General features: G+C 47.6%; 2 protein-coding genes and 1 long non-coding RNA gene across 7 annotated transcripts; 1 reads left to right on the plus strand and 2 right to left on the minus strand.

The window, feature by feature from the left end:
* Positions 1 to 4,829: 4,829 nt before the first annotated feature.
* etnk2 (ethanolamine kinase 2) lies at positions 4,830 to 79,520 on the plus strand. 5 transcript variants are annotated; one of them, XR_004415612.1, is made up of 9 exons: positions 4,831 to 5,226; positions 23,634 to 23,893; positions 37,124 to 37,264; positions 37,912 to 38,054; positions 68,240 to 68,323; positions 70,208 to 70,368; positions 75,450 to 75,523; positions 76,127 to 76,259; positions 78,891 to 79,520. XR_004415612.1 is itself a non-coding variant. In XM_033042865.1 (9 exons), the coding sequence occupies exons 1-8, from the start codon at positions 5,080 to 5,082 to the stop codon at positions 76,197 to 76,199; spliced, it is 1,083 nt and encodes a 360-aa protein (XP_032898756.1). In that variant the 5' UTR covers positions 4,831 to 5,079; the 3' UTR covers positions 76,200 to 76,228; positions 78,891 to 79,520. The 5 variants fall into 5 exon arrangements, 3 of the variants coding, with proteins under 3 accessions (XP_032898757.1, XP_032898756.1, XP_032898755.1); XM_033042865.1 differs by having other exon boundaries at positions 76,127 to 76,228; XR_004415613.1 differs by lacking the exon at positions 75,450 to 75,523 and having other exon boundaries at positions 4,830 to 5,226; positions 76,127 to 76,228.
* Positions 79,521 to 109,401: 29,881 nt separating this feature from the next.
* Positions 109,402 to 226,114, minus strand: sox13 (SRY-box transcription factor 13). The gene is made up of 15 exons (XM_033042867.1): positions 225,843 to 226,114; positions 135,433 to 135,670; positions 129,884 to 129,986; positions 128,396 to 128,482; positions 126,878 to 127,050; positions 124,828 to 124,896; positions 122,353 to 122,470; positions 121,603 to 121,679; positions 120,611 to 120,764; positions 119,371 to 119,409; positions 116,576 to 116,688; positions 115,811 to 115,904; positions 114,401 to 114,565; positions 110,331 to 110,547; positions 109,402 to 109,825 (listed from the first exon to the last, which is right to left on the minus strand). The coding sequence occupies exons 2-15, from the start codon at positions 135,667 to 135,669 to the stop codon at positions 109,522 to 109,524; spliced, it is 1,950 nt and encodes a 649-aa protein (XP_032898758.1). The 5' UTR covers position 135,670; positions 225,843 to 226,114; the 3' UTR covers positions 109,402 to 109,521.
* On the minus strand, positions 194,818 to 208,740 carry LOC116986991. The gene is made up of 3 exons (XR_004415614.1): positions 208,353 to 208,740; positions 207,657 to 207,658; positions 194,818 to 194,830 (listed from the first exon to the last, which is right to left on the minus strand). It is a non-coding gene; the product is annotated as an uncharacterized LOC116986991 (long non-coding RNA).
* Positions 226,115 to 252,302: the final 26,188 nt, after the last annotated feature.

Consider the following 252,302-nt stretch of genomic DNA (forward strand, 5'->3'; position numbering starts at 1 on the left):
TAGGGCAATCCAGAACCAGAGCACAGAGGTTTAAGTGGCAGATTGGATTAAAATTGTCCTTGTCATGGTGCGTGGTGCTGTTATCAGGTACGTGTCACGACGCGCGCGTCGTGCATCGTGACGCGTAAATGATGTCGCGCAAATGACGCCCGTGGGACAGGCCCTTAACGGGTTGGTGGTTCGATGCCTGAGGTCTTTACTGACTCGTGAGTTCTCTGCTGGCAAGGAAAGACAAACTCAACGTGCAGTCACTGTGCCGCCCCTTCATAGTTGATCAGCAATTTGGGATTATCTGTAACTAACATTGTTAAAAACACCACAGGTGTGCTAATGGTTGACGTGTTAAATAGTTTCTAAAAACCCGTTTCCTCTGTTGATTTGTCACATGCCAGGCAGGCGTTTGGCGATCTTCATATAAGAACGAGATTTTCAGACTGATAGAGAGGACTTCATTTTGATCATGGATCCTGTTTTGTAATACAGGTAATGAATAAACCGACCATAATAACATGGCAACAGCACGACACCAACATTCTGTCCTGGGACTCCTCCACTGTCAGACTGAGGCCAAACGCAAACTGGAGGAGCAGGCACCTCACATTTAGCTTGGGCAACTTAGACCCCAGCGGAGGTAGACAAAAATGCTGGAGAAACTCAGCGGGTGAGGCAGCATCTATGGAGCTGAAGATGGGTCTCGACCCGAAACGTCGCCATAGATGCTGCCTCACCCGCTGAGTTTCTCCAGCATTTTTGTCTACCTTCGATTCTCCAGCATCTGCAATTCCTTCTTAAACATTAGACCCTAGCGGTGTGAACATTGATTTCTCTAACTTCAAGTAAACCTTGTTTTCTCTCTCTCTCTTTCTCCCCCCCCCCCCCCACAAGTCATAGTCTGTAACTCATTTACACCCAGCCCACAGCTAACAATGTTTCTTTATCATCGTAACTATTTTTTGCATATCTTTCATTTATTTGTTCGATACCTCTCTACATCAGTGTCTACAACTCTCGTTTCCTTCTCCCCGGACAAGAATAGAAAAGGGATAAGAATAATCGTAAGGAATCAAGGAATATTAGTCTGCAGAAGGGTCTCGACCTGAAACGTCAGATATTCCTTTTCTCCAGAGATGCTGCCTGACCCGCTGAGTTTACTCCAACTTTTTGTGTCTGTCTATCTTGGGTTTAAACCAGCATCTGCAGTTCCTTCCAATGCACCAATAATATTAACATAGAAAATAGGTGCAGGAGGAGGCCATTCGGCCCTTCGAGCCAGCACTGCCATTCATTGCGATCATGGCTGATCGTCCCCAATCAATAACCCGTGCCTGCCTTCTCCCCATATCCCTTGATTCCACCAGCCCTTAGAGCTCTATCTAACTCTCTCTTAAATCCATCCAGTGATTTGCCCTCCACTGCCCACTGTGGCAGGGAATTCCACAAATTCACAACTCTCTGGGTGAAAAAGTTTTTTCTCACTCCAGTCGCCCAAATATTCTTGTCGTCTTTAACGTAACAAACCCAAACCACTTCAGAAACTTCCAAAAGTCAAAGGAGACTTTAGGATGGGTGGCCGTGGGCACCTTGGTCTGTACAAAATGCACACACTGAAATAACTCTTCCTGCGGCACTATGAAAGCCTTCTGATGTGTACGGCTACATAAATGCATCTTTTTCCATTCATACCGTGATGGATTTTGCCGATTCTAAAGGGCTAAGTTTAATCAATAGGGGGTGGAGGTTAGTGCTGTGGACAATCGGTATTAATAGCATGGAGGTTTGTAAAAAGATCAATGAGAAGGAGAACAGAAAGATATATTGAGATAGAGAGATCTTCTTAAGATAAGATGAGATAAGATAACCTTTAATGTCATTCAGACCGAAGTCTGAACGAAATTGAAGCAGTCATACATACAATACAATACAATAAAAAACAACAATAAACACATATTAACATCCACCACAGTGAGTCCACCCAACATCTCCTCACTGTGATGGAGGCAAAAGTCTTAGGTCTCCAGTCTCTTCCCTCCTCTTCTCCCTCTGCGCTGAGGCGATACCCCTCGGGCGATGTTAAAACTGTCCCGCGGCTTAAACACCGCGGCCCGGGGTGGTCGAAGCTGCCGCCCACCAGTCCTGCTGACGCAGCGTATGGCGTGCACAGCCTAAAGTTGTAGGACAACTTGTTCTATTTGATCTTATTTGATAGTGCACGCCAGGCTGATTGCATTCGTTGAAACAGGGCGGACCACGTGAAGGTTGCAAACTCCCACCTCAGATAGGGAGATGAAGTAGCGGAGGTGATTTCAGTGGAACATGGAACTGCAGATACTGGTTTAGAAAAACAAATAACAGAATGCTGGAGTAACTCAGCGGGTCAGGCAGCATCGCTGGAGAACATGGATTGGTGATGTTTCGGGTTGAGGTCTGAAGAAATGTCCCGACTCGATGCGTCTCAAGGGCCTGTCCCACTTAGGCGATTTTTTAGGCGACTGCCGGTGACTTGGCTGTGGCCACATGGTCGCTGGGGTGTTGCCTGTATGGTTGTGAGTCGTCTCCTCAGTCGCCCGAAGAGTCGTAGCGTTTTTCTGGTCGCCGCTGGATTTTGAAATGTTCAAAAACTTTTCGGCGACAGCGGGCTTGTCGTAGCTTGTCTTCTCCTGACGTAGGTACTGTCGTAGGTTGTCGCCAGGATGACGTAGGTTGGCACCGGTGCTGACTTCGATGAACTCCATTGTCGTAGTCTCCGGCAGTCGCCTAAAACATCGCCTAAGTTAGGACTTTTTTTTAAAGCGGAACTTTTTTTCCCCGTCGAATGCCTCACCGTGAAAAGGGTCACGAGGCTTCTAACTTGTGAATCGCACTTCAATGTTAAAAGGGCGGCTAAATTTAAACCACAGGCTTTGAACCCAGCTCCAACAGTATACTGCAAGCCTTGTTTTTGGGCAAAGGGGAGGTAGTGCCCTTATTATGACGTGTGCTGCTGAGTTATGCCTCCACATCACAATGTGGCTGTCCATGAGTCAGATCCCATGCACGTCTCCTCCCTCCAATCTCCCCACCGCTTAATTGCTTTGTAATTTTACCTTTTGCAATTACGATATGATAAAACTTTATTCACCCCCGGAGGGAAATTGTTCTGCCGACAGTCACACCACACAAGGTACACGCAAACTTGACATTAAAATTGAAAACAAAAAAGAAAAAGACAAGTGACTGTTGGCTGGCTGAACCCCACCCCCCCCCCCCCCCCCCACCACACGGGGCCCCACTTTGTTCTCTCACCGTCCCTCACGATGGTCCCCCCCTTGCCGGGTCCCCATTGTCTTCCCCTCCCCCCCTTACGCGCATCGACCGAGAGGCCTCACCACCACCTAGGCTCTCGTTGCCACCGAGACCCACGCTGCACTGCTGAGGCTCCCATGGCCGCTGAGGCTCCTACTGCCGTCCAGGCTCCTGCTGCTGCCAAGGCTCGCGCTGCCGCATCCCCCACCGAGACCAACGCTGCACCGCCGAGGCTCCCGTGGCCGTTGAGGCTCCTGCTTCTGCCGAGGCTCCTACTGCTGCGTCCCCCCGCTGCCACTGCCGAGGCTCCCATCCCCACCACCGCTGAGGCTCCTTCAGCCCAGACATGCCTCTCTGCCCCTCTTCACCACAGTCCCCTGGGAGGCCTGTGGGGACGAGCCGGGCCTACCGGGGCGCGTTCCGGTCTTCGGTCGTCGGCGGCGGCGCGGTTGACCACGGGACACTCCCGTGCAATTCAAGTCGAATCTATTGTCATTCACACCAGTACGGGGAGGTACAGGTACAAGAAGACAGTCGCGTGTTTAATCATCAGGTGTACTGAGAATGGAACACAGTGGCGCAGCGGCAGAGTCGCTGCCTTGCTGAATTAATCTGTGCAATTCACCAGGGTGGTGAATCGGTGGAATTCTTTGCCACAGAAGACTGTGGAGGCAAAGTCGACAGATATTTTCACGGCAGAGATTAAATAGATTCTTGATTCATAAGGGTGTCAGAGGTTTTTGGGGAGAATGGGGTTAGGAGGGAGAGATAGATTAGCCGTGATTGAATGGCGGGGTAGACTTGATGGGCCGAATGGCCTGATTCTGCTCCTATGGCTGAGTTACTCCAATTTTTGAGGTCTATCTTTGCAGGCTGAGGGGCTGCAGCCTAACCTGTCCCCCCCTCCTCCCCCCCACCCCCCCCCCCACCCCCCCTCAGGCAAAAACAAAGCCACTGCACTGTGCCCCGCCACATGTGACAATAATTACCCCAACACAAAGTTGTTTTCAAGCTGCAAATGAAAGTTGGGGGCTGCGACCTCCCTGCAGCAGGGGGCGGCAGATCGGGAGGACCACGAGCGACCTCCGGGCGCTAGGGGGCGGGGGGGTGGGCAGTGCGGTGCTGCGTCCTCCGGGCATCAGGGGGAGCTGTGGTGTGGCGACCACCGGAGGGCGGTGGAGAAGCAATTAGAGCCGCGACCTCCCGACGCCCGGGGGCGATAGAGGGAGTGAGGGCGCCGCGACCTCCAGCCGCCGGGGGGGAGGGGGCAATAGAGGGAGAGCTGCGCCGCGACCTCCCGCCGCCGGGGGCGATAGAGAAGCAATTAGAGCCGCGACCTCCCGCCGCCGGGGGGCAATAGAGGGAGTGGGGCGCCGCGACCTCCCGCCGCCGGGGGCGATAGAGGGAGTGGGGGCGCCGCGACCTCCCGCCGCCGGGGGCGATAGAGGGAGTGGGGCGCCGCGACCTCCCGCCGCTGGGGAGGAGGGGGGCGCTAGACCTGGAGGACCAGCGGCTCCGCTCAGCCCGCGGCCGCAGTCCGCTCCCCCTCACGTCGCCGCCCGCCATCGCCATCGCCGCCGCCGCCGCCATCGCACCCTCCTTGTGGAGGCGGAGCCGCTCGGAGCCCCCGCCCCGGCCCCGGCCTCTCTCTCTCTCCTCCCTCTCCTCCCGCCCTCCCTCTCCTCCCCCTTCTCCCCTCCTTCTCTCTCTCCAGCGCATATAAGCGGCGGCCGGGCCTCTCGCCGCTTTCCCTCCCTCCCTCCATCCTCTCCCTCCCTCCCCGCCCGCCCGCCCGCCATGGAGACGGAGGTGCGCGTCCCCAGCGGCGCGCCCGCTCTGCTCAAGCTCGCCGTGTACGTGGACGAGAACGACGTGGTTCCCGGGGCGCTGCGGCTGGTGGCCGAGCTGCGGCCTCACTGGGACCGCCAGCGGGTCCGCACCAAGGTAATGGCGGCTCCTCACTCTCCGCCCCCCTCCCCCTCCCCCCATCACTCTTCCCCCCATCTCTCTTCCCCCCATCTCTCTTCCCCCCATCTCTCTTCCCCCCATCTCTCTTCCCCCCATCTCTCTTCCCCCCATCTCTCTTCCCCCATCTCTCTTCCCCCCATCTCTCTTCCCCCCATCTCTCTTCCCCCCATCTCTCTTCCCCCCATCTCTCTTCCCCCCATCTCTCTTCCCCCCATCTCTCTTCCCCCCATCTCTCTTTCCCCCATCTCTCTTCCCCCCATCTCTCTTCCCCCCATCTCCCTCTCTTCCCCCCATCTCCCTCTCTCCCCCCATCTCCCTCTCTCCCCCATCTCCCTCTCTCCCCCCATCTCCCTCTCTCCCCCATCTCCCTCCCTCTCCCCCATCTCCCTCTCCCCCCTCTCTCTCCCCCTCTCCCCCCTCTTCTTCTCTTGCCCCTCTTCTCTCCCCCTCTCCTCTCCTCTCTCCCCTCTCCACTTCTCTCTCATCCTCTCTCCCCCTCTCTTCTCTCCCTCCCCCCTCTCCTCTCCCCCCCCTCTACTCTCCCCCCCCCCTCTACTCTCCCCCCCTCTACTCTCCCCCCCCCTCTCTCCCTCCCTTCTCCTCTCTCCCCCGCCCTCCTCTCTCTTTCCCCCTCCCACCTCTCTCCCCCTCCCTCCTCCTCTCTCCCCCCTCCTCCTCTCTCCCCCTCCCTCCACTCTCCCTCCCTCCTCTCTTCCCCCCTCCTCTCTTCCCCCCTCCTCTCTTCCCCCCTCCTTTCTCCCCCTCTCCTCTCCCCCTCTCCTCTCCCCCTCTCCTCTCCCCCCCCCTCCTCTCCCCCCCCTCCTCTCTTCCCCCTCCTCTCTTCCCCCCCTCCTCTCTTCCCCCCCTCCTCTCTTCCCCCCTCCTCTCTTCCCCCCTCCTGTCTTCCCCCCTCCTCTATTCCCCCTCCTCTCCCCCCCCCTCCTCTCTTCCCCCCCTCCTCTCTTCCCCCCCTCCTCTCTTCCCCCCCCCTCCTCTCTTCCCCCCCCTCCTCTCTTCCCCCCCCCCCTCCTCTCTTCCCCCCTCTCCTCTCTCCCTCTCTCTCACCGCCACCCCCCAGTCTCTCACCTCCATCCCCCTCCCTCCTGGATTGAGGGACGGGTTGAGGGGGAGGGAGAGAGGAGGTTTGATTGAGGGAGAGGGACACGAATTGTGAGGGACACGGGGAGGGAGAGAGGGGGACAGGTTGAGAGGGATGGGGACGGGTTGAGAGAAAGAGGGGGACGGTTGACAGAGATGGGTTGAAGGGGAGGTGACGGGTTGAGGTGGGGAGAGGAACGGTAGGGGTCTTGGACTGGCTGGGTTTCTCCTCGGGCTGCAAGAGGAGATGGCGGTTGGGGAGATAGTGAGGCATCTTTCCCCTCTCATCTCGTCCCTGGGTTTAACGTCTCTATCCAAGATATCAGTCGCATTCCTGTCCTGCCCAATCTCGTCCCATCTCATCTCATACCTCCCATCTAGTCCCATTACTCCAAAATTGTTCCATTATATCCTCACCCCATCTCATTCCAACTTTCTGTCTCATCCCACCCCATATCTGCCATCCCAACCCATACCTCCCAATTTGTCCCATCCTATCTCATCCCAGAAGATGACTCAAAATGCTGGAGTAACTCAGCTGGACAGGCAGCATCTCTGGAGAGAAGGAATGGGTGACGTTTCGGGTCAAGACCCTTCATCACGTCGCATCCCATTCTATAACTCCCATTGCATCTCAATCCATACAGCTCATCCCTTGTCTTAAACCCATTCCTACTCATCAACCGCATTCCCATCTTATACCTGAGTTTAACTTGTGCTTCCCACCAGCACATTGTGTTCTACTTTTAACTTCCACTACTTCATTCTCTTCTACTACCCTCCTTCACCCCACGCGCCTCTTTCTTTCCCCCTGCCCCACCTGGACTATAATCCTATTTTTTTAACTCCCCTCCCCCCCCCCCCCCCCAACAATTCCTTCCTCTGGCTTCACAATATGCAACTCTTCAATCCTTTTGTCTCACAGCTTTTTCTCATCTCTGGCTTTTGTCCAACCATCAAAAATCCCCCTTGCCTATGTTCACCTACTACCTGCCATGCTTTGTCCTGCCCCTCCTTATTTCCAGCTTTCTCTTTCCTCCCTCCCTTCTCCACAATCAATCTGTGGAAGGGTCCTGTCCCGAACGTCACCTATCCATGTTCTCCAAGCATGTGTGTAGGTAGGAACTGCAGATGCTGGTTTACACCAAAGACAGACGTAAAATGCTGGAGTAACTCAGCGGGACAGGCAGCATCTGTGGAGGGAAGGAACGGGTGACGTTTCGGGTCGAGACTTGCTGATCCTGCCTGACCCGCTGTGTTACACCAGTACTTTTGTCTTCATTACTAGTCTTTGCTGCCTCTCACTTCATGGCTCCCCCAACACTGCACATTCCTTTCCACAACTAACCCAATGACAGCCTCATGTCTCTTAAGCTGCAATGTTGCGATTTTGAGCTTTGAAAGGAGCTGACATTAGGAGAACAGTCGGGAGAAAAAACACAATTCTTAACAAATTTGTTTCAAAACGACATTTCCTTTTAATTTTCTAACCATTATTCATAGAGACTATATAATGTTGTGATAAATCTGCTAAAGTGTATAATTATCCACAAAGTTTGGTTCATTGTTTAATATTTGGTCTCTGCATCGATTCTTATCTATTCTGTGTGACTCCTAAGTTCTTTTTTGACCACATGCTGTGAATTGTTTCGAGTAGGCTAATCTAGGTTACTGATCCTGCATGGTCATTTTTCGTCCAGAACAGATGCTTAAGGCATGCAGCTCCTTGTAGCTTGCTTAATTGTCCTTGGTGCTAGTTCTTGTTGGGACTGCTCTTGGAGAGCTTGTTTTACAGTCTCATCCCAAGGATTTTGCAATTAAATGGTCTCAAAACTCTGTGCCCTTAATTAGGTGTGTTGTTTTTTCTACCGGGATATATTTCAGTTGGAAGTCCATATTGTGCAGATTCTTTTAAAAAAAAATTCATGTCCAATATATAAATATCCTTGTAAATGACCCTTAATTTTCAGTCTCTTTTATCGCCTCAATTTCCTCTCTGGTATTTTTAGCCTTAATTGTATGTTTGTTCCCACTATTATTTGCTTATTCACCTGGGCACATGTGCACATTTATCGCATGTACGGGCTGGTTATGCAACATATTGCATATCTAGTTACAAAGTGGACATGCCTTCAGCTCAATCAGTAGTAGCTGTGGACTCGTGTGCTTTGAAGTGGAATGCAGATTGTCTTGGGAGGGATGGTGCAGGACTTTCAAAACTGGAGGTCAGTGGCAGAAGAGGAGGATGAAGCCAAGGAACAATTTTGGAAACACGCAGTTACGGAAGAACTGATTGACTGTTCAGAGAAGTTTGTTATAACCAAACTAGTGTTAATGTGGAGGAAGGAACTGGAACATGGTGCTGGTTTAAACTGAAGATAGACACAAAATGCTGGAGCAACTCAGCAGGACAGGCAGCATCTTTGGAGAGAAGGAAAATGGGTGACTTTTCGGGTCGAGACCCTTCTTCAGACTTGCTATGTCTCAACCCAAAATGTCACCCATTCCCTCTCTCCAGAGATGCTGCCTGTTCCGCTGAGTTACTCCAGCATTTTGTGTCTATCTCAAATTAATGTTGATTTATGTTAAGAAAATTATTTTTGATAAGTTTTCTAGATTGATATCCTCCAGAGAACCAGCTGAGGGAACAGAGGGGTGTCTAGCTGTAGTGCATTTGTATTTTCAAAAGACGTGTTCAAAGGTGCCACCTAAAAAGCCAGGGCACCTGGTAAGCATTTGTTTAAGAAAGAACTGCAGATGCTGGAAAAATCGAAGGTAGACAAAAAAGCTGGAGAAACTCAGCGGGTGCGGCAGCATCTATGGAGCTCTCTTTCAGACTGGATGGCTATAACTAATGACACTCATCTATCCATATTAATAACCCGAACATGGGCAGTGTGTTTGCTATCGTGTTTACTGATGACAGACTATTGTGGGAGGGCAGTCTGCAGAGGCGATATTTGGACTCTACAATTGGGTATTGATGAGTGAGCGGGCAAAGCCGTGGCGAATGGAGTTCAATGACGGAACATGTACGTTTATGCCTTTCAATGTGAGGATTTGGAAGATACAGTGCCCTCCATAATGTTTGTGACAAAGACCCATCATTTATTTATTTGACTCTACTCCTCAATTTGAGATTTGTAATAGAAAAAAAATCACATGAGGTTAAATTGCACCATGTCAGATTTTATTAAAGGCCCATTTTTTCAATTGTTTTCACCATGTAGAAATTACAGCTGTGTTTATACATAATCTCCCCCCCCCCCCTCCATTTCAGGGCACCGTAATGTTTGGGACACATGGGTTCAAAGGTATTTGTAGTTACTCAGGTGTGTTTAAATGCCTCCTTAATGCAGGTATAAGAGAGCTCTCAGCACCTAGTCTTTCCACCACCTTTGGACATTTTTATTGCTGTTTATCAACATGAGGACCAAAGTTGTGCCAATGAAAGTCAAAGAAGCCATTATGAGACTGAGAAACAAGAATACAACTGTTAGAGACATCAGCCAAACCTTAGGCTTACCAAAATCAACTGTTTGGAACATCATTAAGAAGAAAGAGATCACCGGTGAGCTTACTAATCGCAAAGGGACTGGCAGGCCAAGGAAGATCTCCACAGCTGATTACTGAGGAATTCTCTCTATAATAGAGTAAAATCCCCAAACACCTGTCCGATAAATCAGAAACATTTTTCAGGAGTCAGATGTGGATTTGTCAATGACCACTGTCTGCAGAAGACTCCATGAACAGAAATACAGAGGCTACACTGCAAGATGCAAACCACTGGTTAGCTGCAAAAATAGGACGGTCAGGTTACAGTTTGCCAAGAAGTACTTCAAAGAGCAACCACTGTTCTGGAAAAAGGTCTTGTGGACAGATGGGATGAAGATTAACTTATATCAGAGTGATGGCCAGAACAAAGTATCGAGGAGAAAAGGAACTGCCCAAGATCCAAAGCATACCACCTCATCTGTGAAACACGGTGGTGGGGGTGTAATGTCCTGGGCATGTATGGCTGCTGAAGGTACTGGCTCACTTATCTTCATTGATGATACAACTTCTGATGGTAGTAGCATAACAAATTCTGAAGTGTATAGACATATCCTATCTGCTCAAGTTCAAACAAATGCCTCAAAACTCATTGGCCAGCAGTTCATTCTACAGCAAGACAATGATCCCAAACATACTGCTAAAGCACCAAAAGAGATTTTCAAAGCTAAAAAATGGTAATTTCTTGAGTGGCCGAGTCACTCACCTGATCTGAACCCAATTGAGCATGCCTTTTATATGCTGAAGAGAAAACTGAAGGGGACTAGCCCCTAAGCATAAGCTAAAGATGGCTGCAATACAGGCCTGGCAGAGCATCACCAGAGAAGACACCCAGCAACTGGTGATGTCCATGAATCGCAGACTTCAAGCAGTCATTACATGCAAAGGATATGCAACAAAATACTAAATATGGCTACTTTCATTTACATGACATTGTTGTGTCCCAAACATTATGGTGCCCTGAAATGGGGATACTATGTATAAACACTGCTGTAATTTCTACATGGTGAAACCAAAATATATAAAAATGGTCTTTATTAAAATCTGACAATGTGCACTTTAACCACATGTGATTTTTTTTCTATTACAAATCTCAAATTGTGGAGTACAGAGGCAAATAAATAAATGATGGGTCTTTGTCCCAAACATTATGGAGGACACTGCAGTTCATCTAAATAAAGTGAGGCTGTAACTGAGTGAAATAAAGGGAGCCAGGTAATCTTATGAAAAAATAGTTGGCATTGCAGTTTATAGGATTATTGCGAGATGTTGACTGGGGCCACACCTAGAGTACTGTTTGGCCCACCTCTTTAAGAAAGAATGTGCTAACATTGATGTCGGTCCAGAAGAGATTCACAAGACTAATTCCTGAGATGAGATAGTTGTCCTGTGATGAATATGGCAGCGCCTGCAGGTGTAATATATGCAAAATGAATGTCATAGTGCAGTTACTCCACATGTGACAAGAAAGCACTATTGAATGACTAAACAAAAATAGATCTGAGGTATAGTTTGAAGCTTAAAATCTGAAAAGTATAAGATTCAATGAGGACATCAGATGTCATGGTGTTTCCACCGGTAAAAAAGGAAAGGAGGCCATAATTTATTTTTGTTGCGAGTGTGAATCTTTGGAATTCTGTACTGCAGAGGATTGCGGGGGCTAGATAATGACAGGTATTTAGAGAGGAGGTGATTATGTTTTTGAAAGATCATGGAATATGATGGGAAGGTGGCACAGAAGGTGAGCTGAGGCCTGGAGAAGATCAGCTGTGGCGATAATACATTTGTGGGGAGGCTCGAAGAGATGGTAGCCTGCTCCTCCTGTTTACTGAAGAAGGTTCTCGACCCGAAACGTCACGCATTCCTTCTCTGCAGAGATGCTGCCTGCCCTGCTGAGTTACTCTAACATTTTGTGTCTACCTTCGATTTAAACCAGCTTCAGTACACCTCATGTTTACGTGCTCTTAAGCACAAGTACGTGAAGCTCAGTGTGCAGAATGCTGACGGATGAATGAGATGGTGTGTTAGCTCGGGCAGTAGATCTCAAGTTTATAGAAGGGAGGAAGAATAACCTGGTCAGGAAGTATGGAGCGGCACAGAGGTTCAGCGGTAAAGTTGCTGCTTTACAGCACCAGTGACCCGGGTTCGATCCTGGCGACAGGTGCTGTCTGTGCAGAGTTGGTACATTCTCTCTGTGACCGCATGGGTTTCCCCCCGGTGCTCTGGTTTCCACCCACATCCCTAAAACATTCAGGTTTGTGGGTTAATTGGCTTGTGCAAATTGTCCCTAGCGTGTAGGATCTAATTAATGTATGAGTGATCGCTGGTCAATGTGAACTTGGTGGGCCAAAGGGCCTGTTTCCATGCTATATCTTTCTAAACTCTAGTCCGGATGTAGAGTGGCCTGCATGAGAAGCAGTTGGGGCACAGTTTGGTGATGGTTTAGGAGTAAAATGGACACTGAGTGCTGTTGTGCATGCAAAATTGGAAAACCATCTCTGTTTAAAGATGGTGGAAGTTTGCAAACAATCGAACAATCTGCTTGAGTTTCTGGTAGACACCTGGGAAGGTTTCACAAAGTTCAGAGAGCACAAAATTAATGTTAGTTATATTCAGCGGTGTTCTGTGTGGAAATTCAGCTCGCCCTGTCAGATGGTTGGTCTGACTTCCACCATATGGCTGCCTCTACATGGGTGAAGGCAAGGACAGGTTGGCTGATCATTTGCCGAGCACCAGAGCTGCTCAAGAGTGACGCTGAGCTTCTGGTTGTTTGCCTCTTTAATTGTCGGCCCCATTCCCGCTATCTTTTCTACCTGTGGCCTCTCGCACTTTTACACCAATGCCCGGTGTATGCTTCAGGAAAAACACTTCATCTTTTGTCTCGGCATGTTGCAGCCTACAGGACTTAATATCGAATTCTTCAACCTCTGATACCTTTCTCTGTGTATTAGAGTTAGTCACGTTCTTGCCATTCCACTGCATCATTTCTCAGCATACCCAGGAGGCGAGGCTACACAGCATCACGACTTAACAACATTAGCAACAAGTCACACTGACAAAGTAGCTCAGCTGCGCGTTCAATGGCTCCATTATTTCAACTTTTTACAGATGCTACCTTTGTTTCCCACCTCTCTGATCTCCTCAGATACTTAGACTAACCGGTTTTCACTGTTCAACAGGATGTTTCCAGTAGCGGGAGAGTGTAGGGCCTGAGGGCACAGCTTCAGAATAAAAGGACGTACTTGTATAATGGAGGAATATTTTTTAGCTGGACATCGGTGAATTTGTGGAATTCATTGCCACACTGGGGAAATTGGGAATTTTTTAGATTGATTGGTTCCCGTTTAGTGAGGGCATCAAAGATTCAGGGGAGAAGGCAGGGTTGAGGGAGAAAAATAGATAAGCCATGATCAAATGGTGGCGCTGATTCGATGGGCCCAATGCTCCACAATGTATTATGGTGAAGAGTATTTGTCCTGGAACGTTAATTGGTTCAATTTCAAGTTTACTGTCATTGCACGGGTATGGTACAATGTAAAATCTTGCTTGCCCCTGCATCCGGCACATGGAGTTGGACAAAAACACAAAACCAATTTATATATAAATTACACACAAAATTCCAAAATAAAGTGTATGCAAAAGCAAACCAAGATGTTAGTGCAAAATATAAAAATTTGAGTCCATTGCAGTGCAAGAGTGCATGGTAGCGTTCCATTGCTACGGTAGGATTGGGGTTATGTAGATTGGCTCAAGTACTTGATGGCTGTAGGAAAATAGTTGTGTCTGAACCTGGTGGTGTGTGACTTCAGGCTTTTGTACCTCCTGCCCAACAGTAGCAGTGAGGAGAGGATTTAGCCCAGATGATGGGGATCCTTGATGGTAGGTGCTTTTGATGGAGGGAGGGCCGTGGGAAAGCATATGGATGCTTTTGATGCAGAGAGGGCTGTGCCCGTGATGGACTGGGCTGAGTCCACCACACTCTGCTGCCTCTTGCATTGGTGTGATTTGGAATTGCCATGTCTGTGTGATGCGACCAGTCAGGATACATTCTACGGTACTTCTGCAAAACTTTGGAATATTTGGAGACGTATTGAATTTCTTTAGACTTCTAAGAAAGTAGAGGAACGTGTAGGAAGGCACTGCAGATGCTGGTTTAAACTACAGACAGACACACAAAGCCGGAGTAACTCAGCAGGACAGGCAGCATTTCTGGAGAGAAGGAATGGGTGACGTTTCGGGTCGAGACCCTTCGTCAGACTTCTAAAGAAGGATCTCGACCTGAAACATCTCCCATTCCTTCTCTCCAGGGATGCTGCCTCTCCTGCTGAGTTACTCCAGGTTGTGGTGTCTATCTTAAGAAAGCGGAGGCACTGGTGTGCCACCTTTGTGACTGCATCTGGCGCTGGGAAGTTCACCTGAGATGTGACTACCCAGAAATCCGAAGCCGTTAATTCTCTCCACCACCGGTCCATGAATTTTTTTAAATGGCATCTGGTCTCCTGACGTCCCTTTCATAAATCAGTTGCTTGGTCTTGTTGACATTGAGCGTGTGGTGGTTCATGTGGCACCACTCAACCATGAGTTCCATCTCTATTCTGTACTCTGACTCACCGCCACCCGTGATCGGCCAACCACAGTTTACAATTGCCATTGGAACTGTGCTAACCACACAGTCGTGGATGTAAAGAGAGTAGAGCAAGCGGCTAAGCATGCCACGCAGCCTTGACATGTACCTGTGTTGATAGTCAATGAGCAGGAGGTGTTGCCAATATGTACTGGGGTGCGCTGATGAGCAAGTCAAGGATCCAGTTGCAAAGGGAGGTTTGGAAGCCCAGGTTTTGGAGCTTGGTTGGTAAACACAAAAAGCTGGAGTAACTCAACGGGTCAGGCAGCACCTCTAGGAAAAAAGAATAGGTGATAGACAATAGGTGCAGGAATAGGCCATTCGGCCCTTCGAGCCAGCACCGCCATTCAATGTGATCATGGCTGATCATCCTCAATCTGTACCCCGTTCCTGCCTTCTCCCCATATCCCCTATCTTTAAGAGCCCTATCTAGCTCTCTCTTGAAAGCATCCAGAGAACCGGCCTCCACCGCCCTCTGAGGCAGAGAATTCCACAGACCAGAGACCACAGTGATGTTTCAGGTCGAGACCTTTCTTCAGACTGTGATGAGTTTGGAGGGAAGATGGTATTAAACACCAAGCTGCAGCTTGTGGATGGCAGTCTGACGCATGTGCGGGGAGTCAGTGAGAGATAGCATCTGCAGTTTACCTGTTGTGGCGATAGGCAAATTGAGGCAGATGCATGTTATTTCTGAGGCAGGAGTTAATATTCAATCTCTCGAAGCGCTTCATTAGAGTTGATGCAAGTGCTACTGGATGGGAGTAATTGAGGCAGGCCACCTACAGTACTCTTATGGGCACCGGTACTATAGACGGGCATTCTGTGGAAAAAATACTGTAACCATATTATGGCCCGGTTTGATCACTGATGTGGATTATTGTACCATTTGGATTCCATGATTGTGGATTAGGAAAATGTTGCCTGAAGGCTTGTAAATGGCAGTTAATCCTCTGGATCGGATCTTTTCTGCATGAGAGAAACAAAATGGAGGTTGTGTGACTTTTGTAGAACACCCTTCAGTCTTCAATGTGGACTGATTTTCCAGGTGCCTGTTACTTTAAAACTCAGTCACACTCTCACTCTACTGTATCTTCAGTCTCTTGTACTTTTAAATAAATCCTAATGCAAGCATGAGAAGCACCATCTCATTTGTCTTGTCACGTTGTTACCCTTGGGGCTCAATATTGAATTCGGCCATTTTGTATTCTGTCACAACTTGCCCGACTATGTTTGAAAGAGAATATGGAGGGAACTTGTCTAGTTGGGGTGGCAGGGCGAAGGGGGGGCTTTTTGGGTTAATGACCAATTTGGATATCATTGGCCTGAGCATTTAACACTGTTTCCCTTTCCGCAGATGCTGCTTGGCTCCAACTTTTACTGGTTTTGCTTTGGGATTCCAGTAGCTGCATGTTTTTGTTTTTGCTTTTCAGTCCTTGGCCAATTCTGATGTGCTCAAAGGGTTTCTCTTCCCCCTTTTCCTATCCTTTCGGACAATCTGGTTGCCATTGACAAGCCTTGATCACCTTTTAGTCGGTAACAATCTGTGTCTTCTTTCTTCTCTTCATTTCTACCCCATCACAGGTACTTGCTTTGTTTTGCCTGTCTCTACCACTTCTCTGTATATTTAATAGCTGAGTCATCACTGGAAACGTCAGAGATGCATGAGACTGCAAAAGCTGGATTCTTGAGCAAAAAGCATTGTGCTGGAGGAACTCGGTGGGTCAGGCAGCATCATTGAGGGAATGGACAGACAACATTTTGGGTAGAGACCCATCTTCAGACAGGACACAAGAAACTGCAGATGCTGGAGTCTTGAGCTATCTAAAGAAGGGTCCTGACCCAAAATATCATCTACCCATTTCCTTCACAAATGCTGTTGAGTCCCTCCAGCATTTTTTTTTAGTCTGAAATATTAACACTTTCTCTCTGCACAGATGTCCATTGACCTGAATAACTCCAGTATTTTCGATTTTTATTTGACTTGGTAAATTTGTAAATTGCCCCTAGTGTGTAGGATAGTGCTTGTGTGCGGGGATCGCTGGTTGGCATGGACTCGGTGGGCCGAATGGCCTGTTTCCGCGCTGTATCCCTAAACTAACCTAGAACCTCATACCAGCCTTGCTCTTGTCGTTTCCCTCTAATTTCTGACAGTAACAATCATTTTGAAGTAAGCTTCCACACGTTTGAAGATGCCTCCTCCGATGTGGCATCCTACCAATAACTGGAGGTACTTTGAGCAATCGTGCATTCAGAAATTGAGACTGGATTTGGTTCCCCAAGCCCCCCATTCAGTCTTCAACTGGGACTCTGTCCGGTTGAATCCTACTAATGCACTGAAACCACATCCTGAGAAAAATGAATGTCTAGTGAATGACTAATTCAGCCTTAAGTGACCTTCCACCAACTTTTGTAGTTCATGCGTGAATGCACAAGCTTAGACTCTTCCAGTTGAGCAGAAAATCATATTTTGTATTTATCATGGCAGCATGAACGCATTTTGAAATATTTATAAAGGCGGCACAACATCTTTGTTGTCGTTTTTCCCAAGAAGGGAACTTTAGTAGCCAAACTAAACGCGGTAAATTGTTTTAAAATCAAGTTCCTGGTGTACCATCAGTGGGTATCTTAGCATTGGGCAGAGGCCAGATGGGAGTTGTACACTGTAGACCATTTAAGGGTGCTCAACAATACTTTATTGCTATTATTTGCACATGACCCATTGGCACACAATAAGTTGTCAGCTCTGTCAGGTGGACCAAGTGCAGAATAATGTTTCCTGTGCACTGTCTCAACAATGTACCATCTTATTCTATGTCACTAAATGAATCTACTGCATCCCCTTCTTATCTGTGTAGGAAGGATCTGCAGATGCTGGTTTACATCGAAGATAGACACAAAATGCTGGAGGAACTCAGCGAGCCAGGCAGCATCTCTGGGGGGAAAGAATTCCTTCCATTCCTTCTCTCCAGAGATGCAGCATGCCCCGCTGAGTTGCTCCAGCATTTCGTGCCATTCTTATCTGTTATAGGTTTTTCCTAGTGGGGCCCATCTAGTTGCAATGGTTTCGCTGACCAGAGTGAAGCTAATTAGATCCCTTTCAGTCAAGATTCCTGATTGGTACAGGTGTCGGGGGGTTATGGGCAGATGGCAGGAGAATGGGGTTAGGAGGGAGAGATAGATCAGCCATTATTGATTGCGGGAGTAGACTTGATGGACAAAATGGCCGAATTCTGCTCCTATCACTTAAGACCTTATGAAGTTTCATCATAACTGATGCCGGTAACTGAGATGAATTTGTGAAGCACATGTTTATGTCGCAATGCATTCTCTTGGCAAAGTTACCCTTATTTTGTAGGGAGAGGTTGAAGTAGTTTATCTTCTCTATTCTATAAACTGTTCCTGAGTAAGTTGGCTTTTGCTTGCTGTACATGGACTCATACAAGTCATATGCACTTGGTTTGGCAGTTGGTGCAGTGTTGTCTATCTCCCTTCAATTGGTGTTATGGTATCACTGTCCAGTATGTCTGTTAACTTTCCAGTCAAGCAGGATGTTAGAGGGGTGAGACATAGCAGGTGGTTTCTTTGCACGTTGATGTCAGTGCGGTACTATAGACCAAGCCAGCTAGTTCCACGGAGATGGGAATTAAATTGAGGTTCCCTTTGATTTATTGGAGATAATTAAATGAAACTCTTGGATTTCATCCCTCTCGCAGAAATAGAGGAGGCCTCTCTTGATGGGCAAAGGAATTTAGAGGAATCTTGTTTTATATATAGTTCAGTTGTTTCAAGCATTCTTGGCTTCGCTTGGAGACAGTGCGGAAACGGGCCCTTTGTGTCCGAGTCCGCGCCGGACAGCGATCACCCCGTACACTAGTGCTATCCTGCACACTAGGGACAACTTCCAACTCTTACCAAAGCCAATTAACGTACAAACCTGCATGTCTTTGGGGTGTGGGAGGAAACTGGAGCACCAGAGAAATCCCACGCAAGTCAGGGGGATAATGTACAAGCTCTGTACAGACAGACCCCGTAGTCGGGATCGAACCCGGGTCTCTGGCGCAGTGAGGCAGCAACTCTACTGCTACGCCACTGTTCCACCATTGACATCTGTCTTTTGAAGAAATCAATCTTGCATGCTGGTCATAAGCTACATCTCTGTGGGTTAGAGTGAAAGATTAAAAGAATTGGAAACGTTGGGTGTGGAGGTTAAGCCCATTCGCAGCCAGATCCCCAAAGAGCAAGAGAAGCACTAGTCTTGTCTTTTAGATTGCAGGTAGAAAGGAAAGAATTCCCTCAAGTTTTTGGAAAGAGGTGGAGTGGCCCAGAGATAGACACAATGCTGGAGTAACTCAGTGGGACAGGCAGGATCTCTGAAGAGAAAGAATGGATGACATTTCAGATCGAGATGTCTAAAGAAGGGTCTCAACCTGAAATGTCACCCATTCCTTCTCTCCGGTTATGCCGCCTCTCCCACAGAGTTACTCCAGCATTTTGTGTCTATCTTTGGTTTAAACCAGCATCTGTAGTTCCTTCTTACACATTGAGTGTCCCAGAAATTGATTCTGTTATTTGTTGCCATGTTATGAGCAAAATGTCCCAAGCAATGTAATAAAATGTGGCATTGAACTGTCTTAAGTTTAAAAACAGAAGAGAAGTTTGCAGAGGGAATTATAGAGCTTGGTCTCAGCAGCTCATTGGTACCATATAGTCACTGGTAGTAATGACCATCAAATGATCCGATGTAAAGCTGGAGAGGATTAGATGAGTGTGTAGATGGTATCTTACACTGAAGATAGATACAAAACTTTGGAGTAGCTCAGGCAGCATTACTGGAGAAAAGGAATAGGTGACGATTCGAGTTGGGACCTTTCTTCAGCATCTGTAATTCCTTGTTTCTACTCGAGTCTGAATAAGGGTCCCGATCCAAAACATCACCTATCCGTGATCTCCAGCGATGCTGCCTGGCCTGCTAAGTCACTGACTGTGTCTTGTTTTGTAAACCAGCATCTGCAATTAATGAGTGCTTCCAAATGTTCCTCGTGTCACTTTGCTGCTTGATATCTCTGATCGGATTAGAAAGGTTGGTCATGTTCTCTGATATAATGCAAGGGATATTACAGACTATTCTTCCTTCCCTGTGGTGCTTAAGCAAAGGTCCATCAAATTGATAGGATATGGGGAAAGTTGGAACAGGAGTGGGAAATTCAGCCCCTCAAACCTGTTCCTAAATTAAATTAAATCATTATCGACCTGCATCTTGCATGAGAGGAATAGATCAAGTAGATGAACAGTCTCTTGCCCAGAGAAGGTGGATCAAGGACCAGAGGGCATAGGTTTAAGATGAGGGGGTAAAGATTTAGTAGGAATCTGAGGGGTAAATATTTCACACAAAGGGTGGTAGGTGTCTGGAGCAAGCTGCCATGAAGAGGTTGAGGCAGGGACTATCACAACGTTTAAGAAACAGTTAGACAGGTACATGGATAGGACAGGTTTGGAAGGTTGCTGGCCAAAAACGCGGGCAGGTGGGACTAGTGTAAATGGCACATGTTGGCCAGTGTGGGCAAGTTGGGCCGAAGGGCCTGTTTCCACGTCGGATCACTCTGACTCTTGACTCCTCTCCTCTGCCATCCCTGGTTCCATAATTCTCCATGCAAATAACACAAAGTACAGGTTTTGAAGTATGCTGATGATTGACACCGTTGACAACATTTTGGGTGGCGGAATGAATGTAGAGACCCCTTTGCAACGAGGTGCTTCCCAATATCTCAACTGAGTGCCAGCACTGCTTGAATTTTGGTTATGTACATACCCCATCCATTCCTCTGCTATTCCCCAAACAAAGAGTAATTTGTCCATACCTATCCTGTCAAAATTTCTTAATCACCTTAAACAGTATTAGATTGCCCTCTATTCCTCTATACTCTGCAATATTGCCTCATGATTTAACCCTTTGAACCCTGGAGTTATTTAACCGCATCTGTTTATTACATCTTTCTCCTCCAACTCCAAAATAATCCAACATTAATCGTCCATATTATCCCTGATGAGATGTGGTGTGCACAACTGAAATGGTTACCGTAGTTGGATTCCACCCAAGAATGTACATGAAAGATGGAAAAGTAGTAACCAAAGAGCAACAAATTAAAGATAAAACAGCAGAAAATTCTAAATATACCAAAGCAGGCCTGGCAGCATCTGTGAATCGAGAGAGAATCGGCTAATATTTTGGGTCAAACTCTTTTATCGAGAGTGTTGGTTGGGTGTTTCAAATTTCCACCATCTATAGATGCAAAGTGCGGGAGTAACTCGGAGGATCAGGCAGCATCTCTGGAGGAAAATGTTAGGTGAAGTTTTGGGGTGGTGCCCTGGTAGGTGTATTGTTGCCTGGGGAAGGGTTTGATACAATGTGGTGAACTATGGAACTGGTTAGACAAAAATGCAGGAGAAACTCAGCGGGTGAGGCAGCATCTATGGAACGAAAGAATAGGTGACGATTTAAATGACCAAGGTGGAGGAAGGGGAGGAGAGTGGTAGTAAAAACTCTCACTGTCTATTTGTTTAGTTTTTAGGGGAAAAAGTGAATCCAATCTTGCATGGTTCCTGTATTTAAATTGCTTTTCTGAACAAACCTTTGACCGTGAATAGATACAGCTTTATGATCTGGTCGTTGCTTTATTTGCAAACCTTTCTCACTCTTTTTTTGTCTTTGGCCAAGAGTATTTACAAAGATCAGGGTTGCATTTGTGCATTTTCTCCTCCTGAGGGGCATTGTAGTGTGCGGGACTACAATGTACGTTTGTGTTGCCTCCTTATAGCACTACTATTTATTTTACGTAGTGAACCCAAGCCCTTTAAAAAAAAAAAAACCCACCAAGTCTGTCAGTTTCTTTGTAGGTGTGTCACTTCAACGTGATAATGGAGGTCAATAAACTTCAGATGGGTGGCATGACCAGGAGTAGTAATTAGAATTGATATCCTAGTGCAATGCAGACTATTTATTAACCAGAAGTGGCACTATACAGTGCCCTCCATAATGTTTGGGACAAAGACCCATCATTTATTTATTTGCCTCTGTGCTCCACAATTTGAGATTTGTAATAGAAAAAAATCACATGTGGTTAAAGTGCACATTGACAGATTTTATTAAAGGGTATTTTTATACATTTTGGTTTCACCATGTGGAAATTGCAGTTGTGTTTATACATAGTCCCACACATTAGACGAGGTTTCTTTGGATTTTCTGGATCTTGTGTCCTAGATTTGGTCAATAATGACTGGAATTTCTCACACTGATTGAGCTGAAGGCTTGGCAACAGTCCATGGGTGTGTCAGCGCACATTGCCCGAGACCTTTAACTGCTGATTCACCTTGTAGCCAACTGTTGAGGCAGCCTTACTGACTCTCCATGTTCCTCCCATCTGCAGTATTTTCATACTTCATAGCGCCAAAGTTTTGAATTTGATCCCGACCTCTGGTGCTATTTGCGTGGTGTTTGCATGTTCTCCCTCTGATCGGGTGGGTTTCCCCAGTGTGCTCCAGTTTCCTCCCATGTCTCAATGACATACAGGCTTATAGGTTAATTAGCCTCTGTAAATTGCCCTGAATGTGTAGGGACTGGAAGCGAAAGTGGGATAGCAGAGAACTAGCGTGTGAACATGTGATCATTGGTTGGCATGTACCTGGTGGGCCAAAGGGCCTGTTTCAAAGCCGTATCTCTAAACTAAACTAGAGCATTTTAGTTGATGACAGGTTGGCAATAATTCCAGAAATCCTCAAGTTCCAGAATAGTTCCAGAGGTCTGGTGACTGCGGGTAATTGCTTTGCAAAGAGTCGCGGTGAATGATCTAATTTTATAAAAGGGGTAATTAACAACTTGATGCAGGGTTTTGAAAGCCATCCAGTTAGTCTGGATCTGGACTGACCAGGTATCCTGGACAAGATTGTACTTTGTTTTTAAAAGGTTGTTGGTGGTAAACCATATTTTTTGACACAATTGTTGGCCAGCTTTCATTCTCCCTTCCACCGCAGTCTACATAAGCTGCTTTCAAAGAAACCATATGATTATCAGCAGGGATCTTTAATACTCTCTGGTTTGTTTTATTTTGTTTGAAGTATTCAGTCACTCATTCAGTGCACTTTCACGGACTCAATATAACATTAATTGGGCGGCACGGTTACACAGCGGTAGAGTTGGTCCCTTACAGCGCCAGAGACCCAAGTTCGATCCTGACCGGGGGTGCTGTCTGTACGGAGTTTATATGTTCTCCTTGTGACCAATCCAACTGTGATTTCTACACGGTGAAACCAAAATGTATAAAAATACCCTTTAAAAATATCTGACAATGTGCACTTTAATCACATGTGGTTTTTTAAAATTTTTTTATTACAAATCTCAAATTGTGGCGTACAGAGGGAAATGAATAAATGATGGGTCTTTGTCCCAAACATTATGGAGGGCATTGTACCTTGCAAGGTTTTGGGTTTAAATGTCTTGTTAACACCCAAGGGACAGGCAAGTTGAATGGTGAGGTTTTACCAAGGAGCAAGTGACCAAGAAAGTAAATGTTGACCTTGAGTACTGTAGATCAAAGTCAGTGTCATGTGAATTACATTTGGAAAACAATGCGTGTCAACTTTAGACTTTCCTTTAGACTTTAGAGATAACAGCATGGAAACTGGCCCTTTGGCCTACCGAGTCCGCGCCAATGAGCAATCACCCCGTACACTAGTACTATCCTACACACTAGGGACAATTTACAATTTTGAGTAGCCAATTACAATCCTGCATGTCTTTGGAGTTTGGGAGGAAACCGCAGCACCCGAAGAAAACCCACGCGGTCGCAGGGAGGACGTGCAAACTCTGTACATGCAGCACCCGTAGTCGGGGTGAAATCCTGGTCTCTGCCCCTGTGAGGCAGCAACTCTACTGCAACTGAGTTGCTGCCTCAAGTAACTCAACCCAACGTAAAGTTTAGATTAAAAAGCTAAAACATTCTCCTCACATGAGCCAAATCTATGTTTGTTGTGAAATGTAGTTGCCATCCACCGAGCTGATGGTACAATGCTGCTCCGATGTATCTGTGACTGACAGCTGTTGCGTTTCTTGCAGTTATTTACAGATGGGATTACAAACAAACTGGTTGGCTGCTATGTGGGGAACAATATGGAAGATGTTGTCCTGGTCAGAGTTTACGGGAACAAGACTGAGCTGTTTGTGGATCGTGACAATGAACTGAAGAGTTTCCAGGTCCTGCATGCCAACGGCTGTGCTCCAAAGCTCTACTGCACATTCCAGAATGGGCTCTGCTACGAGTTCATGCATGGAATCGCCCTCGGTCCGCAGCATGTGCGGGAGACGGCCCTGTTCAGGTACCAAACCTTAATCCTATTGTTTCTTTTCAAGATTAATTAGCATTGCTTAGCGGACCACGCAAAGAGCCTTTGTCTGTACACTTTTTCATTTTGGTTGTTATCCTGATCAGGTAATATGACCGTATCATGGAGTCAGACAATCATGCAGCGTGGAAACAGGCCCTTCGGCATAACTTGCCCACCACGACCAATATGTTCCATCTTCTCTAGTCCCACCTGCTGCGTTTGGCCCATATCCCTCTAAACCTGTCCTACCCATGTACATGTGTAAGAAAGAACTGCAGGTGCTGGTGAAAATCGAAGGTAGACACAAAATGCTGGAGTAACTCAGCGGGTGAGGCAGCGTCTCTGGAGAGAAGGAATGGGCGTCGCCCATTCCTTCTCTCCAGAGATGCTGCCTCACCCGCTGAGTTACTCCAGCATTTTGTGTCTACTATCCATGTACATGTAGACAATAGACAATAGGTGCAGGAGCAGGCCATTTGGCCCTTCGAGCCAGCACCGCCATTCAATGTGATCATGGCTGATCATCCCCAATCAGTACCCCGTTCCTGCCTTCTCCCCATATCCCCAGACTCCGCTATTTTTAAGAGCCCTATCTAGCTCTCTCTTGAAAGCATCCAGAGAAATTGCCTCCACTGCATGTCTAGTTGTTTCTTCAACGTTGCAATAGTCCCAGCCTCAACTACCTACTGTGGCAACTCGTTCCACGCACCCACCATCCTTTGTGTGAAAACGTTACCCCTCGGATTCCTATTAAATCTTTCCCCTCCCTTCACCTTAAGCCCGTGGCCTCTGGTTCTCGATTCCCCTACTCTGGGCAAGGAACTCTGTGCGTCTACCCGACCTAACCCTCTCATGATTTTCTGCCCTTTCTGTTTTGGACGGAGGAGGAGGAACTGCGTGCTGGAAATCCCGAGTCGTGTTTGCAGGTTTTTAACTGATACATGGGCTGGAAAGGAAGACCAAACTGCACTTGACTGTAATCAGTAACGTTGTAGTGGGGAAGTGCAAAAGCAAACAAATCGTTGGCAAGTGAAGAACACATTGTGCAGGGATAGACCCAGCCGAATCTCATTCTCGCGTTAAACTTCAGTGCTCCAAAAATGTAGGATTCATTTCCTAGAGATTTGCCTTTGGGATTTGTTTCCACGTTGCTATCCATTATATTTAAACTGGAAGAGATATTTCAGAGCTAATTGAAGTGTTTAATGACGTTAGTGATTTACATCGGGACGGCGCAGCATTTGTGGTGCAGCGGTAGAGTTGCTGCCATGCAGCGCCGGAGACCCGGGTTCGATCCCGACTATGGGCGCTGGCTGCACAGTGTTTGCACGTTCTCCCCGTGACCTGCGTGGCTTTTCTCCAAGATCTTCGGTTTTCTCCCAGAACTTCGGTTTTCTCCCACACAGGTTTGTAGGTTAATTGGCTTGATGTAAATGTAAAAATTGTCCCTAGTGTGTGTAGGATAGTGTTAGTGTGCGGGGATCGCTGGTCGGCGTGCACCCGAAGGGCCTGTTTCCGTGCTGTATCTCCAAACTAAACATCCATCAAATTTAATTGGATTTGCAGGTTTAATTTTATTACTTAAGTGTGAATTTCAGTTTGGAAACCTCTTTCATGAGCACTGCTTAGTTTGAGTTTAGTTTATTGTCACGTATACCGATATACAGTGAAAAGCTTGGTAGCAGTTTCCGTTTGAACTTAAAATGTTAATGACTGGAAATAAATCTTGTGCCATTCACCTGCATTTCCAGTAGCTGTTACTCACAGAACTTCCCATTGGTAGCAGTCAAATGGTGTTGTGTTTAGCTTGTTCACATTGTCCGTGTTTTTAATTGGAAACGACCACCCATTCTGTTGGAAAGAATAGACATAAGATGCTGGAGCAACTCAGTGGGTCAAGCAGCATCTCTGGAGAAAATGGATAGCTGACGTTTTGGGTCGGGGCCCTTCTTCAGACTTATTACATTTAATTTTATTACATTGAATACATTCTATTAGCTTGCTTGTGATCCTGATTGTAATGGTAGATGTTTGTAACTTCCAATTGAAGATAGTAATGCAGTGCAAATACAACCCTTTTTGACCTGCTTTGTCCATGCGGGCCATCTATGCTACTTCTACTTCCAGCACGTGATCCATAACCCTTTCGTATTCTGGTGTTTTTGGCACTCATCTAAACAGCAAAATGTTTTGAGATTGCCTGCCTCCATTCCCCCCTCCCCTCCCCCCTATCAGGTAGTGCGTTCCAGATTCCAGTCATCTTCCAGTTGAAAATGATGCAAATCACATCCAAACCCCCTGTCGCTTGCCTTTTAAATCCATACCCATGGATGTAGACACTTTTTAAAGCGAAAAGTTGATGCCTCTTATAATTTTGTGTAGCTCATTATTAATCTTTGATATTTAAATATTAATTTGAATTGCATTTGGAGAGTCTGGTCAAAATATAGTCTTTGCATACTGGGGATGCGTTATATAATCTAATTTGTTTGGCATTTTGATATGATTCATTCTTTCCATGTGTATAACTTTTGTTGCTTTGGGTTATTTACTTGAACGGTAAATTGAATAACAGCTGGCGGGCTGCTTGTCACTAGGTGTTACTAACACGATGGAGGGTGGTCATAAAAAGTGTAACGGCCACTAAAGTGCCATTCTGAGTGGATGGTGTAACGAGTGTGACAAATTACAATAGATTTTCAAATGAATGTTATCATTTTATAAAGTAAAATGTTAATGTGAAAAATGTACAGCCATGTGATTTTTGTATTTTTAGGCCTGTATTTATAATACATGACGCCAGATATTGTCAGTTTGAGGAACTTGCATTTCTTTGTGCTCTGCTTTTCACTATCTCTACCGCACCACTGCTGACATGGCGCGCGCACACACACACACACACACACACACACACACACACACACACACACACACACACACACACACACACACACACACACACACACACACACACATCTTGTCTAATTTCCCACTTGGTATTAAACACTGGCACAGAAGGGCGACATGTGGTGGAGCGGTAGAATTGCTGCCCTAGAGTGCCCAGTTCCATCCTGACCACGGGTGCTTGTCTGTACGAAGTTTGCACGTTCTCCCCATGACCTGTGGGTTTTCTCCCGTTTCTTCCCACACTCTACAGACTTACAGGTTTGTAGGTTAATTGGCTTCTGTAAATTTGTAAATTGTCCCTAGTGTGTAGTAGCATGATGTTTAGTGTGCAGGGATCGCTGGTCAGCATGGTCTCTTTGGGCCAAAGGGCCTGTTTCTGAGCTGTATCTCCAAACTAAACTAAATTATACCCAAATGAGTTTTAGTAATGAGGAGGAAAACCGTTCAGATTGGACTTCTAGAACATAGTTTTGGAGAACAGTTCCATTATCTCCTGAAAGTGTTTCTCGGACATAAGAAAGTTTCTTGTACTTGTAGGTCATTGTCTCCTTAAACTGTTAGGATGAAAAAATGAGTCCCTGTTTCAAATAAAGCAAGGAAGGGAGGGAACGATCGTCAGGGAGAGAATTTTTCAAAGTGCAGAATAATCCTTGCAGTAGGATGCTTCTATGAAACCCCCCCTCCGTGGCACTGTAACTTGCTTGGAGAGGGAACACAGTGCCGCAGCTGATGGAGCTGATGCCTCACAGTGCCAGAGACTCGGGCTTGATCTTGCCCCTGGGTGCTGTTTGTGTGGAATTTGCATGTTCTCCCTGTGACCGTGTGTCTTTCCGCCGGGTGCTCTCGTTCCTTCCCACATCCCGGAGACTTGCGGATTTGTAAGTCAATTGGCCCCTGTAAATTGCCTCCAGAGTGTAGTGAGTGCATGTGACATGGGATAATATAGAGTTACCATGAACTGATTTGTCGATGGTCGGCCTTGACTTGGTTGAAGCATACGGCATGGAAACATGCCCTTCGGCCCACAACCCACTAATTCAATAATTTTCTTTGGATGACTGAACTGGCTTTTGCAAGCGTGACCAAATCTAAGAAGTCTCTAAACTTGTTCGCTCCCTTCTGAGTCATAATGTCAGTGCATTCTCCCATGGCCAGGGGAATGCTTTCCTTTCTACACCGAGCATTCCTTTGCCTTATCTTGTGGTGAGATGGTGTCCTCAAGGGTTTTCTATTTATTTCATCATTTAACCGCTTTACACTTCCATTAAAGGTTGGTGGTTCCACTTAGAGGTTTTGTCACAAGAGCGCTTGCCTCCAATGTCCATGTTCCATGAGTCTTTGCTCGTCTCCAATATTTTTATAATTAGGTCCAATGACTTTGAGACTTTAGACATCAGAGATGCAGCACGGAAACAGGCCTTTCTGCCCACCAACCAATGATCACCCCAGTGCACCAACACTATCCTACTCACCAGGGACAGTTTTTACAATATTACCAAAGCTAATTAACCATCAAACCCCTAGGTCTTTGGGAGGAAACCGGAGTCCCTGGGGAAAACTAGCGCTGTCGCAGGGAGAACGTACATACAACGCCCATGGTCAGGATTGTAATTAAAAGGCAGTAACTCTACTGCTGCGCCACTGTGCCACTCCTCCAATGTTAATAATTATCTTTTAATTAACATATCTCTCCCTAGCTAAATTGTCTGATCCCGGAAATAAACACTTGTACTTACACTTGCCCTCCATAATGTTTGGGACAAAGACCCATCATTTATTTATTTGCCTCTGTACTCCACATTTTGAGATTTGTAATAGAAAAAAAAATCACATGTGGTTAAAGTGCACATTCTCAGATTTTAACAAAGGCCATTTTTATACATTTTGGTTTAACCATGTAGAAATTACAGCAGTGTTTATACATAGTCCCCCCCATTTCAGGGCACCATAATGTTTAGGACACAGCAATGTCATGTAAATGAAAGTAGTCATGTTAAGTATTTTGTTGTATATCCTTTGCATGCAATGACTGCTTGAAGTCTGCGATTCATGGACATCACCAGTTGCTGGGTGTCTTCTCTGGTGATGCTCTGCCAGGCCTGTATTGCAGCCATCTTTAGCTTCTGCTTGTTTTGGGGGCTAGTCCCCTTCAGTTACTCTTCAGCATATAAAAGGCATGCGCTATTGGGTTCAGATCGGGTGATTGACTTGGCCACTCAAGAATTTACCTTTTTTTTTTTTTTAGCTTTGAAAAACGTCTTTGTTGCTTTAACAGTACACTTGGGATCATTCTCTTACTTTCTACATGGTGAAACCAAAATGTATAAAAATGGCCTTTATTAAAATCTGACAATGTGCACTTTAACCACATGTGATTTTTTTTTTTTTCTTTCACAAATCTCAAATTGTGGAACAGCACAGAGGCAAATAAATAAATGATGGGTCTTTGTCCCAAACATTCTGGAGGGCACTGTCGTGAACACTGGGTGTGAGTGAGCTGCACTGTGTGTGGCTTTGGAAGCCTACTTTCCCACAGTGCTTTGTGTTGTTGATGGTTTGCTGGCCAGAATGACAACAAAGCAGTATCGATTTCAATTCCTGCCACATCACTAAACTTGGGAGGGCTTGGCAGCGTTTGTTACATGCGGAATTAATGAAATCCAGAAACACTAGCAGGGGTTGAATCTCTGTGATCTAACATTGTTTTTTGCTTAACACAACTCGGCAAAGACATCCTGAATTCTCTACAGAAAAGTGTATTATCTTTTTTAAAGTTTCATTTACCACTTATCACCAGCCCATTGACCTTTTAAAGACACTCCTTTTACACAAAAAACCTACCTTTTCAAGCTATGTTTTGACTGGTGTTTAATGCTCTCGCTTTTTATCGTAACACTGCTTGCATGTGTAAAGATGTTGAATAGGTTGTAGTTTTGAGGCCAAATGGCGATCCCTACATTGCTGTCGGCTGGAACGATCACTAAGGAACAAGCAAACATTGCGGTTTTTGCTTCGCTCCTTACATAGAGCAATACAACACAGGAACAGACCCTTCGGTCCATTATGTCTGAGCCATACACGATGCCAAGACCATTGAAATTGTGAATGCAGCAGCTGACTTACAAGATGAGGTGCCAAAGAAGAATTTTCCTCTGCTTTCTGCAACTTTTCAAATTATGGTGGCAAAATAATGTGTTTTTTGTGGTGTAAGCATCTTTTGTGCAGCAGAAGTCTATTAGCTTATCTGGGAGCATAAGGTGGGCAAGTTTGTTAATAAAACAATGTATTCCTATAAGTGTGACCAGGTTGGCAGACCCATTGCCTCTGACGTTAATTGGAAAGGAGTTCCTACGGAGTGGGTGGATTTCTACTATTTCCAGGTCTCCCAACACGCTGTGCTGTATCACCGTGCAGTTCTAATGACTGTCTGTTTAACAGGTGTCCACAGCATGCGATGTTTATTTATTTTAACAGGTTCCCCGTCCGGAAGCCAGCCTGATTTGTGACAGGCTTGGCCCCCTGTCGGGCGGGGAACGCTCCAGCAGAGGCCGAGGTCCCTTGAAGGTAGGTTTTTTGCTGTTTCCGAGTCGAGATTGTGAGGTGGGAAGAGCTAGTGCAGTGTGGCTCGGAGCATTTCAAGATGGACTGCAATAGGTAGGCGTGTGGTCAGAGTGGGCTTTGAGTGGAGAGTTGGAGGGGTGGGAGGGGGGGGGGGTGTGGGGTGCATGGGGGTGCGGTTGGTGTCGGTGAACGGTGGGAGATGGGTCTGGTTAGGGGGTTTGGAAGGGACACAATTAATGATCTCTCTGTAGTTTAGCGAAGTAAGAATCACATAGGAAGAGATGCGTGTTTGCTGGATGTGTCTTTTAAGACACATTTCTGGGTCCACCCAATCCGTGACCAATGTTAGCAAGAAAAATGCCTGTTCCCAGCCTTGCCTGTCTTTAGCTGAGGGGCTCTCAAATTCAGACAATCTCTGCTGATCATCCTTAAAGCTAAAACTGAGGAAATCTGCCTCGGTGTTTCATGATCCATTGCCCAGGAGTGTATTAATTTAAAACTAGGAGTGGGCACTTTGAATATTAGAGTCACACAGTGTGGAAACAGGCCTTTCGGCCCAACTTGCCCAACTGACCACAGTGTCCCATCTACACTAGTCCCACCTGACTGCGTTTGGCCCATATCCCTCTAAACCTATCCTATCCGTGTACCTGTCTAAATGTTTCTTATACATTGCGATAGTACTGGCCTCCTCCGGTGATGCAACCTCTTCCAGAAGCTCGTTCCATACACCCACCACCCTTCGTGCAAACAAGGTACCCCTCGGGGTCCTATCTTTTCTCCCCTCACCTTCAACCTATGTCCTCTGGATCTCGATTCTGGGCTAAAAGACTTTGTGTGTGTTTATCCGATGTATCGCTCTCATGATTTTGTACACCTCTATAGGATCACCCCTCAGCCTCCTGCGCTCCAGGGTATAAAGTCCCAGCCTGCTCATCCTCTCCCTGCAGCTCAGGCCATCGAATCCTGGCAGCATCCTACTAAATCTTCTCTGCACCCTTTCCAGCTTGAAATCTTTCCTATAACATGGTACCCAAAACTGAACACAATACTCTAAATGTGACTTCACCAATGTCTTGTATAACTGCAACATGATCTTGCAACTTTTATACTCTGGTTTAGGTTTGGCTTCTATAGTTGCATTTGAGATTTTAAATATTTGGCCCCCCATGCTTAATTGTCTCTTACCCTTTTTATTGTGTATTTTCCTTTGCTGATTTTGGGAAGACTGGTTTGAATCCTTCGGCTGAACTCGTCTGGTCCTTAATTATTTGACTGCAGATGCACTTTCCGCTGGGTCCATAGCTGTTTCACCGTAGTTTATTACCGCGTACTGGCATTGTGCAAAATGCTCTTTAATAAAAAGTTTATTTGGGAAAAATAAAATCTTCCTTTTTTTCTCTTAGCACTTTGAAGCCGTTCTGTAAATCCTGTTGAAAAGTGTTTGGGTTGAAATCTTTAATTCTAATTGTCGCTCTTAAATGGAAAATTAAGGACTTGGTCCCCTCAGCCTGCTCTGCTTTTCAGTGAGATTATGGCCAATCTCTTTGCTTCCGTCTCCGCTGTTCCTTGCCCACCAGTCCTAGCAGCCAGCTCCTGACCTGTTTGAATAAGAGTCCGTCATTCCCTCATAGGTCCCCTCTTGAATCCACAATTGTGCGGCACAGTGGCCCGTCGGTAGAGTTGCTGCCTCACAGCGCTAGAGACCCTGGTTCAATCCCGACTACCCGTGATGTCTGTGTGGATTTTGCATGTTCTCCCTGTGACCGTGAAGGCTTTTTCCGGTTTCGCGCCACATTTCGGAGACGTGCGGGTTTGTAGGTTAATTGGCTTCTGCAAAATGTATCTATTGTGAAGAATAGAATATGTGTGTAAGGGTAATCGTTGGTCTGAAGGGCCCGTTTCCACAAAGTATCTCAAAACTAAACTAAGCTAGAGTAGAAGCATGTTATCCTCTTTCGCACGAGACTGCGTAAGAAAAATATATTTTCGTGAACTTAACTTCTAGTAGTAATGTATTTCTTGGGATTTTGTGTCAACGTTCACCCTGCAGGAAAAAACGCACAATTTGGAAAGCAAATGGCAAGTTAGCATTTTATTGTAAGGCGATAATGCCATTGTAGGGAGTGCTCAACACAATTACACAAATCAAAGATGCGACCCAACCTGTTCTCAAAGCAGTTTTTGTCTGCGTGATAAATGATGATATTTGATGGTGCTGTATAAATTCAGTACATTGATTCCTGGGGTGAGAGGATCGAATTGACAATCTGTGTCGCTAAAGTTGACGAGACTTCATTTGAGTGGACACAGTCTGAGTAGGATTGACAGGCGAGGTTGTCCAGAACTGCAGTGCAGTCATGGCATAATCATCGTAGGACATTGTCACGAATACCCCAGAGGGATGTGGAATTCTTAGTTGGTTAGTGCTTGAACAGTGGCTATTTGGGGATTGGGGCTCCTTTTATTGTATAGCGGCATCCATATCATTTTGTTGGTCTTGGCATGGCATGTCTAATGATTCTATAATCCACTTGGAACACAATCCTTTGGACTTTGACTGCCACTTAAATGATCATCCAATTTTTAAACCTCCACATACCCAGGCAGACTGTTCCTTTCTTTTGCCGGCTTTTACCTAACGCAACTGAACATAAACTGTCAATATAGTCATACATCATAGAAACATGGCAACCTTTGTTCCTGTCGACCATGATGCCCCATCTATGCTAGTCCCACCTGCATGTGTTTGGCCCAAACCCCTCTAAACTTTCCTTATCTGTGTATCAGTCCAAATGTCTTTGAAATGTTCCTCAACTACCTCCTCTGGCAGCTTGTTCCGTACACCCGTGCAGAAAAAGGTTGCCCTCCAGATTCCTATTAAATCTTTCCCTCTAACCTTAAACCTATGTCATCTGGTTCTATCCAGGTTCACTAGTTTCCCCGTACCTGTGCTATGAACACAATTGTTTAAAACCTTCTGTTTTTCTTCCTCTTGGGTTACTTTCTGTTGCTCCCTCTATTGCAGTACACTGTTGGCCTCAGTAAATTACCAAAGTTCATGATCGATTTTGTGTATTTAATAGTTCGGTATCATTTAATTTATAGGTTGAACAATTCTACAGGTTTGAAGGCCGCTATTTGGCCTAATATTTGGCTGCATGAACAAACTTCAATTTGGCTTTCACTTCTGCTGTTTTTCCTCATTAACCTTACAGAATGTTCTATTTTCTGAATCTTTATCCAGACACTTCTGACATTATTGTTAAATTGTTTTTTTTGGCAGGAAGGCATTCCAGATTGCAACAAAATTGCACTCCATGTCCAACGAAAATACCTTAATTTTTCTCCCTGTACCTCATATTTTTAATTATTATATTGAAGCAATTCTTTTATTTTTCATTTTATTCAGCAGGGTTTAAGAAGGATGCCGACCCAAAATGTAATCCGTCCGTTCCCTCCACAGATGCAGCCTGACCCACTGTGTTGTGCTAGCACTTTGTTTTAGCTCAGGATTTGGGCATCTGCAGTCTGCAAATATGTGTATGTATTATAGCAAGCCTGTCACTCAGACAACCTGCACAGCAGCTGTACATTTGTCCTGGGATGTCTCTTGCTGTTCTTCAGCATTATGAGCACACTATCATACAACACTCTGCCTCAGTGTGTGGTGGCACAGTATCATGCAATACTACCTCGATGTGTGGTGATACCTGTGCAACTTGGATGCCAAGAATCCACTCTGAGAGAACTCTGTTACTTCTGGCTGTTTGGGGACAGGAAGCTTTGCCAGGGATGTTTGAAGCGAATTTTTAAAAAAAACTTCCCAAACCATTGCGACTGCATAAAGGATCATTAGATGTAAATGTTGATCCAGCATTGAGCAGCAGGGTGGCACAGTGGTAGAGTTGCTGCCTTACAGCGCTAGAGACCCGGGTTGGATCCTGAATACGGGTGCTGTCTGTGCATAGTTTGAACATTCTCCCCGTAACCACATGGGTTTTCTCTGGTTTCCTCCCACACTTGAAAGACGTGCAGGTTTGTAGGTTAATTGGATCCGGTAAAGATTGAAAATTGTCCCTAGTGTGTGTGTAGGATAGAGCTAGTGTACAGGGTGATCGCTGGTCGGCACGGACTCAGTGGGCCAAAGGGACCGTTCCCATGCTGCATCTCTAAACTAACCTCAACCTTTTGTTGAAACTTATGGTTTGTTGGCTGTCATTCGTCTGTTTGAAATTGTTCTGATCATTTTACTTTTATCGACTGATCCCTTTGTTTTTGTCTAGAGTTGTCAGATGACCAACCCGTGATTTACAGGAATGTGCTGGAACATTAACTGAACTAAGATTAGCTGGTGCCCATTTCTGGCACCTCATTTCCTTTCTTTCTGCTAGGTTTAGATACATTGCAATGGTATTTTCTCACCTCCAATTGCTGCAATGCCCCCATCCATTGAATAACATTGTAATTTAAATTGTTCTCATTTTTCCAGGTTGGTCATCTATCACTTGTCTGAACAAGGGTCCCGAGCAGAAACATCGTCTGTCCATTTTCCTCCATCTATGCTGCCTGACCCGCTGATTTCCCCCAGAACTTTGATTTTTTTTTTAACCTTGTCGCTGGAGATTCTAGCATCTGCAGCCCGTTGTGTCTCGGTTATCTCTCTTAATTTGGTTCCCTATCGCTTTCCAGGTTCCTTGGGTTCAAACCGTACAAACTTTTGCCTGCAATGCAATGGCTAGAGATGTGCGCAGAAATTAATGTTAGCAACTTTATGAGGGACACACAAATAAGCTTTTCCAGTCTATAGGGTGAATGTGCATGTGTCCATTGCCTTGCTTGCACAGTTTCATCTATTAACTGTGCATTTGCTTACCCTTCATTGCTCTCAACTTGGCAACAATAAACCATTTTTTAGTTTACTAGTGCTTTTTTGGTTTATTTTCCTTTCCAATCACACCGGATCTCCCCATAACCCTGTTTTATTTCTTCTATTTAGTCCATTACATGCTCCTGTTCACATTGTGTGGAGCACTTTCAATTTTTTCAATTGTCCAATCTTCTCTCTTTCCCCCCCGACCCCATTCTTTTAGTTTGGGGAACTTTACTCCTTACAAATTATAACAGTGAGCACATTTCAAAATTGTATTATCCACGTATTGTTTTGTGTTGGTGAATTCTGCGCATAATTTAAAGCACTTCACCTTGGCTAAAATTGTTTCAGAACAGTTGAAAGCGGCTAAACAGTAAGAGCACAGAGGGAGAAATAACATGAAACAATGGGGAAAAAAATCACTGCAATGATTAGGAAAAAGGGTGATCAAAAGCAATATAGGCCCCTTTGACATCGATGATGGAATTACAAATGTCTGTACAAGGGCAATGGACGTGTTGAACAGTTGCATGTTTACAGTCATAGAATTGTTCAACAATTTTAGTTGGCCCAATTTGTCCGTGCCAACCAGTAAGCGCACTTCCATATTAACACTATCTCACGCCACTTGATCCATGGCCTTCTGGTGATTTTAAGTGCCCATCCGATACTTAAATGCTGTCGGCGACCCAGTTTCAATCACTACCTTGGGCAGTGCGTCCCGGGTTCTTGCCACTCACCAGGTGAAGACATTTCCCCTCGTATCTCTCTGTATGCTCGTCACCGACGTGGATCTGCAATCACGCATTACAGTCGCTCCACTCTTTTAAATCGCAACTCCTACAGTAATATTTCTTACTTTCTGTACACTGTGGGTGGCTCGATTGTAATGGTGTATTGTCTTTCCGCTGACTGGTTAGCACGCAACAAAGCTTTTCGCTGTACCTTGTACACGTGACAAAAACTAAACTGAACGCCCGAGAAACCTATCATTCATGGTGTATGTCCGAGCCTCATTACTACTCCCAAAATGCGTCACCTCACATTTGTCTTCTGTTTTTTTACCCCGATTTCACCAACACGTTTATATTTCCCTGCCGTCTGTGGCAAGCTTTAACATTATCAACAATTCCACCGATCTTCAAGTCATTGTGGACTTTATTGTTCATGATTCTTGCATCCACATCCAAATTCATTCACATCTAATACAAACAGCAAGGGTCCCAGCACCGATCCTTGTGGGACACCACGAGACTCAGACATCCAATTACAAAAATAACATGGAGAGAGTAAAGGGAATAGTGAGGAAGTGACATGGGATGAGGAGAGATGGGCATGGTGCGAGAAGGGATTTATAATTGTTCCTGTTTTAATTAATTAATGGAATTCTCCTCTTGATATGTAGAGCTCTGGGTGAGATGTGCACCATTTAATCGGTCTTTGAATAGTTGAGGGAAATATATGTATATATGTATAAATTGCAGATACTAGTAATCCTATAAAAACAAAAACATGCTGGAAACACTCAGCGGGACAGGCAGCATCTGAGAATGTTTCAGCCTCTAGACCCTTCATCAGATCGTGTTTTGTGCCCTTTCCCAGTTTAATATTTCCTATCTGAAAACTACAGTTCAGGCCAGGGAAGCTGTCAGTTTAAATGTGTGTTTGGTGGATTCTTGTGAATCAAAGGTAAGTAGAAGTGAATATGGAGTTAGTTTGCAAGTCGTCGAATGGCAGAATTGTTGTGAGAGCCAAAAAGGTCTTCTCACATTACTAATGTTTTTAACCAAAATTCACCGACACCTTTTTAAATGGGAGTGTTTCTCGAAACTATTGGGATAGATTTTTGAATAACACGTGCACTTTACACCTCTTTGCAGACTCATAGCGACAGAACTGGCAAGGATTCATTCTATTCATGCTCACAATGGTTGTATTCCAAAACCCAACCTCTGGGTGAAAATGCACAAGTACATGGCTCTCGTCTCCACCGAATTCACTCCAGAAGCCAAGAATACCAGGTATGTGGTCAGCCATAAAAGTTTATCGACGTCAACTGGTACTGCCGAAGATGCATTTACTGCATACAACAGGAGACATTTTGCTTGGTGATACCGTGACTTGTATAATTGCATGATGAGTACAATTTTTGCAGCGGAATAAGGGTTAGCATTAAATGGCGGCAAGCCTTTGCTGTTGTGGGTACAGCCACTTCGGGTGGCACAATAACACAGCAATGGAGTTGCTGCCTCACAGCGCCGGAGACCCAAGTTGGATCCCGACTACACATGTTATCTGTACAGAGTTTGTACAGTCACCCCCTAACTGCATGGGTTTTCTCTGGGGGCTCCGGTTTCCTCCCACATTCCAAGGACATTTGGGTTTGTAGGTTAATTGGCTTCTGCGAATTGTCCCTGGTTTGTAGGATAGTACTAGTGTACGATGATTGCTGGTCAGTGTGGACTTGGTGGGCCGAAGGGTCTGTTTCCACTCTGTGTCTCTAAATTAAACTAAACTTAATGGCAAGCCTTTTCTACTGATTCTATGAAACAATCTGTAATCCCACCAGGCAGATGTGGCATTTCAATGTAAGTAATTAATTATCGAGTATTTTAATTATCCAGAAATGTCGAAAATGAAACCTAAACCAGATCTTTCTTTGCTTTAGGATTCAGAAGGAAGTGCCGCCTTTGCAGACACTGGAGAAGGAAATGGCATGGATGAAGCAGTACCTGTCGGAGTTGAACTCTCCCACCGTACTTTGTCATAATGATCTCCTTTGCAAGAATATCATCTACAATGAAAAGGAAGGTGAGACCCTTCTCAGACAGCAAAGCAACAGGCCTGCTGTCTCAACATTTACATTGTAGCTTGGTGACATCTTATTCAAAAAGATTTTGTGAGCCATGTCAGTTTAAAAGTGTATGTGCTTCTTCTTGCGCATGGCGTGCACAGCCTAAAGTTGTAGGACAACTTGTTCTATTTGATTGTGCACGCCGGGTTGATTGCATTCGTCGATACAGGGCTTACTGAGTGAAGGTTGCAATCTCCTACCCCAGTGTATGTGCTTATCGCAGAACTAAAGAAAAACCGTAGCAGAAATCCAGGAGAGTCTTGAAGATGTAAACGGAGACGACAAACCAAGCTCTGAGTCTCTTTGCCATTGGCTTTTCTTTTGAGTTCAGGCATAGAACAGTATTGCATTGACACTGACAATTTGGCATGTGTCTGTGTGTGCTGACCACTATGCCAATTTAAACTGCACACCTTGGTTATAGGGAGAGGTAGAACAGTCCAGTGCTATATTCCATTGAGCACAGGAGGATGAGGGGGTGATATAATAAAGGTATCTAAGATCACGAGTGGAATAAATTGGGTGAATGTGCGGTCTCTTGCCCAGAGCAGGGGAATCGGGAACCGGGGACATGGATTTAAAGTGAGTGGGGAAAGATATTTAATAGGAACCTGGGGGGCAATTTTTTCACACAGAGGGCGGTGGGTCTATGGACAGAGGAGGTAGTTGAGGCAGGTACTATAACAACATTTAAAATATATTTGGACAGATACATGGGTGGGAAAGGTTCAGAGGGATATGGGCCAAACGCGGGCATGTTGGACTAGCGTAGATGGGGCAAGTTGGGCCGAAGGGCCTGTTTCTGTGCTGCATGGCTCTAATAAGAGCTCGAAATCACAGTGAGATCTGACTGGATGTGGTCTGACCTCTCGTTTGTCAGTTAACATCTGTTTGATTGTTGTACCTGTTTGAACCGAACATTGTCGTCAGCGTCACTAAGTTTTACTGCATCCTACTTGCTGCATGATGCCCTAAATTTTCTTCCCACTCGCAACATTTTTAATCTGATAACTGCCTTCTGGGCAGTAGTACCCTTCACACACTGCAAGCTTTGTGCAGCCTCTGCTTTATTCTTTTAACACACATTAAGTGTTGCAATCATGGGTATTGGCACCCAGCAGTCATCTGATCTGTTACTGTGTTTTAGTAAATAACCTCACATTACGCGAGCATGTGCTGAACTGAACTGAACTTAGAGCACTTTAAAAACAACCACTGTTGCAACAAAGTGCTGTACATGACTAATCATAAACAAAACAAAACAATAAAAACATTAAAAGACAGTAAAAACAATAAAAAACAATAATAGCAACACTAAAACAAGAGCAAAGTCTCATGCAGGGGCGAAAGCCAAGGAATAGAAAAGGGTTTTAAGATTAGTTTTGAAAATGGACAGTGAAGGGGCCTGTCTAATGTGCAAAGGTAGAGTGTTCCATAATGTCGGAGCAGCAACAGAGAAGGCTCTATCCCCTCTGAGCTTCCGCTTAGACCTCGGTACCTCCAGGAGCAGCTGATCAGCTGACCTGAGTCACCGAGCAGGAGCGTAGGGATGAAGCAGCTCAGAGAGGTAAGGCGGGGCGAGACCATTTAAAGATTTAAAAACAAATAAAAGAATCTTAAAATGAACTCTAAAGTACACAGGCAGCCAGTGGAGGGAGGCCAGAATAGGCGTTATGTGCTCCCTCTTACGTGTTCCAGTTAAAAGGCGAGCAGCAGCAATCTGAACCAACTGGAGACGTGCAAGGGAAGATTGGCTAACTCCAAAATAAAGTGCGTTACAGTAATCCAGCCGAGACGTGATGAAGGCATGGATTACTGTTTCAAAATGCTGCCGCTCAAGAATGGGCTTCGTGCTGCAATTCGTTCCCCAGCAGAAAAGTTTAGCAGATCACCGGTTAGAGCATTGTAGTTGGATCATGATACTTATTCGATTTTGTGATTAGGTGTTGTGCTGCGCTTTGATTGAGAGTCAATCCAGTCAGCGGAAAGACTGTGCGTGGTTACAATCGAGCTGTCCACCGTGTACAGATGCAAGATAAAGGCAATAACATATAGTGTAAGATGAAGTCCAGTAAAGTCTGAAGAAGGGGCTCGATCCAAAACTTCACCTATTTCTCCTGAGCCTTCTCCCCATAATCCCTGATACCCTTCCTAATCAAGAATCTGCCTTAAGATTCCTTTTCCCCTGAGATGCTGTCCGACCCGATGAGTTACTCCAGCTTTTTGTGTCCTATCTTCGGTTTAAACAAACATCTACAGTTCCTTCTTACACAAAAAGTCCAATTAAAGATAGTCTGAGGGTCTCCAATGAAGTAGATGGTAGCTCAGGCCTGCTCTCTAGTTGGTGATGGGATGGTTCAGTTGCCCGATGACAGTCGAGAAGAAACTGTCCACACATAATAGAAGCACCAAATTCAGTAGTGAACTAACACTCATAGAATCCAGTGTATACAGTGGAGGCATTCTGAAGAAAAGGTCTGTTTCCAAGACTTGTTTAGAATTGCTGAATGTGTGTGAATCGAACACAGATTGTGTGGGATGCTTTAAGAGAACAGTGTTGAAGCAGTCCAAAAGTGCTGAGGGTCCCCAGTAGGTATTAGACAGTGGGTTTGTATTTAATATTGGCCTAGTACCTCATTGCTGGAGTGTGGCAAGACGGGCTGAAAATAGTCACCGCAAAAGTGAGTCTTGGAAATCCCAGAAAGGAGAAGTCTGCGGAGATGTATTCAAGAGGGAGTTAGATATAGCTTTTAGGCCTAACGGAATCAAGGGATATGGGGAGAAAGCAGGGACAGGGTTACCGCTTTTGGATGATCAGCCATGATCATATTGGCGGTGCTGGCTCGAAGGGCCGAATGGCCTACTCCACCTGATTTCTATGTTTCTATGACTGGCTTGATGGGAGAGTGGAAGTCAACAAATGGCACTTAAGATACAAGATGGAGTAGAAACGCCGGCAAAGTGGCTCAGCAGGTTGAGCTGCTGCCTAACAACGTCAGAGACCCGAGTTCGATCCTGACCTCGGGTGCTGTCTGAGTGGAGTTTGCACATTCTCCCTGTGACTGCGTGGGCTTTCTCTGGGTGCTCCAGTTTTCTCCCATGTCATAAAGGGGTGTGGTTTATTGGCCTCGACAATAGTCCCCATTGTGTAGAGAGTGGATGAAAGAATGGGATAAGGTAGAACTAGTGTGAACAAGTCAGTCATTCAGTGATGCAGTGTGGAAACTGGACCTTCAGCCCCACTTGCCCATACTGGCCAACAATGTCCCAGCTACACTAGTCCCACTTGCCTGCGCTTGGTCCATATCCCTCCAAACCCGTCCTATCCATGTACCTGTTTCATCAGCAAACTGAGAGATGTGGTGTTATCAGTCATGAAACACGCTCAGAACTAAATGATCTATTCTTCTGTTTTCTTTAGTCACCTTCTTATCGAGTCCACATCACAAGATTAGAAGTTGCTCAGCCAGAGCTGAACACACTTCTCGGCATCTGCATACAATGGTGTCTGTCTTGTCGCTTCTTGTGCGTGGTGGTGGAAACGGGACCGCGACGTGAACGCTCTTTCATTGACCCTTTTTCTTTAGTTTCAGTTTTGATTCAGTAATGTTGCCCCTGTCGTCAATAGTAGGGGACACGAGCTTGCCTGAGCATTCAGTGACACAGTTAAACTACTGCTAATCAATTGGCCTGAAATATAACTTTGCATTTTTGTTTTGAAAATTACTCCTTAATATTGCCACCCTATCCACCTAGCTGAAATGTCACAGCCAACATTCATCTCTTCAGATAGACACTAAAAGCTTGAGAAACTCAGCTTGTCAGCCTGAAATCTCACCTATTCTTTTTCTTCAGAGATGCTGTCTGACCCGCTGAGTTCCTCCAGCTTTTTGAGTCTAACTTCAGTTTTATACCAGCATCTACAGTTCCTTCCCACACATTTAACCATATAACAATTACAGCACGGAAACTGGCCATCTCGGCCCTACAAGTCTGTGCCGAATACTTATTTTCCCCTAGTCCCATCTACCTGCACTCAGACCATAACCCTCCATTCCTTTCCCATCCATATACCTATCCAATTTATTTTTAAATGATAAAATCGAATCTGCCTCCACCACTTCCACTGGAAGCTCATTCCACACAGCTACCACTCTCTGAGTAAAGAAGTTCCCCCTCATGTTACCCCTAAACTTCTGTCCCTTAATTCTGAAGTCATGTCCTCTTGTTTGAATCTTCCCTACTCTCAATGGGAAAAGCTTATCCACGTCAACTCTGACTATCCCTCTCATTTATCTCACCACTCTGGTCATTTTCGTCAGTTCTTAAGTTATAGGAGCAGAATTGGGCCATTCAGCTCATCAAGTCCACTCCGCCCATCAGGTCCACTCCGCCATTCAAACATGGCTGATCCATCCTTCCCTCTCAACCCCATTCTCCTGCCATCTCCCCATAAACCTCTGACACTCGTACTAATCAGGTTTTAAGTAGGTTTTCACGTCAATTCATTCAGTAGCTCATTACTGTGTGCGGGACCTTGGCTGTGGGCAAATTAGCTACTGGTTTTTCCTGTTTCTGAACATTTCAAGAACGTGTTTGGGATGTCCTGTGGATACGTGTACAAGGCTGTGTTATTTGCTGCCATGTTACCCATTTAAGGCTGCCTAGCCTTGGAGATGTGCAGGAAGTAACAGCAGATGCTGGTTTACACTGAAGATAGACATAAAGTGCTGGAGTAACTGAGCGGGTCAGGCAGCTTCTCTGGAGAAAACGAATAAGTGGCATTTTGGGTCGAGACCCCTTCTCAGCCTCTAAGATGGTTACTTGAACTGGAGTGTTTCACGATCGACTTAATACTGAGTTACTATGAACCGCAGGAAATTATTCCAATCGCTACTAACCACGACCCAAGTGAGATCGATCTTGTGACCGCATTGGTGTTGTTCTGAGCCTCTAGCTGCTGGCAAATAAATTTTGTTAGCACCGCATGACTCTCATTTGTTCAATTTATCTATTTATTTATTGCCTGAAGCTCTGCATTTTTTATTTAGAAATGAAACAAAATGATTTATAATAATAATAACTTTATTTATAAAGCACTTTAAACAACTGCAGTTGCCACAAAGTGCTGTACATGAGAACTCATGGACAAAAAGTTATTACAAACCATTAAAAACCGTAAAATGAAGGACTAAAAAACAGTAAAAATTAAAAGACATTAAAAGCACTAAGAACAGGAGCAATGTCTCAGCCAGTGTCGAAAGCCAGAGAATAAAAATGAGTTTTTAAGGAGGATTTGAAGATGGACAGTGAGGGGGCCTGTCTGATGTGCAACGGCAAGGTGTTCCAGAGTGCCGGAGCAGCAACAGAAAAGGCTCTATCCCCTCTGAGCTTCCGTTTAGACCTTGGTACCTCAAGGAGCAGCTGATCAGCTGGCTAAGATGCACCAATTAACGTTGGAATCCAGGATAGATGTGTTTTGGGAAGAAACTGAAAATTAAATTAAGAGTCAATAGTGTTTATCATACGCACTGGATATGAACTGGGACAATGAAACTCTTGCTTGTTGCAGCGTTACATGCACATGAGACGGCAACAACAATCAATATATAAAAATTATCAGTTATTCTAGACCATAGTGTAGCAATGTTACAAAATTTTGAGATTTTAAAAATCAAGTCTGTAATTTATCCCATCAGATAAAGCATAAAAATAAGTTTAATTTGACATCTAATTCACTTTCATATCTCAAGTATTTAAAAAGTTATGGCCATTTTCATACTCGGAAATGAGCATCTTGTTCCCTATTGATTTTCTATGGACATAACAAAAAAGTTGTGATCGTGAACAGTCAAAAGCCCATAACTTTCTTAAAAATTAAGAGAACTGAATGAAATTTTCAGTTATCATAGATTGAAGCATTCTGAAACAAATATAAAATAATCTTACTTGGATGACCTGAAATTAAAGCATATAATTAGTTAGTTACCTAATTGTAGCTAATTTCAGACTTCAATTACTAGATCTAAACATCTATCCATTTCTTAATAAATGATTAACATTTTTAAATAGCCTAAATGTCCAAATAATATTCACAAATAATTCACAATAAAACATGATTTTAAAATCTCATTTACATTAATTTATAGGCCAAATGGAAGGAATTCAGTGTTCAATTGCTGTAAATAAATGCCCATTTAAATCAGCTTTCCAGTGGGTCCCTGTGGAACGCGCTGGTTTAGAACGTTCACATTGCGGTAGATTTGTGCCTCAAATGCCGAGAAAAATACTGCGCGATATAATGGGCCCAAATTGAGCTACTCGCAATATTAAATTTTGTATAAAAGGATCTTTAGAAGCCCTTTTGAATGTAAAAATATACAACCTACCTTCTGCTATTTTCTTTATGAGACCCTGCGGTTGCTGACGGTCGCGGGTTTAAAGATTGATTTTTAAACTACTATAACTATTATTCAAGGCCTTTAAACCTAATAATAGCTTTTGCGACGGGGTCTATCAGCGATTTTTCGTTAATAATTAACTAGGCTGAACATTTTCGATTGGAACAGCTTAGAGAAAATCGCGTTTTAAACCCGCCCCCTCTAAACGGCGCCAAAATCGCGCACAACCTCAGCGGCAGATATTCAGCGACGCTTCAGGTAGGCTTTGCAACATACCTACATAGTGCAAAAACTAGGGCATCCATGGTGGTGCACGGTCCGTACTGGTTTGCTGCTGATGCACGGTTGGGTTAGTGTTGTTCAGAGTGATTCAAGAACCAGAAAGTTCAAGGTAAGAAGGTGTTCTGAAGCTTGGAGGTAATGGTTCTCAGGCTCCTGTACGACCTTCCCGGTGGTAACAGCCAGAAGAGAGCGTGGCCAGGGTGGTGTGGGTCTTTGGCGACATTAGCTATCTTCTGGAGGCAACACTTCCTGTAGATCCCGCCGATCGACGGTGGGGAGGTCTGTACCCAGAATGGACCAGGCAGCTCCCGCGACTTTCTGCAGCCTCCATCGTCCTTGTGTGGGCGGCACAGTGGTGCAGCTGCTAGAGCTGCTGCTGCTGCTGCTTCTTCGCAGCGCCGGAGAGCCAGGTTCATTCCTGGTTTTTTGCCACTGAGCTGCCCAATCACGAACGTAAGAGGCTGGAGAAAATGGTGGACATTGGCTGGAGGAAGCTGCACGTTCTCCCCGTGACCACGTGGGTTTTCTCTGGGTGCTCTGGTTTCCTCCCACACTCCAAAGACGCGCAGGTTTGTTTGTCACTAGTATGTAGGATATAGATTGTCACTAGTATGTACGATAGTTACCTTGATTGGCTTTAGACTTTAGATATACAGCGTGGAAATACGCCTTTTTGCCCACTGAGTCCGCGCCGACTAGCAATCAACCCTGAAGGGGTTGATTGCTGGTCGGCGCAGACTCAGTGGGCAAAAAGGCCTGTTTCCACCCTCTATATCCAAAGTCTAAAGCCAATCAAGGCAGCTGCAAGGTTGCCATTGGTTTGCCTTGCTGAAGAGTGATCTTTGCAGTTTAATAACATGTCTGCTACAATTCCTGTAATACAGAAGCAACTGCGTTTCATTTGGGGGAAACAAACGCTTTCATGGGGAGGCAAGTGTATTCTAGTATCCCAAGTTATGAAATGTATTACGTATAAATACAAATTTGGAACAGCGGTGAAATTAGTGAATGCATCTGGAGTAGTGAGATACTTGCCTGGCTCTGATCCAGCAGACTACAGCTGTTTGGTTTTGAATCTAGAATATTGTCCGTTCCAACGTGGAAGGTGGAATCTCATGTAGATAGGGTGGTAAAGAAAGCTTTTGGTGTGCTGGCCTTTATAAATCAGAGCATTGAGTATAGAAGTTGGGATGTAATGTTAAAATTGTACAAGGCATTGGTGAGGCCAATTCTGGAGTATGGTGTACAATTTTGGTCGCCAAATTATAGGAAAGATGTCAACAAAATAGAGAGAGTACAGAGGAGATTTGCTAGAATGTTGCCTGGGTTTCGGCAACTAAGATATAGACAAAAGGTTGAACAAGTTAGGTCTTTATTCTTTGGAGCGCAGAAGGTTAAGGGGGAACTTGATAGAGGTCTTTAAAATGATGAGAATGGAATAACAGAGTGGACGTGGATAAGCTTTTTCCATTGAGAGTAGGGAAGATTCAAACAAGAGGACATGATTTGAGAATTAAGGGACAGGTTTAGGGGTAACATGAGGGGGAACTTCTTAACTCAGAGAGTGGTAGCTGTGTGGAATGAGCTTCCAGTGGAAGTGGTGGAGGCAGGTTCGATTTTATAATTTTAAAATATATTAGATAGGTATATGGACGGGAAAGGAATGGAGGGTTATGGTCTGAGTGCAGGTAGATGGGACTAGGGGAGAATAAGTGTTCGGCACGGACTAGAAGGGCCGAGATGGCCTGTTTCCGTGCTGTAATTGTTATATGGTTATAATGTGTTGCTATTTTTCATTTCACCCGTTCTTTACCGATTTGAGAGGCCTATCCCTGGGTGAGCTGCACACTTATTCCATTGCTCCAACACAGCTGGGCCCCAACGTTATCAGGTGTTGTAGGATGCGGATATGCCTTATTTTCCATGTCACTGTTGGAATTTGGGTTCCATTGGTCTCCATTCCATTTGAGATTCCTTAAATCTACATGAATGTTGAAGTTAATTGTTTGGCCACACAGCTAGCCAACCGAATGATTCGCTGGCCTTGATTTGTTCTTTTCATATCTTTCATTCTTTTGTTCTTTGTATCTTTTCATATGTCCAGTCTAGTTTCCCTCTCCTCTCGTACTTGATCTGAAGAGGGGGGTCCCGATCCGGGGCGTGAGTCTGAAGGAGGGTACTCGACCCAAAAAGTTGCCTCTTCATTTTCTCCAGAGACACTGCCTGAACCGCTGAGTTACTCCAGCATTTTGTGTCTATCTTCGGTACAAACCAACATCTGCAATTCCTTGCCTGAGAAAGAAGTGCAGATCCCTGGATAAAATCGAAGGTCGACACAAAGTGCTGGAGTAACTCAGCGGAGTGAGGCAGCATCTAGATTTTGCAGTGGAGTGGACTAAATGTGTGAGAAAGAACTCCAGGTGCCTCACCCACTGATATCTCCAGCATTTTGTCTATCTGCAATTCCTTCCTACGCAACATGATTCTGACTGTTTATTTAGAAGAAGTTGGTTCTTGATCAATCTTAGGAATCCTCAACTCCGTACCTGCGCGCACACACACACACACACACACACACACACACACACACACTCTGATGGAAGTCTGTCATGACACTTCTTCTTGTCGAGTCCACACAAGATTAGAAGTTGTTCAGCCACTTCTCGGCATCTGCATAGAATGATGTCTGTCTTGCGCTTCTTGTGTGCGGTGGTGGACAGATTGGTGGAAACAAGGTCGCGACGTGAATGCTCGTTCCTTGACCCCTGTAATTACACTGTCGAGAGTTTACATTTTCTGTAAGTAAGTAAGTTTATTTGCCAAGTATTCACATACAAGGAATTTGCCTTGGTGCTCCGCCCACAAGTATCAACATGACATACAGTGACAGTTACGAATGACTCTGAAAACACCAAACATTAATAATAATAAAACATTAATGATAAAACACCATTGATCAAGCATGTGAACCAACAAAATACCAGATCAAAGGGAGGCTACAGATTTTTGGCTGTTGAGTAGAGCTACTACTCGTGGATAAAAACAGTTTTTATGTCTGGCTGTGGCAGCTTTGACAGACCGGAGTCGCCTTTCAGAGGGAAGTGATTCAAAGAGTTTGTGGCCAGGGTGAGAGGGGTCAGAGTATTAAATATGTACAAAGAGTATTGCACATATTTAAAGATGGCGTGTAATAGAGCGAGCATGTCTGATTTTTCAGTTACCACTCTGCCTCCCATATTTCTCCATTACAGTGCTGGTCGCTAAAATTACTTTTCTTGTTCCATTGCCTAATTCGTGCACAAAGCTGGTTCTATATCAAAGAGTGAGGAAGTTTCCCAAACAAATTTCATTATCGTCTGAGCATAATGAAAAATAAAAATTTCCACTGACAATACTGATTTAGAAACGGCAGAGCTGATCAGGGCAGCATGTCTACCAGAATTGCAGCGATTCTTGATGGGTGCCCAAGTTGTGGCCAGAGACACAAACTAAGCCACCAGTCTGATAGTTGTTTAAAATTCTCCAATTCTGACCCAGATAATAATAATAATAATAAATTTTATTTATGGGCGCCTTTCAAGAGTCTCAAGGACACCTTACAAAAATTGAGCCTGTAGAGGAAAAACATGTAAGGGGAATGAAATAAATAGTAGAGACATGACTAGTACACAAAGTAAAGACAGAATTCAATACAAAACACAGTATGAGGCAATTAATGCACAGATGAAAAGGGACGGGGACGTGGGGCTAAGGATAGGCAGAGGTGAAGAGATGGGTCTTGAGGCGGGACTGGAAGATGGTGAGGGACACGGAATTGCGGATCAGTTGGGGGAGGGAGTTCCAGAGCCTGGGAGCTGCCCTGGAGAAGGCTCTGTCCCCAAAACTGCGGAGGTTGGACTTGTGGATGGAGAGGAGACCGGCTGATGTGGATCTGAGGGACCGTGAGGGTTGGTAGGGGGAGAGGAGGTCAGTGAGATATGGGGGGGCCAGATGGTGGAGGGCTTTGTAGGTGAGGACCAGGATTTTGTAGGTGATCCGGTGGGAGATGGGAAGCCAGTGAAGTTTTTTGAGGACTGGAGTGATGTGATGCCAGGATTTGGTGTGGGTGATGAGTCGGGCGGCTGCGTTCTGGACCAGTTGGAGTCGGTTGATGTAGGTGGAGCTGATGCCAAGGAGAAGTGAGTTGCAATAGTCCAGTCGGGAGGAGATGAAGGCATGGATGAGTCTTTCAGCAGCAGGCGGTGTGAGAGAGGGTCTGAGTTTGGCGATGTTGCGGAGATGAAAGAAGGAGGTTTTAATGACATGGCGGATGTGAGGCTCAAGGGAGAGGGTGGAATCAAAGATCACGCCAAGGTTGCGGGCCTGGGGAGATGGGGAGACAGTGGTGCCGTCGATGGTGAGAGTGGGGTTATTGATTTTGCTGAGTGTGGCTTTGGAGCCTATGAGGAGGAATTCTGTCTTATCGCTGTTGAGTTTGAGGAAATTATGTTGCATCCAGGTTTTTATAGCTGACAAACAGGAGTTGATATGGGAGAGGGGGGGGTTGTGGGGGGATTTGGTGCCAAGGTAAATCTGGGTGTCATCGGCGTAACAGTGGAAGTCCAGATTGAAGTGGCGGAGTATCTGACCAAGGGGGAGGATGTAGATGATGAAGAGGAGGGGGCCGAGTACGGAGCCTTGGGGAACGCCTTGAGTGACTGCGGCTGTAGCAGAGGTGTGGTTGTGGAGAGAGATGAAGTGGGATCTGTTGGAAAGGTAGGAACGGAGCCAGCTGAGTGCAGAGCCTTCAATGCCGAGGTCTTTGAGTCTGGTGAGCAGGATGTTATGGTTCACTGTATCGAAGGCTGCGCTCAGGTCGAGGAGGATGAGGATGTTGAGGGAACCAGTGTCAGCAGAGGTGAGGAGGTCGTTTAGTGAGATAGGGTTTAGTTCTAACAGATATCTGGCCACAGACACAGAAGGTAACTTGTTCTTAATTAGGTCAGCTTTACTTGTCAATAAGTGTAGGAAGGAACTGCAGATGCTGGTTTATACTGAAGATAACACAAAATGCAGGAGTAACTCAGCAGGTCAGGCAGCATCTCTGGAGAAAAGGAATAGGTGACATTTCGGGTTAAGACCCTTCTTCAGACTGAGATTCTGGGAGGGGGAAACTAGAAATATAGACGGTACAGAACAAAACTCTACCTTCTGATAGACAGATATGCTGCCTGACCCGCTGAGTTACTCCATCCCTTTGTGTCTATCTTCAGCGATGCTGATTGTCCCGCTGAGTTACTCCAGCATTTTCAAGAGAGAGTTAGATTTATCTCTTAGGGCTAGGGGAATCGAGGGATATGGGGGGGGGGAAAGCCAGAACACGGGGTACTGATTTTGGATGATCAGCCATGATCATATTGAATGGCGGTGCTGGCTCGAAGTGCCGAATGGCCTACACCTGCACCTGTTTTCTATGTGGCTATCTCTGCTTTGTCCTTTATCTTCTCTTACCTCTACTTACCCTCTCCCCTAAATCTCAGTCTGAAGGAGGGCCTCAACCCGAAACGTCACCTATTCCTTTTCACCAGAGATGCTGTCTGACCCGCTGAGTTACTCCAGCTTTTCGTGTCTGCCTTGTCAATAACACCAGCTGGATATCTGCCTTTCTGTGCAGGTAACGACAGCAGATAATTCCCGGTGTTTTTATTGCAAAAGCACTAAATGACGGTGAGATCTCACTGGGTGGACTCTAGTATTGAAACCGAGTTGACTTTCAGTCTGTTGGCAGCGTCATATCATTGGCTTAGTGCGTCCTACTTGCTGTAGAATGCTGTCAGTGTTTCTTCCCGCTTGCACCATGTTTAATCTGATGCTGGCTTTGTGGAGAACTGCACCCATGTGCACACTGCCAGCTTTGTGCTACCTCACCCTTTTTCCCCCCTTTTACCACAGTATCCCACATGTAGGGCTCATTCCTCTGCAGTCATCTGATTCTTCACTGTGTTACGACAATCTCGTGCAGTAATTGATTTGCTCCTGAAAATCGTAAAGTTTTGTTTAAATTAAGTCGAGGGTGTTTAATTGCCATGTGCCAAGAATGGAACAATGACATTCTTTCTGGCGGCAGCATAAAAGACCCGTAAATACGATACACATGACATTGTGGTATAAATATACAACACTTTAATAACCCCAATACAGGCATTTTATAAGGTCCTTTGTGCAGCCATAGTTAAGGTTACAAAATGTGCAGGAATGAACTGCAGAGGCAGATTTATACCAAAGATAGACACAAAGTGCTGGAGTAACTCATTGGGTCAGCAGCATCTCCAGGGGAAAAAAGGATAGGTGACATTTCGGGTCGGAACCCTTCTTCAGACTGAAGAAAAGGTTCGGACCCAAAATCTCACCCATCTAAAGATGCTGCCTGACCTGCTGAGTTACTCCAGCACTTTGTGTCTATCATAGTTGACGTTGGTGTTGTGCAGTGTTCTAGAGACTGATGGTTGTTGGGAAGAACCTGTTCTTTAACCTGGTGATCACGGCTTTCAGACTCCTATATCCACCTGATCGTAGGGGTAAAATGAGAAGGTGGTGTGGGTCTTTGATGCTGGCTGCCTTTTTGAGGCACCGTCTCCGATAGATCTCTTCCATGGTGGGTAGTTCCGTCCCCATGGTGGGCCAGGCGATGTCTGCCACTCTCTGTAATCTTCGTTCCTGAGCATTCAAGTTGAACCAGGCTGTGGTGCAACCAGTCAGTTTGAGCTCTGCCATATTCATGTCGAGCTCAAGACTATGCGTCGACTTACCAAACAAATCTCCTCAATCTTAGAAGGAAGTGGAGACATGATGAGCTTTTTTTTTATTGATTGCATCAATATGCTAGGCCCAGAACTGATCTTTGGAGCCTGATACTTTGATGCAAGGTATTCATTAATCAGTCTGAGAACAACGTTTTGGAATAAGGTGTTTTTAGTTTGGTTTAAAGATCCAGCATGGAAACAGGCCCACTAAGTCCACGCTGACCAACGATCCCTGCACTAGCACAATCCCACACACTGGGGATAATTAACAATTTTTACTGAAGCCAAATTTACATACAAACCTGTATGTCCTTGGAGTGTGGGAAGAATCCAGAGCACACAGTGTCACGGGGAGAACATTAAAAACTCTGCACGAACAGTACCTGCAATGGGGATCGAACCCGGGTCGCTGGTGCTGTAAGGCAGCAACTCTGCCTGTACGGTATTGACTCCGAACCCCCTTGCAAACTCCACTCCATCCCTTCGCAAATCAGCTATGTCCCCCAAACTCCCAAATGCTGTGCGGACAATCGTTGAGTGACCCTTTTAAAAGGGTTAGACACATTCCTCCTCCAGGGATGCTGCCTGTCTGTCCCACTCAGCTCCTCCAGCTTTTTGCATCTATCTTTGGTTTAAACCAGCATCTGCAGTTCCTACTTGCACCTTTTAAAAGGGTCATCTGGGCCATCAGCCAGCAAAATCTAAAGTAGTCAATGCTTAATGACATTGGTCATGCCTTTTTGTGCAGGTTGTTAAGTAACTAAGCGTGCAGTAAAATTATTGGCTGAAGCCATAACTACTGGAATGTGCAGCCTGCTTTGGTATGTAGGTCATTTTCAGTAACTGTTTCAGTTTTGAAGGGTGTTTGTACACCTGTATTCCAGTCGTGTACTGTGCACACCTTTAAATTAGGCAGCATTTAACAAAGGGCTGAGATAAAGTATTCCAAGGGAGGAGTGTGACTGTCACGCAAGAGCTAAACACCATCATTGAGTTGCTGTCATTTAGAAAACAAGTTAGTTGAAACCTTGTAAAATGAGTGGTTTAAAAAGTACATTGGATACGCTACAAGTTTCATATGCTACTTGCTTTTGTATACGTTTAACCTTTGTAAAACTGGACGGATCAGCTTTGCTTCCAATTCTGATGAAGAATTTGGATATGTGCGGGATGGATTTGCAAGAATGGCTCGATTGTAATCAGTATATTGTCTCTCTGCTGACTGGTGAGCTCGCAACAGAAGCCCTTCACTGTATCTCGGTACACGTGACTATGAACTAAACTGAGAATGGACCTCGTGATTTGGGACTGTGGCTACATGGCAAGACTAGAGATGCTGGCTGGTTCATTGCTCAGGAGAAGGGTAGGGGGTGAGTTTTTATGGAGTTGCATGAAATCATGATGGGTTTAGATTAGATAAATAGAGAAATGCTTCTAATCGGGGACACTTCGAGGATTGGGAGACACAGATGGGTAGAAGGGGAAATACTTTAATTCAGTTAATGATTATAATCTGGAGCTTGCTGCCTGTATGAATGAGGATGCAGAAGCAGGGGTACTGATTTTGGATGATCAGCCATGATCACATTAAATGGTGGTGCTGGCTCGATGGGCCAAATGGCCTGCTCCTGCACCTATTTTCAATGTTTCTATGAAAGAGGGGAAAAGCCTGTACTCGCTGGAGTTTAAGGGGGGATCATTGAAACTTGCCAAATAGTGAAAGGCCTGGATAGAATGAACGTGGAGAGGATGTTTCCCCTAGTGGGAGAGTCTAGGACCAGAGGCCATAGCATGAGAATGAAAGGACATACCTTTTAGAAAGGAGATGAGGAGGAGTTCCTTTAGTCAATGAATGGTGAATCTGTGGAATTCATTGCCACAGACGGCTGTGAAGGCCAAGTCAATGGATATTAGAAACATAGAAAATACGTGCAGGAGTAGGCCATTCGGCCCTGCGAGCCAGCACCGCCAATATGATCATGGCTGATCATCCAAAATCAGTGTCCTGCTTTCTCCCCATATTCCTTGATTCCGTTAAGCCTAAGAGCTATATCCTCCTCCCTCTTGAATACATATCCGCAGACTTCTCCTTTCTGGGCTTTTCAAGACTCACGTTTGCTGTGACTGTTTTCAGCCCGTCTTGCCACACTCAAGCAATGAGGTACTAGGCCGATATTACATCCAAACTCGCTGTCTAATACCTACTGGGGACCCTCAGCACTTTTGTACTGCTTCAACACTGTTCTCTTAAAGCATCCCACACAATCTGTGTTCGATTCACACACATTCAGCAATTCTAAGTCTTGGAAACAGCTTTTCTTCAGAATGCCTCCACTGTGTACACTGGATTCTATGAGTGTTAGTTCACTACTGCATTTGGTGCTTCTATTATGTGTGGACAGTTTCTTCTCGACTGTCATCGGGCAACTGAACCATCCCATCACCAACTAAAGAGCGGGCCTGAGCTACCGTCTACTTCATTGGAGACCCTCAGACTATCTTTAATTGGACTTTGTGTGTTGGAAGGAACTGTAGATGCTGGTTTAAACCGAAGATAGGACACAAAAACATGGAGTAACTCATCGGGTCGGACAGCATCTCAGGAGAAAAGGAATCTTAAGACAGATTCTTGATTAGGAAGGGTATCAGGGATTAAGGGGAGAAGGCAGAAGAATGGGGTTGAGAGTGGAAGATAGTTCAGCCATGGTGGAGTGGACTCGATAGGCCGAATGGTCTAATTCTGCTCCTATAAATTATGAACTTATCTTTGGTTCTATATGTTCCTTATGTAAGTTTTTATTTTCTGTTCTATTTTCCAAATCAAATCTGTAAAGGACCTCAGTAAATTTGAGAGCCACGTTTGTTGTTGAATTGAATAACAGGTCTCTGTAAAGTTTGTTTCCCTCTTTTGTACGGTGAGACAGATTATTTTTATATTTTAAAGGATCAAAGGGAGATTTAATACTCTAGTTAGGCGGTTTTTTGTACAACAGAACTGCAGAAAATGCTAATTTAAGGCAAAATGTTTTACTGGCAACTGGTGTTGGAATAATTTACACTAGACGTGAGTGACTATCAAAGTGTAGCTACTTTATTAGTAATAACTTGTCAGACAAGAACAGCCAAGCTAGAGACTGTCCTCATGATATAAAGCGTGCAGTATTTTTATATCATTTTTGATAGCATAGAAGACGGGTTAGTCACCATCTTAAAGGGTAAGAAGCGAATCAGTGATGCAGTGAAATCGTCAGCATCCACGGTCATCACGAAGAAAAGAGCTGGGCCAGTTGATGATATGGAGAGATAACTTGTTACGTGGATGGAAGACTAGATACAGAAGCGCTATGCGCTTTGCCTACTGACGATCCAGGCTAAGGCAAGACGTCTTTTCGATACGCTACGATGATCCTACGCATACGCAAGTGTTTACAGCAAGTTATGGACGGCTCCAACGCTTCAAAAAGCGTCATAATTTTCATAATGTGAAGGTCAGCAGTGGGGCAGCAAGTGCCGATACTGACGGTGCCGAAGCTTTTAAGGAAGAGCTGCAGAGGATATTGTGGATGAGAAATATTTGCCAGAACAAATATTCAATGTGGATGAAACGGGCTTGTTCTGGAAGCGTATGCTGGTGTGTACATACATCGATCAAGAGTCCAAGACAATGGCAGTATTCAAGGCATGCAAAGACCGTGTAATGCTGCTTTTGGGTGGAAATGTTGCAGGGTTCAAATTAAAGCCTTTACTAATCCACCACTTGGAGAACCCTAGAGCATTGAAGAATGTGAGCAAGCATACGCTTCCCGTTTATTATTGCCATAACAAGAAAGCCTGGATGACATTAGCATTGTTTGAAGATTGGTTTCTAAGCTTTTTTTATTCCGCAGGCAAGAAACTTGTAGGCAAAACAACATCTCATTCAAAATTCTTCTGATCTTGGATAATGCTCCAGGCCATCCGCAGCATATCGGCGACATGCATCCTGATGTAAAGGTTGTGTACTTGCCGCCGAACACAACTGTAACTGCACTCATTCAACCAATGGACCAACGCACAATAGCTGCGTTCAACGCCTACTGTTTACGCCAAACGCTAGCGCAGGTTGTTGAAGCGACTGAATCTGGCCGAACATTCTAAATGCTGTCCAGAACATCGCTGCAGCATTGGAAGAGGTCAAGTCAAGTCAAGTGAGTTTATTGTCATGTGTCCCTTTATAGGACAATGAAATTCTTGCTTTGCTTCAGCACAACAGAACATAGTAGGCATTTACTACAAAACAGATCAGTGTGTCCATATACCATGATATAAATATATACACACATGAATAAATAAACTGATAAAGTGCAAATTAACAGAAATGGGTTATTAATAATCCCTAATTAATAGTCACACTAATTAATAGTCACACAGCAATGTATGAACGGCGCTTGGAAGAAAGTTATGAAGACGTATGTGAACACATTCAAAGGCTTCAGCAAAGATTCTGCTGTTGGTGACATAGAAAGTAACAAGATATTCGTGCTTGGGGAATTTGCGAGGATTGGACATTGATAAAGAAGACATTCATGAGCTTGTTGGCATTGAGGCTGAAGAACTTTCCTATGAGGAGCTGATCGAACTGGAGGAAGAAAGAAATAAAGAAGCTGAGGCAGAGGAAGAAGTTATACCCGAGGCACCAAAAACGTTCACGACAAAGAAGCTGGCGGAGGCGTTTGCTACTGTCAGCAGTGGCTACGGATGTTGGAAGAAATGGACGTCAATTACGAGAGATTGGCAAACACTGCCAGGCAGATACAGGATGCTCTTGCCTGCTAGAGGGAAATATATAATGCAAATAAAAAACAAACTGTACAGTCAAAACTTGATATCTTCCTGAAGAACACTATGCCTGCTAAACAATCAACAAGTGTCGATGGCCCAGTGCCTTCTCCCACTATTCTCCAGCCTTCTATTCTATCAGAAGAGAGAATTAGGTGTATTAAATGTAAATCGAAAAAATTAGGTGTATTAAATGTAAATCGAAAAAATCGCAAGTCGAAAATACGATAGGCTTACGTAACCCCATCGTACGTTCAGCACTTGTACATATATGGTGACAACTGCGGCTAAAATAATAATAGCATATTTTAAAATTGGCTTAAAGAGCCCTCCAGCCCAGTTTCCTAGGTCAGGGAGCCACCCCCACCAGTCAAAGGGTTCAATTTCTGAGATTTTGTGCAAGGTGTGGATATGGTCTTGAATAATCCTTGCATCAGTATCAATTTATTTGTCTTGGTTAGAGAAGAAAAAACAGGATTCGTTGAGGAACACTTTACTGAGGCCATTAAAATTAAAATTAAATAAATAAAGGTTCCCATGGTTGGGGTTGCGAAGCGGGCTGTTCGCTGGGAGTTTTCCCCATGTTATGTTTTGGGCATGTGATACAATTAGCAGTAACTCTATCAGCAAAAGCAGCAACACCCGGCGCATAACAGGAACTCTATCAGCATAACCCAGTGTATACGAGGGTGCTTGAATAATACCATTCATCCTCCCTTTGACAGCATGTGTGAAGTGACAACACACATGTGCCAACCAGGGAGGAGTTGCCTCGGGGCAACTGTGTGGTTGTCGCAGGAGACTCAAAGATCAGTAGGCAATTGAAAACATTTGCCATCTAACCACAGTTGCCACTCAGAAACACCGGCAGCGGCTTGTATTGATTCTATTTCATTAATAGAGGGCCCTGGGGAATCACAGTTTTCCAGACACTGTATTAATTTTGAGGTTGGCTGCTGCTCGGGCTGCTATATCAGCTCGGGCATTGCCCAAGGAGATGCCACCCTGACCCTTGGTGTGTGCGCAACATTTCACTGCTGCGACAGCTGCGGGCAATTGAATAGCTTTCAATAGGTTTCGGATCATTATCTCGTGTCTTATAGGGGTACGGGAAGATGTTAAATATCCGCCTGCTTCCTATAATGGGGGTAGTGCTGGGTGTGTATGGAGGGCTGTCTCACAGCGTGATGCTCTGGCAGCTGTAATACTGTGGGATGTCCGAGCGTTAATGCTTGAGATGCAACAACAGCGTGAGATGCGGCGGCGACAGACTTCAGGCATTGTGGGAGGCTGCGTGACACAGGATCAAGTTGGACGCTGTGATAGGCGATAGGTCGAAGTCCGTTACCATGGTGTTGAGTTAGGACTGATTGCGAAATCACCCGGTTCTCAGTTGTGAAGAGGTGGAGTGGCTTTGTGTAATCCGGCAAGCCGAGTGCGGGAGCAGATGCTAACGTGGACTATTCTGGAATCTCACAATTGTCGATAAATCTCCAGGCATTTTTGTGTGGCTTTTTAACTGGTGAAATAGGAGTGTTGCAGGAGCTGACAGTTGGGACAATTATCCCTCGATCACTCAATTCTTCTGCTTTCGGGCTGAGTGGGTATTGAGATTTACGCGGCAGCGTTGTGTCTGCCTTGGCCGTAAAAGGTTTGGCTGAAAGTATGCGGCCAACTTCATTGGAATGCTTTACCCATAGGTGGGCGGGGACGAACCGTCAGATCTCCCTGCAATGTCATTTGAAGTGAATGTTTTGTTAGAGCATGGTGCTCAAAAACAATTTGCAGTCAATGGATCCAATATTTAATCTGAAAGTGTTTGTGTCCCGAGCAACTAGCTTCCCCCCCCCCCCCCCCCCCCCCCCCCCCCCCCATTACTTCATACTCCTTTATAACTAAGTTCTTGGAAAGTCGCAAATCCATAGGTCCCATATCTTTGATCTCGTATCCTTTGTTAACAAAAGGGGTAAAATGGGGTTCAGCGTTTCCATTTCCTTTATAGAACCACTGTTAATCCAAACGTAATTCTACTGCTGCTGCTACATCTACTGTCCCTCTGTATATAGGAGTGATTTTAAGCAGTTCACAGTTGTCACAGCACAAAGTTGCAGTTTTGGCATAAATGGCATCTTGTCCCGTAAGGTCTTAATAAGCAATGCGGAGTACGTTGGTGTGCCAGTATTGTGGATTTGTTCTATATCCGAAACTAGAGAGACCTTCAACCATATGGCGCAGGTGGCATAAAAGGTTATCAGTTGGTACTTTGGCTCCTTGCTCTCTTTCTGATACTAGAAGAGCCATAACGTGACTGTACTGTGATTCAGGAATTTGAAGAGTCATTCCAGTAGGGGAACATATAATGGTGCATCCTAGCTTGCAAAGTCAGCCTCTTCCCGGTACATCTTCTGCAATGAGGAACTGGTGCTCACCCTTTGTCTTGGGGGGTCATGAGGCTTTTTCTGATAGTGGCATGGAGAGAGGCTGTCCGGTGAGGCCGACAACATATAACATTGAATTTGATTTTGGCAAATGAGGGTAGTCTGACGGTTGTAATATGGAGTATATTGTTCCAGTGTCAATGAGGAACACTTTACTGAGGCCATTAATTATGAGAGCGGTTACGGGCTTGTTGGGAATTTGGGTCTGCGATAGCAATTGTGATAGATACACAATGCTGGAATAACTGGTCTCGACCCGAAACGTCGCCAATTCCTTCTCTCCATCGATGCTGCCTCACCCACTGAGTTACTCCAGCATTTTGTGTCCACCTTCGATTTACCAGCATCTGCAGTTCTTTCTTAAACATAGAATGGTGATGATATCTCAGGGTGGCATAGTTATTTAATAGACGGGCCTTGGTGCTGACTGGGTCTGAAAGGGTTACTCACGGTAATGGGGGCAGTCTGGATTACATTGTTAGTGTAAACAGTTGGATGGTGTCCCTGGTTAGTGTATGAAATGTCACGGTACACCGTTTTTAATCCAGTGTCCATTTGACCACAAAGAAAGCAAGTTATTCTTAGTGACCTGACTCTTCGGACTGGTTGCGGAGGCCACAAATAAGCCCCGACCTCGGGTGGACTATGAGGAGGAGGAGAATTTGACTTTTTGGTGCCTTCCCTCACAGTGTGAGATGTGTGAGAAATTAGATTTCCATACATCCATATAAAATAAAAAAGACACATGAATCGTCCTCTCACAGTTTGATGGTAAAGTAGTTTATGGACAGAAAAGAGCAACGGGAGGTAGCACGTTTAAGGGTCATGTTGATGCTTTGGCACCGACCGTGCAAGAGCTGGCTGCTCTTGAAATGGAGGCGCAGTCGTCTTCCTTACAGTTTGGCTTTCTTCCCAACCAATTGTTCAAGCGCTTTTGATTGCAACATGCGCCTTAATTTAGTTCAACAAAGAAACTGACAAGTTACTAAAGAACTAAATCTAATTTCTTCTCTGTAAAGCACTTTGGCTTCAACGTGATTTGATTTAAAAGTGCTATATAAATAAAAATTACTTACTTACTTACTTACCTCCCAACATTCCTCAGGGCTTTAGGACCCACAGGGTAAGATGTCTTGACGAGGATACTTCCTGGTTTCTCGTTAACTCTCTGCTGCTGTTGTTCATTCTGGTGCTGATGAGGCTGTAAAATAGACAGAACATCGTGCAGATATTTCCTTTCCCATTCTATGCAAGTTACACAGAACATTTGTTTTATACAAGATTGCCGAGTACAACAGTACCGACTAAAGCAGATTTGCCTCTTTCTGGTTCTAATCCCGAATATCTTACAAAGGCACTATGTAGCAATGTTACAAAATTTTGAGATTTTAAAAATCAAGTCTTTAATTTATCCCATCAGATAAAGCATAAAAATAAGTTTAATGACACCTAATTCACTTTCATATCTTCAGTATTAAAAAAGTTATGGCCATTTTCATACTCGGAAATTGGCATCTTGCTTTTTCATTGATTTAACACAAAAGCTGTGATTGAGAACATTTAAAGGCCGATAACTTTCTTAAAATTTAAGAGAACTGAAAGAAATTTTCAGTTATTATAGATTGAAGCATTCTGAAACAAATATGAAACAATCTTACTTAGATGACTTGAAATTAAAGCATATAATTAGTTAGTTACCTAATTGTAGCTAATTACAAAATTCAATTACTAGATCTAAACATCTATCCATTTCTTAAGAATAGATTAACATTTTTAAATAGCCTAAGTGTCCAAATAACATTCACACAATAATTCAGAATATAACATAATTTTTAAATCTCATTGTCATGGGTTTATAGGCCAAATGGAAGGAATTTAATGTTTAATACCTGTAAATTAATGGCCATTTAAATCAGCTTGCGAGTGGGTTTTACTGGAACGGGACCATTTAGAACGTTCAGGGAGCGGTGAATTTATACCCCCATATCTGCAGCAAATACACTGCCAGTTCTTCGGCGGGAAAAATCACCGTTTCGCAACGTAAAATGTGAATTTAATACATCTTAAGCAACACTTTTATACATAAAAATAAACTACTTTCTTTTACCTGGTCCTGCATAAAATCCGTCCCAGTTGTCGGCATTAACGGCTTCAGAAGCTGCTTTTAAAATAATTCCAGCGATTAACTTGTCTGGTGAAATTTTTTTTAAACACACAGAACGGCCGTAGGAACGATTCTTTAGCAAAATCTTGCACTCCAACAAATATAATTCAGGACCAGGTCGGGAAAAAACCCCGTTTTAACCCCTCCCCCCCCCCCCTCCTCAAACGCGCCAAAATCGCGCACACGACCAGTGGCAGATTTACAGCGCCGCTGAAGTTAAGTTTTGTAACATACCTACACTATGGACACAATCAATATAATTCCCAAAGTCCTCATCATGCTTCTGAACCATATGATAAATCTTTCCCCAGTCTATTACAACTAGATAATATTTACATAACGCTGTTTTCAAAAGAGTATAAAAATCTGCAACATCTTCCCAATTATTTGAATAGTTTTCCATTTAGTTGAATCAAGCATTGCATCGAGAGCCACATCAACATCACTTTTGGTTGGTGTATAACATTTGTCCAAGAAATCTAATTGATGAATGAATTCTTCAATATCATCTTTGGGTTTAGGCGTGCCTTGAACTAGGGCTATCAGCTCAATGAGTGTCCAGGGTCCGAGGACGGTAACAGGATCTTCTTGGGGACCTTGGAAAGGCTCGCATGTGTGCTTGTATATTAGGTGGAGCTAAGGCTTCATTACCACTCTCCCCTTGGATGAATCATTTTACTGCATGTAGTCGGCCCCTGTGAGGAACTGGAGGAATCTGGTACTGCACTGGTCGGGGCTGTAGCTTGTTGTGTGCTCTCTATAGGGGGGGGGGGGGGGTAGTAGTAGATGGAGGAGCACTTTCAGGTGGTGGTGGGTATATAGAACCCCAATTGTCACTGTCATTGTCCTCGTCACATGTTTTTATTTTTAGAAATCATCACCTGTTCTGTTGATGTCGGAGAATAAGGTGGTGGAATGTGACCATGGCCATGGGTGTGTGATTTTCCTCCAGATTCTGATTTTTCGCGATTTCTGTACGTACATATGTTTATAGCTGTTAAGGATTTGATTTGAGTATAGGAGCAGGGAGGTTCTACTGCAGTTGTACAGGGTCTTGGTGAGACCACACCTGGAGTATTGCGTACAGTTTTGGTCTCCTAATCTGAGGAAGGACATTCTTGCCATAGAGGGAGTACAGAGAAGGTTCACCAGACTGATTCCTGGGATGTCAGGACTTTCATATGAAGAAAGACTGGATAGACTCAGTTTGTACTCGCTAGAATTTAGAAGATTGAGGGGGGATCTTATAGAAACGTACAAAATTCTTAAGGGATTGGACAGGCTAGATGCAGGAAGATTGTTCCAGATGTTGGGGAAGTCCAGAACAAGGGGTCACGGTTTAAGGATAAGGGGGAAATCTTTTCGGACCGAGATGAGGAAAACATTTTCCACGCAGAGTGGTGAATCTCTGGAATTCTCTGCCACAGAAGGTAGTTGAGGCCAGTTCATTGGCTACATTTAAGAGGGAGTTAGATGTGGCCCTTGTGGCTAAAGGGATCAGTGGGTATGGAGAGAAGGCAGGTACAGGATACTGAGTTGGATGATCAGCCATGATCATATTGAATGGCGGTGCTGGCTCGAAGGGCCGAATGGCCTACTCCTGCACCTATTTTCTATGTTTCTAACCTGGGATCCCTTTATTTCACGTAGCTTACACAATGTATTCTTTCATATTTCTGCTTCTCATTGGACCACTCTGACCATTTCTCTATATCTCTGTTACACTCTGTTCCATAGTTGCTCTCACACTCTGAATCTGTTACACTCTCTGTTCCATAGTTACTCTTAGACTCTGAACTACATATATTTTATTAAATTTGTACTCACTAAAGCTTTTGAATCTGAACAACAAATCCTGGTGGGCACAAAATCCACGCAGGCAGGCGCAATGCAGAACAGCAACTCCTAGCGGTGATCAAATCCACGACGGTATGCACGTAACATACACAAATGCAAAATAACAAATCCAGGTGGGATGCAAATCCACGCAGAATTTGCACAACAAACCCGTGCGTTTATTCCAGCTTCGGCAGCGCTCTTTGCTCACCTGTACTACTGGCAGAGAAGACTCAATGTAAGGAAAACCCTTACCTTTTTTATATGCCGGCTGAGTCGTCTATCACTAGAGTTCTGTTCTCAAGAATCCAAGTCAGTTGAAGAGATTACCGATCTCGGTGGAACCTCCAAAACTGTTGCAATAATTTACACTAGACGTGAATGACTATCAAACTGTAGCTACTTTATTAGCAATAACTTGTCAGACAAGGAGAACAGTCAAGCAAGAAACTGTCCTCATGATGCAAAGCATGCAGTATTTTTATATCATTTTTGATAGCATAGAAGAAAGGTTAGTCACGTACACTTGTTTACAGGGTTAACCATTGTTATCCAGCATTCAGTGACTTTCCACGGAGAAACGGGCTTCCTTATCTATTTAGGAAGATTAGGGAGTCTCGGTGTACCCTTGAGTTCATAAGTTCTTTGTATTGATTGAACGTTTGACTCCTATGCCAGACAGGCCTGGACGAGGTGGCCCATAGAGTCAAAAGTTAGATTCCCACAGAGTGACGTGCTGGCCATGTTGAAAGGTAAAATGGAAGAACTCCTCAGTTCTTCCCACAATTCCAACACTGGGCAAGGCAAAGGGTGGAGCTGGATATCAATGGCTGCTGGAAAGGAGGGCAGAAGCTAAAGTTCATTCGTGTGATGAAGTGACTGATATTTATAAAGAGGTTCTTGTAACTGAAGTGCTACAATGTTTCGTGAAAGTGATATGGTTGCAAAGTCTCGCATTTTCTTCATGCAGCTTTCTGGATGTGGGCATCGGCATTGTGACAGTTCTTGCAACTCGGGTTTCTCCCCAGAGACTCTGGGGGGGAAAATCCAGGACAAGAGTCCAATTTAGCACTGACGGAGATGCAATCTCTTGTTTGAAATGTTGTCGGGACCTCGTCTGCCTTCCTTGCTGCTTAATAAGACTGAAGAACGGTCTCAGCCCGAAACGCCACCCATTCCTTCTCTCCGAGATGCTGCCTGTCCCACTGACTTACTCCAGCTTTTCGTGTCTATCTTCGGTTTAAACCAGCATCTGCAGTTTCTACCTACACATAATAACAAGCTGCAGCTTTGAAGAAGGACAGGAATTATCCCCGCTTTATTGATCAATAATTCATCTCTCAACTGATGCCGACATATCACGTTGTCTGGTTGTGATCACATTACTTGTCTGTCTAAATTAGCTTTGTACAAGAGTGACTCTGATGTGCCCACTGGCTGTGAAATGCTTTGGGGTCATTGTAAATGCACCGTGTAAATCCAGCTGCAGTCCCCTCCAGTTCTGGCTTCTTGATCATTCCGAATCTAATTGTTTCACTCTTGGCTTTCATCTATCTTCTTCCGAGGCACTAAGTTATGGCATTCCTCCTCGAGTCTCTCCAACTTTCTTACCACTTAATTCCGGTCGTCCAAACTTGTAACAGAGCTTGTCACCTAATGTATCTGTAGGAACGAACTGCAGATGCGTGTTTAAACAAAGATAGGCACAAAGGGATAGAGAGCAGTCTTGAACTGCTATCTACATATCTTTGGTGACCCTGGGACTATCTTTGATCGGACTTTACTGGCTTTACCTCGCACTGAACGTTATTTCCTTATGTATCTGTACACTGTAATTGGCTCGATTGTAATCATGTATTGTCTTTCCACTGACTGGATAGCACACAACAAAAGCTTTTCATTGTACCTCAGTACACATGACAATAAATGAAACTAAACGTTCTGGAGTAACTCGGGTCAAGCAACAACTCTGAAGAAAAAGAATAGGTGATATTTCAGGTCAGAAGCCTTCTGCAGACTACAGTGCCCTCCATAATGTTTGGGACAAAGACCCATCATTTATTTATTTGCCTCTGTACTCCACAATTTGAGATTTGTAATGGAAAAAAATCACATGTGGTTAAAGTGCACATTGTCAGATTTTAATAAAAGCCATTTTTATACATTTTGGTTTCACCATGTAGAAATTACAGCAGTGTTCATCCATAGTCTTCCTTCCCCCCCCCCCCCCCCATTTCAGGGCACCATAATGTTTGGGACACAGCAATGTCATGTAAATGAAAGTAGTCATGTTTAGTATTTTGTTGCATATCCTTTGCATGCAATGACTGCTTGAAGTCTGCGATTCATGGACATCACCAGTTGCTGGGTGTCTTCTCTGGTGATGCACTGCCAGGCCTGTATTGCTGCCATCTTTAGCTTATGCTTGTTTTGGGAGGGGGGGGGGGGGGTTAGACCCCTTCAGTTTTCTCTTCAGCATATAAAAGGCATGCTCAATTGGATTCGGATTGGGTGATTGACTTGGCCACAGGAATTGACAATTTTTTAGCTTTGATAAACTCCTTTGTTGATTTAACAGTATGTTTGGGATCATTGTCTTGCTGTAGAATGAAGAGCCAATGAGTTTTGAGGCTTGTTTGATATCTCTAACAGTTTTATTCTTGTTTCTCACTCATAAAGGCTTCTTTGATTTTCATTGGCACAATTTTGGCCGCCTTGTTGATAAACAGCGATAAAAGTTTCCAAATGTGATGGAAAGACTAGGTGCTGAGAGCTCTCTTATACCTGCATTAAGGAGGCAATTAAACACACCTGAACAATTACAAATGCCTGTGAAGCCATGTGTCCCAAACATTATGGTGCCCTGAAATGGGGGGGGGGACTATGTATAAACACAACTGTAATTTCTACATGGTGAAACCAAAATGTGTAAAAATACCCTTCAATAAAATCTGACAATGTGCACTTTAACCACATGTGATTTTTTCTATTACAAATCTCAAAATGTGGAGTACACAGGCAAATAAATAAATGATGGGTCTTTGTCCCAAACATTATGGATGGCACTGTATGTACTGCAAACAAGCTTTGTTAAAGGCTGCAACATACATAACTGGCTTTTGTTGCCCTAAGTGCATGTCTTCCGCTCTGTTGCATAGTCTGGTGCAGCTGGTAGAGCCGCTGCCTCACTGCGCTAAAGACGATCCTGGCCTCGGGTGCTGTGTATGTGGAGTTTGCACGATACACGACCATGTGGGTTTCTTCCGCATGCTCCGGTTTCCTCCTACATCCCAAAGACATGCGGGTTTTTGCAGCTTAATCAGCCTCTGTAATATAGTTTTGGTGCTAAAGTCAGTGAAATGTTGCAGGGAGACGGTTTGTTCTATTTGTGCGATTACTTTGTGCTTATACATTGGCAGCATATTTTGGCTGGCCACTTTCTGGAATATCCTGACTATTCTAATCTGCTTTCAGGAAAGGTCAGCACATTTTGTGAAAACAATAACAAGTTGCAGGGTGTTGGATGATGTGGTCTTGGATGAGTAGCTTTTATCTTCCGTATATAGTGAAAATGCTAGCATCATTGGTCCATTAATAAATGCTGACTTACAACACGTTCAATTTCTCAGAGATTCTTAATTTTGTTTGAAGTACCTGCCCAGTCTGATTCTTCTCCACATTAGGTGGTGGTGATTTCTGTCTTTTCATGCCTAAATGTCATTTCCTGTATATGTATTGATGCAGTTAATGCCAGCAGAGCTTTTAAACTTCTGGGCCGGAGCTATTTTTCCCCCCAAGAAGCCTTTTTTTGATATGGTAGTTTAGAGATACAGCGCGTAAACAGGCCCTTTGGTCGACCGGGTCCGCTGCGACCAGCGATCCCCGCACATTAAGACACACACACACACACGCACACACACACACACGCACACACACACACCTCAGAGAAAACCCACGCAGGTCACGGGGAGCACGTACAAACTCCGTACAGACGGTGCCCATTACCTGGATCGAACCCGGATCTCTGGCGTTGCATTTGCTCTAAGACAGCTACTCTACCGCTGTGCCACTGTTACCGTTTGACCCTTTTAATTATTCCCTATCACTCATTCTCTCTCTCTCCCCCTCTCTCTCCCCCTCTCTCTCCCCCTCTCTCTCCCCCTCTCTCTCCCCCTCTCTCTCCCCCTCTCTCTCCCCCTCTCTCTCCCCCTCTCCCTCTCTCTCTCTCCCTCTCTCTCCCCCTCTCTCCCCCCCCTCTCCCTCTCCCCCCCTCCCTCCCTCCCCCTCTCTTTCCCCCCCCTCCCCCTCTCTTTCCCCTCTCTCTCCCCCCCTCTCTTCTCTCTCCCCCTCCCTCCTCTCTCCCCCCTCCCCCTCTCTCCCCCTCCCCCTCCCCCTCTCTTTCCCCCTTTCCCCCTCTCCCCTCTCTTTCCCCCTCCCCCCTCTCTTTCCCCCCTCTCCCCTCTCTTTCCCCCTCTCCCCTCTCTTTCCCCCTCTCCCCTCTCTTTCCCCCTCTCCCCCTCCTTCCCTCTCTTTCCCCCTCCCCCCCTCTTTCCCCCTCTCCCCCCTCTCTTTCCCCCTCTCCCCCCCTGTGTGACCATGCCGCCCTCCTGCTGTGGTGACCTTTGTGTTGAGATTCACTGCTTCACAGACGATTCGTGACACTTATCGTACTCTTTGTAGCAACCTTGACGGACTGTTGTGGAAAAAGGGTTTAGATCTCAGTTTCTTGATTCATGCCAGAATTGAAAAATAATGCAGTACAAAGGCTTTATTGTGCGAGCGAATGCTCCAATAATTGGCGCTTGTACTGTGAGCCGATTTATTCTTGATATGCAAAAGCCATTGTCTGTGGCCGGTGGAAATATGTTACAACTGACTGTTCGTGGAGTTATTCTGGATTTATTCTTAATAAAACCCTCCTGTCCCTTTCCCGTGGTAGCAAGAAAATGAATACAATGTAGTACAGGTACAAGTTTAGTTTATTGTCAATTAACCTACAAACCTGTACGTCTTTGGCGTGTGGGAAGGAGACCGAAGATTTTGGTGAAAACCCATGCGGTCACGGGGAGAACGCACTAAATCCATACAGACAGCGCCCGTGGTTAGGATTGAACCCGGGTCTCCGGCGCTGTGAGGTAGCAACTCTATCGCTGCGCCACCATGGCGCCCCTTTTATTGCGTACTAACCAGTCCGTGGAAAGGCAATACATGATTACAATCGAGCCATCCACTGTGATAAGGGGAATAAATGAATGACATTTAGTGCAACGTTCATTGGGTGTAACTGAGTGAAACCCAAATGTTAAGACTTCTAAATGTGACCTCTGGCCACGTGATGGTCTGTCTGACTGTGGATGTAGACTGTCTTGATGATTATAATTTTGTGAAGATATTATTAATCCGGGTTACTTTTATTTGTAGGTTGGGTGAAGTTTATCGACTACGAGTATTCCAGCTATAATTACCAGGCCTTTGATATTGGAAACCACTTCAATGAATTTGCAGGTGAGTGTTTTAGAGTCTCTCGAGTTTTTTTATTCTGTCATTTGAAAATGTCCCAATCTGGATTGAATTGCTAGGCAGAGATGCCAAACACCAGAGAACCAAAGTGGGGAGATGGAGTTGCTATCTGATTGAGGGCTGAATGGTCCACATCGTGGGTGCAGCATTCTTAATGATGCTGCTGCTTTTTGCCTGTTCAGTTGCATTTATTGCCCATGCCGGCACGGTGGCTTAGCGGGAGAGCTTCTACTTTCTTCCCATAACCCCGGACACCCGTACTAAGGGCGGCACGGTGGCACAGCAGTGGAGTTGCTGCCTCACAACTAAACTAAATAGCCACTTTTTCCCACTGGTCCATGTGCACATTCCAAATAAGCCAATTCCCCCCATATTATGATGCCTTTTCTGTCAAAATGTCTTCTATTTCCATGATTTATTTCACCGGTTACCAAGCGGGAAGAAGATTGTTTGTGGGATTGAGATCGGACACGGGTGCTGTATATCCTTTCCGATGATTTATTTTATCTTCCAAAACAAATGCTGGTTGTCATGAGCTTTGAATTTTCCCTGCTCTTTGGGCAAAATGGGTTCTGCTTTGTGCCCTATTAATATGTTGGTAATTACTGTGCACTTATTGCCTCTGGTCTTGCCAGAAATCTGAACAGCCTTGTCATAATCGTAAAAACATTGCCCTTCCATCAACACACAAAGTGCTGGAATGACTCAGGAGGTCAGGCAGCATCTGTGGAGGGAATGGATAGGCGGCATTTTGGGTTGGGCCCTTTTTCAAACTCATTCTATTTATAAATTTGCCATTGTTCTCAAAGTAATCCTTGCCGCCCATCTTCACAATGCTGCCTGGTGGCCTCTGTACCTTATGTGTTGGCTGTGGTTCAGTCGTGCTGGGTCAGAAGACATTCAGATTCCATTCTAATGACTTAAGCACAATAATCTCGACTTCAATGCAGGAGAGTGTCGTGTCTTACCTGGCAGATATCATCTGTTGGATGGGACATGAAGTGAGGCCTTAATTCATTAAGGCGGCTCAGCAGCTAGAGCTGCTGCCTCACAGCGAGAGAGATCCAGGATCAATCCTGACCTTGGGTGCTGTTTGTGTGGAGTTCTCCCTGTGAACAGGTGCTCCGATTTCCTCCCACATTCCCAAGACGTGTGGATTTGTAGTCGGTAAATTGCCCCTAATGTGTATAGTGTGGATGAGAAACTGGGATAACAGAAGCATGTATGTGAACGGGTCATTTATGTTCTGGAAAAAAATAGACACAAATTGCTGGAGTAACTCAGCAGGACGGGGAGCATCTCTGGAGAGAAGGAGCAGGTGAGACGTTTCGGGTCGAGACCCTTCATGTTCTGCATGGACTGGTTGGGTTGAAGGCCCTGCCTCTATGCAGGATCTCCAAAACTAGGACTCACTTGGGTGATCGTAAAAGATCATGAGGAATGACTTCAAACAAACAATTTGGTTCTCAGGTCTTCCATTATTGGCAGTAACTGACTATACGTCAAAACCTGGACAAAAATGCTGTAGAAACTCAGCGGGTGAGGCAGCATCTATGGAGCGAAGGAATGGGTGATGTTTCTGGTCGAGACCCTTCTTCAGACTTGGCAATAGAATGCTATGCAACTTTCAAAAGGGACACAAGTCGAAAAATAAAATTCAGGTCGTTTCAATAGCCGCACCTTTTCATCTAGTAACACATATTCCCCCCCACCCCCCACATCTATCAAGAACATGTACTTGGGGTTTGTGTTTCAATTATTTCACATGTCTAAAATGAGATTTGGAAAGGTAATTCTGGCATGGATTGTTTTATTTCTGGTACGGGTGTAGAGCAAACATTACTGTAACGCTGTCTCTTTGTCTACTAGGGGTGAATGAGGTAGACTACTCTTTGTATCCAGACCAATCCTTGCAGATGGAATGGCTGAGAACCTACTTGGAAGCATGTAAGCAATTCACCAACAAGGGAGGCGAGGTAACGGACAGTGAAGTGCACACCCTGTATGTCCAAGTCAACAAGTTCTCCTTGGTAAGTACACGGTGTGAACCTGAACAGGAACACTTGAATCTCAACTCCTGGAAGCCATTCCCTCCACACCCCCACCCCCAACCATACAGCGTGGAAGCAGGTCCTTGGGGCCAACTTGCCCACACCACCCAACATGTCCCAGCTACACTAGTCCCACCTGCCTGCATTTGGCCCATATCCCTCTAAACCTGTCCTATCAATGTACCTGTCCAAATGTTTCTTAAACATTGTGGGAATAGCTGCCTCAACTACCTTCTCTGGCAGCTTGTTCCATACACCCATCACCCTTTGTATAATTTTTTTTAAGGGTACTCCTCTGGTTCCTATTAAATCTTTTCCCTCCTCACCTTAAATCTATGTCCTCTGGTTCTCGCTTCCTCTACTTTGGGCAAGAGACTCTGGGCATCTACCCAATCTATTCCTCTCATGATTTTTGTACACCGCTATAAGATCGCCCCTCATCCTCCTGCACTCCAAGGAATAGAGTCCTAGCCTGCTCAACCTCTCCCTATAGCTCAGGCCCTTGAGACCTGGCAACATCCTTGTAACATATCGTCGTGACAACATATTTCCTATGACATGGCGTCCAGAACTGGACACAATACTCTAAATGGGGCCTCTGCAACTCACCAGAGTGCTGCCCCTATGCAGATCCATGTTTAATGCCACGTGTACTATGATGCTAATGCATCACACAATGCAAATTTAAAATGCTCAGTTTGGCATTTAAAATGGAATGAAAACTGAAGTTGCGATGGAAGATTTGTAGTTGAAGGCATCTTCACTGCCTTGGACGCGCTGTTCCTGTAGCCCGTGTGCTCTGTTCAAAGTTGAGCAAACCTAATAAAGGCAGATCAACAACATTGTGCACAGACTGGGTGTGGACTGTACTCGCATCAGCCCTCACCCACAAAGCTGGAGCAGTTTGTTTGATGCAGAAGATTATATGGACTCTGGTGTGCCTATTGGTCACTAAGATGGCGACTGATGTAACGAATAGGAGTAGAATTAGGCCATTCGGCCCATCAACTCCGCCATTCAATCCCGGCTGATCTATCTCTCCCTCCTAACCCCATTCTCCTGCCTTCTCCCCCTAACCTCTGACACCTGTACTAATCAAGAATCTATTTATCTCTGCCTTAAAAATATTCACTGACTTGGCCTCCGCAGCCCTCTGTGGCAAAGAATTCCACAGATTCACCACCATTTGGTGGTTTTGTTTTTAAATTAGGGTGGGGTAGCTGGTAGAGCTGCTGCCTCACAACGCCAGAGACTCAGGATCGATTCTGACCTTTGGTGCTGCCTGCCGTGTGGAGTTTGTACGGTCTCCCTGTGACTGCATGGGGTTTCCCCAGGTGATCCAGTCTCCTCCCACATTCCACAACCGTGTGGGTTTGTAGGTTAATTGGTCTCTGAAAGTTGCCCCCAGTGTGTAGGGAGTGGATGAGAAGTGGGATAACATAGAACAAGTGTGAACAGGTAGTCGATGGTCAGCATGGACTCGGTGTGCCGAAGGGCCTGTTTCAGCTAAATGTTCGACTGGCAACCGGAAGGTAGCCGGTTCGAATCCCGCTTGGAGTGCATACTGTCGTTGTGTCCTTGGGCAAGACACTTCGCCCACCTTTGCATGTGTGTGAGTGATTGGTGGTGGTCGGAGGGGCCGTAGGCGCAGATTGGCAGCCACGCTTCCGTCAGTCTGCCCCAGGGCAGCTGTGGCTACAGAAGTAGCTTACCACCACCGAGTGTGACTGAGGAGTGAATGAATAATGCGATGTAAAGCGCCTTGAGTATTAGAAAGGCGCTATATAAATCCCATCCATTATTATTATTATTATTATTATTATCTCTAAACACTGCGAACCCCACGATGTGCCTGAGGCTTGGACAAAAGGTCCCGTTTGTCTCCTTTTCGTCTCCACCCTCTCACCATAAACACACGTACGCACATTTGCAATTGTTCCAAAAGCCAGATATGAATCACTTTTGGGTCTGGTATGTTGTGGGTGAGTGAGTCAAGATATGCAGGTTATGTAGTGGAGCAGTTTTTTTAATTTGTAATCTATTTAATATGATTGGTAACTTATCTTGCTATGGTAAAGGAAGTGTAGACTGGAACACAGACCTGGCCAAAGTTCAGAATGATCTCTTATGTTGGCATAAAATTTAGATCATAAGTAATAAAGTATCCTGGCGTACAGTACAGATAGTCACAGAGTCCGTCAGTGTGGAAACAAACCCATCGGATCAATATGCCCCGCCTGCGTTTGGCACATATCCCTCTAAACCTATCATACTCATGTACCTGTCTAAATGCTGCTTAAACGTTGCAATAATACTTGCCTCAACTACCTCCTCTGGCAGCACGTTCAAAAAAAAAAGTCGGCCCTCTCCTTCTTTCCCCCACCTTTCCCTCACCTTAAACCCATGTCTTCTGGTTCTCTATTCCCCTACTCTGGGCAAAAGACTATTCACCCAATCTCTTCCCCTCATGATTTTCTTATACCTCTATGAGATCACCCCTCATCCTCCTGCGCTCCAAGGAATGAAGTCCTAGTCTCCTCAACCTCTCCCTATAGCTTAGTCCCGGCAACATCCTCCTACATCTTCTCTGCACCTTTTCCAGCTTGACGAAATCTTTCCTGTAACATGGTGCCTGAAACTGAACACAATACTCTAAATGTGGCCTCACCCACGTCTTGTGTAACTGCAGAATGACCTCCCAACCTCTGCGCTCAATGCTCTTGTTTGTTTTATTGAACTAAATACGCAGCTATTAAACCTTGAGCTGGGTAGGTTTTGAAACGCTGGACACGTTCTGACCTTGGGTATTATTCCTTCTCACTGGAAATAAGAAGGGATTGACAAGAAGTGTCGAGCAGAACTCCCAAGAGCTGAGATTGGAAAAGAGAGAGACAAAAAGCTGGAGCAACCCAGCAGGTCAGGCAGCATCTCTGGGGGGGGAAAAAGGAATAGGTGAAGTTTCGTGTTGTGATCCTTCTTGCTCACCAACTGAGTTTAGAACTATGTGTTCTAATTAGGGTGGCATGGTGACGCAATGGTAGAGTTGCTGCCTTGTAACGCTTGCAGTACCGGTGACACGGGTTCAATCCCCACTATGGGTGCTGTTTGTACGTTCTCCCCGTGACCACGTGGGTATTCTCCGAGAACTTCGGTTTTCACCCACACTCCAAAGACGTACAGGTTTGTAGGTTAATTGGCTTGGTACAAGTGCAAATTGTCCCTAGTGTGTGTAGGATAGTGTAAGTGTGCGGGGACTGCTGGTCGGACTCGGTGGGCCAAAGGGGCCTGTTTCGGCGTTGTACCTCTAAACTAATCTAAAACTAAAGGAAGTTAAGCCCCTGTCCCACTGTACGAGGTAATTCAAGAGTTCTCCCGAGTTTTCCCCTGATTCGAACTCGGAGAATGTCCGTAGGAGTTCGTGAATGTCTCGTAGTGGCTCATACGAGTAAAAAGTAACACATTTTTTCATCATGAGTATTTTTTTTTACTAGTGGACATTTTTTTGCAGGGTTAAAAAACGTCACGAGTTTACTGGATGTCCCGAGTACCTACCGTTAGCATTACGAGCCGCGACGAGACATCCACGAACTCCTACGGACCCGCTACGGGCATTCTCCGAGTTCGAATCGGGGGAAAACTCGGGAGAATTGCAGTGGGACAGGGGCTTTAGGTGGCATATGAGATGGGCAGTTTAATAAATGCGTCAAGAACAGAATTATACACGGGTTATATGGAAGCGTGCAATCTTTTCTTTACCAAAATAAATTAATAACTTTGCACTAGATCCTCTCATCTCCTTAGACCTTGTATATGTGCAGCTCCTGCCACCCCAATACGCCATATCCCATGATTCTCTTAAGTCAAAGCTAACCTAACTTTGGAAGAACTCAACAAGTGAGCATTTACATCCCACTCAACACGCAGAATGTATCTGCATCTAACAAATGTGACACATGGCAAATGTCTTCCCAGCTGTTATCAGGCAATGGAATCATCCTCTCACAAACTGGAGAGCTACCATCTACTTCATTGGAGTTGCTCGGACTATCTTTAATCAGACCTTGCAGAACTTTATCTTGCACTAAACGTTGTTCCCTTTATCGTGTGTCTGTACACTGACTATGGGCGCTGTCTGTACGGAGTTTGCACGTTCTCCCTGTGGCAGCGTGGTTTTTCCCCGGGTGCTCCGTTTTCCTCCCACGTCCCAAAGACGTGCAGGTTTGCAGGACTATTGGCTTCGGTAAAGTTGTAAATTGTCCCTAGTGTGTATGAAACTGCTAGTGTGCGGGGGGGATCGCTGGTCGGCGCAGACTCGGTGGGCCGAAGGGCCTGTTTCCACGCTGTATCTCTAAACTCTTAACCCTCCAGTCCACCTTGGACAGATCAGATGATCCCTGTGTGACTAAACCACAGTTGCACCAACATTTTAAACAATTTGGCAGTCTTGCTTTTATCTGTAGGAGTTCATTTAATTACCTCCTGACATTATGTTTCTGGGGTTGCCAATTGAAAATTGATGATGGGTTATAGAAACATAGAAAATAGGTGCAGGAGTAGGCCATTCGGCCCTTCGAGCCTGCACCGCCATTCAATGTGATCATGGCTGATCATCCAACTCAGTATCCCATCCCTGCCTTCTCTCCATACCCCCTGATCCCTTTAGCCACAAGGGCCACATCTAACTCCCTCTTAAATATAGCCCATGAATTGGCCTCAACTACCTTCTGTGGCAGAGAATTCCAGAGATTCACCACTCTCTGTGTGAAAAATGTTTTTCTCATCTCAGTCCTAAAAGATTTCCCCTTTATCCTTAAATGATAGGATCCAGATACCCACCCATGGTAACTGGCAACGCCAACATATGCACCAGGATTAACCCTGGTTCGCATCACAAGCACATTTAACACAGCCATGCCCAACCACACAGTTCTCTGTGACCCTCACCCCTCCCCTCCTCTCGTAGGCCCCTGTGAAAGAAACACAAGACTGTGCTAGTAATAACTTAGATACATGATTGAAAATTAACTTAAAATAGTCCTTTTTGAAATTTTTGCTTTCAGGCATCTCATTTCTTCTGGGGGTTCTGGGCACTGATTCAAGCCAAGTATTCCACAATAGACTTCGATTTCTTAGGGTAAGTATCCAGGGGCTAACACCATCCATACCCTGCTCAACTCTCATCATGAGCCAGTATTCCCCACCCCCATTGTTAGATTCCATTCCACATACTTTTTATTTTAATTTCTGAGCCAAACAAAAATTCCAATCATCCACCTCCAGCTAACAATTTGTCCCCAACTATAACTACAGAACTATTCATGCCAGAAGCAACATTGCATAATCACTTGCAAAACACAAGGTGCGGGGGAAACTCAACGAGTCAGGCTGCCTCTACGGAGGGAATGGAAAACAATGTTTTGGGGTGAGACCCTTCTTCACCCTCTATCCAACCTATCCAGATGCTGCCTGACCCGCTGAGTTCCTCCAGTGCTTTGTGTTTTCTCAAGAGTCCAGCATCTGCGGTTCCTTGCGTCTCTGTGCATAATCACTAATCTCATTCTCAAGGAGACAATTCGAGCAAAGTGGATACTTTTTCATTGACATGGAGTTCCATAAAACCACCTCCTGAACCCTCTCCAACGCAACTCAAATGGCTTCACCTCCACCCTTGACTGGTGATAGCCGCGACTGTTGATGTTCTTTCCTCCCTCAATAATCGTCCCATTTTGTCTTGCAGGTATAGTGTGCTGCGGTTCAACCAGTACTTCAAGATGAAGCCTTGTGTCACCGCTCTCCAAAGCCCGGCGTGATCCAGGCAGAATGGCATTCCATCACCGTGGTACACAATGGGGCCCCTGGCGGTCCTATCAGTAAACAAACTCCCTTCCTCTTCGCCAACTCGTTGAGCCTAATCCCTGTGGTTTGAGAAGCAAACAAGGCCCCCTCCCCAATTATTGACCTCATGCTTGCTTGTGGCACAGCCATGGAGACACCGTGCCCCAGAGCATTGGCTTCATGTTTCACTTTTAGTTTGAATCCTATTTTGTGCCCGGGCTCATAGACGAAATAAGTGTTTCTTCTCCCCTCCATCCCCCCCCCCCCCCCCCCTTTGTTTCCCCCATCACCTTCCTTGTCATCGCCCTCGTGAAACGCAGGAACTGAACGGCATTCCAGATCTAGCTTGCACTCAATGGGGACCAGGTTGAGGAGCAAACCAAAACTGTGATGTGGGCGGGTGGGAGGGCGGGCGGAGGAGAAGCAGTGGGCTGTTTGTTGCACCGTTTACTGACTATTTGGAGGGGGATTTTGTTATTGAGCCCACGCTGCTCAGTCTGAAGTCAGACCCAGTCTGAAGAAGGGTCCCAGTCCAAACATCAGCATCTGCAAAGCTGGTAATCACCTTGGAACTCATGTCTGCAGTTGTTACTGAGCAATACCCGGATGTCCCAAACACGCCACCTCAGTGAATGCATGTGGTGGTTTGATGAATAAACTAAATGTGTGAGCACAAGCAGGAGTGGGATTTGAACCTGGGACAGCGTGTGTGCAATCCCATGCCTCAGGACATGCTCCCTCTCTGCCAGCACTGGGAGAGGTTGACGGGAGTGGGGGGGGGGGGGGGGGGGGGGGGGGCAAACGTGGCACTGACACTGACTCGTAATCCATAGATACAGACCACATAGGCAGGGTGCCCATGATACGGAGGTAGTGGTGGCTATAATGCCTGGCCCTGGTGGGTGGCTACTTGCTAGCTGCCAGGGTTACATGCCCGCAGCTAAAGGTGTGGGCACACTCTTGTGCCATGCATCAACCAGCCTGGAATCCTTTGCTCCCTCCGAGACGTCAACCCTTTAGACCACTGGCCCGCACAAAAGCTATGGTTTGTGGCCGAGATTTTGGCTTGGGAGCAGTAGTGGCAAAAATCCAATGAATGGCGATTTAAACTGTAGCATTTATTGTTTATTTCTCTCACCTGCACCTACATACGTGGGGGGCAATTGACCCTGGCCAGTTAAGCAACCAACGCAGAGTGGGAGGGAACTGATTACCCGTGTAGATCGTGCAAACTCCATGCAGGCAGCAGCCGAGGTCGGGAATGAAGCTGGGGCATCTGGCGTTGTGAAGTAGCCACTCTACCAGCTGCTCTAAAACACTTGCTTACTGACGGACCGAGTATATCCAGCATGCACTGTCATTAGATCATAAGTGATAGGAGAAGAGTTAGGCCATTCGGCCCATCAAGTCTACTCCGCCGTTCAATCATGGCTGATCTACCTCTCCCTCCTAACGCCATTCTCCTGCCTTCTCCCCATAACCTCTGCCGGCTACTTCAGTGGCGACACATTGTAGAACTGTCCTGACTGCCCTCAGCCCCCTGCAGCTTCCACCACCCCTCCTTTCCACGTGAAGTCTCACTTACTGATCCACCTCTCAGCTCCCAATTCATCTCAACTCCCAATTCATCTCTCTCCTTCAAAGGTGGCTTTGTAACATCTGAAGTAGGGCTTGGGTGCTTGCATGCGCTGGGCAGGGCAGTGCATGCATTGGGCAGTGCATGCAACAGCCAGGTTCCATCATCATTAACCAGCCGTGCAGTTTTGCAGTGAGGTCGCAGTTGGTTTCTAGTCGAGATCTTCACTGCTCTGGTTGTAAATAGTAATGAACAAAACTGGTCCCACTTTTTATAAAATGGAAAATCCCTTTTTCTTTCTGAAGCTGCGGAGTTGGTGAGGGAGTTGTTATCATCTAGACAGAATACCAGAGATTGTTCAACAAACCAGCCACCTCTCAGTGCCCTTGTGTTTTCCTCTATGGCTCACTTCTCCTTTCCAAACACAGCAGAGGCAGTGGGAAGGAACTGCAGATGCCGGTTTGAACCCAAGATAGATGCAAAAAAACTGGAACAACTCAGCATCGGGCAGCATCTCTAGAGAAAAGGAATAGGCGAAGAATATGTTTTGGGTCGAGAGTCCAGAAGAAGGGTCTCGACCCAAAATGTCCCCTGTTCCTTTTCTCCGGAGATGCTGACTGTCCCGCTGAGGAACTCCAGCCTTCTTGTGCTGAAACAACAGAGGATGAGGAGGGGGGGGGGGGGGGGGAGGGGGTCTGCTTTGGACAGCGCAAAATGAGGTCTAGAGGAGGAGTGGGAGCCGCGAATGGCTCTTGTCTATATTTCAGCTGCTGAAATGGTAACCATTTTAAACCTTCCCTCTTCCTATCCCCCTACCCCAACTCCCCTGCCTCTGATACCAGTCTTAACATCTCAACTACTGTCATCTCATCTGTGTCTAACCCCCTGTCCAAGTGTAGAGATGTATTTCAAACTGATTACTGGAATGCAGATCTTCTGTACATTTTGTAATTACGATGCTGCAATTTTTTTTCTCAATGCTTGTTTATAAACCAGTGAACGATGCTATTTATCTGTGTGTGTGTGTGTTTATACTTTGTCCAGTTTTAGACTGAGCAGACAATTTTTTTTTTCTTCCCTTTTTTTTTAGTATCTGATTAATGACGGGGGCACTTAACCTGAGAAGCACTGACTCTCCAAGATTCTCTTAAAACGATTCGATTTAAACCACAGTCCCGCAGACACTTGGTCGGTGACCTAGCCGTCCCTTTGTTCAGGAGGCTTGTGATAGCAAGTCACTGTTTTCTCAAAGCAAGCTGATTCCAGAGTAGATAGGGCCCGTCGCAGAGAGAAAGTGAAAAGCACTATCTCCGTTCTGTTTTGCCTTGCTTCATAAACCTTATGATGGTGAGGGACCTGTTAATCAAAATCGCAAAATGTTTCCGAATCTTAACTTAAGAAAACTTAGTCGCAGTGGACCTGGCTCGTGAGTTCCAACCCTCCTGTGATCAAACTAATTTCATTCATCTCCCTCGCACGTGGCATCTGTGTCGATTTGCATTTTTGTTGGATCAAATCTTTGCTCTCAGTTGCCGGTAACGATCGACGTGGCCACACGTGCGGGAGAACAAACAGTCTGCTATCTTGGGTGAAAGTGGTGGCAAATTGAGTTCAGGGACTGGATAAATTTGTCTACCTCCTGTGGAACTTGTAAACATTTTGAGGGTACTGCTAAATAACCTTGTAAATAAAGTAATCTCTGGAAGATTTTTTTTGTGCACTTTGCATGTTGTATTATTTTTGGATTTAATTTGGCGAGTATCTCGCAGAGAACCAAGCTGCAAACGAGACCAGCGGCAAAAATCTAAGACCATTGTTTCAGAGATACAGCACGGAAACAAGCCCTTCGGCCCACCGAGTCCCAGCGATCCCTGCACGCTAACACAAGCGACAATGTACATTTTTTTATACCAAGCAAATTAACCTACAAAACTGCACATCTTTGGTGGGGGAGGAAACTCATGCAGGTCACGAGGAGAACGTACAAACTCCGTACAGACAGCGCCCGTAGGCGGGATTGAACCAGGTGATGCAGTACGACAGTAGCTCTACTACTGCGCCACTCATTATTGCGGACATCTTTATAAAGGTTATAGCGAACTCTGAGAACGCTTTAAACCTTGCCCAGAGTAGGGGAATGGAGAAGCAGAGGACATCGGTTTAAGGTGAGGGGAGAAAGACTTCATAAGAATCTGAGGGGTTAGTTTTTCATACAAAGGGTGGTAGGCATATGAACCGAGCTGCCAGAGGAGGTGTTTAAGAAGGAACTGCAGATGCTGGAAAATCGAAGGTACACAAAAAAGCTGGAGAAACTCAGCAGGTGCAGCAGCATCTATGGAGCGAAGTAAATAGGCAATGTTTTGGGCGGAAACCCTTCTTCAGCCAGAGGAGGTAGTTGAGACTGGGACTATCGCAATGTGTAAAAAGCATTTAGACAGGGATATGGATAGGACAGGTTTGGAAGGATATAGGTCATAGCAAAATAGGTGTAGGAGTCGGCCCTTCGAGCCAGCACAGCTATTCATTATCATACCTCTTCCTGCTTCCCGTCAAACACAAGGAGGTGTGACTAATGTAGATGGGACATGGGGGCAAGTTGGGCCAAAGGACCTTTTTACCGATATGTCGATAACACAGGCTGCTGGTTACACTGGAAGCCATTATAACAAAGGTTTGTGTACTGCACACTGTGTACTAGCTCCCAACACAGGCAAGTTTAATGCACCTCGTGATGGCCCATGCACAGAGCACTTGTGGCTTCTTCTTGTGCACACCCTAAAGTTGTGGGACAACTTGTTCTATTGGGTTGATTGCATTCGTCGAAACAGGGCGGACCACGTGAAGGTTGCAATCTTCCACCCCAGCACTACTGGCAATCAATAATGTCGACACAATAAATCGTAGATTGTGTAATCTTGAGCAAAACGCCCAAGCGTCTGGACTATCTCAGTGGGTTGGGCAGCATCTGTGGAAGGAACGGACAGATAACATTTCTGCCATCATTACTGACAATCACAGATGGTGCGTCTGTGGTTTAAATAGAGTTACTAAGACCAAATTATGTCCACTGTCGAGGTTGGTAGGGAGACTGATTAGCGAAAGTGCCAACTTTGGTGAACAAAACTCCTTTTGGTGGCTCAGCACTTCAACTCCCCCTCCCATTCCGAATCTGACCTTTCTGTCCTGGGCCTCCCCCATTGCCAGAGTGAGTCCCACCGTAAATTGGAGGAGCAGCACCTCATATTTTGCTTGGGTAGTTTACACCCCAGCGGTATGAACACTGACTTCTCCAATTTCAGGTCGTCCTTGCTTTCTCCCTCCTTCCCTTCCCCTTCCCAGCTCTCCCACAGCCCGCTGTCTCTGCCTCTTCCTTTATTTTTCCCGCCCCCGACATCAGTCTGAAGAAGGGTCTCAACCCGAAACGTCGCCTAGTCCTTCTCTCCATAGATGCTGACTCACCCGCTGAGTTTCTCCAGCATTTTTGTCAACCTTCGATTTTTCCAGCATCTGCAGTTCCTTCTTAAACATTTGGTTCTCTCCACTGATGCTGTTTGGGCATTTCTATTATTTTAATTTAGAGAGACCATGTGGATAGAGGCTCTTCAGGTCCACGCTGACCATTTTATTCTCCCGTTCACACAAACTATGTTATTCCACTATCACATCCTACACAGTAGAGACAATTTACAGAAGCCAATTAACCTAATGAAGCCAAGGAAACCAGAGCACCTGGAGCAAACCCACAAGGTCCCAGGGAAGATGCACAAACTCCACACAGACAGTACCCGTAGTCAGGATCGAACCTGGGTCTCTGGTGATGTGAGGCAGCAGATCTATCCGCTGCGCTGAATCTGTTTCCGGTTCTGCAGATTACAATGATGTGCATAATGTACCCACGTAGTTAGAGCTTTGAACAACCGTTTACTGGTCACCTCGTACAGCAGCAGGCGACTATAAGGTATGTGGATCATGAGCAGACAATGCAAGCAAAGAAAATCACCCTACTGCAGAACACTGGAATGAGAATCAGCTACATGCCAACATGCTCCTCAGGCAACTTCTTAACGCTGTGGCTCCCTGTGAGATGTCCTTTATGCCTGGGACTTTAGCCTGGGGAGCTGGTGACATTTATAGTCACACTGCATGGAAACAGGCCCTTCAGCCCAACTTGCTCACACCAACCAACATGCCCCATCTACACTAAGTCCCACCTGCCTGCGTTTAATAATAATAATAATAAATTTTATTTATGGCCGCCTTTCAAGAGTCTCAAGGACACCGTACAAAAATTGAGCATGTAGAGGAAAAACATGTAAGGGGAATGAAATAAATAGTAGAGACATGACTAGTACACAAAGTAAAGACAGAATTCAATACAAAACACAATATGAGGCAATTAATGCACAGATGAAAAGGGGCGGGGACGTGGGGCTAAGGATAGGCAGAGGTGAAGAGATGGGTCTTGAGGCGGGACTGGAAGATGGTGAGGGACACGGAATTGCGGATCAGTTGGGGGAGGGAGTTCCAGAGCCTGGGAGCTGCCCTGGAGAAGGCTCTGTCCCCAAAACTGCGGAGGTTGGACTTGTGGATGGAGAGGAGACCGGCTGATGTGGATCTGAGGGACCGTGAGGGTTGGTAGGGGGAGACGAGGTCAGTGAGATATGGGGGGGCCAGATGGTGGAGGGCTTTGTAGGTGAGGACCAGGATTTTGTAGGTGATCCGATGGGAGATGGGAAGCCAGTGAAGTTTTTTGAGGACTGGAGTGATGTGATGCCAGGATTTGGTGTGGGTGGAGTCGGGCGGCTGCGTTCTGGACCAGTTAGAGTCGGTTGATGTAGGTGGAGCTGATGCCAAGGAGAAGTGAGTTGCAATAGTCCAGTCGGGAGGAGATGAAGGCATGGATGAGTCTTTCAGCAGCAGGCGGTGTGAGAGAGGGTCTGAGTTTGGCGATGTTGCGGAGATGAAAGAAGGAGGTTTTAATGACATGGCGGATGTGAGGCTCAAGGAAGAGGGTGGAATCAAAGATCACGCCAAGGTTGCAGGCCTGGGGAGATGGGGAGACAGTGGTGCCGTCGATGGTGAGAGTGGGGTTATTGATTTTGCTGAGTGTGGCTTTGGAGCCTATGAGGAGGAATTCTGTCTTATCGCTGTTGAGTTTGAGGAAATTATGTTGCATCCAGGTTTTTATAGCTGACAAACGAGTTGATATGGGAGAGGGGGGGGGGGTTGTGGGGGGATTTGGTGCCAAGGTAAATCTGGGTGTCATCAGCGTAACAGTGTTTGGTCCATATCCCTCCAAACCTGTCCTATCCATGTACCTGTCTAAATGTTTCTTAAACCGTACCTGCCTCAACTACTTCCTCGGTCAGCTCGTTCCATACACCCATCACCTTTTGTGTAAAAAAAAGTTGCCCCTCGGGTTCCTATTAAATCTTTCCTCCCCTCTCCCTTAACTTATATCCTCTCGATTCCTGTATTCTTGACAATGTGCATTTACCCGATCTATTCACCTCATGTTCTTGTACACCTCCATAGCATCACCCCTCATCCTCCTGCGCTCCAAGGAATAAAGTCCTAGCCTGCTCAATCTCTCCCTATAACTCAGGCGCTCGTGTCCTGCCAACATCCTCGTGAATCTTTTCTGCACACTTGCAGCTTAACATGACTTGCCCTGCACATCGTAAACTTTGCCCATCTCACCTCAAAGCTGTGCCATTTAGCATTTGATATTTCCATCCTGGGAAATAGTTTAGCCCATCTATGTCATTCATTGTTTTATATAATTACTAGACCAAGTGGGACCCGTTGGGTCCCGTCCCCTCAACGCGCAGTTGTGGCATCACACACACACTAACCACCACACACACACACACACACATACACACACACACACACACACACACACACACACACACACACACACACACACACACACACACACACACACACACACACACACACACACACACACAAACACACACACACACACACACGCACACACACACACTTACCCCCCCCCACACACACATTAACCACCCCACACACACACTAACCCCTCCCCACACACACACTAACCACCCCACACACACACACTCCCCCCCCCCCCCACACACACACATTAACCACCCCACACACACACTAACCACCCCACACACACACTAACCACCTCACACACACACTAACCACCTCACACACACACTAACCACCCCACACACACACTAACCACCTCACACACACACTAACCACCTCACACACACACTAACCACCTCACACACACACTAACCAACCCCCTCACACACACACTAACCACCTCACACACACACTAACCACCCCCCTTGATATTATATTAATATTATTAATTCGCTCCTTTTACCCCATCCCCGCCCTATCCACTCACGCATAGCCCCCAACTCGCAGGCGTGGCTAGAGAGGGAGGGCAGAGGCAGAGAGAGGCTTTATATAATTATATCAGGTCTCCCCACAACCTCTGGCAATCCAGAAAAAAACATCCAAGTCTGTCCAATTTCTTCCTGTAACTAAAACCCCCTGATAGACATAGAAAGTAGGTGCGAGAGTAGACCACCAGGTCCGTCGAGCCCGCACCGCCATTCGCTCATGGCTGAACACTAAACAGACACACTTACCCACAAACAGTAGACACAAGACACAGAACACAAGACACTACCCTCCCCTTTATACCGCTATCACCCCTCTCCACCCCAAGAACCTCGCGATCTCCTGGGGGAGGCAAAAAACCGGATAAAAACCCAGGTCCAATTCGGGAAAAAAATCCGGGAAATTCCTCTCCGACCCCAATCCAGGCGATCGACACTTGTCCAGGAGATCACTCAGGTCTTACTATACTAACCATACCTAGGTCCATATCCCTGCCCTCTCCCCGTAGCCCCTTATCCCCTTGGCAGCTAAAAAACCATCTATTTTAGTCTTAAATATATTTAAAGTTTCTGCTTCCACTGCTCCCTGGGGCAGTGAATTCCATAAATTAACCACCCTCTGGGTGAAGAAGTTCTTCCTCATCTCAGTTTTAAAAGAGCCCCCCCTTATTCTGCAACTATGTCCCCTAGTTCTAGTTTCCCCGATCATTGGGAACATCCTCGGTGCATCCACCCGATCAAGGCCCCTCACGATCTTATATGTTTCAATGAGATCGCCTCTCATTCTTCTAAACTCCAAAGAGTAGAGTTCCAGCCTACTTAACCTTTCCTCATATGTCAATCCCCTCATTGCAGGAATTAATCTTGTAAACCTTCGCTGCACTGCCTCCAGGGCTAGTACATCCTTTCTTAAGTATGGACCCCAGAACTGTACACAGTATTCCAAATGTGGTCTCACTAATACTGTGTACAGCTGCAGCAAGACCTCCGTGTTTTTATACTCAATCCCCCTAGCAATAAAGGCCAAAACTCCATTGGCCTTCCTGATTGCTTGCTGCACCTGCATACTAACTTTTAGTGATTCATGTACTAATACCCCTAGATCCCTTTGCGTTGCATTACAACGCAGCTCCTCCTCATTTAGAAAATAACTTGCCCTATCATTTTTTTTCCCAAAGTGAATGACTTCACATTTATTAGTATTAAACTTCATCTGCCAAGTTGTTGCCCACTCACCTAGCTTATCTATATCCTTTTGCAGACTCTTCCTATCCTCCTCATCCCCTACTTTTCCTCCCATTTTTGTATCGTCCGCAAATTTTGATATATTACACTTGGTTCCCTCCTCCAAATCATTTATATAAATTGTGAACAACTGGGGTCCCAGCACCGACCCTTGCGGAACCCCGCTAGTTACCGGTTGCCATCCCGAGTATGAACCATTTATCCCCACTCTCTGCTTCCTATTTGTTAGCCAATCCTCTACCCATGCTAATATATTACCCCCAATCCCATAATTTTTTATTTTTAGCAATAGTCTCTTATGTGGCACCTTGTCAAAAGCCTTTTGGAAGTCCAAGTATACCACATCCACCGGTTCCCCTTTATCCACCCGAGTTGTTACTTCCTCAAAGAATTCGAGCAGATTCGTTAAACAGGACTTCCCCTTCACAAAACCATGCTGGTTCTGTCCGATGAAGTCATGTTTATCCAAGTGCCCCGTTAGTGTTTCTTTAATAATTGTCTCTAACATTTTACCCACCACCGATGTTAGACTAACCGGTCTATAGTTACCCGCCTTCTGTTTACTTCCTTTTTTAAATATAGGTGTTACATTGGCCATTTTCCAATCCACTGGGACCGTTCCTGCCTCCAGGGAGTTTTGGAAAATTATCACCAATGCATCCACAATCCCCACCGCTATCTCCCTCAAGACCCTTGGATGTAATCCATCAGGCCCAGGGGATTTATCCTCCTTCAGTCTCATTAATTTCCCTAATACCACCTCCTTGGTGATCTTAATAGTATTTAGCTCCTCCATTCCTACCGCCCCCTGTTTATCCAGCGTTGGAATATTTTTTGTGTCTTCTATGGTGAAGACTGATACAAAATACTCGTTTAATGCCTTTGCCATTTCCATGTTCCCCACCAACAACTCTCCAGTCTCACCCTCCAATGGACCAACGTTCACCTTAGCCACCCTTTTTCTTTTTATATAGCTATAAAAACTCTTACTATTAGTTTTTATGTTGTTCGCTAAATTCCTTTCATAGTCTATTTTCCCCGTCTTAATTAATCTCTTAGTTATTTTTTGCTGACCTTTAAATGCTTCCCAATCCTCTACCCTCCCACTATCTCTGGCTACCTTATATGCCCTTGCCTTCAGCCGAATACTATCCTTTATAGTTTTACTGAGCCATGGCAGACTGTTCTTACCCTTACCCCTTTTTTTCTTCATAGGAATAAATTTTTCTTGAAGGTTATACAGTATACCCTTAAACGTACACCACTGCTCATGTACCGTCTTATTCTTGAGTCTGCTATCCCAGTCAACTTTGATCAGCTCAGTCCTCATACCTTCATAATCCCCCTTATTTAGACTAAGCACCCTAGCCTGAGTTTCAACCTGCTCCCCTTCTATTTGAATATGGAATTCGACCATATTGTGGTCACTTGTTCCCAACGAGTCCCTAACTATGACATTTTTAATTAATCCTGCTTCATTACACAGGACCAGATCCAAGATTGCCTCCCCCCTTGTCGGTTCGGTGACATACTGTTCTAGGAACCCGTCTCTAATACATTCTATAAACTCTTCCTCTAGTCTACCCTGCCCAGTTTGGTTTGCCCAATTAATATGAAAATTGAAGTCCCCCATGATTACAGCAGTTCCCTTTTTACATGCGTCAACTATTTGCAGATTTATGTTCTGACTAACAGCGTCACAGCTATTTGGAGGTCTATAAATTACACCCACTAGTGTTTTTTTCCCCTTATTATTCTCTATCTGTACCCAAGCTGTTTCACTATCCTGATCCTTCAACGCAATATCCTTCCTCTCTATTGCCATTATTCCCTCCCTTATTAAAAGGGCCACCCCTCCTCCCTTTCTTTCCTGTCTATCTTTCCTAATTGTCGAGTACCCCTCTATATTTAACTCCCAGTCCTGATCTCCTTGCAGCCATGTCTCCGTAATGGCCACGATATCATAACTATATATACTTAATTGCACCGTTAATTCATTTATCTTATTACGAATACTCCGTGCATTTAGATAAAGCACTTTCAGATGATTTTTACTACCCTTCCTTTCCGTTTTTGCCCCTTTTACATCTAGATCTTTATCTTCACAAATTCTGTCTCCTGTCACATTTTGAATTTCCGCTTCCCCACTGATACCCTGCTCTATTTCCTCTACCCCTGCCGTTATTACCCCCCTTGATACCTCCCCCCCGCTACTTAGTTTAAAGACCTCTCTACTGCCCTAGTTATATGATTTGCCAGGACCCCAGTCCCAGCACCGTTCAGGTGAAGTCCGTCCTTACAGAACAGATCCCCCCTGTCCCAGTACTGGTGCCAGTGGCCCAAGAAACCAAACCCATTATTCCCACACCAGTCTTTGAGCCACGCATTTAGCTTTTTAATTTTACGTACCCTCGCCGATTTGGCCCGTGGCTCAGGTAGCAATCCGGAGATCAGTACCCTCGAGGTTCTGCTTTTTAATTTATTCCCTAACTGCTCAAACTCCTTCAGCAGATCCTCCTTCCTCGTCCTTCCTATGTCATTGGTCCCCACATGGACCACGACCACTGGATCCTCCCCCTCCCACTGCAAATTTCTCTCCAGCATCGCAGAGATATCCTTAACCCTAGCACCGGGTAGGCAACACAGCCTTCGGGACATGTTCTGCTGGCCGCAGAGAACCTTATCTACCCCCCGAATAATACTATCCCCTATCACTACGGCATTTCTTCTAACTCCCCCCTCTTGAATGGCCTCCTGATCCACGGTGCTGCAGCCAGGTTGCTCATCCCTCCCACAGCCCCTGATCCCGTCCTTACATTGAGTAAGAGCCTCGGTCATGCTCGTCAGGGACAAGGGCTGTGGCTCCTGCCGCATCTCCTCCTGGTTCCCCCTACCTGCCTCGCTTATGGCCACACCTTCCTTTCCTTGCTCACTGCCTACTGAATTAGTTAAACTGGTCGGTGTGACCATCCCCTGGCACAAAACATCCAGGTAATACTCCCCCTCCCTGATGTACCGCAGCGTATGAAGTTGGGTCTCCAGCTCATCAATGCGGAGCTGGAGTTCCTCTAGCCTCAAACACTTACTGCAGCTGTAGGGATCTTCTACATCAATGGTGTCGACAAATTCCCACATCTCGCAGTATTGGCACATCTCCTGACCGCCCATCTTATATAGGTAATTAACTGGTCCTGTTTAAGAATCCCCTACTGTATTGATACACCCCTTATTTATATAATCCTACCTCCTATAAATGGGAAAGTACTCACCCCAGCCGTAAATTACCTACTGGTTTGGCTGTCTAGTGGTAATTCCGTCCGCTCTTCCTGTCTGGTCCACTGCTCCCTTGCAGTGCGAGGCAAACCTCTTTGCCTCTGTTAGTCTCTGTTAGTCTCTCGAGCCGCGGCTCCGTCCGTCCTCCCTCGGCGACAGCACCTGTGGCACCGCGGTCGTGACGTCCCTTCCGTTCCTGCAGAGCCTTCCTGTCCTGGGCGGAGTCTGCAGCTAACTGTGTGCTCACGTCCGTTAAATCAAACGAACCTTGCTACTGCACACCCCAGGCGAATGGTGAGAAAGGCCTCAATCAGGAAGTGGTGTGCCTCAATCAGTCTCTGCAAGTGGTGTGCCTCAATCAGTCTCTGCAAGTGGTGATCCGGACATCCTTTCCAAATCCTCCGTATCCTTTGTGTAATGGGGGACCAGAACTGCTCACAATGCTCCATATACAGTCTAATCAAACTCCTGTAAAGCTATATGATGACTTCCAGACTCCTATGCAATGCTCCACCCAATGAAGGCAAGCATACCATATGCCAATAGACAATAGGTGCAGGAGTAGGCCATTCGGCCCTTCGAGCCAGCACCGCCATTCAATGTGATCATGGCTGATCATCCCTAATCAGTACCCCGTTCCTGCCTTCTCCCCGTATCCCCTGACTCCGCTATCTTTAAGAGACCTATCTAGCTCTCTCTTGAAAGTGTTCAGAGAACCGGCCTCCACCGCCCTCTGAGGGAGAGAATTCCACAGACTCACAACTCTCTGTGTGAAGAAGTGTTTCCTCGTCTCCGTTCTAAATGGCTTACCCCTTATTCTTAAACTGTGACCCCTGGTTCTGGACTCCCCCAACATCTTCCTGAACAAGACGAGTCTCACCCCAGCCACCCCACTCCCATCGGGCAAAAGGTACAGAAGTGTGAAAACTCACACCTCCAGATTCGGGGTCATTTTCTTCCCAGCTGTATTCAGGCAACTGAACCATCCTACCAACAACTAGAGAACAATCCTGACCTACCATGTACCTCAGTGGAGACCCTCGGACTATCTTTAATCGGACTTCACCGGACTTTATCCTGCATATATATGTACATTGTGGACGGCTTGATGGTAATTATATATAGTTTTTCTGCTGACTGGGTGGCACGCGACAAACTCTACCTCGGTACACGTGACTATAAACTAAAGTGAAGCCTCATTCATGGCGGCACGGTGGCGCAGCGGTAGAGTTACAGCGAATGCAGCGCCAGAGACCCGGGTTCGATCCCAACTACGGGTTCTGTTTGGATGGAGTTTGTACCTTCTCCCCGTGACCTGCGTGGGTTTTCTCCGAGATCTTCGGTTACCTCCCCCACTCCAAAGACGTACAGGTTTGTAGGTTAATTGCCTTGGGTTTGTATACTTGGTATAAGTGTAAATTGCCCCTGGCATATGTAGGATAGTGTTAATGTGTGCGGGGATCGCTGGTCGGCACGGACTCGATGGGCCGAAGGGCCTGTTTCCGTGCCGAATCTCTAAACTAAACTGAAAACTAAACTTATGGAGTTGGGCCGCAAGATCCCTCTGTACATTAATGCTGGCTGTTAAAGGCCAGGCCATTCTTACTTGCAACAGTGTAGGAAAGAACTGCAGATGCTGGTTTAAATGGAAGGTGGACAGAAAATACTGGAGTAACTCAGCGGTACACCTCTCTCCAGAGATGCTGCCTGTCCTGCTGAGTTACTCCAACATTTTGTGTCTATCTTAGGTCTGTAAACATGGTATATAAAACAATGAAATGCAGATTCCGATGGAGGTGGCCGGTTCCCTGGATACTTTCAAGAGAGAGCTAGATAGGACTCTTAAAAATAGCGTCAAGTCTACTCCGCCATTCAATCAGGGCTTATCTATCTCTCCCTCCTAACCCCATTCTCCTGCCTTCTCCCCATAACCCCTGACACCCGCACTAATCAAGATTCTGTCTATCTCTGCTTTAAAAATATCCACTGACTTTGGCTTCCATAGTCATCTGTGGCAAAAAATTCCACAGATTCCACAGAATCCTCTAACTCTTAAAGATAGTGGAGTCAGGGGATATGGGGAGAAGGCAGGAGAATGGGGTTAGGAGGGAGAGATAGATAAGCCCTGATCGAATGGCGGAGTAGACCTGATGCTATTTTTAAGAGTCCTATCTAGCTCTCTCTATAAATTGTGGTGGGACCAATTTCCCTCTGGGGATGAATAAAGTTCTATCGTATCGTTATAATATCTACCAAAGAAAAACACAAAGTGCTGGAGTAACTCAACGGGTTTTAAAAATTTAACAAAAAAGCTGTAAATGTTAGTACAGGACCACATTGTAGCTTGATGTAGAATTAGGACCAGCAGCGTCACATTCACCGCTGAGTTTCTCCAGCATTTTTGTCTACCTTCGATTTTCCAGCATCTGCAGTTCCTTCTTAAACATTCAGGGATCAAATGGTAGGATTGTACTTCAAAGCAAAATAGACAATGTTCGATATTTCAAAGAAGCTTCCATGACTATGGTTTAATAACTGCGAAAAAACTTAAATTCTGGAAAAAGATAACAGTCCCTACAGTGAAGATGTGGATCACAGGAATGACCGAGACACTACATCTAGAAAAAATAAGGCTTGTCTTGACTGACCAACCTGTTTCATTTTCAAAAAATATGGTCTCCTTTTATCGAATTTCTTCAACAACATAATGGTTGAACACAAACTCAAAACCGACGCTATGGTCGGGTGAGCGGGCGGAGGGAATGGCCGTGGGATATATCTCCGCTTCTTTCACACCTTCGTTACTTCTGGGGTTTTCATTTTTTCTTTTTTCTTTTTTTCTTGAAATTCTTTCTTTGCTCTTTCTTTTCCTCTTTCTTTCCCTTTTTTTCCTTTTTCTTTTTTTCCGATCTAGTTATTAGTTTATAAAATGTTAAAGCTGAAGCAGTATGAAAATTGTATAACTGTTATGTCGATCATTGCCTCTTTGTACAATCCCTTCTAATAAAAATAAACTATTTAAAAAAGAGGGAAAAAACGACAATTTTCGGACATTCCCAGCTGTTTGGCCCTGTCTTTGCAGTTCCCAGTCCTGATCGTACTATCCAAGCTTCGAGCACCAGATAATACAGGAGGGACATTATTCACCAAGGCTGCAAATGCCTCTACTGATGCCAGCCCTGAAGCTTGAAAGACCATGCTCATTTAAACACCACGACTGCCTGCTCCCACTGTCATGTTTATACAAAGGCCCGTTGATGCTCCAGAAATAATCTGACACAAATTAAAAATGCCCTCATTTTATTTTGAAGTTTTAAATAAGTTCATTTGAAGTCAGGCATGAAATCCAAGTGTCAGAGGAGGAAAATGTGTTAATTTGGGGAAATAATTGATTACATCAATGGATCTGGATGGTTTTTAAATGTCTGTAAGAAACACATTTAAACTCTTAAAAAACCTTTGACAGTCACTCGCACTGTTCTAGGGTGGGCTTCTGATTCCTACAGCTCCGGTCCGCTGATGGATCGGACCCCCTTCTTCCCTGGAGGAACACGCTGATGGTCAGTTTTAAACTTTGCTTTTTAGACTTTAGAGATACAGCGCGGAAACAGGCCCTTCGGCCCATTGAGACCGCCCCGACCATTGGACAAAGTCAGCATGGATTTACAAAAGGTAAATCATGTCTGACGAATCTTATAGAATTTTTCGAGGATGTAACTAGTAGCGTGGATAGGGGAGAACCAGTGGATGTGGTGTATCTGGACTTCCAGAAGGCTTTCGGCAAGGTCCCACATAAGGGATTAGTTTACAAACTTAAAGCACATGACATTGGGGGTTCAGTATTGATGTGGATAGAGAACTGGCTGGCAAACAGGAAGCAAAGAGTAGGAGTAAACGGATCCTTTTCACAATGGCAGGCAGTGACTAGTGGGGTACCGCAAGGCTCAGTGCTGGGACCCCAGCTATTTACAATATATATTAATGATCTGGATGAGGGAATTGAAGGCAATATCTCCAAGTTTGCGGATGACACTAAGCTGGGGGGCAGTGTTAGCTGTGAGGAGGATGCTAGGAGACTGCAAGGTGACTTGGATAGGCTGGGTGAGTGGGCAAATGTTTGGCAGATGCAGTATAATGTGGATAAATGTGAGGTTATCCATTTTGGTGGCAAAAACAGGAAAGCAGACTATTATCTAAATGGTGGCCGACTAGGAAAAGGGGAGATGCAGCGAGACCTGGGTGTCATGGTACACCAGTCATTGAAAGTAGGCATGCAGGTGCAGCAGGCAGTGAAGAAAGCGAATGGTATGTTAGCTTTCATAGCAAAAGGATTCGAGTATAGGAGCAGGGAGGTTCTACTGCAGTTGTACAGGGTCTTGGTGAGACCACACCTGGAGTATTGCGTACAGTTTTGGTCTCCAAATCTGAGGAAGGACATTATTGCCATAGAGGGAGTGCAGAAAAGGTTCACCAGACTGATTCCTGGGATGTCAGGACTGTCTTATGAAGAAAGACTGGATAGACTTGGTTTATACTCTCTAGAATTTAGGAGATTGAGAGGGGATCTTATAGAAACTTACAAAATTCTTAAGGGGTTGGACAGGCTAGATGCAGGAAGATTGCTCCCGATGTTGGGGAAGTCCAGGACAAGGGGTCACAGCTTAAGGATAATGGGGAAATCCTTTAAAACCGAGATGAGAAGAACTTTTTTCACACAGAGAGTGGTGAATCTCTGGAACTCCCTGCCACAGAGGGTAGTCGAGGCCAGTTCATTGGCTATATTTAAGAGGGAGTTAGATGTGGCCCTTGTGGCTAAGGGGATCAGAGGGTATGGAGAGAAGGCAGGTACAGGATACTGAGTTGGATGATCAGCCATGATCATATTGAATGGCGGTGCAGGCTCGAAGGGCCGAATGGCCTACTCCTGCACCTAATTTCTATGTTTCTATGTTTCTAACCGGAGCACCCGGAGAAAACCCACGTGGTCCCGGGGAGAACGTGCATCTCCTTTAACCCTTGCTCCTCTCATCTTAAAGCGATGCCCCTTTAGTATTTGAATTTCTCATCCTGGGAAAAAAGGTTCTGACTTTCTTCTTTATTTATGCCTCTCATAATTTTAAATACTTCTGTCAGGTTTCCCCTCAACCTCCAGCAAGTTGGCACAGCTGGTAGAGCCCCTGCCTCACAGCGCCGGAGACCCGGGTTCGATCCAACCTCTCCCTGTAGCTAATACTCCCGAATCCTGGCATCATTCTGGTAAAGAAAGACACAAAATGCAGGAGTCACTCAGCAGATCAGGCAGCGTCTATGGAGAACAGGGATAGGTGATGTTTCGGCTTGGGACCCTTCTTTAGACCTGAGTGTAGGGGGAGTGGGAAAGAAAGCTGGAAGAGAGGAGAGGCTGGTCAGAGCATGTTTAGTACATCATAGAAACATAGAAACATAGAAATTAGGTGCAGGAGTAGGCCATTCGGCCCTTCGAGCCTGCACCGCCATTCAATATGATCATGGCTGATCATCCAACCCAGTATCCCGTACCTGCCTTCTCTCCTTACCCTCTGATCCCCTTAGCCACAAGGGCCACATCTAACTCCCTCTTAAATATAGCCAATGAACTGGCCTCGACTACCCTCTGTGGCAGAGAATTCCAGAGATTCACCACTCTCTGTGTGAAAAAAGTTCTTCTCATCTCGGTTTTAAAGGATTTCCCCCTTATCCTTAAGCTGTGACCCCTTGTCCTGGACTTCCCCAACATCGGGAGCAATCTTCCTGCATCTAGCCTGTCCAACCCCTTAAGAATTTTATAAGTTTCTATAAGATCCCCTCTCAATCTCCTAAATTCTAGAGAGTATAAACCAAGTCTATCCAGTCTTTCTTCATAAGACAGTCCTGACATCCCAGGAATCAGTCTGGTGAACCTTCTCTGCACTCCCTGGTAAACTTACTTATAGACATAAAACACTGGGATAGGGTCTTGACCCGAAACGTCACCTATCCCTGTTCTCCAAGGATGCTGCCTGACTTACAAACACGCACGTCTTTGGGATGTGGGAGGAAACCGGAGAACCTGGAGCAAACCCATGCGGGAGAACATGCAAACTCCAAATGGACTGCTCCCGAGGTCAGGATCGAATCTGCGTTCCTACAACAGGAAGGTAGATTATTATCTAGCACATGGCCCAGACTCACTAGCAGTCGGCATGGTGGCACAACTGGTAAAGCTGCTGCCTCACAGCGCTGGGGACCCGGGTTCGATCCTGACCTCGGGGACAGTCTACCTTATCATAAGATTATTGTCTGAATGGTGGTCAGATTAGCACAAGGGGGAGGTGCAACGAGACCTGGGTATGCTTACTAAAAATAAGCATGCAGGTGCAGCAGGCAGTGAAGAAAGCGAAAGTGAGTTGGCCTTCATTCATTGTAAGAGGATTTGACCAAGGAGGTCCTACTGCAGTTGTGCAGGGCCCTGGTGAGACTGCACCTGGAGTATTGTGTGCAATTTTGGTCTCCTAATTTGAGGAAGGACATTCTTGCTATTGAGGGAGTGCAGCATAGGTACACCAGGTTAATTCCTGGGATGGCAGGACTGACATATGATGAAATAATGGGTTGAATGGCCTTGTATTCCCTGGAATCTAGAAGGATGAGAGGGCATCTTACCGAAACATATAACATTCTTAGAAGATTGGCCAGGGTGCATGCAGGAAAAATGTTCCCAACGTTGGGGGAGTCCAGAACCAGGGGTCGCAGTTTAAGAATAAGGGGTCGGCCATTTAGGACTGAGATGAGAAAAAACTTTTTCACCCAGAGAGTTGTGAATCTGTGGAATTCTCTACCACAGAAGGGAGTGGAGGCCAATTGACTGGATTGACTTGACAAGAGAGAGTTAGATTTATCTCTTAGGGCTAAAGGAACCAAGGGATATGGGAGGAAAAAGCAGGAACGGGGCACTGATTTTGGATGATCAGCCATGACCACATTGAATGGTGGTGCTGGCTCGAAGGGCCGAATGGCCTACTCCTGCACCTATTGTCTATGTTTCTACCTCTCCTCAACTTTCGTCATTCAAGATAAAACAATCCATGTCTGCCCAACCTCTCCCTGTAGCTAATACCCCTAATCTCGGCATTACATGGCAACTCAACACTCTTGGCTGTTGATAGAGTCAAACATGCTGGAGTAACTCAGCGGGCCAGGCAGCATCTCTGGAGAAAAGGATTAGGTGACGTTTCGGGTCGGGACTCTTCCTCAGGCTCACTATAGATCACCTATCCATTTTCTCCAGAGATGCTGTCTGACCCGCTGAGTTACTCCAGCATCTTGTGTCTCCTTTCGGTATAAAGCAGCATCTGCAGTTCCTCCCTACACACTCTTGCACTGCACTGTGCTCTGTAGTTGATGGTGTTCAACACCAGGGGGCAGTAATGCCTCAGTTACCATCGCTGGAACGTTAGTGAGCTTGAAACCTCTTTGCTGGAATAGTGTAGTTCCTGCCCAAAGTCTCAAATAGAGAATATTTACACCACAGCCCTGACAGGTCTGTAAAGAGATCACAACAACGTATGAATTAGGAGCCAGGAGCCGGTTACACAGCGTTCAAGAAGGAACTGCAGATGCTGGAAAATCGAAGGTAGACAAAAGTGCTGGAGAAACTCAGCAGGTGAGGCAGCATCTATGGAGCGAAGGAAATAGGCAACGTTTCGGGCCGAAACGTTGCCTATTTCCTTCGCTCCATAGATGCTGCCTCACCCGCTGAGTTTCTCCAGCACTTTTGTCTACACAGCCCTCAAGCATCCTCGACAATTTAATAAGATCATGTCTGAAGAAGGGTCTCGACCCGAAACGTCACCCATTCCTTCTCTCCAGAGATGCTGCCCGTCCCGCTGAGCTACTCCAGCTTTTTGTGTCTATCTTGTTAAGGGCTTGGACACACTAGAGGCAGGAAACATGCTCCCGATGTTGGGGGAGTCCAGAACCAGGGGGCCACACAGTTTTAAGAATAAGGAGTAAGCCATTTAGAACGGAGATGGTATGTTTGTTTGAATATTGAATTATCTCCAGATAACTAATCAATGTAATGTTTTTTCATTTTTTAATTTGGTAAGTGAACCACACGGTCTTATTCCAATTTTTAAATTTATTTACTTCTTTTTTTTCCCCCTATTTACTTCTTTTTTTATTTTGATAGTTGTTTTTCTTACTTTGTTTTATTTATGGAGATGGTGTTGCACTGATTTGTAGATATCTCTTAAAAATCAATAAAAATGTAAGTGAAAAAAAAGAATGGAGATGAGGAAACACTTTTCCTCACAGAGAGTGGTGAGTCTGTGGAATTCTCTGCCTCAGAGGGCGGTGGAGGCCGGTTCTCTGGATGCTTTCAAGAGAGAGCTAGATGGGGCTCTTAAAGATAGCGGAGTCAGGGGATATGGGGAGAAGGCAGGAACGGGGTACTGATTGGGGATGATCAGCCATGATCGCATTGAATGGCGGTGCTGGCTCGAAGGGCCGAATGGCCTACTCCTGCACCTGTTGTCTATTGTCTATTATCTTCGGTTTAAACCAGCATCTGCAGTTCCTTCTGAGACATTCTGGTAAACATCCTCTGCACACTTTCCAAAGCCTGCATATCCTTCTTGTAAAGGGGTGACCAGAACTTCCTCATCCACTCTTTAAGGGGCAATTTTACAGATGCCAGAGTGTCCACTAGAGTGTAAAGATGCAGCATGGATACAGGCCATTCGGCCCACCGAGCCCATGCTGACCATCGATCACCTGGTCACACTAGTTCTACGTTGACCAACTTTTACGTCCACTCCCTACACACTAGAGGCAATTTACACAGGGCCAATTAACCAACAAACACGCACATCTTTGGGATGTGGGAGGAAACCGGAGCACCCGCAGGAAACCCACGCGGTCCACAGGGAGAACATGCAAACTCCACGCAGACAGCACCCGAGGTCAGGATCGAACCCGGGTCTCCGGCGCTGTGAGGCAGCAGCTCTACCAGCTGGGCCACCGTGCCGACTGGCAGTGAGCCTGGGCAAGTTGCTGTGTAAGCAAGAGCATTTGATGGTGTGGGCAACTGGGCAATATCTTGCCAGTGGCTCAACAACAAAACACCACAAGCCTGAAGAAGTGTCTCGACCCGAAACGTCACCCATTCCTTCTCTCCCGAGATGCTGCCTGTCCCGCTGAGCTACTCCAGCATTTTGTCCATTGAAGGGAGGTAGAAGCATAGAAAAATAGGTGCAGGAGTAGGCCATTCGGCCCTTCGAGCCAGCACCACCATTCAATATGATCACGGCTGATCATCCAAAATCAGTGCCCCATTCCTGCTTTTTCCCCCATATCCCTTGACTCCGTTAGCCCTAAGAGTTAAATCTAACTCTCTCTTGAAAACATCCAGTGAATTGGCCTCCACTGCCTTCTGCGGCCGAGAATTCCACAGATTCACAACTCTCTGGGTGAAAATGTTTTTCCTCATCTCAGTCCTAAATGGCCTACACCTTATTCTTGAACTGTGTGACCCCTGGTTCTGGACTCCCCCAACATGGGGAACATTTTTCCTGTATCTAGTCTGTCCAATCCTCTAAGAATTTTATATGTTTCGATAAGATGCCCTCTCATCCTTCTAAATTCCAGCCCAGTCGACCCATTCTTTCATCATATGTCAGTCCCGCCACCCGGGAGTTTTTGTTTGTTTGTTGGGGTTATCTGGTAGTGTTGTGTTGGGCCGGTCCCACTTACACGACTTTCTCGGCAACTGCCGGCACCCGTCATAGGTCGCCGAAAATGTTCAACACGTTGAAAATCCAGCGGCGACCAGAACAAGGTACGACTCTTTGGGCAACTACTCACGACCATACAGGCTTCACACCGCGACATGTCACCAGGGTGTCGCCTGTACGGTCGTGAGTCGTCTCCTCAGTCGCCCAAAGAGTCGTAGCGTCTTTCTGGTCGCCGCTGGAGTTTCAACATTTTCGGCAACTGCCGGCACCCGTCATAGGTCGCTGTAGGTCGGCGAAAATTGAAAATGTTCGGTGACCTGCAACGACCTATGAGGGGTGCTGGCAGTCGCCGAAAAAGTCGCGTAAGTGGGACAGGCCCATGGGTGTACGGGCCAGTTATGCTGCTGCAAGTAATGGGCCTGTCCCACGAGCATGCGACTCCATGCGGCAAGCGCGACCTAACCGGAAGCGGGGGCCGCGCGGAGGTGACATGGAGTGCGAGCGCAGTCCGCGGGAAGTTCGAGGCGGCTGCAGGCCGGAAGGACGTTGCCTCGCGGAATTTTTGGACACGGTCAGTTTCTCGGAGCCCCGCGCGATGTCAGTTTCTCGGAGCGCCGCACAACTCCATACGGCTCCAGCGATCGAAGTGGGACCGGCCCCGCGAGGCCGTACGGCTCAAGCGACCACATTAGGTAGCGCTTGCCGCATGGGGCCGCTTAGGTCACGCTTGCTGCATGGGGTCGCATGCACGTAGGACAGGCCCTTAAGTGTTTCATCGTTACGCTGTCGGCACCTAGAACAGTACAGCACAAGAACAGGCCCTTCAGCCCAAAATGTCTGTTCCGAACTTGATGCCGAGACTATCACTTATGTATCTGTACAGAAACAATATTTCTCTATTCCCTCCATATCCTCAAGCATATTCAAAATTCTTATGGATGCCACAATCATAGCTGCTACCACCACCACCCCAGCAGCACATTCAAACTTGATCGCATTGAATGGCTCAAAGGGCCGAATGGCCTACGCCTGCACCTATTGTCTATTGTCAGTTCCAGGCACTCACCACCCTCTGTGTAAAAAATGCTGCCCCGCACATCTCCTTGAAACTTTCCCCTCTCACCTTAAAGCTACCTATGCCCTCTAGTATCAGATCTTTCCATCCTGGGCAAACAGATTCTGAAGGGCCTGTCCCACTTATGTGATTATTGGGCGACGACTCACGACCATACAGGCGTCATCCCCGCGACATGTTCTTTCTGGTCGCCGCTGGATTTTCAACATGCTGGAAATTTTCGGCCACCCGCTTGCGACTATGACGGGTGCTGGCAAATTGCCGAAAAAAATCACGCGAGTGGGACAGGCCCTTGTCTTTGTTATGAGATCATAAGATCTTCATGATAGGAGCAGAATGAGGCCATTCGGCCCATCAAGTCGTCTCCGCCATTCAATCACGGCTGGTCCATCTCTCCCTCCGAACCCCATTCTCCTGCCTTCTCCCCATAACCTCTGATGCCCGTACTAATCAATAACCTATCTGTCTCTGCCTTACACATATCCATTGACTTGGCCTCCAAGGCATTCAGTGGCAAAGAATTCCACAGATTCACCACCCTCTGGCACTGAAGACATTTCTCCTCATCTCCTTCCTAAAAGAACGTCCTTTAATTCCGAGGCTGTGACCTCTAGTCCTAGACTCTCCCACTAGTGGAAACATCCTCTCCACATCCACTCTGTCCAGGCCTCTATCTTTGCCTCTCATCATTTTATACACTTCTATCATCTCCCCTCAACTTTTGCCGTTCCCCAGAAAACAATCCGTGTCTGCCCAACCTCTCCCAGTAGCCAATACCCCTAATAGAAACATAGAAACATAGACAATAGGTGCAGGAGTAGGCCATTCGGCCCTTCGAGCCTGCACTGCCATTCAATATGATCATGGCTGATCATCCAACTCAGTATCCCATCCCTGCCTTCTCTCCATACCCCCTGATCCCTTTAGCCACAAGGGCCACATCTAACTCCCTCTTAAATATAGCCAATGAACTGTGGCCTCAACTACCTTCCGTGGCAGAGAATTCCACAGATTCACCACTCTCTGTGTGAAAAATGTTTTTCTCATCTCGGTCCTAAAAGATTTCTCCCTTATCCTTAAACTGTGACCCCTTGTTCTGGACTTCCCCAACATCGGGAACAATCTTCCTGCATCTAGCCTGTCCAACCCCTTAAGGATTTTGTAAGTACAAATTGTAGTTAAGTTTAGGTTAGAGATATAGCACGGAAACAGGCCAGCGAGCATCCTGTACATTAACACAATCTTACAGACTAGGGACAATTTACATATAAGGGACTAGGGACAATATAATCTCGGCATTACATGGCAACTCCACACTCTTGGCTGTTGATAGAGTCAAACATGCTGGAGTAACTCAGCGGGCCAGGCAGCATCTCTGGAGAAAAGGATTAGGTGACGTTTCGGGTTGGGACTCTTCCTCAGGCTCACTATAGATCACCGATCCATTTTCTCCAGAGATGCTGTCTGACCCGCTGAGTTACTCCAGCATCTTGTGTCTCCATTCGGTATAAAGCAGCATCTGCAGTTCCTCCCTACACACTCTTGCACTGCACTGTGCTCTGTAGTTGATGGTGTTCAACACCAGAGGGCAGTAATGCCTCAGTTACCATCGCTGGAACGTTAGTGAGCTTGAAACCTCTTTGCTGGAATAGTGTAGTTCCTGCCCAAAGTCTCAAATAGAGAATATTTACACCACAGCCCTGACAGGTCTGTAAAGAGATCACAACAACGTATGAATTAGGAGCCAGGAGCCGGTTACACAACGTTCAAGAAGGAACTGCAGATGCTGGAAAATCGAAGGTAGACAAAAGTGCTGGAGAAACTCAGCAGGTGAGGCAGCATCTATGGAGCGAAGGAAATAGGCAACGTTTCGGCTCGAAACGTTGCCTATTTCCTTCGCTCCATAGATGCTGCCTCACCCGCTGAGTTTCTCCAGCACTTTTGTCCACACAGCTCTCAAGCATCCTCGACAATTTAATAAGACCATGTCTGAAGAAGGGTCTCGACCCGAAACGTCACCCATTCCTTCTCTCCAGAGATGCTGCCCGTGCCGCTGAGCTACTCCAGCTTTTTGTGTCTATCTTGTTAAGGGCTTGGACACACTAGAGGCAGGAAACATGCTCCCGATGTTGGGGGAGTCCAGAACCAGGGGGCCACACAGTTTTAAGAATAAGGAGTAAGCCATTTAGAACGGAGATGGTATGTTTGTTTGAATATTGAATTATCTCCAGATAACTAATCAATGTAATGTTTTTTCATTTTTTAATTTGGTAAGTGAACCACACGGTCTTATTCCAATTTTTAAATTTATTTACTTATTTTTTTTCCCCCTATTTACTTATTTTTTTTATTTTGATAGCTGTTTTTCTTACTTTGTTTTATTTATGGAGATGGTGTTGCACTGATTTGTAGATATCTCTTAAAAATCAATAAAAATGCAAGTGAAAAAAAAGAACGGAGACGAGGAAACACTTTTTCTCACAGAGAGTGGTGAGTCTGTGGAATTCTCTGCCTCAGAGGGCGGTGGAGGCCAGTTCTCTGGATGCTTTCAAGAGAGAGCTAGATGGGGCTCTTAAAGATAGCGGAGTCAGGGGATATGGGGAGAAGGCAGGAACGGGGTACTGATTGGGGATGATCAGCCATGATCACATTGAATGGCGGTGCTGGCTCGAAGGGCCGAATGGCCTACTCCTGCACCTGTTGTCTATTGTCTATTATCTTCGGTTTAAACCAGCATCTGCAGTTCCTTCTGAGACATTCTGGTAAACATCCTCTGCACACTTTCCAAAGCCTGCATATCCTTCTTGTAATGGGGTGACCAGAACTTCCTCATCCACTCTTTAAGGGGCAATTTTACAGATGCCAGAGTGTCCACTAGAGTGTAAAGATGCAGCATGGCAACAGGCCATTCGGCCCACCTAGCCCATGCCGACCATCGATCACCTGTTCACACTAGTTCTACGTTGACCAACTTTTACGTCCACTCCCTACACACTAGAGGCAATTTACACAGGGCCAATTAACCAACAAACACGCACGTCTTTGGGATGTGGGAGGAAACCGGAGCACCCGGAGGAAACCCACGCGGTCCACAGGGAGAACATGCAAACTCCACGCAGACAGCACCCGAGGTCAGGATCGAACCCGGGTCTACGGCGCTGTGAGGCAGCAGCTCTACCAGCTGGGCCACCGTGCCGACTGGCAGTGAGCCTGGGCAAGTTGCTGTGTAAGCAACAGCATTTGATGGTGTGGGAAACTGGGCAATATCTTGCCAGTGGCTCAACAACAAAACACCACAAGTCTGAAGAAGGGTCTCGACCCGAAACGTCGCCCATTCCTTCTCTCCCGAGATGCTGCCTGTCCCGCTGAGCTACTCCAGCATTTTGTCCATTGAAGGGAGGTAGAAGCATAGAAAAATAGGTGCAGGAGTAGGCCATTCGGCCCTTCGAGCCAGCACCACCATTCAATATGATCACGGCTGATCATCCAAAATCAGTGCCCCATTCCTGCTTTTTCCCCCATATCCCTTGACTCCGTTAGCCCTAAGAGTTAAATCTAACTCTCGCTTGAAAACATCCAGTGAATTGGCCTCCACTGCCTTCTGCGGCCGAGAATTCCACAGATTCACAACTCTCTGGGTGAAAAAGTTTTTCCTCATCTCAGTCCTAAATGGCCTACACCTTATTCTTGAACTGTGTGACCCCTGGTTCTGGACTCCCCCAACATGGGGAACATTTTTCCTGTATCTAGTCTGTCCAATCCTCTAAGAATTTTATATGTTTCGATAAGATGCCCTCTCATCCTTCTAAATTCCAGCCCAGTCGACCCATTCTTTCATCATATGTCAGTCCCGCCACCCGGGATTTTATTTTTGTTTGTTGGGGTTATCTGGTAGTGTTGTGTTGGGCCGGTCCCACTTACACGACTTTCTCGGCAACTGCCGGCACCCGTCATAGGTCGCCGAAAATGTTCAACATGTTGAAAATCCAGCGGCGACCAGAACAAGGTACGACTCTTTGGGCGACAACTCACGACCATTCAGGCTTCACCCCGCGACATGTTGCCAGGGTGTCGCCTGTACGGTCGTGAGTCGTCTCCTCAGTCGCCCAAAGAGTCGTAGCGTCTTTCTGGTCGCCGCTGGAGTTTCAACATTTTCCACGACTGCCGGCATCCGTCATAGGTCGTTGTAGGTCGTAGAAAATTGAAAATGTTCGGTGACCTGCAACGACCTATGACGGGTGCCGGCAGTCGCCGAAAAAGTCGCGTAAGTGGGACAGGCCCATGGGTGTACGGGCCAGTTATGCTGCTGCAAGTAATGGGCCTGTCCCACGAGCATGCGACTCCATGCGGCAAGCGCGACCTAACCGGAAGCGGGTGACATGGAGTGCGAGCGAAGTCCGCGGGAAGTTCGAGGCGGCTGCAGGCCGGCAGGCCGTTGCCGCGTGGAATTTTTGGACACGGTCAGTTTTTCGGAGCCCCGCGCGATGTCAGTTTCTCTGAGCGCCGCACAACTCCATACGGCTCCGGCGATCGAAGTGGGACCGGCCCCGCGAGGCCGTACGGCTCAAGCGACCACATTAGGTAGCGCTTGCCGCATGGGGCCGCTTAGGTCACGCTTGCCGCATGGGGTCGCATGCTCGTAGGACAGGCCCTTAAGAGTTTCATCGTTACGCTGTCGGCACCTAGAACAGTACAGCACAAGAACAGGCCCTTCAGCCCAAAATGCCTGTGCCGAACTTGATGCCGAGACTATCACTTATGTATCTGTACAGAAACAATATTTCTCTATTCCCTCCATATCCTCAAGCATATTCAAAATTCTTATGGATGCCACAATCATAGCTGCTACCACCACCACCCCAGCAGCACATTCAGACTTGATCGCATTGAATGGCCCAAAGGGCCGAATGGCCTACGCCTGCACCTATTGTCTATTGTCAGTTCCAGGCACTCACCACCCTCTGTGTAAAAAATGCTGCCCCGCACATCTCCTTGAAACTTTCCCCTCTCACCTTAAAGCTACCTATGCCCTCTAGTATCAGATCTTTCCATCCTGGGCAAACAGATTCTGAAGGGCCTGTCCCACTTATGTGATTTTTGGGCGACGATTCACGACCATACAGGCGTCATCCCCACGACATGTTCTTTCTGGTCGCCGCTGGATTTTCAACATGCTGGAAATTTTCGGCCACCCGCTTGCGACTATGACGGGTGCTGGCAAATCGCCGAAAAAAATCACGTAAGTGGGACAGGCCCTTGTCTTTGTTATGAGATCATAAGATCTTCATGATAGGAGCAGAATGAGGCCATTCGGCCCATCAAGTCGTCTCCGCCATTCAATCACGGCTGATCCATCTCTCCCTCCGGACCCCATTCTCCTGCCTTCTCCCCATAACCTCTGACGTCCGTACTAATCAATAACCTATCTGTCTCTGCCTTACACATATCCATTGACTTGGCCTCCAAGGCATTCAGTGGCAAAGAATTCCACAGATTCACCACCCTCTGGCACTGAAGACATTTCTCCTCATCTCCTTCCTAAAAGAACGTCATTTAATTCCGAGGCTATGACCTCTAGTCCTAGACTCTCCCACTAGTGGAAACATCCTCTCCACATCCACTCTGTCCAGGCCTCTATCTTTGCCTCTCATCATTTTATACACTTCTATCATCTCCCCTCAACTTTCGCCGTTCCCCAGAAAACAATCCGTGTCTGCCCAACCTCTCCCAGTAGCCAATACCCCTAATAGAAACATAGAAAATAGGTGCAGGAGTAGGCCATTCGGCCCTACGAGCCTGCACCGCCATTCAATATGATCTTGGCTGATCATCCAACTCAGTATCCTGTACCCGCCTTCTCTCCATAGCCACTTTAGCCACAAGGGCCACATCTAACTCCCTCTTAAATATAGCCAATGAACTGGCCTCAACTACCTTCCGTGGCAGAGAATTCCACAGATTCACCACTCACTGTGTGAAAAATGTTTTTCTCATCTCGGTCCTAAAAGATTTCTCCCTTATCCTTAAACTGTGACCCCTTGTTCTGGACTTCCCCAACATCGGGAACAATCTTCCTGCATCTAGCCTGTCCAACCCCTTAAGAATTTTGCAAGTACAAATTGTAGTTAAGTTTAGGTTAGAGATATAGCACGGAAACAGGCCACTGAGTCCGTACCGACCAGCGAGCATCCTCTACACTAACACAATCTTACAGAATAGGGACAATATAATCTCGGCATTACATGGCAACTCAACACTCTTGGCTCTTGATAGAGTCAAACATGCTGGAGTAACTCAGCGGGCCAGGCAGCATCTCTGGAGAAAAGGATTAGGTGACGTTTCGGGTCGGGACTCTTCCTCAGGCTCACTATAGATCACCTATCCATTTTCTCCAGAGATGCTGTCTGACCCGCTGAGTTACTCCAGCATCTTGTGTCTCCATTCGGTATAAAGCAGCATCTGCAGTTCCTCCCTACACACTCTTGCACTGCACTGTGCTCTGTAGTTGATGGTGTTCAACACCAGAGGGCAGTAATGCCTCAGTTACCATTGCTGGAACGTTAGTGAGCTTGAAACCTCTTTGCTGGAATAGTGTAGTTCCTGCCCAAAGTCTCAAATAGAGAATATTTACACCACAGCCCTGACAGGTCTGTAAAGAGATCACAACAACGTATGAATTAGGAGCCAGGAGCCGGTTACACAGCGTTCAAGAAGGAACTGCAGATGCTGGAAAATTGAAGGTAGACAAAAGTGCTGGAGAAACTCAGCAGGTGAGGCAGCATCTATGGAGTGAAGGAAATAGGCAACGTTTCGGCACGAAACGTTGCCTATTTACTTCGCTCCATAGATGCTGCCTCACCCGCTGAGTTTCTCCAGCACTTTTGTCCACACAGCCCTCAAGCATCCTCAACAATTTAATAAGATCGCAGCAGAAGAAGGGTCTCGACCCGAAACGTCACCCATTCCTTCTCTCCAGAGATGCTGCCCGTCCCGCTGAGCTACTCCAGCTTTTTGTGTCTATCTTCGGTTTAAACCAACATCTGCAGTTCCTTCTTACACTGAGTGTCAGAGGTTACGGGGAGAAGGCATGAGAATGGGGAATAGGAGGAGGGAGAGATAGATCAGACATGATTGTATGGCGCAGTAGACTTGATGGGCCGAATGGCCTCATTCTGCTCCTATCACTTACGATCTCTGCGGTCCCATCTCCCCACCAGATAGTGCTGGTGTACGGGGTAATCGATGGTCTGCACGGACTTGGTGGACCGAAGGGCCTGGGACTGAAGTCTGAAGTACAAGTGAATCATTGCCTCACCTGCCGTGAGTGGTGTCCGTGGATGGGGGAAAGGGAAGAGAGTCTACATCAGGCACGTGCCATCAGGGTGGGCAAGGTTGGCACTGCCGACCCCGACTAAAATTATAAAATGGTAATTATTAAATATAAATAGTACAGGCATGGGAGAATAATGCCTATCTAAGAATAATGCCAATCTTTAAGTCGAGACTAAAAACCCATCTGTACTCCCAAGCCTTTCTTGACATCCTCTGAGCGAGGACTATATGTATATAGTTTGTTTGTTTATACTATTCTTATAACAAATGTAAAGCACTTTGGCCAACGAGAGTTGTTTTTTAAATGTGCTATATAAATAAATGTGACTTAACTAAGAGATGATCTATTAGGTAGGGATAATTCTCCGTGCCTTTCATCCGTGGTGCATGTAACTCGCGAAGGTCTGTGTTCCCCACGTGCCATCGATGCTGCGTCAAGCCGTCAATTTCCAGGGGGCTGAAGGCAGCTGAAATTCTGCCTTTGCAGTACTGCGCATGTGCAGCAACATACAGCGTATGCACAGGCACAGCAACATACAGCGTATGCACAGCAACATACAACGCATGCGCAGTGCAAGTTTCTTGGCGGGGTTTTCAAACGTGGATTGCCATTATCTTAAGAACATCTTAAGAAACAGAGAGAGAAGAATGGAGCTTGTGTACAAATGATGTGGTAAGTACATTTCGTGGTGCTATGTTTTTAAATACCGTATTTCCCGGCAATAAGGCACGTAAATGCACATGTGTCTCGGAAGCCAAAGTTGGAAGGTTGTTAGCGAAGGCTATCCCTCAGTACAGCAACATCAAGAACGATCACCAAGTCTATCCCTCATTGCTGGGAGCTGGTGGGGAGCGGCTGTGAAAGGAAGACTAGTGTGGGGGGGGGGGGGGGGGGGGGAGGGGGGTGATGGGGGGGGGCGGGTGAGGGGGGGCAACCTACAATCCCGCACGTCTTTGTGGAGTGTGGGAGGAAACCGGAGCACGCGGAGAAAACCCACGCAGGTCACGGGGAGAACGTGCAGACTCCATACAGACAGCGCCCGTGGTCGGGATCGAACCCGTGTCTCTGGCGCTGCGAGGCAGCAGCTCAACCCACCGCACCGACACCTACCACCAACGTTGGACGGTTTCATTCCTGAGACCAAAAACGTGTTTTTATTTGCAACGAAGAGGCCGTGAAATAAAACCAAACAGCAACAAAATGGTCGTCATTTTCCACTTTATTTTGAAAGTACTAATAAATTTAAATGACCCCTAATGGGAGATCACCTCTCTTGTTAACAGGAACATGGTCATATATTACACTGTAGAAATCAAGGAAGATTCACATTGTCAAATTTTCTTTATTTTCCAATTCTCATCATAAACACAAAATAAATGCCGTCGTGCCGCACACACGATAATGAGTTCTGTACGATCTACGTACATGCAACCTTCTGGGCCAATGTGGACCAGGTCGTAGCAAAGGTACACTTAAATTAAAGCTTGACGTAACTGTAACAGAGATATCCTGATGCACTCATCCACACACAGCAACTCTGAACCAGCTCCTCACTCCAAGCTAAGGGAACAGTGTCTCTCACCCGCCTTCCTATTTCACCTCCCTCCTTAATCAGGAGAAACTAAAAACACTGGAAAAAAAGTTGATTTTAAAAAGGTATTACAAGTTTCGTCCGTGTGACATGAATCTGCAACGCCTTGCATTGGCTGGTCTGTACAACTGCACACAACTTGCCCCGCGGCAAGGAGAGCACACACACACACACGTGTACACGCACACACATGTACACGTAGAGACGCGCAGACACACACACATGTACACGCAGACGTGCAGACAAACACACACACGCACACACGTGTGCATGCAGACACACACACACACATGCAAACCGCAGAGACACACACACAGACGATACACAAAGCGCTGGAGTAACTCAGCACACAGACACACGCACTGACCCACACACACACACACACACATATACTGACGCAGATACACACACAGAGACACGCACGCTGACACACATGCACACACAAACTGAACCAGGCTCACACAAACACACAGACCTAGACACACACACAGATCCGACACACATACACACGTAGACACAAACGCACGCGCACACACACACCCAGACTGGCACAGATCCAGACACAAACAGACTCAGAGACAGAGACACACAGACATGCGCGCGCACACACACACACACACACACACACACACACACACACACACAGTAAACATACCGCTAAGCACCGCGCGCGGTAAACACAGTATTTGAGAGGTCTTTGGGAATAGATCACGTTTTGCCTCGACAGAGCCTTCTTGGGGTCTTGACCCGCATTGACACTCTCATTTCTTCTCTCCACAGATGCTGCCTGACCCGCTGAGTTACTCCAGCTCTTTGTGTGTCTATCTTTACTGTAAAAGTTCAGATTCGTAATGGGGACAGAGACACACACACACACACACGGGTGCACACGCACACACAGACTCAAGCACAGACTCACGCACACAGACTCACAGCCACACACACACAGACACACAGGCAGACACATGGACAGACAGTCACACACAGCCCCACACAGCCACAAACACACACACACAGACACACACACACACACACACACACACACACAGACAGACAGACACACACACACGCAGACACGTTAGTCAGTGAGGACCACGTTGTCACCGTCGCTGCGATACTCCACATCGGAATCCTCCTCTTCCACATACTCGTACATGTCCGCGCTGGAGTCCGTCAGCCGCAGCTCCTTGCCATGCGGCGGTGCCTCGTGCTGCTGCATCTCGTGCTGCAGGCTGCGGGTGTTGAGGATGACGGGCATGCTGGGGTCGGGGCTGCAGAGTGGGAACGTCTCTGCCGCGGCCTGCTGCACTGGCACAGAGCCCATGGCCAGCGAACCCCCATACAGCATGTCCGTGGGGTGCAGGTGGACTTGCTCTTGCTGGCTGCGGAGGGAGAGAGGGAGAGACAATCAATATCACACAGATGACCAGTGAAAGGCCTCGATGCTCCGCCCACGGTCTCCCCGTGAACCGCGTGGGTTTCCTCCGGGTGTTCTGGTTTCCTCCCACATGCCAAAGACGTGCAGGTGTCTAGGTTAATTGGCTTGTGTAGCGTGGATGTGGGGAGGATGCTTCCACTAGTTTAGTTTAGAGATACAGCGCGGAAGCAGGCGGAGTCCGGGCCGACCAGCGATCCCCGCACACTGACACTATCCTACACATGTTGGGGACAGTTCACAAATCATGCCAAGCCAATTAACCTGCAAACCTGTACGTCTTTGGAGTGCGGGAGGAAACTGGGGCACCCGGAGATAGCCCACGCAGGCCACGGGGAGAACGTACAAACTCCGTACAGGCAGCGCCCGTGGTCAGGATCGAACCCGGGTCTCCGGCGCGGTAAGGCAGCGACTCTACCAGTTGTGCCACCGTGGCTGTAGGGGCGACTCACCCGACAGAGTAGCACTGTTGTACCTCCTGGCGCCGGTACTTCATCAGCGCCTTGTACTCGCCCACCCTGAGCCGCTTGCCGTCCACGATGCAGGTGCGCTTGGGCCGCGGCTTGTACTTGTAGTCCGGGTACTTCTCCAGGTGCTGGCGGCTCAGCCGGGCCTGCTCCTCGTAGTACGGCTGCTTCTCCACGTTCGACATCGACTTCCACCGGGACCCTGATGGACAACGGACACAGTCACAAACCGTCAGCACACGCACACAAACGCACGCGCACGCACACACGCAGACACGCACACGCTCACACGCGCACACACACACCCACACTCACATGCGCACGCACGCGCACACACGCAGACGCTCACACACACACCCACACACACACATGTGCACGCACGCACACACACATACACGCACACATACACACACACACATACACGCACGCACATGCACACACGCGCACACACATACACACCCACACACGCGCACACACACACGCCCACACACACACATGCGCACGCACGCACACACACTCACATGCGCACGCACACACACATCCACACACACACGCACGCACACATACACACGCACACACCCACACACACGCACACACATACACACCCACACACGCGCACACACATACCCACACACACACGCACACACAAGCGCACACGCACATGCACGCACGCACACACGCACTGCCTTCAGTGCACGAGCGCGATAAATAGAAACATGGAAAAATAGGGGCAGTGGTACGTATTTTGGCCCTTTGAGCCAGCACCACCATTCATTATGATCATGGCTGATCATCCAAAATCAATACCCCGTTCCTGATTCCCCCCCATATCCCTTTAGCCCCAAGAGCTAAATCTACCTCTGGTGCCTTTACTGTAGGAAGGAACTGCAGATGCCGGTTTACACCGAATGTAGACACAAAAAGCTGGAGTAACTCAGCGGGACGGGAGTTCGAATCAGGGCAAACTCGGGAGAACTCTTGAATGAACTCGTACAGTGGGACAGGGGCTTTAAGTATAGCGGGAGAACTGGGAAGGGGGAGGGGATGAAGAGAGCAAGCAAGGGCTATCTGAAGTTATAGAGACAGAAAATGGAAGTTGGGAGGTGATCTTGCAGTTGGATAAGACGTTGGTGAGGCCACATTTAGATCCCAACGTTTAAGGTGATAGGTCAGGAAAATGCACAGTGCCTTTTGCCCAGAGTTGGCGAATTGAGAGTCAGCGGACATTGGTTTAAGGTGAGGGGGGAAAGATGGAATTAGAAGCATAGAAACATAGAAAATAGGTGCAGGAGGAGGCCAATATGTTTCTATAAGATACCCCCTCATCCTTCTAAACTCCAGTGAATACAAGCCTAGTCTTTTCAATCTTTCCTCATATGACAGTCCCGCCATCCCAGGTATCAATCCCTGAGGAGTAACTATTTTACACCAAAGGGCGGTGGGTGCATGGAACGAGCTGCCGGAGGAGGTAGTTGGGGCAGGGACTATCGCAATGTTTAAGAGGCATTTAGACAGGTACATGGATAGGACAGGTTTGGAGGGATATGGACTTATGCGGAGGCAGGTGGGACCAGTGTAGCTGGGACATGTTGGCCAGTGTGGGCGAGTTGGACCGGGGGGCTTGTGTCCACACTATATCACTCGATGACTATCCTTTCATGAGGTCTTTAAGAAAGAACTGCAAATGCGGGAAAAATCGAAGGTGAACAAAAATGCTGGAGAAACTCAGTGGGTGAGGCAGCATCGGGAACCGAAACGTCACCTATTTCCTTCGCTCCATAAATGCTGCCTCACCCGCTGAGTTTTTCCAGCATTTTTGTCTATCCTTTCATGAAATCTTTGAAACGTTGCGTTTGGTCCTCCCTGTTTGACCTGCCGATTATTTTTTGACATTTTCTGATTTTTATTTCAGATTTTCACCAACCACAAACGCTTTGGACCCCAGCGTTCATAGCCCTGTCCCACTGTACGAGTTCATTCCAAGAGCCCTCCCGAGTTTAAAAAAAAATCAAACTCGTGGTAAGCACGGAGAATGTACGTAGCGGGTACGTCGGAGCTCGGGGGACGTCTCTTAGTGGCTCGTAACGCTACACGGCAGGTACTCGGGAAGACTCGCTAACGGCAGGTAAGCACGGGAAGACTCGTGAAGATTTTTTTCAACGCGTTGAAAAACGTCCACGAGAGCCCCGAGTACCGACGAGCGGCCATTACCGTAAATCTCCGAGTTCGAATCAGGGCAAACTCGGGGAGAACTCTTGGAATGAACTCGTACCGTGGGACAGGGGCTTTCAGAATAACTCCCAGTGCAGGGCAGTATACATTCTCCAGATTATTCCCAACGGAAACGGCCTGGTGTGCAACCAGAATTAACAATGGGTCTCGCTCCCAAACTGGAGTGTGTGTTTCTGGAGATTATATTCTCAATGAAATCCATTGCTTTCTCTCGAAACTACTCCCCAGCTGAAATGAAACGTGTTCAAGTCGACCGATATAGCCAAGGGACTGGTCTGATGGCATTGAACAATGAGAATGCTCAAGGGAGGAAAATTAGGCTCCAGTACCTCGATAACATGACAATACACTAAGCGGAACTGATATCAATCTACTTCAGAACGTTTCATTTCAATCCGGGATCGGAGCTCATAAGGTTATAAGGGATAGGATAGCAGAATTAGGCCGTTCGGCCCATCAGGTCTACTCCGTCATGGCTGATCCATCGCTCCCTCCTAACCCCACTCTGACATTGCGCCCTAATTTAATGCATAGCTTTGGGCCAGACGGTAGGAATAACGCCAAGAAAGGTGACCCACGGATTCACCGAACAGTGGAGCGACACAAGGAACTGCAGGGGTGCAGGTTTACAACAACAACAAAAAACACAAAGTGCTGGAGTAGCTCAGCGGGTCAGGCAGCATCTCTGGAGATCACGGAGAGGTGGCGTTGTGGATTGGGGACCCCTAACATGGCCAAACTGTGATCTCCAGAGATGCTGCCTGACCTGCTGAGTTACATAGAAACATAGAAAATAGGTGCAGGAGTAGGCCATTCGGCCCTTCGAGCCAGCACCGCCATTCAATATGATCACGGCTGATCATCCAACTCAGTATCCTGTACCTGCCTTCTCTCCATACGTCCTGATCCCTTTAGCTACAAGGGCCACATCTAACTCCCTCTTAAATATAGCCAATGAACTGGCCTCAACTACCTTCTGTGGCAGAGAATTCCACAGATTCACCACTCTCTGTGTGAAAAATGTTTTTCTCATCTCGGTCCTAAAAGATTTCCCCTTTATCCTTAAACTGTGACCCCTTGTCCTGGACTTCCCCAACATCGGGAACAATCTTCCTGCATCTAGCCTGTCCAACCCCTTAAGAATTTTGTAAGTTTCTATAAGATCCCCCCTCAATCTTCTAAATTCTAGCGAGTACAAGCGAGTTACTCCAGCACTCTGTGTCCATGTTCTCCAAAGATGCTGCCTGACCCGCTGAGTTAATCCAGCACTCTGTGTCTCTGTTCTCCAGGGATGCTGCCTGACCCGCTGAGTTACTCCAGCACTCTGTGTCTCTGTTCTCCAGAGATGCTGCCTGACCCGCTGAGTTACTCCAGCACTCTGTGTCTATGTTTTCCAGGGATGCTGCCTGACCCGCTGAGTTACTCCAGCACTTTACCACAGAATGGTTTAGTTTAGTTTACAGTGGAAACAGGCCCTTTAGGTCCACGACAGCCAGCTATTCCCGGACTCTACCCAACATACCCGGGACAATTTACAATCTTATACCGAAGCCATTTAGCCTACACACACACCGGCACGTCTGTGGAGTGTGGGAGGAAACCGGAGCACCCGGGGAAAAAAAACCCATGCAGGTCACGGGGAGAACGTGCAAACTCCGCGCAGACAGCGCCCGTAGCCGAGATCGAACCCGGGTCTGCGGGGCAGCAACTCTACCCGCTGCGCCACCGTGCCGCCCCTGGTCTCTGGTGTTTTTTTTTTGCGTTTACGCCGGCTAACTTCACCGCGGGCTGTTGACGTGACCAAACCCAGCCGAGCTCCTCACCCAGTATCTTGCTGATGCTGGAGTTGTGCATGTCAGGGTAGGTCTGCAGGATCTTCCTCCGCTCATCCTTGGCCCAGACCATGAAGGCGTTCATCGGTCGCTTGATGTGCTCGTGATTGGCGCCTCTCGACTCGTAGGCCCTCGTCCCGGGAAGCGCCAAGTTTCCTGAGGTAAAACGACAAAAGCAACAGGGTTGGAATGCGAGGATGTGGTCGTTTCTGTAGTATATTTGTTATGACATTGTCTTGTGGTGGTGGTGGATTTTAGAAACATAGAAAATAGGTGCAGGAGGAGGCCATTCGGCCCTTCGAGCCAGCACCACCATTCATTGTGATCATGGCTGATCGTCCCGTATCAATACCTGCCTTCTCCCCATATCCCTTGACTCCACCAGCCCCTAGAGCTCTATCTAACTCTCTCTTAAATCCATCCAGTGACTTGGCCTCCACTGCCCTCTGTGGCAGGGAATTCCACAAATTCACAACTCTATGGGTGAAAAAGTTTTTTCTCACCTCAGTCTTAAATGGCCTCCCCTTTATTCTAAGACTGCGGCCCCTGGTTCTGGACTCGCCCAACATTGGGAACATTTTTCCTGCATCTAGCTTGTCCAGTCCTTTTATAATTTTATGTTTCTATAAGAGAACCCCTCATCCTTCTAAACTCCAGTGAATACAAGATGTTTTGTTTTGATTTATTTGGTACTGTAGATATAATAAGCGAGTTCGGTATTCCGACTGCGCACGCCCAGGTCATGGGTCACAAGTCTCGGCAACGGTTGTCCTTCATCTCGTTGCTGGCTGTGGGCTGGGGGCCGGTGCCCCGACGGACACCGGTTCGATCCTGGCCGCGGATGAGGCGCGGTTCTGTGTGCGTGCAGCTGCCGAGAGCCGGTCGGATCTCGTGTCCACCCCTGACAAATACAAACTTGAGAAAAGACAAAAAACCGGACCCAAACTATACTCGCTGAATCCACACACTATCCTACACACTAGAGACAATTTAGGAGTAAAACTAGGCCATTCGGCCCATCAAGTCTACTCCAGCATTCAATCATGGCTGATCTATCTCTCCCTCCTAATCCCATTCTCCTGCCTTCTCCCCATAACCCCTGACACCCGTACTAATCAAGAATCTATCTTATCTCTGCTTTAAAAAAATATCCACTGACTTGGCCTCCACAGCCTTCTATGGCAATGACTTCCACAGATTCACCACCCTCTGATTAAAGAAATTCCTCCTCATCCCTTTTCTAAAGGTACGTCCTTTTATTCTGAAGCTGTGGCCTCTGGTCCTAGACTCTCCCACGGGTGTAAACCTTCTGTCCACATTCGCTCTGGCCATGAAGTTTCGACGAGGTTACAGAGGGCATGTTTGCGCCACTCTGTGACAAAGGGATATCCTGCCACGTACCATCAGAGTCGTTGCCGATGAAGTCTTCGTTCCCACTTGCCGCCCTGCCATCCTCGCCTTGCTTTGTGTGCGGTGAATCCGTTACCCTCAGGTCCTGCGAGGAAGTGCAGGGTTAGAGCCAACACGTGCCGCATGGCGCGGCGTTAGAGCTGCCGCCTCACAGCGCCACAGACCCGGCTTCCCGATCCCGACTACCCGGTGCTGTCTGTACGGAGTTTGCGCGTTCTCCCCGTGACCTCGTGGGTTTACTCCGGGAGCTCCGGTTCCCCTCCCACACTCCAAAGACAGGTCTGTAGGTTAATCGGTTTCGGTAAAAATTGTAAATTGTCCCCCAGCGTGTGTAGGATAGGGCAAGGGTTACGGGGTGATCGTGCAAGCGTACGGCACGGACCCGGTGGGCCGAAGGGCCTGTTTCTCTAAACCTAAAGCAGATTTACTCCAGAATTTTGTGTCTATCTTCAATGTAAAACCAACATCTCCTGTTGCTTCTTACACATACCACATCTACACTTGTTCTACCTGCCCGCGTTTGGCCCGTATCCCTGTAAACCCTTCGTATCCATGTACCAAATGCTTTTTAAAAAAAAAAAGGTTTGTTGGTTAATTGGCTTTGGTGAAATTGTAAATTGTCCCCCAGTGCGTGTAGGATAGCGTTAGTGTACGGGGTGAACGACTCGATGGGCCGAAGGGCCAAAGTTTCCGCGCTGTATCTCTGGAGCCTAAAGGTGTGAGTCCGACACAGCCCCTCCGCTGGTCCGCACTGACCTTCTCCTTCCTGCCGTTGCTCAGAGCCGGACTTTCCATCGCCCGGCTCTTCCCGAGAAAGATCTTTGGGCTCTGTGTTGCCTTCCCGACCGGGTCCTGCTCCAGCGAGTAGCCTGCGGGGAACAAAGCAAGTTGGAGCTCACATGAGCCCACAGCTGGTGCCTCACGTTGCAGCATCTTGCACCAAGCTCCATGGAACCTGAAGCCAGATGGGAGGTCAACATCAGCCAAGGGAGGGGGTCATGTCATCATCGTCCGTGGCCCTGATCGCAACCCCTGTGTCTTTGGACAGCAACGCTCAATTGCAGCTGTTCCCCAGTTCCCCATTCCCAACTACTGATCAGGAGAACCATGATGTCACACAGAGAGAGGGAGAGAGGGAGAGAAGGGAGAGAGGGAGAGAGTGGAGAGAGGAGGAGAGAGAGAGAGAGGGAGAGGAGGGGGAGAGGGGAAGAGGGAGGAGAGGAGGGGGGAGAGGGGGAGAGAGGAGCAGAGAGACGGAGAGAGGGAGAGAGGAGAGAGGGGAAGAGGGAGAGAGGGGGAGAGGGGGAGAGGGGGAGAGGGGGAGAGGGGGAGACGGGAGGAGAGAGGCGAGAGGGGGAGGAGGGGAGAGGAGGGAGAGGGGGGAGAGGGGGAGAGGGAGAGAGGGAGAGAGAGGGAGAGAGGAGAGAGGAGAGAGAGGGAGAGAGAGAGAGAGGAGAGAGGGAGAGAGGGGGAGAGAGAGAGAGGGAGAGAGAGAAGGAGAGAGATAGAGGGAGAGAGAGAGGGAGAGGAATAGAGAAAGGGAGAGGGAACGAGAGGGAAGAGAGAGAGGAAGAGAGAGGATGAAAGAGAGAGGGAGAGGGAGAGAGAGAGAGAGGGGGAGAGAGAATTGGATTATTTCTCCTATTGCTGGGGCAGTGAGTGTGGAGACTTCTTTCAAAGAAATAAAGGCTTTAGAGAGTGAAGCAAGGAATCGCTTCCATAGGCTGAGGCCGTAGAACTTCGGAGACAGCAGGAGAATGGGGTTGAGAGGGAAAGATAGATCAGCCATGATTGAATGGTGTAGTGGACTAGATGGGCCGAATGGCCTAATTCTGCTCGCATGACGTATGATCTTATGAGCATAAACTTTGTGAATGTGTAGAATCTTGAGACGTGCAAATGTCACCTCTGTTCCTTGTCTCTTATCGTGCGATGTTCATAAGTTCACACTGTCGGTGATAGGAGCAGAATTCGGCCATTCGGCCCATCAAGTCTACTCCGCCATTGAATCACGGCTGATCTATCTCTCCCTCCTAACCCCATTCTCCTGCCTTCTCCCCATAACCCCTGACACCCGTATTAATCATGAGTCTATCTATCTCAGCCTTACAAATATCCACTGGCTCGGCCTCCACAGCCCTCTGTGGCAAAGAATTCCACAGATTCACCAAAAAAGACCAAAACTGACTAAAGACGAGACGAGGTGGTGATTTGGATCCAGGAGAGCAGAGATATTAAGGGACGAGGAGAAGAGGTGGTTGCTTGGATTCTAACTTTATTTTCACTGTGTCCAAGAGTCTGAGGTTCTGTGCGGAGACTGTGTCATATTTTAGACCAAACGGCCGCGGGGAGAACGTACAAACTCTGTACAGACAAGCGCCCGTAGTCAGGATCGAACCCTGGTCTCTGGCGCTGCGACCACTGGTTTGCCACCGACCACGCACCACGACAGACCTGGTCCTCGACCCGATAACAAACGAACGCCTCCAGCATCAGAACCATCAACCTCCCTGTGACCCAGCTTCATCTAAACCCTTTCCTCCCCACATTCCCGATGGTTCCGACCCTATTGCCCCTTTTCCGCTGCTCCAGTGGGAAGCGATCTGGCTCTGGGGTCACAATGGGGACGCGGCGGGTAGAGCTGCTGCTTCACGGCGCCAGAGACCCGCGGGTTCGATCCTGACCACGGGCGCTGTCTGTGTGGAGCTTGCACGTTAGATAGATCCGAGATCCGAGGATCCCGTGACCTGCGTGGGTTTTCTCCGGGATTCCTCCCGCACTCCAAAGGCCGACAGGTTTGTAGGCTAATTGGCTTGGTATAAGTGTAAATTAAACATAGAAACATTGAAAATAGGTGCAGGAGGAGGCCATTCGGCCCTTCGAGCCAGCACCGCCATTCATTGTGATCATGGCTGATCGTCCCCTATCAATAACCCATCCCTGCCTTCTCCCCATATCCCTTGACTCCACTAGCCCCTAGAGCTCTATCTAACTCTCTCTTAAATCCATCCAGTGATTTGGCCTCCACTGCCCTCTGTGGCAGGGAATTCCACAAATTCACAACTCTCTGGGTGAAAACGTTTTTTCTCACCTCAGTTTTAAACGGCCTCCCCTTTGTTCTAAGAATGATCCCTAGTGAGTGTAGGATAGTGTTAGTGTGCGGGGGATCGCTGGTCGGCACGGACTCGGTGGGCCGAAGGGCCTGTTTCCGTGCTGTATCTCTAAACTAAACTAAACAGACTATATAAGTTAGAATTTATTGATGTCTTAACTGCACTATTACGCTGCTCGGACCTGAGTGCAAATTTCGTTCATGATTTTTATCGAATGACAACAAATAAAATAAATAAATAGAAAAATAACTGGATGAAACAAACAAAACTAAACTGGAGTAAACGTTACTAGGAAGTGCGGGAGATCGGACTGAGGCCCCGACTCGATCCCTAAAGTGGTGCGTTACATCCCAAGTACATCACAAAACTACAAGCCTCCGCACGACCGGACTGGCTTGACACACAAGGCTAAAAGCGTAAAAATGAATGATTACTGACCCAATTGTTTCCTCCAGAAAACTTCTTTACTTATCATTTCTATTAGAGAAAGGCAGTTGAAAAGGAAAGTTAGTATCCTACCGAGCAAGGAGATCCGAGAACTACCTAACCCAATACAGGGGCCACTTCATCGGCCCGGAGCGTCGGTGTAACTCGGGCGGCATCTCCGGAGAACGGGGAAAAGGCCACGTTTCGGGTTCCAGACCTGAAGATGGGTCACGGACCAGAAACGTCACCCGTTCCATTTTCTCCAGAGATGCTGCCTGACCCGCTGAGTTACTCCGGCACTTTGTGTCTCTCTTCGGTGTAAAACCAGCACCTGCAGTTCCTTCCCACACAGGAGACCTTCAGCCAGTCTCTCCACTTCGGTTGGAGGCCCAGAGACGTGGTGTGAGAATTGAGACTCGGGCTAACGAGGACCGTGAGAGGCAGAGCATGTTCTCCCCGTGAACTGCGTGGGTTTTCTCTGGGGGCCCTGGTTTTCCTCCCACATACCAAAGACGTACAGGTTTGTAGGATCATTGGCTTTGGTAAAGATTGTAAGTGTGTGTAGTGCACAGGGATCGCTGCTAGTGTACGGGGAGCACTAGTCGGTGTGGAGTCAGTGGGCCGAAGGGCCTGTTCCTACTCTGTATCTCTAAACTAAACTAAACACTACTGTAGATGAGTCACTCTGGTGCAGGTGACAGATTGGATTGAAAGACCTCCGAGATCTTTGCCTTCCTCCCACACTCCAAAGGCGTACAGGTTTGCAGTTTAATCGGCTTAGTTGTCAGTTCGAATGTAAATTGCCCCTGGTGTGTGTTAGTGCGCGGGGATCGCTAGTCGGCGTGGACTCGGTGGGCCGAAGGGCCTGTTTCCACGCTGTATTTCTAAACTAAACTGCACACAACCTGCGGTGCTGGCTCGAAGGGCCGAATGGCCTCCTCCTGCACCTATTTTCTATGTTTCTACAACCGTAAACAGATCTGGAGTAACTCAGCGGGACGGGCAGCATCTCTGGACAGAAGGAATGGGTGATGTCTCGGGTCGAGACCCTTCTTCAGACACGACCCGAAACGTCACCTATTCCTTCTCTCCAGAGATGCTGCCCGTCCCCGCTGAGTTACTCCAGCTTTTTGTGTCTATCTTCGGTGTAAACCAGCATCTGCAGTTCCTTCCTAAACACACGCAACTTAGACGAGTCGATCTGTTCGACCTCCGCCCCCACTGTAGAACCACGGAGCCCGGCGTACGTTACCTCGGGTTAACAACGCCGCTGCCGTGCTGGACTGTAACTCTGCGGCGGTGGCCGGCGAGGGGCCTCTCCTGTGTTTAGCCTGTGGTGGCGACGGTGACTTGGAAATGTCGCCCTTGGTCTTGGCCGTCAGGTTCAATGGCTGCGACGCCTCCTCCTGGCGGAGCGGGGGATTGAAGAGGAACAGTCAGCCATTTCACCCGTGGCAGAGACCACCCCTCCCCCCACCACTGCTCCTGGACTATGGACTCCTCCCAGCCCCTTCCATGCAACTTGCCCATTTATGTTCACCCCTGATCTGTCCGTTAAGTCAAACTCGTGACTCCAAAGGGCCTGTCCCACTTGCGTGTCATTTGCGTGTCATTTGCGCGTCACGATGCACGCATGTTGCACGCATGACGTGCGGTTGCGCGCGGCGCCCCAGGATTTTGGGATGTACAAAATCTTCGCTCGCCACCTGCGTGACACGCAAATGACACACAAGTGGGACAGGCCCTTAAAGAGTCCGAGAGGCAAACAGCAGGAAAACAGGCCCTTCAGCCCAACTTGGGTACTTTATCTATACTCATTTTACAGCAACCGAACACTACTAACCTTCACTCCTGAGCTAATAAATTCTGATGAACAGCCTGCCGCACCGACCAACATGCCCCATCTGCACTAGTCCCACCTGCCCCCCGCGTTTGGCCCATATCCCTCCACACCTGTCCTATCCATGTACCTGTCTAGCAGTTTCTCAAAGCCTCATCTACATCCTCCGGCAGCTCGTTCCGTGCACTCACCACCCTTTGCTGAAAAGAATCGCCCCTCATATCCCAATGAAATCTCTCCCCCCCCCCCCCCCCCCCCCCCCCCCCCCCACAAACCCAGCTCCTCTGGTTCTCAGTTCCCTTACTCTGGGCAAGAGACCTCGTGCGTCTACAAATCCTCACAATGGAGGGCGAGCTGCTCACAACCCTGACATGGCCCCCACTGTTGCCAGTGGACTGACTGACCTGGGAGTGGGCAGGGCTGGGGCCCGACGTTCTCCTGGCTCCTGTGGGAGTTGGCAACAACTGGAGGGTGTATTCACCTGTGTAGAGGGGGGGGGGGGTTTGGAGCAAAGAGGGGAAAGACTCCAGTTAACAAAACACGTGTAAATAACCATGTGGTGGCGATCCCAGACAATCGTTGCTCGATCAACAAAGCCGCCCAGCATGGAAGCAGAAGCTGCGGCCCAAAGGAATCCTGAGGAAGGGTCTCGACCCGAAACGTCACCCATTCCTTCTCTCCAGTGATCTCTTCAAACCAACATCTCTTCAAACCAACATCCAAGGGCATGTGTAGGAAGGAACTGCAGATGCTGGTTTACACCGAAGAAAGACACAAAACGCTGGAGTAACTCAGCGGGTCAGGCAGCATCTCTGGACAGATGCAATGGGTGGCGTTTCATTGAAACTTACCAAAGAGTGAAAGGCCTGGATAGAGTGGATGTGGAGAGGATGTTTCCACGTGTGGGAGAGTCTAGGACCAGAGGGCACAGCCTCAGAATTAAAGGACGTACCTTTCGAAAGGAGATGAGGAGGAATTTCTTCAGTCAGAGGGTGGTGAATCTGTGGGATTCATTGCCACAGACGGCTGCGGAGGCCAAGTCAGTGGGTATTTTTAAGGTGGAGATTGGAGTGAAGGAGGCTCTCGACATGAAACATCACCCGTTGCTGCTCTCCAGAGATGCTGCCTATCGATGTCTATCGAGGTTTACATACCTGGTTTACAGGAAAGTCCTGGCTGTATTGAAAGGCCCAGCTGAGGGTCCCCACCGACTGGGAGAGGCTGTGGGCTGTGCGGAAAGGCTGGGATCATCACAAAGGGCATGTTAACTTGCTGAAAGACAAGATATTCCAGGTTTAATTAAGCTGCAATTATATCATCGCTGACAGTCATCGAGTGATACAGCGTGGAAACAGGCCCATCGGCCCAACTTGTCCCAGCTACACAAGTCCCACCTGCCTGCGTTTGGTCCCTATCCCTCTGTCCTATCCACGTCCCTGTCTAACTGTTTCTTACACGTTGGGATAGTCCCAGCCTCAACTACCTCCTCTGGCAGCTTGTTCCATACACCCACCACCCTTTGTGTGAACAAGTTACCCCTCAGATTCCTATTAAATCTTTTCCCCTTCACCTTGAACCTATGTCCTCTGGTCCTCGATTCACCCTACGCTGGGCAAGAGACTCTGTGCATCTACCCAATCTATTCCCCTCATGATTTTGTACACCTCTATAAGATCACCCCTCATCCTCCTGCGCTCCAGGGAATAGTCCCAGCCTACTCAACCTCTCCCTGTAGCTCAGGCCCCTCGAGTCCCGGCAACATCCTCGTAGATCTTCTCTGTACCCTTTCCAGCTTTGACAACAGTCGTACAATTATCAGCAGGGATAAAATACCACAGGAGATTCCTGCCGAGAGTTCTACGTTGCAAACGCCCGCAATCATTGTGATCATCTGGGTGCGACCAAGTGTTATATCATAATTAATCATAACCTTAGTCCAAATTTGTACCACCTCTCACAGACACACACCCTGCTGTGAACATAGCAATTAATTCCATCCCTCGAGCGCGGGCAATGCCAGATCATTTATGTTTACGCATGATCCCGCCCTTTAAGTCAAACTCCTGACTCCAAAGAGACATCGAGTCAAACAGCAGGAAAACTGGCCCTTCGGCCCAACTTGCCCGCACCGACCAACGTGCCCCATCTACACTAGTCCCAACTTGCCCACACCGACCAACGTGCCCCATCTACACTAGTCCCAACTTGCCCACACCGACCAACGTGCCCCATCTACACTAGTCCCAACTTGCCCACACCGACCAATGTGCCCCATCTACACTAGTCCCAACTTGCCCACACCGACCAACGTGCCCCATCTACACTAGTCCCAACTTGCCCACACCGACCAACGTGCCCCATCTACACTAGTCCCAACTTGCCCACACCGACCAACGTGCCCCATCTACACTGGTCCCAACTTGCCCACACCGACCAACGTGCCCCATCTACACTAGTCCCACCTGCCCGCGTTTGGCCCATATCCCTCCAAACCTGTCAATAGACAATAGGGTGCAGGAGGAGTAGGCCATTCAGCCCTTCGAGCCATCACCGCCATTCAATGTGATCATGGCTAATCATCCCCAATCAGTACCCCTTCTCCCCATATCCCCTGACTCCGCTATCTTTAAGAGCCCTATCTAGCTCTCTCTTGAAAGTATCCAGAGATGTCCTATCCATGTACCTGTCTGTGTGGCCCTTAGCCTGTTATGATAGTCCCTGCCTCAACTACTTCCTCCGGCAGCTTGTTCCATACAACCCACCACCATTTGTGTAAAAAGAAACATTTCCCTCAGGTTCCTAATAAATCTTACCCCCCCCTCACATTAAGCCGATGTCCTCTGCTCCTGGATTTGGGACAGTCACGCAGTCACGGTGTGGTGACTCTCAGTCTGAAGAAGGGTCTCGACTCGAAACATCACCCATTCCTTCTCTCCAGAGATGCTGCCTGTCCCGCTGAGTTACTCCAGCATTTTGTGTGTCTATCTTCGGTTTGAACCAGCATCTGCAGTGCCCTCCTACACACTCCCCTCCATTGGCTCCATCTACACCTCACGCTGCCTCGGCAAGGCCAGCAGCATCATCAAAGAAGAGCCGCACCCCGGCCACTCCCTCTTCTCCCCTCTCCCATCGGGCAAGAAGTACAGAAGTGTGAAAACGCACAAACCTCCAGATTCAGGGAGAGTTTCCTCCCAGCTGGTTGTCAGGCAACTGAACCAACCTACCACAACCAGGGAGCGGTCCTGAACTACTATCTACCTCATTGGTGACCCTCGGACTATCCTTGATCAAACTTTGAAACGTCACCAATTCCTTCGCTCCATAGATGCTGCCTCACCCGCTGAGTTCCTCCAGCATTTTTATCTGCCTCCAGATTCAGGGACAGTTTCTTCCCAGATGGTTATCAGGCAACTGAACCATCCTACCCCGACCAGAGAGCTGATATATACCATCTACCTCATTACTGGCTTGCCCTTCCATGCAATGTTCCTCCCTCACCCTGTATCCTTACACCGCAAATGGCTCGATTGTAATCGCGTATTGTCTTTCCGCTGGGCTGGTTAGCGCGCGCAAAAAGCCGCTCGGTACACGCGGCGATCGACAAATGTGACAAACGCTGGGCCTCGTACCTGAATCTGCTGCTGCAGGAGATTGATTTTGTGTTGCTGTTGAATGAGTTGCTGCTGTTGTCTGGCTATCTGCCGGCAGAACAGAACACCTGCGTTAATTGCCAGCCGCAAAACAGTGCGCGGGACGAGTCCACGAGTTCCAGGAGCAGAGGTACAGTGAAAAGCTTGGTTCCACGAGCAGTGGCTCTACTCAATAACAACTCCTTTTGTTCTGGCATTTCATTTCATTCACACGTTTAAACGATAATGTTTTATTATTAATGTTTATAGTTTTATGTGTCATTCTTAATGTGTCACTATGTGTCATGATGTCACTTGCGGGCGGAGCACCAAGGCAAATTCCTTGTGAATATACTTGGCCAATAAACGTATTCATTCATTCATTCATTCATAATTCTACACATAAATACATTCAAGTACAATAGACAGAGCAAAGGGGAAGATATATAGTTCATAAGATTATAAGCAATAGGAGTAGAATTAGGCCGTTTGGCCCATCAAGTCTTCTCCACCGTTCAGTCATGGCTGATCTATTTCTCCCTCCTAACCCCATTCTCTTGCCTTCTCCCCCATAACCCCTGACACCCGCACCATCCCAAATAAGGGACAAAAGGTCAAAATACGGGACAAATTCCCGACAGCAATTCGTTGACCGACTCGGCCGTGGCTGGGTGAATGATGAGTTGGCCCCGGGTGCTGGACTGTTCACAAAGCCCAGCCGGCGGGGGCCAGCTGAGGAGTTTTGGCCCGGGGGCCGCGCGGCATCGCGCGCAAAGTCCGGCGCCCTGTCCAACTCACATGATCGGGCGTGAGAAGGAGGGGTGGTGGTGTCGGCGGTAAGCGAAGGTCCGAAGGTCGAACAGCTGGCCGGGCTGCCGACCGACCGACGGGGCCACGGGCGAGGTGCTGCTGCTGCTGCTGCTGCTGCTGCTGCACTCCATGGGCTGCACTACATCGGGACGGGTGAGGCGGGGCCAGACGCAGCACTCCGACCCGACAGTCCCTGCGACCCGAGTAGTAGCGGTCAAATACGGGACAAGGGCGGTCCCGTACGGGACAAACCAATTTAGCCCAATATACGGGATGTCCCGGCTAATACGGGACAGTTGGCAACCCTATCCACAGCTGTTTGTGGCAATGGTTTCCGCAGATTCACCACTCTCTTGAGAGGGATACTTGGGAAGCCTCAAAACTCACCGTGGAACCACATTGGGACGTGCAGCAGGGGAGAGTGGACCATGCTCGTTCATAAGTGATAGGAGCAGAGTTGGGCCATTCGGCCCATCGAGTCTAGTCCGCCATTCAATCGTGGCTGATCTATGTCTCCCCACAATAGTGGATTACAGAATATGCAGAATCGGCAGAGACAAGAGTCATCATTCTTTGAAGGCCGTTGGTGAACGAGCTCCCTGTTCCCTTGGGAATAACAGTCCTCCCCCATCACCTCCCCGCAAATCTGTTCCCAAATTCCCAAATGCCATGTTTTTGGCTCTTTCAAGTTAAAGACTTTAGGCTTCAAGGATACAGCGCGGAAACAGGCCCTTCGGCCCACCGAGTCCGCGCCGACCAGCGATCCCCGCACACTAACGCTATCCTACACACACACGAGGGACAATTTACATTTATACCAACCCAATTAACCTACAAACCTGCACGTCTTTGGAGTTTGGGAGGAGACCGAAGATCTCGGAGAAAACTCACGAGGAGAACGTACAAACTCCATACAGACAGCACCCGTAGTCGGGATCGAACCCGGGTCTCCGACGTCGTAAGGGCTGTAAGGCAGCAACTCTACCGCTGCGCCACCGTGCTGCCCTTAGGTACAGACAGCACCCGAGGTCAGGATCGAACCCGGGTCTCTGGCGCTGCGAGAAGGTACCTCTACCAGCAGTCACTGGCTCCAAACGTTATTCCTTTATCATGTATCTGTACGCTGCGAATTGGCTCGATTGTAATCATGCATAGTCTTTCCGCTGGTTGGTTAGCACGCAACGAAAGCTTTTCACTCTACCTCGCTACACATGACAACAAACTAATAGGAGCAGCTTACCTGCTCTTGCTGCTGCCTGGCCAGCTCCATCTGTTGCTGCTGCTTCTCAAACAACATGGCCGCCATGTTCTTCTGCTCCGCGTGTGCTGTGAGGAGCTGCTCCCGGAGGCTGGACAGCTGGTTTATCATCAACAGCAGCTGCAGCTCCTTCTCCGCCAGACTCTCTGCTGTCCCTGAAACAGCCAGGCACTAAGTTAACCGCACCAGCGCCTCAACTTCATCGTAAAGGCTCAGTAGGCCGGCAACACCCCCTCTCTCCAAGATCAGGCACAAAATGGCGGAGCAACTCGGGCGGGACGGGCAGCATCTCTGGAGAGAAGGAATGGGTGACGCCTCAGACTCTGACGAAGGGTCTCGACCCAAAACGTCACCCATTCCTTCTCTCCAGAGATGCTGCCTGTCCCGCTGAGTCACTCCAGCTTGTTGTGTCTATCTTCGGATTAAACCAGCATCTGCAGTTCCTTCCCACACAACCCCTCTCCAATTTATACCGTTCCAAACCTGCCCAGGACGTTGGTTCATTCAGACTTGGAGCCATGATCACATCGAAGGGCCGAATGGCCTACTTCTGCACCTATTATCTATTGAGCCTTCAAATATGGACATTTTTACAATAAAACTGTTAATTTCATTCAGCACCCCTGATTTATTGCAATATATTCCTCAGATAAAGACTTTTAAGTGTCTGAGGAAGGGTCTCGCCCAGAAACGTCACCTATTCCTTTTCTCCAGGGATGCTGCCTGACCTGCTGAGTTACTCCAGCATTTTGTGTCTATCTTCAATGTAAACCAGCACCTGCAGTTCCTTCCTATGCTTTAACAAGTGTCTGTTTAGCTCAGCTCAGTGTTGAGATACATCACGGAAACAAGCCCTTCGGCCCACTGAGTCCACGCCGACCAGCGATCATCTTGTACACTAACACTACCCTACACACATTAGGGATAATTTGCAATGTTTTTCCAAGCCAATTAGTCTACAAACCTGTACGTCTTTTTCACACAGAGGGTTGTGAGTCTGTGGAATTTTCTGCCTCAGAGGGCAGTGGAGGCAGGTTCTCTGAATACTTTCAAGAGGGAGCTAGATGGGGCTCTTAAAGATAGCGGAGTCAGGGGATATGGGGAGAAGGCAGGAACGGGGTACTGATTGTGGATGATCAGCCACGATCACATTGAATGGCGGTGCTGGTTCGAAGGGCCGAATGGCCTATTCCTGCACCCTATTGTCTATTCAGTGCGGGAGAAAATCGGGAGCACCCGGAGAAAATCCACGCGAGAACGTACACAAACTCCGTACGGACAGCACCCGTAGTCGGGATTGAACCCGGGTCTCTGGCGCTGTGAGGCAGCAACTCTACCGCTGTGCCACCGTGCTGCGTGGTGCAGCAAGCGGGCATTGCCCTGCGTGGGGGCAACACAAGGCCAGGCGCGGGGCGGGCAGGGAAAGCAGGGCGTTACTTGACGGAGTGGGGAGAGAGGGGAGGCTGCTGCCACACGACTGATCGCCGAGACCGTACGTACCTTTGATGTCTTTGCTGCTGAACGAGCACCTTTCCAGCAACTTGTCCTTCCAATCGCTGGACAACAACTTCTCAATGTTTGGCATCACTGCAGGGGGAGAGAACGAGAGAAGATGAATCGCTGCGGACAGCAGCACGGAGACCCCGGTTCAATCCCAGCTCCCGCCGCTGTCGGTGTGGAGTTTGCACGATCTCTCGCCGAACCTGTGGGTTTCCTCCCGCACCCACGCACTGTGGCTCGGCGGCAGAGTTGCTGCCTCGCCGCGCCACAGACCCCTGGAGCCTTGGGTTCTGGCAATTCTGGCAATTCTACCGCTGCGTCGCCGATGATAGGAGGAGAATTAGGCCATTCGGCCCATCAAGTCAATTGAATATTGTCACAGTGAAATTCTTTGTTTGCAGGCCAAAGGTATGCAAATAGTCGCCCGTAAAGGGCACTTTACAAAGTCACAAATCCCCCTCCCTCTCCCATGGTGCCAGGTGCCCGCTTGTTCTTCCCTCTTTCCCCCCCCCCCCCCACGCCGGCTGTTCCAGCGGTCTCACTCCCACGTGGCTCTTCTTCGTCAGTCGGTTGGCGCCATCATCGACCAGCGCACCGACCTCTCTACTAACGCTGCCGGGTCATCTCCGGGTGCCTCCGTGGCCGATATATGGCAGATCTATCTCTCCCTCCGAACCCCATTCTCCTGCCTTCTCCCCAGTAACCACTGACACCCGTACTAATCAAGAATCTATCTATCTCTGCCTTAAAAACATCCACTGACTTTGCCTCCACAGCCTTCTGTGGCAAAGAATTCCACTGATTCACCACCCTCTGACTTAAAAAAATCCTCCCCATCCCCTTCCTAAAAGGACGTCCCTTTAATTCAGAGGCTGTGACCTCTAATCCTAGGCTCTCCCACTGGTGGAAACATCCTCTCCACATCATCCAGGCCTTTCGATGTTTCCACGTTTCAATGAGGTGCCCCCTCATCCTTCTGAACTCCAGCCAGTGCAGGCCCAGCGTGGTCAAACGCTCATCGTGTGTTAACCCACTCATTCCTGGGATCATTCTTGTAAACCTCCTCTGGACCTTCTCCAGGGCCAGCACATCCTTCCTCAGATACGGTGCCCAAAATTGCTCACAGTATTCCAAACGCGGCCTAACCAGCGTCTCAGAGCCTCAGCGTTACATCCCCGTGTCCACGTTGCCCAATTCAAATGCAGCGGCATATATTCGTTCAACTCAATAACCAAATGTCTGCAGCCTTCTTGTGCTCTGGTATTTAATTTCATTCACATGTTTTAACTATAATGTTTTATTCTTAACGATTTAATGTTTTATGTTTCGATCTTAAGTGTGCACTGTACGTGGTGTTGTTACTTGCGGGCGGAGCACCAAGGCAAGTTCCTTGTATGTGTACAAGGAAACTTGGCCAATAAACTTATTAATTAATTCATTCATTCATTCACAACGTGGGTCTGGGCCATGGTGTGTGGCCGGGCTCACCTTCGGTTAAGTTCTTGGTGAAATCCATCCGGTCCAGGTTGTTTAAGGCAATGGTGAACGTGCTGTGCTCCTGATGTTCTTCCGGCCTAGGTGAAGATGAAGCCTGAGGTGGCAAAGGGAAGAACTCGGTTAGTAAACCAGTCGCCAGGGCGCTGAATCCCACTGCGTAACACGAGTGCTATGCAAGGTCCCGAGGCTGAGGGACAAACGGGAAGAGAACTACCTCAAGGGCGGAGAATTCATTGCCACAGCCGGTCGACTTGTAACGTCGCCAATTCAAAGGATATTCTCCAGATCGCCATATTTTTGATTCGTTCAGTTTAGAGATACAGAGCGCAAACAGGCCCTTCGGCCCATCGAGTCCGCGCCGACCAGCGATCCCTGCACACTAACACTATCCTACACACACGAGGGACAATTTTATACTTTGATACCAAGCCAATTAGCCTACAAACATGTACGTCTTTGGAGCGTGGGAGGAAACCGGAAGTTCCCGGAGAAAACCCACGCGGACCACAGGGAGAACATGCAAACTCCGTACAGACAGCACCCGTAGTCAAGGGTGGTGGGAGCATGGAACGAGCTATCGGAGGTGGTAGTTGAGGCAGGTACTATCGCGATGTTTAAGAGGCATTTAGACAGGGACATGGATAGGACGGGTTTAGAGAGATATGGGCCAAACGCAGGCAGGTGGGACGAGTGTAGATGGGACATGTTGGCCCGGCCGGTGTGGGCAAGTTGGGCCGAAGGGCCTGTTTCCACGCAGTATGGCTCTAAAATGTTCCAGGAATATTCCACACATAGTCGTACAATCTACCCTCGTGCAGAGAAGAAAGTTGGATTGAATGGCGGCGTAGACTTGATGGTGGGGGGGGGGGGGGGGGGGGGAGAGAGAGAGAGAGAGAGAGGGAGAGAGAGAGAGAGAGAGAGAGAGAGAGAGAGAGAGAGAGAGAGAGAGAGAGAGAGAGAGACAGACAGACAGACAGACAGACAGACAGACAGAAAGAGAAAAAAAGTTAAAAGACCATGCAAATGGTAAAAGGGGGGAAAAAAAATAAAATCAAAAGGAAAAAAATAAGCATTAACTTTGCTTCAAAAACGTTCCATCGATAATAATACACCACAAAAAAAAAAATGGAGGTATTATTTCTGAGAACGTGGATCATTTGGTATTGATCCAAAAACGAAACAAAAAAAGAAAAATCTAGGTTCCAGAAATCCAAAATGAAAATCGATGGAAGTTGGAAGCACTCAGTAATCCATGCAGGGTGTGGGAAGGGGCTCTCCAGCACAGGAGAGGGTAATTGGGTCATTTGTGACGAGATTGATGTGCCTTTATTAATACAGAGGAGGGTGTGGGAAGCAGGCACTGTGGCACAGCAGTAGAGTTGAAGAAGGGTCTCGAGCCGAAACCTTGCCTATTCTTTTTCTCCAGGGATGCTGCCTGACCCGCTGAGTTACACCAGCGTTTGGGCAGTCGCAGCGGTAGAGTTGCTGCCTTGCAGCGCCGGTGACCCCCGGGTTCGATCCCGACTACGGGCGCTTGTCTGTACGGAGTTGGCACGTTCTTACAAAATTCTTAAGGGGTTGGACAGGCTAGATGCAGGAAGATTGTTCCCGATGTTGGGGAAGTCCAGAACAAGGGGTCACAGTTTAAGGATAAGGGGGAAATCTTTTAGGACCGAGATGAGAAAAACATTTTTCACACAGAGAGTGGTGAATCTCTGGAATTCTCTGCCACAGAAGGTAGTTGAGGCCAGTTCGTTGGCTATATTTAAGAGGGAGTTAGATGTGGCCCTTGTGGCTAAAGGGATCAGGGGGTATGGAGAGAAGGCAGGTACAGGATACTGAGTTGGATGATCAGCTATGATCATATATGAATGGTGGTGCAGGCTCGAAGGGCCGAATGGCCTACTCCTGCACCTATTTTCTATGTTTCTATGTTTCTCCCCGTGGGTTTTCTGCGAGATCTTCGGTTAGCTCCCACACTCCAAAGATAATAGACAGTAGACAATATGTTTTAGCCGACACCACCACCAAATCTCGCCTGCCCTCCACCATACCACAGACCTTCTGAGTATAGAAGTTAGGAGGTCATGTTGCACTTGTATAAGACGTTGGTGAGGCCGCATTTAGAATATTGTGTTCAGTTCTGGGTACCGTGTTATAGAAAAGATGTTGTCAAGCTGGAAAGGGTGTAGAGAAGATTTACAAGGATGTTGCCAGGACTCGAGGGTCTGAGATACAGGGTGGGATTGAATGCTCAAGAAGGAACTGCAGATGCTGGAAAATCGAAGGTAGACAAAAGCTCAGTCTGAAGAAGGGTTTCGGCCCGAAACGTTTCCTCTTTCCTTCACTCCATAGATGCTGCCGCATCCGCTGAGTTTCTCCAGCATTTTCGTCTACCAGGGAGAGATTGAGTAGGCTGGGACTCTATTATTTGGAGAGCAGGAGGATGAGGGGTGATCTTATAGAGGTGTATAAAATCATGAGAGGAATAGATCGGGTAGACGCACAGATTCTCTTGCCCAGAGTAGGTGAATCGAGGACCGGAGGACATAGGTTTAAGGTGAAGGGGAAAAGATGTAATAGGAATCTGAGGAGTAACTTTTTCACACATAGGGTGGTGGGTGCATGGAACAAGAAACAGTTAGACAGGTACATGGATAGGACAGACGATATCGCTAACAATGGCCTGTTTCCTTTATAGAATGACGGTGCTGGCTCGAAGGGCCGAATGGCCTACTCCTGCACCTATTGTCTATTACCTTTTATTCATTCATTCATTCATTATCTCTCCACATCATTGGCTATATCTCTCGTTTCCCTTATCCCTAACCAGTCTGAAGAAGGGTCTCGACCCGAAACGTCTCCCATTCCTCCTCTCCAGAGATGCTGCCTGTCCCGCTGAGTTACTCCAGCTCTTTGTGTCTCACATGGATAGGACAGGTTTGGAGGGATATGGACCAAATGTGGGCAGATGGGACTAGTGTAGCTGGGACATGTTGGTTGGCGTGGGCAAGTTGGGCCGAAGGGCCCGTTTCCACGCTGTATCACTCTAGGCCTCTAGGCTCTGTTCCTTGTTCCCTGCCCACTCTCCCCCTCATCTCCACAACTTAAAACTCTGTTCACTTTTAACTCTTCCCAGTTCCGACGAAAAGTCATCGACCTAAAACTTCATCGGCGATGATTATCGGAGTCGTTTCCAGCTTTTCCTGAAAATTCAATTCCATTCAACTCAACGTTACTTGTCAACTTTTCCCCTGTGACTAAAGACTAAAAATAAAATCGACCTGAAATTTAAAATTCCAAAAATAAGGGACAAAACACAAAAAAGACAGAAAAGTAAACTTTTCAAAGTTAAACCATATGCAAGATTTTCTTGCAAAGACAGCGAAAAGATTAGCAAGAGAATTCTCATCGTGCGGCTTGCAAAGACTGCCTCGTGCTTCTAAAAAAACCGCAGCAAATATCTTCGGAAAAAGATGGCGAGACTTCCAGAGTTTACCAAGAGTATAGAACGGTACAGCACGGGAACAGGCCCTTCGGCCCACAATGTCTGTGCTGGTCATGCTGCCAAGACAAGCTAAGATCTGCCTGCACATGATCCATATCCCTCTATTTCCTGCATATCTAAAAAAAAATCCCACTTGATATTATCAGGAGGGGCAGGGAATTGGCTCATGTGCAAGATTGGAGAAGATTTCATGGCGTGGACGGCTCGATGTAATCGCGTCTTGTCTTTCCGCTGACGTGTTAGCACGCAACAACAGCTTTTCACTCTACCTCGGGACACGGGGCCATCGTGTGTTTTCCCAATTATGGACAAATCAATTCATGGGCAGCAGTTAAAATGGAACCCATTCCTTACGCACATATTTATACATACGTGTGTGTGCATGTGCGTGTGCGTGTGTGTGTCTGCGCGTGTGTGTGGGTGCGCGTGTGTGTATGCGTGTATGTGCACGTATGTGTGTGTTTGTGTGTGCGTATGTGTATGTGTGTGTGCGTGTTTATGTGCACGCATGTGCGTGTGCATGTGTGTGTGTGTGTGCGTGAGTGTGTGTGTGTGCGTGTGTGTGTGCGTGTGTGGGTGTGTGTGTGAGCGCACGCGTGCGTGTGTGCGCGTGCGTGTGTGTGTGTGCGTGAGTGTGTGCGTGAGTGTGCGTGTGTGTGTGTGCGTGTGTGTAGGATGCATCAGTGGGATAACATGGAGCTAGCAGTGTGCCGGTGACCGATGGCCAGCGCGGACCCAGTGGGCCGAAGGGCCTGTTTCCACGCTGCATCTCTGAACCAAACTAAACTAAACTTTGGAAATATCATGATGCCCTGTGGACGGCAGTGAGGAAGGATGGGAGCAACTGGGTGGCTCCTTCATGAGTCAGAACCGAGGCGATGGGTGGAATAACTCCGCTGCACGTATATTAATTATGTGTAGTTTGCTTTGGTTCTCCAAGGTGCGGCAGGTCCCTCCCATGGAGAGACGGAATGGGGCAGTCATTCTGCACAGACAACTATTCTAATCATTTGGCTAATGGGTAAATTCCAAGTCGTTGATGCAGGGCTTTGAGTCCAGCTACAAAATGCTGACTCTGCATCAACTTACTTTGAACTCTTCCAGTCACTAATTATAGGCCAACGAGCAAAATTCAATTTCGGTGACTTTGCAACTCGTAGCAAACAGTCGCATCATCGACGTCTGAAGAATGGTCCCATCGCCAAGAGAAAGGAAATTGTCGACACAAGGAGCTGCAGATGCTAGTTTACCAACAACGGCACCAAGTGCTGGGCGGTAGAGACACAGGTTCGATCCTGACTACGGGTGCTGTCTGTATGGAGTTTGTGACATGGGGGGCACGGTGTGGTGGAGACGCCCCTCAAAATGAGGGAAGGTATCCCACGCCAGGGGGCCACATGAGTGGCACAGGTGGGGGGACAGATCCGTCAAATTTGAGCAATGTATATAGACTGTATTGAACAATTTGTATAGCCTCCGGAAATGTCGGATGAAATTTGAAATTAAAATTTTTTTTTAAATTCTGTGACCACGTGGGTTTTCTCCAGGTACTCTGGTTTCCGCCCACACTCCAAAGACGTACAGGTTTGTAGTTTTTATTGGCTTTGGTAACATTGTAAATTGTCCCCAGTGTGTGTAGGATAGTGCTAGTGTACGGGGATCGCTGGTCGGCGCGGACTAGGTGAGCCAAAGGGCACTGTATCTCTCGTGATTTTGTACACCTCAATAAGATCACCCCTCATCCTCCTGCGCTCCTGGGAGTCCCAGCCTGCTCAACCGCCCCCCACAGCTCAGGCCCTCGAGTCCTGGCAACATCCTTGTAAATCTTCTCCGCACCCTATCCTCCTCCTCCCCCCCTCCCTCCCTAAACCCATAGTCTTCTGGACCTTGCTGAGTATTTCCAGCATTTTCTGTTTGGAGCGACCGGTCTGCTTTGGGCAAAAGGATTGACTCCACGATGGTGGGCGGCCTTCCCGGGGTTGGGCAGAGTAGATTCAGCAGGGTTCGGCCTGTTTTTGAGCCGAGGACTTACGTGCTGCGCCTGTTTCGCGGCCCCCAGCCTCTCGAGGTCGTGGCCGTCTCTGGCCGCCGCTGCCATTGCCCCCGCCGCCGCATGCAGCCCCTCGGGGAGGGGCTTGTTGGGATACAGGGCCTTGTGGGTTCCGTAACACGAGCGCTCCTCCTCCACCTCCTCCTCTTTCACCTCGCTGTGGGCCAGCATCATGTCGCCATCCACGTCCATGCAACCAGCCTCCGGTCTGGCTGACATCCTGGAGGACAAGGGAAGGGGGAGGATGAGAGATGCTAATATTCCCAATGAGTGCAAACGCACAACAAAAGCCTTTTAGAAACATAGAAAATAGGTGCAGGAGTAGGCCATTCGGCCCATCGTGCCTGCACCGCCATTCAATATGTTCATGGCTGATCATCCAACTCAGTATTCTGTACCTGCCTTCTCTCCATACCCCCTGATCCCTTTAGCCACAAGGGCCACATCTAACTCCCTCTTAAATATAGCCAATGAACTGGCCTCAACCACTTTCTGTGGCAGAGAATTCCTTTCTTACATACAGTCTTCAGATGAGGGGGGATCTTATAGACACATATAAAATTATAAAAGGACTGGACAAGCTAGATGCAGGAAATATGTTCCCAATGTTGGGCGAGTCCAGATCCAGGGACCACAGTCTTAGAAAAAAGGGGAGGCCATTTAAGACTGAGGTTAAGAAAAAACGTTTTCATCCAGAGAGTTGTGAATTTGTGGAATTCGCTGCCACAGAGGGCGGTGGAGGCCAAATCACTGGATGGATTTAAGAGAGAGTTAGATAGAGCTCTAGGGGCTAGTGGAGTCAAGGGATATGGGGAGAAAGCAGGCACGGGTTATGGATTGGGGACGATCAGCCATGATCACAATGAATGGCGGTGCTGGCTTGAAGGGCCGAATGGCCTCCTCCTGCACCCATTTTCTATGTTTTTGTGACTTGAGAGACATCGTTGGGACATCTTAAAATACGCCTACAAGGTGCCTGAAGAATGCAAGTTTATTTGTTTAAGAAGGAACTGCAGATGCTGGAACAATCGAAGGTAGACAAAAATGCTGGAGTAACTCAGCGGGTGAGGCAGTATCGATGGAGCGAAGGAATGGGTGACGTTTCGGGTCGAGACCCTTCTTCAGATTTTTTCCCCTTCCTTTTACCTCTCCTTTTCTATCCTTCCCCGTGTCTTAGCTTGGAGATGCAGTGGGGAAACAGTCCCTTCGGCCCACCGCGTCCGTGCCGGCCAGCGATCCCCGCACACTTACACTATCCTACACGTACCAGGGGACAATTTACATTTACGCCAATTTAACCAACAAACCTTTGCGTCTTTGGCGTGTGGGAGGAAATTGGAGCACCCGGAGAAAACCCACGCGGTCACGGGGAGAACGTACAAACTCCGTACAGACAGCGCCCGTAGTCAGGATCGAACCCGGGTCTCCGGCGCTGCATTCGCTGTAAGGCAGCGACTCTACCGCTGCGCCACCGCGACCGCCCCTCTCCGGGTGCTCCGGTTTCCCCCCACATCCCAAAGACGTGCGGGTTTGTGGACTAATTGGCCCTCTGTCAATTGCCCCTGGTGTGTAAGGAGTTGGTGCGAAAGTGGGATGACGTAGAACTAGTGTGAACGGGTGATCGATGGTTGGTGCGGACCCGGTGGGCCGAAGGGCCAGTTCCCACGCAGTATCTCTAAACTAAACCAGTCTGAATAATGGTGAAGCATCACCCATCCTTTTTCTCCAGAGATGCTGCCTGACCCGCTGAGTTACTCCAGCACTTTGTGTCTATTCTTCAAGGAGTCCATTACACCTTGCGGTAATCAGGAAGGCCATTTTCAAACATGTGAAACACTGTGCCAAAATTTGAAAAACTGCAGATGCTGAAAATCTGAAATAAAAACAGAAAAAATGCTGGAAACACTCAGCAGGTCAGGCGGTATCTACGGAAAGAGAAAGATTTTACATTTTATGTAGAATACATTTCAAAAAGAAAAACCACCAAAAGATATAAGAATAAACCATTTTAGAGGAACAAGAAGCCTCACCCGAAACGTCACCTATCTATATCCCCCAGAGATGCTGCCTGACCCGCTGTGTTACTCCAGCACTTTTGTCTTTTAGACAGTAAACCACTTTGCACAAGTTTGCAGGTTTGCCTTCAACTCTTTAGACTTTAGACATACAGTGTGGAAACAGGCTCTTCGGCCCACCAAGTCCATGCTGACCAGCGACCACCCCGTATGCTAGCACTATCCCACACACTGGGAACACTTCTACAATTTACCGAAGCCAATTAACCTACAAACCTGCACGTCTTTGGAGTGTGGGAGGAAACCGGAGCACCCGGTGAAAACCCACACAGGTCGCGGGGAGAGCGTACAAACTCCGTGCGGACAGTGCCTGCAGTCAGGATCGAACCGGGGACCCTGGCGCTGCGAAGCGGCAGCTATACCACCGTGCCACCGCGACTCCATGGAGTTTGCCGCCTGGAGGGAAGCGCGGGAGTGACTTCTGCCGGGAGTGAACGAACCCCTCTCTGCTCGCTCTCCCCCAAAACACAGTATTGGTCTCCTCCCTTCCGCGCCCGCCCCCCGACGCTATGTGACTCCCGCCCGTGCCGGCAAAATTCCGCGTGGGCGGCGGAACGGTGCACGCAGCCGGCGAGAGAGAGAGAGAGAGAGAGAGAGAGAGACACAGAGAGAGAAAGGGGGAGAGAAGGAGAGAGAGAGAGAGAGGAGGATACGTGGCGATTCACAACAGCACAGTAAACAAAACTAACTCAAATAATTCAACCTGCAAGTCAAACAGTTTTCACGGGCAATGTGGCCGTGAGAGGAGAGGCTGTGGACAAAAGGGAGTCGCAGAAACCTCAGAATGTGCCTTGCAATGGAAAGGGAGATGGGAAAACAGGAGGGGGAGGAAGTGGAACAATGGGACTTCGGACAAAAGGAATCAAACAAAAGGAGAATGTGACAAGGGAACAATGGCTACAGCCGGCCCCGTCATTCCCTTTCTCATGATAGGTTATCTCTCTTTCCTTCCCTTTCCAAAGCCTCCTGTTTGCATTTCATCATATCTTGTTTCCCTTTCAACATGTTTCTTTGTCCACTGAAGCTGGGCCTGATCCGGCGATCAGGTTAATGCCAGTTTTAATTTGAGCTCTTGTGTGTGAGTCAACAGTAAGCACAGAATTGCATGCGACTGTTAACCCTTCAGCTGCTGCCATGGCCCTCGTCTTGTGCACGAGACCAGAGGGGTGTAGCAAAGGCAGCCTTAAGAAGGGTCTCGACCTGCAACGTCCACCCAATCTTTCCCCTCCAGAGATGCTGCCTGTCCCGCTGAGTTACTCCGGCATTTTGTGTCCATCTTCTGGACAAGCTAGATGCAGGAAGTCTGAAGTCAGGAAGTCTGAAGAAGGGTTTCGGCCCAAAACGTTGCCTATTTCCTTCGCTCCATAGATGCTGCTGCACCCGCTGAGTTTCTCCAGCAATTTTGTGTACCTTTGATTTTCCAGCATCTGCAGTTCCTTCTTAAACAATATGTTCCCAATGTTGGGCGAGTCCAGAACCAGGGGCCACAGTCTTAGAATAAATGGGAGGCCATATAAGACTGAGGTGAGACATTTTTTTTTCAACCAGAGAGTTGTGAATTTATGGAATTCCTTGCCACAGAGGGTGGTGGAGGCCGAGTTACTGGATGGATTTAAGAGAGAGTTAAATAGAGCTCTAGGGGCTAGTGGAGTCGAGGGGTATGGGAAGTGGCAGGCACGGGTTATTGATTGATAAGGGACGATCAGCCATGATCACAATGAATGGCGGTGCTGGCTCGAAGGGCCAAATGGCCTCCTCCTGCACCTATTTTCTATGTTCGAGAAGGAACTGCAGATGCTGGAAAGTCGAAGGTAGACAAAGGTGCTGGAGAAACTCAGCGGGTGCGGCAGCATCTATGGAGCGAAGGAAATAGGCAACGTTTCGGGACGAAAGCTAGGGCGAAGGAAATAGGAAATAGGTAACGTTTCGGGCCGAACCCCTTCGGGATTCGGCCAGAAACGTTGCCTATTTCCTTCGCTCCATAGATGCTGCCGCACCCTCTGAGTTTCTCCAGCACTTTTGCCTACCTATTTTCTATGTTTCTATAAAAAGCTGGAGTAACTCAGCGGGGTCAGCCAGCATCTCTGGACAAAAGGAAAGGAATGGGTGACGTTTCGGGCCGAAACCCTTCTTCCGACTGAGAGTCAGGGGAAGGGGAAACGCGAGATATAGATGGTGATGTGGAGAGATACCGAGCAAGTATATGAAAGATACACAAAAAAAGTAACGACGAGAAAGGAACAGGCCCTCGTTCGCTGTTCGTTAGGCGAGAACGAGTTACAGACAATGAGACTCACCAAGACGACTTTGAAGCTGGTATGACTTATGTGGGGGAGGGATGGAGAGAGAGAGAGAGGGGGGGTGCAAGGGTTACTTGAAGTTAGAGAAATCATCCTTCACAGCACTGGGGTGCAAGCTGCCCAAGCGAAATATGAGGTGCTGTTCCTGCAATTTGCACTTGGCCTCACTCTGACAATGGAGGAGGCCCAGGACAGAAAGGTCAGTGTGGGAATGGGAGTGGAAATTGAATTGTTGCCGCCTTTACCCAGCTAACAATGGTTTTCCTTGATCTCCATTCCCTTTGGCCTATTTTCACACCTTATACTTCCTTATCTATGTATCTCCCTCTCCCCCGACATCACTTAAGAAGGGTCTCGGCCTGCAACTTCACCCATTCCTTCTCTCCAGAGATGCCGCCTGTCCCGCTGAGCATACTCCAGCATTTTGTGTCTATCTTCGGTTTAAACCAGCACCTGCAGTTCCTTCCTGCACAAGGAACTGCAGGTGCTGGGTAACAACACAAGGCACAAAGTGCTGGAGTAACTCAGAGATGCTGCCTGGCCCGCTGTGTTACTCCAGCATTTTGTGCCTGTATCTGTACTGGTCAATGTTCCATGGTCTATGCCAGCTCTTCAAGGGATTCCACATCTGTCGGGCATTTGTACCTTTCACCATTTAGACGCGCCATTTATCATCTCCTTTTCACAAGTCCTAGAAGAATTAGGCCATTTGGCCAATCAAAAGGTGGCACGGTGGCACAGCGGTAGAGTTGCTGCCTTACAGCGCTTGCAGTGCCGGAGACCCGGGTTCGATCCCGACTGCGGGTGCTGCCTGTACGGAGTTCCTACGTTCTCCCCACATTCCAAATACGTGCAGGTTTGTAGGTTAATTGGCTTGGCACAAATGTAAACTCTCCCTAGTGTGTGTAGGATAGTGTTAGTGCGCGGAGATTGTCGGTCGGTGCGGACTCGATGGGCCGAAGGGTCTGTTTCAGCGCTGTATCTCTGAACTAAACTAAAGTCTACTCCGCCATTCAATCATGGCTGATCTATCTCCCTCTAAACCCCATTCTCCTGCCTTCTCCCCATAAACCCCGACACCCGTACTAATCAAGTAGCTATCTGTCTTGCTTTACGAAATTCCTCCCTAAAGCTGTTTCTCCAAAATCTTACAACCTCTTCACCCACTTTTCACCCCCATAAATACCCCTCTAGAGGCCAAACAAGGTTCCTCATCGATTCCATGTTGAGGTTTGATGTATTTAAGTACATTTAATTGTGAAATACAAAAGCTATTATTCTTGTGAATGTCAGACTTGCGGTACAAAACAATCATTGATTGATTAATTGATTGAAAGATACAGCATGGACACAGGCCCTTCAGCCCACCGGGTCCATGCCGACCACCCATTCACATTGGTCCCATGTTGTCGCACTTTTGCATCCTATCCCATTATCGAGCGAGGGCGGGCAAGAAACAGATAGAGAAAGCGTGGGCAAGAGAGAGTGAGACAGAGAGACAGAGAGACAGAGACAGAGAGACAGGCAGGCAGACAGAGACACAGACAGAGAGACACAGACAGAGAGACAGGCAGGCAGACAGAGAGACACAGACAGACAGAGAGACACAGACAGAGAGAGGCAGGCAGGCAGGCAGGCAGGCAGGCAGGCAGGCAGACAGAGACAGAGAGACAGAGACTTGTATTTATATTTATGCATTTTAAATATGTATGTTATGTTTTATACTTTGGCAATAAACAATGTATTTTATCATGCCAATAAAGTTTTTTTAATTGAAAATTGAATTGAGAGACAGAGAGAGAGTGTGTGTGTGAGTGTGAGTGAGTGAGTGAGTGAGTGAGTGAGTGAGTGAGTGTGTGTGTGTGTGTGTGTGTGTGTGTGTGTGTGTGTATGTGTGTGTGTATGTGTGTGAGTGTGTGAGTGAGTGTGTGTGTGTGAGTGTGTGTGTGAGTGTGTGTGAGAGTGTGCGAGTGTGTGTGCGTGTGTGTGCGTGTGTGTGCGTGTGTGTGCGCGTGTGTGAGCGTGTGTGTGTGTGTGTGTGTGTGTGTGTGTGTGTGTGTGTGTGTGTGTGTGTGTGTGTGTGTGTGTGTGTGTGTGTGTATAACTTGCACAGGTCCATGTTGTAGTCAGGAGTGATACTGGGGCATCCTCCACAGACTCGAGTGCAGTCTCTGGTGATTCTCACTACAATCCCAGAGGCAGCGGAACAGTTCCCCGGTTGCTCTAAATGTGGCCGCAGAATGGCAGCTGTGGTTACCCACATGACATGGATCTTGCGCACAAACAGTTTTGAGGAATGTGAAACCTGTATATTGCGGGCCCATGCTTTAAAATTGAGCTGGGTGGGAAGGAACTGCAGCTGTTGGTTTACACTGAAGACAGGCACAAAGTGCTGGAGTAACTCAGCGGGTCAGGCAGCGGGTGTAACTCAAATGGAGAAAGTTGGGGCGTAGAGTCAAGGCTTGGTGTTGGGACAGTGTGAGGGACAAGAATAAACAACTGTACAGCACAGGGAAAAGACCCTTCGGCCCACTATGTCTGTACTGAGCATGATGCCAACTTCAACTGATCGTATTCTCATTAAACAAATAGTGAAAGGCCTGGATAGAGTGGATGTGGAGAGGATGTTTCCACTAGTGGCAGAGTCTATGACCAGGGGGCACAGCCTCAGAATTAACGGATGCTCCTTTAGGTAGGAGATGAGGAGGTTTCTTTAGGTCACAAGCTCATAAGTAATAGGAGTAAAATGAGGCCATTCGGCCCATCAAGTCTACTCCGCCATTCAATCATGGCTGATCTATCTCTCCCTCCTAACCCCATTCTCCTGCCTTCTCCCTATAACCCATAAAGTACTAATAATCTATCAAGTACTTTAGTCAGAGGGTGGTGAATCTGTGGAATTCTTTGCCACAGACGGCTGTGGAGGCCAAGTCAATCGATATTTTTAAGGCAGAGATAGATAGATTCTTGATTAGTGCAGGTGTCAGGGGTTATGGGGAGAAAGCAGGAGAATGGGGTTAGGAGGGAAAGATAGATCAGCCATGATTGAATGGCGGAGTAGACATGATGGGCCGAATGGCCTAATCTTGATCCTATCACTAATGAGCTTACCTGCTGCACGTGATCCATATCCCTGCATCCCAGGCATATCCACAAGCCAATCTAAAAGCCTCTTAAACACCACTATCCTATCTGCCTCCCCCACCACCCTCCGTGGAAGCAATCTCCCCCCCCCCCCTGTAAACGTTGACCCCCCCTTCACAGTAAAGCAATGCCCTCTGACCTTTGACATTTCCACCCTGGGGGTAAAAAGCTTCCGAATGTCAACGCTATTTATGCCTCTCGTGATTTATACAAGAAGGAACTGCAGATGCTGGTTTAAACCGAAGACAGACGCAAAAAGCTGGAGTAACTCAGCGGGACAGGCAGCATCTCCGGAGAGAAGGAATGGGTGACGTTTTGCGTCGAGGTGGGTCTCACCCCATTCGTTCTATCCAGAGATGCTGCCTGGCCCGCTGAGTTACTCAGGACTGAAAAAACACTTTCAGGTCTGCAACTAAACCCTCGACGTTCCAGAGAAAACAATCCCAAGTTTGAAGTGTAAACACAAGAGACAAAAGAACCAGAGGTCTTCAGTTTACGGTGAGATGGGATAGATTTAATAAGAACCAGAGGGGCCACCTTTTCACACAGTAGGGGGTGGGTGATTTCCACAGGACGTAGTTGAGGCAGGAACTTGGACCGGTTTCAGTTTAGTTTATTGTCACGCGTACCGAGGTACAGTGAAAAGCTTTTGTTGCGTGCTAACCAGTCGGCGGAAAGACAACACAGGATTACAATGTATTCATTGTATATACATTGAATGCACAATGTATATGCAATGAATTGTACAGTTTCATTGTATGGTGAATGCACACATTTACAGTAGACAGATACACGATAAGGGAATAACGTTTAGTGCCAGGTAAAGCCAGCTAAGTCCGATCGAGGATAGTTCGAGTGTTTAAGAAGGAACTGCAGATGCTGGAAAAATCGATGGTAGACAAATAAATGCTGGAGAAACTCAGCGGGTGAGGCAGCATCTATGGAGCGAAGGAAATAGGCAACGTTTCGGGCCGAAACCCTCGGGTTTCGGCCCGAAACGTTGCCTATTTCCTTATTGTCATGTATCCCAGATAGGATAATGAAATTCTTGCTTGCTGAGTTTCTCCACCCGCTGAGTTTCTCCAGCTTTTTTGTGCACCTTGGAGAAAATAAGGTACTGGGTGAGCCTATTAGAGATAATACGGTCGCGGTGGCCAACATTGGAGTTTTGTAATGGAAGCTCAGAGTTGACAATATGCTATCAAGCCTTTGTGTGGCCCTGAACAAAACAAACAAAGAGAAGGAGAGGGGAATTTGGCAAGAAAGTACAATGGGGCCTCTCTCATTCCCAATGCTTCCATTCAACAGCTCAGGACAATCCGGCATTGTCGGATACGCAAGGAAAGATGGCCTGAAGAATTCGCTGAGAGAGTGGGTCTGTTCTCCTCGCTCATCAATACCCCGAAGGCCCTTCGTGAGGGGCAAGGGTCTAACCTTTTGGCAGAAGACGTTCTCAATTAACTAGCTTTGACACTAGTTTAACTAATGAGGGGGAACAAAAAAAAACAAAAACAAAAAATCTGGATTGTCGGAAGGAACTGGTTGAAACCGAAGACAGACACAAAAAAGCTGGAGTAAACTCAGCGGGAGAGGCAGCATCTCTGGAGAGAAGGAACGGGTGACGTTTCGGGTCACGGCGGCGCAGCAGTAGACTTACAGTGGCAGCCTTACAGCGGATGCAGTGCCGGAGACCCGGGTTCGATCCCGAACTGCGGGTGCTGCCCGTGCGTTCTCCCCGTGACCTGCGTGGGGTTTTCTCCGAGGCGACAGAAGCTTTTCACCGTACCTCGGTACACGCGGCATCAACCGTTATCCGGATGGACTGCGCCGGACACTGCCGGCTCGGTGGAAGAGTCTAGGACTAGAGGTCACGGCTTCAGAGTTAAAGGACGTTCTTTTTGGAATGGGATGAGGAGAAATTTCACTAGTCAGAGGGTGATGAATCTGTGGAATTCTTTGCCACAGAAGGGCTGTCGAGGTCAAGTCAGTGGATATTTTTTAAATTAAATTTTTTTTTTAAATTTCTTTATTTATATAGCACATTTTTAGTCAACTTGCATTGACCCCAAAGTGCTTCGCATAATTACATCCACACACACAGGCAAAGGTGGGTGAAGTGTCTTGCCCAAGGACACAACGACAGTATGCACTCCAAGCGGGATTCGAACCAGCTACCCACCGGTTGCCAGCCGAACACTTAGCCCATTGTGCCATCTGCAGAGATAGATAGATGCTTGATTAGTGCGGGTGTCAGAGGTTAGTGGGAGAAGGCAGGAGAATGGGGTTTGGAGGGAGACATGGATCAGCCATGATTGAATGTCTGAGTAGACTTGATGGGAATTAGCTTCTAAAAATTGTGCAGGGGGTGGATACAAATATTATCCACTGGCTAACATAGAACTAGCGTGGACGGGTGATCAATGATGGGCGGAAGGGCCTGCTTCGATGCTTTATCTCTAAACTAAACTGTCCACAATCCAACCTCAGACGACACTATGAACATCTATGGATTATATTAGGTAACACAAAGGGCTTGGGTTTCACACCAGTGATACAGTCATTAGTTTATTGAACTTTTTTTAACTCACTGGTATTTTCAGTTTAGTTTATTGTCACGTGCACGGAGGTACAGCGAAAAGATTTTGTGGCGTGCTAACCAGCCAGCGGGAAGTCAATGCATGATCGCAATCGATGACAGACACAAAATGCTGGAGTAACTCAGCGGGACAGGCAGTGTCTCTGGAGAGAAGGAATGGGACAATTGAGCTGATTAGCATCTCGAGATATTTGATAAGGGAATGTGTACCATAAGTCCGTACATAAAGTCTGTTCAAAGATAGTTCGAGGGTCACCAGTGAGGTAGATATCAAAGATCCTATAGCGGAGCAAGATAGACCACTCCTTCTAAATGCAATGGGCTGACGTGTAGTACGCAACGGAGTGGAACGTGGGCCTTTTTTACATCCATTTCAGTAACCCGACCCGACCTGACCCGACCCGACCCGACTCGCAGTGTAATCAACGTTGCGGGGGAACAGTTTGTGTCAATAAATTATAATTCTGAAAATGAGGGGATGATTTTTACCAAATAACTTTTATTTTTATGAGGATGTTTCCGTAACCGGCTTCCGTCTCCGCACTAGTTATCTTTGCTCCGCTACGGGGTCTTTGGTGCGGAGACGGAAGCCGGTTACGGAAATGGAGGCCGAAAATTACCCATGAATCTGCCCACGACCGTACTACGTCTTTTTCGTCGAGTGGTCGATCTTGCTCGCTATAGGATCTTTACATAGAAACATAGAAAATAGGTGCAGGAGTAGGCCATTCGGCCCCTCGAGCCTGCACCGCCATTCAATATGATCATGGCTGATCATCCAACTCAGTATCCTGTACCTGCCTTCTCTCCATACCCCCTGATCCCTTTAGCCACAAGGGCCACATCTAACGCCCTCTTAAATATAGCCAATGAACTGGCCTCAACTACCTTCCGTGGCAGAGAGTTCCACAGATTCACCACTCTCTGTGTGAAAAATGATATTCTCATCTCGGTCCTAAAAGACTTCCCCCTTAATTCTTAAACTGTGACCCTTAGTTCTGGACTTCCCCAACATCGGGAACAATCTTCCTGCATCTAGCCTGTCCAACCCCTTAATAATTTTGTAAGTTTCTACAAGATCCCCCCTCAATCTTCTAAATTCTAGCGTGTATCTTTGGTAGATAGTAGTTCAGGACTGCTCTCTAGTTGTGGTAGGATGGTCCAGTTGTCCACTATCTGTGTGCATTGTGTTTAAGGGGTGTTTAGCCACTGCAAACTAAAACAAAAATCATTCTTCTGCTGCCTGTACATATGGCGTGTTTAACTCTCTTGGGTCTCTATCACTCCCGTAATAAATTACAACGCATAGTTAACAAAGCATCCAAAATCATCAGCACTCCCCTTCCATCAATAGAATCACTCCATCACAAACGGTCTGTGTCAAGGGTGAAGAAAATCATCTCTGATCCCTCCCACCCAGCTCACCACATCTTCCACCTGCTGCCATCAGGAAGGCGCTACAGCTCACTGTCCGCCAAGACATCTCGATTTAAAAACAGTTTTTACCCACACGCAATCCGAATTCTGAACACACTATGATAACAGCACATATCCTCCCCATGCATGTACTGTATATTGTATGATGTTGTGTTTTATGGTATGTTTGACGGGAATCAGCCTACCTTGTAACATCCTGTACTGAACCTGAATTCCACCAGCTTGACTGTGTGGTCATTAAATAATCTAATCTAATCTAGATTTATTGACATCAAAAGTCTTTGTGTGTATCCAGCTGTTCCATGCTTTATCTCCACCAGATGTCATCATCACACTATCGGCAGTCAACGCCATCCCATTCTGAGAACAGACACAAAGTGCTGGAGTAAAGGGGCTGTCCCACTTGGTGATTTTTTCGGAGACTGCCGGTGTCATTGGCTGACGTACCAGGGTGGCCGAAAGACTTTGACCATTTCAAAATCCAGCGGGGACAAACAAAAATGTTGCGACTTTTTCGGTGACCTGAAACATCAGAGGGCGGTGGAGGCCGGTTCTCTGGATACCTTCAAGAGAGAGCTAGAGAGGGCTCTTGAAGATAGTGGAGTCAGGGGATATGGGGAGAAGTAGGAACAGAGGGGGTACTGATTGGCGATGATCAGCCATGATCACATTGAATGGTGGTGCTGGCTCGAAGGGCTGAATGGCCTACTCCTGCACCTATTGTCCATTGTCTTCACGCCATCCCACATACACTGGGGACACTTTACATTTATACCAAGACAATTAGCCTACACACCTGCACGTGTGGGGGGAAAGCAGAGATCCCGGAGAAAAAACGCACGCAGGTCACGGGGAGAACGCACAAACTCCGTAGAGACGGCACCCGTAGTCGAGATCGAACCCGGGTCTCTGGCACTGCAAGCGCTGTAAGGCAGCAACTCTACCGCTGCACCTCAGTGCTGCATCAGAGCCGATGACGTCCTGAATGGCCCTGAACTGAAAAGCAATCATGTTCTTTCCCCAGTTGCTGCATGGCTTGCCGAGAATCTCTCGCATTTCCTGGTTTAGAACATAGAAAAATAGATGCAGGAGTAGGCCATTCAGCCCTTCGAGCCAGCACCGCCACTCAATATGATCCTGGCCGATCATATAAAATCAGTATCCCGATCCTGCTTTCTCCCCATATCCATTGATTCCTTTAGCCCTTAGAGCTATATCTATCTCTTGAAAACATCCAGTGAATTGGCCTCCAATAGACAGTAGACAATAGGTGCAGGAGTAGGCCATTCGGTCCTTTGAGCCAGCACCGCCATTCAATGTGATCATGGCTGATCATCCACAATCAGTGGATGATCCCGTTCCTGCCTTCTCCCCATATCCCCTGACTCCGCTATCCTTAAGAGCCCTATCTAGCTCTCTCTTGAAAGTATCCAGACCTCCACTGCCTTCTGTGGCAGAGAATTCCACAGACTCACAGCTCTCTGTGTGAAAAAGTTTCTCCTTATCTCATTCCTACTCCCTTATTCTTAAACTGTGACCCCTGGTTCTGGACTCCCCTAACATCGGGAACATTTTTCCTGCATTTTTCCTAGCCTGTCCAATCCTTTAAGAATTTTAGATTTTTCTATAAGATCCCCATTGTCATGTAATACTGACGTTTGTTCCAGTCCAAGTGTATTTGCAACTGGTTTGAATTCCTCTCTGGTTTGTATTGTTAGGAGGAGCAATGATTAGAATTGTGTGCAGTTCTCTGCAGCTAGAGCGGCATAAAACAGGATTTAGTTTACACCTCACTATGGCCACATTGCAGAGATAACACAGTTCCTAAAATAACAAAGCAATCTTTTGGAGAACGATTCCTGGTTGGTACGGGTGTCGGGGGTTATGGGGAGAAGGCTGGACAATGGGGTTAGGAGGGAGAGATAGATCAGCCATGATTGAATGGCGGAGTAGGCTCGATGGGCCGAATGGCCTAATTCTGCTCCTATCACTTATGAAAAGAACCATTTAGACAATGCAAGAAGGGTCTCGACCCAAAACGTCACCCATTCCTTCTCTCCAGAGATGCTGCCTGAGTTACTCCAGCATTCTTTGTCTACCTTCGATTTAAACCAGCATCTGCAGTTCTTTCCTACACAATGCATTGCTTGGAAGTATCCAGGGAACATTTTGCATCAATTCCTAAGGAAATAAATATCGGGAGAAGGGTCTCGATCCGATATGTCACCTATACACAGCATCCAGAGATGCTGCCTGACCTGCTGAGTTACTCCAGCACTTTGTCTCTTTTTAAGTGAATGCAAACATACTGGTGAATGGGTGAAGCATGGGTGAAGCTCAACAGACTTGGTACTGGAGTTGGGCGTTTCAACGCCAGCGTGTGGAGATGGGGGCTCCCTCCGCCAGAGCCCAGCCTGTGAATGTGGAGCAGAACAACAGACAGCCAACCATGTCATCTCTGGGTGCCCGCTCTCCCACCCACCAAATGGAGCTGTGTCAGGGCCTGGCAGACATTGACGCCAACAGAGACAACAATCTGGCTGCTCAACACCCGGCATGAGATCTAACTATTCCTCTAATTCATGTCTCATTCGCAAGAATTCCTTTGGTTTATGTTTCTCCGCATCTTTCTCGTAGTATTGCAACGTTTGATCATTTAACTTATTTAGCAAAGATCTGCTTTAGAAAGATTCCTCGAATAATGCACCCATAAAGTTTCATTCAATGTCATCACACTTTTTTTAGATTAGAGATACAGCGCGGAAACAGGCCCTTCGGCCCACCGAGTCCACGCTGACTAGTGATCCCCGCACACTAATGCTAACCCACGCACGCCAGGGACAATTTTTTACAATTATACCAATTTTGTGAAGCATTTTTCCATCTACCCAAGGAAATAAGATAGAACCCTTCAGGAATTTAGACACCAGACTCGGAAGGTGCAGTTTCCTTAACAATCTCATATCAGCATTTGAATAAAACTTCCACACAGTTTGCAACCCTCACCCTGCTCGATCATCGAGGTACATGCCCAGTTCTTCTTCTTTAGACTTTACGCTTCAGAGATACAGCGTGGAAACAGGCCCTTCGGCCCACCGAGTCCGCGCCGACCAGCGATCCCCGCACATTAACACTATCCTCCACACACACAAGGGACAATTTACAATTTTTACCGAAGCCAATTAACCTGCAAACCCGCACGTCTTTGGAGCGTGGGAGGAAACCGGAGCACCCGGAGAAAACCCGCGCGGCCAAAGGGAGAACGTGCGAACTCCGTACAGACAAGCACCCGTAGTCGTGATCGAACCCGGGCCTCTGGCGCTGTGAGGCGGCAACTCTACCGCTGCGCCACACTGAGCCACCTCAGTCAGAGGGAGGTGAATCTGTGGAATTCATTGGCACAGGCGCCTGTGGAGGCCAAGTCGGTGGATATTTTTAAGGCAGAGGTCGACAGATTCTTGATTAGTGCGGACGTCAGGGGTTACGGGAGGAAGGCAGGAGAATGGGGTGACGAGGGAAAGATAGAACGAAGAAGACCTGATGGGCCAAATGGCCTAATTCCGCTCCTATCACTTATGACCATGAGTATGGACAAGAGAAAACCCTTCGGCCTAGCTGTACAAGGCTCCATTTCAGACTCACAATCGTTTCGAATTAAAATCCAATTTACCTGATGGCGTAGTACCGTAGTTTCTTCATGGTGCAGCCCAAAACGCGAATGAGAGAACTCCCTCTCGAGCTGCCTCGCTAAAGAGCTCATTGGCATTTGGGTTTGGGGAGGGAGGGGGGGGGGGGGGGGGGGGGGGGTGGGGTCGGGCGGTGCGAAAATGCACCGAAACGAACAAAAACAAAAAACAAACTCAATCTGTGAGATAATCTCCGAGATTGAGTGGAAGGAAAATGTAAGAATTTTTTTAAGAAACCAAGACTATGGCACAAAGATATCGGTACAAAGCTTGCGGTGACGATCTTTCCCCCTGCTGACGCACGACAATCAAGGTGACATTTTGTTTCAGCAAGCTCTCGACTCTTTCCTCTCCTCAACAATTCTGATTACCAGAAGATACTGGAACAGCGACAACCTAGACTTCTCTCCAAACACCTACACTGATTATGTATAATCCTCGCTGGCTCGAAGGGCCGAATGGCCTACTCCTGCACCTGTTGTCTATCACCTTCTGCAACACTATCTCCGGGACACAATCAACTCTCATAGAGCTAAGGTAGACACAAAAATGCCGAAGTAACTCAGCGGGCGAGGCAGCATCTGGGGGGGGGAGAAGGAATGGGCGACGTTTCGGGTCGGGACCCTTCATCAGACCCAGAGAGCTAGATTTTCCACAAGGAGTATACTTTCCAAACAATTCATGTACTAGACGGATATACACGCATAGGACAGGTTTAGATGGACCTGGGCTAAATGCAGACAGGTGGGACTAGTGGAGGTTGGTACATGTTGGCCGATGTTGGCAAGTTGGGCAGAGGGGCCTGTTTCCTCTCTGTGAGACTCCATGACTGCACAACACTAATATCAACTATGAACCATGGACTGTATCTGGTTGCACCAAACTGTTTGGGCTATTATTCCACAGGGGTTATTTATAGATTTTTTCTGTTTACTATAACATTAACTATGTATATTGTGTTTACAGCCGCCTTATGTCATTGTGAGTAAGAATTATGTTGTTCCTTTAGCGCTACATATCATATACGGAAGATAAACACAAAATGCTGGAGTAACTCAGCGGGACAGGCAGCATCTCTTGCAAGAAGGAATGGGTGACGTTTCGGGTTGAGACCCTTCTTCAGACTGATGTGGGGGTGGGTGGGGGCGGGAAAAAGAAAGGAAGAGGCGGAGACAGTCGGCTTGTGGGAGAGCTGGGAAGGGGAGGGGAAGGAGGGAGTAAGCAAGGACTACCTGAAATTGGAGAAGTCAATGTTCATACCGCTGGGGTGTAAACTAGCCAAGTGAAATATGAGGTGCTGCTCCTCCAATTTGCGGTGGGATTCACTCTGGCCTTGGAGGAGGCCCAGGACAGAAAGGTCGGATTCGGAATGGGAGGGGGAGTTGAAGTGCTGAGACACCGGGAGATCAGGTTGGTTAATGCGAACTGTGCTGAGGTGTTGGGCGAAGCGATCGCCAAGCCTGCGCTTGGTCTCACCGATGTAGAGCAGTTGACACCTAGAGCAGCGGATGCAATAGATGAGGTTGGAGGAGGTGCAGGTGAACCTCTGCCTCACCTGGAAAGACTGCTTAGGTCCTTGGATGGAGTCAAGGGGGGGAGGTAAAGCGACAAGTGTGGCATTTCCTGCGGTTGCCAGGGAAAGTACCAGGGGGAAGGGGGTGGTTTTTGGTGGGAAGGGACAAATTGACCATGGAGTTACGGAGGGAACGGTCTCTGCGGAAAGCCGAAGGGGGAGGAGATGGGATGAAGTGGCCAGTGGTGGGATCCCGTTGGAGGAGGCGAAAATGTCGGAGGATTATCTGTTGTATGCGACGGCTGATAGGGTGGAAGGTGAGGACAAGGGGGACTCCGTTAACCAGGGGGACAATGAAATCAGCTGGAGAACGAACTTGGATGGGGGAGGGATGGAGAGAGAGGGGCAAGCACGGGTTACTTGAAGTTAGAGAAATCGCGGGGTTGTAAGCTGCCCACGCGAAATATGAGGTGTTGTTCCTCTTGATATACTCTTGACGAAAGGCTCAATGGAAAGAAACATTGACTGAATATTTCAGACGAGGAGCTGGAATCTTTGCATCTGCCGCGTGGGTCTTGCGCACAAGTCAATTTCTTCCCAAACCGCAACTCCTTTCAGGGCCTGCCCGTCTTACGCGATTTTTTTCGGCAACTTGCCGGCGCCCGTTATAGCCGCAAGCAGGTCACAGATGCCACTTGCATCCATGTAATGCTTCCAATTTTGCTTCATAAGTTATAATTCAGTTTTAGAGGCACAGTGCAGAAACAGGCCCTTCAGCCCACCCAGTCCACACCGACCAGCTACCAGTTACATTTGCACCAAGCCAATTAACCTACTTTGGAGTGTGTGTGGAATCCTGAGTTCCTGGAGAAAACCCACGCAGGTCACGGGGAGAACGTACATACTCCGTGCAGACAGCACCCGTAGTCAGGATCGAACTTGGGTCTCTGGCGCTGTAAGCGCTTCAAGGCAGTTGCTCTATCGCTGCGCCACCGTAACGGCTTGCTCACGGACTTACAAAGAAGCCAGCGTGGAATATTTCCCCAATGGTGTTACCGCACAATGAATATAGTTCTGTGCTCCACCATGCCAGTAGCATGGACATAATGCTGAGCATAATTTACAGTTAAGAATATTCGTTGAAAACCAACAGGTCGGTAACAGAAATAGGTCACAAAGTGCTGGAGTGGCTCAGCAGGTCAGGCAGGCAGGCAGCATCTCTGGAGAAAGTGGCAAGGGATGTTCCGGGTCAAGACCTTTCTTCAGTCAGAATGGGCCGCGGACGTCGACTATGGGGATGGATCTGCCGGCTCAGGCCAGGCCAGAGTTACATAGAAACATAGAAAATAGGTGCAGGAGTAGGCCATTCGGCCCTTCGAGCCTGCACCGCCATTCAATATGATCATGGCTGATCATACAACTCAGTATCCCGTACCTGCCTTCTCTCCATACCCCCTGATCCCTTTAGCCACAAGAGCCACATCTAACTCCCTCCTAAATATAGCCAATGAACTGGCCTCAACTACCTTCTGTGGCAGAGAATTCCACAGATTCACCACTCTCTGTGTGAAAAATGTTTTTCTCATCTCAGTCCTAAAAGATTTCCCCTTTATCCTTAAACTGTGACCCCTTGTTCTGGACTTCCCCAACATCGGGAACAATCTTCCTGCATCTAGCCTGTCCAACCCCTTAAGAATTTTGTACGTTTCTGTAAGATCCCCCCTCAATCTCCTAAATTCTAGCGAGTTCCAGAGTCCCGGCAGCAGAGGGGCAAATTCGGCCCGCCGATCGGCCGCGGAAATCCCGATGAGGTCAAGATCGGCCGCCCGCCTCACCCGGCCCAGGCGCCACATTTTCGGGGGGGGGGGGGGGGGGGGGGGGGGGGGGGGGATGGATTTCCAGAGAGCTCTCGTAATTTTGTCCGGATTAAAGGAGGAGCCAGACCACCAGTTGCCGGAAAATCTTATTAACAAACATCAGCAGCTTTTTATGTGGGAATATAATATATCATTATGTGGGAAGTAACCGGAAAACCCGGAGAAAACCCACGCAGGTCACCGGGAGAACGTATAAACTCCGCACAGGCAGCGCCCGAGGTCAGGAGCGAATCCAGCCACGGTGTGGTTAGAAAAGCCCAATATATCGAACAGAAAATTATCATGTGTCGTAATGTCTGGTGATGTTGCTCGTGGTGCCAAATACCTCAGTGGAGCTCAGAAAGACGTACATCGTTCACCCAGCACTAGAGGCTCAGCATTGTTTGACCCAGTTTAGTTTTGTTTAAAGATAGACACAAAATGCTGGAGTAACTCAGCGGGACAAGCAGCATCTCGGGAGAGGAGGAAGGAATGGGTGACGTTTTGGATCGGCTCCCTTCTTTAAACTGAGTATTTCTTTAAAAGATACAGCGCGGAAACAGGCCCTTCGGCCCACCGTGTCCGCGCCGACCAGCGATCACCCCGCACACTAACACTACCCCACACATACGCGGGATGATGTACAATTATACCAAGCCAATTAACCTACAAACCTGTACGTCTTTGTAGCGTGGGAGGAATCCCACACAGGTCACATTAGACAATAAATAGGTGCAGGAGTAGGCCATTCGGCCCTTTGAGCCAGCACCGCATTTCAATGTGATCATGGCTGATCATCCCCAATCAGTACCCTGTTCCTGCCTTCTCCCCATATCCCCTGACTCCGCTATTTTTAAGAGCCCCATCTAGCTCTCTCTTGAAAGTATCCAGAGAACCGGCCTCTGAGGCAGAGAATTCCACAAACTCGCCACTCTCCGTGAGAAAAAGTGTTTCCTCGTCTCCGTTGTAAATGGCTTACACCTTATTCTTAAACTGTGGCCCCTGGTTCTGATCTCCCCCAACATTGGGAACATGTTTCCTGCCTCTAGCGTGTCCAAGCCCATAACAATCTCACGAGGAGAACGCACAAAACTCCGTACAGACAGCGCCCATAGTCTGGATCGAACCGGGGTCCCTGGCGCTGTTAGGCTGCAACTCTCCCGCTGCGCCACCCTGCTGTAGATGGGGGGCCACTGGGATAGTGATCAGTGCTACACGGGCTTTGTTATGCAATCCTTTCTCGCAGGCCTTTAGTAAACAAATCCTCTTACCAGCTAACATCCTGGAATTCTTTTGAATGCCCATTCCACCCAGGGTACCTCCCATCCTGTGCAGTCGGCACGTCAGACCGTATCATTCTTTACTCCAGAGAACAGCGCTGACCACTGCCAAGTGTGTTCACCTATTAATAGTTCCAGCCTCGTGCTGGGCAAGAGGCCAGGTAGCAACACCATGCCTTTGGAGACACTCTTGATACGGCTCTCAAGGCAACATGGTTGCTTCACAGATAACAAAACTCTTTCCTTCACGCCAAATGCTAGAGGCTACTGTCGTTTTAGAGATATTGCGTGGAAACAGGCCCTTCGGCCCACTGAGCCCGCATCGATCAGCGATCCCCACACATTAACACTATCCTACACCCACTAGGGACAGCTTACACTTATTACACCAAGCTAATTAGTCTTTGGAGCGTGGGAGGAAACCGAAGATCTCGGAGAAAACCCACGCAGGTTACGGTGAGAACGCACAAACTCCGTACAGACAGCGCCCGTAGTCGGGATCGGACCCGGGCCTCCGCCGCTGCATTCGCTGTAAGGCAGCAACTCTACCGCTGCGCCAACGTGACCGCAGGTGGCTCACAGTTGCAGGGACCTGGTTTTCGATCCCGACCTTGGATGCTGTCTATGTGGAGTTTTCCTTCTGACTGCACATGGGACCAGCGGATGCAAGTCTACCACTGCGCCACTGAGCTGGAGGTATTCCAGTCGGGCGAGGAGAGGAGAGGAGAGGGACTGTGTAGGAAGGAACTGCAGATGCCGGTTTAAACGAAAAGAAACACAAAATGCTGGAGTAACTCAACGGGGCGACCAGCACCTCTGGAGAGAAGGAAGGGGTGACGTTTCGGGTCGAGACCCTTCTTCAGACCATTCTCGAGCTGAAACGTCGCCCACTGCTTCTCTCCAGAAAACTGTAACGTCCAGGTTCAGGAACAGCTTCTTCCCTGCAGCCATCAGGCTATTAAACACTACAACATATTCACATATTCTGTTGTGCTGCAGCAAGTAAGAATTTCATAGAAACATAGAAAATAGGTGCAGGAGTAGGCCATTCGGCCCTTTGAGCCTGCACCGCCATTCGATATGATCATGGCTGATCATCCAACTCAGTATCCTGTACCTGCCTTCTCTCCATACCCCCTAATCCCTTTAGCCACAAGGGCCACATCTAACTCCCTCTTAAATATAGCCAATGAACTGGCCTCAACTACATTCTGTGGCAGAGAATTCCACAGATTCACCACTCTCTGTGTAAAAAATGTTTTTCTCATCTCAGTCCTAAAATATTTCCCCTTTATCCTTAAACTGTGACCCCTTGTTCTGGACTTCCCCAACATCGGGGACAATCTTCCTGCATCTAGCCTGTCCAACCCCTTAAGAATTTTGTAAGTTTCTATAAGATCCCCCCCTCAATCTTCTAAATTCTAGCGAGTACAAGCCGAGTCTATCCAGTCTTTCTTCATATGAAAGTCCTGACATCCCAGGAGTCAGTCTGATGAACCTTCTCTGTACTCCCTCTATGGCAAGAATGTCTTTCCTCAGATTAGGAGACCAAAACTGTACGCAATACTCCAGGTGTGGTCTCACCAAGACCCTGTACAACTGCAGTAGAACCTCCCTGCTCCTATACTCAAATCCTTTTGCTATGAATGCTAACATACCATTTGCTTTCTTCACTGCCTGCTACACCTGCATGCCTACTTTCAATGACTGGTGTACCATGACACCCAGGTCTCGGGACATCTATCTTCTATCTATATTTAAAACTGTGTGTGTGTGTTTCTGCCTGTCTGGTGGGTGCTAGCCTTTGATTTGTTGCTACGCCAACACCAGACGCAGAAACGCCGAGATTTTTTCCATTTCGGTAGAGATTTCACTTTTCATTCCAAGTATCCACTCCTGATTAAATTTCGTCGTGTTTATGTACACATTTTTAATAAAATCCTTCTCCCCCCCCCCCCCCCCCCCCCCCCCCCCCCTCCTCCCACTCACTCATTTTGTCGCCTCCTGCTGGCCAGCGATCATAACGGCTGCTGGCGCCCGCCTCTCGCCTCAAAGACGCCATTTAAAAACAGCCGCACTGCTGAGTGCTGCAATCTTATGTTCGGGAACGGCTTGTGTTGGAGGACCACGTCTCCCGTGGGGGCTACGGGTAAGGAACGGGTGCGTTTTGGGGAGCAGACCCAACGGGTCTGCACTTGGTCTAGTGTGACAATAAATCACTCTTGATTTGACAGAGATGCTGCCTGTCCTGCTGAGTTACGCCAGCATTTTGTGTCTATCTTCGGTTTAAACCAGCGTCTGCGTTTCCTCGCTGTGACATCTCAGAGGAGAAGGTCGCTGGGTGATGCAAAGTTAACGGGCCCGTCCCACTTGGGGCGTTATTTGCGCATCCCAAAATCCAGGGGCGACCGCGCTCGTTCCTGCCTACGTCACCACACACCATGCGCGCACCATGCGCACATCACGTGCACGTCACGACGCCCGCGTCGTGACGCGCACGTGATGCGCGCATGGTGTGTGGTGACGTAGGCAGTGACGAGCGCGTAAACGATGCCGCGCAAATTACACCCTTTACTCCCGCACTTTGTGTGTGTGTGTGTGTGTGTGTGTGTGTGTGTGTGTGTGTGTGTGTGTGTGTGTGTGTGTGTGTGTGTGTGTGCGTGCGTGCGTGTGTGTCTATCTGCAGCTCCTTCCCCATACGCGAGACCGAGCCAAGCCTCGTCACAATGCAAATGCTCTAGCTGGTGGAAGTGGTCGAGACACAGCAAACAGAGAGAGGTGAGAAGATGAGAAACTACGCATTGATTTCCACTGAATAATGACACTTAGGTGAGTCTAATCACAAGGCACAAGTTATTCATTTCCTCACAAAGTGCTGGAGTAATTCAGCGATTGAGGGAAGTTCACCAGGTTAATTCCCGGGATGGCGGGACTGTCATTTGCTGATAGAATTGAGCGGCTGGGCTTGTATACTCTGGAATTTAGAAGGATGAGAGGAGATCTTATTGAAACATATAAGATTGTTAAGGGCTTGGACACGCTAGAGGCAGGAAACATGTTCCCGATGTTGGGGGAGTCCAGAACCAGGGGCCACAGTTTAAGAATAAGGGGTAGGCCGTTTAGAATGGAGACGAGGAAAATCTTTTTCACACAGAGAGTTGTGAGTGTTTGGAATTCTCTGCCTCAGAGGGCGGTGGAGGCCGGTTCTCTGGATGCTTTCAAGAGAGAGCTGTATAGAAGGCAGGAACGGGGTACTGATTGGGGATGATCGCATTGAATGGCGGGGCTGGCTCGAAGAGCCAAATGGCCTTCTCCTGCACCTATTGTCTATTGTCAACCTACGTCCGCCCGCGACAAGCTACGACAATCAACGACCCTGTCGGCGACACTGAAGACAATTCAGTGGCCGGTTGATGCAGGCTGTCGCCAATGGGATTCACCGAAGTCAGCATCGGCGACAACCCACGACAGCACGGACGACAGGAAAGGACGAGCTACATCAAGCCCACAGTCGCCGAAAAGCTTTGAACATTTCAAAAGCCAGCGGCATCCAGAAAAACGTTACGACTCTTCAGGCGACTTGAGGAGACGACTCACGGCCATACGGGCGTCACCCCGCGACCTGTAGCCTGTAGTCGCCAAAAAAATCGTCTAAGTGGGACAGGCCCTCTCGAGCCTTACAGCATGGGATACAGGCCCTTCAGCCCAACTTGCCCTTGCCGGCCAACATGCCCCATCTACACTAGTCCCACTAGCTGGGCCAAACTCCGGACAGACAGCACCCGTAGTCATGGCTACGCCCTCTAGTCGAGCCCGGGCCTCTGGCGCTGTGAGGCAGCAACTCTACCGCTGCGCCATCGTGCCGCCATTATTCCAGTCCTGGTGCACAAGACAATCACACACAAGGACTAAGAGCCTGAAATCGTGTCCCGATCCAAAACGTCACCTATCCACATTCTCCAGAGATGCTGCCTCACCTGCTGAGTTACTCCAGCTCTTTGTGGGGTTTTTAAGTGAATGCAAACATATTCTATCTCGCACCATCTTGATCCCTCGGCATCTTGCCATGTTGGATATTTAACTTGTTTGGAAAATAGCTGCTCTAAGAAGATGACGACTAATACATCAATAAAGTTGTTGAAAGATGATTCTAAAACCAGGATTAATCTAATTATCAATGATTGAAATTCACTTTCTAAAATATTGGGAGACTATTTTCTATAGATATTGGGTTTAGTTTAGTTTAGAGATACTGTGTAAGAAACTGGCCCATCAGTCAAGCGATCCCCCCCCCCCCCCCACACCAACACTATCCCACACACACCAAGGACAATTTACAATTTTTTACCGAAAAGCCAATTAACCTACTGACCTGCACGTCTTTGGAATGTGGGAGGAAACCGGAGATCCTGGAGAAAACCCACGCAGGTCACGGGGAGACAATAGACAATAGGTGCAGGAGTAGGCCATTTGGCCCTTCGAGCCGGCACCGCCATTCAATGTGATCATGGCTGATCATCCCCGCTCATGCCTTCTCCCCATATCCCCTGACTCCGCTATCTTTAAGAGCCCTATCTAGCTCTCTCTTGAAAGTATCCACCGCTCTCTGAGGCAGAGAATTCCACAGACTCACAACTCTCTGTGTGAAAAAGTGTTTCCTCGTCTCCGTTCTAGATGGCTTACCCCTTACAAAGTCCGTACCGACAGCACCCGTGGTCAGGATCGAACCCGGGTCTCTGGCGCTGTGAGGCAGCAACTCTACTGCTTCGCCACCGTGCCACCGAAACTGAAGTCCGTTTCTTTGTTAATTAATAAAGGATTTAATTCATGGCCTTTGAAGCCTAACTGCTAGTTTTCTGCCCCCAAAAGTACAAAGTTAACTCTCGCACCATCTATAAGCCTATAAACACACACACTATTAGCACAGGTTGCCAATGGTATTTGTTCACGGAGGTGTGAATGGTTTGGGTATTAAGGTCCACTTCCAGCACAATGTTTTCACAAGTTATAGTCGAATTAGGCCATTCGGCCCATTGCGTCTACTCCACCATTTAATCACGGCTGATCTCTGCCTCCTAATCCCATTTTCCTGCCTTCTCCCCATAACCCTTGACACCCGTTCCAATCGAGAACTTGTTGTCTATCTCTGCCTTAAAAATATCCATTGACTTGGCCTCCACAGCCCTCTGTGGCAATGAATTCCACAGATCCACCACCCTCTGACTAAAGAAGTTCCTCCCCACCTCCTTTCTGACAGCGGGCCCTTTAATTCTGAGGCTGTGACCTCTGCTCCTAGACTCTCCCACCAGTGGAAGCATCCTCTCCACATCCACTCTATCTAGGCCTTTCATTTTTCTGTAAGTTTCAATGAGGTCTCCCCTCAACCTTCTAAACTCCAGAGAGTAGAGTTTTTAAAATGAAGGCAGAGATGAACAGATTCTTGATTAGTATTAGTAAGGATGTTCATTAATTACTCCAGCACTTTGTGTCTATGTTCATGTTCATAAATGATAGGAGCAGAATTGGGCCCATCGGCCTATAAAGTCTACTCCAACATTCAATCGCGGCTGATCTATCTCTCCCTCTTAACTCCATTCTCCTGCCTTCTCCCCAAAACCCCTGACACCCGTACTAATCAAGAATCTGTCTTTCCCTGCCGTCAGAATATCTATTGATGGCCTCCACAGCCTTCTGTGGCAAAGAATTCCACAGATTCACCGCTCTCTGACTAAGAAAATGTCACCTCATCTCCTTCCTAATGAAACATCCTTTAATTCAGAGGCTACGGCCTCTGGTCCTAGGGGTTACGGGTGTCAGGGGTTATGGGGAGAAGGCAAGAGAATTGGTTTGAGAGGGAAAGATAGATCAGCCATGATTGAAAGGCGGAGTAGACTAGATGGGCCGAATGGCCTAATTCTGCTCCTTGAACCCAAGATCGCAAAATGATTTACAAAGAATCGAACCATGCTATATGGACAATCTTAAATTATTTTGGCCAATACGAGGGTGTGTGTAGACAATAGACAATAGGTGCAGGAGTAGGCCATTCGGCCCTACAAGCCATTCAATGTGATCATGGCTCATCATCCACCCAGTGGAAGGGTGGGGAGTAGATGTATAGAGAAACGGCAAATAAAAGAATGATCATGAATTGAATAAAATACTCGATACTGGTTTTTGGTCTTACAGCGCTTGCAGTACTCCGGACTCATGGGTTCGACCCCGACTTCAAGGGCTGTCTGTACGGAGTTTGTACGTTCTCCCTGTGACCTGCGTGAGTTTTCTCTGAGGTCTTCGTTTCCCTCCCACACTCCAAACACATACAGGCATATAGGTTCATTGGCTTGGTACACGTGTAGATTGTCCTGTGTGTGTGTGTGTGTGTGTGTGTGTGTGTGTGTGTGTGTGTGTGAGCGTTAATGTGCGGGGATCGCTAGTCGCTGTGGACTCGGTGGGCCGAAGGGCCTGTGTCCACGCTGGTAGACACAAAATGCTGGAGCGTAACTCAGCGGGTGAGGCAGCATCTCTGGAGTGAAGGAATGGGCGATGTCTCAGACGAAGGGGTCTCGGCCCGAAACGTCGCCCATCCCTTCTCTCCAGAGATGCTGCCTCACCCGCTGAGTTACTCCAGTACTTTGTCTCTAACTTCGATTTAAACCAGCATCTGCAGTTCTTTCTTACACTCTATCTCTAAACTAAACTAAATTAAACCGGTAATTTGAATTTTTGTTTTGCAAAACAAACACTGGTTTTGAATTCAGAGCAGTTTCCGTTCTTTCAATTTTTGGTGCCATCTATAGCGATCGTGCTATGATATGTGTTAAGACCAAGGGAATGGAAATTACTTGTGGGTATGTGGGTAATTACTGACGATAGTCTTTAGAGCAGGGGTCAGCAACTTATGGCCCCCGGGCTGAATGCGGCCCATAATACAAAAACATCCGGCCCGCGGGCGGATTTTATTTCCCCGTCATCATCCGGCCCGCCGGGCGCCGAGCTCGGCTGTACCTTCCGTCAACACGTTTAAGAAAAAACTGCAGATGCTGGAAAAATCGAAGGTAGTTAAAATGCTGGAGAAACTCAGCGGGTGAGACATGCAAGGATTGCCCGATGAGGCTGCCTCACCCGCTGAGTTTCTCCAGCATTTGTGTCTACCTTCTGTGAGCATGTGATTTGATGCCTGCCGTCCGGGGCGGGATCCATGTGTACACGTGATAGATGTGGCCCGCCATCCGCTCACAGACATGCGGTCCCTATGCAGAACACGGTTGCCGACCCCTGCTTTAGAGATACAGCGCGGAAACAGGCCCATTGAGTGCGCCAAGCTACGATCATCCCGTACACTAGCGCTATCTGACACACGAGGGACGATTCCCAGAAACTAATGATCCTACATAACCTGCACGTCTTTGGAGTGTGGGGGGAGACCGGAGCACCCGGAGAAATCCCACGCAGTTCACAGGGAGAACGTGCAAACTCCGTACAGACAGCACCTGTGGTCAGGATGGAACCTGGGTCTCTGGCCTTGCAAGGCAGTAACTCTACCTCTGCGCCACCCTGCTGCTGTATTGCATTCATTTCATCTTCCAGTTTGGTTTTCGTGAGATCAAAGATCAAAACTAAGCCAATTTTAGTTCCTAAGCCAATTTCTGGCCAAAAGGACAAAAGTGACGGAGTAACTCGTCAGTTCTGGCGGCTTCTCTGGAGAACTTGGATAGGTGATGTTTCGGATCGAGACCCTTCTTTCAAAACTAGTCCGAAGAAGGGTCTTGGCTCGAAACGTCACCCATTCCTTCTCTCCAGAGATGCTGCCTGAGCCGCTGAGTTACTCCAGCATTTTGCGTCTACCTTCAAAACTACTTTCTAAAAAGATGTTCTTGTGGTGCGTTGCCCATGATATCATCAAACACTGGAAACAGGCAAGGGATACCATCCAACACAATCCAATGAGAGTCAGTAGGTGTTGGAAGGAACTGCAGATGCTGGTATTAACCGAAGATAGACACAAATAGCTGGAGTAACTCAGCGGGACAGGCAGCATCTCTGGAGAGAAGGAATGGGTGACGTTCTGGGGCATGGGTGACGTTTAGGGACTTCAAGACCGAAGAAGGGTCTCGATCCGAAACGCCACCCATTCCTTCTCTCTGGAGATGCTGCCCGTCCCGCTGAGTTACTCCAGCTATTTGTGTCTATCTTCGGTTAATACCAGCTTGTGCACAATCCGCAGGCATTGCCCCTTTCATTTCACTGCGCATCTTGTACGTGTATGTGACAAATAAACTTGCCTTGACTTGATGTTCCTCCAGATTTGTGCGTCTATCGAGAGTTAGTCGGTGGGTGCACTGTTAACTGAGACTTTCCGGGAACTCGCCCAGAAGATAGTCATCAAATGCCGTAACCAGTTGAAAGAACAAAGCTTCCTCAAGGGTGCAGAGACAGCACTTAGTTTATCAAACGGCAGGCAATGGAACGACGATATGTCTCACCAGTTGCACGCATGTAAGAGTCAGAGAGTGATAAGAGTCAAAGCTTAACTGAGCAGTTCCTGCAACCACTATCTTAGCCCCATGACACCCAACAAGTTACATTCAGATACCTCAAAGTCATGTGCAGGTGCATTTCGGATAAGGACCTTTGATAATGTGGATGTGGAGAGGATGTTTCAACTAGTGGGAGAGTCCAGGACAAAGGAAAAGATTTAATAGGAATCTGAAACATAGAAAATAGGTGCAGGAGTAGGCCATTCGGCCCTTTGAGCCTGCACCGCCATTCAATATGATCATGGCTGATCATCCAACTCAGTATCCTGCACCTGCCTTCTCTCCATACCCCCTGATACCTAAGCCACAAGGGCCACATCTAACTCCCTCTTAAATATAGCCAATGAACTGGCCTCAACTACCTTCTGTGGCAGAGAGTTCCAGAGATTCACCACTCTCTGTGTGAAAAATGTTTTTCGCATCTCGGTCCTAAAAGATTTCCCCCTTATCCTTAAACTGTGACCCCTTGCTCTGGACTTCCACAACATCGGGAACAATCTTCCTGCATCTAGCCTGTCCAACCCCTTAAGAATTTTGTAAGTTTCTATAAAGTTTCTATATGAAAGGTAATGTTTTCACACAAAGGGTGGTGGGTGTATGGAACGAGCTGCCAGAGGAGGTAGTTGAGGCTGGGACCATCCCAACGTTTAAGAAACAGTTAGACAGGCACATGGATAGGACAGGTTTGGAGGGATATGGACCAAGCGCAGGCAGGTGGGACATGTTGGCCGGTGTGGGCAAGTTGGGCCGAAGGGCCTGTTTCCACACTGTATCACTCTGTGACCAGAGGCCTTAGCCTCAGAATAACATGGAACTAGTGTGAACGGGTGATCGATGGTCGGCATGGACTCGGTGGGGTGAAGGGCCCATTTCCGCGCTGCATCTCGAAGGGAAACTGCCTGGTCCAGAACTGTTGACCACTTTGTGTACTTCTGCTCACCGCATTGAAACGTATCGATTAATGAAAGGCCTTGAGAGGGTGGATGAGAAGAGGATGTTTCCACTAATGGGAGAGTCCAGGACCAGAGGCCGTAGCCTCAGAATACAAGTATGTACCTTTAGAAAGGAGATGAGAAGGACCGACTTCAGCCAGAGGGTGGTGAATCTGTGGGATTCATTGCACAGTGGCCAAGTCAGTGGATAATTATAAGGTGGAGACTGGCAGATTATTGGTTAGTACGGGTGTCAGGCTTAATGGGGAGAAGGCAGGAGAATGGGGTTGAGAGGAAAGGATGGATCTGCCATGATTGAATGGCGGAGTAGACATGATGGGCCGAATGGCCTACTTCTGCTCCTAGAATTTATTCATGTTCACAATTCCATATCTTTAGACTGCTGAGAAGAGGCCCAACCCAAAATGTCATCTCCCCATGTTCTCCACGAATGCTGCCTGACCCGCTGAGTTACTCCAGCACTGTGTGCCTTTCTCATCTGGGATCCATTTCTACTTCAGTCATTTGAATTCTCTCTCCGTTAAATTACGATCTACATTTGGATGCCTCTTACGGCGAGTCCACCGCCTCGTATTTCACGCTTTCAATTTCCCCCCGTATTTGCCCACTCACTTAACCTTTCATCACCTCATCGCTGCCTGCCCTCCCACCTACTTTCATGTCGTGAATGAAGGAACGGCAAGGCACTCTCTCTACGTCTCGCCATTCATGCAAATCATCTTTGCGTTTGGTTGGCACTTCCACGCAACGCTCCCAAGCGATCGTTAATCGTGGCCAAAACAACTGCCTGAGAATCAAAGCAGGCTATAGTTTTCTTTGTGGGGCAGTAGTTTGAGTTCAGGAAGGGTCTCGACCCGAAACGTCGCCCGTTCCTTCTCTCCACAGATGCTGCCGGTCCCGCTGAGTTACTCCAGCTTTGTGTGTCTCTCTTCGTAGTTTTAGTTTAGTTTAGTTTAGAGATACGGCGCAGAAACACTAACACTATCCTACACACACTATATAACTATAACATGACATCCCACCAAAGAACTGAATGCCTTCTTGATCGTTGAAGTTTTTGAAAATATTTGATTTTTCACGGGCTAAGCATCGGCAACCTACGGCCCACGGGCCGAATCCGGCCCCTAACCCGAAACCATCCGGCCCGCAGGCGGATTCTTTTTCCCCCAATTAGTTTTCGCGACCTGGGAACTGCAGCCAGTCCCAAGGACGCGAGCTGCCCTGGGAACTGCAGCAAGTCCCAGGGAACGTGTGGGACCAGGGAACTGCAGCTAGTTCCAGGGAGCGTGTGGGACCAGGGAACTGCAGAAAACTAACTGAAAAACACGTGAAACTAATGCGAAAAACAACACCAAGTGTCACATTATGGCGAAAGATGTGGCCCGCCATCCGCTCATAGACGTGGGTCCTGGCCCCTATGCAGAACAAGGTTGCCAACTCCTGGGCTAGAGGGAGCAGTTGGTTAGGCACGGACTTTATTCCTGGAATTAATTCCTCGACTTCGGGAGAAGAATGGAGAGCAGGGGAGAGACAAGACTTTGCCTTCCATCACAGTGAGGAGGAGACTCACTGTGATGGATGTTTATGTGAATTGTGCTGGTGTGTGTCTTGGTTCTTTTCTTGTATGGCTGCAGAAACCAAATTTCGTTTGAACCTCATGTGAGGTTCAAATGACAAATAAAAGGTATTGTATTGTATTGTATTGTATGAATGAATACATTAGCCAAGTATGTATACATACAAGGAATTTGCCTTGGTGCTTTGCTCGCAAGTAACAGCGCGATATACTATTAGTAGACTATTAAAAATAAAACATTATAATTTAAATATGTGAAGAATGAAATATAAAAACCAGAGCACAAGGAGGCTACAGACTTTTTGCTGCGCAATGGCAAAGCGATAGTCTCCGGGAAAGCCTCAGTTAACAGCAGCAAAGATCCAGGTTCGATCCTGACCGCGGGTGCTGTCTGCACGTTCTCCCCATGACCTTGCGGGTTTTCTCCCGTTTCCCCTCATTTTCCAAAGACGTGCAGAGTTGCAGGTTAATTGGCTTCTGCATATTACCCCCAGTGTGTAGGATGGGAAACTAGGATAACATAGAACTATTGTACGGGCGACCGTTGGTTGGCGTGGACTTAAAGTGGGCTAAGAGCCTGTTTTCACCCTGTATCTCTAAACTAAAGTTGTTTATAGTGCATCTACGGGCTTGTCAAGCCACTGCCAGTAAGAATGTTATTGTTTTGTTGCCAGTAGATATGACACTTCACACATTCCTGACTCTCGACAATTATGGCTGCATCTTCAGCATTCTACACGGTGGCACAGCGGTAGAGTTGCTGCCTTACAGCGCCAGAGCCCCAGGTTCAATCCTGACTACAGGTGTGGCCTGTGCAGAGGTTGTACGTTCTCCCCGTGACCTGCGAGGGTTTCCTCCCACACTCCAAAGACGTACAGGTTTGTAGGGGTAATTGTCTTCGGTAAAATTGTAAATTGCCACTAGTGTGTGTAGGATAGTGCTAGTGTGCGGGGATCACTGGTCGGCATGGACTCGGCGGGCCGAAGGGCCTGTTTCCGCGCTGTATCTCTAATCTGAACTAAACTAGTGGCTGGACCATTACCCCTCTGCAGTTTTGTCTGTCTTGTCTGCAACTAAACCACTTTTTATAAAAGGTTTGTTGCACAATATGGATGAGCCTTAACTATTCCAAGGTTGTGTAAGAAGGAACTGCAGATGCTGGTTTACACTGAAGATAGACACAAAATGCTGGGGTAACTCAGCGGGACAGGCAGCATCCCTGGAGCGAAGGAATGGGTGACATTTCGGGTCGAGACCCTTCTTCAGACTGAGAGCCAGGGGAGAGGGAAAGGAGAAGGATAGACGGTGATGTAGAGAGATATAGATCAAATGAATGAATGATATGCAAAAAATTAACAATGATAATGTGGAAACATAGAAAATAGGTGCAGGAGTAGGCCATTCAGCCCTTCGAGCCAGCACCGCCATTCAATTAGATCATAGCTGATCATCCCAAAAACAGTACCCATTCCGTCTTTTTCCCCCATATCCCTCGATTCCCTTAGCCCCAAGAGTAGAATCTAATGCCCCTGTCCCACTTAAGAAACCTGAACGGAAACCTCTGGAGATTGCACCCCACCCAAGGTTTCCGTGCGGTTCCCGGAGGTTTTTGCCAGTCTCCCTACCTGCTTCCACTACCTGCAACCTCCGGCAACCACCTGCAACCTCCGGGAACCGCACGGAAACCTTGGGTGGGGCGCAAAGTCTCCAGAGGTTTCCGTTCAGGTTTCCTAAGTGGGACAGGGGCATAACTCTCTCTTGAAACAGGCCTTTGTTAGCTGTTCGCTTGGTGACAACGAGAAATCGAATCACTCCTCTACTCACTCCGACTTGCGCGAGATAACCACTTATGAGGTGTTTGCGCAGTAATCCACAAGAACCAGAAGCTAGGTGTGTACGGACTCCTTGATAGGATATGCAGACATGATATTAATCCATGTTTAAGAAGGAACTGCAGATGCTGGAAAAATCGAAGGTAGATAAAAATGCTGGAGAAACTCAGCGGGTGAGTCAGCATCTATGGAGCGAAGGAATAGGCGACATTTTGGCTCGAGACCCTTCTCCATCATTATTTACTTTGGGTAAGATTTGACTTTGGGTAAGATTTTTTTGGACGATTATATTTTTGGGGCAGGCTGGTGACGTAGGAGCTGTTGACCAACGATCCAATATTCGACCAAGAATAGGTTGACACTCGTTGCCTTGTTAGACAGTGTCATTTCACAGACATGTATTGGTGCCAACTAAAATTATTCACACACAATTACACCAAGGCATTAGCATCTCAAAGCCAAGTAAGATTGTAGGAAAGGGAAGCACGGTTTTGAGCTCTTGCTGAGACAATAGAAAGGGTTCAGGCATTATTTTCTAATAGGGGTTTCCTGGCCAGCTTAATTACAAAATGAAACTTTTGTAACATTATTGGCACTGAACCAGCGCAAGATTTACGTGACCCGGAGAGTCTCAAAACATTTAGCTTTAGAGATGCAGTGTGGAATCAGGCCCTTCGGCCCACCGAGTCCGTGCCGGCCAGCCATCACCCATGCACTAGGCCCGGCCTACAAACCAGGCACTATTTACAGAAGCCAATTAACCTACAAACCTGCACGTCTTTGGAAACCGGAGCACCTGGAGAAATTCTGTACATTGCCCCTTGGGATAGAACTAGTGTAGGAGTGATCGCTGGTCAGTGTGTTCACGGTTGTCCAAAGGGTGCGATGGCCTCCAAACTAAACTATGACTACACCCCCTACACTAGATACCCCAGTTTCATATCCTACACACTGGGGACACTATACAGAAGCCAATTCACCTGCAAACCTGCACGTCCTTGATAAGAACGAAAACCGGAGCACCCGGAGAAACTCCACGCGGTCACGGGGAGAATGTACAAACTGCGTACGGACAGCACCCATTATCAGGATCGAACCGAGGTCTGTGGCGCTGTGAGGCAGCAACTCTACCACTGCTCCACCATGCCGCCCCCGTATCTTTGGCCTTAGGTGTTCATTCTGTTTCTGCTGCTACAGGAAGCATCTGCAGACATGGAAATGGAATTCACTTCTCAGGTCACTGGGTCTGATGTGCCTACAGCAGGTTTTTTTGCTGTCATTCCCAAGTATGCAAAGGTGCCCCAGATAACGTTGGCTCCGACGCCGAAGTAGTTTGCATCAAGTTCGAGGCAGCAACAAGACCCAAGAATGATCCCTCATAACCCCGAGCCTGACACGTTTGGTTTAGTTGCGAGACACCTCATGGGAAGAAGCCCTTTGGCCCACCGAGCCTCTTGTGTTTGCATCAACCAGCATCTGCAATTGTCTGTGTCTGCTTCAGAATAACAGGATGTACCTTTAGAAAGGAGATGAGGAGGAATTTCTTCAGCCAGAGGGAGATGAATCTGCAGAATTCATTGCCACAGAGGCCAGGTCATTGGGTGTTTTTAAGGCAGAGATTGTCAGGTTCTTGATTAGTACAAGTGGCAGAGGTTTTGGGGTAGAAGGCAGGAGAATGGGGTTAGGAGGGAGAGATAGATCAGCCATGACTGAATGGCAGAATAGTCTCGATGGGCCGAATGGCCTAATTCTGCTCTTCTGACTTACAAAATGGCTTTCAGTTTAGTTTAGTTTAGAGATACAGTGCGGAAACAGGCCCTTTGGCCCACCGTGTCCGCGCCGACCAGCGATCCCCGCACACTTACACTATCCTACACCCACTAGGGACAACTTACAATGATCCCAAGCCAGTTAACCTACACACCTGCATGTCTTTGGAGTGTGGGAGGAAACCGGAGATCCCGGAGAAAACCCACGCAGGTCGCGGGGAGAACGTGCAAACACCGTACAGGCAGCGCCCGCTAATTGGGATCGCACCCGGGTCTCTGCCGCTGTAAGGCAGCAGCTCTAGTTGTGGATTTATGGAATTCCCTGTCACAGAGGGCAGTGGAGGCCAAGTCACTGGATGGATTTAAGAGAGAGTTAGATAGAACTCTAGGGGCTGGTGGAGTCAAGGGATATGGGGAGAAGGCAGGCACGGGTTATTGATAGGGGACGGATCAGCCATGATCACAATGAATGGCGGTGCTGGCTCGAAGGGCCGAATGGCCTCCTCCTGCACCTATTTTCTATGTTTCTACGTTTCTACCCACTGTGCCGTAACAGTTGTCTGCTGAGAGGGTGTAGATAAAGTATTATACTTGCAAATTTATGTCATTTTAAAAAAAAATTTGAAATTATGAATTCGTTTTGAAAGAAAATAATAGAACAAGGCGTTCAACTTTAGAACAAGATGCTGGGGATAAGAAAGATAGGAGCTAGAGTTTAAAAGATAGATACCACCTTCCGCTGACAATTTGACTTCTTTTTCACGCACACACACACACACACAACTGATGCACAAAAGGAAACAACAGCTAATCGTCCTCTCGGTCAGAGTTGGAATTATCTAGAATCGCATCTGAACAGCATCCTCCCGCGCGCACGCGTGCTCTGCCATCTACATACTCCGCTCCCACCGCACGATGGTATCTGCCTCGCTCACGATTATTCAGTCCTCGCGCAAAACAGACGCGGGAACCAAGGCAGAGGTCAGCCATGGTGCCCGCCAAGGGTTGCATTTCCATTGACGGTGGCAGCGAGCCGGTGGTCAAGGAGGCAAACGCCAGGCTGGCGTTTATTTCGAGAGGGTCAGCTTTCAAATAAAACACACAAGCGATGTAAGGCTGAGGAAGTAAGACTCGGCCCACACTGACCAGGAATCACATAGAAAACAGGTGCAGGAGTAGGCCATTCGGCCCTTCGAGCCTGCACCGCCATTCAATATGATCATGGCTGATCATCCAACTCAGTATCCTGTACCTGCCTTCTCTCCACACCCCCTGATCACCTTTAGCCACAAGGGCCACATCTAACTCCCTCTTAAATATAGCCAATGAACTGTGGCCTCAACTACCTTCTGTGGCAGAGAATTCCAGAGATTCACCACCCTCTGTGTGAAAAATCACCCACTCACACTGTTTGTTTAAGAAGGAACTGCAGATGCTGGAAAACCGAAGGTAGACAAAAATGCTGGAGAAACTCAGCGGGTGCAGCAGCATCTATGGAGCGAAGGAAATAGGCAACGTTTCGGGCCGAAACCCAGAAGGGTTTCGGGCCGAAACGTTGCCTATTTCCTTCGCTCCATAGATACAATACAATACAATACCTTTTATTTGTCATTTGAACCTCACATGAGGTTCAAACGAGATTTGGTTTCTGCAGCCAGCTCCACAGCGGTAGGTCCGCAGCTCCCCAGCTCCACAGGCTCCGTGACTTCAGCCCCCAGGTCGTTCCGGTTGGAGGCCGCTCCACGGCGCTAGGCCCCAACAGCAACGGAGACCCGACAGGGAAAAGGTCGGGTCTCCATGCAGGGAAGAGATTTAAAAGTTTCCCCCACCCCCCACACATACACATTTAAAAACCCACTACAAACTAAACCCTCAACAGGACAAAAAAATAAAAAATACACAGACAGACTGCAGAGGCCGCTGCGACAACTGCTGCACCCGCTGAGTTTCTCCAGCATTTTTATCTACCCATTCACACTAGTTCGAAGTCGACCCACGTTCTCATCCACTCCCTACATACTAGGGGGAATTATATGGAGGCCAATTAGCCTGCAAGTCCACGGGTGTTTGGGATGTGGGTGGAAAACGCGTGCAGTCACAGGGGGAAGAGCGCCCGAAGATAGCGTCGACCCTCGATGCAACATTAGACCCAAAAAGATACAACAGGAATGCAACGCTGAGGATGCACGAGGCCCCATTTGGAGCATTGTGAACAATTTTGAGCACCATAGCCGAGGAAGGAACGATAGACACAAAATGCTGGAGTAACTCAGCGTCTCTGGAGAGAAGGAATGGATGGCGTTTCGGGTCGAGACCCTGCCCCAGGAAGGATGCGCTGGCTCTGGAGATGGGTCCAGAGGAGAAAAATCACAAGAATGATCCCAGGAATGAGCGGGTTAACATCTGATGAGCATTGGGCTTGTACTCGCTGGGGTTTAGAAGAATGAGGGGGGAGGGGGGTACACCTCATTGAAACTTACCGAATAGTGAAAGGCTTGGATAGAGTGGATGTGGAGAGGTCGTTTCCACTAGTGGGAGAGTCTAGGACTAGAGGACACAGCCTCAGAATTAAAGGACGTTCCTTTAGGAAGGAGATGAAGAGGGATTTCTTTAGTCAGATGGAGGTGAACCTGTGGAATTCTTTGGAGGCCAAGTCAAAGGATATTTTTAAGGCAGAGATAGATAGATTCTTGATTAGTACGGGGCATCAGGGGTTATGAGGAGAAGGCAGGAGAATAGGGTTAGGAAGGAGAGATAGATCGGCCATGATTGAGTGGCGGAGTTGACTTGATGGGCTGAATTCCACAGATTCACCACCCGTTGACTAATGGGCCTGTCCCACTTGGCGACAGTAGCGAGAATTATTGCTGTCGCCAGGTGTCGTGGGTGAATTCCAATAAAAGTTGTCCCTGGCAGTCGCCTAAGTGGGATAGGCCCATAAAGAAATTCCTGCTCATCTCCTTCCTAAAGGAACGGCTTTTAATTCCTAACCCAAGGTAGCTCTCCAGCAGAGCTATGCAATGTCCTTAAACCTACACCACACTATTTGCTGCCTTCTTACAATTAATTGTTTCCCCAACAGGATGCTCGCTTAAGCGACGGCCTCAACTTTAAACATGTTGCTTATTGTGCAGCAGATCAGCGAATTACAACCAGCCCGGCCTTTATTTAATCCCAAATAGAGTTTATTTACACTGTGGGGCTGACGTTTCCCCGACTGTTATTTTTAGTGTGTTGGCTCTGGGGCCTGTGTAAAGTTCCCACGCTCGCTAGTTACTGAGAGATTTTGACCTCTTTCTAGGCCACTGTGATTTTATGCCAACACTGGGCCTTGTTCGAGGCACAATCACCAGAATCAGCAGACCTGCCTTCCAAAATCACACTTGAAGAAAAGAGCTAGAATATTTTTTTTAAAAACAGGGGTGGTAATGGGACAAGACGCTGGTCAGGCCGCATTTTGGAATATTGGGAGCAGTTTTGGGCCCCGCATGTGAGGAAGGGTGTGCTGGTGCTGGAGAGGGTCCAGAGGAGGTTTACGTGAATGATCCCAGGGAATGAGTGGGTTAACGCTAGGCCTGTGCCCACTGGAGTTTAGAAAGATGAGGGGGATTGGGGGGGGGGGGAGAAACTTCATTCAAACCTCATTGAATAGCGAAAGGCCTGGATCGAGTGGATGTGGGGAGGATGTTGGAGTGTTTAGCCAGAGGGTGGTGAATCTGTGGAATTCATTACGCCAGGCGGCTGTGGAGGCCAGCAACGTGTATTTGCAAGGCGGACATTGACAAAGGTTTGATTAGTGCGGGGGGGGGTCAGGGGTTATGGGGAGAAGGCGGGAGAATGTGGTTGAGAGGGAAAGATAGATCGGCCATGATTGAACGGTGGAGTAGACTTGATGGGCCCAATTCTGCTCCTAGAAATTAAAACTCGAACTTATAAGCCAAAATTATAATGTAAACTATGCAAAAGTATTTAGTCGGACTTCACCTTGGCACTAAACGTTATCCCCTTTGTCGTGTATCTGTACACTGTGGACGGCTCGATTGTAAACATGCAGGGTCTTTCTGTTGACTGGTTAGTATGGAACAAAAGCTTTTCACTGTACCTCAGTACAGGTGACAATAAACTAAGGGACACAAAAATGCTGGAGAAACTCAGCGGGTGCAGCAGCATCTATGGAGCGAAGGAAATAGGCAACGTTTCGGCCCGAAACCCTTCCGGGCTTCGGCCCAAAACGTTGCCTATTCCCTTCAGGGTTTCGGCCCGAAACGTTGCCTATTTCCTTCGCTCCATAGATGCTGCTGCACCTGCTGAGTTTCTCCAGCAATTTTGTCTACCTTCGATTTTTCAGCATCTGCAGTCCCTTCTTTAACACTTGACAATAAACTAAACTCATCCTATCAACGACTAGAGTGGTCCTGAGCTACTATCTACCTCATTGGAGACCAAATGGTTCATAGATACATAGATACATAGAAAATAGGTGCAGGAGTAGGCCATTCGGCCCTTCGAGCCTGCACCGCCATTCAATATGATCATGGCTGATCATCCAACTCAGTATCCCGTACCTGCCTTCTCTCCATACCCCCTGATCCCTTTAGCCACAAGGGCCACATCTAACTCCCTCTTAAATATAGCCAATGAACTAGCCTCAACTACCCTCTGTGGCAGAGAGTTCCAGAGATTCACCACTCTCTGTGTGAACATTTTTTTTTCTCATCTCGGTCTTAAAGGATTTCCCCCTTATTCTTAAACTGTCCTGGACTTCCTGCATCTAGCCTGTCCAACCCCTTAAGAATTTTGTAAGTTTCTATAAGGTCCCCCCTCAGTCTCCTAAATTCTAGCGGGTACAAGCCGAGTCTATCCAGTCTTTCTTCATATGAAAGTCCTGACATCCCAGGAATCAGTCTGGTGAACCTTCTCTGCACTCCCTCTATGGCAAGAATGTCCTTCCTCAGATTTGGAGACCAAAACTGTACGCAATACTCCAGGTGTGGTCTCACCAAGACCCTGTACAACTGCAGTAGAACCTCCCTGCTCCTATACTCAAATCCTCTTGCTATGAATGCCAACATACCGTTCGATTGTAATCACTTACAGCCTTTCCGCTGACTGGCTAGCACGCAACAAAAGTTTTTCACTGTACCTCGGTGCATGTGACCACAAAGTAAACCGGACTGCACCCAAGGTCAGGATCGAACCAGGGACTCTGGTGCTGTGAGGCATGGATGTTGGGATAAGATCAAAATGCGGGTCCCAGTTACGACCTGCGCCAAACCTTTCTGCTGTTATAAACCCCCCTGATTAGATGCAGGCCCAGGTCAAGGTGGCAACTATCACAGTTTCCATTGCAAGGGACACACTGTACAAAACCGCACTTCGAAGTTCAAATGTCGTTTGAAACGTTGGCACGTTTCCAGGTTAAAACTGCTCTAAATAGAATTAAGAGTGGATAGAGTGGATGTGGAGAGGGTGTTTCCACTAGTGGGTGAGTCTAGAACGAGAGGTCATAGCCTCAGAATTAAAGAATGTTCATTTAGGGAGGAGATGAGGAGGAATTTCTCTAGTCAGAGGGCGGTGAATCTGTGGAATTCTTTGCCACAGACGGCTGTGGAGGCCAAGTCAGTGGATATTTTTAACATAGAAACATAGAAAATAGGTGCAGGAGTAGGCCATTCGGCCCTTCGAGCCAGCACCGCCATTCAATATGATCATGGCTGATCATCCAAATCAATATCCCATACCTGCCTTCTCTAAGGCAGAGATTCTTGATTAGCACGGGTGTCAGGGGTTATGGGGAGAAGGCAGGAGAATGGGGTTAGGAGGGAGAGATAGATCAGCCATGATTGATTGGCAGAGTAGACTTGATGGGCCGAATGGCCTAATTCTACTCCTATTCCTTATAACCTTGTGACCTCATGTCACATCGTGCCTTTATAACATCAGGGGTGTTTTAAATTCTTGACGATAAAGCAGGCAGCTGAAGCACAGCACAGGTAGAGGCCGTTTTCAGCAGGATTTTGACAGAACCATCTACTTTACCCACCCCACCTTACTCACTTTGTGACAATTCCCATTTCAACTATCCATCCTATTTTCTATTGAATGCTTCCATTGCATTTGTCTCCAGCGCCCTCAGACAGCGAGATCCGAACACCATCCACTAATTAGTCTTTCCAGGTGAGGCAGAGGTTCACCAGCACCTCATCCAACCTCATCTATTGCATCCGCTGCTCTAGGTGCCAGCTGCTTGCTCTACATCGGTGAGACCAAGCGCAGGCTTGGCGATCGCTTCGCCCAACACCTACGCTCGATTCGCAATAACCAACCTGATCTCCCTTTAGCTCAGCACTTCAACTCACCCCTCCCATTCCGAATCCGATCTTTCTAACCTGGGCCTCTGCCATGGCCCCAATGAGTCCCACCGCAAATTGGAGGAGCAGCACCTCATATTTCGCTTGGGCAGTTTACACCCCAGCGGTATGAACGTTGACTTCTCCATTTTCAGGTAGTCCTTGCTTTCTCCCTCCTTCCCCTCCCCTTCCCAGCTCTCCCAGCCTACTGTCTCCGCCTCTTCCTTCCTCCCCAACCCCTACATCAGTCTGAAGAAGGGTCTCGACCCGAATCGCCAACCAATCCTTCTCTCCAGAGATCCTGCCTGTCTCACTGAGTTACTCCAGCATTTTGTGTCCATCGGAACGGAACTAAACACAGTTTGGAGTGAGTGAAAACGATCTTGTTGGCTGTGAAATTTGCACGCAAGCTGGTTAAATGGCAGACAATTTTATGGACATGTTTATGAGAAAACATGATGTAAGCTAGTTGTCGGTTCTTTCTGAAGGGGAAGATGGTTTAGATTTTGCTAAGGATACAGAGATACGCTTTCAAGCAAACTATCTTTAGATCTGGAAGTGAGGCGGAAGCTGGTCTCGGCCGTACAATTAAAAACAGCAAAATGATGCACAAAATAAAAAGGTTCATCTTCACAAATAATATTCCTCACACGGCAAAAACCGCCAGAGTCGTGCAAAACACGTGAAATATTTTTGCGATAAGCAACTGTCTATCCAGGCAACCAACTCTTCAGGCCCATCATTCAGTCACTTGCACTACGCAAACCAACCTCCCTACCATTGACTCCATCTACACCTCATGCTGCCTCGGCAAGGCCAGCAGATAGGGTTGCCAACTGTCCCGTAATAGCCGGGACATCCCGTATAATTGGGCTAAAATGGTTCGTCCCGTACAGGACCGCCCTTGTCCCGTATTTGACCGCTACTACTCGGGTCGAGGGGACTGTCGAGTCGGAGCGCCGCGTCCGGCCCCGTCTCACCCGTCCCGACGTAGTGCAGCCCATGGAGTGCAGCAGCAGCAGCAGCAGCAGCAGCACCAGCAGCAGCAGCAGCAGCAGCAGCGCCTCGCCCGTGGCCCCGTCGGTCGGTCGGCAGCCCGGCCAGCTGTCCGACCTTCGGACCTTCGCTTACCGCCGACACCCCCATCGCCCCTCCTTCTCACGGCCGATCATCGGTTCATGAGTTGGACGGGGCGCCGGACTTTGCGCGCGACATCGCGCGGCCCGGGCCAAAATTCCTCAGCTGGCCCCGCCGGCTGGGCTTTGTGTGCAGTCCAGCACCCGGGGCCAACTCATCATTCACCCAGCCACGGCCGAGTCGGTCAACGAATTGCCGGCGGGAATTTTTTCCCGTATTTTGACCATTTTGTCCCTTATTTGGGAGTGAGAATGTTGGCGACCCTCCCAGCAAACACCCCCTCTTCTCCCCTCTCCCATCGGGCAAAAGGTACAGAAGCGTGAAAACGCACACCTCCAGAATCAGGGACAGTATCTTCCTAGCTGTTATCAGGTGATCCTGGTGAACCATCCTATCAACAACTAGAGAGCGGTTTGTCCTGAGCTACAATCCACCACATTGGAGACCATCGGACTATCTTTAATTGGACTTTACTGGAGTTTAACTTGCAGTAAATGTTATTTCCTTTACCATGAATTTGTACACCGTGGACTGCTCTAATGTAATCGATTGTAATCACTTAGAGTCTGCCCGTTGACTGGTAGAGTTACTGCCTCACAGCTCCAGCGACCAGGGTTCAATCCTGACCACGGGTGCTGTCTGTACGGAGTTTGTACGTTCTCCCCGTGACCTGCGTGGGCTTCTCAGAGATCTGCGGTTTCCTCCCACACTCCGAAGACGTACAGGTTTGTAGGTTAATTGGCTTGGTGTAAATGTAAAATTGCCCCATATGTGTGCATAGGGTAGTGTTAATGTGCGGGGATCGCTGGACGGCACGGACTCAGTGAGCCGACTGGCCTGTTTCAACGCTGTATCTCTAAATCTAAAAAAAAATCTAAAATCAAACTTAAACTACAACTTAATCTGAGCCATTGGAGAATTTCTGGCTATCTAAAGTGGGATTGGAGGAGTGTAAAATGCATGATTGAACAAGAATATTAATTAAAACCTTTTGAAAAGAAACTAGAAACTAGAACTGAAGAAGGGTCTCGACCCAAAACGTCACCTATTCCTTCCCTGCTGCACCCGCTGAGTTTCTCCAGCATTTTTATCTCCCTTCGATTTTTCCAGCATCTGCAGTTCCTTCTTAAACAGTTTATTTAACCGATCGATTCCTCCAGACAGTGACGCTTAGAGCATCATCTACCTGGTGCAGACTACAGGCACACCCTTGAAGCAAACGTTCCTGACATATCTTTTCACAAAAACATCGCCTCGGATGTCACAGCTATAAAGTATGTGCTCAGGGATATGTCCAAAACATAACCAAGGCTGCCAAGAGTTCGCGTCAAAACCCAAGGCAAAGCCACTCAATATGAATGAAACCAACAGCACCTTCCTGCAAGAGAAACAATGGCCAACTTTAAAAGTAAAACACAAAGTGCTGGAGGAACTCAGCGGGTCAGGCAGCAGAGAATACACAGGTGACGTTTCGAGTCTTTGGACACTTCTGCACCAATGCAAGACTTTGAAAGTTACGGAGATAAAATTCAGATTTCTCCAATGAAAGTCTTTTAGAAATGAAACCGCAGCCGTTCAAGAGATGTTTCAGCCTCGTGGGTAACAAAGGGACTCTTGGATAATATTACTTTTAATATATTAGCATAGAACTTGGGATGTCGTGTTACAAGTTGTACAAGACAAATTCTCCAAATTTGAGGAAGGACATTCTTGCTATTGAGGGAGCGCAGCGTAGGTTCACCAGGTTAATTCCCAGGATGGCGGGACTGTCATATGTTGATAGAATGGAGTGGCTGGGCTTGCATACTCAGGAATTTAGAAGGATGAGAGGGCATCCAATTGAAACATAAAAGATTATTAAGGGTTTTGGACACACTAGAGGCAGGAAATATGTTCCCGATGTTGGCAGAGTCCAAAACCTAGGGCCACAGTTTAAGAATAAGGGGTAAGCCATTTAGAATGGAGATGAGGAAAAACTTTTTCGCACAGAGAGTTGTGAATCTGTGGAATTCTCTGCCTCAGAAGGCAGTGGAAGCCAATTTTCTGGAGGCTTTCAAGAGAGAGTTAGATAGATCACTTAAAGATAGTGGAGTCAAGGGATATGGGGAGAAGGCAGGAATGGGGTACTGATTGTGGATGATCAGCCATGATCACATTGAATGGCGGTGCTGGCTCGAAGGGCCGAATGTCCTACTACTGCACCTGTTGTCTATTGTATGTGCCAAATATGTGGATGCGGGACTCGTGGAGATGGGACAAATTGGTCTGGAAACCAGAGCACCCGCAGGAAACCCACATGATCACAGAAAGAACGTGCTAATTCCGTACAGACAGCAGCTGCACCACCGTGCCACACTGGAGGCTCTTTGTAAATATCCTGAGTTCTGCTTCCCCCGGTTACTGATTTCACCCTAAATTTGGTTTCATCGATGACTGTAACATCCACTGAACTTATTCTCAGAGCTCGGTTTAGTTTGGAGTTACAACGCGATCACCCTGTACACTAGCACTACACTACACACCAGGGACAATTTACTATCCGAGCCAATCGACCTACAAACCTGGACGTCTTCGGGGCGTGGGGTGGGGGAGAAACTGAAGCACCCGGAGAAAACCCACGCAGGTCATGGGGAAGACGTACAAACTCCGTACAGACACATCCGTAGTCAGGATCCAACCTGGGTCTCTGGCGCTGTGAGGCAACGACTCTACCGTGGCACCACCTTGAGATGGTATAATTTACATAAACCATCCCTTCCCAATGAAAACTCCTGAAAATCAAGCTAAATCGCCGCAAAGTCGTTTCACAGCAATTATATTTTCCGGACTACAAAATAAAAGGCGAAAGCAGGTGATCGATGGTCGGCGTGGAGTCGATGGGCCGAATGGCCCGTTTCCATGCTGTATCTCTAAACTAAAGTGGAGAGAGGGGCAAAGAGCAGAGATGGCGGGGGAAAAGGAGTGAATGAATGAACACAAGGAACTAACAACTTGCATTTATATAGCAACTTGCAGGCACATACAAGATGTCCCCAAAGCACTTTACAAGCAATGAAAAAGTGTTGAAGTGAATAACGTACGAAACAGTAATTTATTGATGAGGAAATGCGTTGAATTCTCTCAACTTTAAGTAACTTCATCTTGTGCCCTCAACCCTCCCCACCCGCCCCCCGCCCCTCGTTTTTCTACCAGTTCCATGGGCCCCCACGTTGCTTCCCTTGAGATCACGCCTTCTCAAGCCAACAATGGCGCAGCGGTAGAGTTGCTGCCTCACAGAGTCAAGCGAGACCCGGGTTCGATCCCGACTACGGGCGCTGTCTGTACGGAGTTTGTACGTTCTTCCCCCGTGACCTGCGTGGGTCTTCTCCGGGTGCTCCGTCCTCCGCGTGGGTTTTCTCCGAGATCTTCGGTTTCCTCCCACATTCCAAAAGAGGTACGCGTTTGCAAGCTAGTTGTCCTGGTATAGTGTATGAATGTAAAATTGTCCCTTGTGTGTGTGTAGGGTAGTGTTAATGTGCGGGGATTGCTGGTCGGTGCGGACTTGGTGGGCGGAAGGACCCGTTTCCGCGCTGTATCTCAAAACTAAACTACTAAATGGACCAACTAGCCTGAGGTCATTTGTGACTAGGCCTGGTCTTTTCTCGCCTCCAGCTCTCCCCCTCCCCCCACCCCCACCCCCTACTTTTAGTCCGAAGAAGGGTCCTGACCCAAAACGTCACCCGTCCTTTTCCTCCAGGGATGCTGCCTGACCCGCCGAGTTACTCAGCACTTCGTGTCTATAACAGGAATTTATTCATTGACCTGGAATGAATTTCCTGGGCAATTTGCTTCATTCCCACCTCAATTTATCTCAGTATTTTATTTTTCTGAGAAGATTTTCCCACTGGGATGAATAAAATGCCAGATTTTCAGCACATTAAGCAGAGCCACAAGGCTGTCCTGGGTAACGTTATCTCGATTCAGCGAACTTATGGTCAGGAAGGAGTTTGGTTTAGTTTAGTTTAGAGATACAGAACTGAAACAGGCCCTTCGGCCCACCAAGCCCACTCTGACCAGCGATCCCCGCACACTAACACTATCCTACACACACTGGGGACAATTTAACCAAGCCAATTAACTTACAAACCTGCACGTCTCTGGAGTGTGGGAGGAAACCGGAGCACCCGGAGAAAACCCACGCAAGAACATGCAAACTCTGTACAGACAGCATCTGTAGTTAGGATCAAACCCGGGTCTGTTTTATAAACTGCCCCTAGTGTGTATACTAGTGTTAGTGTACGGGATGATCGCTGGTCAGTGTGGACTCGATGGGCCGAAGGGCCTGTTTACTTCGCTGTGTCTCTAGACTAAACTAAACTAACCCGTTTTGAGCGGAAGATAGACACAAAATGCTGCAGTAACTCAGCGGGTCAGGCAGCATCTCTGGAGAAAAGGCATAGGTGACGTTTTGGGACGAGACCCTTCTTCAGAATGAGTCAGGGGAAGGGGAAACGCAAGATATAGACGGTGATACAGAGAGAGAGAGAAAGAAAAAATGAATGAAAGATATGCAAAAATGTAACCGTGACAAAGGAAACGGGCCATTGTTAGCTGTTTGTTGGGTGAGGATTGTACAATGAGACTCAACAAGACGACTTTGAAGCTGGTACGACTTGTGTGGGGGGGAGGGATGGAGAGAGAGGGGATGGAGGGGTTACTTGAAGTTTCATGCCGCTGGGGTGCAAGCTGCCCAAGCGAAATATGAAATGCTGATCCTGCAATTTGCACTTGGCCTCACTCTGACAATAGAGGAGGCCCAGGACAGAAAGGTCAGTGTGGGAATGGGAAGGGGAAATAAAGTGTTTGGCAACCGGGAGATTGCCAAACCAGCGAAACGATGGCCCAGTCTGCGTTTGGTCTCGCCGATGTACAAGAGTCCACATCTTGAACAACGGATACAGTCGATGAGGTTGGAGGGGGTGCAAGTGAACCTCAGCCTAGCCCGAAAAGACCGTCGGGGTCCTTGGACAGAGTCGAGGGAGGAGGTATAGGGACAGGTGTTGCATCTCCTGCGGTTGCAGGGGAAGGTACCTGGGGAGGGGCTGGTTAGGGTGGGAAGGTGATGAGTTAACCAGGGTATCCATTTGCTGCAGATTTTTGTTCAATCACTCTGTCCTTCTGATGAATAGCCTCCTGCCAGCGAGAAGAGATAATCGGAAGAGTAAAGCTGGGCATCGATCGCTAGCAGCAACAATAGATATCTCGCCAATCTGTTCGAAGAGCATCAACATCATCCAGAGCGGACAATAGAAAGGTCAAGTCATTATTTTTTATCTCTGATAACCTCGAGACGCAGATGGAATACCAAGTTCAGAGCCAAGCTGTTCCAGCCAGCTGTCTTTAGCCCTTATAGAGTCATAGAGTGATCCAGTGTGGAAACAGGCCCTTCGGCCCAACTTGCCCATACCGCCCAACATGTCCCAGCTACACGAGTCCCACCTGCCTGCGCTTTGTCCACATCCCTCCAAACCTGTCCTATCCATGTACCTGTCTAACTTGTTCTTAAACATAGAAACATAGAAACATAGAAATTAGGTGCAGGAGTAGGCCATTCGGCCCTTCGAGCCTGCACCGCCATTCAATATGATCATGGCTGATCATCCAACTCAGTATCCCGTACCTGCCTTCTCTCCATACCCTCTGATCCCCTTAGCCACAAGGGCCACATCTAACTCCCTCTTAAATATAGCCAATGAACTGGCCTCGACTACCCTCTGTGGCAGAGAGTTCCAGAGATTCACCACTCTCTGTGTGAAAAAAGTTCTTCTCATCTCGGTTTTAAAGGATTTCCCCCTTATCCTTAAGCTGTGACCCCTTGTCCTGGACTTCCCGAACATCGGGAGCAATCTTCCTTCATCTAGCCTGTCCAACCCCTAAAGGTTGGGATAGTCCCAGCCTCAACTACCTCCTCCGGCAGCTTGTTCCATACACCCACCACCCCTTGTGTGAAAAGGTTACCGCTCAGATTCCTATTAAATCTTTCCCCCTTTCACCTTGAACCTATGTCATCTGGTCCTCGATTCCTCTACTCTGACAATAGACAATAGGTGCAGGAGTAGGCCATTCGGCCCTTCGAGCCAGCACCGCCATTCAATGTGATCATGGCTGATCATCCACAATCAATACCCCATTCATGCCTTCTCCCCATATCCCCTGACTCCGCTATCTTTAAGAGCCCCATCTAGCTCTGGGCAAGAGTCTCTGTGCATCTACCCCATTTATTCCTCTTAACTACAGCGGGGAAACAGGCCCTTCGACCCACTGAGTCCACGCGACCATCGATTGCCCCGCACACTAACACTTTCCTACACACTAGGGATAATTTACACTTATACCCAGCCAATCAACCTACAAACCTGTACCTCTTTAGAGTGTGGGAGGAAACCGAAGTTCTCAGAGAAAACCCACGCAGGTCACGGGGAGAACGTACAAACTCCGTACAGACAGCACCCGTAGCCAGGATCGAACCCGGGTCACTGGCGCTGTGAGGCAGCAACTCTACCGCTGCGCCACCGTGCCGTCCCTCAATGTTCACTTAATTCTTTCAACCCACCCCCCCCCCCAGCCAGAGAAAACAATCCAAGTTTGTCCCACCTCTTCATAGCTAACACCCTTTCATCCAGGCAACATCTTGGTGAACCTAAGATAGACATAAAATGCTGCAGTAACTCAGGCAGCATCTCTGGAGAGAAGCAATGGGTGATGTTTCGGGACGAAACTCTTCTTGAGGATGGTAAACCTCTTCTGCACCTGATCCAGTGTCTTCACATCCTTCCTGTAATGGGGGCGGCCAGAACTGTACACAATAGTTCTTCAAAACCGGCTTCATTTAGAATGCGCTATAATGGACCCGCATGATCTATGTTTACCCAAGTCGTTATCTAATAGCAAAACCGGCGAGCATAAGTACCTCAAAGGCAGACAAAAATGCTGGAGAAACTCAGCGGGTGAGGCAGCATCTATGGAGCGAAGGAATAGGCGACCTTTCGGGTCGAGACCCTTCTTCAGACTCTGATAGCTGGAGAAACTCAGCGGGTGAGGCAGCATCTATGGAGCGAAGGAATAGGCGACGTTTCGGGTCGAGACCCTTCTTCAGACTCTGATAGACACATAAAAGCTGGAGTAACTCAGCGGGACAGGCAGCATCTCTGGAGAGAAGCAATGGGTGACGTTTCGGGTGGAGACCCGGCGCAGGATCAAACCCGGGTCTCCGGCGCGGTGAGACGGCAGCTCTACCAGCTGCGCCCCTGCAGCAGCGAGGAAGGGGAGGGTCAGAGTGGGGCGTTGGTGCAGTCAGGGGATTTGGCTGCCTCTGGCACACATTCACCTCGCACACAACCGTCTGCCGCTGACAGGAGAACAATTACATCCTGAAACAGCGGCGCCCCAGCATGGACGTGCCACAGCGGGCGTGCGCTCAACGGCACAGGTCGCCGGGCGGGCGGCAGGCAGAGACAAAGAGCCCTTGCACAGCTCGGTGGTCTTCACACCGCATTAATTTTCCCAGGCCCTTCTCCGCCAGCAACACTCCTGTGGGGGCAGGAACTCATGCGGCGGCCATTTTAGAACGAGCCCTAAAAGGTCCCGGGATCCAGATAGGAGCGAAGATGGACACAAAGTCCAGAACCAGGGGCCACAGTTTAAGAATAAAGAGTAAGCCATTTAGAACGGAGACGAGGAAACACTTTTTCTCACAGAGAGTGGCGAGTCTGTGGTATTCTCTGCCTCAGAGGGAGGTGGAGGCCGGTTCTCTGGATGCTTTCAAGAGAGAGCTCGATAGGGCTCTTAAAAAATAGCGGAGTCAGGGGATATGGGGAGAAGGCAGGAACAGGGTACTGATTGGGGATGATCAGCCATGATCACATTGATTGGCGGTGCTGGCTCGAAGGGCCGAATGGCCTACTCCTGCACCTATTGTCTATTGTCAAAGTGCTGGAGCAAATCAGCGGGTCAGGGTGGCGCAGTGGTAGAGTCACTGCCTCACAGCACCAGAGACCCGGGTTCAATCCCGACTACGAGTGCTGTGTGTACGGAGTTTGTTCGTTCTCCCCGTGACCTGCGTGGGTTTTCCCCGGGTGATCCAGTTTCCTCCCACACTCCAAAGACGTACAGGTTTGTAGGTTAATTGGCTTGGTGTAATTGTAAATTGTCCCTATTGTGTGTGGGATATTGTTAGTGTGCGGGGATCACTGGTCAGCGTGGACTCGATGGGCCGAAGGGCCCTTTGCCACGCTGTATCTCTAAACTAAAGACAGGCAGCATCCTTGTAACCTTATACGAGGCTTAATGACTTTTTCACAGGGAGAGAGTTCTGTTTTCTCCAGAGATGCTGCCTGAGCCGCTGAGTTACGCCAGCATGTTGGGAGGTAGACAGAAATGCTGGAGAAACTCAGCGGGTGAGGCAACATCTATGGGGCGAAGGAATAGAAACCCAGCACTTTGGGTCTATTTTATGGGTGGGCGACCTTTCGGGTCGAGACTCTTCTTCAGACTGTTTTGAGTTTGATTTTAATTTATTGCCACGTGTACCGAGGTACAGTGCAAAGCTTTTGTTGCGTGCTAACCAGTCAGCGGAAAGACAATACACGATTACTACTAGAGTCATCCACAGATGCGTACAGGTGCATGATTAAGGGAATAACATGAATAAAGTTCAGGGCAAGATAAAGTCCAATCATAGATAGTCCGTGGGCCTCCAGTAGTTTAGGATTGCTCTCTAGCTGTTGGGAGGATGGTTCAGTTGCCTGATAACAGCTGAAGAAGGGTCTAGACCCAAAGCGTCACCCGTTCCTTCTCTCCAGAGATGCTGCCCGTCCCGCTGAGTTACTCCAGCATTTTGTGTCTATGTTCGATTTAAACCAGCATCTGCAGTTCTTTCCTAATTAATTTTCTCTCCCAGATAAAATATTATGGAGCCAAGCTACTCCTCGGGGGGGAAATTCCCCGGAGAAGCCACACCTGCCTGAAGAATGAATGTTTTTACACAGATTACTGAAGGGTTGTGTTTAGCATCTCATCAGCATGTTCTCCTTGGGAAATTAGCAACTACAACGAGGTCTAGAATGGGAATGGGAATCAATCAATGGAGGGAGCAGAAACTCTTCTCCGGGAAGCCGATGTCTATCATCCAGCCGTGAACTTATTCCCAACCCGACCTCCTGTCTTTGCCCAGGCGGAGGTAGTTGAGGCTGGGAGTACCCCCAAAGTTTAAGAAACAGTGTTTAAGAAGGAACTACAGATGCTGGAAAATCGAAGGTACACAAAAATGCTGGAGAAACTCAGCGGGTGCAGCAGCATCTATGGAGCGAAGGAAATAGGCAACGTTTCGGCCCGAAACCCTTCCGGGTTTCGGGCCGAAACGTTGCCTATTTCCTTCAGGGTCTCGGCCCGAAACGTTGCCTATCTCCTTCGCTCCATAGATGCTGCTGCACCCGCTGAGTTTCTCCAGCATTTTTTGTATACCTTTAAGAAACAGTTAAGACAGGTACATGGACAAGACAGGTTTGGAGGGGTATGGACGAGTGCAGCTGGGGCACGTCGGCCGGTGTGGGCAAGTTCGGACGAAGGGCCCGTTTCCACGCTGTACCACTCTCCAAGGATACGTAGGAATGAGGGTGTGGGAAGGAACTGCAGATGCTGGTTTACACCGAAGGTAGATACAAAACGCTGGAGGAACTCAGCGGGACAGGCAGCATCTCTGGAGAGAAGGAACGGGGGTTTTTTTTCCCTGGTGGACTCTTCGGAAGGTACAGGGTACAAGGCAGGAACTGCAAATTTTGGTTTTTGAGTTCGTAAGTGACAGGAGCAGAATTAGGCCCATCAATGTTAAAATTGTGTTTATTGTGTGTTTCTGTTATTTTATTATATGTATGACTGCAAGACATGAAATTTCGTTCAGCCAGAAAGGTCTGAATGACAATAAAGGATAATTCATTCATCAAGTCTACTCAGCTACTCTCCTAACCCCATTCTCCTGCCTTCTCCTCATAACTACCAACACCCGTACTAATCAAGAATCTATTTATCTCTGCCTTAAAAATATCCATCGACTTGGCCTCCACAGCAACCTGTGGCAATAAAATCCAGAATCACCACCCTCTGACTAAAAAATTCCTCCTCATCTTCCCTCCTAAAGGAACTTCCTTCTATTCTGAGGCTGTGCCCTCTGGTCCTAGACTCTCCCACTGGTGGAGACATCCTCTCCACATCCACTCTATCCAAGCCCTTCTTCAGACTAAGGGGAAAGGATAGCAAGAGATATGGAAACGGTACTGATTGGGGATGATCAGCCATGATCTCATTGAATGGTGGTGCTGGCTCGAAGGGCCAAATGGCCTACTCCTGCACCTATTGTCTATTGTACATGGAGCAAATTAATGCAAATAATATGCAAAAAGACTGATAAAAGTCAGCAACAGTGATCAAGGAAAGGTCTGAAGAAGGGTCTCGACATGAAACATCATCCATCCATGTTCTCCAGAGATGCTGCCTGACCCGCTGAGTTACTCCAGCTTTTTGTGTCGATCTTCACTCAAGGATAGACACAAAATGCCGCAGTAACTCAGCGGAACAGGCAGCATCTTGGGGGAGAAGGAATGGGTGATGTTTTGGATTGAGACCCTTCTTTAAACTGAGACTGAAGGAGGGCCTCGAACCGAAACGTCACCGATTCCTTCTCGCCAGAGATGCTACCTGTCCCGCTGAGTTACTCCAGCATTTTGTGTCTGTCTATCACTCACTGTTTGTGAGAACTAGACCAACAAGCCAGCAAACTCACAAGCCACAGGTGTCATCCTCATGAATATGCCATTAAGCCTCTTATAAGGTAACAGGGACCAGAGGGGTCTCCCCAGAGATCGCTGGTAAACATTTAATCAGCAGCCAATACCTCAGCTACCAGGTCAGAGTGAGTAGAGAAGCTTTTGGACTTTGAGAGACTGTCTTGATAGAAACATAGAAAATAGGTGCACGAATAGGCCATTCGGCCCTTCGAGCTAGCACCGCCATTCAATATGATCATGGCTGATCATCCAACTCAGTATCCCGGACCTGCCTTCTCTCCATACCCCCTGATCCCTTTAGCCACAAGGGCCACATCTAACTCCCTCTTAAATATAGCAAAATCCAATGGAGAATGCGGGTATCGATCCTGCTACCTCTCGCATGCTAAGCAAGCGCTCTACCATTTGAGCTAATTCCCCTGCACTTCTCTATCTGATGCTGCATAGTTTTAATAATGTGTCAGAAGGAACTGCAGATGCTGGTTTAAACTGAAGATAGACGCAAAAGGCTGGAGTAAGTCACTCAACGGGTCAGGCGGAATCTCTGGAGAAAAGGAATGGTGACGTTTTGGGGTTGGGACCCTTCTTCAGACTGAGAGTCAGGGGAAAGGGAAACGAGGGATGTGTAACCAATGAATGAAAGATATGCAAAAAGTAACAATGGTCAAGGTGGAGCCCACAATGGTCCATTGTTGGCTGTGGGCTAGGTTGCAACGAGTTATACAAACAGTGAAACTGATCAGAATGACAGTGAAACTAGTAGTACGACTAGGGTGGGGGAGGGACGGAGAGAGAGGGAATGCAAGGGTTACTTGAAGTTAGAGAAGTCAATGTTCATACCGCTGGGGTGTAAGGTGGGCATGCGAAATATGAGGTGCTGTTCCTCCAATTTGCGTTTGGCCTCACTGACAGTGGAGGAGGCCCAGGACAGAAAGGACAGTGTGGGATTGGGAACATAGAAGATAAGTGCAGGAGTAGGCCATTCGGCCCTTCGAGCCAGCACCGCCATTCAATATGATCACGGCTGATCATCCAAAATCAGTGCCCCGTTCCTGACTTCTCCCTGTATCTCTTGATTCCGTTAACCCTCAGAGCTAAATCTAACTCTCTCTTGAAAACATCCAGTGAATTGGCCTCCACTGCCTTCTGTGGCAGAGAATTCCACAGATTCACAACTACCTGGGTGAAGAGGTTTATCCTCATCTCAGTCCTAAATGGCCTCCCCCCCTTATTCTTAAACTGTGAATGGGAAGGGAAGTTAAAGTGTTTGGCAACCGGGAGATCATGTCGACACAGGCGGACTGAGTGACGTGCTCAAAGCTTTCTTGACCACCCTATCTACCTGCGATGCCACTAGTGGGCCGAATGGCCTCCGATAACCAACTCATTCGCTGACTTTATAACATAAAATGTAAATCACGCGACGGTTTGCTGGCAATGTTCTCACTGAGGTTCTTTATCAGCGGAAAGGTGCTATGTAAATGTACGAGGACATTGTTCATTGTTATTTCAGTGAATAAAAACTATAAAAAATGAACTTTGTTATAGAAAAGGATTTTGGACAATAGAGTTCTCTTTCAGAGCAAATTTGTGGTTTCTTTATGTAAAACAAAATGCAAAAAGGTACAGAATTCCCCCCTTTTAAATAACCTGAAGTTTCACTCTCGTCCTGTTCAGTTTCACAGCGCCAGAGACCTGGCTCCGATCTTGACCACGGATGCTGCCTTGTACAGAACACTCCAAATATAGAAGAAAAAATAAAAATAGGTGCAGGAGTAGGCCATTCGGCCCTTCGAGCCTGCACCGCCATTCAATATGATCATGGCTGATCATCCAACTCAGTATCCTGTACCTGCCTTCTCTCCATACCCCCTGATCCCTTTAGCCACAAGGGCCACATCTAACTCCCTCTTAAATATAGCCAATGAACTGGCCTCAACTACCTTCTGTGGCAGAGAATTCCAGAGATTCACCACTCTCTGTGTGAAAAATGTTTTCCTCATCTCGGTCCTAAAAGATTTCCCCCTTATCCTTAAACTGTGACCCCTTGTTCTGGACTTCCCCAACATCGGGAACAATCTTCCTGCATCTAGCCTGTCCAACCCCTTAAGAGTTTTATAAGTTTCTATAAGATCCCCCCTCAATCTTCTAAATTCTAGCGAGTACAAGCCGAGTCTATCCAGTCTTTCTTCATATGAAAGTCCTGACATCCCAGGAATCAAAGATGTGTGTGTGTACGTGTGTGTGTGCGCGTGCGTGTGTACATGCGAGTATTAAATACTCTTGATTTCATTCACATCTTCTACAGAAGTTGATTAACCTACAAGCCTTTGGAATGTGGGAGGAAGCCGGAGCAGCCGGAGCAAACCCACTTACTCACACAGAGAACGTGCAAACTCCACAAAGACAGCGACTGAGGTCAGGATCGAACCCAGGCCTCTGGTGCTGTGAGGCAGCATCTCTACCAACTGTGCCGCCTTGCATTGCCCAGAGATCATTTCCTTTATACATATTTGTGCTGCTGGATATTTACTGCCCATCCCTGTCTGTACTTAAAAGTACACAAAGTGCTGGAGTAGCCCAGCATCTCTTTAGACTGAAGAAGGGTCTCGACCCGAATTATCATCCATCCATGCTCTCCAGAGATGCTGCCTGACCTGCTAAGGAACTTTGGTGCTTTGTGTTCTTTTGCATATTAACCAGCTTAAGTTCATAAGTGATAGGAGCAGAATTAGGCCATTCAGTCCATCAAGTCTACCCCGTCATCCAATCATGGCTGATCCATCTCTCCCTCTTCCTCCTCATCTCCTTCCTGAAGGAACATCCTTTAATTCTAAAGCTGTGACCTCTGGTCCTAGACTCTCCCACTGGTGGAAACATCCTCTCCACATCAACTCTATCCAAGCCTTTCACTATTCGGCGAGTTTAAATGAGGCCCCCCCCCGCCCGCTCATCCTTCTAAACGACAGCGAGTGGAGGCCCAGTGCCATCAAACACTCACGCAGCATCAGCAGGCAGTTCCTTGTTGCTACATCCTGTCTGCCCCTAAAACCAGTGGCATTTGAGGAGAGTTAAAAGTCAAACACATGCTGTGTATCTGTAATCACAAGCAGGCCACAATTGATTCATGCCGCAAGCACTCTTTCCTGCTTGACATCAGTTTTACGAGGATGTTGTCAGGATGTTGTCAGATGGAATATCGTGCGGCAAAGTGCCGAGTCACGCATTTTGGTCGTAGGAATAAAGGCGCAGACTATTTTCTAAACGGGGAAGGAATCCAGAAATCGGAGGTGTAAAGCGGACTTGGGAGCGAGTGCTGGTGCAGGATTCCCGAAAGGTCAACCTGCAAGTCCAATCGCTAGTAAAGAAAGCAAATGCAATGCTACTAGCATTTACTTCGAGGGCTTGTATAGAAAATCCTGCAGGGGGGATGTAATGCCCAGGCTCTATGAGGCCACAGTTAGAACATTGTGAGCAATTTTGGGCACCATATCCAAGGAAGGATGCGCCGGCTCTGGAGAGGGTCCAGAGGAGGTTTACAAGAACGATCCCAGGTGTTAGTAGGTTAACCTGCAATGGGCATTTGTTGGCATTGAGGTTTATATGTTCTCTCCGCGACCTGCGTGGGTTTCCTCCGGGCGCTCCGGTTTCCTGCCACACTCCGAAAATGTGCAGGTTTGTAGGTTAATGGGCTTCGGTGAAATTGTAAATTGTCTGTGTGTATAGGGTAGTGCTAGTGTACGGGGATAGTGGCTGACAATAGACAAATAGGTGCAGGAGTAGGCCATTCGGCCCTTCAAGCCAGCACCGCCATTCAACGTGAGCATGGCTGATCATCCCCAATCAGTACCCGGTTCCTGCCTTCTCCCCATATCCCTACTCTCCCCATATCCCGGCTGGTGGGTTGAAGGGCCTGTTTCCACGCTGTATCTCTAAACTATAAACTAATTCCAGTCGGAGTTCAATTTCGTTTAGACATACAGCGCGGAAACAGGCCATTTGGCACCGCACTGACCAGCGATCCCCGCACACTAACACTACCCTACACACACTAGGGACACTTTTTACATTTATACCAAGCCAATTAACCTACAAACCTGTACGTCTTTGGAGTGTGGGAGGAAACCGAAGATCTCGGAGAAAACCCACGCAGGTCACGGGGAGAACGTACAAACTTTGTTCTTGCATGTAGCGGCTGTGCTGGAATTAAAAAAGTATTTCGGCTGATCCAAGCTGCTGGATGTTAATTTAACAACCTAACCATTGTACGGCCATGGTTCCTAAAGGCATTCCATAATTGCAAGGCTTGTCGCTTCCTCCTTTTAATTAGGATGTAACCTTATCCTTCAAATTAAACAAGGGTCAGACAGCAATCTCCACACGTTCAAAGGAGCCTGCTGTGCACAAATTGGCTGCCACGTTTTCTGCATTACAAGGATGGCCACGTTTCAAGAGCTCGGCACAAGAGCTTGGGTCACGTCGACAGCAACCAGCTACCTTAGCTTTCAAAGGCTTTAGCGACACAGCGTGGAAACAGGCCCTTCGGCCCACCGAGTCGGCGCCGACCAGCGAGATCACCCTGCTATCCCACACACAACCAGGGACAATTTACAATTTGTGTCGGAAGGGAACTGCAGACGCTGGTTTAAACCGAAGATAGACACAGAGAGTTGGAGGAACTCAGCGGGACAGGCAGCATCTCTGGAGAGAAGGAAGGGTCCGACTCGGGCTGAAGAAGGGTCTCGACCCGAAACGTCACCCATTCCCTCTCTCTCCATTGTTCCAGATGTGGACTCTTATACATCGGCGAGAACAAACGTAGACTGGGCGATCGTTTCGCTAAACGCCTTCGCTCAGCCCGCCTGGACCTACCTGATCTCCCGGTTGCTGGACACTTTAATTCTCCATCCCATTCCCACACTGACCTTTCTGTCCTAGGTCTCCTCCATTGTCAGAGTGAGGCTAAATGCAAATTGGAGGAACAGCATCTCATATTCCGCTTGGGCAGCTTACAGCCCAGTGATATGAATATTGATTTCTCTAACTTCAAGTAACCCCGGCATTCCCTGTCTCTCTATCCCTCCCCCACCCTAGTCGCACCAGCTTCTTGTTTTCACCCAACAAACAGCTAACAATGGCTCGTTTCAGCCATCATCGTTAACTTTGCATATCTTTCATTCATTGTTCTTTATCTCTCTACATCATCGTCAATCTCTCTCGTTTCCCTTATCCCCAACTAGTCTGAAGAAGGGTCTCGACCCGAAACGTCACCCATTCCTTCCCTATAGAGAAGCTGCCTGTCCGCTGAGTTACTCCAGCATTTTTGTGTCTATCTTCGGTGTAAACCAGTAAAGGGGAAAAGATTTCAGTCTGAAGAAGGGTCTCGACCCGAAACGTCACCTATTCCTTCGCTCCATAGATGCTGCCTCACCCGCTGAGTTTCTCCAGCATTTTTGTCTACCTTAGACAGGTACATGGATAGGACTGGTTTGGAGGGATTTGGACCAAACACGGGCAGGTGAGACTAGTGTAGCTGGGACATGTTGGCCGGTGTGGGAGAGTTGGGTCAAAGGGCCCGTTTCCACGCTGTATCACTCCATGGCTCTATCTGCAGAGCCTTCATATACCTATGGTCGCAAGGCATCCATTGCAGGCCTGTTGGGAAAGCCAACACGTGGCTTTTTTTGTTGGCTGGGTAATCTGAGCTTTTGGCCGGACGACATTTCTGGATACAACACAACAATGATCACATCATTCACTGTCAAGGGAAGGTTGTTGTTGACACTCTTTTTGTTCAGGGTTGTCATTGTCAAGGCCCTTTTGTTTTAAACTAAAGGTTTACATATGCAGCAAAGCATACAGTAGATCTGCCTGATAATCACATTTGCATTTTGTGAGGCCTTACTGCGATTGAAGACCCTTTCCAATGCTCCAATGATGACCAATTTTTTGATTAGGAATTTTTTAGGGAAATAGGCCCTTCAGCCCGTTGGGACCGCGCCGGCCAGCGATCCACGTACACTTGGACCATCCTACACACCTGGGCCAATCCGTCGACTTACAATTTTTAAATCAAATCAAAGCCAATTAACCTACAAACCTGCACGGCTTTGGAGTGTGGGAGGAAACCCAGAGCACCCGGAGAAAACCCACGCAGGTCACGGGGACAACGTGCATACAAGCACCCGAAGGCAGGATCGAACCCGGGTCACTCGCGCCGTGAGGCAGCAGAGATCGACAGATTCTTGATTAGTACAGGTGTCGGGGTTATGGGGAGAAGGCAGGAGAATGGCGTCAGGAGGGAGAAATAGATCAGCCATGATTCAATGGCGGAGTAGACTTGATGGGCTGAATGACCTAATTCTACACCTATAACTTGGATACTTTGTTCGGGTCTGCCCGCAAGCCCCAGCATTCCAGAGAAAACAAACCAAGTCTGTCCAACATCTCACTGTAGCTAAGTTCTCCTATTCTCTCCAGAGACGCCACTGAGTTACTCCAGCACTTTGTGTTTTACTCAAGATTCCAGCATCTACAGTTCCTCATTCCTCCAGTTGTTTCACTAACGTCTCCCACGGAGATAAATCTTTTTTTTTTTTTTTTACTTCATCTGTGGAATTCTCTGCCTCAGAGAGCGGTGGAGGAAGGTTCTCTGGATGCTTTCAAGAGAGCCAGATAGGGCTCTTAAAAACAGTGGAGTCAGGGGATATGGGGAGAAGGCAGGAACGGGGTACTGACTGGGGATGATCAGCCATGATCACATTGAAAGCGGTGCTGGCTCGAAGGGCCGAATAGCCTACTCCTGCACCTATTGTCTATTGTCTGTTATCTACATGTACAGACTCAGGGCAAAAAACATCAGCATCTTCAGTCTGAAGAAAGGTCTCGACCGAAAAGTCACCCATTCCTTCGATCCAGAGATGCTGCCTGGCCCGCTGAGTTCCTCCAGCACTTTGTGTCTGTCTTCAGTGTAAACCAGCATCTGCAGTTCCTTCCTGCACATTCAGGGCTGATGTGTTTATCTCCTTGATTCAGGGGCTAACAAAAACTAACAACATACGCTGGCATTTTAATTTACAGAGAAAAAAAGGAAGAAAAAAAAAGCTTCACTTCCGTTATCAGCTCATTGTCGCCCTCAGGAGCCGAGTGTGAGTTTTATGTTTAGTCTTATTAGCTTTAGTGTAGTGTAACTTTAGGATGGAGCAGTGCTGGGAGGGGAGGGAGCAAACCCCATGTAGGAATAAGACACAGGGCGCTCCGGATTCCTCCTACGCTCGTGGGTAGCACAGTGGCGCAGCGGTAGAGTTGCTGCCTCACAGCGTCAGAGAACCTGGTTCCATCCTGGTCGCAAGTGCTGCCTGTGCGGAGTTATAGACAATAGGTGCAGGAGTAGAGGCCATTCGGCCCTTCGAGCCAGCAGCGCCATTCAATGTGATCATGGCTGATCATCCCTAATCAGTACCCCGTTCCTGCCTTCTCCCCATATCCTCCGACTCCACCATCTTTAAGAAGAGCCCTATCCAGCTCTTAAAGATGGCAGAGTTTGATAGAGTTTGTACGTTCACCCTGTGGGTTTTTCTCCAGTTTCATCCCACACTCCAAAGACGCGCAGGTTTGTAGGATATTTGGCTTCGGTGAAATTATAAAATTGTCCCTGGTGTGTGTCGGGTAGCGTTAGTGCGCGGGGATCGCTGGTCGGCGCGGACTCAGTTGGCCGAAAGGCCCGTTTCCGCGCTGTATCTCCAAACTAAACAAAACTGGCCTCGACCCAAAACGTCGCCTATCCCTTTTCTCCAGAGATGCTGCCTGACTGAAGAAGGGTCTCGACCCAAAACATCGCCCATTCCTTCTCTCCAGAGGTGCTGCCTGTCCCGCTGAGCTACTCCAGCATTTTCAGGTTCAGATTCGGATTCAACTTTAATTGTCATTGTCAGTGTACAGTACAGAGACAACGAAATGCAGTTAGCATCTCCCTGGAAGAGCGACATAGAATATGAGCAATGAGTTTTGTGTTCATCTTCGTGCTGCCTGAACCACTGAGCTACTCCAACACTTTGCGTCCGACCGTCCTGTTCAACGTTGAGCTCTCCTGAGTTTGCTCGCAATGCGACCTCCAGGCAGAGGAAGGGTTACATTTTAACTGCGCCTTGGGAACTTGAAGCGAGATCGTCGAGATAGAGAGACCCGGTTCCTGTAGTAAAAAGTTCCCTTTCTAATTTAGGGAAGAAAAAAAAAAAAACCATGGTACGTGGAGCCAGCTTTGGCCTTTGCCAGCTCGCAGTGTGTGAGACAATCGGGAGTGAACACGGCAACGTGGGAGAACAATAGGCAATCTTGACTCCAGCCCCACAGGCTAACATATAGCGAAGGGCTCATACAAATGGCAATCGGTGAGCCCTCATCAATGGGTTCAAAGGGCCGGTCTTGACATTTAAAAGATTTCTCAACCTGTAAATTTGCAGCAGGGCTCTGCAGAAGAGGAAGAAAGAAAAAAAACACACACACAAAAAAAAAAAACCCCCCTCCACTCCCTGCGCAAGGAGAGATAATCATCTCGAGTCTCCACGCTTCAGCAAGGAAAAATAATCGCAGATTTACGATCAGGACAGGGAAAAAAATGTTGCTGTTCAGATCCCTTGGCGAGATAACGTCCCTATTGTTGGCGAACAAAGGGAAACAACTTGTGCGCAGAAAAGTAAATTGTGAAACCCGGATATCACTGGGACTCTTAAAGGGGTAGCTCCATCCGGAACCTTCCGGAACCATGCGAAAGAAAGGCCACCCATTAGTGAGCAAGAAGAAAGGAAGGTTGGACAGGTGAGAAGCCATTGTTGCCAACCCTCAAGGTCGACGGCGGCTTGTACTTTGGGCCTCGTTTAGCCCCCAAACCAGGACATCTTAGTCCGAGGGAGGGTCTCGACCCGAAACGTCTCCCATTCCTTCTCTCCAGAGACGCCGCCTGACCCGCTGGGTTACTCCAGCTTTTCTGCGCCCGTCTTAGCTTCAGTTTAGTTTTATTGTCACGTGTACCGAGGTACAGTGAAAAGCTTTTGTTTCGTGCTACCCAGTCAGCGGAAAGACAATACATGGTCACAATCGAGCCGTTTACAGGGTGCAGATGCATGTTAAGGGAATAACGTTTAGTGCAAGGCAGAGCCAGCAAAGATTGATCAAGGATAGTCCGAGGGTCTCCTATGAGGTGGATAGTAGTTCAGCACTGCTCCCTGGTTGTGGTAGGATGATTCAGTTGCCTGATAACAGCCGGGAAGAAACTGTCCCTGAATCTGGAGGTGTGCATTTTCACACTTCTGTACCTTTTGCCCGATGGGGGAGGGGAGAAGAGAGAGTGGCCAGTGTTGGGATTTGTCCTTGATTATGCTGCTGGCTTTGGCGAAGGGGTCAATAGAAGGGAGGTCACTTTGTGTGGTGGTCGGGGCTGCGTCCATAATTCGCCAAGCCCATTGATGGCTAGTCCGAGGGTCACCAAAGAGCTGTGTGGTAGTTCAGCACTGTTCTCTGGTTGAGTCTATTTACAGTCTTGGTCATTTCCATCATGGCTGCTCGAGGGAACTTGCCTTGAACTTCGGGGAAGAACAAAATTGGGATTATTGTATGACCTCTGATCGAGACGCTTACTGAGACGGGTCACCATGCTCTTAAGAGTCATCGGGCCACAAAGTAGTGGAGAACAAGCAGCAGACTCTTCGCCCAACTTCCCACGCAGAACATGCCCCACCTACACTCGTCCCACCTGCCTGCATTTGGCCCATGCCCCTCCAAATCTTTCCTCCACGTGTACTAGTCCAAATGCCTCAAGTGCCTCCTCTGGCAGCTCGTTCCACACATCTACTACCAGTACCACTTCTTAGTGCAATTTAAAACAATTGGACTTAACTTGCGCTAAACATGATACCTTTCATCGGGTGTTCATATAATGCGAAAGGTTTGATAGTAATCATGACGTCTTTTATTGGACTGGGTAGCACGCAACAAAAAGCTTGTCACTGTACCTCGGTGCCAAAACTCACAGGGAGAACGTGCAAACTCCACACGGGCAGCACCCGTGGTCAGGATCGAACCCAGGTCACCGGTGAAGTGAGGCAGCAACTCTACCGCTGCGCCACCGTGCCGCCCTCAACTCCACAACACTGAAGAGATAATCACATTTCTACCAGGTCCCATGTATTTAGTGAATGAATTAATATTTATAATAAAGATATTCATACAATAAATTCTTTACCCAGAGGAGGAGGAGAACTTGCGTGGCAGGATAGCGTTTTGACGGCACTGGGCCTGTACTCGCTGGAGTTTAGAAGGATGAGGGGACACCTCATTGAAACTTACTGACGAGTGAAAGGCCTGGATAGGGTGGATGTGGAGAGGATGTTTCCACTAGTGGGAGAGTCTAGGACTAGAGGTCACAGCCTCAGAATTAAAGGACGTTCCTTTGGGAAGGTGATGAGGAGAAATTTCTCCAGTCAGAGTGTGGTGAATCTGTGGAATTCATTGCCACAGAAGGCCAAGTCAATGGATATTTTTAAGGCAGAGATAGATTCTTGATTAGTACAGGTGTCAGGAGTTATGGAGGGGGGGGGGGGGGGGAGAAGAGGCAGGAGAATGGGGTTAGGAGGGAGAGATAAATCAGCCATGATTGAATGATGAAGTAGACTTGATGGGCCGAATGGCCTAATTCTGCTCCCATCACATGACCTTATGACCTCGGAGGCAAGTGACAAAATAATATGCGTGGAATTAGCGATCGGTAGCAGGAAGCTAATGGAGGGGAAATAGCACGGGTTTAAAAGAACTTAAAGCATCGGAGTAACTCAGCGGGTCGGGCAACATTTTTGGAGAACCTGCATAGGTGACAGATACAGTACATAGACAATAGGTGCCGTTCGAGCCAGCACCGCCATTCAATGTGATCATCCACAATCAGTACCCCGTTCCTGCCTTCTCCCCATACCCTTCGATTCCTCTAGCCCCAAGAGCTCCATCTAACTCTCTTTTGAATGCATCCAGTGAATCAGCCTCCACTGCCTTCCGAGAATTCGACAAATTCACAACTGTCTGTGTGAAAAAGCTTTTCCTCATCTCAGTTCTAAATGGCCTACCCCTTATTCTTAAACTGTGTCTGAAGAAGGGTTTCGGCCCGAAATGTTGCCTATTTCCTTCGCTCCATATTGCTGCTGCACCCGCGGAGTTTCTCCAGCATTTTTGTCTATCTTAAACTGTGGCCCCTGGTTCTGGACTCCCCCCAACATCGGGAACACGTTTCCTGCATCTCGCGTGTCCGATCCCTTAATCATTTTATGTTTCTGCAAGATCCCCTCTCACCCTTCTAACTTCACGCGAATACAAGCCCAGTCGCTCCATTCTTTCGTCATACGACGTTTCGGGTTGGGACCCCCCCCAGTCAGACAGACTGGGGGTGGGGAAGGGGCAGCAAGTAGGCAGGGACAAAGCCACACAAGTGAGAGGTGGAAGGTAGGCATAAAAAGCTGGAGTAACTCAGCGGGTCAGGCAGCATCTCTGAAGAGAAGGTGCAGCTACATTTCGGGTCGAGACTATCTTCGGTTTAAACCAGAATCTGCAGTTCATTCCTACACAAGTAATAGGTGGATATATATATATATATATATATATGGGGATGGGGAGGGGGGAGAGAGATAGTTGATTGGCGGAGCCATCTTCAGTTCTTTGCGTCCACGAATAGCAATGTTTACTTTTTGTTTAGTTTTAGTGATATTGAGCGGAAACAGGCCCTTCGGCCCATCGAGTCCACACCGACCACAATGGCATTATCCTACACGCACTGGGGATGATTTTCAACCCTATTAGCCGACAAATCTGTACATCTTTAGAGTGTGGGAGGAACCTGGAGCAACCCCAGGCAGGTCACGGGGATAACGTGCAAACTCCGCACAGACAGCGCCCGTGGTCAGGATCGAACCCGGGTCTCCGGCGCTGTGAGGCAGCGACTCTACCCGCTGCGCCACCGTGCCGGCCACTTGCCATTCACCAGCTCCAGCCCCCTCTACAAACAGCAACATTTGTACATGTCATCGCAACACCTGGGTATGCAACGAGCACCTTAGATAAGAGGCTTTAAATAATAAGCCGGGTCCACGGTGATTTTGAAAGGGGACCAGATGTCGAATGGAAAAAACAATGCAAATATGTCCCAGTAAAAACAAAACAGTGTGTGTGTTGAAACAACAAGCCTTGTAATATGATCGAGCCACTGAGGACAAGAGAGGAAAAAGAACGTCACTCAGAAATGCCACGGGAATTGATGTCAGAAGGCCGCAAGGAATAGGAGTAGAATTAGGCCATTCGGCCCATCAAGTCTGCTCCACCATTCAATCATGGCTGATTTATCTCTCCCTCCATCCCAGCCCCATTCCCCTGCCTTCTCCCCATAACCCCCGACACCCGTACTAATCAAGAATCTATCCATCTCCACCTTAACAAAAATCCACCGACGGCCCTCACAGCCTTCTGTGGCAAAGAATTCCACAGATTCACCACCCTCTGACTAAAGACATTTCTCCTCATCTACGTCCTAAAAGAACGCCCTTTAATTCTGTGGCTGTGACCTCTCGTCGTGACTCTCCCACCAGTTCGTTTAAGTGTGTTGCGTTGCAAAGAAACCGCACGTGACTGGCAAAAAGCAATGGAGGATAATGTCCAAGGGTTTGCCACAAGCTACGGAGCGCACTGCGGCTAGGAGAGGAGACCGCAGTTCCAGAGACCCAGGTTCAAACCTGACCTCCGGTGCAGTCTGCATGGAGTCTGCACATTCTCCATGTGGCCTCAAGGGTTTTATCCCGGTGCCCAAAGTCGTGTGGGGTGGAACTGCAGACGCTGGTTTCAACCGAAGATGGACACACAATGCTGGAGTAACTCAGCGGGACAGGCATCGTCTCTGGAGAGAAGGAATGGGTGACGGTCCGGGTCGAGACCCTTCTTCAGACTGATGTAGGGGTTTGGGAGGAAGGAAGAGGCGGAGACAGTGGGCTGGGAGAGAGCTGGGAAGGGGAAGGGAAGGAGGGAGAAAGCAAGGACTACCTGAAATTGGAGAACCCAATGTTCATACCGCTGGGGTGTCAACTGCCCAAGCGAAATATGAGGTGCTGCTCCTCCAATGTGCGGTGGGACTCACTCCGGCCATGGAGGAGGCCCAGGACAGGAAGGTTGGATTTGGAATGGGAAGGGGGAGTTAAAGTGCTGAGCCACCGGGAGATCAGGTTGGATAATGCAAATCGAGCATTAACAAATGGCTGGAGAAACTCAGCGGGACAGGCAGCATCTCTGGAGACAAGGAACGGGTGATGTTTCGGGTAGTGACCCCGCTTCAGAACTTGGGGAAAGTAGTCCCGGTCAATACTTGAATGCAAATCCTTCTTCAAACCACCTTCGGTGACACTAAAGTTTATAGGCCTCAGGGAATTAGACAAAAGCCACTGCAACCATTTTGGCAGGCTGCATGAACCCGATTTGCATGCCCACAAGAGCGTGGATGATTATAGAGAGATCAGATCTCGATCGCCAGAATATGTACGGGAATTAACTTCACTGCAGCTAGAATCTCTCTGCTAATGCCAAAGAAAGGTGTACGGGCTTGTAGGTTAATTGGCCTAGTTAAAAATTGTAAATTGTCCCTTGTGTGTGTGTGTAGGATAGTGTTAGCGTGCAGGGATCGCTAGGCCGAAGGACCTGTTCTCCACGCTGTATCTCTAACCTTAAAAACTAAACTAATCAGGGAAACCAGAACATTTAACAAGGTGACCAGTCTTCAGTACATGATCCTTTGTCAAGAGGAGATACAAGAGACAGCAGATTTTAGGTTTTGATTACGTTTAGAAATGCAGCATGGAAACAGGCCCGAGTGTGTCGGAAGCTGCTGGTTTACACTGAAGTTTACACCGAAGATTCCCCCCCCCCCCCCTCTCAGTCTACTCCGCCATTCAAATCTTGTCTGATCTATCTTTCCCTCTCAACCCCATTCTCCTGCCTTCTCCCCAGAACCCCTGACACCCGTACTAATCAAGAATCTCCATCTCCGCCTTAAAAATATCCATCGCCTTGGCCTCCACAGCCTTCTGTGGCGAAGAATTCCACAGATTCACCACCCTCTGACTAAAGGCATTCCTCCCCATCTCTTTACTAAAGGAGCGTCCTTTGATTCTGAGGCTGTGACCTCTGGTCCTGGACTTTCCTCAGCACATCAACTCTATCCGGGCCTTTCAATATTCGACAAGTTAAGTCCCCCCTCGTCCTTCTAAACTCCAGCGAGTACAGGCACAGTGCCGTCACACTTGGCAAAACAGAAAACAAATCGTCTCCCCCCCCCCTCACCCCTCACACATTTGCATTATTGCAGAGGCAGATGATGTTCGTCGGTTAGTTGTATCTTCATCAACATTTGTTGTTTTACATCTCATTTACATTCACCATTGCCTTCAGCTTGATTCGAGTTGGCAGCTTCATAACCAATTAATGGGGGCTGCCTGGTGGCGCAGAGGTAGAGTCGGAGGCCCGGGTTCCATCCCGACTACGGGTGCTGTCTGTGCGGAGTTTGCATGTTCTCCCCGTGACCCGCGTTGGGTTTTCTCGGAGATCTTCGGTCTCCTCAGACGCTCCAAAGACGTACTTGGTATTGGCAGGCTTGGTATAAATGTAAAATTGTCCCTAGTGTGTGTTGGGCAGTATTAGTGTGCTGGGATCAGTGGTCGGTGCAGACTCGGTGGGCCGAAGGGCCTGTTTCCACGCTGTATCTAAACTAAACTTAAAAAGTGTGGCTTTGTGGATGACATTCAGTTCAATTAACTTCAGCTCCCAAACAAGCCATACATTTCACTTGCAAATCTGGACACCAGCAACAGGAGTTTGAAATGTGGTCATTGCAAATATATTCACGAGTGGAAAAGCACAGAATGGCAGCTGGTAGAGTTACTGATGTACAGCGCCAGAGACCCAGGGTCGATCCTGACCTCAGGTGCTGTGTCTGTGTGGAGTTTGCACGTTCTCTCTGTGACTGGGTGGGTTTCCTCCGGGTGCTCCGGTTTCCCCCCCCACATCCCAGAGGTGCGTCAGTTGATGAGTCATAGAGTGGTAGAATGTGGAAACAGGTCCTTTGGCACAACTGACCCACACCAGTCACCGGTCAACTGGCTCCACCTGCCCGCGTTTGGCCCATATCCCTCCAAACCTGTCCAGCCCACATACATTGTCTTTCCGCTGACTGGATAGCACGCAGCAAAGGCCTTTCACTGTACCTCAGTACACGTAACAACAAACTACTCTCAATAAATCAAACTCAAGTGTGTGCTAAGCCGGCTCCATAGATTTTTGGTTTAGATTAGAGATACAGCACAGAAACAGGCCCTTCGGCCCGCGCTGACCAGCGATCCCAACACACTAACACCATCCTACACACACTAGGGGCAATTTTCACATTTACCAAGCCAATTAACCTACAAACCTGTATGTCTCTGGAATGCGGGAGGAAACCGTAGATCTCGTGGGAAAACCCACGCAGGTCACGGGGGAAGAATGCACAAACTCCGTACAGACAGCGCCCGTAGCCGGGATCGAACCGGGGTCTCCGGTGCTGCATTCTCTGTAAGGCAGCAACTCTACCGCTGCGCCACCGTGACAGTTAAATGACATTGGGGTTGTAAACAAAGTCAGTCATGATCTCATTGAATGGTGGGGTGAGATGGACAAGTCCAGCGTGTATGCCCAATGGCTTGATGTAGGACAATTAGCTTTATCGCCATGCCTGGTTGGACCATGGGACATCAATCACACCCCACTCTCCATTGTTAAGGCTGCTAGTTATTATGTCAGCCATGCACAGTCGGTCCACTCTCCCCCACCCCTCTCTCCTCCACCACAAACTACTCTTGGCCCAAGGTAGACACAGACTGCTGAAGTAACCCGAATCGTCACCCGTTCCTTCTCCCCAGAGATGCCGCCTGTCCCGCGGAGTTACTCCGGCAGTTTGTGTCTGCCTTCGATCTGAACCAACATCTGCGGTTCTTTCCCACTCTTGACCCAACCTCCACCGCCTCCTTAACAGGGGTACCCACGTGGCCCGTAGATCTTTTAACTGCAAAGATCAAACCCATTCAATCATTTGCTGGTGTAGCTACCAGGAGCGGCACGGTGGCGCAGCGGGAGAGTCGACACATCATGGCGCCAGGGACCGGGGATTCGATCCCGACTATGGATGCTGCAATATTCCCTTCACCACGTACCCGTACACTGTGTATAGCTCGATTGTAATCATGTATATAGTCTTTCTGCTGACTGGCTAGCGTGAAACAAACGATATCCACTGTACCTCAGTACATGTGACAATTTATGAAACTAACTAATGCCAGCTAATGTAGCGACCACTACAGCAATGGATCAGCAGCATTTGCAGGAGGCATAGGCAGGCGATGTTTTGGGACGACTCTGCGGTAGATCAGCTGCCTCACAGCGCCAGAGACCCGGGTTCGATCCCGACTACAGGTGCTGTCTGTACGGAGTTTGCACGTTCTCCCGATGAATGCGTGGGTTTTCTCCAGGTGTACTCCAGCTTCCTTCCAACTCCCAAAGATGTACAAGTTAGTTGGCTTTGGTGAAATTGTAAATTGTACCTAGCGCGTCGGATAGTGCTAGTGGACTGGGCTAGCACTGGTTGGTGCGGACTTGGTGGGCCGAAGGGCCAGTTTCCGCACTGTAGCGCTAAACTAAACAGCCCGTGATGTTTAAGAGATACAGGAGGGGTATAAATAGCAGGTCAGAGCCGTAGGATCGAATTATTATTATGCGACATCTGTTTGATTAGTACGGGTGTCAGGGCCATTAGAAGGGAGAAAGACAAATCAGCCACGATTGAATGGCAGAGTAGACTTGATAGCTAATTCTGCTCCTATCACTTATGATCTTATGGTCTGGCAAAACGGATAACCTGGCAAGGCTCCAGATCTCAGGGTGCCAGAAAAATTGGTGATGGACCTGTAATTTAGTTTAAGTGTCGCAAAAAGCTTTTGTTGCCAGCTATCCAGTCAGCAGAAAGACAATACCTGATTACAATCGAGCCATTTGCAGTGTGTATACATAGAAACATTTAAAAAATGTTCAGGAGTAGGCCATTCGGCCCTTCGAGCCAGCACCGCCATTCAATATGATCATCCAAAATCAGCACCCCTTTCCTGCTTTCTCCCCGTATCCCGACATTCCCTTTGACCCAAGAGTTAAATCCAACTCTCCCTTGAATACAGCAATTTCTCCCTCTTTCCCCTCCCTTTCCCAGCTATCCCCCAACCCACTGTCTCCGCCTCTTCCTTTCTTCTTCCCGCCCCCCCCACCACCACATCAGTCTGAAGAAGGGTCTCGACCCAAAACGTCGCCCATTCCTTCGCTCCATAGACGCTGCCTCACCCGTTGAGTTTCTCCAGCATTTTTGTCTACCTTAAATAAATATATAGATGCATGGTGCAAGGTAAAGGCAGCAAAGCCCGATCAAGGGTAGTCTGAGGGTCACCAAAGAGGTGGAATGTGAAGTTATATTAAATTCCTCTCGCACGCTAGTGTCCATTCTCTCTAGCGTGTGACTAAATCTCGAGCCCACCGAACTATCACTGACTTGGCACGCTGCCATCTAGGACAAGCAGCTATCCCATCACACAACATATTTTAGGAAGGCTGATCACACAGCAATACTATGCACAATGGCCCGTGCATGGAAAACATCCACGGCATTCGTCGAGAGATTCCGTGCTAAATACGTTGGCACGGCAGAACGCAATAAATGTAGCAATTTGCCGAAATCGTTTGGACGCAACATAAAGCCCACCAGTCCAGCAGTGACCAAAATACCTCAGAGTTACAAGTCTAGTAGGAGGCAGCAATTGTGGATTATCCCGTCAACATGTAGGACTTAGCACGAGGGTGTCATTTCTGGCACTGTCTCGGATGGAGCATTGCCGGAGGGATTGGCATGTGGGCAAAAGCCAACAAGCGCGGCATGATGGCACAGGGGCAGAGTTGCTGCCTTGCAGTGCCAGAGACCCAGGTTCGATCGGTGGTGGGCCTGCGATTTATTGTCACGGGCACCGAGTTACGGCGAAACGCTTCAGTTGCGTGCGAACCAGTCGACAGAAAGACAATGCATGATTACAATCTGAATCTGTGGAATTCTCTGCCACAGAAGCCAATTCACTGGATGTGTTGAAGAGAGAGTTAGATTTAGCTCTTAGGGCTAGCCGCGGAATCAAGGGATGTGGGGGAAAAAGCAGGAACGGGGTACTGATTTTAGATGATCATATTGAATGGCGGCGCTGGCTCCAAGGGCCAAATGGCCTACTCCTGCACCAATTTCCAATGTTGCTATGATCCTGATGCTGTCTGTACGGAGTTTGTACGTTCACCCAGTGACCTGCGCGGGGTTTTTCTCCAGGATCTTCGGTTTCCTCCCACACTTCGGACATATTGGCTTGGTATAATTGTAAATTACACCTAGCGTGTGCAGGACAGGGTTCGTGTGCGGGGATCGCTGGTCGGCACGGACTCCTGGTCCAAAGGCCCCGTTTCCACACTGTATCTCTAAACTAAACTAGAAATTAGAGCGTCAGGCAGCAAGCAATTCTGGAGAAAAGGAATAGGTGATGTTTGGGTTGAGACCCTTCTTCGGACTGAAGGGTCTCGACCCTGAAAAACGTCACCCATTCCTTCTCTCCAGAGATGCTGCCTGTCCTGCTGAGTTACTCCAGCATTTTGTGTGTACTCCAACCAGCCTGAATGTGTAACAGTGGGTCGGGCACCATCCATGGAAGGAACGAACAGGTGATTGGGCAGCACGGTGGCACAGTGGGGAGAGCTGCTGCCTCACAGCGCCAGAGACCCTGGTTCAATCCTGACTACGGGGGCTGACTGTAGGAGTTTGCACGTTTCCCCCCCCCCCCCCCCCCTGTTTTCTCCGAGAGCTCCTGTTTCCTCCCGCACTCCAAAGTCATGCAGGCTTGTAGGTTAATAGGCTTGGTCGGGGTAAATGTTGAGTGAGTGAGTGAGGCTGGTCGGCGCGGAATCGTTGGGCCGAATGGCCTGTTTCCGCCCTCTATCTCTATACTAAATTATCTGATTTGATTGAATAGCATATAAAACAAAGCCTTTAACTGTATCTTGCTACACGTGATACAATAATAATCCCAGGAAACCCAACGGTAAGGTTATGGAGTACGTGCTATCTTCAACGTAACTAGATTTGCATGCTGATATTTCCACATACAATTAAACAAAAAACATTTTACAGTTGACCTTTGTTAGCTTATCAGCGTAAACAGACTTCTATTGTAAAATATGTTTACCTGTTTAAACAGCATTGTTCCTTGCTTAAAAAAAAGGGGAAAGAGTTTTGTTTGCCCAAGAGCAGCTAGGTTGTTGTGTAGGGAGGAACTGCAGATGCTGGTTTACGCCGAAGTTAAGATACAAAATACTGGAGTAACTCAGCGGGGCAGGCAGCATCTCTGGAAAGGAGGAATGGGTGACGTTTCGGGTCAAGACTGGGCCTCAACCCGAAACGTCACACATTCCTTCTCTCCAGAGATGCTGCCTGTCCCGCTGAGTTACTCCAGTATTTTGGGCCTATCTTGCATTTAATTTAATTTGCACAATGAAAGCTGGAGTAACCCAGCGGGTCAGGCAGCATCTCCGGAGAGAAGTAATGGCTGACGTTTTGGGAGGTTATTAGTTTCCTTTAGGATGATGAGGTTCCAATAAGCTTCGGTTCATTAACCTCACGCAACCCGCACGTATTTGTGGAGTGTGGGAGGAAACCGGAGCACCCGCAGGGCACGGGGAAGGAACGTGCAAACTCCATACTGGCAGCACCCATAGTCGGGATCGAACCTGGGTCTCTGCCGCTGCACGGCAACAACTCTACCGCTGCGCCACCGTGCCGGCCGTTCTCATAAAGAACCATTGCCTGGACTATACCACCAACCCAGTGCTGCCAGCTGTGGAAGGGGCAAGGTGTGAAAACGAGGATTATCAAACGAGCATATTTACTGCCAGGACTTATGAACCTTTCATTTCAACAGCTGCAGAGAGACTATTGCGCGATCAGCACAGATAATTCTCCCGGGATACACACACACACACTGAACAAAGTCCAGACACGTGGTTGGCATAAAGAACAACCTTTGTTTCCTTCAGACCTGGAAGTCACGTCAAGAAGGAACTCATCAAGAGATGATACAAGCACACAACCCAAGGAGGAGAAGGTCACTTATCCCTTCCAGCCATTTAACGACTGATCTGTATTACCACGATATTCTTTCCCCTTTTTATTTTCAACACTACAGTTCAAGAAAGGGGCGGAATTCTTTCAAGGACCTTTGTGGGTGTACAATAGACAATAGACAATACGGCCCTTCAAGCCAGCACCGACATTCAATGTGATCATGACCCGTTCCTGCCTCTTCCCCATATCCCCCGACTCCGCTATCTTCAAGAGCCCTGTCTAGCTCTCTCTTGAAAGTTTCCAGAGAACCGGCCTCCACCGCCCTCTGAGGCAGAGGCTAGATGCAGGAAGATTGTTCCCGGTGTTGGGGAAGTCCAGACCAAGGGGTCACAGTTTAAGGACAAGGGGGAAAGTCTTTTAGGACCGAGATGAGAAAAACATTTTTCACACAGAGAGTGGTGAATCTGTGGAATTCTCTGCCACAGAAGGTAGTTGAGGCCAGTTCATTGGCTATATTTAAGAGGGAGTTAGATGTGGCCCTTGTGGCTAAAGGGATCAGGGGGTATGGAGAGAAGGCAGGTACAGGATAATAATAATAATAATACATTTTATTTAATGGGCGCCTTTCAGACATCTCAAGGACACCTTACATAGTAATCGGAATAAAAACATATAATCGGAATAAAATAAGTAATAAAGACATCAGAGACACAAATTAAAAACAGAATTCAATCCAAAAACAGAAAATCAAAAACATAGTGCGAAGATACTGAGTTGGATGATCAGCCATGATCATATTGAATGGTGGTGCAGACTCGAAGGGCCGAATGGCCTACTCCTGCACCTATTTTCTATGTTTCTATGTTTCTCTGTTTCTAGAATTCCAGACTCACAACTCTGTGCGAGAGGCACAAGGGATTCAGAATCCTAATGCGCTCCCAGAAATTCCACAGGTCCTCATTGTTGTTTCAACTTTCTGGATGACACATGGGGGATACACTTAAAATAAATTAAAATCTTCCCTTGTCAGTGCTTGACGTACAGTAGCCATTGCGAGGCTCCGATGTAAATGGGAAGAATACAGGGCACCTTTAGTTTAGTTTAGAGATACGGCACGGAAACTCACACCTCGGCCCACCGTGTCCGAGCCGACCAGCAACCCCCCTACGCTAATGCTATCTTGCCCACTGGGGATCATTCACAAATTCTACCAAAGCCAATTAACCTCCGAACTTCATCGTCTCTGGAATGTGGGAGGAAACCCACGGGAGCACCCGGAGAAAACCCACGGGGAGAACGCACAAACTCCGTACTGACAGCGCCCGTAGCCAGGATCGAAACCGGGTCTCTGGCGCTGCGAGGCAGCAACTCTACCGCTGAGCCACCGTGTTTGGGAATGTTTCTCTTGGGGCCACAGCATTAAGACAGCTTGCGGCCCTAGTACTGACCACGGAGTTTCAAAACTTTGACCCAGTGTTTACAAGTACCTGAAGTTTGACGTGTTTGCGCCCATTTCAAAATGGTGCCCAACCTAGGCGACCATGTGCGTGCCGGCCACATGCAGCAGATCTACACTCACATATTACAATCGCTCCTCATTCTTACATCTCTACACCCACAGCAACATTCCTTACTTTAACTACAGTGCCCTCCATAATGTTTGGGCCATTTATTTATTTGCCTCTGTGCTCCACAATTTGAGATTTGTAATAGAAAAAAAATCACATGTGGTTAAAGTGCACATTGTCAGATTTTATTAAAGGGTATTTTTATACATTTTGGTTTCACCATGTAGAAATTACAGCTGTGTTTATACAAGTCCCCCCCCCCCCACTTCAGGGCACTATAATGTTTGGGACACATGGCTTCACAGGTGTTTGTAATTGCTCAGGTGTGTTTAATTGCCTGCTTAATGCAGGTATAAGAGAGCTCTCAGCACCTAGACCTTTCCCCAGTCTTTCCATCACTTTTGGAAACTTTTATTGCTGTTTATCAACACGAGGACCAAAGTTGTGCCAATGAAAGTCAAAGAAGCCATTATGAGACTGAGAAATAAGAATAAAACTGTTAGAGACATCAGCCAAACCTTAGGCTTACCAAAATCAACTGTTTGGAACATCATTGAGAAGATAGAGAGCACTGGTGAGCTTACTAATCGCAAAGGGACTGGCAGGCCAAGGAAGACCTCCACAGCTGATGACAGAAGACTTCTTTCAATAATAAAGAAAAATCCCCAAACACTGTCCGCCGAAGACTTCATGAACAGAAATACAGAGACTACACTGCAAGATGCAAACCACTGGTTAGCTGCAAAAATAGGATGGCCAGGTTAGTTTGCCAAGAAGTGCTTAAAAAAGCAACCACAGTTCTGGAAAAAGGTCTTGTGGACAGATGGGATGAAGATTAACTTATATCAGAGTGATGGCAAGAACAAAGTATCGAGGAGAGAAGGAACTGCCCAAGATCCAAAGCATACCACCTCATCTGTGAAACACGATGGTGGGGGTGTTATGGCCTGGGCATGTATGGCTGCTGAAGGAAGCCATCAATTATCTTCATTGATGATACAACTGCTGATGGTAGTAGCATAATGAATTCTGAAGTGTATAGACACATCCTATCTGCTCAAGTTCAAACAAATGCCTCAAAACTCATTGGCCAGCAGTTCATTCTACAGGAAGACAATGATCCCAAACATACTGCTAAAGCAACAAAGGAGTTTTTCAAAGCTAAAAAATGGTCAATTTCTGAGTGGCCGAGTCAATCATCCGATCTGAACCCAATTGAGCATTCCTTTTATATGCTGAAGAAGAACTGAAGGGGACTAGCCCCCAAAACAAGCATAAGCTAAAGATGACTACAATATAGGCCTGGCAGAGCATCACCAGAGAAGACACCCAGCAACTGGTGATGTCCATGAATCGCAGACTTCAAGCAGTCATTGCATGCAAAATATATGCAACAAAATACTAAACATGACTACTTTCATTTACATTACATTGCTGTGTCCCAAACATTATGGTGCCCTGAAATGGGGGGACTATGTATAAACACTGCTTTAATTTCTACATGGTGAAACCAAAATGTATACAAATGGCCTTTATTAAAATCTGACAATGTGCACTTTAACCACATGTGATTTTTTTCTATTACAAATCTCAAATTGTGGAGTACAGAGGCAAATAAATAAATGATGGGTCTTTGTCCCAAACATTATGGAGGGCTCTGTATGATCTTGTACTAAACGTTATTCCCTCATCATGTATCTGTATACTGAAAATGACTCGATTGTAATCAGGTATTGTCTTTCTGCTGACTGGATAGCACGCAACAAAAGACTTTCACGGTACCTCGGTAAACGTGACAATAAACTAAACTGAACTGAACGACCCGGCAGAAAATGGTGTGGGCAGGATGGACACAAAATGGCAGATCACCTCACAATCAGTGACTAAAATGGTGCCACCAGTCCAGGGGGAACTCTCAAGGGGGAGTCTCTTGTAGTTGGTGGGGAGTTAAAATTTGAGCTTGCCATCACAAAGGGGAAAGAAAAATCAAAAATTGCACGCTGTTTAACGCTGGCCCACCAGTTCAATCACAACCTCTTCCGTTCTTCAAACAAAATTAAACCTCGTCATTCAAAAGTTAAATCTCACGATTTGCTTCCCCGACTGGGAGACAGCGACACCCCACACACCGACTATATATAACAACCCATGTTAGCACAGTGTAGAATGGAAAACATGCCCCATCGCTCCAGTTACACATAGGAAGCAAAATAAAACTTAGCGGCCAATAAATAAATAAATGAAAGGAAATGACGACTGGCGTGCATCTAACATCGCCCCTTATTGAGCAGGAAGGGACTGCAGATGCTGCTTTAAACCTCAGATAGATACAAAACGCTGGAGTAACCCAGTGGGTCAGGCTGCGTCTCTGGAGAAAAGGAATAGGTGAAGTTTCGGGTCGAGACCCTTCATAGAAAAATAGGTGCAGGAGTAGGCCATTCGACCCTTTGAGCCTGCACCACCATTCAATATGATCATCCAACTCAGTGCTTTCTCTCCATACCCCCTGATCCCTTTAGCCACAAGGGCCACATCTAACTCCCTCTTATATATAGCCAATGAACTGGCCTCAACTACCTTCTGTGGCAGAGAGTTCCACAGATTCACCTGTGTGAAAACACTACTTCTTTAGACACTGAACTACAAACGTCACCTATTCCTTTTCTCCAGAGATGCTGCCTGACCCGCTGAGTTACCCCAGCTTTTTGTGTCTAGCGTTGCCTCTTATTGACATGGAAATAACACCTAGTTGAGCAGCTGAAAGATTTGACCCCCCTCTCATTCAACTTTTCACCATGTTTTTCCGTGTGGAAATAAAGCCAGTCTCACTTGATGTAAGAACTGCAGATGCTGGTTTACCACAGACACAAAATGGTGGAGTAACTCAACGGGTCAGGCAGCGTAACCTTTAATATTTTCTAATATTATAAAGGCCAGCGTTTTGTGTCAGTCCTACTTAGTATATTGTGCAATGTACGAGTTCATAACTTTATAGGAGCGGAATTAGGCCATTCGGCCCATCAAGTCTACTCCGCCATTCAATCATGGCTGATCTATCTTTCCCTCTCAACCCCCTTCTCCCCATAACCCCTGACACCCGCACTAATCAAAAATCTATCAATCTCCACCTTAAAAATAGCCATCGACCTGGCCTCCACAGCCCTCTGTGGCAATGAATTCCACAGATTCACCACCCTCTGACTAAAGAAATTCTTCCTCATCCCCTTTGGAAGTTTGGAGGGCAGCTTACAACCCAGTGGTACGAATGTTATTTTCTCTAACTTCAAGTAACCCTTGCATCCCCTCCCTCTCCGTCCATCCCCTCCCTCTCCGTCCATCCCCTCCCTCTCCGTCCATCCCCCACCCCTAGTCATTACACTAGTTTCATTGTCGTTCCGTCAAGTTTCCACTGTCTGTAACTAGTTATCACCTAGCCCACAGCCAACAATGGACCATTGTGAGCCCGACATTTCCCTGATTATCGTTGCTTTTTGCACATCTTCCATTCATACCGTCTATATTTCTCGTTCCCCTTTTCACCGACTGTCCGAGGAAGGGTCTTGACCAGAAACATCACCGATTCCTTCCCTCCCCCCCCCCCTCCCCCAAGAGAGATGTTGCCCGACCCACTTAGTTACTCCAGCATTTTGTGTCTGTCTTCGGTTTAAATTAGAATCTGCAGTTCCTCACTACACAGCGAAAAAATATATTGAATGGCGTAGATTTGATGGGCCGAATGGCCTGATTCTACTCCTATCCCTTATGACCTCATGACCTATTTATAGTAAGATTTAATTAACTGCAAAAGATTGAATTTCACTGTACCTCAGTATAGGTGACAATAAAGAACTATTTTCCCTTCACCCGTTTGGAGCTTTGACAAAGACCACTTTGAATCGGAGGCAGCTAATTGAGGAACAATACTTCCCCAGTCTGAAGTGTACCAGTTGTCCGTCCCAAAGACACCGCTCCCCATATCCCACAACTTCATTCAATCCTCTATTTGATCACCAACTAGTTTACAACACTGAAAAACAAAATTACTTTCAAGTACGCTGTGCCATATTCATAAGTACATACGTTATAGGAGCAGAATTAGGCCATTCGGCCCATCAAGTCTACTCCGCCATTCAATCATGGCTGATCCATCCTTCCCCCCCAACTTCATTCTCCTGCCTTCTCCCCATAACCCCCGACACCCATACTAATCAATATTCCGTCTTAAAAAATATCCACTGATGGCCTCCACAGCCGTTTGTGGCAAAGAATTACACAGATTCACCACCCCCTGACTAAAGAAATGCCTCCTCATCTTCTTTCTAAAGCTCCATCCTTTAATTCTGAGGCTGTGACCTCTGGTCCTAGACTCTCCCACTAGTGGAAACATCCTCTCCGCATCCAATCTAATCGGACCATAAATTATTCCATAATGGATTCAACTGATCATTTGTTTAAGAAGGAACTGCAGATGCTGGAAAAATCAAAGGTAGATAAAAATGCTGGAGAGAAACTCAGCGGGTGAGGCAGCATCTATGAACCTATGTATCAGCATCTGAAGAAGGCTCTCGACCCGAAACGTCACCTACCAGTCTGAAGAAGGGTCTTGACCCGAAACGTCACCTATTCCTTCGCTCCATGGATGCTGCCTCACCCGCTGAGTTTCTCCAGCATTTATATCTACCTACCGATAATTCAGTGACTTGGTTAATGCAGAGTGCTGGAGTAACTCAGCGGGTCAGGCAGCATCTCTGGAGAACGTGGATAGGTGACGTTTCGGATCGGGACTCTCCTTCAGACTGTCGAACTGCCACATAATACGGGCTCTGATTTTTAATGTCCATGTTTCCAGCATGGAACTCACACCCTCTGGCTAGTGTACGGGGATCGTTGGTCAGTGTGGACTCGTTGGGCCGAAGGGTCTGTTTCCGCGCTGTATCTCTGAACTAACCTACATTAACGGGCGGGATGGTGGCGCAGCGGTAGAGTTGCTGCCTTATGGGCGAGTCCCACTTGGTGATTTTTTTAGGCCAAAAAAAACGGCGACATCGTACGTCATCCTGGCAACAACCTACGACAGCATCTACGTCAGGAGAAGTCAAGCTACGCTCATTGGCATCAAACCTACTGCTGCTGAAAATGTTTTCAACATGTTGAAAATTTAGCGGTGACCAGAAAGACGCTACGACCTTTTGCGCGACTGAGGACAAACTAGTCGCCTATCGTTGCCTAAAGAAAACTGCCCGTATTCCAGTACCAAAAATACAGGTTTGATCCCGACTATGGGTGCTGTCAGTACGGCGTTTGCACGTTCTCCCCGTCTCCTGCGTGGGTTTTCGCCGAGATCATCGGTTTCCTCCCACACTCCAAAGATGTACAAGTTTGGAGTGAGTGAGTGTGTGGCTAGTCCGCGCAGGCTCAGTGGGCCGAAGGGCCTGTTTCCGCACTGTCTCTCTAACCTAAACTAAACCAAACTTCCTTCAGTGCTTCCCTTGTACATTCAACCTTTGCCAGGTTCATTAAAACCACACGGTATCCCACCGACACCAAGTTTTCCATCAATATTATTCAATCCCCTTTACCTTCGCACACTCCAGAGGGGAAAGTGGATGATTTAATGGGAGCCTTTCCCACAACAGTGGCCAGCATTATTCACGTTGAGCCACGGGACCAAGAAGGGGGGGGGGGGGGGGGGGGGGGGGGGGGGGGGGGGGGGAAGAAGCAACAATGGTTGCAGACGGACACAGCTTACACACAGTTAAACAGACTTCCAGTCTCCTATGTAAAATAAAGAGCTTCCCTGTTCACTAGCACTGCCGAACACCAGTGTGAAACCAAACCCCACAGTCGGGCCACGAACCTTTGAACAACCAAATGCCTCTTTTCCAAGCAGCGATCACTGCTGGGCAGTTTGGCACCTGCATCCGACACCGCACTTGGGCTATCGTTCCTTTTATAAATTATGTGCATCAGCAAAATGTTACAGCAAGTAGAAGCAAGGAACCGCAGGCCATGGATTATATATTTTTTAAAAGACGCAGGGCAGCCCTGCGGTAGAGGTGCCGCCTCCCAGCGCCAGAGACCCGGGTTCGATCCCGACCATGGGCGCTATCTGCACGAAGTTTGTACGGTCTCCCCGTGACCTGCGTGGGTTTTCCCCCGGGTGCTCCCGTTTCCTCCCACACTCCAAAGACATGCAGGTTTGTGGGTTAATTGGCTTTGGGTGAATTTGAAAATTGTCCCTAATGCGCGCAGACAGCATTAACGTGCAGGGATCGCTGGTCGGCGCGGACTCGGTGGGCTGCATCGCTCAACTGAAGTAAAGTAAAGTGCTGGAATCACTCAGCAGGTCAGGCATATCTCTGGAGAAAAGGAACAGGTGAAAGGCCTGTCCCACTTGCCGTTTTTTCGGCGACTGCCGGCATCATTGACTGGCGTATCAGGTCACCGAAAAAGTCGCGGCGTGATGACGTATTAACGCGCGGTGTTTCTTCAAGTGTCGCAACATTTTTTTTGTCGCCGCTGGATTTTGAAATGTTCAAAATCTTTTGGCGACACTGATATGACGCCGGCAGTCGCTGATAAAAGTGGGACAGGCCCTTGAAGTTTCAGGTTGAGACCCTTCTTCAGACGGATAGTCGTGGGAGAGGGGAAACTAGAGGTATGAAAAGGTACAAAATGGTACAAAAATCCTCCACCATTTTGTGCCTATCTTCGGTGTGAACCAGCTACGGCAATTCCTTCCTACACACGGCATCCCCGGAGAACACGGATAGGAGCGCCCACGAGCGAAAAAGGCTGCAAAAAGTTGTAAACACTGCCCAGTCCATCATCGGCTCTGACCTCCCTACCAACGAGGGGATCTATCGCAGTCGCTGCCTCAAAAAGGCTGCCAGCTTCATCAAGGACCCACACCACCCTGGCCACACACTCATCTCCCCGCTGCCTTCAGGTAGAAGGTACAGGAGCCTGAAGACTGCAACATCCAGGTTCAGGAATAGCCCCTTCCCCACAGCCATCAGGCTATTAAACTCAACTCAAACAAAACTCTGAACATTAATAGCCCATTGCACATTATCTGCTTAGTTAAGTACATGCGTGTACATGCATGCATATACATACACATTCAATGGTATATGGACACACTGATCTGTTCTGTATATATTTATGCCTACTATATTCTGTTGTGCTGAAGCAAAGCAAGAATTTCATTGTCCTATCTGGGACACATGACAAAAACTCTCTTGAATCTTAAGTATTGAGGTGATGCTTTGGGTCAGAAACCTTCTTCCGAGTCTGAAGAAGGATCCCGACACGAATCGCCATCTATCCATGTTCTCCAGAGATGCTGCCTGAACCGCATCTGAGTTAGTCCACCATTTTGTGTCTACCTCCAGTGATTCCGCCCGACCTTTTGAGTTACTGCAGCAAATCGACACAAAAAGCTGGAGTACTTTAGGCTTTTTTTTTTGTGTACAAGCAACAATTTGTACTTTGCCTCTACTGAATAGCAATCCATCCCAGAGCGTCGTTCCAGATTAATGCCTGCTTTTACCCGAGAGGAATTACTTAGTGGAGGGAGTGTTCAAGAAGGAACTGCAGATGCTGGAAAATCGAAGGCAGACAAAAACGCAGGAGAAACTCAGCGGGTGAGGCAGCATCTATGGAGCGATGGAAATAGGCGACATTTCGGGTCGAGACCCTTCCTCAGACTGATGGAGGGCGAGTAGGAGCCGGGGGAGGGCTGGTTGGGGGGAGGGGAGCAAATGGAATATCGGGGGCAAGTCTGGAAACTGACAAAGTCAAATCAGGCAACAAACCTGGAGAACCACCAACCACCCTTCACCTGTTCACTGTGAAACGCTCGGTAGTATTTATGTATCGTCTATTTTTGTTTAGAGACAGCGCAGAAACAGGCCCTTCGGCCCACCGTGTTCACACCGACCAGCCACCACCCCATGTACTAGCACTATCCTACACATCAGGGGCGATTGACAATTTACAGAAGCCAATTTACCTACAAACCCGCACGTCTTTGGAGAGTGGGAGCAAACCGGAGAACCGGGGGAAAAAAACTCAAGCAGGTCAACGGGAAAGAGCGTACAAACACCACACAGACAGCACCCGTAGTCAGCATCGAACTCGGGTCACTGGAGCTGGAAGGCAGACTGCCGCCATTTTTCTTTGACTGGTTAGCACCCAATCAGAAGCTCTTCCCTGTACCTCGCCACATGTGGCAATAATCAACAAAACTAAACCAGGTGACGTTTCAGGTCGCGACTACGTTTTACGTTGATTGGTTGAAGGATCGCACTGGAACCAGGCCCTTCGGCCCATTAAGTCAACGGCAATCACCCGTTCACACTAGTTCTATGCTATTCCATTTTCTCACCCGCTCCCTCCACACGAGGGGACGAATTGCAGAGGCCAATTTTCCACAAATCACGCACTTTTTGGGGGTAAGGTCAGAGGTGATAGGAGCAGAATAAGTCCATTCGGCCCATCAAGTCTACTCCACCATTCAATCATGGCTGATCTATCTTTCCCTCTCAACCCCATTCTATTGCCTTCTCCCCATAACCTGTGGGAGGAAACCGGAGCATCCAGAAGAAACCCACGCAATCACAGGGAAGAACATACAAACTCCGTACGGACATCACCCGTCGCTGGGATCGAACCTGGGTCCCTGGCGCTCCGAGGCAGCAGCTCTACCCGCTGCGCCACTGAGACTGCAGATCATGTAGGTGCAAACGAATTATAAAACCTACGGGTAGAGATTAAAAAAAATGTTGGAGTAACTCAGCAGGTCAGGCAGCATCTCTGGAGAAAGTGGATAGGTGACGTTTGGGGTCGGGACCCTTCTTCAGAACTTATTATTGCATCCATCACAAGACCCATTGTTCTTGCACAAAAAAGACCTACAAAAATGTGTCTGGGATTTAGTAGCTGATTCCCATGTGAACACTGCTCAGGTTTGAGAGATTTTCAGAAGTGCACAGAATCTACAAAGCTGCCCCTATTGTCCTCAAGGTCGAAGATTACTCCGATCCTTTTCAGTCTGTTACCCAGGTCTTTCAACGCGGACTCATTCAACAATCAGGAGGAATTTTCAATCAGAGCGCTAAAGAAAACCAAAGCAATTACAGGACAACCTTGGAACAACAAAGGCCCCACGTTATTAAGCAGCACACAGGTATAGTTTCGTTTTTATTTAGTTTAGAGATTTAACCAGTACATGCGCCGAGTCCGCACCGACCTGCGATCCCCCTCCGACACACACACACACCAGGGACCATTTACAATTCTATTTACCGAAGCCAATTAACCTACAAACCTGCACGTCACTGGAGTCACTTCAAGAGAGAGCTAGATAGGGCTCTTAAAGATAGTGGATGTCAGGGGATATGGAGAGAAGGCAGGAACAGGGCACTGATTTGGGGTGATCAGCCACGATCACAGCTGGCTCGAAGGGCCGAATGGCCTACTCCTGCACCTATTGTCTCTTGAGCGTGGGAGGAAGCCGGAGCACCCAGGGAAAGCCCACGGGGTCACTGGGAGAACGTACGGACGCCACTTAGACAGCACCCATGGTCAGGATGGAACCCGGGTCTCTGGCGCTGTGAGGCAGCAACTCTACCACTGTGCCACCATGCCGCAGAATTCCAAATAATGATTCCAAAATATACACAGCTGCTGAATTCAAAACTTTTTTTTGCAGTAAAAAGACTGCCAGTCATTCATTTATCGGGATAGAAAAATGGACAAGTAAAGGGAAGAAAATAAATAAAGATAGCCAGAGACCCGGGTTCGATCCCGACTACGGATGCTGTCTGTACGGAGTTTGCACGTTTTCCTCCCCGTGGGTTTCCTCCGGGTGCTCCGGTTTCCTCCCACACCCCAAAGATGAACAGGTTTGTAGGTTAATTGGCTTCAGTATAATTCCAAATAAGTCCCCAGTGTGCAGGATAGTGCAAGTGTACGACGGGGTGATTGTCGGTCGGCACGGACTGGGTGGGCCGAAGGGCCCCATTTCCACGCTGTATCTCTTGAAGTCAGAGAAATCCTTCAGTCGGACAAGCTCCACTTCACTCTCACGATTAGATAGACGGGGACTGAAACTCGGGAGATCTGCTCAGTGCCGAGGCCAGTGGCAAACTTAGCTTCAGCTTTTTAGGTTGGTGGCCAAAGCTTTATTTGCAGAAGGGTTTTCTTTTTCCATTGCCCACGCACACAGCCACACATTGTAATGCTTGCAGCCCCCCTCTCAGCTTTATATCAACTACAGGCCCATGCCACAGAGCCCCTGTAAGCAGGTTTGTGGCCACAGCTCACTTGCCCAACACAGCCTCAGCTGGATATAACCATTCCTGTGTAGGAAGGACCTGCAGATGCTGGTTTAAACAGAAGGTAGACAAATAATGCTGGAGTGACCCAGCGGGTCAGGCAGCATCTCTGGAGAGAAGGAATGGGTGACGTTTCGGGTCGAGACCCTTCTTCAGTGTCTCAGTCTGAAGAAGGGTCTCAACCCAAAACATCACCCATTCCTTCTCTCCAGAGATGCTGCCTGTCCCACTGGGTCACTCCAGCTTTATGTGTCTGCAATATTCCATATACACATAAAACGTTGCCTATTTCCTTCACTCCATAGATGCTGCTGCACCCGCTGAGTTTCTCCAGCACTTTTGTCTACCTTCGATTTTCCAGCATCTGCAGTTCCTTCTTAAAGACTCCCTCTAGACTCCCTCTACCCCAGCCTCCAGTCCAAGGAAGGGTCCCGACCCGAAACGTCACCCCGTCTTTTTCTCCAGAGATGCTGCCTGACCCGCTGAGTTACTCCAGCTTTTTGTGTCTATCTATCTTCCGATTAAAAGGGCTAGATTTTTGGAGAGGGAGTACAGACAAGGTTCACCAGACTGATTCCTGGGATGTCAGGACTTTCACATGAAGAAAAACTGGATAGACTCGGCTTGTACTCGCTAGAATTTAGAAGATTGAGGGAGGGTCTTATAGAAACGTACTAAATTCTTAAAGGGGTGGACAGGCTAGATGCAGGAAGATTGTTCCCGATGTTGGGGAAGTCCAGAACAAGGGGTCACAGTTTAAGGATAAGGGGGAAGTCTTTTAGGACCGAGATGAGAAAAACATTTTTCACACAGAGAGTGGTGAATTTCTGGAATTCTCTGCCACAGAATGTAGTTGTGGCCAGTTCATTGGCTATATTTAAGAGGGAGTTAGATGTGGCCCTTGTGGCTAAAGGGATCAGGGGGTATGGAGAGAAGGCAGGTACAGGATATTGAGTTGGATGATCAGCCATGATCATGTTGAATGGCGGTGCAGACTCGAAGGGCCAAATGGCCTACTCCTGCACCCATTTTCTATGTTTCTATGCTGCCTGACCCGCTGAGTTACTCCAACTTTTTGTGTCTATCTTCCGATTAGAAGGGACTGGTTTGAAATACAGAGCTGAGCCCCTTTGCTGTGTTTAAGAAGGAACTGCAAATGCTGGAAAATCGAAGGTACTCAAAAATGCTGGAGAAACTCAGCGGGTGCAGCAGCATCTATGGAGTGAAGGAAAGAGGCAACGTTTCGGGCCGAAACCCTTCTTCAGACTGAGCTGTGTTGAGTTGGCGGCCTTGAAATGGGAGGGAAATTAGTGAAGGGAGAGGAAAATAATATCACCGAGTTAATAATAAATTGCATTTACATGCAAATCAGTGGGCCGAGGATTATTTACTCTCTCTCTCCCTCCCTGGCTGAACAAACGCTGGCCGAAATACACACAAAACCAACATTTCAGTCTGAGCAAGGTCTGTTAACAAGGGGTTAGGATAACAAAAGAATTTCACAATCTGGTGTGACGGTCGGGGCATTGTCCTCCCCGAATCTTCCTGAGCTCACAGTCAGAGACACTCTGGAGGTGTGTCGGAGGGAACTGCAGGTGCTGGTTTAAACCGAAGCCAAGACACAAAATGCTGGAGTAACTCAGCGGGACGGGCAGCATCTCTGGAGAGAAGGGCTGGGTGACGTTTTGGGTCAAGAACCTTCTTAGCGATAGGGGAAACAAGATTTTCCAGCATCTGCAGCTCCTTCGTGAACAGGGAAACAAAGAGATTCAGGCGATGGGGTGGAGAGATAAAGAACAATGAATTAAAGATATGCAAAAAAAGTAACTCGGATGAAAGAAACGGGCCATTGTTAGCTGTTTGTTTTGTGAAAACCAGAAACTAGTGCGACTTGGGTGGGGGAGGGATGGAGAGAGATTGAGAGGGAATGCCGGGGCTACCTGAAGTTAGAGAAATCAATGTTCATACCACTGGGGTGTAAGCTGCCCGAGCGAAATATGAGGTGCTGTTCCTCCAATATGCGTTGGGACTCACTCTGACAATGGAGGAGGCCTAGGACAGAAAGGTCAGTGTGGGAACGGGAAGGGGAATTAAAGTGTTTAAGAAGGAACTGCAGATGCTGGAAAATCGAAGGTAGACAAAAGGGCTGGAGAAACTCAGCGGGTGCAGCAGCATCTATGGAGGGAAGGAAATGGGTAACGTTTCGGGCCGAAACCCTTTGGGTTTCGGACCGAAACGTTGCCCATTTCCTTTGGGTTTCGGCCCGAAACGTTGCCCATTTCCTTCGCTCCATAGATGCTGCTGCAACCGCTGAGTTTCTCCAGCACTTTTGTCTACCAGGGGAATTACCAAAGTGCTTGGTAAACGAGAGATCAGGTAGGTTCAGGCAGGCTGAGCGGAGGTGTTCAGAAATGCTTTGCCACTCCAGTTCCAAGCTTTACTTTGGCTTTCGATACACAGGCACGAGCGGCTACAGCCCACACCAATGCAGCCACATTCATTTCAGCAGATTTGCAGCCTTGACAGAGGAGCGACGGCCAAACTCTGCAGTTCTCGCCTCAAACTGAACAAAAGCCAAAGTTTAAAAAAAAAAAAAAAACAGCTGCAAAACTCGAGCAATTTCATTCCATCGTTCAAACTGGGAGACACTAGTTTCCAGAGGATGTGTGGATTGAAAAGCAGCATCGCACAACAAAACAGTGCAGTCCCATTGCTTAGGACCACAGATACAAAACTCACGTACAAAAACAGAAAGCAACTCTGGAGAGAAGGAATGGGTGACGTTTCGGGTCGAGACCCTTCTTCGGACTGAAGCCACTCCAGCTACACTGGATCAGTCTGAAGGAGGGTCTCGACCCTAAACGTCACCCATTCCTTCGCTCCGGAGATGCTGCCTGTCCCGCTGAGTTACTCCAGCATCTTGCGTCTTATCTTCGGTTTAAAACCAGCATCTGCAGTTCCTTCCTAACCAAAACAGAAAGTGTAGGGGAGCACATTTACAATTCAGATGGCGGCTCGAAGGCGGGTGTCAGAGGTTACAGGGAGAAGGCAGGAGAATGGGGTTAGAAGGGAGAGACAGATCAGCCATGATTGAATGGCAGAGTAGACCTGATGGGCTGAATAGCCTAATTCTGCCACAATCGCTTATGACCTTATGAGGACCAACGTATAGGATTAAAACGAGAAACTGGAACATATCAATTGATGTGTAGGAAGGAACTGCAGATGCTGCCTTAGACCGATGATAGGCATGAAATGCTGGAGTAACTCAACTGGACAGGCGCTTCGGGTCGAGTCCTTTCTTCAGACTGAAGCCCAAACTTCCCAATACATCACAAAAATACCCAAAAAGGTTGCATCTCCCAGGAGAACAATGTCATTACATTACACAGAGGTGTCCCTCAATAGTCTCTGAAGTTCAGTCGGACAACCTTCAAGAGAGGCCACTGGCTACTTTGGAACTCGCTTTACAATTAGAAATTTAAAAATCACACTTTACATTTAAACTCCTGCAGCTCAAACCAGCCCACATTCGAGCAGGGAGGAACCACAGAGGGAAACTTAGTTTTGGAAGAAGAAAAGCAAATGATTTAAAAACTAACCATTTAAATAAAATATATTTAAGAAGGAACTGCAGGTGCTGGAAAAATCGAAGGGAGACAAAAATGCTGGAGAAACTCAAGCGGGTGAGGCAGCATCCATGGAGCAAAGGAATCGGCGATGTTTCGGGTCGAGACCCTTCTTCAGACTGATGAAAATGATTTTTTTTTTTTTAAATGATTTAAATAAAAGAAATAAGGGAACAGGCTCCATAAAATATCGGTCGGAAGGAACTGCAGATGCTGGTTTAAACCGAAGATAAAGTCACAAAAAAAGCTGGAGTAACTCAGCGGGACAGGCAGGAATGGGACCCGTTCCTTCTCTCCAGAGATGCTGCTGCCTGACCCGCTGAGTTACCCCAGCTTTTGGTGTCTATATCTCCATAAAAATCAGACAACCTTTCTCCACCTCCCTGTACTATCAATCTTACTTCTTTCCGATTGTTCCGATGTGCACTTTAAATTTGATTTTCGCGGTGCCTCGGGTTGTTTTTGCACTCCAATCTTTGCACCATGGCGCAGTTTAACGCGGGTCGCTCGCTGTATCTAACATTTCTGCTTTTCACTTAAAAGAGTGGAACAAGGAATTTTCACTCCACCTTTCGGCGTGCCAGCCAGTCTGACAATGAACCAAGCTGAAAATAGCTTAATAAAGAGAATTGCATCTCTCCAGTCCACCTTCCCCCCCCCCCCCCCCCCCCCCCCCCCCCTCCTATAGATAGGAAGACCACCTGAGTACATTATTTAAACCCCAGATGAATTGGACAACTTTTACTGATCCGGCGTTTTGAGGGCACAACAGTGGTCTGTCTCAGCTGTGGGCATGTAGAATTAACCCAGGAGCGGAGACAGGAATGTACTGTGAAACAGACTCGCTCTGTGGCCGATCAATAGATGAACTCGCTAACAATCGCCCCATTTATTTCGGAAAAGGCAGAGAGAGAGAGAGTGGAAAAAAAAGTTTTGATGTAGAAAACAGGGGAGGGAGAAACTAAACAACTGGGTTCTGTAGTCAAGCTTGGCGCCAAACATGTCCCCCTCCTTGTAATTCCCCCCCGAGCTTCCCAGCTTATTTAGTTGAGACACAGCACGGAAACAGGCCCTTCGGCCCACCGGGTCGGCGCCGACCAGCGATCCCCGCACATTTAACACTATCCTACACCCACTTGGGATAATTTTTACATTTGAACCTACAAACCTGTACGTCTTTGGAAATTTGTTGTAAAAAACATGTGATAATTTAGATTTTTTTGGGGGGGGGGGGGGAAGGGGAATAAAAAAAACACAAACTTAAAATGTAGATGCGATCAACGCTAAATAACCCTTTGTAATTTCCCAGCCGGTTCGCTGAAGCGTTTTGTGTTAAACACACACACATACACACACACTGGGTTGTACAGAGAAGTTTGAAGAGAAGTTAAGTTTTCCACTTTAAAAAACAAAACAAAAAACCTTTTTGAAAACTGCAATTCAATTAGTGCTGCAAGTAAGTCAGTTTCTCTCTAAACAATAACAGTCAGACTCTCTCTCACACACACACACACACTCACACGCCTGGAATATCAGGAGGCGCTGATATTGACGAGGAGGTCGCTCCTGCTTTGAACTTTAACACAGGGAATTTAACAGCGAAAGTGAAAATGAAATGGGAGAGAAAGGGAGACACGGGCGCTGGATCAGTGTGGAATCAAAGGGGGGAGAGACTAGGCAACTTCAGGGCGCCAGGTAATATGAACGCTTCCCTCCAGCCCAGTCCCGTCCCAGAGTCGCCCCCACACTTACAGCGGACAGTGAGTCGTCGGCTTCTTTTGTTTCTCTCTCTGCTGCTTCGGTTCTTCTGCTGGGTTGTGTGTGTGTGTGGCTGACTTGTGTCCAGGAGCCTTGTTTAGCACCACACTCTCTCTCTTCCCACTTAGACAGGGAGGGGGTATAAAGGATGGGGAGAGAAGGAGGGGGTGAGTGAGAGAGACAGATTCTGAGCTGCCCGCTGCGGTGCTGCCGCCAGCACGTCTGTAGAAATCCGAATCTCCTCTCCCATTGTCAACCTCCCCCCCCCCCCCCCTCTCGACTCGCCGGCACTTAAAGGGGCAGGTCCCCGCATAGCCCTTGCAACCTTTGGCCGACGACAATCCGGTTAAAGGCGCGGTCCTGCCACTCTCCCAGCCGGGGTTAACACAAGCTAAACGCACTGCTCTCTAGAACCGAGCTTGACCAGTCCTTCGGTCCATCCCTTTCCTGCTGTAAATGCGTTGTTTGAATGAGAAAGCAAAATGACAATTAAAATCAACTTCAATTCAAAATAGTTTACCATACCATAGAACTTTATTTATCCCAGGAGGGAAATTTGTCTGCCAATGAAACTACACAAAAAGCTGGAGTAGCTCAGCGGTGCTGGCTCGAAGGGCCGAATGGCCTCCTCCTGCACCTATTTTCTACGGGACAGGCAGCATCTCTGGAGAGAACATAGACAAAAGTGCTGGAGAAACTCAGCGGGTGCAGCAGCATCTATGGAGCGAAGGAAATAGGCAACGTTTTGGGCCGAAACCCTTCTTCAGAACATTTCAGGTCTTCTTTCTTCCTTCCAAAAGAAGGGTCTCAACCCGAAACGTCTCCTGTTCCTTCCCTCCAGAGATGTTGCCCGTCCCGCTGAGTTACTCCAGCTTTTTGTGTCTATCTTCGGTTAAAACCAGCATCTGCACAGCAAACTGTTCAGTTCCGTTTAGTTTATTGTCACGTGTACCGAGGTACAGTGAAGAGCTTGGCGTTGCATGCTATCCAGTCAGTGGAAAGACAATACATGATTACAATTGTTTAAGAAGGAACTGCAGATGCTGGAAAAATCTATTTCCAGCAGACCTATTCCTTCGCTCCATGGATGCTGCCTCACCCACTGAGTTTCTCCAGCATTTTTATCTACATGATTACCATTGATCAATTTACATTGTGTAGTTACATGATGAGGGAATAACGTTTAGTGCAAGATAAAGCCTTGCCTCTCCCTGCAGCTTCTAAGGTTGAAGGGAGACCTGGTATATATGAAAGTGTGAGAGGCATAGATAAGGTCGACAGTCACAACTTCTTTCCCCCCCAGGTGGACATATCAAAGACTGCGGCACGGTGGCGCAGTGGTAGAGATCCGGATTCGATCCTGACTACGGGTGCTGACTGTACAAAGTTTGTACATTCTCCCCGTGACAGCGTGGGTTTTCTCCGGGCGCTCCGGTTTCCTCCCACACTCCAAAGAAGTACAGGTTTCAAGGCTAATTGGCTTCTGTAAAATGGTACATTGTACAATGGTAAATTGGATAGTTATATGGACGGGAAAGGAATGGAGGGTTATGGTTTGAGCGCAGGTATAATGGACTAGGGGAGAATATGTGTTCGGCACGGACTAGAAGGGTCGAGATGGCCTGTTTCCGTGCTGTAATTGTTATATGGTTATATGGTCCCCAGTGTGTGTCGGATAGTGTTAGTGTGCGGGGATCGCTGGTCGGCGCGGACTTGGTGGGTCGAAGGGCCTGTTTCCGCGCTGTATCTCTAAACTAAACTAAACTGGGTTTCAGGTTAACGATCCTACGTAGATGCAGCATCTCAGACACTCCTGTACCTCCCAGTCCTACTCCTCAGGGTTAGACTGACGTTTTACGAACCGTGAACCTGGATTCACGGATTATCGGAATCCTCGGATGAATGCTCTCGACCCGAAACGTCACCTATTCCTTCTCTCCAGAGATGCTGCCTGTCCCGCTGAGTTACCCCAGCATTTTGTGTCTATCATCGGTGTAAACCAGCATCTGCAGTTCCTTCTTACACAACCTTGGAATAGTTAAGGCTCATCCATATTGTGCAATAAACCTTTTTTAAAAGGTGGTTTCGTTGCAGACAAGACAGACAGAACTGCAGAGAGGTAATATTTACTTTTAGTAATTGCAGACCTCTGGAAAGCTTAGTCATTTTTTTGGTGGAGAAAACAACATAAATTGCATAAACAATTCTTTTAAGATTTTTTTAAAATATATACCTGTGGATATTTTAGCTCATGACTATTTTTTTTATAAAGTTAGACACAAAGTGCTGGAGTAATTAAACAGGTCAGGCACCATCTCTGGAGAAAAAGGATAGTCATAAGGTCATAAGTGATAGGATCAGAATTAGGCCATTCGGCCCATCAAGTCTACTCCGCCATTCAATAATGGCTGATCTATCTCTCCCTGCTAACCCCATTCTCCTGCCTTCTCCCCATAAACCTCTGACATTCTGACTAATCAAAGATGGGTGACATTTCAAGTCAGGACCTTCTTCAGACGGAATGTATCCACGGACTTTTTTGTTATTGTTCAACACCAGTCCCTTGATGCACTGAAATGTTGTTAGTCTAATTGTATGGATGTGATTGCTTCAGTTTTTGCAGAGTCTAATATAGAGGGCGGCACGGTGGCTCAGCGGTAGAGTCGCTTCCTCACAGCGCCAAAGACCCGGGATCGATCCTGACCACGGGCGCTGTCTGTATGGAGTTTGTACGTTCTCCCCGTGACCTGCGTGGGTTTTCTCCGGGACCTCCGGTTTCCTCCCACACTCCAAAGCGGGCGCGCAGGTTTGTTTGTTAATTGGCTTTGGGTATGAATGTTAAACTGTCCCTAGTGTGTTTGGGATTGTGTTAGTGAACGGGGATGGCTGGTCGGCGCGGACTCCAGTCACTGAAAAAAAAACTGCAATGAATAAATGAAACATTATTACTCGTATGCAAAATGTGAGGGAGAATTTGTGATTTAGATTTCCATAAATGTAATCATTAATGTAACCCAGGGAATCCCTGTATATGGAGGTCAAAGATTCAATACATTTTGGGATGCAAAATTAGGCAGTATGTTTTTTTTAGTTTAGAGATAGACAATAGACAATAGGTGCAGGAGTAGGCCATTCGGCCCTTCGAGCCAGCACCGCCATTCAATGTGATCATGGCTGATCATCCCCAATCAGTACCCCGTTCCTGCCTTCTCCCCATATCCCCTGATTCCGCTATTTTTGTGGAATTCTCCGCCTCAGAAGCCAGTGGAGGCCAATTCTCTGGATACTTTCAAGAGAGAACTGGATAGGGCTCTTAAAGATAGCGGAGTCAGGGGATATAGGGAGAAGGCAGGAACGGGGGTACTGATTGGGGATGATCAGGCATGATCACAGTGAATGGCGGTGCTGGCTCAAAGGGCCGAATGGCCTACTCCTGCACCTATTGTCTATTGTCTATTTAGTCCGAGAAACTTGAAGCTTTCAGCATCCAGGAGCAGAAAAGGCTGCAAAAAGTTGTAAACACTGCCCAGTCCATCATCGGCTCTGACCTCCCTACCATCGAGGGGATCTATCACAGTCGCTGCCTCAAAAAGGCTGCCAACGTCATCAAAGACCCACACCATCCTGGCCACACACTCATCTCCCCGCTGCCTTCAGGTAGAAGGTACAGGAGCCTGAAGACTACAACGACCAGGTTCAGGAATAGCTACTTCCCCACAGCCATCAGGCTATTAAACACAACTTCAAACAAACTCTGAACTTTAACAGCCTATTCCACATTATCTGTATATTTATGTGTGTATATATATATATATTTATGGTATTATGGACTCATTGATCTGTTCTGTATTTATGCCTACAATATTCTGTTGTGCTGCAGCAAGCAAGAATTTCATTGTCCTATCTGGGACACATGACAATAAACTCTCTTGACTTGAGGAGGGCTCTGACACGGGTGAACACGAGAAAAGCTGCAGGCCCCGATGGCATCTCGGGGCGAGTACTCAAGTCCTGTGCTACGCAGCTAGCTCCAGTGCTCACTACATTATTCAACCTCTCCCTGGACAAGTCCGTGATCCCTGCCTGCTTCAAAAAATCCATCATTGTACCGGTACCAAAAAATGCCTCCCCAGCCTGTCTGAATGACTACCGTCCAGTGGCCCTTACCTCGGTAGTCATGAAATGCTTTGAGAGGCTGGTGAAGAAACACATCTGCGCCTTCCTCCCTCGGAACATGGACCCGTTGCAGTTCGCATACCGTCCGAACAGATCCACGGACGATGCGGTCTCCCAGGTCTTGCACACCGCTCTCTCCCATCTGGACAGCCAGAAGGGGGGCTACATGAGGATGCTGTTCATAGACTACAGTTCAGCCTTCAACACGATAGTCCCCACCAGACTGGCCGGGAAGCTACTGGAATTGGGGCTCAACACCCCCCTGTGTGCCTGGGTCCTGGACATTCTCACCGCCAGGCCCCAGGTAGTCAAGATGGGAGGGAATACATCGAAGTCCCTCACCCTGAGCACAAGATCGCCCCAGGGTTGCGTCCTCAGCCCCCTATTGTACTCCCTGTACACACATGACTGTGTGGCTAGGTTCAGCTCCAACTCAATAATTAAGTTTGCTGATGACACTGTGGTGGTGGGCCTGATCTCAGACAACGACGAGAAGGCCTACCGGGAGGAGGTGGCTGGTCTAGCACTCTGGTACCAGGATAACAGCCTCCTCTTGAACATCAAAAAAGCGAAGGAGCTGATCATGGACTTTAGGAGGGCACATCATCCGAGGACGTACACTCCATTGAGGATAAATGGGGATCCTGTGGAGAGGGTGAACTGTTTTAAATATCTGGGAGTCCACATCTCTGAGGATATGACATGGGCATCACACGCCTCAGCACTCGTGAGTAAGGCAAGACAGCGCCTTTACCACCTCAGGCAATTGAGGAAATTCAGAGTGTCTCCGAGGATCCTCCAGTGCTTCTACGCAGTGGCGGTGGAAAGCATCTTGTCCGGGAACATTACCATCTGGTTTGGGAATTGCTCTGCCAAGGACAAGAAGGCTCTGCAGAGAGTAGTGCGTTCGGCCGAACGCACTATGGGAACTTCACTTGCCCCCCTGCAGGAACTATACATCAGGAGGTGCAACTCCAGAGCCAACAATATCATGAGAGACCCCTTCCACCCCTGCAACGGACTGTTCCAGCTGCTACGGCCAGGCAAACGCCTCCGTTGCCATGCGGTGAGAACGGAGAGGTTGAGAAGGAGTTTCTTCCCAGAGGCCATTCGGACTGTAAACGCCTATCTCACCAGGGACTAACTTTACTGAACGTTTTTCCTTCCATTATTTATTATGTAAAAGAATATGTGTGTTATGATTGTGTTTATAGTTTGTTTGGTTGTTTGGTTGTTTGTCTTTTGCACAAAAGTCCGCGAGCATTGCCACTTTCATTTCACTGCACATCTCGTATGTGTATGTGACAAATAAACTTGACTTGACTTGACTTGACTTGTCCTCCAGTTTGGCACCATCAATGTATACCAGGGTGTGTGTACGAGGATGTTGCCAGGGTCTGAGCTACAGGCAGAGGTTGAGTAGGCTGGGCACATTATGCCTTGGATCGCAGGAGGATGAGGGATTGTGAGAGAATGTTTGCTACATTTTAACTGTTCGCCATGTTGACACCTATTGTGAAACTAAAGATGCGGCATTGTGCTTAAGGGAAGCCTTGGCAGAATGATTCAAGTCAAGTCAAGTCAATTTTATTTCTATAGCACATGTAAAAACAACTCTCGTTGACCAAAGTGCTTTACATCAGTGCAGGTACTAACATGCTACTTACAGTGGTACATAGATCTAACAACGCATACATAAATACATACATAGAACGCTCCCTCAGAGGACCTCAAGGAACGCTTGTGAGTAGAAATAGGTTTTAAGTCTTTAAGGAGTCGATGGAGGGGGAAGACAAGAGTGCTGGAGAAACTCAGCGGGTGCAGCAGCATCTATGGAGCGAAGGAAATTAATCAACGTTTCGAAAAAGAGGGATGCTGTTCCACAGTCTAGGTGCTGCAACCGCCTTTTGGAGCATTGTGTACAGATATCTGTTGCTTTGTGCGTGATGTTATTATCGTGTATCTGCAAAACCAACAGCACCTATGTACGGGTCTGGCTAATGTAATTTAGGCGGTTTCGATAAAATCGCAACCCCCTCCTTCCTTGACTAAGCTGTTTAAGGAAGGTAGACAAAAACCTGGAGAAACTCAGCAGGTGAGGCAGCATCTACGGAGCGAAGGAATGGGTGACGTTTCGGGTCTCGACCCTTCTTCAGACTGATGTGGGGGCGGGAAGAAGAAAGGAAGAGGCGGAGACAGTGGGCTGTGGGACAGCTGGGAAGGGGAGGGGAAGGAAGGAGAAAGCAGGGACCACCTGAAATTGGAGAAGTCAATGTTCATACCGCTGGGGTGTAAATATTGGGGTGATCACCCCAGTGGTATGAACATTGACTTCTCCAATTTCAGGTAGTCCCTGCTTTCTCCCGCCTTCCCCTCCCTCTACTTCCTGAGAAGTTTACGGAGATTCGGTATGTCAGAGAGGATTCTCTTGAACTTCTACAGGTGTACAATAGAGAGGATATTGCGGAGAGCCTACAGCAGACCTCACCTGGGCAGTACGTAAGTGTCCCCACGTTTTGGAGCCACCAAAGTTACAAAAGTTCACCGTAAGTCCCTCACATTTAATATTACCCGATTAGATCGGTTAGCACGCAAATAAACAGCGGCACGGTTGCGCAGCGGTAGGGTTGTTTCATTACAGCGCCAGAAACCCGTGTTCGCTCGTGACTATGGAGCTTGTACGTTCTCCCCGTGGGTTTTCTCCGGGATCTCCGGTTTCCTCCCACGCTCCGAAGACGCGCAGGTTTGCAGGTTAATCGGCTTGGTGTAAAAAGTGTGAATTGTCCCTAGTGTGTGGGGGATAGTATTAGCGTGCGGAGATCGCTGGTTGGTGCGGATTTCTTGGGCCGAAGGGCATGCTTCCGCGCCGTTTCTCTAAACTAAACTAAAAATAAAAAATTATTGCAATGTCAGAGGATTAGAGGTTTTGTCTGCAAGAGTTGACAAAAAATAATATACTTGGTAAACAGGCAAAACAGCATTTCCCAGGTCAAGTTATTTCTCGACTGTGGTTACACCCTGAAAGCAATAAAGAAGAATCGCTGAGAATAAGCTGCAGTGTTTACATTTTTCCATTCACAGAGTCACAGAGTGATACAGCGTGGAAACAAGCTCTTAGGCCCAATTAAAGGCCCACCCGCCTGCGTTTGGTCCATATCTCACCAATGATACATTGTCCTATCCATGTACCTATCTAATGCCCCTGTCTCACATAGGAAACCTGAAAGGAATCCTCTGGAGACTTTGCGCCCCACCCAATGTTTCCGTGCGGTTCCCAGAGGTTTTTGTCAGTCTCCCTACCTGCTTCCACTACCTGCAACCTCCGGCAACCACCTGCAACCTCCGGGAACCGCACGGAAACCTTGGGTGAGGCGCAAAGTCTCCAGAGGTTTCCGTTCAGGTTTCCTAAGTGGGACAGGGGCATTACTGTTTCTTAAACTGCCTCAACTACCTCCTCTGGCAGCTCATTCCATACACCCACCACTCTTTGATTGAAAAAACTACCCCTCAGATTCCCATTAAATCTTTTTCTCTTCAACTTAAACCTATGTCCTCTGGTCCTCGATTCCCCCCTACTCTGGGTAAGAGACTCTGAGCGTCTACCCGATCTATTCCTCTCATGATTTATACACCCCTATAAGATCAGCCCTCATCCTCCTGCGCTCCAAGGAATAGAGACCCAGCCTACTCAACCTCTCCCTATAGCTCAGGCCCTCTAGCCCTGGCAACATCCTCGTAAATATGCCCAGAACTGAACACAATCCTGGCTTTGGCGTTTGTGGGGTCACTATCCAAGTGACTCAAGGGGGTCAGGCAACATCTCTGGAGAGAACAGATGGGCGATGTTTCAAGTCGGGAGCCTTCTTCAGACACAAGAAGACTCAAGAAGAATTACGATCCCAGGAGCCCTAAGATAGATAGATTCTTGATTAGTATACGGTTGTCAGGGGTTACGGGGAGAAGCCAGGAGAATGGGGTTAAGACGGAGAGATAGATCAGCCATGACTGAATGGCGGAGTAGACTTGATGGGCAGAATGGCCTAATTCTGCTCCTATCACTTATGTAAATTGTCCTCAGAGTGCGCTGGATAGTGTTAGTGTACGAGGATCGTTGGTCTCGGTGGGCCGAAGGGCCTGTTTCTGTGCGGTATCTAAACTAAAGTGCTGGAGTAACTCACCAGGTCAGGCGGTACCTCTGGAGATAGATGCAAGGTGCTGCAGTAGTAGCTCAGAGGGTCAGCGCAGCATCTTTGGAGAATATGGATAGGTGACCTTTTGGGTCGGGTCCATTCTTGCAGACCGATTGGGTGGGGGAAAGGAAGCAGGGAGCGAGGAGCGTGGCAGTGATAGGTGGACACGGGCAAGGGGGTTGTTTGACAGGCTGATGGTTGGAACAAAGGTCGAAGATTTGGATAGAAGGTGTGAGACAGAATGATCACAGTGTTGCACATTGTGAAACCAGACTGAAGAAGGGTCCCGATCTCAAATGTCACCTCACCTGTCCAAGTTCTCCAGAGATGCTGCCTGACCCGCTGAGTTACTCCAGCACTCTGTGAAACGTCACCTGTCCAAGTTCTCCAGAGATGCTGCCTGACCCGCTGAGTTACTCCAGCACTCTGTGAAACGTCACCTGTCCATGTTCCCAGAGATGCTGCCTGCCTGACCTGCTGAGTTACTCCAGCACTTTGTGTCTTTTTGTGCATTGACCAGCATCTGCAGTTCCCGGTTTCTACTGTAAGGCATAGAGAGGTGTGGACTCAATACTGGGAAATCTAGTAGTTTAGTTTAGAATACGATACAATAGAACTTTATTCATCCCAGGACGGACATTGGTCTGCTAACAGTCATAAAACATGAAATATGAAATTAAAATGATGAGTGGAAAGACGAGGATTGCTGATGTGCAAAGATTGGGGAGGGGGGGGGGGGACACTCAGTCTACCCCACGACAGAAGGGGGAGGAGTTGTACAGTTTGATAGCCACAGGGAAGAAGGATCTCCTGTGGCGTTCTGTGCTGCATCTTGGTGCAACCAGTCTGTTGCTGAAGGTGCTCCTCAGGTTGACCAGTGTGTCATGGAGGGGGTGTGAGCTGTATTGTCCAGGATGCTCCGCAGTTTGAGGAGCCCCCTCCCCTCCAGGACCAACCTCCCGTGAATCCAACTCCAACTCCGTCCCCAGGACGGAGCTAGCCTTCCTGAGGAGCTTGTTCACCCTGTTGGCGTCTTCAAACTTCTGCACCTCTTGCCTGATGAGAGATTGACTTTAGACTTACTTACTTTAGACATCACCTAAGATATACAGTGTGTAGACAGACCCTCAAGCCCAATGAGTCTGCACCAACCAGCGATCACCCCGTACACTAACACAGTGCTACACACCAGAGCCCATTTACAACTTTACCAAAACCAATTAGCCCACAAACCTGTACATCTTTGGAGCGTGAGAGGAAACCGGAGCAGCCGGGGAAATCCCACGCAGGCACAGGGAGAACTTGCAAACTCCGTACAGACAGCACCCGGGGTCAGGATCGAACCCGGGTCTCTGGCGCTGTGAGGCAGCAACTCTACCGCTGCGCCACTTGGAGATGGAGATAGGCATGATGGCCAGCACAGACATGGAGGGCCGAAGGGCCTGCTTCCATGCTGTACCACTCCATGACAGCGCATATGTTGGTGCATTATCCTGTGGGACTTGTCCGCAGAGGTTGATGACCCCGGCATCGAGGCCACATCTGCGACGGGTCAGAGTTCAAGGAAAGGGAGGGAACATTCCATACGCTGTTCACTGCATTCACAATGCTACTCTTCACATTCCCGCCCGCCTGCACCGGGAGTCTTCTGTGAACCTGCTGACTGACTGATCCTGCGTCTTGCAGGGACCGGACATTGTTTCAAAGGGGAACAGAAAAAAATCTAATTTCATCCCCTAGTTGTCGAACCAGTCCGATAGAAACAAAGGAAAAGTTTCAAGGTCCACGGCTGAATGAAACTGTCCGTGACCTGTTCACAACAGACAGAGTTTCATTCTAGCAGCGACAAACTGCATATAGACAGAGTGCTGGAGTAACTCAGCTGGTCAGGCAGCATCTGTGGAGAACATGGATAGGTGACGTTTCACAGAGTGCTGGAGTAACTCAGCGGGTCAGGCAGCATCTGTGGAGAACATGGATAGGTGACGTTTCACAGAGTGCTGGAGTAACTCAGCGGGTCAGGCAGCATCTGTGGAGAACTTGGATAGGTGGCGTTTCGTGATTGAATGGCGGAGTAGACTTGATGGGCCAAATGGCCTAATTCTGCTCCTATCACTTATCATTTTATGATCATCCTGCGTTCGAGCTGCTGCTCCACACGCCAGAGACTGAACCCGTATTCGGGATCGAACCCGGGTCTCTGGCGCTGTGAGGCAGCAGCTTTAACGCATAGAACAGCCCCTGATGCATAGAACAGCCCACTGGGTCTATGTGCTATAATCACTGGATCACTTTTAAGGCAGAGATAGATAGATTCTTGATTAGTACGGGTGTCAGGGGTTATGGGGAGAAGACAGGGTTGAGAGGGAGAGATAGATCAGCCACGATTGAATGGCGGAGTAGACTTGATGGGCCGAATGGCCTAATTTCCGCTCCTATGACATATGAACATGAACTTTCCGAGATGATATTTTAAATCGAGGTGGTATCTGCCATGTTAGCAACAGCAATCAAGTTGAGGTTACCTACCATGCCAAGTTGAAGTTTATTGTCATAGGCATGGATACAGTGAGGTGCAGATACAATGACAAATCTTGCTCGCAGCACAGGGCGGCACTGTGACGCAGCGGTAGACTTGCTGCCTCACAGCGCCAGAGTCCCAGGTTCGATCCTGACCACGGGTGCTGTCTGTGCGGAGTTCGCACGTTCTCCCCGTGACCTGCGTAGGGTTTTTCCGGTTTCCTCCCACACTTTCCAAAAACGTCCTGGTTTGTAGGATCATCGGCTTCGGTAAAAATCGCAGACGGTCCCTAGAGTGTGTAGGATAGCGTTAGCGTGCGGGGATCATCAGTCGGCGCGGTCTCGGGTGGGCGAAAGGGGCCGTTGCCGCGCTGCATCTCGAAAGTCTAAAGCAGACCAAGCTGGTAATAGACACAAAATGCTGGAGTAACTCAGCTGGGTCAGGCAGCATCTCTGGAGAGAGAAGGAGTGGGTGACGTTTCGGGTCGAGAGCCTTCTTCAGACTGAAGGAACTGCAGATGCTGGTTTAGGGGGATTGAGGGGGGATCTTATAGAAACTTACAAAATTCTTAAGGGGTTGGACAGGCTAGATGCTAGAAGATTGTTCCCGATGTTGGGGAAGTCCAGAACAAGGGGTCACAGTTTAAGGATAAGGGGGAAATCTTTTAGGACCGAGATGAGGAAAACATTTTTCACACAGAGAGTGGTGAATCTCTGGAATTCTCTGCCACAGAAGGTAGTTGAGGCCAGTTCATTGGCTATATTTAAGAGGGAGTTAGATGTGGCCCTTGTGGCTAAAGGGATCAGGGGGTATGGAGAGAAGGCAGGTATAGGATACTGAGTTGGATGGTCAGCCATGATCATATTGAATGGCGGTGCAGGCTCGAAGGGCCGAATGGCCTACTCCTGCACCTATTTTCTATGTTTCTATGTAAACCGAAGATAGACACAAGATGTTGGAGTAACTCAGTGGGACAGGCAGCATTTCTGGAGAGAGAAGGAATGGGTGACGTTTCGGGTCGAGAGCCTTCTTCAGACTGAAGGAACTGCAGATGCTGGTTTAAACCGAAGATAGACAAAAATGCTGGAGTAACTCAGCTGGGTCAGGCAGCATCTCTGGAGAGAGAAGGAGTGGGTGACGTTTCGGGGTCGAGAGCTTTCTTCAAACAGCTGGTAACAATGGGAAGGAGATGGTTAGCAACGCGCGCCTCGTTAACAACCTGCAGTAGCTCTAAACAAGTGAAACAATATGTAACACGCGGTAGCAATTCCTACCATCATGAAGTGGGCTGGACTGAGCCGCAACTGCACACAGCAGCCAAAAGGCATTAGCAGCAGCTGCAAACAGCGGCAGTGTGTATCCAACTGCACTAACATGCAGCGATCGCTGAGAGGATGCAAACAGCTGCAACATTAAAGAGTCAGAGAGTCTTACAGTGTGGAAACAGGCCCTTCAGCCCAACTTGCCAATATGGCCCAGCTACGCTAGTCACACCTGCCTGCATTTGGCCCAAATCCCTTTGACCAGAGGTCATCGCCTCAGAAATTAAAGGATGTTTCCCTTAGGAAGAACAATAGACAATAGACAACAGGTGCAGGAGTAGGCCATTCGGCCCATCGAGCCAGCACCGCCATTCAATGTGATCATGGCTGATCATCCCCAATCAGTACCCCATTCCTGCCTTCTCCCCATATCCCCTGACTCCGCTATTTTTAAGAGCCCTATCTAGCTCTCTCTTGAAAGCATCCAGAGAACCTGCCTCCTCCGCCCTCTGAGACAGAGAATTCCACAGACTCACCACTCTCTGTGAGAAAAAGTGTTTCCTCGTCTCCGTTCTAAATGGCTTGCTCCTTATTCTTAAACTGTGGTCCCTGCTTCTGGACTCCCCCAACATCGGGAACATGTTTCCTGCCTCTAGTGTGTCCAAGCCCTTGACAATCTTATATGTTTCAATGAGATCTCCTCTCATCCTTCTAAACTCCAGAGTGTACAAGCCCAGCTGCTCCATTCTCTCAGCATATGACAGTCCCGCCATCCTCGGAATTAACCTTGTAAACCTACACTGCACTCTCTCAATAGCAAGAATATCCTTCCTCAAATTAGAGGACCAAAACTGCACACAACAGATGAGGAGGAATTTCTTTAGTCAGAGGGCGGTGAATCTGTGGAATTCTTTGCCACAGAAGGGTGTGGAGGTCAAGTCGGTGGATATTTTTAAGGCAGAGATTGGATTGATTCTTGATTAGTACGGGTGTCAGGGGTTACGGGGAGAAGGCAGGAGAATGGGGTTTGGAGGGAGAGATAGACCAGCCATGATTGAATGGCGGAGTAGACTTGATGGGCCGAATGGTCGAATTCTGCTCCAATTACTTGTGACCTTCTGACTGGTCCTATCCATGTACCTGTCTAAATGTTTCTTAAACGTTGCGATCGTACCCGCCTCAACTACCACTTCCGGCAGCTCGTCTCATACACTCTCCACCTATTGTCTGAAAAAGTGACTCCTCAGGTTCCTATTAAATCTTTCCCCCTTCACCTTAAACCTATGTCCTCTGGTTGTTGATGCCTCAAGAGCCTCTGTGCATCTACCCGATCTATGTTCTGTGTGGTCTCCCTATCTCATCCACTCTCCGCACACTACATGGTGTATCTCTAGACATGGTGTTATACACCTCTATAAGATCGCCCCTCATCCTCCTGCGCTCCAAATGAATAGAGTCCCAGCCTAGCCTGCTCATCCTCTCCCTGCAGCTCAGGCCCTCGAGTCCTGGCAACATCCTCGTAATGTAGTCAACAAAATGGCATTAAATGCGCATCACCTGCGGCAATTATCTGCAAGGACATGCGATGACCTGGAATATGACGTGGTCGTTCCAAAAAAATATCCCTCCATTTGCAAAGGTGTCTAGATTATTTAAGCATCTTCCGTGGCAGTCAATAACCAAGAACGTGCAAGAATTGACAAGGGTCTTTTAACATCTGAAATGGGCACAAAATGCTGGAGTAACTCAGCGGGTCAGGCAGCATCTCTGGAGAACATGATGCGGCACGGTGGCGCAGCGGTAGAGTTGCTGCCATGCAGCGCTTTCAGCGCCGGAGTCCTGGGTTCGATCCCGACTACGGGTGCATGCCTGTAGGGAGTTTGCATGCTCTCCCCGTGACCACGTGCGTTTTCTTCCTCCCGCACTCGAATGGTGCACAGGTTTGTAGGTTTATTGGCTTGGTATAATTGTAAATTGTCCCCAGTGTATGGTGTGTCGGGTAGGGTGCGGGGATAGTTGGTCGGCACGGACTCGGTGGGCCAAAGGGCCTGAAGAAGTGTCTTGACCCGAAATATCACCCATTTCTTCTCCCCAGAGATGCTGCCTGTCCCGCTGAGTTACTCCAGTATTTAGTGTCTATCTTCAGCCTGTTTCTATGCATGGATAGATGCCATTTCAGGTCAGGATCCTTCTTCACACTCCATGTTCCATGTTCTACAGAGATGCTGCGTTTTTCCAGCGCTTTGTGTCTTTTCTTTGGTAAACCAGCATCTGCAGTTCCTTAAGTCTGAAGAAGGTTCCTGACTCAAAACGCTACCTATTTTCTCCAGAGCTGCTGCCTGACCCGCTGAGTTACTCCAGCATTTTGTATCTATCTTCGGTATAAACCAGTGTCTGCAGTTCCTTCCTACACCTGGAGTATTGTGTTCACTTCTGCTCACCCTGTGATGGGAAAATTGCAATTAAGGTGGAAAGAATGTGGACAGGTTTACCGAGGTTGTTGTCGAGACAGCAAGGTCTGAGTGACAGGGAGAGGCTGGGCAGACTAGGACATTATTCCTGATGCACAGGAAGTATGAAGAAGGGTTTCAGCCCAAAACGTTGCCTATTTCCTTCACTCCATAGATGCTGCTGCACCCGCTGAGTTTCTCCAGTTTTTGTGTACCTACAGGAGATATAAGTTCATAAGTTGCAGAATTAGGCCATTCGAGCCCATCAAGTCCACTCCGCCATTCGATCATGGCAGATCTATCTCTCCCTCCTAACCCCATTCTCCTGCCTTCTCCCCATAACCTCTGACACCCGCACTAATCGACAATCTATCAATCTCCACCAAGCGGGGGGCTTTAACATCGGCGCCTCGATGCTGCAGTTGGACCGCGGGAGAAGAACAAAGGGAAGAGATAAGACTTTGCCTTCCATCACAGTGAGGAGGTGTTGGAGACTCACTGTGATGGATGTTTATGTCAACTGTGTTAAGTGTGTGGTCTTGGGTTTTTTTGTAATGTTAAAAACTGTAGTAAATGTAATTTCGTTCAAACCTAGGTTTGAATGACAATAAATAGTATTCCATTCCATTCCAAAAATATCCATTAAAAAATATAAAGAGGCATATAAAATCACGGAGGCCATGCCAAGAGGGAGAGCACACAGTCTTTTTCCCAGGATTAGGAAATCAAGAACGAGAGGGCAAAGGTTTAAGATGAAGAAGAAAGATTTATTAGGAAAATGTATTTATTTATTAACATTTATTAGGAAAGATTTATTAGGTGCAACTTTTTCACAGAGGTGGTGATATGTATATGGAACGTGCTGCCAGAAGAAGCAGTTGAAGCAAGTACAATAACAATGTTTAACAGGGATTTGTGATAGATATTATTAATCACAATAGTGATTTGAGATAATATTAATAATTGTATAATTGTAAATTGTTCCTAGTATCTGTAAGGTTGTGTTAGGGTGCGGGGATCGCTGGTAGGCGCGGACTTCTGCAGTTGTACAGAGCCCTAGTGAGACCACACCTGGAGTATTGTGTGCAGTTTTGGTCCCCTAATTTGAGGAAGGCCATTCTTGCTATTGAGGAAGCGCAGCGTAGGTTTACACGGTTAATTCCTGGGATGGCGGGACTGTCATATGCTGAGAGAATGGAGCGGCTGGGCTTGTACACTCTGGAGTTTAGAAGGATGAGAGGGCATCTTATTGAAACATATAAGATTGTTAAGGGCTTGGACACGCTGGAGGCAGGAAGCAAGTTCCCGATGTTGGGGGAGTCCAGAACCAGGGGCCACAGTTTAAGAATAAGGAGTAAGCCATTTAGAACGGAGACGAGGAAACACTTTTTCTCACAGAGAGTGGTGAGTCTGTGGAATTCTCTGCCTCAGAGGGGGGAGGAGGCCAGTTCTCTGGATACTTTCAAGAGAGAGTTAGATAGGGCTCTTAAAGATAGCGGAGTCAGGGGATATGGGGAAAAGGCAGGAACAGGGTACTGATTGGGGATGATCAGCCATGATCACATTGAATGGCGGTGCTGGCTCGAAGGGCCGAATGGCCTACTCCTGCACCTATTGTCTATCGTCTATTGACTCGGTGGGCCGAAAGGCCTCTTTCCGTGCTTTATCTTTGTATGGATAGATGCCAAGTTGCTATTCCCTGTCGCTAAGTGATAGGGAAGCATTTTGAGAGATCGGGGTCGAATGTGGGAAAATGGGACTAACTTAGATGAACATCTTGGCTAGCATGGGTGAGTTGGGCCGAAGGGTCTGTTTCCGTGCTGCACGACTCTATAACTGTGACTCATTCAATAAAGTATATTAGCTTATTGTGACAAACGTGTAACAGTCTACTATAATATTAGTTAATTGCAAAACCCTGCAACAATCTGGTAGAATATTAACAAATTGATTCAAGATGTAATATTTGAGTCTAGAGTCACAAGTGTTTCATTGCTATGAACACCGATAACTGAACAATAAAATTCTTACTTGGAGTAGCACAATAGGCCTGAAAACACTATACACACAGGTAATATAGAAATAAAGAATTGATCGATAAATTAATGACCATAAGGGCGGCACGAAGGCGCAGCGGTAGAGATACTGCCTCGCAGCGCCAGAGAGCCGGGTTCTACCCTGACCACGGGTGCTGTCTGTATGGAGTTTGTATGTTCTCCCCGTGACCCGCGCGGGTTTTCTCCGAGATCATTTGTTTTCCTCCCACACTCCGAATACGTACAGGTTTGCAGGTTGATTGGCTTTGTATCAATGTAAAATTGTCCCTATGTGTGTGTGTGTGTGTGTGTGTGTGTGTGTGTGTGTGTGTGTGTGTGTGTGTGTGGTGTGTGTGTGTGTGTGGTGTGTGTGTGGTGTGTGTGTGTGTGTGTGTGTGTGGTGTGTGTGTGGGGTGTATGTGTGTGTGGTGTGTGTGTGTGTGTGTGTGTGTGTGTGTGTGTGTAAGGTAGTGTTAGTGTGTGGGGATCGCTGTTCGGCGTGGACTCGGCAGGCCGATGGGCTGTATCTCTAAACTAAGCTAACAATATTACCAGCTTAAAAAAGACAAAGTCTCTAGTCCATAAACGTTCTTGGTTGAGGGTAGTTTTGTGCAGTGTACATGAGTCTGATCTAAACTAAAACTAAATTGTATACTATGTCCAGTCATTAAGCAATATCACAAAACAATTTTATCTGTAAGGCCTATTATCTCCTCGTCTCTCCTTATCATACTACCTTTGGTCTTCTTTTTATCTCTGGTCTTTGCCCACCTATCTGCTCACCTGTATCCACCTCTCACCTGTATCCACCTATCGCTCACCAAACCTCTCCTCTTTGCCAGCATTCTCCATTCTACTACAATTAGTCTAAAGAAGGGCCCCGAACCGAAACGTCACCTATCCATGTCCTCCAGAGATGATGCCTGACCCACTGAGTTCCTCCAGCACTGTGTGTGTTTCTTACAGTTAAACCAGTTTAGAAGAATGAGGGGACGACCTCATTGAAACTTCCCAAATAGTGAAAGGTGGATAGAGTGGATGTGGAGAGGATGTTTCCACTATTGGGAGAGTCTAGGACCAGAGGTCACAGCCTCAGAATTAAAGGCCGCACCTATAGAAAGGGGATGAGGGGGAATTTGTTCAGTCAGAGGGTGGTGAATCTGTGGAATTCATTGCCACAGTTGGCTGTGGAGGCCAATTCATTGGACATTTTTAAGGCGGAAATTGACAGGTTCTTGATTAGTACGATGTCAGGGGTTTTGGGGAGAAGGCAGGAGAATGTGGTTGAGAGGGAGAGATAGATTCACAAGTTATAAGAGTAGAATTAGGCCATTCGACCCATCAAGCCAATCATGGCTGATCTCTGCCTCTTAATACAATTTTCCTGCTTTCTCCCCATAACCCTTGACACCCGTTCTAATCAAGAATTTGTCTATCTCTGCCTTAAAAATGTCCACTAAATTGGCCTCCACAGCCCTCTGTGGCAAAGAGTTCCACAGATTAGCTACCCTCTGACTAAAGAAGTTCCTCCTCACCTCCTTTCTAAAAGAGCGCCCTTTAATTCTGAGGCTGTATCCTCTGGTCCTAGACTCTCCCACCAGTGGAAACATCCTCTCCACATCCACTTTATCTTTGCCTTTCATTATCCTGTAAGTTTGTAAGTTCTGTAAGATCCGCCATGGTTGAATGGCAGAGTAGACTCGATGGGCCGAATGGCCTAATTCTGCTCCGGTGACTTATGAAGCTATGAAGCAGCATCCACGGTTCCCTGTGTCTATAGTTAAATTCTCTCGACTGTCCTGAGTGACGACGTTGTCACCTGTGTCTAGGAACCAGCGGGGCTGTGAGCAACTCATCAACTTGGCCCCGTTGTTAACTTTGAAACTTTTAACTTAATAAACTCCTGATCTTTTACACAAACTACTGGCTGCGGCCCGTTTTACTTTGTTCGAGAACGGTGCCACTCTCACGGATCTGTATCAACAGCCTATTAGAAACATAGAAAATAGGTGCAGGAGGAGGCCATTCGGCCCTTCGAGCCAGCACCGCCATTCATTGTGATCATGGATGATCGTCCCCTGCCTTCTCCCCCTATCCCTTGACTCCACTAGCCCCTAGAGCTCTACCTAACTCTCTCTTAAACCCATCCAGTGACTTGGCCTCCACTGCCCTCTGTGGCAGGGAATTCCACAAATTCACAACTCTCTGGGAGAAAAAGTTTTTTCTCACCTCAGTCTTAAATGACCTCCCCTTTATTCTAAGACTGCAGGACCTCGCGGCACGGTGCCGGAGCTGCGGCCTGACAGAGCCGGTGAACCCGGACCGGTCCTGCTGTTCATCAGTTCATAAGTGCTAGGAGCAGCATTAGGCCAATCGGCCCATCAGGTCTACTCCGCCATTCAATCATGGCTGACCTATCTCTCCCTCCCAACCTCATTCTCCTGCCTTCTCCCCATAATCCCTGACACCCGCACTAATCAAGAATCTATCTATCTCTGCCTTAAAAAAACATCCATTGAGTTGGCCTCCACAACCTTCTGTGGCAATGAATCCCACACAGATTCACCACCTGTCTGTGCGGAGGTTGCACGTTCTCCACGGGACCGCGTGGGTTTTCTCCTGGTGCTCTGGTTTCCTCCCACACTCGATGGACCTTCCTTCCATCGAGGGGATCTATCGCAGTCACTGCCTCAAAAAGGCTGGCAGTATCATCAAAGACCCACACCATCCTGGCCACACACTCATCTCCCCGCTACCTTCAGGTAGAAGGTACAGGAGCCTGAAGACTGCAACAACCAGGTTCAGGAATAGCTACCTCCCCACAGCCATCAGGCTATTAAACCTGGCTCGGACATTATGAACCCACTTTCTGTTATTTACACTTTATCAGTTTATTTATTCATGTGTGTATATATTTATATTATGGTATATGGACACACTGATCTGTTTTGTAGTAAATGCCTACTATGTTCTGTGTGCTGAAGCAAAGCAAGAATTTCATTGTCCTATACAGGGACACATGACAATAAACTCACTTGAACTTGAACTTGAACAAAGACGTGCGGGTTTGCAGGTTAATTGGCTTCTGTAAATTGCCCCTCGTTTGTTTAGGATAGAGCTAGTGTACCTGGTGATCGATGGTCAGCATGGACTCGGTGGGCCGAAGGGCCTGGTTCCCCGCTGTATTTCTAAACTAAACTGTGACGGAAGGGAAGATACAACGATTCGTTTCAGCATTAACCAACTAAAACAGGACTGAACAACCTATGACAGCAATCTGGAGGTACAGGGCCCGCTGAGATCTTCCAGCAGGCTGTTTCATGTTTAGTACAGTAATCTGCGGCATTATATTGCAGTATGTTTGCAATTCCTGCAGCATGCAGCAATGAATTAAAATCCGTGATTTATTGCAGCAGCTTACAGTATTGCATTACAGCAGCTTACAATAATGCATTACAGCAGCTTACGGTAATGCATTGCAGCAGCTTACAAAAAATGCATTACAGCAGCTTACAAAAAATGCATTACAGCAGCTTACAGTAATGCATCACAGCAGTTTACAATAATGCATTACAGCAGCGTAAAGTAATGCATTACAGCAGCATACAGTGATGCATTACAGCAGCTTACAGTATTGCATTACAGCAGCTTACAATAATGCATTACAGCAGCGTAAAGTAATGCATTACAGCAGCTTACAGTAATGCACTGCAGCAGCTTACAAAAAAATGCATTACAGCAGCATACAATAATGCATTACAGCAGTTTACAATAATGCATTACAGCAGCTTACAATAATGCATTGCAGCAGCATACAGTGATGCATTACAGCAGCTTACAATAATGCATTACAGCAGCTTACAGTAATGCATTACAGCATCTTACAATAATGCATTACAGCAGCGTAAAGTAATGCATTACAGCAGCTTACAGTAATGCACTGCAGCAGCTTACAGTAATACATTACAGCAGCTTACAATAATGCGGTACAGCAGCGTAAAGTAATGCATTACATCAGCTTACAGTAATGCACTGCAGCAGCTTACAAAAATGCATTATAGCAGCGTACAATAATGCATCACAGCAGTTTACAATAATGCATCACAGCAGCTTACAATAATGCATTACAGCAGCATACAGTAATGCATTGCAGCAGCGTATAGTGATGCATTTGCAGCAGCGTATAGTGATGCATTGCAGCATCGTATAGTAATGCATCACAGCAGTTTTCAATAATGCATTGCAGCAGTTTACAATAATGCATTACAGCAGTTTACAATAATGCATTGCAGCAGCGTACAGTAATGCATTACAGCAGCTTACAATAATGCCTTGCAGCAGCATATAGTAATGCATTACAGCAGCTTACAGTAATGCATTGCAGCAGCAACCAGTCTTCGTCGTCTTCTTTTTCTCGTGTCCATCTTGTTACAAATGTTGACCCCGCTGTCATCATTCGTCCTGAAAAGGACACAAGCTTCCGATTCACTGGCACACGAAAATGCTGCAGAAACTCAGCGGGTGCAGCAGCACCTATGGAGCGAAGGAAATAGGCAACGTTTCGGGACGAAACGTTGCCTATTTCCTTGGCTCCATAGATGCTGCTGCGCCCGCTGAGTTTCTCCAGCATTTTTGTGTACCTTCGATTTTCCAGCATCTGCAGTTCCTTCTTAAACACTTCCAATTCACTGGAGTTAGATTTAGCCAAAGGAATCAAGGGATAATGGGGGGAAAAGCAGGAACGGGGTACTGATTTTAGTTGATCAGCCGTGATCATATTGAATGGCGGTGATGGCTCGAAGGGCCGAATGGCCTACTCCTGCACCTATTTTTCTATGTCTCTATGTCTCTATGCCAAAGACGTGCAGGCTTGTGGGTTAATTAGCCCTCTGTCAATTTCCCTTAGTTTTCGGGAGAGGACACGAAAGTGGGATAACATAGAACTAGTATGAACGGGTGATCGACGGTCAGCATGGACTCTGTGGGCAGAAGGGCCTGTTTCCATGCTCCATCTTTAAAACCTAAAGTCTGCTCCAGGGGTTATATTGTATTATGACGAATGGGTGGAGTTTTAAACCTTGCACCTGGCTGGAACAGTGCTGAGGCTCTATCTAATAGGTCGCATGTTTTAAAACAGAGTCAACAACACTAGTGTCACTGACATGGTCTCTATGGTGTAGGACTTTGGATCTATGATGGCGTTCAGTCACATGCACATCTATTATGCAGCAGCCAAGCACACGCGTAAGTCAACAACATATCATTTAACTTGCAATCAGTGCAGCACGGTGGTGCAGCGGTAGAAACATAGAAACATAGAAAATAGGTGCAGGAGTAGGCCATTCGGCCCTTCGAGCCTGCGCCGCCATTCAATATGATCATGGCTGATCATCCAACTCAGTATCCTGTACCTGCCTTCTCTCCATACCCCCTGATCCCTTTAGCCTCAAGGGCCACATCTAACTCCCTCTTAAATATAGCCAATGAACTGCCCTCAACTACCTTCTGTGGCAGAGAATTCCACAGATTCACCACTCTCTGTTTGAAAAATGTTTTTCTCATCTCGGTCCTAAAGGATTTCCCCCCTATCCTCAAACTGTGACCCCTTGTCCTGGACTTCCGCAACATCGGGAACAATCTTCCTGCATCTAGCCTGTCCAACCCCTTAAGAATTTTGTACGTTTCTATAAGATCCCCCCTCAATCTCCTAAATTCTAGCGAGTACAGGCCGAACATATCATTTAACTTGCAATCAGGGCGGCACGGTGGTGCAGCGGTAGAGTTGCTGCCTCACAGCGCCAGAGACCCGGGTTCGATCCTGACTACGGGCGCTGTCTGTACGGAGTTTGTACGTTCTCCCCGTGACCTGCGCGGGATTTCCCCCGGGTGCTCCGGTCTCCTCCCACACTCCAAAGACGTACAGGTTTGTAGGTTAATTGGCTTCAGTAAAAATAGTAAAATTGTCCCTAGTGGGTAGGATAGTGCGGGCATATGGGGATCGCTGGTCAGCACGGATTTGGTCGGCCGAAGGGCCTTGTTCCACGCCGAATTTCTAAACTAAACGAAATAACCAAAGGTTCAGAAGTTTGAAATCGCACACCTCCAGATTCAGGGACAGCTTCTTCCCAGCTGAACCATCCAACCTACCATCCACCTCATTGGAGACTCTCGGACTAACTCTAATCGAACTTTATCTTGCACAACATGTTATTCCCTTGATCCTGTGTCTGTACACTGTGGACAACTTGATTGTAATCATGCATAGTCTTTTCGCTGACTAAATGAAAAAAGGTACACGTGACAATGATCAACTCAAGATGATGAAACTAACGCTGACCATTAGAGCGGCACGGTGGCGCAGCGGTAGAGTTGCTGCCTCACAGCGCCAGTGACCTGGGTTCGATCCAGACACTGACTTATAGAATTTTTCGAGGATGTAACTAGTAGCGTGGATAGGGGAGAACCAGTGGATGTGTTATATTTGGACTTTCAGAAGGCTTTCAACAAGGTCCCACATAAGAGATTAGTATACAAACTTAAAGCACACGGCATTGGGGGTTCAGTATTGATGTGGATAGAGAACTGGCTGGCAGACAGGAAGCAAAGAGTAGGAGTAAACGGGTCCTTTTCACAATGGCAGGCAGTGACTAGTGGGGTACCCGCAAGGCTCAGTGCTGGGACCCCAGCTATTTACAATATATATTAATGATTTGGACGAGGGAATTGAATGCAACATCTCCAAGTTTGCGGATGACACAAAGCTGGGGGGCAGTGTTAGCTGTGAGGAGGATGCTAGGAGGCTGCAAGGTGACTTGGATAGGCTGGGTGAGTGGGCAAATGCATGGCAGATGCAGTATAATGTGGATAAATGTGAGGTTATCCACTTTGGTGGCAAAAACAGGAAAGTGGATATTATCTAAATGGTGGCCGATTAGGAAAAGGGGAGATGCAACGAGGCCTGGGTGTCATGGTACACCAGTCATTGAAAGTGGGCATGCAGGTGCAGCAGGCAGTGAAGAAAGCGAATGGTATGTTAGCATTCATAGCAAAAGGATTTGAGTATAGGAGCAGGGAGGTTCTACTGCAGTTGTACAGGGTCTTGGTGAGACCACACCTGGAGTATTGCGTACAGTTTTGGTCTCCAAATCTGAGGAAGGACATTCTTGCCATAGAGGGAGTACAGAGAAGGTTCACCAGACTGATTCCTGGGATGTCAGGACTTTCATATGAAGAAAGACTGGATAGAATCGGCTTGTACTCGCTAGAATTTATGAGATTGAGGGGGGATCTTATAGAAACTTACAAAATTCTTAAGAGGTTGGACAGGCTGGATGCAGGAAGATTGTTCCCGATGTTGGGGAAGTCCAGAACAAGGGGTCACAGTTTAAGGATAAAGGGGAAATCCTTTAGGACCGAGATGAGAAAAACATTTTTCACACAGAGAGTGGTGAATCTCTGGAACAAGGTAGTTGAGGCCAGTTCATTGGCTATATTTAAGAGGGAGTTAGATGTGGCCCTTGTGGCTAAATGGATCAGGTGGTATGGAGAGAAGGCAGGTACAGGATACTGAGTTGGATGATCAGCCATGATCATATTGAATGGCGGTGCAGGCTCGAAGGGCCGAATGGCCTACTCCTGCACCTATGTTTCTATGAAGGCCAATTAACCTACAACCCCGCACATCCTTGGAAACCGGAGCACCCGGAGAAAACCCTCGCGGTCACGGGGAGAACGTACAAAGTTGTGACTGCGTGAGGGACCGGATTCTTAATGGGGCTGTCCCACTGTACGAGCTAATTCAAGAGTTCTCCCGAGTTTCCCCTGATTCGAACTCGGAGAATTACGGTAATGGCCGCTCGTTGGTACTAGGGGCTCTCGTGGACATTTTTCAACATGTTGGAAAATCTTCACTAGTCTTCCCGAGCTTACCGTGTTTCCCGAGTACCTGCCGCTAGCGTTACGAGCCGCCAAGAGACGTCCCGAGCTCCGACGTACCCGCTACGTACATTCTACGTGCTTACCACGAGTTTGATTTTTTTTTTAACTCCGGAGAGCTCTTGAATGAACTTGTACAGTGGGACAGGCCCCTTAACTCTGATGGTGCTCAAGGTTGGTGGTAAATTCTTCAACCATTATCTAGGCTCCAGTGTACACTGACTGTCCTTGTCCCGGTTCTTCACAGTGGTGAATTCCTGTGCGGGAACACCGGGTTCTGTGTTTACCAAGTTTAGATTTACCGTATATTTTGCATGTCCCCAGAACACAAGGCCGGGGAAAAACCCGATTAAGCCAGAGATTAGCATCAGCCTCAATCATAAATTCTCGTTCATAAGTCATAGCAGCAGAAGTAGGCCGTTCGGCCCATCAAGTCTACTCTGCCATTCAATCTATCTTTCCCTGTCTACCCCTTCTCCCCATAACCTCTGACACCCGTACTAATCACGATCTCTGCCAAATATATCGATGACATGCGCCCTCAGTCTTTTCTCAATGTTGTTTGATCAATAGTCTTCCTTATTGATAATTCATTCATGGTTATTAATATTGAAGACTGTTATTGATAAATATACAAATGATCAATGATTATGATTAGTGATTATTATTATTATATTATTACTATTTTTAATATTGTTATTGTTATCATTAATAATAATGTTAATGGTTGATGGTTATTATTTATATTTTAACTATTAATAACAATCATGATTTAATACCAAGGGAGTTAAAAATATGGATGGAATTGAGCTACAATTATTTGTGATAATTCGTGGATTGTCACCTTGTCGTGGTGGAGAAGCTTGTGTGGTCCTGAGATACTGAGAGCGATGCCGTCTGGAGCTATGCTCCTCGCAGGGCCACCCCTGGCGGTAAGGTCGAGGGGGAGGTCTCTGACAAAGAGCCAATCCAACCAAGACCTCAATGGTGGAACAGGCGGAGGACGATGGCTGACCTTAGTGGACCATAGTCACAACGGCTGGGAAGGCGGATGAAGGCTGCGGCAGAAAAGGGTCTCCGGTCGTCTTGGACTCCATGCCACTGGATCCTGACCCAGATCTGTCAAGGACCGTGTGGTGGCCGTGTGTGCACCAGTCTCCCCACGTTAAACAAAGTCACGCACAGGCGTCCTCCATGAGAGGATAGTCATCCTCGTTTCGAGTGACCGTCGATGATTTGTGATTATTATTAATAACATTGATTATTATATTAATAATGATGATAGTTTAATACCAAGGGAGGTGGAATTGTGCATAAGACCTGCATGCAGCATCTCCTGCTGTGTTACAATTAGACCATGTGTATGCCTTGCTGTAGTATACTAGGCTTGGGTTCTTGATTAGTATGGGTGTCAGTGGCTATGGGGGGGAAGGCAGGAGAATGGGGTTGAGAGGGAGAGATAGATCAGCCATGATTGAAAGGTGGAGTAGACTCGATGAGCGGAATGGCCTAATTCTGCTCCTATGTCTTATGAAGTGACCTGAAAAAACCCCACACACAGTACTGGAGTAACGCAGCAGATCAGGCAACATCTCTAAAGACAATAGACAATAGACAATAGACAATAGGTGCAGGAGTAGGCCAATTCGGCCCTTCGAGCCAGCACCGCCATTCAATGTGATCATGGCTGATCATCCCCAATCAATACCCCGTTCCTGCCTTCTCCCCATATCCCCCTAAAGAGCATGTATGGATGACATTTTGAGTTGTATCAGGTCTGAAGAAGGGTCCTGACCCCAAAATGTTGTCCGTCCACGACCTCACAACCTAGCGGTTTGAATATTGATGTCTCTGAGGCCCTTGCTTTCTCTCTCTCTCTCTCTC

Source organism: Amblyraja radiata, chromosome 24 (assembly GCF_010909765.2).
Source record: "Amblyraja radiata isolate CabotCenter1 chromosome 24, sAmbRad1.1.pri, whole genome shotgun sequence".
NCBI classification, from domain to species: domain Eukaryota; kingdom Metazoa; phylum Chordata; class Chondrichthyes; order Rajiformes; family Rajidae; genus Amblyraja; species Amblyraja radiata.

Coding starts and splice junctions, on each gene's coding strand:
- etnk2 (XM_033042865.1), top strand. CDS start 5,080: ATGGAGACGGAGGTGCGCGTCCCCAGCGGCGCGCCCGCTCTGCTCAAG. Junction 5,227..23,633: donor GCCAGCGGGTCCGCACCAAG/GTAATGGCGGCT, acceptor CGTTTCTTGCAG/TTATTTACAGATGGGATTAC. Junction 38,055..68,239: donor CATCTACAATGAAAAGGAAG/GTGAGACCCTTC, acceptor TTTTATTTGTAG/GTTGGGTGAAGTTTATCGAC.
- sox13 (XM_033042867.1), bottom strand. CDS start 135,669: ATGTCAGCCAGACCGGAGGCTGGTTGCATGGACGTGGATGGCGACATG. Junction 124,897..126,877: donor CCAGGCAGCAGCAAGAGCAG/GTAAGCTGCTCC, acceptor TTCTGCCGGCAG/ATAGCCAGACAACAGCAGCA. Junction 116,689..119,370: donor TTTCTGGAGGAAACAATTGG/GTCAGTAATCAT, acceptor TGTTCCCCGCAG/GCTACTCGCTGGAGCAGGAC.